Genomic DNA, 208256 nt, shown 5'->3' with positions numbered 1-208256 from the left:
AAGGCGGCCTTTTTCTCTGATCCTAACAGAAAGAGAGGCACAGCAGAACTGCAGAAGACTTGCCAATGGCTTCCATCATCACCGTGATATTAAATACCTTATGGCATTTTTAGCCCTGCACTGTCTGGTGTTGCAAAAGCCAATCTGTGGTGACTAAGACATGGTGTTCTGCTTGGCTGCTTATCAAAGTGGCTGTACTTACAAGCAAATTTAATCTGGGTGTACTTGTAGCAGTTGTACTGTACCTTAATCCTCCTCTTCCTCTGGGATTAATGTTTAAAATTCCTGACAGAACCAAAGATTGCTGCTGTAGGAACTACTGTGAACATTTAAACATAGTAACTTCAGTTAAAGTTTCTGTCAAATCCTACATGATTATCAATTACCTGAATTTTGTGTTGGCATCAGAAGAGCTTCTGAGGCATTCTGCTCTGCTCACTTTCCTACAACACACCTTACAGTTCTTATGGCTTTTTGCTTGCCTTCTGTTTCTTGATCTTGGACTTTGGGTATGTTCTTGTTTATAGGTGCTGCATGCAGTGAAGGTGTGGGTGAAGTTTTGATTCTACTGACTAGGCAGAGTGAATGAGTTATGATGCAAAGGGAATAACCTCACAGAGATGTAAAATAATGATCATCACAGCCTATTGTCAAAATTCAGATACCTAGTCTTCAATGTACATGAAATGTAAAAATAGCATAATAATAGTAAAAATTTTTTAAATACCAATAAATACCTGCTTCCAATAAAAAATTCGTGTGGAAGATAAAAATCAAAGCAGTAAGTGTGGGAAGTGCAGTTCTGTATTAGTATTTTAAAAGTCTGATCAAAGCCTAAATTACAAGTAATGAAGGATGGAAATAAGTGTTAAACAGAGCAATTTCAACTTTGTCCTTCTGTGGCAGCATTTTTAGGTGTGGGAAAGTAGAGTTTGTTTAACCAGCTTGCTAACTAACAGCCTGAGCCATTGCTAGAGAACTAGAATGCTTTGAATTTGTGTTGTAAAGTCTGTAGGGACACTTATAATTCAGGGTCTTACTGTGCTAATAGCTTACTGATTTCATGTTTCTTTCTGAAACATGCCTATCTGCTTTACTACAGAAAAATAACCTTTTATGCATGTAACTTGCAAGATCTGTTTTAAGTCTATTATTTGGGGGAAAAAAATTATATCTGGATGTAGAAAATTCAACTGTATAAAGGATGAAAAATTTATTTCATTCAGAATATCAGAATGTCCTTATTGTTGGAAGTAGGTGTGTACAACTTGATAAGAGGCTTTCTCTTTTTTGATAGTCCAGTTTCTGTTGCAGCGATGATTTATGATGAAAAGAATATGAATCTTCCTAGCTGCAAACTCTTGCACTGGTATCCTTGCTGTTGTTCTCTACAGAAAGAAATCAAAGATGAATATGCTGCTAGACTGACTTAGCATGAGGCCAGCTGCTCCCATGGTGCATATCAATTGTAAGCTTGGGCAAATAAAGAAATCTCTTAGTAAAGAAGACAAACTGGAACACAGAGAACACAAACAATGAGTAGGAGAAAAATTGTTTGTTGAGTCAAACGGAAATTTTTCTGGCAAAAATTAAACACGCAGGAAGAAAAAAATGGGCTTCATTTGAGTCAGTCCAGAATTTTAAGTGAAATATCATTAACGCAGTTTTTGAAGAGAGGAAGCTTGTATATTCTTGTTAGTTCCTTAAAATGAGTTTTTTCAGACCACAAGCCAGTAGTTTTAGACAAATTTGTTAAAGCACTGAAATTAGGTTTTACAGTGTTAAGAAAATAAACATGTTTATTTTTTTTTCCTGCAACCTTACTGAATTCAGCATCTCTGTACCAATAGTTTTCGGTCCTGCTAAATAATTGTTTTTGGTAAACATTGACTGGAGAAACACCGCAATTCTAACAAGGGACATCTGCTAAGGAGAAATACAAGTTTAACACATTAATGTATTTAGGTTTAAATTAACATGATTATTTGTCTTCTGAAGCACTTCTGAAGTGCCAAGGCAAACTGAAATGCTCTTCTACATTCTTACTGCCTTTTAGTTTGTTTATGACCACAGAAGTCACACAGCCTGCCTACCCTTAACAGTGTACACAATGTGTTCTTGTGTAGACTGTCATCAAGAGACATACATCTTCTTTTGTGACTTGTTCTCTGAAATAAAGCCTTCGTTTCTCTTGCATCTTTTTTTTTTTTTGCCTGCTTATATGTTTTTTATGGCATAGCACATCTACTTTCGGCTTCTAAACTGAGCTGTTTCACAGGTTAACCTTTCTTGGCTTTAGCACCCACGTGGAGAAGTGAAGATATTGGGCTGATGGCCTCTGTTCCCGTTAGTGCCTGGCAGATTTGGTAAGTGCCCCCTCTGTCTTTTACCTACTTCTGACCACGTGTTCACTGGCGATTCAATAATTAACTCCTTGTTTGCCCATGAAGCCTGTTCACCCTGCACTAAACCAAGTGCAGGGCCACTGTGCATTGATTGGTGCGTTTGAATGAGAGAGAGATCTCTCATAGGGCATTATTAGCAAGCAATTCCACAATTGCACGACTTTTTCTTCTCTGTACTAGCTCTCTGTCTGTCACCAGTTGTGAAAGCTGATGGCAGGCATCAGGATATGACTGCCTGCCTGCTGGCACTTTGGGTATTTTTTTTGATGAAGTAGAAACAAGTTTGTTGTGGATCCTAATTTGTTTGCAGCAAGTTACATATCACCACTTTACATCTCTTTTTAAAGATCTGTTCGTGACTGCTCAGAATCAGCCTAGGCTATTTCACCCAGCCTAGGTGGAAAACTGGCACTGCTAGTTAATTTTACTGGTCAGCTTTTAGAGCAGGACTGCAAGTATACCCTTAGTATGTTTTCACATGTAGCATAACAAGAAATCAGGACCATAATTACTGGGTGTCAGAATAGACAATAATCTTGCCCAGTTGGAAGACACAGACCTGCTCTTAGTGTTAAAAGATATTTCCTAGGCTTCTCTTTCCATACCCGATTTTCATTTGGCATTTCAGAATCAGTACATCCCAAAGGTACTGCTTTATTTTGGGAATAGCCTTGTTCATTCTGCTGCAGAGATTGTCTTGCCAGCCTGCACTGGACCCACATTCTGCCATGCATGGCTTTTGACCACATGATTTTTTTATGTTGTTGACTTGTAATTTACACTTGAACATGTCAGTAAGCAGTGATGATAAAATACGAAGTTTGCAGCATGTGCAGTGTTGTGAAGTAGAAAAAAAGATTGCAGCTAAATGTATGAATAACCAATAAACTTGCATTGTCTTGGAAGATTCCAGCCTTAAAGAATACGTTCTGTAGTCACTTCTCATGGACTAATAGTAATAGCTTGCAGGCAGCCAACACTAATTTTAAAAAAATTATATGTATGTATTAGCCTTTTACAACATCAGACAAGATATAATAACAAATATTAGAAATTAATGATCAGGTGGAAGGGAACAATATCTGTGGATTATTAATAATGATTTTCAGAACACTGAAACTTCATAAAGCCTAGAGGATGTGATGTGATGGAATAGCTTAAATAAAAGAAAAAAGAAAAAAAACCTAAGGCTGATGCAGATGATTTCAGGCAAGTCAATTTTACATTGATACTTAAAATGTGAGGAGAAAATAAGCAAGCAGCCAGTATTGGATTTCTTGTTCTTAAAGGATTAAAAAAGGGTAACAAATGGCAGTCAATGTAGCTTAATGGAAAGTATCTCTAGTTCAATTTGATACTGATCTTTAAAACTATCAATATGATCAGCCACACTTATGAAAGAAATTCTTGCCTTTAGAGTAATGCTGCATAATTAGTTGACTAAGAAATTTCAAAAATACAGCTCCCCAATTCCTCAAAATGGATAAAAGGGAAGTAACCAATTGATGTCAGCTTTGATGATTCCCAGCTAACACACAAAGCAGAGGGTGTTAATGACGTAATCTGGGTATTAATTTTTAGCCTGCAATATTTTAGCTTTTTATTAAAAGGAAAAATTCTTAGAAGCCTACTTATAATGGATATTTTTAATGCAAACACTTAGTTCATAAAACAGAATCACAGGAAGATTTGTTTAAAGAAATACACCATGATGTTGGTAGTCATGTGCTGTCTAAGTGAACGAATTGTTCTCAGGTTTATGCACCGAATGATCCTGATGTTTGGTGGTGCGCATTTAGCTGTTGGTCTTCATCAATTCTATTTTTTTTTTGACCCATCTCCCCTAGTTCTTTCAAGTCCTTATGGTACCTTACAGTTTGGATAGAATTAACCAAGCTGCCAGTTAGGCCATTCTGCTGTTAAAAAATATATCAAACCTGGAGTTGATCAGGTTTTCTTTTGAAGTAGTACAAAATGAAATGTCCTTTTTGTCTAGTTCTGGACTGGAGTTGTTTTGATTTGGGGGTGTAGGTAATTTTTTCATTAAAATATTTGGAAAACATTATTGAAAATATTGGTTTCATTTTTTCTTGTGTTGGCCACAACAAAATTAGATAGGATTTCTTCTTTTTCTAGTAATTGAGTGTGTGGGAAACATGATCAACAATTTACTTGTTGTTTTGACCAGCTTCTTAGTACTGGCAAAAGCAGGGAAACATTTTTGGTACTGCAGTTGACATTGGTAATTATCTTATCAAAAGGTATTTTCCTAATAATTTCTTGTTAGATAAATGCCAACAGACCCTAGTCAAGACTAGGTTAGAAGTCTCCTGTCTAACCTGGTAGCTGCCACTGAGAAGCCCGCTGGTTACCTATTACCTGAGGTATTTGGGAGTGTAGTGGGAATCAAGCTGAAGCTGGCAACGTTTGGAAGGGCGGCTGCCTTACTGTTCTGAGCATGCAGTGCATGGTGATCTGAACGAGATTGTAGCTCTGCATCCAATTCTACTCCCTTGCTTAATCCTTCAGTATTTTGCTTTTAACCTGGGAATGATTTCTAAGGAGGTGTAACATCAACCTGGGAAATTTCCATCAGTGCCGGCCATGTGCTGGATTTCTGTTTTCTGGGAAGATAGAAAATATGCCCCTCTTCTTCCTAACCACATAAGTCAAACATCCTGTAATTGAAGTAATCTAAATAATCTTCTGCCTCTGATATCCTGCTGCCTCAGTACACAATGACCCAACCACCTAGTAGTGCTGAAGCTGCTTCTCCTTGGTGCACGTCTCTTGCTGGAGGTGGTGTGGAGGAGGGGAAGGAAGATAGTTTAAACAGTTTTTTTATCTCTATTGGATCCCTGTCAGTAAGGGGAGGCAGAGGTGAAGAGCAATGACCTGAGCATAGCAAATGTTGTTACCCTGTTGCATCATAATTATTTCATTTCTGAGAGGAAGTTAGAAGCAACAACAGCAATAAAAGCAGTGGTTTCTGCCTTGTCTTCCAGAGCAGCTTTAACAGGCATCTCTACCATGACTCTGCACTGCTTGCAGATTTTTCTCTTGCTTCTGCTTGGTTCATGGTGGCCAGACTCAGAGCAGCATGTGGCAGGAGCTGTGAAGGTCAGAGAGCACTATATAGCTGCACAGATCACCAGCTGGACCTACAAACCACAACCTGAGGAAAAGTCCAGGTAACAAAGTACAGGATAAAAGGATGAAATTAGTCCTCCCTTGGGACTGACAAGTGGTTTTTGTCTCTCATCTCTTGTGGAATTGCAGAGACCAGGAGGACTTTGGAGCACAATCTGTTGATTTCAGAGGAACTTGATTGCCTTAAACAGCATGATCTGAACTATAACCAGTGACATATTAAAAGCTCCTTTTTATTTGCTGCATTAATGGATAGAATTATTTTTATGCTTTCAGAGCACTTCTGTTAAATAAGCTCCAGGACTTGCTTTTGTCATTTTTGCATAGCTTAATGTTGGTTGCTTGGGGTTTTTTAATGTATTTATTTTAGGTACATGGATGTTGAGCAATGTTGAGCCATGGTTTGGTAAGATCTCAAAAAATTTAGGACTTTAGAATTTGCTGAAGGAATAATTATGTTCCAGTTTTGATGCTATCACTTTCACTTAAATCAGAGCCAGATGAACTTTGGAACTAGTACCATTTCTGAGTTGTTCAGAGCTTTTGTGAAGTGTACACTCTGATGAGTAAAGGTGGTAAGATCAAGCATTTCTCTGCTTTATTAAGTGAAAATACTGATTTTATTTTTTTCAGATAGCATTGCACAGTGGCCAGCCTACCTGCATCCACCAATCAAGAATATAAAATACATTATTTTTATTACTACTACTGTCCTTAGCATTATAAACACTGCAAGAGCAATGCTACAGATATCAGAACATGGATGTAATTTCGAGTTGTGCATAAATTAGGGAGGAGAACTACTAAAAATGAAACATTAACATTAATTTAAAATTACTTGTCCTCCTACATTAAAAGGATTTTTTTATACTGCTGCTTTTTATCAGTATATATAGGTGGATGACTTTTTTTTTTTTTTTTTTCTGAACATGTATTGCATTTCAGGATAATATGGAAAAGATACTTCGAGTTCAGATTATGACTTTCTAACTTTTTTTTTCCAAGATCTAATTATAGCAAAGTTCCTTGGTTTTAAAACCCCCTTGACAATTTAATAGAACTGGTATAAGCATAATGTCAAACTGGCAAGACAGAGGAAAATAGGATTTAAAGGTAGGGACATGAAGCCAGCTGCCATTTAAGTATTGACCTGGACATGTGAATTTACTAGTTAAAGCTTCATTCTCTTCTACACTGGGTGCATCAATGTAAACATCAACTGCTGTTTGGGTAAATTCACATTGTGGATGGAGTGTTTTCATGCAGTAGAGACTCACAAGACTGTCTAAAACCTCAGCTGAAGTTCTCTGAGATAACCCAGCAGTGTTTTATGTTCAATGTCTATTGGGTTACTTTGCCTAAGTATTTAGAGCCAGTCACATCCCAGATGGGACTAATGAATTTTATAGAGCTTATAGAAATTTAACTAAAACCCAAAACAAACAAGCAAACAAAACCCAACAAAACCACAAACTTAACCTCAAAAAACCAGAAAAACAAAAGACTTCACAACACAAATACACTTACTGAGGAAGAGTTAATGGCTTGATGGCTTGGATCCCAAAGGTATTGGGGTATGTAACTTGTGCTGATTTCAGTAGAAGCTGCATGTCTATATGCAGTGTAAGAATCTGTTACTTTGGTGCTTTTATTTATAAATAACTTGAGAGGTTGAAAGGAAAATGGATTCTTCCCAAGCTGTTTCCTTAATTGTGACTAGAAAAGGACACCTTATTTCTCTGAGTGTTAGTTTTATCTTTGCAGAGGTTTGTTACTATATACAAGTGCTATTTATTTATAAGGCACTTCAGCATAAAGTGAATATGTATTATCTGTGCCTCTTGCGGTGTTGCTGCTGCAATTCCTGGAAGTTCTGTAACTCAACCTGCTTGCATAGTGTGATGTTTCTGAAGTGTTAGTGTGCTAGGTATTTTATTCCTCCTCATTGTACAATTGGCACTGCTAAATTTCCTCTTCTACCCTACAGACTTACGTGCATATTCTCATGAACCTTGCCACATTAGGGCAGCTCTTGTCAATGAACATTATGGATCCCATCCTTTTCCCCTTAAAGAGTTACACAAAATTTTATCAATGACTTTAAGGAGGGGGGAATTAATTGAAACACCAATTGCTTCTGCCTGACTATGCTGTGGTGAGAGAGGGGTGCAGAGGAATTTACAAGAGATCTCTTCCAAAAGAGATCTCCCCCTTATGGGCTCTGGATGTCACTGAAGTGGGTTCTCTCTTCTCAGCCTCCCCATGCTTGAGCAGGCCATCAGCTCTTCACTGTGAAATGTGCCTGAAAGGGCATTACAAAGAGAGCAAGTGGAATTACTGTTGGATTCAGTCATCATACATACTATAGTAAATCAGCCAATACATGTGAAGGGCTGTTACCCTTTCAGCCCTCTTCTCATCATTGTTTCCATTGCAGAAGTGTCATTTGCTGGTTTCCTTGTGCTTGCCTAAATATTTTCTAAGAAAACATTGTGTGGTCTCCTGGGTGTCAAATTGTTTATGAAACAAGACTCAGGGCACTTTGCAGTGGAAAGTGCCCTTAGTCTTGTTTCTCATTTTCTAACTTTCTGTGACATCCTTGGTTGTTGTCAGAGAACAGCTTTGTTCTTGCCTTCAGAGTCATTCCTGTGACAGGAGCTTGCTGTTAATGCTGTTTTAAAACCCTTCTGGTGAGTCTTAAAGTTCAACCATAGGGCTGAATAAACAGAAATTCAGGTTTCTTTTCCTCTATTTTGTCAGATGCTTTCCAGGTTAAATATGGTTGAGACATCTTCCTCTGTGTCTTGGACAAAACAAAGGCATCTTTATACCTTTATAGAATCAAAAGGACCCATAAAAACCACCTGTAAAATCATTGGTGAACTATTCTAGGTATGGATATCGGATGCCCTATATGACATTATCTGGTTTGGGAACATCATAAATTCAATAGACTAAGAGGGAGAAGTGAAGACACTACAAAGAGTTGGACTGTGTTCTTTCCTTCAGCAAAATGTGCAAGTGATTAAATATATTTCCAAGATTCATTTTTTGAGATTTCCATCAAACAGCAATGGCATCTCTGAGAATCTTCGTCCTTTCAATATTTTTTATAACTCTTTTGATTTCAGATTGGAACATTCAGATCCTGTATTTAAGAAAATTTCTTACAGAGAATATGAAGTGGATTTTAAAAAAGAAAAACCAGCAAATACATTTGCAGGTAAACAAGAATGAAATGTCCTGAGTATTTTGGTTTGTTCCTTATTTTAAAGCCAGTGGCCACCTAAGCACACTTGTAATTTTGCATCCATTATTTGCACATAAACCAAATAGGCACAGGGGATGAGGTCTCTACAGTGCAGGAACGAGGCTTCCAAAGGCCATGGAGGGGTTGGGCTTTCAGAGGATGTGGCTGTCTGCAAATCAGTTGCACCATACAAAGTTGTTCCCTTTGTTTTCAGCATCTGATGACATTTACCACATGCATTTAGATTTGGCACAGCCGCAGCAATGACACTATGAATTCCTTGTGAAGGAGCCTGAAGCCTGAAACTAAATATATACAAAACAGTTTACTAAAAAAGAGACTTACAAGCCAAAACTTATCTTAGCAGCTTTTTCAATTGCTTGTTTTTGCAACATGGGGAGTAAGGATACCAGCTCTTGAAATCTTTTGCAGGACATGCCTCAAGAAATTTGCAGTGTGGAAATGATTATTTACTTGGATAACATTTGGGAATTGAAAGAGCTCTTTGTTCTGTGACTTCTGGCATTCAGAGTGCTACTTAAAATAATGTGTTTGAATACCATTCTCTAAACTCTTAAATTATAGAATGTTTATCTTCTAAAATTATTCAGTGAAATTGTATGTGAAAGATGTCTAGAAATTTTCAATGAACCTCAGGATGAAACTTTTGATAGAGTTTCTGTTTTTGTAAATAACTTTTTCCCCCTTTTTTTTCCCGCGATTTTCAAGTGCTAGTTGCCAGATGCAAAATTTGTAACATTTTGGAATATGCACTATATCCTTTATGTTCCCATATGCCTTTTTATGGGTAAGTCTTCGTTGCAGTGTTATTACATTCTCTATTAATTTTGAGACTTGTATTTTGAGAGCTAATATTTTTTGAAGGGGGAGAAAATTCTTTGTTTCACTGAACATACTGTTTTATTAATATTTTCCTTTCTTTATCTTAAATAACTACAGGACTTCTGGGACCAACCCTGCGTGCTGAAGTGGGAGATACTTTAGTGGTTCACCTTAAAAATATGGCTGACAAGCCAGTCAGTATTCATCCTCAAGGCCTAGTTTACAGCAAAACTGAAGAAGGTAAGTACTGTAGAAACTCCATGTTTTGCTCATTTGCTTGTAGACTACTGCATGAAATGTTGACAGGGATCTAGATCAATATGTGAAGCTATGTGTAACACAAATATCTGTTTATCCTGGATTACACCTTCATTGTTAGCTCCCTTCTTGTTCATCACTGTAACACTAGCAATGTGAGTGTCATGAGCACAGTTTCCTAACAGTGCTGATCATGCTGTTCTGATACTCAGGATTTAATGCTCAGCTTTGTGGTGCTTTGTTCCACACCCTCATGAGACCATCAAAAACAGATTATAAGCTATGACCAAATGGACATTAAAATATCTGTACCAGCACTAAGTGAGTTTGGTTGCTCATGCTTCCTGGATTGCCCTGCCCTGGGTGCTGAGCCAGAGCTTTGACCTGCAGTGTACAAATTCATGCAAGGTTTTGGTTGCAAAAGGAGTTTTGCAGCTCCATCTCATGGAATTGAACAGAACATCTCATTGGAAGGGATGGGCAGTTCAGTTTGACTGTCATATTAATTAATGTTCCTTTTGCACTTCAGATTTCAATTCTCTATCTCTGCTTTGTCATATTGCAGATCTGTTGGATATGGCAGGCACAGACAAGAGCCATTACTGCCTCCATGTGTGGATGTGCAGTATACAAAAGGCCTAAGGCAGCAAGGCAGTGCCAGCCCATGCGGTGGCTTTGAGAGACAGTTAGAAAGGTGACAGAGTGGGCAGCATTCCTCTGCAGAGCATCAGTGAGCAGAGGCTGAAGCTTCATCCCATCCTAACCCTACTCAGACTGATGAAGAGCCCAAACTTTTGGCAGTGATAATACTTCTAGGAAATCTTTCATCTGTAAGAAATAGGATGGTCGTGGATTAGCTACTCTCCCCATGCTACTCTCAGCAATGTGTGAGTGGAACCATGAGTTACTTCTTTGAAGCTGAAGTATCATATAAGCAAGATCAAACCAAGCTTTTGGAGCTGATTATAGGAAGATATTCCAAGCACTTTAATTGCTCTTTTTCTTCATGCCACCCTACTGACTCTTTTCTTGGCAGGCTCCCTGTATGATGACAGAACATCACCTGCAGAAAAGCGAGATGATGCTGTACTTCCAGGCCAGCTCTACACATACGTGTGGGATATACCAGAAGAAGTTGGTCCGAGAGAAGCTGACCTTCCTTGTCTTACTTATGCTTACTATTCTCATGAGAACATGGCAATGGATTTTAACTCTGGTCTGGTTGGAGCATTGCTGGTCTGTAAGAAAGGTAATGAAATGCCGTAAGACTACTATAAGGTAGTATATTTTCATTTCGAACAAAGATGATCATGTATGGTAATGAGAGAAGATCTATTTTATTTTTTTTCACATCTTTACATGCAGTGTAAAATGAATGTTTTTTAGCATCATTCTTTTAGATGTTAGAATTTTTAAATGCCAGCTTTCATGCAGTTTCATCCTATAATTATAGAATGGGCAGAAAGCATCATTGTATAGATACATTTGCCTGCACTGGTTGCATCTGCAGTTGCTTAACTGCTAAATATATGACCTCAAATGTCCTGTCTAAGAATTGTCTAAGAATAAATATTTTCTAAACCTTCATTCAAAATGGTTTGGCCATTTCAGAGAATAAGGCAGGAAATAATTGTTTTACCCATTGTCTTTTAAAGGCTGTCTGATCAAGAACCTGGAACACTTTCTCTTCTGTAACCTGGCTTTAAAATTGCAGAGCAGTGTGTCTTTTGCTAGTCATTTGAAGATATGGCCAAATTTGAGCAGATTTTAAGTCTTAAAATTGTTTTTGAATGTGATCAGAGATTTTAGATTTTAGCTGTCTGAACCGTTGAAGTCCATCTCCACTAATAAGTGGTGTCTTGTAGCACTTGTAAATGGCTGCAAGATACATCTCTGTGGTTTGAGTGATGACTGAAACAACATGCCACCATGTAAAGTACTTAAACTACTTACTGGTCCCTAAAATCCAAGGTTTTTCCAAATTATATATCCTTCTTGTGGTGGACATGCTGTGAGTTATTTAGCCTGATTTAGTTTGAGTCAAAAGTTTGTGTAGACTAAACTGCATGGACTTGGACCTTAAAGCTTCCCTGAAAGTAAACAGAACACTGGTTCAGTGTGGGTTGCACAAGGACAGTCTCCTCACCCATAGATACCCATTTTAATGCAGAACACATCTACTCTTATCACCTCAAAGGAGTTGCTTTGTTATTAATTATGTTCCTTCTGATTTTTTTTTATGATTGGTGCTTTTAGTATTATCTAGGACTTGTTATTTTCCTGATTTTTCTTGAGTTTTTCTTTCTTTGGGTTTCTGTGTATATGCATATTTTATGGCATACTGGTTGAGCTAATCTGGGCAAATACTTTGAAACTACTTCCTTCTCAGGCTTCTCAAATTCATGCATTTTGGGCTTGAGTAGGACATGAATTTGAGATGAACTGTTGTGACCACTGCCTTCAAGAAAATTTGGGTGTATGTTTCTGGCTAGAACAAAGACAAACAGCTCACTATGCATATTTTGAAGATTTCTGAACAGATTTTTGTCTGGGTGCTGTGGTAAATGTGCGGGGTACCTGTGTATTTGGTCTGCCTGGCATGGAGTTTAGTTTCTTCACAGCAGCTCATATGGTGCTGTGTTTTGGATTTGTGGCTTAATGGCATCCATAATGCACTCACCCATGTTTGAGCTGTTGCTGAACAGTGCTTGCACAGTGTCAAAGCTTTCTCTTTTTCCTGCTCAGACCTCTCCAAATGGTGGGTTTGGGATGGACAAGGGGTTGGGAGAAGACCCATCTGGACAGATGAAAGAGATTGGCCAAAGGATTATTTTCTACCATTAACATCATTCTGCAATAAAAAATGGAGGCAGAGGAGGAAACAACAGTGTGGGGAGAATGGGGGTGTTGACTTCCAAGATGACAGTTTTTGAGATACTTACTGGGCATCAGTCAGCTTGTGGGAGATGAGTGGGGTTTTTTTTTCCTGTGTTGGTTGTGGTTTTCCCTCTTTCCTTCACCTTTGAACCGTCTTTATTGACCCATGAGTTTTCTCATTTTTGTTCCTCCTGTTCTCTCTCCTGTCCCATTGGGGATGGGAAGGCATTGAAGTGGGTGTTTGTCTGCTGTTTGGGGTCAGCTCCCCATGGTCTGACACATTTAAGAGGTAGTTAAGGTTATAAAAATTGGACCTTTGAGTTAAAGCACTGCCTGAATGTTCTTTGTGTGGCAAGTAGATAAATTTCTCTGTTGATCTGAGGCTTCTTTTGTGAAGGAAACCAGAGCTTTGTAGCTTCCCATAAATTAAAAAAATATATTGAAGATAATTTCTTCCACTGCCTCTTCCTAGGTAGAATAATCAGTACGTTTGCAAATTTTTCATTCTTGCAATCCAGAGGGACCAGATTATGTTTTGAAAGTAGCAAGTGGAAGTTTTTGATGTGAGCAATCTACAGAAAGAATCAGTAAAAATCACACCAGTTCTGTGTGGCATGTCCAGAATGAATTCTACTTCTTGACAAAAATTACATCTGTATCACAAAATCGCCCAGGACAGTTTCTTGTAACTGATCCAGCACAGCAGTGTCTGTTGAAGTCTTTTGTGTGTAAATGTTGTTTGCCGAGTGGTTGGTTTTAAGCTTTTTAAAGGTGCTGATGACCTCAGTGCTTGAAAAGGTGCTGTTCACACTGCTGGTGACTCTGCCATCACTCTTCTCCTTGTCACACACTCTGAAAAGAGAGAGTAGCACCTGATTGTGAACCAAAGGTGTTTGACACTCTCCTTCTTTAAGGCGATCTCTGCAACACATTGCCAGAAATTGTCTGAGACAATTCATTGCATGATGTTTTTCTTCTCTGGAGTACTTCAGACTTTTGATTTTGTGCTTACCCAATACAAAAGTACTTCCAGAAATAAAATCACATTATGAGCATTCTTCAGGCTTTGTTTTGATCAGGCTCAGCCAGTACATGCTAACAGGTGAAACAAGCTCATTAAATATGTATTAATGCAACTGCATGTGAAATCTGCTTTATTTCTGCCCTAAACTAAGACCTATTGTTTCTCCTTCACAGGAAGTCTAAATGAGGATGGGTCACAGAAACATTTTGACAGGGAATATGTACTGATGTTTGGTGTGTTTGATGAGAACAAGAGTTGGCAAAAATCAGCATCAGTCAAGTATACAATTAATGGCTATACTGATGGAACGTTACCAGGTACTGTTCCAATTTATATGAAATTAAACTAACATTTATGAACACTGAATATTACCTTTAGTTGCTTTTTTTGCACAAGAATGGGAATGTGGAGAAAAGCAATACAGCCTTTCTTAGAATGTGACTGTGAGCATCTAAATTCTGGAAGAAAAACTGTGCTGCTGAAAGGAAGTAACACCAGATTACTAATAGGAACAATGAGATTACCTCTGAGAAGACTTCTGCTAGAAGAAAAGGATTACTAACTTTAAAAAAAGAATTAATAAGCTCCTCATTTTTTTAGCAAGCTGATAGTGAGAGAATGATTTAAGTGAATTGTTGGTTCTACATACTGGGTGCAAAACTTCCTGAAAGTGGAAAGTCAGTTATCATTAAAAGACACAATTAAGTGAGCAGACTAGGAAGATGGTAGTGGGGCTTTTCTCTTGTTTTCCTAAGAAAAAACTTAAATATCTCTCTCCCATCCATTGAGCAAATATAAAAGATTGTCTTAAATGGGAATTTTTTTAAGAAAATATTGAAGAATATAGTTACTGTCACTAAGTACCACATCAATCTTTAGCTTAGATCCTTGCTTTGTTCTTTGCATTCCCTGCCCTGTTTTCCCCTCACTCCCCAAGAAAGGACAGGTCAGCTTTCCAAAATAAGGCACTGGGATTTTTTCCATTTTTTGCCAGCTTGTTCTAAGCCAGTTTATCACTTGCAGGTAAGATTTAAACATTTGTCTTCCACTGACACATGATTTTGGTATCTGTTCCATTTACATGCTTCTGAAACTTCCTCTTGTTGCAAACATTGATCACAGCAATTTTTTTTAATGCTTTCAATGAAGACTCCCTTCAAACCTAGGGCGCATAGGGAACTTGCATGATTTGCCTGTATTCTGAACCCTAATCTTATGTCTCTTTTAGATTTAGAGGCTTGTGCATATGACAACATTAGTTGGCACTTGATAGGAATGAGTTCCAAGCCAGAAATCTTCTCCATTCACATCAATGGCCAGTCCATGGAGGAAAAACGTCGCCGAGTTTCTGCTGTTAATTTGGTGGGAGGAGCCTCAACCACCGTAAACATGACAGTGACTGAGGAAGGAAGGTGGCTCATATCTTCTCTTGTCCAAAAGCACCTGCAAGGCAAGGAAACATCTAGTTATTAGGCACCTGTAAAGCTGTTCTTCTCCATGTCCCAAATGGCTTCTGCTGTTTTACAACAGTACTGTTTCATGTGGTTTTGTCATTTCACTAAGAAAATAACCAAGAACCAGGCGTTCTATTGGAAGTGCATGTTGAACTGAAAGATACTCTTATCTGCAGCTTTACTGCAGTGTCCACAGCACAGAGCAACAGTGATTCAATACACCAGCATCTAAGTCTCTGTGAACTGTTCAGATAAGCACCACTATAAAATTAGTAAGAAACCACCAATTTCCTGAGAAACTGAGTACTTTCAGCTAAGGGTACTTCAATGTGATGAAAATATTTTCTCTTTGCCATTTGAAAGTGGTATCTTTCAGCAATAATCAGAATTCTGTTTTAAAGAATGAGAAGAACATCTCTCTTATAAGAGCAGGAGATATCTTTCAGGGGTAGAAAACAGCTGAAGTGGTAAGAGTTCCTCAGATGGGCAATCACTATGGTCCTGTTTCCTCTCAATTAGCTGGAATGCACGGTTACCTCGCTGTAAGGGATTGTGGGGACAAAGAGGTGAAGAAGAGTCGTCTCTCCTATAGAGAACGTCTTATGGTCCAAACCTGGGACTATTTCATTGCTGCAGAAGAAGTTACCTGGGATTATGCCCCAAGAATTCCAGACACCCTTGATAGGTAAAATACTGGTTTGTCAGTATAATAGAGAATGTTAGCATGAAATAACAGGATAATTGTGGTTGGAAAGAGCCTCTTGGTATCCAATAGCAAAGCTGGATCCAGTTGCACTGGACCTTATGCAGTTGCATTTTTATTGTTTCCAAGTGCAGGGACCCCTCAGCTTCTCTTGGCATCTTTGCAGCTTCACAGTGAAAGCGTTTTTCCTGATTTCTAAATGTTCTTCCTCATATTGCACTTTGTGGCCATTGTGTCTCATCTCTTCACCGTGCGGCTTTGAGAAGCACGTGGTCCTGCTTTCTCTATAATGCCAATTTGATAGTTGAGGTTAAACATAAGATGCTCCCTTAATTATGTCTTTGCCTGACTGAAGAAACTGGAATTTTGCTTCTATGCCAGGTGCTCTGGCTCCGTGATCACCATGGTGGCCCTTCACTGGACTCTCACCAGTGTCAGTGACTTTCTTTGCTGAGAAGCCCAACAGTGGGCACCTTCTTTTTCCTCTCACAGTGAGCTCAAAATAACAAGGTGACTGAGGAATTGTCCAAAGCAGCATACAAGATTATTTTCTAAAATACTTTTCAGCATCAATTCTGGTGAAATAAACAATCCTTGGAAGGAGGGAATATTTCTGGAGATTATAAGTTTTTAAAAGTTCAGTACAATAAAGTGTTTAGGGAACAGGAGAAAGAGCTCTCTATAAATGATGTCTGCATAGTACCAATGTAGATGGAGTACAAGTCATAATAAAGAAGCGTATTGGGCTATTTTGCTCAACTTAAGACAAATAGAAGGAATTCTGTAACATACATGATGTCATAGTGTACAGTGCTATCAGTGATCTGTGGGGTTAAATTTGCAATCTGTCAGTTCCCCAGTGTTATTTGTGCCTTTATGAGCCTTTACAAGCTGATATTCATAAGAATCTTTAAGGATTTAAGCAGAATAAACAAATTCCTTATTCTGTAAGGGTTATCATTTCATATGCCTCCTTAGAAATATAGTGTTTGCACAACTCATTCTCCTTTGGCATGATTTGCTTCCCTTATGTGTTGTTGAACTGCACAGAACAAATTTGATGTATCTTTCCTGCCACTCACACTGCCTTACTTAACCATCTCAGTGCTCTGATTTTTCCTCCTTTGTTCAAAACTGCAGTTTATCCCTTTTCAGTAACCTTTTTTGAAATGTGAGTGACAACAAAAAAACGTTTGAGACTTCAGTATAACACTACTTACTGTATAGTGCCTGACTGGGATTAAGATTCTGATCCTATTTCTCCTGGAGTCTTTGCTACCGTGAGCAAATTGGGGTTTTTTTTCTCCATGCCCAACTAGGCCTTTGAAAAAGAAGTACAGTGATTTCTGTCTTACCTCAGAAGTGTACCTGCTGCTTCAGTTTGTTTCATACTTGTATGTATACTATTAAATTAAATGTACACTCTGATATTAATTGGTCATATATAATGCCAAAGCACAAGTAATGATCTAAGATTCTTCTTACCTAATTTAGGTTAGAATTTGGGGTGAGAAGCATTAGGTTAGTTTAGGGTTTGGGTTTTTTTTTTTCAAGCAGTGAGATTTCTACCAGTTGCTTGAATACTAATTTTGTATTTTAACAGATGCTACTATTCAAGTTGTGTTGATCATTTTTCTTTTCCTTTATTTTTAAGACACTATAAATCGCAACACTTGGACAATTTCTCCAATCTGATAGGTAAAAGGTATAAAAAGGCTATTTTTACACAATATACTGATGCCAGCTTCACTAAACGTCTGGAAAATCCTCGTCCCAAGCAAACTGGAATCTTGGGCCCTATTATCAGAGCTCAAATAAATGATAAAGTCAGAGTAAGTAACACAAATGCAGAGATTATTTATACTATAATATGTTTTATATTGAGGCAGAGGTACAAAGGAATTAGTTTCATTTTTGTTGTCTTTCAAATAATATAACTAATGTTCTCAATATTGGCCCTGTTAAAAGGTATGATCACAAGTAGCACTGTTTAGCTTGCATTTTTCAGTGTTCCTTCTATAGTTTCCATGATTGTGCTTTATTTTACAACATAAACATGCTTCAGTCACACTCTGTAAAATATGTGTTGACACTGGTCCAAAAGGGAAAAGAAGCCCTAGACCTGGGTGGACTTCCTAAGGGATTTGTATGTGAGGCTGAACTTCATGAGCCTCTTGTTTCTTATGCTGATTTTTTTTTCCAGCTGTTTTAGACAAAGGTAATCAGGTTCTATAATCAAATGTTGTTTCATGAGGTTATACCATGAAACTACAAAATATTTACATTACAAGCTTGTGCTGCCACTTGTCTTTCTGTTGTCATTTAATGATGCATCACAAAGTTCCATAACTTTATCTTCTATCATTTCCACCATGAGTCTGTGGCTCTGAATTTGAGCTTAGCATGTGCCTTTTTTTCTTTTCTCTTTTTCTCTCCCATTTTTGGGGGTTTTTTGGGGTTTTGGGTTTTTTTGTTTGTTTGTTTGTTTGTTGGTTTTTTTTAATACTAATTTTGTCAAGAATAGGCAGGAAATCTTGCCTTTTCCATAAATATCCCCTCTGGGTCTTAGAATCTGGGACAAGCTTTGGTTTTAAATTTTTTTTCTCCAATATTGAAGGTTTTTAAGAACTTCAGTCAGTAGCTTCATATTTCCAGAGACAGTGTGTGCCTAGTAGCTAGAAGAACAAGTGTTCTTTTTAGACCTTCCATAGCCCAGCTCTAAGCAGCTGAACTTCACTCAGTGGGGTCTACAAAGTCCAACAAAATGGTAACAGCTTTTATTCTTTGCATTTATATATCAAACAATACTTGAAACACTCTTTTGCCTTTCTGGCACTTTCTGGGCTAAAGCCAGGAAAATTCTACTGTAGTGGTGACTTCACTATGTATTCAGACAAGGATTTGTTGAATCCTAATTTTTCTTTTCATTTACCTATTAATATAGATTGTATTCAAAAATAAGGCCAGTCGACCCTACAGCATTTATTTCCATGGAGTGACACTTGCAAAGAATGCAGAAGGAGCTGATTATCCTCTGGATCCCACAAGTAAAAAATTTGTGAAATATATTTTTGCATATCACTAACTGTTATGGATGGTTTTGTTGCTTTGAAGGAGGTGCTGTGGCTGGGAATGTGCATGACTGGGAGACCTCAATTCTGTTCTCTGCCTCTGCTTACCTGTTGTGTTGCCTTATAGAGAAACCAAGGTATTATCTGCAAAGCAGAGACAAATGCCCTCTATTTGTTGTATTAGTTTTCTGTTCTTGTTTGTAATTTTAGAGAGACAAAAGTTCTTGCTGAATTTCAGTTATCTCAAGGTAGCTTTTAATGGCCAAACTACACCAATGTCATTAGAAGGTGCAGCTTGATACTAAGATCTGGCTCTGAGTTTATATCATTACTGTTCTTGTTTTTCCTTAGGCAATGGCACCCAGAGTAGAGGAGTTGAACCAGGGAATACGTACATTTATGAGTGGAAAATTGCTAAAACAGATCAACCCACTGCACAGGATGCACAATGTATTACAAGGCTGTATCACAGTGCTGTAAATATTGAGAGAGATATAGCCTCTGGACTGATTGGCCCACTTCTGATTTGTAAAAGTGAAGCACTGACACAAAAGGGTGTGCAGGTAACTTGTTTGAACAGATTTTGCTCAAATAATGCTATTTATTCTACACTGAATTTAGTTTTACTTCCCTTAGAGAACTGTTCTGTGGAGAGCAGTTAAACCAATAGGCTCCTGTCCTCCTCTAACTGTCCACAGCAGTAAAGGAATTATGTTCTGTGTTTCTTAGCAAGTGCTAAGAAAGGTCAACAAAAGGTCAGCCTGACTTTAAAGTCTATTTCTAGACTTGATAATAAATTTTCCTGCTATTATTATATTTTCATACTCTGAAGATATTAATCTCTTACTTGGCTCCTTTCTGTAACAGAGACAGCTCCACAGCATCTGACAATCTCAGGCACAATGAATCTAGAGCAACCAAAACAGCACGGGAGAGTTCTGGGAGATGGCTTCCCTTTACCAGTTATTGAAATCTTGCTTGGCAAAGATTTAAGGATCACTTGAGAGAAAAAAATGTCAGAAGCTTTGTCAGGTCAAACCAGAGGTCTGGTTCTGTTACAGAGAGCCCAGTCATAAACCATCTGTGAATCACCAGTGCTAGAGGCTTGCTCAGCATTCTACTGCAGGTTGGTTGCAGTTGTAGGATTGAAGTCTGGAGCCTCTACTTCCTTCCACATAACCTTTGGCTGACACTTACCAGGACTCTGATGAAACTTATATTGCTTACATACTAAGAAAGAGATTGTAGAATTGAGTTCTTAATACGTGTGCCTGCTGATAAAATGTAACTGCTATGTTGATTGTCTTTCAGAAAAAGGCAGATGAGGAGCAGCAGGCAATGTTTGCTGTGTTCGATGAAAATAAGAGCTGGTACCTAGAGGATAACATCAAGGAGTACTGCAGCAACCCAGCCACTGTTAAAAGGGATGATCCCAAGTTCTATAACTCGAACATAATGCACAGTGAGTGGAATACTGAGATGAATAATAGGAATGGTTGTATGAACCTGAGCACTCAGTGATTGCTTGTTTTCAGAAGTACATGTGACTGGGGAATCCTCCAGTGAGTCAGTGAACTTCTAACTATGCTAGGTGGCACTGGACAGAAATAAGAAATGTCATAGAATTAGAAAGGCTGGAAAAGACCTCCAAGATCAAGTCCAGCCTCTCACCTAATACCAGCATGCCCACTAAAGCATATTGCAGAGTGCCATGTTCACTTCTTTTTTAAACACTCCCAGAGATGATGACTCTGCCACTTCATTTGGGAGCCTGTTACAATGGTTATCCACTCAGTGAAGAAATTTTTCCTAATATTCAACCTGAACCTCCCCTGGTGGAGCTTGAGACCATTTCCCCTTATTTTATTGTTAGCTGCCGGGGCAAAAGGCCTACCCACACCTCGCCACTAGTAGCTAGGCTAGCTCTGGACCCTGAAGCAAAGACAAGGGTTAACTAAATTTTGATGCAGCACCTTGCTGCCTTAGAGATAATATTTCCAGAGATGGAAATTATCATAGTTTCAGCCCTGTGCCAGTCTCTTTCCAGTGCAAACATGAATCCAGTGCACTGACATCAAGGAATAGGAAGTTTTAAAACAGAAATACTGAAACCACTTTTACTTTGCTTTCCTTTTAGCAATAAATGGCTATGTGTCTGACAGCAGTGAAATCCTTGGATTTTGCCGAGATACTGTGGTTCAGTGGCACTTTTTCAGTGTTGGCACCCATGATGAGGTTGTCTCTGTTCGCCTTGCTGGACACTTTTTTCTGTATCAAGGGAAATATGAGGATACGTTGAGCCTTTTCCCCATGAGCGGAGAATCGGTCACAGTGGAAATGGACAATGGTGGTAAGCTGTGGAACTGTAGTGTTTGACAGCTCTTCTAAGACATTATTTAATCTCCAGTCTATAAGGACTTATCTAAATAGGAGAGAAAACTCTTTTGATAAACAGTGCTAGAAAACATTGAATCATTCCCCGGTGCATGGAGTCTTTCTGGCTACACCAACTTAGCATAACTAGATGCTGTACTGAGGCTCTTTTTGTTGGTCATCTTGTGATTTGGTTTTTTTTCACTTCACAATTAGTACTGGGGTTAGTAATAAGGCAAGATTCTTCTCGGAAACCGGTGTGAACTCCATTGTATGATTTCCAGGTTTGCCACATTCTTGTCTATTCTGAGCAGACTAAAATGGACTGAAACTGTCAAATTCTGGTGGTCATTACTGGGCAAAATGGCTACACCTGACCTTAGGCTTGAAGTCATTCATTAGCAGTAAAGTCTGCCTGCCTGAACCAAGTCACTAGTCTGTGGGATGCATCTCAATATCTAGCTAGAATTAGCACCATGTCTTGGAAGAGGGGGCATCAGAACCCATGTAATCCACATTTAAGGCATTACTTCTAAAAGGACAGATTCTGTGTCATTGAAGTCTGTGCACTTTGAGTGATCATTCTAAAATCTCTCAAGGTTTAAGTATCCTTATCCCATTTTAAATATCTTACTTTTTAAAAATATATATATTTTATATATTGCACAGCATCAAGACCTTATAACTTAAAAATGTTTAAGTGGCTTGTATTGCTCAAGACTAGAGAATCATTAGAACTCTATTAGATTTTATGGAAACCTCCCCAGTAATAAAGTTGTATTTTTGCTTGATTTTGGTATGCAATCTATTCTTTCCATCTAGAGCATATTTTCTTTGATAAATTTGCTGTTGTTAGAAATCAGGAAAGCTGTGCAGGTCACTTCCAGCTGATCAATACAGGAAGAATTGTATGTGACCTTTTTTTAAAAAAAACCTGTTTCTCAGGGTGTTAATTCTGTCTATTTTGTCATTTCTACTAGTTCCAAAATCAGGGTGTAACAAGCAAAGAACTTAATTTGATGTTGTTTAGGGAAACAGATTTTATTTTCTTCTCAGAATATTCTAGTTTCCAATAGAGAACTTACCTTGTGGTGAGGTTTTGGAGGAATTATCTTTAAATTAATCAGAAATGCCTCAGATTGGCAGCTTAATAGCTTTTGTCAGATTGGAAATTCAAATTGCTTTATTCTTATTTTACTTATTAAAAATCATCCATGATTCATCCAAAAGCTTTTAAAACACTGTGTATGTCAGATGTTTGCCAGCATTGCCTCGCAATGCATTTGCTCTGCTCAGAATTTTCTATCTATGTAGCAGTGCATGTACCAGTAAGGACAGGATAAAATTGAAACTTTATCTTGAGAGGTCTCACTCTTAGATCCAGATCTAAACATAGGATCCTTTAATTTGTTTCTTTCTTTTTCATATCTATCTCTTCCATGGGTTATTTTTTGATCGGGTTCTAATTACAGCTTAATCTATGGAAAAGAGTTCCATCTCCTAGATGTATTTATATGTGCCCTAATTTGTCTATATTTAATAATTATTTTTCATTGCAGCTCATAAATATCCCAGATAAAGATTAGCAGTCTGCTATAGCAGGTGCTGTAGAAGCAAAACAAACTATTTGCCTTGGCCACTTACATGACAGACAATGTCCAGTCTCATAACACTTTTATTTCAATTGCAGGTACTTGGCTTTTGGCATCCTGGGGCACCCCAGAAATGAGTTATGGCATGAGGCTGAGATTCAGGGATGCAAAGTGTGACTATGAGGAAGATGAAACATTGGATTTTGTGGCTTTAAGTCCCACCAAGACTGAAAGAAAGGCTGTTCCCACCACAGCTGAGCAAGTTGTGCAAGAAAAGGAGGAAAACAAGGAGGAATTGGATTATCAGGATTATCTGGCTTCTGTTTACTCCATCCGAGGCTCAAGAAAGGCAGCAGGTGATGAAGAAAAACAGAATCTTACAGCACTGGCCTGGGAGCAGTACGAAGACATTGATGCCATGAGTTCTGAGGTAGCAGCTGGCTCAGGTCGGACAGCTATAAATAGTAGTGGAACAACAAACAACTCTAAGTTCTTTGAAACTCATATCACTCCTCTTCCCCCAGTCAAGGCTGAAACATTCCAGTCAAATCACACATCAATCACAGCAGAAGAGGATTTATTTTTAGCTACCACAAGTGATGGAGAAGCTGACTTGGTATTTGAGAATAGAAATCAAAGCAACTATGAAATAGCTCACAGTAACGTGTCTGCAGGTGAACACTTGCTGAGCAATGGGGGAGGCCCAGTGAATGTTGCAGAAGAGCTTCCAGCTGGTGGAAATGACAGTAAACCTTTTCCAGAAAAATATCAAGAGCAAAGCACGGGAAGAGGAAATTATACTACTAACAAGAAAAGGAAAAGGCGAAACTCACTGGCCATTAAGTTTTACTCTGTCCAAAAGATGAATGCCCTTCTAAATCATGTCCGAAATAAAAATGTCTCATTTTCTGACAAGACTGATGCACCTCATTTTGTGCATCATACAGAGAACACATCCAATGAAGCCATGGTGGGAACTGGCAAACTGCAAAATGAATATGATGATCTGAAAGAGGAGGGAAAGAAGATGGAAAATGCCATGTACACAGTTAACTTGACACTGGATTTGGACCTCATAGTAGGAGGAGGGTCTAATGCATCCAGCCTTTCTGATCCCAGGATATCCAAAGATAAACCAGCCAATGTTTTTTCTTTAGAATATACATTAGACAATACAAGCCCTAATTCCAGCCCTGCTGTAGTGAAGAACTTACTAGAAGCATCATTGCCTGGGGCTGGGAAATATTCATCTAAAATGACTAGTAAGGAATGGAATTTGGTGTCTGCAAAGATGAATCCAGGATTAGAGGCAAGCTTAGATAAATCTGCTGGTGGTAAGTTAAATCATCATGGCAGAAATGGTACAGCATCCATAAATAAGGAAGATATGAAGAAGGATCAAGGGCTCTCACATCTAATGGAGGAAAACCAGAAAGTGAGCCACATTCACCCGACTCAGAAAGGAAAGGAGGGAAACAACAATACCTTGACTTCATCTGGAACCTTCATCAAGATCCGAAGGAGAAAGAAGGAAGATGCAAAAATTACCTACTTGCTGAGCCCAAGGAGTAGAAACCCCAAAAAGCCCAGCAATTCCGTGGTAGGGTTTGGCCGTGCGCTTCCGGGTGGGACCAACCACACAGCAGCGCCGTGCTGCACAGATGCCACCAAGGCAGCCAGTGAGGTCAGCCAGAGTGTGGGTGTGAGCAGAGCCAGGCTCGGAGAGTCACTGGGTGAAACCCTCACCCCGCGGCAGTTCAGGCCCTCCATCACCATCGGGCTGCCCCGAGCAGACGGAGACTACGAGTATGTGATGGGAGAATCCTACAGCGACGAGAGCTCGGGGGGCGAATACGAGTACCATTATGTAAGCTTTGATGACCCCTACATGACAGACCCCAAGGTGAACATCAGCAGGCAGCGCAACCCTGATGACATTGCTGAGCACTACCTGCGCAGCAGAGGCAATAAGAGGAGATATTACATCGCAGCTGAAGAGGTCTGCTGGAACTATGCAGGATATAAGAAAAGGTTTGCCTAAATCCTTTGCTTTCACTTGGCACACCATCCTGAAATCTCCTTGCAGAATGTTGATTCACATGCTGATAAACTTAAAAGCATCTGTAATGTGCCATCTGATTTCTGACATTTCAATGGCACAAACTATAAGAATTTTCCACAAGAGACTCACACCCCTTAGAAATGTCAGAGTGAGATTATATAATCAAGCACAACACAGCTAAGAACTCTTTTTTTTTTTTTTTAACCCCCTTTTGTAGACTCACTAGTAACAGTCTGTAATACATCAGTTATAAAACTGACTGTGAGAGGTCAAGAGGGAATCTAGCAGCTTGTTTTGTTGTACTTGAATGTTTTACTTTGTGCTTCAGTTCTTGGTACATGTACGCAGGACAGAGACCTCCTTGTGCATAATATTTCCAGGAATTTAATGGACTAACTGATGGAATTTAGAATGGGATGTGCTTATCGGCAAATTAAATCAGTTTCTAGCACTAGCAGGAAATGGTTCTGGTGTCTCAGTTCTCTCTTGGAAAATGGGATAACAGCTCTTTCCAGCTTCACAAAGGCTGAAGTATTAAAAAGTGCATGAAAGCTGTAAGGTGTTTAACCACACTGGTGACTGCTTTATATTAAGTGTAAAAACAAAGCTGCATAAAGTATTGTTGTTGCTCCTGCTGTTTAGAGAAATCAGAAGGTGACTGGATCACAAATCCTAATGCTGAGGGATTTTCTTAAATTTTGACAGGCAAGACTGGCTACTGTGCCACAGCAAAGAATATGTGAGAATATGAGAGAAACACTATACTAAAAATTCACTCTCTTAACTGATACAGGTTAGGATCAGTGCTTACCCAAAAAGGCATAGAATTCTTTGTCACTTTTCATCAAAAAGCTGAACCAAAACTTGCCCAACTTTGGATTTTTATCAAAAGCAGCCAAAACAGGAGCAAGAATATTTTCATTATGCAAAGTGAATCTCCAAACATAGATTCTTTCTCAAACTGAATTTCCATTTCATTTGATGGGAATAAAAATAAAACTTTTTCAGTATTCTCCAGGTTTACTCCTGCCTCATCTCAGTACATATAAATGGCACTTGCAAAAATAGCAGAAACAAGACAGTTTCTTTGGGCACTTGAAAAATCAATGCTTAGACCTCTATATAGGTCTCTCCAGAAGTGTTTGTCCTCAACTGGTGTGAGCTGAATAGTTGCAGTGAATTTAAGAGAGCCCATGGCATATCCTCTCAGTGTGTTGAAAAGCTAAACCCCAACATTTCTCCTATGTAACTTATGTTAAATTCCTAGGTTTTGCAGAATTGATAATAAAGCAAGATTTGTAGGTAATTATAATAGCATTTCAGCACTTCTGTTTAAGATCTGAACAACAGTTTGAAGCTGTAAAAGCTTATTTTACCATACCAGTTCTGTGATGCAAAATACAGGTATTATCAGATTAAAATACCTGAGAGACAGTGCTGTGTAGGTGATAGCCTCACTACACTCAGCCAAGCTCCAATTCAGATTATTAAGAATAAGAAAAAAAGGAAAACAGAGCTCAGATGGGTTTTGAGAGACTTGTTGGAGTTTTTCAGGGATAGTTTACCAAATGGTTGAGGGATCTCTTATCCAACTGTAGAACTTGAATTGCTTAAACATTGCAAGCCATGATTTTCAGAATCATCTGAAGCTCATTTTGTAGATTCACAGAAGGTTGGAAAACACCTTTAAGACCACTGAGTCCAACCTTTAATCCATTGCCAGATTGCCATTAAGAGCACTGCCAGGTCCCTAAACCACTAAACTATGTCCCTAAGAACCACATCCACATATCTTCTAAACACTTCCAGGGACCAAGACTCAACCACTTCCCTGGGCAACCCTTCTGGTAAAAAAATTTTTGCTAATATCCAATCTAAACCTTCCCAGACACAGTTTGAAGCCATTTGAGTGTTTATTCTTTATATTCACAGAATTCTAAAATGTTTCTGCTGTATGAGTTCCCAGGTTTCATCAAAGCTAGTATTTCTGATTCCCTCAGAATCCAAGGGATTTTAATTGGGGTTTTCCTTTCAGTGCAATGAGGAATGACAAAAGCTGTAAAGATGGCAGCAGACATAAGGTGATTTTCCAGAGCTACACAGACAGTACCTTTTCGACTCTTCAGGATGAAGATGAGTATACAGAACATCTTGGCATCTTGGGACCAGTAATTCGGGCTGAAGTGGACGATGTTATCCTAGTAGGTCAATGTTTTGATTGTGTGTGCAGGATAAGATTCTTACAGTGGTCTTGGAATATGACAGAATGGATCTAAAAATACCACACATTTTTAAAAGATGATGGAGGGGAAACAGTTTTCAAAGCTAGAAATTGCACTGTGAACTTGTAAGCTCTGTGATGTGTTTCTTTGAAACACATCTTTTTTCACTCCTGTCCACAGCAAATTAAATTCTGTTTTTCTTTGTTTCCCAGCATTAAATACTGGCTCATTTGTCTACTGTAAAATAAGATTTAGGTTTAGTGTTAATGAAAAATTAGTTGTCTAAACTTAAAAATTAGTACATATGTGTTCAAGATTAATATATACTTTTTGGGAAAATATATCATTTCCTCTAAAAAGTTTTGCTGTGTAAATGTGCAGGATTTTGTTAGAACTGTCAACAAGGATGAAGAGGAACCATATCCCTGGATACACTGTGGTATATTTGCATTAGGAAGCACACTGCTTCCTAATTTCCCTTCTCTCATCCTTCTTCATCCAGTCTTCCAACACAGAGGGATGGACTTAAATAGGGAGGATAGATCTCAGTGCTTTCTGCTTATTTCAGTAGGAGTGGTGTGCAACAGGAATTCACCAAGCCATGTTTAAATCATGAGTAAGAGAAGAAAAAGCTGTTATAGCTTGGGAGTGATATTCTCTAATGGGAGGTAACTATGTAGTCCCCCTGTCCTGGTGTTTCTCTGGGAGAAGTGGGAAGCACTGATTTCAGCAAGAATGGTACATACAGAGGTCTAGAGTTACTGGATTGCAACAACTGCAACAAAGCATAAAAGGTAGAATCTCCCCATTTCCCTGCTGGCAGTAACTAAGCAGCTCCAGGTATGAGGGGCTTCAGTCCATGTCCTGGGAGCCTCGATTGGTGAAAGACAGGGGAGTTAGACTCGTGATTTTTCAGAAAACTACCTGTATCAAAAGTGGAGACTCTGCATGGAGATGCATGGAGATCAAAAGCTCTATCTGCTGGCTTTTCCACGTACAACATAGCCTGTAATCTTTATGCAAAAGATGGTTTGACCTGGTTTGAGGTCATGGGAATGTAATGTGGGGGGACTTCGGTTTAGGCCTCGGTTTGCTGAACAGAATTTATTTTTGATTTTTTAGGTTCATTTTAAGAATCTGGCATCCAGACCATATTCCCTCCATGCCCATGGAGTCCTCTATGAAAAGTCCTCTGAGGGAAGCGTTTATGATGATGAATCCACTGCTTGGTTTAAGGAAGATGAAGTTCAGCCAAATAACAGCTACATATATGTATGGTACGCAAACCAGCGATCGGGCCCCGTGCAGTCAGGAGCAGCTTGTCGGTCCTGGGTCTACTACTCTGATTTAAACCTGGTAAGGGAATGGAAATAGAAGGGGTGGTGTTGCTGGGGTTGATCACAGAATCATAGAAACACTTGTGTTGGGAGGCATCGCCAGAGATCATCCAGTCCACCACTGCAGCTCAAGCAGAGTCGGCTCGAGTAGTTTGTCCAGAGCCAATGTTCAGCTGGGTATTGAATACTTTTTGGAATGATGCATGGCTGTAGAAGTGCAAGCTGCAGAACATGTTTTTTGATAGCTGTCCTTTCTTTTGGGCTTGGATGTTCCCACCTGACATTTAATGCCTTGCACTCAGTTAAAGCAGGACATAAAGTATGGAAGAACTTGAAGTGGGCAGCTCTGGTAAGACTGAGCAGGGAAGAATAAAGATAGAAGGGAGCAGTAATTCTGGGACCTACTTTAGATTTTTAGGGGCTGATGCATTCCTGCAGAATGCTCTGGGGTTTTTTTTACATCTTTTGGGAAATCCACTTTTACCTCTAATATGAGTTTATTACCTTCTAGGAGAAAGACATTCAGTCTGGTTTGATTGGGCCAATACTGATCTGTGAAAAAGGAGCCTTCAGCAAATCAAATAGTAGCAGGACATATACACGAGACTTTTTCTTGCTTTTTATGGTCTTTGATGAAGAGAAAAGCTGGTACTTTGACAAACATTCTGGAAAGCCTTGTAATGAGAAGACACAAGAAATGCAGCAATGCCACAAATTCTATGGTACCTATTTCATTTTGCTGTATATGCAGTTTACTGTGGTAGAGGGAAAGATGTCAGAGGAAGTATCTCAGCTCATGGTCCTTTTTAAAATGCATAAATCCCCCACATCAGTTATGTGAATTTTTTTTGTTATCCATTGTACCCATAGTAGTCATGGTTTTACATGTAAAAATTATCAGTGATGGGAAATTTGCTATTAAAATGAAGAAAGAATATATTAGACTGAAACTTTCAAAAGAAAACTTCTCTCTTGTATTTGCATATATATTCCCCCCTATTAAAAGTAAAAAAGAAACAAAGAAGTCTTCTTTGCAATAAGAAGGTAGTACTCTGACAACTTCTTGCAAGAAGTTTTAAAATATTTTAATAATTTGACCTATCAGGTAGTTCTGTTGAGGAATTTGAATCAGCTGTATAACAGCCCTTCATACACCCCTCTGTGGATATAGAGGTATTTCAGTTGTGCCTTTGGAAGTGGGAGCTTCAGAAAGAGTTTTGGATAGCTGTCCTTTCTTTTGGGCCTGATATTCCCATCTTACATTTAAATATTTTTGTTCTCCTGGCTGCCATGTGTTGCTACCAAGCTGTGCTCAAATATTCTGGTGAAGTCCCTGGATTTTCTGAATTGATTTACACCATAAAGTGTGTTGCACTTTAAATTGGAAAAAACTATGTTTTCCCCAAGTGCATTGCTTCATTAAATATGTTGCTAATTTCAGTAATTACTTTCTAGCACTTTGAGACTGGTTTTGTGAGCAGTTTTCCCGACTAACAATCTTTTTTTTTTCAGCCATTAATGGGATTACCTACAATTTGCAAGGCTTGAGGATGTATGAAGGTGAAACAGTCCGATGGCACTTGCTGAATATGGGTGGCCCAAAAGACATTCATGTTGTTCATTTTCATGGACAGACTTTCATAGAACAAGGAGAGCCAGAGCATCAGCTTGGTACATACACTCTCCTCCCAGGTAAACATCAGAGCAAAGTTCAAAGGGGTGACCTCTGAAGTCTGTCATTATCATATCGGTTTAAAGGTCTCCATATGGTGAGAGTTTGGGGGTTTAATGTCTGGGTAAGTGATACAGAGCAGAAAGAAGAAATGTGAGCCCTAGGAGAATTCTTACTCTCTCTCCAGGGAGAAATAGGCTGTAAGTTTTCATTAGACTGCAGGATGAAGTCCTTTGCCCCATCAGTGTCAGCAGTACCAGTGTGCAATAACAGCACTTATGAAGCCTGTGTTGCCAGCTACAAGAATTCAAGGGAAAAAAAAAAAGACAACAAGGAGATCAAAATAATGGGACTGGCTTGGAATACTAGGAGTTTTAGTGAACGTTAGGGGTAGTTTATTTAATATTTTATTTCCTTATTTTTAAAGTAGTCCTTTTAATTGGGAAATCTACATATTTTTGTTTAAATGAGAATCAGAATTAGCTGGAATTACCTGAAGAATTGTCTGCAGCAACTAGGAGTATAAGAAAAGCAATGAGAACATGTCCTGTGCTTTCTAAAAAGGGTATCAAGCAACTGAAACCATACCTACTTCCTGCTCAATCCTTGGCACTCCTAGGGCATGAAGAAAGTGAGGGGGGGGGCCCATACTTCTAATATTCCTGCTTCTACTATTGGCTTCTTTACATCCTTCTCATTATTGGAACAACACACTGGCACAGCAGGAGTAAGAATCATAACCAGCATCACAGACTTAACATCCATGCATTATGTAATAAACACTGTTCACTACACTGTTCAGCACTGTAGTTAATGTGCAGATATGTTATGTTCAGGCAACCAAAGTTTTGTACTTTGCACCATCAGCAAAGGTTGGGTTTTGATCTGGCTACTTGATTCCAATCTCAGTCTCCAGCCAGAACTAGCTTGCTAAGAAGAAAAATCACTGAGATGGTGGAAGTTACTGCCCTCATTGCAATGTGTATTTAAATTTTCTGGATTAGGTCATAGGAAGGTCTTTGGTTTAAAATTCAGCCTCACTGACGTCAGCCTTGTAATGCAAATGTTTCTGATACATTTCATTTCCTTTTTTCAAGGCTCATTTAGAACAATTGAAATGAAACCACAGAGACCTGGCTGGTGGCTTTTAGACACTGAAGTGGGGGAATACCAGCAAGCAGGCATGCAGACATCCTATTTGGTTATAGAGAAAGGTATGAACTACAGTGGTTTTTGGCTGGGAAAGTCAAGCTATGAAGTCTTCTCTACCCTTTCAGGATCACTAAAAATAAATTTGGGAGATTGTTCTACAAAAATTGTAGGAAATTATCCACATTCAAGGACAAGGTGGAGTGGTTACTGTAAATTTGTTATAGAATAAAAATTTTTAGCTTCCAGCAACGCTAGCTTTTAATTATTTAGCACACTACCTTAATTCCTCTAGCATGCTAGCCTTGAATTTGAGGTTTCCCTATAGTGACGAGTAGATTAATCTGTTGAGAGAAATTGCAGAGATTAATTTAGACTTCTCTGGGAAAAGAGTGATGTTATGGAATTACTAGGTAATAATAACAATTATTATAATTAATAGTGAACTAGAATTACACTATTGTCCTGAGTGATGCTGTCTCACATTTCACCAGAATATATATTGGAATAGTCCTCATTTTCTTTAACAACAAACTTACTGTGCTCCCCTCAGAGTGCAGGATTCCAATGGGCCTGGCAAGTGGGGTTATACTCGATTCACAGATTGATGCTTCACATCACATAGGTAAGTTTATCCCTGAAATGGTCCCTGATCACCCTCAGCAAAGTGTTGCAGTTCTGTCTTCTTTTGGCTTCTTTGATGGTCTTTCAAGATCAGTTCAGCAGCAATCAGCTCTCAGGCTAAAAGTCTCTCCAGTGCTGCAAGCAGTGCTGCAAGAGACAGGGAGTCCTGTTAGGTAACCATCATTATTGTATTTGAAGTATCACAGGTCTGCTATCAGTGTCACAAGATTGAAAGTCAGGGAGTGCTATGTCTGTGGCCTGCTGGGTGATCAGGAACAAACCCAGCATTCTTTTTGTTCCTTGGATTCCCTGCTTGAAAATAACACCAAGCATTCAAAAAGCTTTTGAGATTTGAGTGTGGTATGAGATACGAAAGGACAAAATATATCTGTTATGAACGACTTGGGAACCCTGGCATCTAGAGCAATTACAGAGTCCTTAATTTGTGAAGTTTATCTGTGGTACAAAAGTGGAATCATTACTTAGAGACTTTTCTTAGCATTTTACACAGTGTCAAATCAAGGCGTACAGCATCCTTTCCCTTAAAATAAAAAATAAGTTACTTATTTTGTAAAACCCAATTTTTTGTGGATTTTCTTTCTTTGTTTCCTCATGGAGTGTTATGAAGGCTTGAAAGCTGTTTTGTAATATATATTCTATACCAGTTTTTAACTTGAAAACCTTGTTATGCAGAGGGGAGCTCTCTCCCATGAATGTAGAGCACATTTTGTATCTGATCCTGCTGGGGGCCAAAACTTGTTTAGCAAACTCTAGACCCTGGTTCCAAATTAACAGACAGTATATTACATAAAAGGTTACTATTTTAGTCATTTTGCCAATTTTAAAGCTTTGCAGGGTACAGATGCTGACCGTGTCCAAATTAGCCTAGATTATGGTTTTAGATCTCTTGTTTGTATTTTTTTCTCTTTTTTTCTCTTATCCTTTGGGTAGGGGTGGGAAATGGCGCACTCAAAGTTATTAACAGCCTCAGTTTGTTTTTTCAATGCCTCTTAAAATTCTTGCTTTATTCGTATTTTCCATCTAGACTATTGGGAACCTAAGTTAGCCCGATTAAATAATTATGGAACATACAATGCTTGGAGTACTACAATGGAGGAAGAACTGCCTTGGATCCAGGTAAAGTACAACATCACTGAGTCATGATTTTCCTGTAGTTTATTTAAGAAGGTCAAGCTGCTCCGGTCACTGAGAAGGCTGTTGGAGAAGACTGAAAGATATGGCAAGATTGTTGATGCCATTAAATGTTCTTCTTCCCTGGGGTAACTCATTCTCTGCTGCTGTTGAGGCTCATTGACTGGACAGTTACCCTCACGATTTAGATTGTAACCATTTTGTAGGTAAATGGAGTAATTCTTTCTGCTACTTTATTTTTCCTTTGTCTGTGTAATAGTACATATTTTGTTTGTGTTTAAGTGATTGTTTAACATGTAATATCCTCAAGCCTTCGTTCAGATAGTTTTTTGCTTAGTTTGTATGCTGCTGTCCCACTTGACAGAGCTCAGTTGTCTTCACTTAGGGAAACTAAGCTTATAATTATGACTTCAAGCTCTATATCATTCAGTCACCTCACATCTGTGTTTTTTCTGCCATCCCAGTGACTTTTGCCCTACACAGCCAGTTTGCACCCAAATTTGGGGAGAACAGCTGCTTTCTTATAAATCTCATTAAAATTCGTTGGAAGACAAGAGAGACTCAAGTTCAGCAGGTGGCTGTTGTGTTTGACTTGCAAACATTTGACATACTGGCAAGTTAGTGAAAGTGGAGTACGGGGAGAAGGTTGGGAGATCTGATGTAAAACTGGAAATATCATTGGGAAGAGAAAGAATTTAACAGCGGGCTGTGGTGGTGGGAAGCTGAGATTACTGCAGTGAAGCATGCAGAGGTGTGGAGAGCACATCCCAGAGAATGAGTTTCACTGCTGACAGGCACACCTTCCAGATTTGTTTTTATGTGCTAAGTGCTTAGATATGGTATCAGCAGGAATGGTGGCTTTTCAGCACTTCAGAATGTCATATGCCTTTCTGCAGCCTAGGTATCTAAAATTAGAAGTAGCTTCTAAAAGTGTGAGCCTTTAATTTCTCTGTGCTCCTTGACCTATCTGTAAAATGGGGCGGGGGGCGGAATTGTATCTACCACAGACACACAGATATTTTTGAGGTGCCTTTGTGGTGCAATGCTGAACCCTGTAAAATGGCCTCTGAAATTAAATGCACACACAAAAACAGAAATTAAATAAGAAAGCATTCATTTGATAGATCTCTGATAGATATTCTGGTATCTATTATTCCTTTAGAGAAGGTTAGTGGTGTGCATATTAAAATGCCAAAGAATTATATGGCTTTTGCTGTATATTATTGACTTTATAAACACTCTTTGCTGTTCCTAGGTGGACTTTCGAAGACAAGTTTTGCTCACTGGGATACAGACACAGGGAGCCAAGCAGTTTTTTAAGTCCTTGTACATCCAGAAGTATTTTCTTGTTTACAGCAAAGACAAACGGACATGGAACACCTTCAAAGGAGACAGCTCGCCAACAGGAAAGGTCTGTCTGTGCCATGGGGCTTGCAACAACCTAGGCAGTGTCACTGAGGGATACAGTGAGTCTTATTTAATGTTAAGAAAGAGTGGAAAAATTATGGCCTTTGGAGCCTTGATAGGTACACCTGGAATCTCCATAGGGCTTTTACCAAACTAATGAAGTTCTGACTAGAAGACAAGTAGTAAGGTGAAACACTACCTGGGCTGGCCTTGTGACCTTGACTGTGTGGAATCTGGTTTTCTCACGGACATCTCTCCCTACTATTATTTCCTAAGCCCATGGCAGCTTTTTTGAAGAAAGCAGGAAGCTGAACTAAAAATCAGGCCTTTACCTCATTTGGGATTAGATTCTGCTTCTCTTCCCTTCCTTTGATCTGTCCCAGCAGCTGAATGTTGAACTGATTTGCCTGTAGAAGGCCTGTGTGGTTGTGTGCTGAAAGAGGTTCATCTTACACCCACCTGCTCCAGCCCTACCTATTACAGCTCCCTTCAATTTACACTGAGGTTTCTGTGATAAAACTCCCAGATTGAAAACCTGTTGTCTTTACCTCTTTGATCATACATTTTTATAGACTTACATAAAAAAAAAGGTTGCTGATTTAAACTGAGGCCCTCAGACACTTCCAAATATGCTGAGACCATGAGATATTTCAAGTGGCCCTGCAACATAGGGTGTGCTATCACTGTGGATGGGGCTAAGGGCATAAAAAAGATTACAGTTGTAACAGAGCAGGCTTACAGCCTCCAAATTTGTGTTTGCTTTAAATTAAGTATGTGTGATTTTTTTTTTTCTTTTGAACAGATTTTTGATGGTAATTCCAATGCCTATGACATAAAAGAGAACATCATTGATCCCCCTGTTATTGCTAGGTACATCAGACTCTACCCCACTGAGGTCTACAACAGGCCTACTCTTCGCATGGAACTTCTGGGCTGTGAAGTAGATGGTAAGAATTGGTCAACTGCTTCCATTCTGGCAAATGTTTTACCTAATACTTAAAATGAAGCTTAAACTGTGGGTCTTCTCCATTCCAACATTGTTGCTTTTGCTGTGGCCAGTTGAGTGTACTGGAGATGACACAGTGCTCCTCTCAACAGGCTGCTCTTTGCCACTTGGAATGGAAAGTGGAGAGATCAAGAATACCCAGATAACAGCCTCATCTGCAAAGACATCCTGGTTTAGCACATGGGATGCTTCACTTGCTCGTCTCAATCAGAATGGAAAGATGAATGCCTGGCGAGCCAAGGTAACAAGAGAACAACAGTGAAGGCAAGGGCAGCTGGTTAATAAACTGGTGCTGCCTGTGTGGTTATGGTGCTTCCTGCATGCTCTGTCCAGTGCTGAGTGTGACTGGTCACTTCACAACCATCCTTTGGGAAGAGCACCACTCAACTCTTCAGCAGAAATTTGTTGAGCCTCTGGCAACAGCAGTGAAATATTTTGAGAGATGGATGCTCTCCTCTGGGCCACAGTCTGCAGTCTGTGGGAATAACCTGTTTAATTTCAGGAGATTAGTGCAATTTGAATATTTGTTTCAAAGGGGTTTAGGAAACCCATTCTGGGTTGGCTTATAGGCAGTGCAGCCTAGTGGATCTGGGGGTGAGTGACCTTCAGCAAGTCGTGTGAGCTTCTGTGTCTTTGAAATGGAGCTGCATTTCTTCACAAAGCACCTTGAGATTTGATCAAAGCTGCTCTTTTGTATAAGCATTTGGTATTAGTATTAAGTATTAGGTTTTAACACTGGAGGTAAATCTCTGTTATATTTCATTATGTATTGGAAATTAAAGCGTAAATCTTCAGACTCCAAACATACTACCTGTAGTAATGAAGTTAATTATATAGGTCACGAAGAATGCTCGTGACTTCCCTCAGCTTTATTCTTCTTTGATACAGTTTTGATGCATTTTGATACAGTTTTAACTACCTGTAAACATGATTTTCACTTAAGCAAATACAGACATTTACATATTTGCTAATTCACAAACTTTCATCTCAATTGTAGTTTAACGACAACCAACAGTGGCTGCAAATTGACCTCCTCACAGTTAAGAAGATCACTGCTATTGCTACACAGGGGGTCACATCCATGTCAGCTGAAAACTTTGTGAAAACCTATGTTCTTCTGTACAGCAATGAAGGCTTCGAGTGGAAACCCTACACAGAGGGTTCAAGCTCAATGCCAAAGGTATCACTGTCAGCCCAGGCAATTGAATTGTTTTGTTGTTTTGAAGTGAATTGAATTGTTTGGTTTTAGGTGCTGGACACAGTCAAGGCTCAAAGGCAGAATGCCAAGCCAAATTGATATTCTCACTGGGCTGTAAAGTGCTAGGGAGCTGGGGTTACTACAGATAATGTCACAGTATCCATCTGATTTTAGTGATCATGATTAATTGTAATAAAAGGAATGAACACTGTATCTACAGAGAATGCAGCCAATATTGTGATAAAATAAGCTGACACTGTTTGTAAAGGAGAACATTTAGTTTGAATGCACAAGGACATTTAATTTGAGTGAGTAATGGATTCCCCAGGGCCTCTTTTATTTTTTTTTATTTCTGCCCTGATTTTTTAAGTGAAATTAATGTTAGTAAGCAGTATCGCTATAGCAGAGCTGGGGAACTTCAGGTACCCACAGAGCAGACACAGTACTTTGTATTTTTTTCCTCTATTACTTTACACCAACCTAATCCACAAAGGCAATTAGCAGGGGTGAAATAAGGGGAGTTTGTGGGTTTAGTCAATTAGAAATTAGAATGGCAAATTTTCTGGTGGAGATGGAAACAGAGGGTGTTTAATCCATTCAGACTCAGCTATTGCTGGCCTGAACTACTTTTAACCCAGCACATTAGGAAGAGACTTGTTGTGGTCTTGTTTAAAACCAGAAATGAGCCAATCCATCTACCCTGGGTGTGACTAATACAACGGCTGGGAACTGTTGTAAAGAGAAAATGCAGGGGTTTTTTCAAATGCCACCTTTTTACTAATTGTGTTTGTGTATTTGCAGGTTTTCCTGGGTAATGCAAACAGCAATGAGCACGTCAAGAATTTTTTTAACCCCCCCATCCTGTCCAGGTTCATCCGCATTGTTCCAAAAACATGGTACCGTGGGATTGCCCTTCGGGTAGAACTCTATGGCTGTGATTTTGGTGGAGGTCTGGCTGCAAAAACGACTGATGAGTCTGGGAGCTCTTAACCTGCCAGCAGTCACCATGCAGAACAACCTGTTTGTCTAGAAACCCTTAAAACTGTCACACTTAGTAGTTTGGATATGTGCTTTGTCAAAGGAACATAATGTTTTACCAGCAGGATTGAGAGATTTCTCTGGCATGTGTTTCATTCCTACAAATACACACTTTAGAAAACAGCTTATTTTCTCTGAGAAAATCTCTTTTCAGCTTCTTTTCTCTGGAAGAAATAGTAGTCCCTTCTGATTAGTATTATCACTTCTTCATTATAACCAGTACTCTGTCTTTTTACTTAATTTTAAGTCCTAAACCCCTAGGAATGGAGACTCTGGCCTTGATCCCGAGCCCTGGCTATCTCCATTTTGAAATGCTTTTGCAGCACAGACGAGGAATAGAAAGCTATAGTAGGTGGATGTTCTCCATACATAAGGCTTAGAGGGAAAACCAGTGCTGATCTGGAGATGTGGAGCTGCATTCCAGCAGTACCTTGGTGAGAAATTATTGTAGGGGTGGCCTCTCCTCCACATGTCTTTTGCCTGCACTGTGGCAAAGACAGGACATGTCTCAGCATTAAGGTATGTCCAGCCCCTTCTCAGAGAATGTGTGCTAGCATTGTTGGTTTGGTTCTTGCATACCCAGCACACCTGAATGGTGTGGATTTCACAGAATTCATCTTCAGTGCCCTGGAAAGAGAAAAAGGAGTCAGCAGTGCCTTTCCATCCCAGAAACAAGAAGAGAAGTGATTTAACCTGACAGGTGATGGAACAGCAATGGGAGAACCAAAACGAGAATTCAGAACTCCTGATGCTTAGTCCCATATACACTTTTAGACTGTTGGGACAGGGAGCTCCCTTGATGAGGAAAGGTTTGAGAACTGCAGCTGTTCAGTGGCAGTACATCCTGGGGGTGGCAGAGGAGGATTAGATGAAACTGGGTAACAGAAACAGCTTCATCTTCTCTTACCATTTATCAGCATTTTCATAAATGGAAATACTCGTGTGCATAGATTTTACATGGATATTTCCCAGGATAACACATCTGAAAATAGATACACAGTCCATAAACTCATTATTCCAGCAGAATTTTAACAAAGCTTTCAGTAGTGTTCTGGACTTCTATCCTGTAAATTGTTTATTTGCAGCACTTCACTAATCACACTAGGTACCATTCAGCAGGCTGGATTTTTAAAGTAATTTGTCTTTGAACCTTGAATGGTGTTAGCCAGTTTTATTTCAGTAGCTTTTCATTTCTTTCTCATACAAAGCATGCATTTTAAAGAGAAGGTATAGAACAGGAATGAAAAATGTGTAAAAAACTAAACAAGTATTTTCTTCTGGTTTTTTCTTTTTTTACTATGTCACAAACTGTTGTAATTTTCCACTGGAAAATAAAGCTGATATTGTTGCATGAAAGGATCAAAATTTTGTTTTGTATATTTGCCTCTACAGTAGTAGTTCTAGTAACAGTGAAAGTATGCAACAGGAAAGTAAAATTTTCAGTGCCAATTAGAATTAATTTCAAATGGTGAAACAGTGTGAGTAATTCCTCCATCTTTAAAGGTTGGTTTCTTAGTATTTTGTAATTGTGCTTAGTTTATTTTTGTTTGACACCACCATGAAATTCTAACACAAGCCATATTCACTAAAAAAAAAAAAAAGAAAGAAAGACATGTAAACTTTGGAATGAGGTTTTACCTTGGAAGACAGTTGATAAATGCTTGCTAACTTCAGCAGGACCAAGTTTTTATGTGATAACTATGAAATTGTTTTTTTAGAAGACAGTGATCTTTAATGTTCTAAATAAGTAATTAGTTCTTTATATATACATATAAACACACAAACGTCTAATTCTGTGTAAAGTTACATAACTGTAAAACTGATTGCAGGAGCATGACTCAGTCCATCTGCATCAATTTTACAAGTTGAAGATTCTGCTTCTGCTTACTAATGAACAGTACTTTTGTTAGCTGGGGTCAGATGTCCTGCTTGCATTTCCTCTCCAGCCCCTTGTCCTTCCCCAGCCTGAGCAGAGAGGTAAAAAGCAAAGGCCTTGATATCGTGCAGACTCTGTTCAGTGCCCCTAAAACACCCCTGTGTTGTGACTGCCCTAGTGACAAATCTAAGCCACAACACCCTTTGGGCAGCTGTGATGGAAATTAACCCCATTCCAGTGGTGTTCCAGCCTGCCCAGTAGAGCAGGGATGTCTGGGCCCTGTGCCACCTCAGACGTGAGACCATTGCTGATAACAAAATGTTCCCTTGCACAGCTGCGTAAGATAAGAGCTACAACAAATAGCAAAAGTCCAAACCAGTCACTAAAGTGCCAGACTCTTACATACAGTAAGGCAAAAAGTATAAACCGCTGCCAATAACAGCTAGAAATTCCACTTAGCACACTCTGATCAGGGGTGTTATCTCAAAATCCTCTTGTCTCACATGGGACACCAAAAAGGACTGCAGTAGGTTGGCCTCAGCTGGCAGCTAAGTCCTTATTCAGTCACTTGATGGCTTTCCCCTGGCAGGCTGGCAGACAGGATTGGAAGAGCAAAAGAGAGGAAACTTGCAGGTTGATATTAAGGCAGTTTGATAAGCAAATCAAAACTGCAGATGCAAGTGAGGCACAATAAGGAATTCATTTGCCACTTCTCATCAACAGGCATGCGTTCAGCTGCTTCTAGGCAAGCAGGGCCTCGACACACCTGGCAGTTGCTTGGGAAGACAAAGTCTGAACATTCCCCCTACATCCTTCTCCTTTCCCCACGCCTTTCCTGCTGAGCACAATGTCACACAGTCTGGCATATTACACCCCCTGGTCAGCTGTGTCCTCTCCCAGCCTCTTGTACAGCCCCAGCCTCGCCGGTGGGGAAAAGAAAAGGCCTTGGTGCTGAGCAAACACTGCCAGTACCAGCTAAAACAACGTGTGTTATCAGTGCTCGTTTGGTCAAAAAAACAAAGCACAGCACTATACAGGCTGCTGTGAAGAAAATTAACTCTATGCTAGCTGAACCACACACACAAAGTATTTTAATTTTATTAAGCAGCCATCTTAGATTGAATTTGCCAAGGCTTTTGAAAATCTATAGTTAAACCAGTCAGTTCTGCAGAGCCTTTTACACACTGTGGAATGAAATTCTGTGTATGTTGAGATTATTTGCAAAATACACAAGGAGAGCAAAAATTCCTGCAGTTTTCTCAGAGACTAAAGATGCACGTGACAGCATGAAGGTTAACAAACTCTAGGACTGAGGGAGAAATGCGGTGCCAAAGTTCAGAGTAATACAGGAAATAATTTCTTCACAAATCTGGATGGATGCCTTCACACTGGCCTTTGATCCAAAGGTCCAAAGTCAACTGCTTTTAGCCTCAAACAGTGTCACAAGGTAGTTGCTGCCCTCTAAGGCTCATTTCAGCTTCCAAGAGGCTGCAGGGTGTCCAAAGCTGACCATCTGCAAGTGACAATACCACATGGGTGGCTGTGCTTGAAGCCTTGTGCTTTCCTCACAACCACCTTTACTAGGTGCAACCAAGTGTTTCCAGTTTCTATCCAGAGGTGGTGGCTGTGCTCCTTCACACAGACACTGAAACTGGTTGTGTCTGCACTTGGATTGGAAAGGACTTGGAAGTATGTGTGAACACAGTTGAGCACCTCTGAAATAGATACTGACAGCAGCACCACAGTAGTTTCTTCAGAGCCTGATGCAGTACCCACACAGGTTTGTACAGAGTGCCCTGTACAGTCTAAAGATGCAGGCAGTCTCTTGTGGATGGGTACGGACACCTCTGCCTTTTAGAGGAGATGTAACCTCCATTTTTGCCTGTTTTTCTGCTGGTTGTTCTGAATGCAACACATGCACTGCAGGGATCCCTGCACTGAAGCCAGGCCAGCTCACCTTCACCAAGGTGCCCAGGAGTCTGCAGAGTGGACAGTTCCTTCCACACAGCTGGCATAGCAAAGCAGGGTGGAGACAAACCTGCACGGATTAAAGCCAATGCAGATCCTGTTTCTGCATCCACTCAGAAATCTGAACTGTGCATCAGCACAGATACAAAGGTGAATCTGGGCTTTGGGGCTCTTCTTACAATAGAGATGTCCATGAGGGTGCATGGCAAGAGCATGTCTGAGTGAAGGGCCAGGAGAACCCTGCAGAAAAAGCATCAAATGGGAATGCGTTCAGGACTCCAGACAAATAACCAATCTTTTGAGCATCCTCCAGCACTCCTTGAAATGGCCATGAATACTAGTGGGTTGATCAGAATTTTAGGATGGTGCTAAGGGACAAAAGGAGGACTTGCAACTTCACAAGCACTCACACTCATGAGGTGTCTTTCATGACAGGAGAAGATTTTTTTGGCACATACCTGAGAGAGAAAGGCTCTGCCCATGCCCACATATATGCTAGGGAAGACTGTTTATCAATATTACCATGAAGCACCAGAGAAATGAGATGCAGCACTGTCCTATGTGGACCTACTGCTATTTTGTATGAGTCAGTTATTCCTCTTAATCAGTGCAAAATATTCCTCTTCTTGCTGTGTTTATTCATGCTAGCTCTGCATCATAACCAGTTTATCCACCTACACTTCCCTATCATTACTGTGCCCCATTCTCCATTTGTTTGTTACACCCAGTGCTTGAATCACGCTTTAATTACAATCTCCTCCAGGTAGGGACTCCATCTTCTTGAATGTTTGAACAGCACTCTCCAAAACAGACCATAGGATCATTCTCAGCGTTCCTGGGCACATCTGTAACACCGTTCCTAATGGGAGCAATACTGTGTTAAGCCCACTGTGACCTACATACACCAAGCATCACGTAATTCAGACCAACCTATTTGCTTCTTCGTTTAATAAAAGTACGGGGTATATTTTTTTAAAATGCTTGTTTTACTTTGTAACATCACTATTGTACTCTTTTTGCACTTCCCATGAAATTTTTTCCACTGTTTGTAGCCGACTTGAGTGGCTTTTCCATTTTTTCCTTGTGTAGCTGCCTGCAAATATTTTAAACAATTACATCCATAATGTCCAAAATGGAAATGTATAGTGCTGTACAACATGATCCATCTTAGTCCAGGAGTTATTCTGATATCCTGTGGCAAGTAATTCCTCAAATTCAGCCATGAGTGCCTCATCTCTAACAGCTCTCTGTTCAGTCTGCGTTGGACACAATGCAGAGCTTGCTGAGGTGTGCAGGGCAGAAGGGAAGTTCTCTGCCAGAAGCTTTTGATATAACCTGTCTCCTAATGACACCTGTATTTTGGAGAGATGGTTGTTTGTCCTTATGCTTCTGCAGGTCTTGAAAGCTTGGATTTTAGACTGGCTTCTGTATCAGCTGTGTTCCAGTGAACTACAACGCTGCCCCCTGCCCCCCCATGCACAGGGGTTTTAAATTGACCCTTTATGGCTGCATAATATTGATGAGTAGCCTGTTGAAAACCCCCAGATTATCAAAGAATAACTGGGTGTTGGAAGTGAGGAAGACACGGGCCTTCAAAGTGATATTTAGTCTACTGTTATAACAGATTGCTATAATCTACAGGCTTTGGTCTAAACTAATCAGCCTGCATTTCAGAAATAATTAAGAGTTTTGTTTTGTTCTTGCTAATTCTGTTTCATTCCAACATAGATACCAGTTAATGGAGTCCACTTCCCCAGATCAGTTACAATGGCGAAAATAATAAAAAAAGAAAGTGGTTGCTATTTGTCACATTTCTGTGCCTTTGTTCCTTCCATACTTAAGAAAAGACAAATCTGTTTTATTCTCTCTGTCTGGATAGTTTCTGAAATATTTGTACCATCTTAGTGCTTTCACATACTGAGAAAACATTCTGAACAACAGCTTCACAAGAGTGCAGTTTTTGAAGTTTTTAATTTACAGAAGATTTTCTCTAAACAACTTGGCATGACTTCAGGAGAACTTTTCATGCACATATATTTTATAAATTCATCCACAATACACTGCAGTCCAGAAGCTGAGAGAAGAAGGAAATAAGTAAGATTAAGGAAAGTGTGAAAAACTCTACTTTTCACAGCTTATGTCTTCCACCTTAGAAAAAAATATTGGAAGTGTTCAGGTTTTTACTATCAAACGCTTTTAACCTTTCCTTACTTTTTCTAGTAGAGTGGGGAGATGGAAAAAGAAAATGTGGAGGAAGGCTAAGAAAAGAAAAGTGGAAATAAAAAATCAGGAAATAAAATTTTATCTTGTTCCCAAAGGCTGAAAATATTCCATGAAAATAAACCAAGGCAAGTTCTTTTGAGAACAAAACCAAAACCGTGAGAAAACATGGAGCACTTAAGTCAAAAATTTGTTCCAGTTTTTGTGGGAGAAATCTAGTTTGCCTGACTGACTGTGTATTTTTTTTAAGGAAAACGGCTAAACTGATGTAACTGGTTCTAATCCACTGGAAACAGCAGCTGAGCTCCAGTGGCACAGCTCTAAGGACTGCTGGTTTGGAAAAGCTCTGTGAGCAGTGTGGAAGCTGTGGGAACTGTTGCCTCTGGGCAGGGCACACCAAGAACTCCAAGGTTTTGTTCTCTCCTCCTGCCCCTGCCCGGCACCAAGCAGCAGTCAGAGCGCGCACACCACCCTGCTATCAGCCCATATTCCTTTATTGCCTGCTCCTGGCCACAGGCCAGCGGGACAGAGGCACTGCTGGCAGGGAGGGAACCCTCTTTATCAGTTGTTGTTTCGGCTCATTTCACTCTAACTGTGCTCTTTGAAAAGATCAGCCATTCCTTGCCTGTGGCTGAAATGGATGCCAATATTAGCAGGAACTGATTCTTTCTATATAGGGCTTTGCTTCAAGCTAAAAGGTAGTGAAATAGCAATATATTTTTTTTCCTAATAAATCTTACAGGATTTCTACAGAAGAGAACATGGAGAAAAATAGAAAGGAAATTTTGCTAAACCCAGAAGATAAAAGCAACAAACCCATCCAGACCAAAATATTTAACTGTCTTACAGACAGCTGAGTAATCTTACAGCTCAAATCCTCTTTGTAGCTATGTTTACTAAGGCATGATTATGGTGATTACAGTAATAAAATATTAATAAATATATAATAGTAATAGATGGTAGTAAAATTCTGCACTACAAGGAATCTGTTCTGGGGCTGAGAACTTGCTCTTTCCCACCCAACTCTGTATATCCAGATGCCTAGGAGGCAGAATATGCAATTGCACAGGTGGGAGGCTTGACCCCTGGTGTGAATTCTCTCTGGCATCAGCCAGTTTGAAGAACAAACTGTAGGTATAAAACAGGAAGCCCTAGGAGCGGTAGCAATGTCGGGGAGATCAAGGGAGTGGAGCAAAGGGAAAGGCAAATCAGATAGAAAGGAAGAGATTGAACAGAAAAACAGCAAATAGTTCAGAGGATTTGCAAAGCTATAGGAACAGTATTACGGTGCAAAACTTTAGATAATTACTTCGAATGCAATAGTTTTATTTCTTCTAGTTGAACAACAAGGCGCTGCTTTATTAAACCACAGAAGCGATTCAAGCTCTTATCTCGCGAAAGGGAAGAAGGCGGCAGCACTCAGCGGCCGGACGCTCCCGGGCCTGGAAAGCCGGAGGAAAGGCGGAGCAGGGCCGGCCCAGGCGGCAGGGAGGTCTCTCGGCGGGAGCAGCTCCCACAGCCGGCTCGCACCGGCCCCGGAGGAGCGCGGGCAGCCGCAGCTCGGCGGGCGAGCGGCCCGCGGGACCCGGCCCTGCCCCGCCCCTTCCGCGCGCGGCTTCTGGCCCCGCCCGCGGGGCAGACTGCCCAATCCGAGCGCGGTGTGTGGCCCCGCCCCCCATACGCTGGCCAATCAGCGCGGGGCGCAGCGCCGCCGGCCGGAGCCGGAGCCTCGTCTCGGGAGGTGACCGGGAGGTGACCGGGACGCGCCCGCCGCCGGCGCCTCCGGCCCCGGGAGCGCCTCTGGCCCCCGGAGCGCCCCCGGCCCGGCATGGAGGACTCGCACGGGGGGCGGCCGGCGCGGCGCTCCGCCCGGGCTACCAGCGGCAACGCCTGCTCCTGGGCACTGCCCACAGTGCTGCTCTGCGCCTACGGCTTCTTCTGCAGCGTGCGGCCGTCGGAGCCCTTCCTCACCCGGTACCTGCTGGGGACGCACAAGAACCTCTCCGAGACCGAGGTACGGTGTCCCCGGGGGGCTTCCCCCCCACCGCGGGCTGTATGTCTGTCTGTGTGCTGTGTGTCCGTGCTTTGTTCGCAGTACGGGAGTGCTGGCGGTTACCGCCGTCTTTTCCCTCCCGCAGGTGTTCAACGAGATTTACCCGGTGTGGACTTACTCCTACCTGGCGCTGCTCTTCCCCGTGTTCCTGGCCACGGACTATCTGCGGTACAAGCCTGTGGTCCTGCTGCAGGGCCTGAGCCTCATCGTCACCTGGTTCATGCTGCTGTACGCCCAGCGGCTGTGGGCCTTCCAGCTCCTTGAGTTCTTCTACGGGATGGGGACTGCCACCGACATCGCCTATTACTCCTACATCTACAGTGTCGTCGATATCAACCTGTACCAGCAGGTCACCAGCTACTGCCGAAGTGCCACCCTGGTGGGCTACACAGTGGGCTCGGTGTCTGGGCAGGTCCTTGTGTCCGTGGCGGGATGGTCCCTCTTCAGCTTGAACGTTGTCTCCTTAACTAGCATATCCATTGCCTTTGCCACGGCGTGGTTCCTGCCCATGCCGCAGAAAAGCCTTTTCTTTCACCACTTCTCAAGTCAGCGGCTTAGTTTTGAAATGAAGGTCATGGACTGTAAAAATGGAGCTGCTGTCCAAGATCATCCCGACGTGCAGAGGGCACCTGGCTGGGAGGATGAGACAAAAGTTCCCTTAAATGGGGAGGGTCATCCAGCAGAGAAGCAGGTGAGTTGTGCCCTGAGTTTACAGGAGTAGAAGATGCCATACTGACGTGGTTGTCACACATGCATATATATGTATGTAGCAGTAGAGATGTAATATCTCTTATACATATGTCATAACAGCAAAAAAGTATTCCTTTACATATCCCTCTTCCTTACTTAGGGCACAGGGAGAATTATTACTGGCATCCTTTTGCTGTTTGAGCATAGTAGGCTGCTCCTTAGTTTTTCTGAAACTGCTCTTCATGTCTCACCATGGCTGCAGTTTGAATGCTCTGGGCATCAGATTGCCATCCAATGGTACAAAGCAAGGGACATCCCTGGGACACTAAACATTGAACATATGTCCAAACTCTGTATGTGCTTCTGGATGCACCCAGTGACTTGCAGAAAAGGGGCAGTTCTTCATGTACTCAGATTTTGGCATTGTTACTCCAGCTGTTGTGTGAGTTGTGCTGCAATATGCTGTGTAATAATTGGGGTTTACCATATGATCCTGGAAGGAAACTGTAGTAATTCTTGGAGGCACTTGGAAGCAGACATTGATTAGTAATACAAGGGCAGAATGTGAGAAATTGCAGGAAGCACATCTGCATGATATCTGCTTAATACAGCCTCTGAGAATGCCAAGGCAGTGCCCTGACTTGTGGCTTTTGTGGGCTGCGTAACTTGGCAAAGTCATTTGTACAAAACAAGTGCAGGGACTCTTGCTTGGTGGAGAGATGTGCTGGTTCCCACCATGGATGAGCAGCCTCCAGTTTTGGAGCCCAGTGTGAGTGTGTGGTTTGCCTGCTGGGCAGGTCCCTGCTGACCTCATTGCTCCAGGAAATGCAAATATGTGAAGATTCCTGGCAGGGGGATTCGAGGCCCTGGGGAGAGTCAGCCTTGCTCCTCAGACAGAAGGAGGCTGTACTGGTTCTGAGGACAAGCCAGAAGGTAAGCACAGCTGCTGGATTAGTCAGCAGTGGGTATTTCTTAGCAAGTAAGCCACGGTTAGCTGGTTTGGGGGAGGCAGCATCCAGAGCTGCTTTCTGCTTCTCCAGCTACAGCTGGGAATTAAAGGTATTAACATTCCAGGGACTTAATCCTACCCCATCCAGCACGATCATGTGTGACCAAGGATATTTTTACCCGAGTTATGCTTGCATGTTGAAGGGTATTTGTTAAGACAAATTCTGTGCCATAAACATATAACTTATCCATCCCTTTTGTTTACCTTACTCCTCTCCTGAGAGAGTATGTGTAGTACCAAAGTAGTGGGGAAAAGTTTAGAAAAGGAGAGAGTACACCTGCCTAACTCCCCTGAGGTCCCTTACACCAGGTGCTGAAGGCTGAGAAGCATTGGAATGTGCTGATTGTCCTTCTTGCTGAGGTAACAGCAACCATATTTCACAAACATGGATGGCTGAAGGAATGATTGTACTGGAGAGGCACTGCCAGAGCAGGGCAGGTGTGCCTTTCTGCCTTACCAGACACTCACTCGGGGCTGAGCAGCCAAATCAGTTTTTGGGCTGTGTGTGACCGTTCCCTTCTCTTGTTTTCCTGTGTCTCATCTTGTGCTTTGTGTGAAATCCTTGGTGTGGGAGTTACGTGTAAGGTCACATTGCCACAAGCTCACTTCTTCCCAAGTTACTCTGCTGTGTTTTGGAGGAATGGTATCCACATGCAGAGCAAGAGTTACACCACTGGCAAGGCACCGGTGGGACTGTGTGGTGTTTAATAAAGATGCTTAGAAATCGGTGACACTTGAAGGGGTGGAAGAAAGGAAGTTCAGGACAGGTCTCAGGCTGTGGTCTTTTGGAGTTTTAGTAGAAAGCTTTTGAAATGAGTTTTATTGCTCATGGAAAATAGTATTTCCCAGGAACACACTGCATGATTCCCCCAGGGAAAGGGCATAATGCCAAGAGCTCAAAGTTGCTGCTGCTCTCTGGAAACCACTCTGAAACTGGGCATGACAGCACAATGTGCAATAGCTCAGTCCTGTGACAATGCTGTGTGTTTCCCTGCAGGGAATCCAAGTTCACAGGGGCCTGAGGTGCTGTGTGGGCCTCGGGGCTCTGCCCAGTCTCACATTAAGTAACTGCTCCTCCTACTCAGACCAGAAGGGTCTTGCCCTACAGAGTCTACACTGTCTGTTCATGTGTGTCTGTGTGCAATGAATGTAACCAGGAACTTTTGTCTACAATGACATGCTCTTTTCCTCTGCTACTGTTGACATAAAGTGATAAAGAACTGTAATTTTATGTAAAAAGCAGCTGTAATAGTCTGTATGTAAAAAGATAGTAAGAACTGTAATATCTGTATGTAAAAAGCAATTTTGATTACTGTCATCCCCTGTTGCTAGAATTGATCTATTTTCAATTATTTTTAAGGGTCTGCCCCCTTGCATGCTCTTTCTAGAAAGATTCAGAGTGGAAAGCTTTATTTTTTTATCTCCTGCCGTTTGTCAGGGCACTTGTATGTGCAGGACCTGCCATTTGCAACAGCAGTGTCTGGTGGAAGTAGCTTCTCTTTCCCTTAGATCCCCAGGTGACATCTCTCACCTTCTTGAAGCCCTGGTGAGCTTTAACAGGGACAGAGTGTGTGGTAATGAGCTTGCTTCTATGAGTATTGATAAACTCACAATGCCTGTTGGGGACAGATGTAGTTCCCTGTGCTGCAAAATGTGGTTGAATTTGAATCAGGAGTAAAAAGTGTCAGTGATACTTTTTGCCTTTATGATGTAAATGGCTGGCTTCCAATCCTGTCTTGTCAAAGTGGATATTGTGTCCTGTTCTCTGGTGTTTCTTCTGTGGTACCCTTCAGTTGCTCACATAACACGTGGCAGTCCCTGCTGTCTGCCAGGGAGAGCCAGAGGTGGGGAGGTGCTTGGGACTGAACCCTTCCCCTGCATGTAAGGGTATGGCCCTGTTTGGCACAGAGATTGTGGGATGAGAAAGCTGTTTATGCATTACTGTGTGGGGGTTTGTATCCTAGAGTGGCATTGTCACTCACCAGTGATCAGACCACCTGAAAGGGGTAATTTTGTGGAGTAGTGTGAAGTGTTCATAAACAAACACTTAACATTTCTCTCCCCTTCCTTCTCCAATCTATGCAGAAGCAGAAAGTAGACATCGCAAAGGTGCTCAAAGACCTGTGGCAGGACTTCGTGCAGTGCTACTCCTCCAGGACCATGCTCTGCTGGTCTGTGTGGTGGGCACTGTCCACCTGTGGCTACTTTCAGGTCATCAACTACGCTCAGGGCCTGTGGGAGATGGTGCTGCCTTCTCACAACGCGGACATCTACAATGGTGCTGTGGAGGCAGCCTCGACACTCCTAGGTAAGCTTCCTGCTTAGCTCCGGCTCTGCTGTGAGAAATGTCTTGTTTTCCTCAAGGTCACTAGAGCGTGATTTGGAAGTGCCATGCATTCCCCCAAGCATGCAAGGAGAGGTAAACCCTGGCATTTGGGGTGAGCCTTCCCTGACATGCACGGGTAAGGTGCTCTGTGAGTTAGTCATGGAAGCAGCCCTGATTCTTGTAATCCAGTACGTAGGTGTTTAGAGGAACCTCCCAAGGCAATCATCATTCTGAAATACTTGGCACAAGGCTCCAGGCATGTGGCTGACTGTCTGCTCTTGACTGTCACCATGATAATGAGGTTATCTTTGTTTTAGCCACCCAGAGTCAGACATGGGGTCCTGTGCGTTTGGTTTTTCTCCAGGAGCCTGTGAAGGTTTACTGTATGCACCCAGCATGCAGTGAGCCATGGTTAGTCATTTCAGCACTGTTAGGAGCAGAAGCTATTAAGATGAAAGAAGTTGGTTGACTTGAAAGGGACAGGTAGGTCAGTGAACACAAGCATTTGTTTATGAAGTTGTTTAATACTGTTTCATTACCAGAACTAAGACAATACTATTTAAAAAAAACTAACATACCCTTGCAGAGGTTTTCTAGATGTTGCTGCAGCACATCCCTTTTCTTTGATGGAGTCATTGTTCCATCATCTGCTGTGGGCATCACCTGCCTGGGGGCAAAAGAAACCAAGGTACACAAATTATTAGTGCTTCCTTGGGTGTGCTCAGCCCCTTCTTGAAGTTCAGTAGGAAGCTGTGGCTGGTTTATAGTTCTAAAAGCTGGTCCACAACCCATTGTTAGTTGGGTTTGAAACTGTTGGCAACTTGATGACTTTGTCTGTTCAGTCCTTGGTGTACTAAATCTGCCCTTAAATACCTTGCTGTCATACACTGCTTCTCCACTATAGCATGAGCCTATGGCTTTTTCTTCTTGTTTGGATTGGCTTCCTCTACCATCCTACCTTTGTCCCAGTAGAAGAATAATTGGTATCAAGGAAAAGAAGACCCATAATGTGGCCTAATAGCAGCACAATTTAAAAATAAAAAAAGGGAGGGAAGGGTATTCTTCAAACCTTATAATGAACATCTTTGATAACAAGGTCCCTTTTAAAAAAGCCTGTGAACAATGGACCTAAACTCATAAGACTAAAGTTTTTAGTTTCCCATTTTGGTTTTTTTTTCCCTCAAGTATCATTTTTATAAATAGTTGAATCATTTTGGGTGATGTTTTCAGGTAAGTTAGCCTGAACTGCTCAAATGATAGAATCCTTCCAGTTGATAGAGATTAATTGCTTGAAAAAAAGCAAAGTTTAATGAATTTATGGTTACAACTAAAAAGTGTGTGACAGGACTGGAAGTCCTAACACCCATTAAGAATGAGCATACAGTGACCTGACTTCCTAGGCACTAGTGCAAATGCTCTAATTTCTGATTTCCAGTTTGAATTTATTAATGAGCTGTTTCTTTATCTCTGATGTCATGCCAGGGTTGTATTTTCGCACAAAATCTTTGCTCTGGGCCAGACAAACCAGGTTTTTCTAGCTGTTCTTTGGTAAAGTTAAGCTCTTTGTTCTCTTCCTTAATTCTACAAGAACACAATGTGCCCATCTTTGCACCAAACCTGGCTTGAGTTTCATTCCCTTTGAAGGTGGATAATCTGAATTGCACTCAACTTAATTCAGTCAGGCATCAGACTTACAGAAGAACATGCTGTTCACTCTTCCCCCTGTATTAGAAATCTCTCCTGCTGTGTCCTAGATCTGATTTGCCATTTTCATTGCTCTTAGTCATTCTGTGCTTAGTTAGGAGCAACGTTTGGCAAGCTTTTCATAAGGTGCTGTTGCAGTCCGTGCCCTGCAGAGGGGTTTAAGTTGACATGGTGACTCACGTAGCTGTCGGCTCCCTGTCCTGGGAAAGAAAATTAGGATTCCTTCTAGGGAGATCAGCTGACTGTTAGATTGCATCCCTGCACCTTCTTTGGAGTGTGGCAATCCTTTATCAGGTTGGGTTGTGAAACCACTGATCAGCTGAATGTGTCTCATTGAAGAACACAGGCTGAATGTCTTAATTTGGCGTCAGGCTGATACAACCTTGGCGCATAAGGAAAATACAATTTTGTGAATTGCCATGAGATCCTCATGTCTATTCTCAAATATCAGAATTGCTGAGACAGTAGGAAGAATGCTCTAGGACTGAGCTTCTTTTTGCATTTCAGAGTTTTGCTACTGGAGGACCCAGACTTCCAAAGAACAAGATGTTAGTCTGACTTTAGTGGGAAAATAAATCCTTTCCCTTGGCATAATGCCGTTCTTCACCAGTCTGCAAGATTGATGTATGGTCTGACAGGATTGTAGTCTTGTGCAAACTGGTGGTGCATAAGGAATCTTGGTGTGCTTGAAGGTTTTCTAAGACAGCATGCCAGCTAAGGGCTACAAAGAGCTTAGATAGTGCACTGTAGCACTTTTGTGCAGGGGTCTACTGCTGAACACAATCCTGTTTTTCAGAAATGTCCTGTAAACCTCCCTTTCTCAGTATGCTGTTTGTCTGGTTTGCTGTGTACTGCCATTATGCTGTTGGTTGCTGTTTGGCTTATTTGCAGAACAAGGCCTACTTGGAATGGGAATTTTCTATTAATGTAATATGTATTTAGACTTCTCAGTAGTTGCAGCTATGATAGTGCATGAAACACACTTTGTCTGCTCATTGAATTGCACGAAATACCACATACTTTCCCATCCTCTGATTTGTCTTTTATCCCCATCCCCTCTTCACAAAATCCAGCCAGAGTTACCAACCTGGGTTGTAAAGGATTGTTCTTGCACAATCAATAGTGCATGATTATAACCTGTGACTAGGCTGCATTCCAGAAGATGTGGATTTGGACTCCTCAGTCCAAATCTTACAGCCCAGTGTGGAGATGACAGTAAATGTAGGTTTTTCTGCTTCCTGGGAGAGAGCTCTAACAGCTGTGCATTAAAGTGAGTAGTGCCTTTCTCCCTCCTACCCTCTGTTAAAGCACCAGTAAATAATTTGGTGAGCGCTTTTGAGAATCAGGGTTTGGATTTCTCAACAGAAATTACCCAATTATTGACAGCAGTGCCACAGTCAAGCACAGAGGAGTGAGTGGCAGTGATCTGAGGCCTGGGGCTGTCATGCTTCTGGAGCCAGAGAGGAGGCTTTAGAGGCAGTCAGCATTGACCTATGTATTTTTTTCCTGTTTCTGTAAGAGTAAATGGGAGTTTACAGCAGTGTTCTAGGTGAGGGAGGGGTCAGGAAGGAGAGCTCATGAGGTGTTCCTACTTGTGCCCTCCACTTCATTCATGTTAGGGGCTATAGGGCTCCTAGCACACCAGCTCCAGACTGCTCCAACTGTAATTACTAAGATTTATGCTTTCTTTCCCCTCACAGGAGCAGTTGCAGTCGTTGTTGTGGGTCACATAAAAACATCCTGGGCAGTGTGGGGTGAAGTGGCACTTGCCCTGTTCTCTCTTCTTATTGCTGCTGCTGTGTATGTCATGGACACTGTTCATAACATCTGGGTGTGCTATGCATCCTATGTCATCTTCAGAATTATCTACATGATGCTAATCACAATAGCAACGTGAGTATCTCTGTAACCTGAACTGCTCTCAAGGTTACAGCTGGTATGAAAGTGGTGCCTTTCCTGTGGAACAAGAGTCTGTTGCAAGGGTTTGTGTTGTGATTCAGGTTGGAAACTGAAGCGTGGAGATATATTTGGCTGGCAGTGTGCCCAAGCTTAAAAATCTTGTGACACTGAAGTGAATACTTCTAAATATTAGATTGTGCTGATTGCTAGGGGGATGTTTTTCATAAACGTGGCTGGGGTGAAGTGTTAACAAATGAGCAAAGGACAATGCTTTGCCTGGATTGAAGCATCAGCTTCCCCTAACCTGTAGGAAAACTACTTCGATATTATTTGTCACTTTGGGGAGGAAAGCTTAGCTGGTTTTGAACCACAAAATCGCTTCAAGACAGCTCAAGCACAAGGAGAGGGGTGATGCTGAAACTGGCAACTGCAAAGGGAGTTCTGGTTAGAAGGATGCAAAAGGTTATGGACCACACAGCAACAGACTGAAGCTTTGAGATTCAGCCAGCTGCTCTCTACAGTCAGAGTCTGTTGCGTCTTCTCCACGTGACCAGACCCTTTACATCAGACAGCTGGGCTGCTTCAGTGACACTGAAACCCACACAGCTCCCTTAGTGGTGTGTTGGGTTGTTTGTTTGCTTTTAAAAAAAGGGGTTGTATGTCTCTATGGGTCTCTGCTAGCTATTTAGTCCATTGTGATCCTATTTAGAAAAGGACACTATCTGTGCAAGGTAATTTAGCTGTGGAAAATATGAAACCAATCAATGTAACTCCTCAAGTTGCAAAGTTGTACTGTCCAGAAACGTTCCTGCCATTTATGCATTCCTCTACTTTTTCCCTTATGTTTCTGGTCATCTCTTTCTTTCCAGGTTCCAGATTGCTACAAATCTCAGTGTGGAGCGGTATGCCCTGGTGTTTGGGGTCAATACATTCATTGCCTTAGGCCTTCAGACTCTGCTCACTGTGATTGTTGTGGATGCCAGTGGGCTTGGCTTGGACATCTTCACCCAGGTATGATAGATGTTCTTAACTGTATTGATGGGAGGTAGGGAAGGGAGGAAGGTAAACCAAGCTGTAAAGCTTGTCAGCTACCTGTTTCTGGGTCAAGGATTTGACAGAGAAATAACCACTGAATCCTGATATTTTAGAATGGAAGGGAACTCATTTATTTTATTAACATTCCTATGAATCTGGAAACTGCTTGGTTTAACCACTTATTTTTATTTTCTTTTCTCTGCAGTTCATGATTTATGCCTCTTACTTTGCGGTCATCTCACTGGTGTTCTTGGTCAGTGGCATCTGCAGTATTGTAGAATCTTGCAGAAGACAAGAGCAGGTGCAAAGCAGATCTCCTGAAAGCCAGTAGTGTGCTAAGCGAAGACTCTTGGTGACTACATATGAAGATATAGGTCTGTTTTTAATCTCTGCCTTTTCTTCCCAAGGCAATCACCTTAATGGTATATGATCCATATTTATACTATATTAGTAGCACATTTTAGAAGGTAAATATATTAGCTCTTACGTAAGTAAGAACAAATATCTTCTTTCTAAAATGCCTTTTGTTCTTCTGTTGCATGTATGGAATGTGCAGCAAAGAACAGTAAGTTTTCTCAAAGAATGAGAACCTTGGGAGGTTTTAGTCTAGCACTGTCCATCTGCAGACAGTTTTGTGATTGTCTGGTCAACTGCTGCTCTCTGTCATGAGGTGCTGCTACAGGGCAGAAATGAGGGCATGCTAACAGACCTCTCTGTGGAGAGCCCCAGACCTGGGATAGGAGGTGGCCTGAGGACTGTGCTCAGTGTGGCTCTCACTAAAGCTGCCCTGTGATGCTGGATGCTCTGTTTTAAGGACTGGTACACTTACATTTCTGCATGCGCACATGCTTCCTAGAGGAGCTTGTACTGTTTTTCTGTTCCTGTCTATCATCCCTGCTGCCAGAGGTTTACCTTAGCTGATCATGGTTCTTCCCCAAAAACATGTGTCCTGGGGCAATTTGTGGCACTGGTGGATGGGCTGTTAGTGGCACTACTTGTTCCACAAAGGCCTGCGCCCAGGAAGGACTGTAACTAGAGGGAAGCTTAGAGGGAGTTGAAATGGGCAAATTGCTAATCCCCGGGACCCTTGGATAACTTTGCCTTTGTCCCTTAGGGCTGCAGGTTCCTGTGATTACAGGAGTCATTGCCTCACAACCCACAGGCTGGACTGTTTCAGGGATGGTGTACGTTAGCATACACTGAGCAGGAAGGTAACTCATAGGATTTTAAGTTATTCTTTGTGCCCTTAGAGAATTGTGGCTGTGGTGATTAAACTGACACCTTCAATTATGGTAGTTAGCAGAATGACTGCCTGAGGCTTTGGAAAATGACGATTTATGGTCTGTCATTTTTCCACTGTTATTTTAAAATGCCTTTATGCTTCTGGTGGGTCTCTGTCCACTAGTTCTACCTCTTCTTTCCACATGAGCAGAACAATGAATGTTTAGAGTGGGCAATTCTTTTTCTTGTCCAGTTTAAGCAATTTGGGACTTGCCTCATATTGGTTTTTTAAAATAATTTATTTTTTCCAAATTGCTTCAACACTGAAGAGGAGTTGCAGAGAGTTGTCCTGGGCTTGGGCACCTGGGTACTCAGGCAGCGTGACCAGAACAGCAACAAATGCCTATGGAGTGTGCTTGTTTCTGTGCAGGTAGTGGTGAGTTTAAGTGTACAGGAGAGCTGGCAAGGGAGAAGGTGCAATGCAGCCTTTCCCTCCATGCCTTCTCTCTGTGTGTTCGTTAGAGCTCCTTTCTTCTTTCAGCTGAAGAAGCAGCTTTGGTTCATCACCTGCTTTTAGTGCCAAGGAGATTTTACAGTATTGGGGTTGGGAAGGTGTTTTCCCCCTGGCTGGGACACTTCCCATCACTTTCTGTGAGCCTCAGCCTTTACTACACAAGGTGCATGATTAATGTGTTTGGCATGTGTTGCCTGGGATCCAGGGAGCCCTTCCAGGCCCGCTGCTCAGGGGAGCCCACTCCCCAAAAACTTTTCTTTCTGCACACTGCCTCTTGAAACAGCCCCCTAAAGAGGGGCTTAGCTGCACTGGCATTTACACATGTGAACTTAACTGCCTTATCCTGAAATGGAAACTTGAAGCCACCCATGTAAATATTTCTTTCTCTGAGTATTTTGTTTTAAAAAAAATAAAATCTGAAGCCATGAAATGCTAGCTAATGAGCTGTCCTGGGATGGGATAGTCTGTCCTTTGAGTTCCTTGATCTGATGGCAGTTGGAACAAAGCAAGGGGAATGGGTACACAGCACTCCTATCAAGTGACCAAAAGGAACAGCTCAATTTTAATCATACTTTTCCTACAGAGGTCAAATCTTTGATGGGGAACAGCGCAGTTGTTTTAAAAGCAAGTCACAAATGAACTAATGACTTACAGCAATATCAGTGATTTTTGTACCAAAGTAATGAAACTGTGGTAACTACAATAGAAAGGGTTATGCTGTGTATGTCCACAGGCCCACAAGGTGTGGAAGCCACACCTGGTTGTCATTCAGGTTCTGAGCTCTGCTGTTGCTTTGGTGATGAGGTGACTGTAGAGCCTGGTTGGAGCTGTATGCAGAGTTAACAGTGATGCCTAGGAAAACCTGTAACCATGTGGATGTTGTTGGTTTCTAATTAAACAGCTATTTTTGTTAAATAAAAATACTCTGAGCTATCCTGTGTGGAAGATGTTTTTTTTCCTATTTTGATTCCCTGCTGATCATCGCACTGCTGCTGCAGGTTATTCTGAGCATCTTTGTAATAAAGAGAAAAACAATCTGAAACAAAACACAAAAAGAAGCAACGCTTCAAGAAGCTGATAATTGATGGCTGGCTTGTGTAGGTTTGCATAACTGTGCAAGTGTCTTGTTTTGGGGATTCTTAATGCTGAGCAGTCCATAAGCACAACTCTAATTCCAGTGCAGACTGGTGTGCAGACGAAGATCATCACTCATCAATGCAGGGTAGCCCTGGTCAGGATGCTCCAGTCTAACTGGGGGTGACAGTACAGGAAAGCAGGTGTAGGGTTTTCATGCAGGAGTGTTGGACTCATATAAGCCCAGAGATCCACGGATACTGCACAGGAGGACCTTTCTACTTACATGGACGTAATTGCAAAGTTGAGGCCTTAAAGGAGAAATGCTGTAAGCTCCCCATCCTGCCACACCCTGCCTTGGATGTGGCTTGTACCTCATAGTACAGGGTGGAGGGGTACAGTGGTTTGTGTAGGTAAGTAGCCCAACAAGCCCTGTGCACAACACCAAAACCAAAAAAGGGGTGTTCTGGGGAGGAGAGGGGGAGGGGAGGCTTTCTTAGACATGCTTCCTTCGAAGCTTTATTGCTGAAGGATAAGACTGTTGGCATGTCAGGTCTGTTCTGAATTTCATTCATCTGCCTTCCTGGGTGAATACAGGAGTCAGCTGTGGGGGGATGAGTTTCTTGACAGAGTTGGGGATTAAAATATCTGCTTGCGTATGTCAAGAATATAAGTAGTAGGTCATCCACATATAGCATTATGCTTAAGGTGGGTTCAAGTGTTTCTCATTGGTGCTGGTGAAAGGCTGCTCCCTCCTGCAAGTGAAGCAAGTCCACGTGAACTGTGGCAATCCTTGCTCCTCCCATCACATCCTGCCACATCGTGGAAGCTGAGAGAGCTGAAAGGGGCACATAGCTGCTGTGAAGGAGCAGAATTTCTGTGCTGGAGACAGAGCATGCAGTGCCGTTCGGTGAAGATGAGATAAACACTACACACGGCTGTCTGCCCGGGGTGTTGGGGCTGTTTCTTTGTTCCAGTTGATGTTTGGGGCTGCTGGAGGTGAGTGTTTCAACTGAATCTCTGTCCTGCACTGGGCTTGCTGTGATGCTGGTGGGATGAGGTGTAGTTCCTGGGATCACTGCTACAGTGAGGGACTGGGTGCTGGGCTTGTTCCGCCCTAAAAGGCAGGAATAGTAAGAGCTGCCAGAGGCTGCTGTTTCAGGAGCAGCACCCAATGCTGTCCCCCTGGGCTATCAGTGGCTGTGAGAGGCACTGGCAAGGCAGGCTTGCACTCAACCCCTGAAGTGGCTGTGTGCATGTGTGACACAGTCTGCTGCTCTGGCAGTGCTCTCAGGGAAAGGGAAGGGCTCTGTGTGGAAGCGGTTGTGTTTTCTTCTCTATTGGTGTGATCGTAGCCAAGCACTGGGAAGGAAAGAGGGACTTTGACTATGGAAGGGGCAGGAGACTGGATGCTTTGAACCCTGCTCCCAGTGGATTTTGACAGTGTCAATTGACAGTGTTTCCTAGACTACATAAAAAAGGTGTTAAAGTGCTTGCTTAATGCTCCTCTGGAGATGTTATGCAGCTTTTCTCTGTGAAACACACTCACTGTCCATGAATCTGCTGCCTGAACATAGTGTCTGGTGCATTAGTGACAAGGAAAACAGCAGCCAGTATGCCAGGATCTGTCCTTGGAGCCCTGCACTGCTTTACTGCTGTTTTCGTTGCATTTTTCATAACCATGCTCTGCAGCTTCCTCACACATGGGAACATCTGAAAACCAACATTTAATGACGTGGGTTAATGACTGCATAGATCAATTTTGATTGACCTTAAATCATTAAGTTAATATTAACAAATATCACAACTTGGCATCCCAACAATAGGGTCTAATCCTTGTCTTAATCATGCTGATTTGTAATTAGTCGCATAAAGCATCTCTTGTGAATTAAAAGGATAGAACTGGCTTTTAAGATGAAGGATAACTCTTACAATAAAAGCAGAGCAGAAAGCCTTGGTATTGTACCCAGTTCTCTGTATTTTAGACTGCTATGAACTTGTCAAAATGAAATGTGGAAAGTCAGAAATTCAGCTTATTGCCTTCAAGGGTGGGATAACTGCATGCCCTGGGTGAGGTCACTGGTTGAAGTTTTGCCAGGTACAACAGGAACCATTGCCAAGCAGCTAACAGCATTATCTCTGCTAAGTGTAAGGGAGCCCTTCCAGCCCACTAGAACCAGTGTCAAAACCTGGTTTTCTTTTTCACGGTATGGTGTAAAATGAGCAGAAGCCCTGGTGTCATGGAGTCCTGCCTCCTCCTATTGCATGTGGCCTACGATGACAGACATCTTCAGAGAACTTGTGAACCCCACCTTGAAGGGGTTCAGCTTTTCTGTCCCATATGACTTTGAGTGAAAGGGGGACCGTACTTGAGTTACTCTGAGAGTTATCAAAGCTCTAGCTTCATGGCTGTTTTTCTGCCTGTATTTTCTTTCACTAGCATTAACCCTTTAGTACACGGGAGGTGCTGCCCTCTGAGGTGTGTGGCCATGACAGTGTAATCGGCACCACCTCAGTGCTGCCAGTGAGGTGAGCTCCTTCCCTCTCTCTCTCCGTCTTTCCCCCCAGAGGGGTCTATGCTACTGCAGCCCCAGCTGGTAGGAAGGCTGAGGAGGGTCATTCCCCAAAATTCAGTGCTGGGAAGCCTCTTGTGATGCTGAATGAACTTTATCACCGTGAACAGCTGCTGACAGCTGCTCGCCTCTGCAGTGAGCTCTGTGTGTGCTCTGTGGGGAGTCTGGTGGTCACACAGCTCTTTGGGGTCCTGCTGGCCTCAGGTGCAGAGCATCCACTACCTGTGGGGTGTTTTGTTCTCTCTAGAGGAGACTGCAACCTGCCACCTCCCTCCAGCTCCACTGAGGAGCCTCATCCTTCTCCCCCTGCCAGCCGCCCTCTAGCTCCATAGGTAAATCAGGGTGGGGTTCTTTGGCCTTTTTTTTTTCTTTTCCCCAGATGGGAATTAATTCAGGGCATTTCCTGTTTTGCTTTTTTGTTTGTTTGGTTTTGGGTTTTTGTTTGTTTGTTTGTTTGTTTTGGGGTTTTTTGTTTTGTTTTTTTGTTTTTCATTTCCAAGTTCAAGGAGCAATGTGTGGTTAACACAGAGAGGTGTGTCTCTGGAGATTCAGTGCTGTCTTCATTAGTGGTGAGACGCTGGAACAGGTTGTCCAGAGAAGTTGTGGATCTCCCAGCTCTGGAGGTGTTCAAGGCCAGGTTGCATGGGGCTCTGAGCAGCCTGATCCTGTGGAAGGTGTCCTTGCCCATGGCACTTGCCCATGGTTGGAGCTTCAAGATTCCATTCCAATCCAAGCAATTCTATGATTCTGTGATTAACAAAAGCCCAAATCCTGACACTGCTGCCTCTTGGGCTGATCCGATTGCTCATTGCCAGCCGGAGCATGATGAATAATACAACACACAAACCGAGGCCGCTTCCTCACGAATGCATAATTTAACAGCATCAAAGAAGGGCTTTCGGCTGAGCCGCTTGCCGCACTCCTGCCCCTCCCCTGGTGCGGTGTGTACTCCCGCTCCCCTCAGCGTTCTGCTTCCCCACGATTGCCAGGCCTTAGGTGGAATTGCGCCACAAGGAAACGGGAGCACGGGGGCTGGGGGGGGGTGGGGGGAGGCCTGCCTCCATGGCAACAGAGCGGGGCGGCCCAGCCTACTCGCGGGCGTCAGGGCCCAGCAGGAGGCGGCGTTTGTCCCTCGGGAGGCGGCGTTTGTCCCTCGGGAGGCGGCGTTTGTCCCTCGGGAGGCGGTGTTTGTCCCTCGGGAGCCGCCGTGGCGCTGTGCGGTTCCGCCGCTGCCACGGCAACCGCAACGCCCGGCGGTGGCAGCAGCTCCTCGTCCCCGGCCGGGAGCAGCGGCGCCGGCGTGTCCCAGGGGAGCAGGGAATGCTGGTGAGGACGTTCCCCACTGCCTCGCGTGGAGTTCGGGTTCGTGGATCTGTGTATGCGTGTATGTTTTAGTGCAGGACAAAGAGACAGAAATCCATCGCTCTGTCGCGCCTTTTGTTGTGACTGTGCCTGACTGTAATCGCGTAGAGATGTTACGAAGTCGTGCAGATCAAATGGTCACAGCGCACACCCTCCACAGACACACCCCAAGTAGAGCAGAAGCACGTGTAAACGAAGATTTGAGATTTTTCTGAATACTTTCGATCCCTCTTAATGCTGAATCCCTTTATTTCATAATATCCAAAATAGAATAGGAGCTGATTCAGGATTTTCTGGTGTCCCTAAGGCACCAGAAGGACATAGCATAAGAAGGATATGGAACTATTGGAACAAGTCCAGAGGAGGCCACGAGGTTGGTAAGAGGACGGGAGCACCTCCCCTGTGGAGACAGACTGGAAAGGTTGGGGCTGCTCAGCCTGGAGAAAAGGAGATTGTGTGGGAAGCTCATTACAACCTTCCAGTACCTGAAGGAACCCATAGGGAAGCTGGAGAGGGACTCCTTGTCACGAACTGCAGTGGCAGGACAAGGGGAAACAAGTACAGACTGAAAGAGGGGAAGTTTAGGTTAGATAAAAGGAAGAAATTCTTTACTGTGAGGGTGTTGAGACCCTGGAACAGATTGACAGGGAGACGGTGGATGCCCCATCATGGAAAGTGTTGAAGGCCAGGCTGGATGGGGCTTTGAGCAACCTGGTCTAGTGGGAGGCGTTCCTGCCCATGGCAGGGGGAGCTGGGACTAGATGATGTTAAGGTCCATTCCAACCCCTTAACATTCTATGATTCTATGAAACAAGTCATTGAATTGAAAGTTCTCTCTTCAGCCATGGCTACTTTATCTTACAACAGAAGTAGTTGATTTTTATGCTGCTCCCCATTATTACACTTCACCTAAATAAATTAAGCAGCATGTTCAATGTGTTTGTATTGAGTGCCACAGACTGATGTGAACATATTTTTTAAAAGGCACAATTCAACTGAGCGGCTTTTGTATCTGCTTATCATACTAATGAAATCACAGAGAAATAGTTCTTTAGTGCTGAATATGCACTAGAGCAAAGTAATCTCCATTAAGATCCATTGTCATCACCCAAACCAATGGTATTGGTTAAGGAAGGGGCATTTCCCAGCAAAAATCATTACGTGTTATATGAGGTGCTGCAGGAAAACATGATGGAAATAGATACAGTGTGGAAAGCCAAGGCAACAGTCTGAATGAGCTCTTGAAATTTAAATTCTGAGAAATCTAGTGTGAATGAGTGATTCCAGTGGCAAGTGGTAGCTAAAAAGAAGTGAAAAAACTGACAGATTTTCTTGAACAACATATGGATCAGAGAAAACAAAGAGCTTTTAAAAGTTTCCGTACAAACCATTTTGCAGCAAATGCCCAGCTTTATTACAACTGTAAACCAAATCTTGACTAATCTTTGAGGCTTAAAAGAACATCACTCTTTACCAGCATAAAATACTGAGTTCTAAAGAGCAGAGCTGGTGTTCCTGAGAATAAATAACTGAGAACTCAGAGATGCTCATCAGAACTCAAAACAAAAGCTTGGAAGAATTTAAGCAACATCTGCTGGATGAAGGGGTTTTTACAAAATGCGTAGATGGATTTGACAGTTCAGGTGCAACCCTTGTTGATTCTCTGATTCTGTGATTCTTGTCTGGAAGGGCAGGATGGTCACACAGCAAGAGTTTGCTGTTCTAGGGCAAACCAGAGTCAGAGCTCTCCCTTACACCCCATATTGTCTTGCCACATCATCACAGAATGTTAAGGGGTTGGAATGGACCTCATCAAATTGTGACCTTCGTGCTATGGGCAGGGACACCTTCTTCTAGACCAGGTTGCTCAAAGCACCATCCAACCTGGTCTTGAAGACTTTCAGGAATGGGGCAGTCACAGTTTCCCTGGGAAACCTGTTCCAGTGACTTACCACTGAAGCAGCAAAGAATTTCATCCTAATATCTAATCTAAAATTCCCCTCTTTCAATTTGTACCCATTACTCCTTGTTCTGTCACAACAGTCATGATCTTTGGTATATTGAAAATGACACAGATTAATTCTCCTAGAGACACTTAGAAGTGGCACCTTCCAGCCTACAGCAGATGGTACAAAAAGAACAGGAATGTTGAATAATTGATGTTTTCTTCTTCTGTGCTGCTTTTGTAAAAAGTAATAAATTATTGAAGGAATGATGAAGGGCTAAAGCTATAAACAGAGCAGAATCAGCTCTCTAGGCTTGTGAGTGTGTCTGCATCTTTAAACTTTTGCATCTTAGATGCCTTGTACTGAGAGAGCTGAGCTGAGGGGCAGCAGGCAGTCAGCCTGAAGCACCAAGCACTGGCAATTAAGCAGTCCTTCAGGAGCTGGTGGCAGCTGTGTGCTATGCAGTACAAAGATTTTTTATAAGATTCAGTCCTTTAAAAGATTCAGTCCTGCTCATCTTCAGTCTTGTCATGAGCATGATTATATCTAGCCTGATTAACATGTTAATGAGTGTTTAAAGTTATACTGGATTTAAACAAGTTAAGGTATAAACAAGGTAAGATACAAGCAAGAAGTTGTAGCACTTCCAGCTAACATAAAATGGTGGTCTCTTTGTCCAAGCCCAAGGCTAACTGTTAAAGAGATCATGAGTTCTTGTTTAAGCTCTGTCAGAGACATTAAATTCCCTTGAATTGCTTTAACTCAAACTTTCTTCCAGTAGCCAGAGCTGGAAAGGCCAAAACCAGTCATGTTTATGAGCCATTGGTAATCCTTAGTCCTGAGGTGGCACTGTCTAACATGCTTGTATTAATACTGCTCACAAGTTGGATGGGGGTGTCACTACAGTTTGAAAATGTTTTATCCCTTCTCCTTTTTGTAGTATTACTCTAACACATCATCAAAATGAGTGAAAAGGAAGCTCAAGGAGATGTGGGTGATTCAACAGAAAATGCAGAATATGAGGATGATTTTGAAAAAGACCTAACTGATGAAGAAGAAAAACAAAACCCTGGTGAAAAAGAGGTATTTGTTACGTTAAATACTAGTGGTGTTATTTAGGAGACAAAATTTAGTAATATTTGGAATCATAGGCACAAATTCAGTATAGCTTGAAATGTGTAGGTGCATTCACTGAATTTTGACAAGGAAAGTTATTTGGATTTATAGTGAAAAACATTTCAGCAAACTGGTTAGTTTGGTTCTAATATCTGTCAAGCAAAAAATTCAGTGTTCATTGAAAATGTTACTTTTTTTTCAAAAGTACTTCTGTGTTCCGTTAACTGTTTGTATAACACCCATTGCAGTTTTATGCTGTCACTAATCACTTTACTGATTAGTTAAACTTTGTGTGAATGTGAACATGAAGAAAATGAAGAGACTTGTTAGTGCCAAAAAAGCTGTTAGTTATGACGTGCACTATTTGACAACCTGGTTTAGAATGCAGATAGTTTGTACTCCTCTCTCACTGTTTCTTTCCTCTTTCTTTGATAACTCTTCTGTTGAGACAAAAGACTAGTTTATTTTATTTTTTTTAGAATCCTGAAGAAAAGGAAGAGGATGTTGAAGCAAAAATTCGTAAAACATCAGACAGCTTTCAGGAAGACAATGAAGAAATGAAAGAAAATCTAGATCAGCCTTCAGAGGAAGATGTAAATGTGAAAGTATTATACTCTAATGAAAAGTATTTGCAGTCTGGGGCAGATAGTGAACAGGATGACCATGAATCTGATGCTGAGAGAGAAAGCTCTATCCAGGAATCCAAGCTGGAAAATGAGCAGGAACTGGATGAGGGAGAGGATGAAGAAATAAAGCGTTACGTCTTGGAAAAGATTGAAGAAGCCAACAAAGAGCTGGAAAATCAGGCTCCTGTGCATGGAAAAAGAGAACGGAAGTTAAAATTTGTGGATGAGGTGGATCTTCATCCAAATGGTGCTGAAGTTGGTAACACTGACCTTGTAAGAGGAGACGTTTCAGATGGGCTGTCTCAGCTGAATATTTCTGACAAGGGACAGAAACACACATCACTTTCAGAACGTGCTGGCTCAGGTGAGGAGAAGACAAATGGTAAAGTTCTAATCGAAATAGATGGAAAGTTTGAACTCTTAAGTTTATGTGATATTGAAAGCTAGGGCATTTTGGCCCCAATAAGTGTTTATTTTACAGATATTGAAACTCAACAGACTTCAGAACCCACTGATGCTCAAGGGAAAGAAATGCCTCCATCTGACTCTAACCAGCAGCCAGATTCTGCTTTGAATGGTGCAAAAAATCTGGGAAAACAGAAGACTGAGTCTGCAAACGTACCTGCGAAAAGCTCCACTTACACTCTTACTCCCAGACAAAAAGAATTAAGGAAGCAGATAGAACTGAAGAAAGAAACACTGAAGAGACGGGTAAATATATAGAGAAAAGTAAATCACAGTGACCATCCTGTTCCTCTGCTTCACAAAGACCATGTGCTCAGGGTATTTACACCTTGATAAAACACCTTGATAAAAGAGGCAGCAATAATAGTTGTAGTAGTAATAACAACAACAATAATAAAAACAATAATTCTCTGGGGTTTGTATAGAATCTTTCAAAGCTCCTTTCCCAGAGTGGCATAGGACCATGCCTTGCTCAGAGGAGAAATGAAGCGTTTATTTAATGCATCCTTCATAAATGGGCCTTCTTCTGTTACAGTTTTCTGACTGCTTTTGCTTCTTGGCTCTCTCTCTACCTGTAGGTTCTCTTACAGTCCCACAGTTTATGGAATGTAGCACATGGTGTCACATCTGCACATATTATACTGCAGTGCAGTAATTTTATATGAACCACAGTAAGGCTGGGGCACATCTGGGTACTGAAGAAGTATGGATTGGGCAATTATCACACGGGAGAGTGCTCAGTCATAATATATCATTTACATAGCAGAGTGACTGTAAGAACCCTTTTAATTCTTTCTCAGCTCATTACACAGAAAAAAAAATACAATAGAGAGTCAGCCTCTGATAGTTGTAATGAGAACTTCAGAAATCTTTACCAGAGAGTTAAAAAATGTTTTTTTTTTTTTCTTCTTTTTGCATTATAATGATACAATTACAAAAAGGTAACTTGTTATGTGAGTTACTCTATAAAAGGAGCCTGAAGCATCTGCCATTTTTCTCTGCCATGATGTACTAATTAAGCTGGCTAAGTAGCTTCCAAGGTTACTTTCTATCTGTGGAAAGAGCTCTAGCCTGCTTTATTTGAAAAGGTTGCTGAGGCTCAGCTTAGTAACAAGGGGAATGAAATCTGATGAGGAATTGAAGTGTTTTTTTTTGTGCACACAAGACTAGATCTCTTGAAAATATGCTCTGTATATTAAATGTAAAATGTAGGGTGGTGAGGGGAAGGAAGGTTATTTTCCTAACAGTGTGTGCTAAATTTTTTCCTTTCTTGGCTGACTTATGGAAAAGTAAGCATGTGTTACCTTATTTCTTCATTCTGGAATTGAATTCTTCCATTCTGTGATGGATTTCACAGACATTAAACATTTCTTGACTTTACTAGAATCTATCTGCTTCATTTTGGTGGCGTTTCTTTCATTCCAGTAAATTAGAAGTGGTAAGTTTAGAGGATATAAGGAAGTTGTATGTAGGTGGGAGGAAGATCATCTATTTGCAAGATTAGATTTCTCGAAGTATTGAAATGAGTTGGGATTATAGCTTTTGTGTCAAGGAGAGTAAATCCTGGTAAAAAATGTCTTAATTAGCTTTCTGGAGCATTAATTGAAACTTTTTCTCTTCCTTGTAGATACTTATCCTTAGCTAAAATGTAATTAATAAGTAAAAGAAACTTTTCTCAATTTTGTAAATATAAATTTGTGCACTTGAAAAAAGCCTGAAGCTATTAATACTCCTTAAGTCAATACATTGCAACTTCATGTCCAAAAAAGGTCCTTATAAATAAGGTAGTGCCTGCAATCCATGTGTTGCCAAATATCCTTTAGGGTTCAGTGGTCCATCAAGCCAGACAGCTGGATTTATTTTTAAAATGTATCCATTTAAAGTGATTCTAAGCTAACTAGAGATATTGGGCAGACTTAATTTTAAGAGTTTTTGCCTGATGCTATTTGAATGTCTGTTAGTCAAGAGGTGTCATGGAAATGGAGGTAATCACAAAAAGGGCTAGACTGAAAGTGTCTGAATATATCACAAGCAGAAGTGCTCCAAGCAACTTCTTCCTAAATGTTGTATCAGCTGTGATGCAGTTTTTGAGTATTCTTGTTTCATCTGTATTTTAGTGTGTGTCTCACGCAATTCAAATGGCTTATTTATTGCCTGCAACACTTTTTGCAAATTAGGATCATTCTCTTAAAAACCAAGTTTATTCAGTTTTCCTTCCACCTAAGGAAGAAGAAAAGAACAAGGAACTAGAAGAAATGAGGAAAAGGCAGAACGAAATAGTTTTTAAAGCATGGTTACAAAAGAAGAAAGAACAGCTTCAACAAGAAAAGCGAATTCGTCGTGCAAAGCGGCTGGAAGAGCTGAGGCTCAAAGTAAGGTCCCTAATCTGGAACTGGGATTTGTGGTGCTCTTGTTAAATAGGAAAGCCAAATTCTAAACCTGCCTTCTTAGCTAAATGTGTGAAAATTTACAGCAATGGGAAATGTTCTCGTTACATTGTTTTCGGCGAAGAGGTGGACCTGCAGGTTTATGATTGATCTGCTTAGCAGAGTGGCTTGCAGTGTAGAAGCAGCACACATGAATTTAACTATAAAATCACAGGGGATACAGTGATGCTCCCATATACCAGGAGAGGGCCTTGTTGAGCCCTGAGTGAGCAAGCAGTGAGAAGACTACTTGGAGTGTGTTTCTTGCCATCAGAACTTGTTAGTAAGCAGTTAATGCACATGACCCAATCAAAACCTGGAGATTCAGATGCTGTTCTAAAGAAAAATCTAAATTCAGTACTTTTTTTTAACATGGTGCTTTGAATGCTTGCTCATGTATATATTCTATGCCAGATTAGCATATGCTCTAGTGTGTTTATGAAGTGTATTTCATGGAGGGAAGATGCCAGCAGAATACAAAAAAACCCCTATTATAATGAGATTTATTTATTATTTACTGATAACCCTTGTGTATACATGTCTTTTTTATTAATTAGGAGGTGCACAGGGATCCAGAAGAAGCCTACAGTTTATGGCTTAAAAAAAAACACCAACAATATGTGAGAGAAAGACGGATAGAAGTCTTGAGACGCCAAACTGAAGAAGTGGCCTTTTATCCAAGCCCAGAGGATTGTGACAGAGCTTTTAGAGAGTGAGTGGGGTCATTCCTAAGAGACCACATTTGAAACTTCTGTAGTCTGTCATCTCAAACTGTAGCTGTTTTATGGTATATTTTTGCTACAGAAGTCCTCATTGTTTTGGAGGGTTTTTTTTCATATGAATATGCCCTTTTAAACTTACACCCTAAAAAAATACATCAGTTCCTTGATGTTGTTTGTTCACTGCTCTGAAATTATTTGTCAGAACCTGAGCGGATAAGAGTGAATTACTTTTGCTAAAAAAGGGATCTTCTCCTCTAACCCTTGTTGCCTGTTCTGGAGCGACCTTGGGTTGATTCAGTCCATGAAATGAGCATAAAACTAATCCAGTTTAACAAAAGGGGGGAGGTAAAGGTGTGCACAGAAGGAGGGGAATTGGGGTGGGAAAGTAGTGCTTCCTGTGTTTGGGTATGGCAGGCTTTTAGACTGTCTCAGCCATGACACCCAACTTCACCCTACGAGACATGGTGGGCCACAGTTAAGTGGGGGACAAATCTCCTTTGAATGGATAATGTAAAGCTTGAAATTACAACTGCCAGTACTTCTGGTCCTCTTTCTCTCTCCACAGATGGCTGAGAAGGAAGAGAGAAGAGAAACAAGCAGCAGAACTAGCTGCTAAAGAGAGAGCAAGGCAGCTTAGATTAGAAGCCAGAAGAGCAAAACAAATGCGGAACATCCACTATATTTAATTCAGAGCCCAAATTCTTTTGTTTCTCAGATCATTACAGTTGAAAATTTGATGTAGCCAGAGTTCTTGGTGACAGTCTTCTTAATTTTTATGGCTTGAGTTTTTGTCCTTTACAGCTACTGACTTTTTGTGGTGTTTTTAAAGCTTTCAAGCAAGTTTAACAATTACCTTCAGTGACAATGATTTTATTACCTATTTATTTGTAATTTAGTCAAAAAGCCTGCTTTAATGCATAACTCAGGGATCTTCTTGGTTTAACCAAATCAAAATGAGCGCAAGATGTATAAATGAGGGTGGCAGATACACATTTATACTCATCATGGATTCCTGGATGCAGGCTACTGTGTAAAATGTTAAATTTTTGGTGGATTAATATTGCTGTTTGATACTGCTAGTGATTGACTGTGCAAGGTGTTATATTGTTGGAAAATTATGTTTCTTGTACCATGTCCTATTGATCCATTGACCAGCTCTAGACCAGATGTCTGTGTTCTTTTAGGTTTCTGGAAAGTGGTGATTGAAGACTAATGTGTAGGTGATCATGCAACAGGTTTTGAAACTTACTTCTGTGAGTCATATTCAGTAGCTCTCTATTCCATGGAATTAAAAGCTTGTGCAAATTATGACCTTTTTCCAGTAGTAAGGAAGCTAGGATCCTTATATAAATGTCAATGTTTATTATAATAAATCTACCAAAGTACATGGCCTTACCCAGCTAAATTGTGAACTCTTGATAGAGATCATGCCAAAATCTCATGAAATCATAAAGTTAGTGAATGAAGAAGAGCATTCTGTCCAGCTGTATGCCCTAATGGATGTCATGATCCTGGCATTGCTTTTAATTTTTTTTTAAATTCACAGTGTTTTCTGGGAGCACTGCAGTAGACAGAAGTGTAGTAGATGCAAAGCTGATTTGTTGGTAGTATTTTTCTTGGTTATTTCTGGGGCTAGTTACAGGCATATTGAGAGCATTGGTGTTGGACTGGAGGCTGCTCTGTTGCAGCTTTTGCCAGCATAGAGAGCAAGCATGGACACAAAAATGAAAATTTCACGTGCTCATGGGACACGTAAGTAACAGGTGCCTTCCTCCTCCCAGTACCTTTCCCTGACACCAAAGGCACAAAGAGCTTTTTGGGTCTAGCAAGCAAATTCAGGAGGAATGTTTGCAAAGGTTCACACACACCATCTCCCTCATTGTACAAAACTACAAAAGAGATGCTTCTCAGTGCCTCACACCAGCAGAGTGAAGAGTTTTACAATTCAATGTCATTTAGTTCCGTTTATGCTACAGAGAAATCAGGGTCAGAAATGTGATTTCATTAAATCCAGAATTACAGCTTGAAAGCAAGCAAAGGAAGTTTATTGTAGCTTTCTTCATGTAAACCAAATCAGAAGCAGCAACAGCAAGAACTTACAGCTTACATATTCTGATCCTGGGTATGAGACTCAAAAGAAAACTGGGTAAAAGCAACCATTTCAGAAACCTTCTCCCTAAACTAGACAGCTTCATATGGTAAATTTGGGGGTCAAACTAAGAAACTTAAATAGGCTTCTGTGGATTTAGCAGATGTCTCCTAAAAGTTCTCTTCAAACCTATGTAAAGAACTTCAAATCTACATCAAGATTATAAAGTCACACAAGTAAAAAAATACTTTTTTTTTAACAGTACCTATGCAAACTTAGTGCTTGTCTTCACCTTCCCATAATACTCAGGAAGACCTTGGGCAAGGACAGAGTCCTAATGCCAGGCCAGGATTCAATGCTGTATACTAAAGAAGTATGTCAGTCTGCCCTTGCTGAGGATCAGCTATGCAGCAACTTCACTCTAGAAGCTGAAACAATGGAAAAGCCATTATTTCAGCTCTATGGCAACACAAGAAAAACCTCACCCCACAGAGTTTTCTAAAACCCACTTGAAAGCAGTTACTACTTATATATTATAGCTAGAGTTCATTCAAGCTTTATCTCCTTGACAGGAGGGCTGACATTGCATATACTCTTGCTTACAGAACTTACAGCTATGAAGAATCATTGCACATACTCCTTTTTATAACTAAATTTAAAAGGCAGAACATAGACTTGAGGGCTGGCTGTTCATTACCTTGGCTAAAATTAAAAACCATTTACCATTACTTTAAATTTAGACATAACTGATCAGCACTTCATTTGCTTTGGTACGGTTACACTTCTGTCTCCCTCTAAAGGGAAATTCATTAGGATTTGCTAATAAGACTATAAATGTCAAATAGTCAAGAGCATCTCTATGCTCTATAAATTAGACCAGCATAATGTTTTTCGTCTTGCCTTTGTATAAGAAAATAAGCAGCTTTCCCCACTGAGAAGTGGTAGAAGCATCCCAGAGACTATGGAAATCCTATCAATCCCTAACTTCAAGAGGTAGAGAAGCAGAAACTGAATAATTTCCAATGCCAAACCTACCCGTTACGGAAAAAGGACAAAGGGAAGCCTGCTGAACATCAACTAGTGTAATTCTTCAGAAAGAATGCAGGTGCACCTTCCTTGGCTGGGCTTTTAAAGGGCTATCAGCTCTCCTTGACAGTGATTGCAACAATTGAAGGTGACATCTTCATATCTTGTATATGGGTGAAACCTTCCAATACTTTTCTTTGTAGAAAGGAAAGAAGATGGAGAAGTCTCAGAAAAAGAAACTTCTGTTGATGTTTCTGGATGTGCAGCTGGATCCAGTACACGTAGCATCTAAGGATGGAGAAATTGACACTGAAAATACTTTTATACAATTTAATGTGCTTTTTCTTTCTCTTAAGAGCTAGGATTTCTGCTCAAAAGCCATTTGTCATCTTTTTTCCAACGTGAAAATGAAATATCTGTTCACCCAGAACTTTAATATAAAGATTAACATGCATCAAGAGCTCTTACCATTTCAGCCATTTTCTCAGCAGGGGTATTGCAAAACTCCACAGCTGCTGAAGTCTTTTTTGGACTGTTAGTGCCAACATTTCCTAGAAGATGTGAGCTTACAGCTTTGGCTAGCTTACAGTTCACAGCTGCTAGCTCTGTTGTAGTGTAAGGCTGGGCACTAGGATAGTATGTCTGTTGTCTCCCCCACTGAAGAGACACCATGAGCTCCTCCAGCAGCCTGTGCAGAAAGAAAAGAAGCACTGCTAGTGGGGTTTGTATATTCTATATTGTATAACCAGCACCCAGCATACTTCAGAGGAATCATCTCTTCCCAAGGCTTACTGCATAAGCTAAACCTTAAACCAAAGAAATGGACCAAAAAAAGTGTTTAAGAACAAGGAGACAAATGGGCTATTCTCCAAGGCAAGGCCTCACCAACACAGGTGATTAATCCCGGGAACACTTATTTGACATCTGGCAGAATAAGCACTATAAAGTTCATGTAGGTAGAAGAATCACTTCTTTGATATTTTGCAAGGAAACAGAGAAGACTTGAAGTCAAGTCAGTAAGTGATTAAAGAAAGAAAGCCTGAGGATGTGAGGTATGTCAGTTCCATAGTTTATTACCCTTAAGACCTCAGACCTCTAGAGAATGAAGCAAGTACTCTATTACTTTTGCTCTTTCAGCTCTAAGACTGGAGAGTGACCATACTATACATCAGCATTAATTGATTTTTGTGGAATATCAGAGGAAGAAGGGAAAGTTATTTGATTCTCCTCTAGCCTAAAATAAACTGACAAAAATGAAGTTTGCACAGAGATAATCTGGATTGGAAAAATCATACTTGTGTGTATCAATCATCTCTTGACGGAACTGATCACGTTCATTCAGCAAGTCCTGGATTGCACTTTGTGCATCCCTGGTTTGGCGCTGAAGAATTGCTCTGGTATTGGTCAGTTCATCAGCCATCACCCTGCAAAGGAAATCTCCAGTCAGTAGTGCAAGTGAACAGCTTGAAAGTCAATTTTTCTACTACAGACCATAATTTGTCTGCTCAAACTGTCTGCTGTTCTCTGTCCCCTCTCCCATGCAGAGCCTATATCAACCTAATAAGGAATAATTTCTGTTCAACTACAGCCAACACCAGTGCAAGATTATGTTTTGACTGAGTTTAAACAATCTTAGGTCACTTAATATAAATCTAATAACAGACATTTCAAAACACCTTGAGAAAGTGTACATTGACAAGGTTCCTGTGAAAGAAAAAGCTAAATACATTTTTCTTTTATTAACAATTCTCACAAGTATGTTGTAATCACGTCTGTTCACTCTTCTCTAAAAATGGAAGCTATGGCTATAGACTGCATTCATTTACCTCTTTGCCCTACCCAGGGGCTATCACCAGATGCCAGATATGAGTGTTTAAGAGCTACAAAGGAGACAGCTGTTGTCACATTTGCTATACCATGAGGCTTGGCACTACCCCTCCAACAGGCATTTCAAATGCCTGTGATATTCCAAATGCAAAAACCAGAATAACATTTTAAATAACCACCAGTTAGAAATAGGAGATAAAAATGAATCAGAATGTTACAATATTGAAGAGTGTTACTTCAACCACACTGCTGAGACTCACAGCTCTGATGTCAGAGCTCCTCATAATGTTAAAAACCCTCCAAGTTTACCTAGTAACTCTTGCTAAGACTTACAATTACCGTTACACCCCATATGTTACACAAGTTACCATTCACCCCATATGCTGAAACTTCTCCAGCAAATTAAAGGGAGAAGACTGTATTCTATTGCCATTTTCTTCAAGCAGTAAGGTCTTTTATGATATGCATTAAGCATCATAATTCATTCAATTATATCCAAGTATAGTAGAAAATTAAAAGTCCTAGAACACTATTTACAGATCTGGTAAGACAACTAAGCAAGTTTAAAGTCACTGTCAAATAGGATTTTGACTTTCAGACCTGCTTTTATGGTTAAAGAAGTAACAGTAATGTCCTGAGCAGTAACACAGCCAGTGTTTAATAAAGAGGTCGCCCTACTCTTTCTTCTATAGCAGATCGCCAACTCACTATAAGCAGAGCTCCTAAACACATCAACAACTTCTCAAATTGATGACTGTACCATTCTTGAGGGGTGGGGGTAAAAACCAACCAACTACCTAACTAAGAGAAGTCAGATGCCTTAGAAGACATTTTTATACCCTAAACTGCATGCATTTTTATTAAAATTAAGAGCTTCTCTTACTTTCTTGACAAGAGCTGTAGTTGAGATTTTAGGAGGGCTAGGACTCACTGTATTAGCTCTGAAAAGCAGGACTAATTCAGATTTACAAGGAGCGTACTTTCTTTACACCTTTCCTGTATTCTCAGATTTCACAGTAGGTATCACTATGGCTCTTGTGGCTGTCCTCTGCATATGAAACCACACTGCAATGAGTGTATGTGATGAAAGACTGAAGGAGAATGCTGTTAGGACAGCTCCATGAGAGCGAATACCTGCTTGCTAGGAACTTGCTTCTCCACACATCACATTGTATAGACATGCGCTCCAACTGCTCCGACAACTGAGCCATATTCCGGCCCAGGACTTCGTTTTCTAGGATGAGCTGGTTCTTCTCACGAGCCATCCGTTCAAAGTGATACTGCAGATCATCCCCAACAGAAGCAACAAGTAATTTCTTCAACTCCCGATTGACCTAGAATTAGACCAGACTCTTTTGTAACTATCTATAGAGAATAAACACTCTTGAGAATGCAGTGCAACTTATTGCAAATTGCTAACAGTAAACTGTCTTTCTCTTTCCAGAATGGGATGTGTCCAGGCAAGCATAAACATTTGAGCCTAATGTACATCCAACACCTTGTGGTTTAAATTCTCAGAGTCAAAGAGGAAGAATGAAAGCCTACTGCAGGAAACAAAGTTTCAGTAGTATTCAGGTCCTGAATCAGTAAGATAACAAAGGGTAAGACAAGACATCCACATGTGTATGAAGTAGGAAGTTATAGTCAACCTTTCTAAGGTTGGCATAACACTTTCCATTTAGAGATTAAGGAGCAAAGTCTTTCCTCATGAAAGATTCATTTCTCTGCAGCTATCTAGTGTGTTTCTCCTAGCTAAGTCTTTGACTCTTTCATCTGTTGTCAGAGAAGCAGCACTGGAATACTTTGATGTACTTCTATTCTATATCTTAGCTGATAAGTTCAAAAGGGAACGTATTTATTTCAAGGCTAAAGTGTCATAGCAGTTCTCTTTCCTCACATTCACAAACTGCTTCTACAAACCAAAACAGTTCAGCTGTGGGAGAGAAAATACCTTTAACTTCTTACCTCGGTCTGTATACGCAGCTGATTAGAGAGACCTTCTTTATCTTGTAACAACCGCTTTTCTGAATTCTTTAGCTTTTCAAGTGCGTTTTTCAGCTCTATCTGTTCTTTCTTGGAATCTGTGGCTCCATCTGACTCATGGAATGTGTCTCCTTTATGTCCCACAGATTTAGCTACCTTAGCATTTTTAGTTGGAACAACATGGGTGATGGCTGCTTTGGGGACTAATATTCTAATAGCTTCAATCTCCACTGATTTATCTGCATGTACTTTCCCCAGCTGCAGAACTCCAGGACTCAGGGAAGAAGCTGTCTTTTTATGGGGGCTGTGGTGGATGTGATGGCTTGCAGTGTTGGCTCCAGTGATAACTTCCACTGCTCCAGCTGTTTGCTCTGTTTCCATGCCATCTCCAGGTCCTCGAATGGGTGCTGAGGCATCATCAACTGAAATTTAGAAATTGTGGAGGAAAAGTTTACCACATTTCACTTGGTTATAGCATCACTGTAAGTCTTCCCTTAATTTATGCACTTCAGAGTTGGAGATTTTAATTGTACACTGCATGTGTCAAATAGTCCATTGCAATAGTGATTATCAAGCACAAGTCAGAAAATCATAAAATGGTTTGGACTGGAAGGGACCTTCACGATTATCTTGTTACAACACCCCTGCTGTAAGCAGGGTCACCTTCCACTAGACCAGGTTGCTCAGGGCCCTGTCCAACCTGTTCTTGAACACTTCCAGGGATGGGGCATCCCCAACTTCCCTGGGAGCCTGTTCCAGTGTTTCACCACCCTCACAGTAAGCCCTTACTCAAATGTGCACTGCTCATTAACAACAGCAGTACAAGACACAAACATTGATCTGAATTGCATTTATTTCAATTTGCTGCTGCCATACAAGATTAAATGCAGACACAAAAAAGAACTTTCCTGGAAAAAAAAACTTGACAACATTACTTATGGACTGAAAACAAAATCAGGTTTTGGGAGCTGGCAGAATCAGAGCAGTTTCATTTAAAAAGCAAGAAGAAAATGAAAAACAGTTATTACCCAGACAGCTACTAACACCTTAAGAAGTTTAGCAGACTTTTAAGTACTAACAGATTTTAGCTGCCCTAGTGAAGGTTTTAGAAAAGCCAACAACCCAGTCCTGCTCCACTTCTGAACTACAGACTCCAGCATTCCCAGTAATGCTACATTCTGCTCTATAGTCCCCAATATACATGACATTTACTGAAATAATTTTATTTAAGTCCACTAAGTTTTCAGCTGAATGAATTATTGTAGTACTGTTTCCTCACAATGGGTGAGAGATACAAAGTTTCTGAGGGCATGGCTACACATTCTGCTTTTTTTTCTCATACCGCAGACAGTAATGTGAGCTTGTGTCTTCTATCCAAATATTAATGGATTTCAAAAATGCTGTAATAACACCATTAATTGCCTTACTTTCAAGTTTGCTGAATCAGTACCAACAGGTTCTAAATACCAGAGGAGGCTGTCAGACAAGTGTACAGACAGATCACAGTACCAGTGACAATCTTATTTTTCAATATCAAGCTGGATTAGAAAAACTACATTCAATTGCTCTTCCATCCAGGCAGCTCTGGTTTTCACTGCAATAATGAAGTCACAGAACTACTTCCTCATAGCTACATAAAAGGAGTAAGTTTAAATGAAAGGAGCCTGGTATACAGTGTAACTCTGATGTTTAGAATTCCAGTTAAAGTACTTTTTTAATCCATCTGCTTAGATGTCATATGAACAACCTACCTTTTTCTAGAGATGTCATTTTCTCTTTAGCAGTCAGCTCTTCCTAACCAGGTAAGTCTGAGGAAGAAAAAAGGAGAGGGGGAAAAAAAAGTCTTTAGCAAGGTAACTGCAGCAGTTAATCTTGGATTATCCTGTTTTCTAGTAAAACCTCAAAACTCCAGTTCAGTAGCACAGTGAAAAAAAAACCACATCAAAACAAACGGGGAAAACACAAAATTATAAAAACTACACCAAAACACACAGAGTTAAAAGGAGAAGATTGTGAGTCTTCTGGCACTTGTGTCTTTTTTTCACCAAGAGCTGCACTTTAACTCCTTTGCATTGCTCCTCATCTTGTTTAGTTTCCATTCCTCTTTTTTTTTCTAGTCTCCCTCCCTCCTTTTTTCAGTGAACCCCCATCTTACACTTTCAAAGTCTGTAATACTCCCACAGTACAACTGCATGACCATGCCAAGATAACCTAAAATAATCCCAGAACCACAAGAAAAAGAAATCCCACACTGTGCTTCAAGCATATGAAGAGGTGAGGAGGAAAATTGGCAGCTGCACAATTCCTTCAGTCCTACTTGCTGAAACAACCTTTTTGATAGGGCCAATTCTCAGTCAAAGGAGTCAGTGCCCTGAGGGGGTGCACATGGTTAGTTTAACTAACAACAAAAGCTGACCTCCAGTTTGGCCCAAACCACCATCCTGGCCATTTTCTCCCTTACCCACCAAAGGTATTGGCCATTGCCACATTCATCCACAGAGCCATCCACTCTCAATTATACAAGTCACTCATCCCTCTTTTCTAGGGTCTAAGTTCCTTTGAGATCAGTACACTCCTATCTTATTTGGCTGGCTTTTTTTCCCTGAAAAAAGGGATTCTCCCCATTATTCAAGGGAGATCCCCAGGACTCTTGCTTCCTTTCCCTGTAACAATAACTGAAATGGTTTAACTACAGCTTTTTAACTTCCATCGCAGCAACTCTCTGCCGTAAAAACAAAATGGCAGCAGTGAGCACACTGCTACTTTCGGGTTTCTAGACTAAAGATTTGTTTTGTGTCAGGCAGGTTTATCTTTTGTGATTAACAGAAGGACCTTTTCGTCCTTGAGCTTTCTCAAACTACAGATACAGGGATGTCTCACCATCTGTTGCTTCTACAACTGGAGTTGTGTGTTTCCTTACTTAATAGCATTAGCTGTTAATCACCACTGCTGTTCGTTCCTTCTGACTCAGGATCTCTCTTTACTTGATGAGAACGAGGAGGATAAAAGCATAGCTGCTCAGGAAGAGGCCAGAATACTCAACGAAAGACTGATTAGGAGCATTTGGGCTTATCTGCTCCATCAGACAAGCCCTGCCGGTGATCTTCCTCCTTCGGAGTTCACGCTACAATCCGGCCAGTTACGTGCGGGAGCACTGCAAGCCTCCCAACATGTCCCCTCCTCCTCCCTCTCCCTCACTGCTTGCATCATTACCTCTCAGGACGCCGAGCCCCGCAGGATCCAGGGACTCGCACAGCCACTGCCCGCCCAGCTCCCCGGGCCCCCTGCCCCGGCCCCGACAGACCGGCCCGCAGCAGCGATGTCGCGACAGCCCCCACTGTTGTCACCTCGGCGGCTTCCGCGTCCGGCGGCGGGCGGGGCGCCCCGCGTGTCGTGTCCGCTCCCGCCCAATCGCGGGCCCGGGCGTGGCGCTTCGGTTGCCGGGGCAGGGGCGGGCCGGGCATCGCCGTCGCGGCCGTCATCATCCTCATTACCGTCATCGCCATGGTGAGCGGGGACACGGGGCCGGGGACAGCGGCGGTTCCGCGGGCAGAGCCCCTCCGGGCCGCGGGAGGGACGCGCCCGGCTCCGCCCGGCCCTCGGCTGAGGGGCCCGCGGGGCGCAGCCGGGGGTGTTTGAAGGGGCCGTTCGGGCTCGTTGGTGCCCGGCTGTTGGGAAGCTGCTGCTGCTGCCCGCCCCGGAGCCGCCCTGAGTTGGGAATAGACTGTGCCAGGAGCTCGGGAGACCGGGCGGGAAGGCAGTGGTGCATTTGGAAGAGACAATACGTTTCAGGTGCCACAGTCTTTATTCTTGACTGGATCTGCTGTGTAGTAATGCAGAGCAGACGACAGGATGCCATTGCAGGGGCAGTAATAAGAAAAATCCAGTTTGCATTTTAATCTCCAGGAGGGTGGTTGGACACTGGAACAGGCTCCCCAGGGAATTGGTCAGAGTTCGAGAAGTATTTGGACAATGCTCTCACACATAGGGAGTGACTCTGGAAGCTGCCATGCGCAGGGCCTGAGTTCCACTCGACGGTCCTTGTGGTTCCCTCTCATCATAGCATACTCTGTGGTTATAATGAAACTCAACTGGGTCCCCGTTGCCCAAGATGGTGTGCAACCCCAGTGTTATAGAGCTGATTAAAAAATCAACAGTTTTGAGCTGCATTTTGTACTCAAACTCATATGCAGGACACATGCAGTAGCCAGGGACATGTGCCTGTGGGTGGGTCCATCCTTACACACCTGTCCTCAGCACCTCAGATTTTCCCCAGCCCCTCCAGCTGCTTATTTTGCACCTTGCTTTTGGAGCATTAACTAAAGATCGCTATTTGCCACTTACATAGAAATGCCACTGTTTGTTTTCAGATAAAGGGGTTACAAGTGTTCTGTTTAATCCAGGTAAAACTGTAATTTTCAACTCCCCGTATTGAGTCGGCAGAAATCCTGCTTTGTGAGTTGTACCTTAGGTAAAGCATTTGCTTTGTTTACATTGATTGTCACTGAGTTTGACGTGTTTCTAACCTCCTTTTATTTCTGAGGTGACACCAACTTAACTTCATTAAGCAGTTCGAAACCTTATAGCAACCTCTAACAAAATGTTTCATGGCATATTTGTTTAATTTCTTGTGAAAGCCTTCAGTGATAGGAACTACATGATAAATTGTCATAATTTCATTGCATGATGATTTTTATAGGTTGCTGAGTTTTTTCCTGTTCTATTCTGTGCTGGAAATGATTATTTGTTCTGTTCTTTGTGGTTAAAGATATTCCATTTTGTCTTTTATTTGTAGAAGTACTTGAAGATTTTAACTTTGCCCTTTCCTCATTTCACATTTTTCTTCCGTAAACAAATTCTGTTCTCTTAATAGTTTTCTTCTGGTAACTGTGGTTTTAAAATGTAGTCATTTTCCACTCTGCCTGTAGTTATCTCTGAATGTGGTGTTTAACCTGCAGGTTTCTTCCCAGCTACATTGTGTTCCACTGCTGCTGAACAGAGCAAAATATTTGTTTCTTGTGTCTCACATCTTCATATTGTCAAAGTTAACATATTTGTTTTTTTCCTGAACTGTTTTGCACTCTCACTACAACCTAAAATATATCAGATTTCCTGTGATTTGGCCAATTTCTCCCCTCATATTTGAATTTTTATTGTAATACTTTGCATTTGTTTCTATAGAATTTTCATATTATCATGCTGATTTCTACTTCTAAGATGCTTGCAATCTTTCCCACACCTTAGTTGTCAGCCCAGATTCTGGAAGTGTGCTTTCTCAGTGTCATTTTCAGAGTAGTAAGAAAAATCTGCAATAAAGCAGGTGCATGGCAGATCATTGTGGAGCACCATCTGACTCCCAGTTGGCCAGGGAAGTATTCCTCATTACATCTTCTTATGATAGATGTAACTGCTCTTTAGTTTAGGCCACAATGCCTTATTCAGCTTATCAGATTCTCAGGTGTCAGATTAAAAGCCTTATCAGTTGCCTTTTTGTCACAACTGTGGCTTCTCCCTTGCTCACTGTGTCAGGAAAAGATTTGTTCTTGACAAATTTTTATGTTATTGTTGTCTTAGATGTTCAATAACCAGCTATGTAATAACTGTTTCCATTATTTCCCCAAACACTGCCTCTCTTGCTCTTCTCCTGTGCCCTTGAAGTGTAGGACCTTTCTTCTCTGGCTTTGAAGTGTTACAGAGTCCTGTTGGTTTCTGTCATACTTCAAAACCCACTAATTTTTCCACTCATATACCCTGCATTGTAGCAGTTCCCTAAAATGCATTAAGAATAATTTGGCAGCTGGGAGGTGATAGGAGAACAGATGTTTGGGAATGAGTGCTGCTCATGTGGACACAGGATCCTGGGAAAGGGCTGAGTTATGTGACTGTTGGATGCCATGACTTTATGCACCTGACCAATCTTAAAGCTGTTCAGAACATCTTTTCCGAGGAGCAAAGTCAGAATATAAAAGATGTCTTCTGGTGGATTCTAATACTGACCTATAAGCTGGACTTTAGCCTCAGCATTTTAATTAGATTCTGAAAGTAATGGATTTTGGGTTAGGAAGCTTGACCAACCTTTAGTACTATGTTGCTTCCACTTAATCATGTTACTTCAGTAAGTTTTAATGTATATGCCTACTCAGATAAAACCTTTTACAAGTCATCTCATGGCCACAGAAAGAAAAAGGTAGTAACTTTTAGTGGAATCAGTTTGGACTGTATTTGTGTCACCCCCTGTACTCCACTCATGTGCAAGCAGTGCCCTGGAAGTGGTTGTGTGCATTGTGAAACTGGGCAGGCATACTGCTGTTGTGGCAGAAGCTGAGGTAAAGGGACAAATGTTCTGAAATACCCTGCAGTTATTAGTCAAACAGCACTTTGGCTTTACACCTGCTAATCAGTGGAGACCAGCTTTCCTTGTCATCAAATGGCAGCGTTTCAGTATTCTGCATTCTGGTGTCTGGTTTCTAATTGTGTGAGACCCGGCTGCTGTGGACAGGGAGCAGTAAATTCCCAAAGGGAAACCTGCTTTTCTCCACCCAAGATGTGCTCTCCCTCTTGGCTGCTGCAGTGCTCTGCTGTTCTGTGATGGTACCTTTCATACAATCACATACAGAGATGTATTTGTCCATGATCTTAACAACCTTAGTTTCTCTTGATTTGTGAATTTGGTGCACTCTGACATTTGAAAGTGTTTCAGATATCGAAGTGCAGCGTTTTCCAGAGAACAATGGGCTCTGTTCACTGCAGATGCAGAGCCTGATTGCAGTGGAAATTCTGTGCCTAGGCGCAATTTAGAGGATTTCCTTTTCTTCCGCCCTTTGAAACAGTTATTGTCATTTCAAAGTAGAATGCAGCTGCATTCTGACAGCTGCATTCTACATTGCAAAGGCTCTTTGAACAACAGGACAGACAAATTATTTCCTTCTTGTGCATAAAGACGTCAAGGCACGTAAAAGCCAGGTGACTTGACTAATTTCTGGTTTTGACCTTGTGGATGTAGAAGGACAGAATTAGTGGAATTTAGCCCACTTCAACAGAAAAATTGACACCTTGTGTGTTATATGTTTGCTGTAATTATTATTATCATCAGTTCATTAGTAAAACCACAGCTTGGAGAACATCAACATGGAAATCATCATCCTTTAGACAAGACAGGGAAGAAAAATGAGAATTTTTTTAAAGTGCTTTGAATTCATCACTGGAAAATACTTCTTTTTTTAGAAATGGGTCTTAGGAAATGAATCAGGAATTTCTAGAACTTGACAATAGTGAGGCCTGGGTTTTCTTGCTGTGTTCGGATTTTCAGCTGAAGACTTTATAGAGGCAGAACAGCTCATGGGGCTGTGTTGGTTTACAGGAGTTTCTCTTGGGACCCAGTGATCTCAACCATACTGGACGATCTGATAAAATGGAATAATTTGATGAAGATCTGTCATTCAGAACTGCTCCTATAAACAGACTAAACTCTTCCCTGCTAATAGACTTTCCTGAACAAATGCAAGTTTATAAAATGACATTTTGTAATTTTCAAATTGCTTGCTTCCTGTTGCAAAACAGCTGCCATTAAAAAAAAAAAGGCATTTTAAACTCTTCCAGGAAACGTGCGATATCTCTGCAAAAGACACTTTCCTAATGCTTAAGAAATTTTGCTTCTTTGGTCTTCAAACAAAACTCAGTTTCACTCGAGTGACAGCTGGTGATTACATTGAATTTTCCTCAGCTGCACAGTGGCCTGATCCTGTTCGTTGAAAATTTGCAAGGCAGAACCAACCACAAAGACAATTCTCTGTACTTAATGTCCAACTCTCATTTGCAGTATTTCATCACAGGGGAAAAAAAATTGTATGCAGTGTAAGGAGAAAATAAGCAGAATGCTATCAGGTAGCCTCTAACTTCTTATTTCATGGTGAGTCTTCCTGTGAGCATCAGGAGAGTGTCATAGTTTTGTCTTGAATGGTGATTGCAAACAGTGGAAATTTGCTTCTTCAGCTGGTAGGCTGTGTGCATTGCATAAGATGTAGCTGATAAAATAACCAGTTCTTTGGCACTCTGTCAAGCAAGTTTGAAAACTGTCAAAACTGTTTGAAAACCCCCACAACTTTCCTTTGTTCCAAGAGCTCACTTTGGGTTTGATGTTGACATCTTTATGACATTATGTGCTTTATAAAATACCACCCTACAAATACAAAGTTGAGAGGTTTAGAATCCATGGGATAAATTACCTCCTACTGTAGGCAAGTCTTGGTTTTGGCTTGCAGAAATTACCACCTCTCCAAATGTAATTTTAGATTAATTGATGGCTCTTCTGATGGGGTGGCTCAAACAGGTGACATTGTGATAGTCAAAGTTACCTAACATTGTCTTATGATAACTTTGATACTGATCTCCCTTTGTCACCCAGAGTTGTCTGTCCAGATCCTTTGGGTTGTGGGTACAGATCTTAATAACTGACATGTCAGTCCTAATGGTATGTTGGGTTTTTTAAAAATATATATATTGCTAGAAACTCAAGAAGTTCAGGAATTACTCAGTGAACCAGTACCAGGAATAAAGAAAAGTACAAACTTGCAGTTAGCAGTAAAAAATAGTAGAATTTTGTGACAGAGGCAGTAGTTATTTATAGAGATGTTCCAGGCAGATGTGGGTAAAATTTACAGTTAACCATCAGAGCTCAGCACTTTTTGAAAGTACATCTAAATTGTTCTTAATACAGGAACCCAGTTAGTCTGTGTTAGATCAGGAGCAGCTTGGAAGGATGAGCATTACCTTTGGGCAGAGAGACACCAAGCTATAATTACAACCATAGAGTCATCATTTAGGATGGAAGGGACCTCAGACCTGCTCATAACAGGTCTAACCAGACCAGGCTGTTCCAGGCTGTGTCCTGGCAAGTCCTGAACATCTCCCAAGATGGAGATTGCACACATCTGGGCATCCAGTGCCAGTGCTTGACCACTCACTTGGTAATTCTTTGTTTTTCTAGTGTATGACTGGAATATTCTATCTTTCCCTGTGTGTCCTTTGCTTTTCTCTTGCTCTCACTGTGCACCTTCAGGAAACGGCTGGATCCATCTTTTTGGTGTATTTCACTTAGGCAGTTGCAGACAGCAGTTAAGGTCACGCTCAGCCTTCTCTAATCTGAGTGGGCTCAGTTCTCCCAGCCTCCTCGCGTGTCCTATTCTCCAGACCCTGAATGCCTTGGTGGCCAGAGGCTAAGCACTAATAACTGAGCCTTTTAAGTTTGATAGTGTCTGTTTCCTTTGAGCCAAAGGAGTAGTGACCCTCCAAAAAGTGGTTTTGGCTGTTCAGTTGCCCATTTTAGTGTCAGTTTCTAGAATCCTATGGTGATCTAGTATATCTGGGTGGGATACTCTGTTAGTCATGAAGTGGCTGGTGAAAAACAATGGTTGTAGGTAATAACTACAACCAGTTATTACCTATTGCTCTAAGTCTGAAGAGGGCTTTTCCATAAGCACTGACTTTTAACTATAATAAAAGTACTATTTCCTGACAGTGAGCACTGTGCTTTCCCTAATGCATCCAAACTATTTTGTGTTCCCTTGTGTCCTTATCCAGATGAAAACCAGAGGCTCTAGTGCCTGAGCAACAGGTCACTCAGTGGTGTTGTGTGGGTGGAACCCCATATTCTCTCCCAGTCATGAATATGGAAAGAAAAAACAGCATAAGGGGAGTAAATTATGTATGGCAGGGCTTTGGAGCATGCTGTCACAGTTTAATACTAAGAATGACAGCTTAGCAAGTATTTTCATCTATAATGAGCGTATCTCAGATCAGATGAGCACATCTGAGGTAGAAGTTTGGCTTTTTTTTCTCACATTCTGTGCCTTAGAGTTATGAGATAAATTCTGTGAGGTGCCTTTATGAGTTGTCCTGGAGTGGGCAGCTCTGATACTCATTTAAGAACTGTGGTATTGAGAATTTTGGGAGGGTGTGGGATTGGCATTAGGAGGGTGGGCCTTGAGGAAGGCCAGGCATTGAGGAAGGCCACCTGCCCATGTGTCTCCATTTTCCTGTGTGAAAGGACTTCATCACCCTGGCTGTTGGGATCTGTGCTTTATCATGTAGTCATTTCTACCTCCTCTTATGAGGTTACTAGTTTTTAAGCTCTAGGTGTGCTAGGAAGAGATAGCAATGGCTTCTAACTGATCATTTCAGAAGTGAATTCTTGAGGTTTAAATAAGGTGCTCAACCTGTCCTTGGGCACCAGAGGGTGCTCACGTCTTTGGAAAGAAGTGCTCTCCCGAGATGAGTTTCTGAGAGCCTGTTGCATGATCTTTGTTTGCATGGGATCGTCCAATGATTGTAACTACCTTAATTATCTTTTTTTAAAAATCGCACTTTTCCTGAGAATACTCCAACACACTTGGAAGGAGAGCTACATATAAGAGAGGGCTACATATGGGAAGTGGAGAGAGGTGGGTAGGCATGCTTGAGCCTGTGTACCTGTTCTTGCCCATTTAAGTGTTATTCCTCACTAAATTTAATACTCCGGCTATTTTTAGCCTTTCCTTGTTTTCTTTCTCCCACTATAGGGACTGTATTATGCTGTATGTTTTCTAGTTACATAGGAGCAATGCTGTCCTCGCCCTGTCCCGTGGTCTCTTTTACAGTACGCTCTTTGAACTGAGATCTTTTAAGTCAGAAGACTCCCAAATCACTGGGATGGAGCAGAAGAACTGTGGTCTGGATCCAATCCTTGCAGCTGCTGACATTCTGGACTAGCAGTGTTTCCTGGAGGCAGCTGCAGAGGCAGTGGGCTGGGCAGCATTTTCCCTTTCTGACTTCTTCCACAGGGGCCTGGTTCCTGTGCTCCAGTGAAGGGTCTGTGGAAGGAGGAAATCAGGATGAACTGACTCACCTGCCTCTGCTCTGCTTTGTCAAAATGAATGGGGATTTATGATGCCTAAATAGTACAAATATTTTAGCTATTAAATCTTGTTATGTTTCCATGAAAGGAGTGATGGTGATGATTATTCCCATTTTACAAAAGTGGGGAAAATAGCCTCCTTTTTCAAAAGGTCTTGAACATCAAATGCACTAATGCAGGGGGCAGCTGAGTAGGTGGAACTATGTATGGGATTGGAATCTCAGTCACTGTCTTCATCCAGCAGAGATGTTTGCATCTCAGGGGAATAACATAGTTCAGTTGTGCAAATCTGATAACAAAAGTCCTATGCTTTGGGAGAGAAAGAATCTGTAAATTGTGGAACAAATATTCATCAAGTGAACCTGTAAAAAAAGTCTGTTAGGATTGGCAGAATTTGGGAATATGATTACAGTCACCCACAGAAGATTTTGATTTCTTACTTTACTAGTGGGAAATTGCTGAACAGCTTTTATCATGAGAACTTCTGTTTGCATGTAATTTGTCATTAGTCTGACTTCAGAATAAATTATGACCGTGACATCTGTGGGCTGAAATCTGGATTTAGTCCAACTACCTTAGAATTTTATGCCATCTGAGAAAAAGTAAAGCCAGCATTGGTTAAGCAGTAGTGCAGACAACACACTAGCTGTTACTGCCCACAGTAGTGAATGAGAAACGTGTCAGCACAGTTATCAGCTTCATAGGACCATAAATTGCTACTAGACCGTGGCAAGCTCTGACTGTTCCAGGTGGATGCAGTGTGTGTGGTCTTCAGAGCATTCCCACAGACTCCTGGGTGCTAATTGCTCGTGATATTGGCTGGCTGAAGGACCTGCTCTCCCTTAGCTGTGATTCCAAGGCAACCAACTAGTTCTTGTTAGAAAAGCTTTTCAGAAGATTATTATGAGCTGAGATAATCTGAAGATGCTGTAGGCATTATAATGCTTTGAAGTGCTGTTAACAGCTTTAGTTTAGGATTTGTAGGTGTTTCTTTTCAAAGCTCTAGTTCCCAGCTGCTTGTAGCTTTCTCCAGTTTTAACCGTTCTGTGTAAAGATTTCCAGATTGATTCTACAAGAGGTTGAAAATTTAATGGAGTACCTGAATAAGAATGTGTGGGGAGTAAATCTGAAAGGTGCTCCAGAATCCTAATAAAACACGCACACCAAAAAAAAAAAAAAAAAAAACAAAAAAAAAAAAAAAAAAAACAAACAAACAAAAAAAAAAACCCAAAGAAAAACCCACAAAATAAACAAACAAACAAACAAACAACAACAAAAAAAAACCAAAAAACCCCAGTGTTCCTTTGGAAAGCTTTAGTTCTCAAAATACTGGAAATTGAAAGCTAAAGGTTTGGCAGAGGAATGGTTTTCTGTAAAAGGAAACTACCTTTGAGTATTGACATCAGCTTTAATGTTAGGCCAGATTTTGAGCCTTTCAGAAATGTTTTTCCATATTGAATGGATCTTGTAACGGGGTGTGCGCAGGTAGCTCAGTGTTTCACTTCCTGGCATCAAGTGGCGGCATTAATCTCGCCGTGGGAAGGTGGACACAGAGCATTCAGCGGCTGACCGCGGCAGAATCAGTTCTGCCATTACTGGCTGATTAAGTGCAAAGCGCCTAAACTTTGTGCTCAGATGTGATTATGTGGGATGACCTGCGTTGCAAATCGTGCTCTGAGTCAGGGAACAGCTCTGCTTTTGCTGAAGTCACTGTCAGGCTCTGCTGGAGTTAGTGGAGGCAGGCGTGTTGAGCGCTACTGATTGCTCTGAGAGGAATTACCTGTCATCATGTAATTACGAGTGCAATAATATGTGATCCTATCATCTGCAGCTTTATAAATGTGCAATAAATGGCCACATGTTCTGCTAAAGACAAGGTGTAGCTGGTCTTCTAAAGCTAAACCTGTCTGGACAGAGCAGTGAGGAGCAGTATGGCATCCTTGATGTGTTTTAGAGAAACTCTTTTCAATAATTAAAAAAATAACATGAATCCTGTAAATAAGTGTTCAAGTATGACATGCAATTGTAGAGTGAAATTTTCACTAGGTAGGCTTTGCTTTCTACAAGGAGAGGATAAAAAGAGATACCCTTATAAAATTCATCAGTGCGCCTTTGAGTACAAGGCTTAGGTTGAGAATTGTCTGTAGTCAAGACATTGTCATGGAAATTGCAGTTGCCAGATGTTTTTCCTTTTGAAAAGTGATCTTTTGATTTCACTTTTTTACTAAAGAAGAGCCTGTTGAGAAAGTAGTGGGAGGTGCAACAGCAGTGAGGGGGCTGCAAAATTTGAGTTCTAAAAATTATTCCGACTTGTGTGTCAGAAACATGAATAGAAGAGGAGGAGGAAAATTAGTTTTAAGAGACAGAGCTAATTGAGTGCTCTATCTACACAGTGTTGTGGATTTAAGTTTTGCCTGGAAAATATCCTGTATTACATAAACTGTGAAGGCAGAAGATGGCTTTAATAACGTAGCTTAATAAGTATGCACTGATGAGAATTCATTTTTGTATTTAAGGTGCACTAAAATGCTGCAGAGCACTTTCTGCCCCGCAGAATGTTAGACTTCACTGTGAGCTCGACTGTAGTTAGACAACAGAGAATCCAGGCGGGTATGGGCCTTTGTTAAACACCTGAGCTGAAGAGAGGCTCTGGTCACAACCATCAGGGATGAGAAACATGAATATAGAGAACCAGGCCTCATTATTTCTCATGCTCGCAGAAGTACTTGACTTTTTAAAGAGATTTTTTAGAAATTTCAATTGTTTTAAGTGTTATTGAATTTTATTTTTCAGCTTTATGTCTGCAAAGGGTTGTCACCCTTCCATCAAAGGGTAGCATGCCTAACACACTGGTTAAGACTGTCTTTTAACCTAATTAAAGTTAGAATTTTTTTTGGTGTGGTGGTCTGAATCTTCTACCACTCGGTGCCATGTGGGAAGTTTGGCATTGTGCAGGGCCTGCACCTAAAAGCATTCAGCTGAAAATAAAGCAGGACTTGCCAGATGTTGAAATGGGAGAGCAGGAAGGCCATCAAGTCAACTATTTAAAGCAATCAGAGTATTTCTGGGGCTCTGGGCAAAGCAGGTGCTGCTGTGATGGTGCTTCTGTCTCTGGCCTGCGGGGGGAGTATAACACTGTCAGTGGCTGCCTCTGGCTGAAGTTCTTGGCTCTTGCTCCTCAGAGCAGGAGTTTGTCAGTCTGCTTTCCATTTGCCCTGAAGCCCTCTTCAGCCTAGGAGGTAGCATTAAATCTGAAGTGGGGATTGCTCTGGGAGAGCAGTGGTTGGAGATTTATGGGCTTAGAGGAACAGTTTCAAATTATTCATAACAGGACTTAGATACCTGGTAGAGGTTGATCATACGTTTATAGCAATATCTTCTGGACTTTGGAAGTTGATTTTATGTTTATAACAACAGTTTCTGGGCCTAATTCTGAAAATAATGTTCTTGGTGAAAGCAGTTGGTCTGGTCCCACAGTTCACCCCTGTGAAGGCCAACATCTGTCTAAGGAATGCACCCAGCACAAATGGTGATAGTTGGTGGGTTTTTTGTAGAAGCTATAAAGAGGAAAGATCAAGATACCTCTTCACTGGCCATTTCAGCTTTTCTTTTGGTTGCCAAGCTCTAATACTTTTGTGATTTTTTAAAAGTCTTCTTTCTTCCTAAAAACATAAGGTATGTACATGTTCATGCGTAAGCAGACTACCGGATGTTGGAGTCAATGAGCTTCAAGATATCTTCACATGAAATGTTTTATAATAACTAGTATTCTTATGCTTTGAAACCGTCTTATTTTTTTATAAAAATACTCTTGCTCTTCCAAAGTATTTTTGAGAGTTCACCAACCTGGTTTGAAGGAGGAACAGGTTGTGAAAAAATGTTTCCTTAAAATTGTTCATTTTAAGAATTTTAGGCAGCTTTAGAGCAGCCTTTCCAGAAAGCTTTTTTGGTGTATTAGGAGAAATACGCATTTGGTATTTCTCACAGATTCAGACCACCAGACCAAAAAAAATCTAATTAGGTTAAAAGATAGTCTTAACCAGTGTGTGAGGAGTGTTACCCTGTTTCTGTTTGGTGTGAGAATAGTTCCTGTCTGCTGGTCCATCCTGTTCCCAGTGATTTTCATAGAAACAGACAGCTTGGTCTGTGCTTTACTGGAGGTTTTCCCTGTGACAGCAGAGTTTTACAAAATATAGACCACAATATCAATATAGAACAATATCAGGATGGATTGGATTCAGCTTTTACCGAGGTTTGTGCAGTCTTTTTATTGCTTCATTAGGAGATGATTCAAATACTTTGATTCTTTTTCTCTTTGATCTGATTTCAGAGTCACTGAGAAAAACCGAAGGAGCAGCAAACAACAAAGGTGCACACTTAAAATGTAGCAATACTCTGCATGACTCCTGAAGCTGTAATGTGTGAGCAATGGGCCCTGAGCCTGTGTCAGATAATGTCATGCATGCTGAAGTTCCTGACAGCCTGTGTAACCTCATAGAAACCAGATTGCTAATGGCATGTAAAGGTGCACTTTCTAGATACCTCAGGGCTTTCTAATTTTGAGAAATACTTTGGTACTGTTTCATGTGAGGTTCTCTTGAGCTGAAAAAAATCAGCTCCTGATTCCCTGTGTTCTCGATTGTAAGATAAACTCTAGTATGAAATTTCTAGTCAAAATCAGAGGAGGAGGAGAGAAGTAGTCACTCCAGAATAGTACAGTTGTGTGGCTGTCAAGTGAAGCATTTTGAAAACCAAATCCAGGTCTGTGTTCTTCATAGGACAAACCAGAGGGGTAAAGTTTCTCCACCTTTCCATGGGAATTCCTTAGTCCTTGAGCTGCTCTTTTACCACTGTTGCTTCTCGTGAAAACCTTTGGAAGATCTCCTTTTGTTTTCCTGTGGACAGAAGCCTTTTGGAAGTCTAGAAGGTTTACAGGACAAGATATTGTGTCCTGTAAAGCTTGTTAGGAATTCTGCTTCTTGGTTTCGAGTGTCCTTGGCAGTTTGGTTCCAAACACACAGTTTCCCTCTGCAGAGTTTTCTGGGAGCACAGTTCTTTCATGGATGCTTGGATTTAGGTTCTAGAACTTAGTCCCATGCTGGCTAAGAATAACTGCTTTCCCCATCACTTTCAGAAGTAAGTACAAAATTTAGGATTTTTATTTCAGCTGTACTTCAGTAAATGTTTCTCATGTCCATAGAGCCATCCTATTGTATATTTACACATGCCAATATAAACAAAAAGCAAAAGGTAGCAAAACCCACATGTATTTAAATGTATTTAAATGTTGTCTATGGCAACTTACATAAGGAAGAGGAAAAAAACCTTTCCATCATCACAGTAGGTGAACTCTTGACATTGCTGATCTTAGTTCTAGAGTTTACTGTGGAAAGGAGATGTAAATCCTGAGCTCAAGATAGCTGTTCTGGAAGTATCAGTATGTAAATGTAAAGTGCATAATCACTGCTGGGCTTTTTAGTGGTAGCAGTTATTCCACTAATGTGAGCATTTGTGAAAATACATTTCTCCCCCATTAGTTATTACTTGTTTAATTACATAGTCATGAGAGCAGAGGCTATGTGTGATTTTAATGAGGGAATGGTACAGAAATGAATGGAAATTAATTCTTTGAAGCAAGAATTTTCTGAGTTATAATGTACTTATAGATTCACTTGATTTGTTATTTCTTGAGCTGTTCAAAGGAATTCAGTGTGATTTCAGTGGTGGCTAAGATGCCTGTCCCATTTCCTGGGGCAATGAACTGCTCCCTGGTCAAGAGCTGTGAAATATTCCCCTTTCAGGACTCATTCTCGGTCTGAAGCAGTGTGGTGCATTGAACATGTTACCCCCTGACAGGTCACCACTCTTCTCTAATCACTCTTCTTTGGAGAGTTATTTTCTCTGAGTTTCCTTTGTTAGGAGGATGGACAGAAGCTAACAATGAAACTTAGCTTGCCTCCCACAGTACTTCCTAATCCTTGAGACTCCTTCCCAGTTTGCAGTCAGGACACACTAGTGGAGGGGTATGTAGGAAGGTTGTTTGCCATACCAGTTCTGTTGATTGAGTGGTGTACTGATTGAAAATAAGTGTTCAGAAATTAGAATTTCAGGTTTATGAAGGCTTAAACATTTTTTGCAATTGTCACAGTATGTGATGGAAAGTGCACAGTTTTTTGTGTTTGGTTTTTGCCTTCAAAATCCTACTTCATTAAATAAGTAAATAAAAGTTTCCGTTCTCATTTAAAAACCTACTATGTACTCACTTTTACAAACTTACATTTTGAAATTGTTTGGCATTTTTGATGACTTGGAGTGGCACTTTGACAGCAATGCCTGGCAAGGGCTTCCCAAAATAAGTGCACAATATCATGACTGTATTCCATATTGTCTTTTATCTGTTTTAAGACTACTTGCACAAATTTGCAATAGTAAGATCAGATTCCTACCTGATTTTAGGTACCTGTATTTTAGGTACTTATTTGGCAGGGTCTTCAATTTGCTTTCAGTGTTGAATTTCTTCAGAGGCAGACGCTGTAAAGTGTCTGCCTCTAAAACAATTGACACGTTCACAAATATAATGTTTCCAGTAGGAATATCTCCCATAAGCTTTGAACTTTTTTCTGATACTGTTTTATTGTAATAATTCTATGTCCATACAGCAGAGAAAATTCTAGTTATGGCTTAGGAGAAGCTTTAGAGGCTTTGTTTTGGTCATTTTAGAAAAATACTAGGTCTCCGTATTTTCTGGATGCATAACAGTTATGGATTCAAGATATCCTGCTTACTGATAGCATTTTCTGGATGTTTGGGGATTAGCTCTGCAGTTTTTCTTGAGTCTAAATAGCATTTATTACCTTGCTTTTGCTTACAATGCCAAAAGAAGATAATACAGAATGGTGATTTCTGCTATTCAGTGGCCAGCAGGGCTTGCTGAATAAGAAATATGAATAGCTCAGACATTGAATAAAATCTTATAAAATAGATTTCAGATTCTTAATGAAAATCAGATTCTTAAATCCAGGGTTGTGTTAAAAGAAAAAAACAAAAAAAAAAAAGAGGCCATTTGTCACCACACAAGGCACACAATGCAGTTTCTCACCATAAACATGAAGGTGCTCATGATTGATACTGGTGACTAAGTTAAAAAATCTAATGGTGCTTTCTTTGATTGTTCACATAAATACATTACTTCCCTGAGACAAGTAATTTACAAATGTTGGAAGTTTTACTTAAATGAAAATCAGTAGCTTCTGTGGCAACTGCTATCCGGAAAATATAGTTGAAAGCAATGCTATAGCATGAAAAAGTAGCATGTAGTAATGCAATTATATGTCTTCATGTTATGAAGAGGCACTGATTAAAATGGTGCATCTATTTTATTTCATCCATTCAGTAGTCATTTTCTGGAGGTAGTACTTGAGAAATGCCCCATCTCTGGAAGTGTTCAGCGTTGGATGGGGCTTTGAACAATCTGGTGTAGTTAAAGGTGCCCCTGCTGCGGCAGGGGGGTTGCAACTGGGTGATTTTTAAGCTTCCCTCCAAGTCAGACCATGTGGAAGAGGTTTTACAGCGACTTCTGTGAACCAGAGAGAAGTTTAATAAGAGGATACATGTCTACTCCTGAAAGGATTTTCTGCCAAGGTCATTGACATAGAAACCAAGAAAGAAAAAAGGATAAATTAAGAGAAACCTGCAACTGCCAAACTGCCGATTCCAATAAGCACTTAGTTTGTCTTTCGTGACAATGAGTAAAGTGTAAACTTATGAGTTTTGTAAGAATGTATACAAAGTATGCATTATACTATAATAAAAACAGGTTTGAAGCCTTCTGAAAATGGAGTGTGTTGCTTTGTATTGTCTCCATCTCAACTACGACAAGACTATTCCATGGTTCTATGGAAGTGGACTGTTTCTCTTTAGACAAGCTCTTTGGCTGAGAACTGCTTCTCTATAAAATCCATTCTTGACAAGGTGATGGTCAGCCAAATCAATTGATCAAATATCTTGTTGTCCAGTAGTATGAGTGTGAGATTGAAGTTGAAATCAGTCTGCCAACCCGAATTACTCCTTATTGCCTATATAGAAAAATCAGGAGCGAGTTCTGCCGTAAGACAGAGTTTGTTCTGATTTGCATTTCTCCAGAATGATGGCAGTGGCAGTAATGACGCAAACACATCCAGCTCAAGCAAGGGCCGCAAACCAGGCTAAGTCACTAGGGAGTTTTCATGCTGGATGCTGCATGTAAAAGATGAGCTTAACCCTTGTCAAAGGCTGCAGTGTGTGCTGTACAGATAATACAGAAGTTGGAGTACCTGATGCTAATATGGTTTCCAGTGCTGCACAGCCTTCTACAGAGAGAAGTGGAAACTTTGCATCCTTCACAGGGCACTGTGCTGCCCTCATGGCATAAGTGTTTCTGCAGTACTGTCATACTTTGTTTGCAGTGTAGGGAGTACCATAAGAGCTGACAGGAAGGTGGTGCATTTGCCATGATGCTAAGAGGTACTAGTATTCATCACATTGTAACATTCTGAATTTGTTCTTCATTATCTCATTCTTTCCTGCTACTGCTTGTCTTAGGACTTTGGCCTGCGAAAGCATTTAGTCCTAAGTCAGTGGTAAGCTGAAGATGCTGGAAAATTATCATTCTTTTCCTGCTGGTGTTTAAGAATAGTCATGGAAGCTTACAGGAACTCTCTTTTTGCTTATTAAGTGGTCTTTGTAAAAACTGAAATGCAACCCTTCTCTAAAATCTGAAGTATTGAAGAGGCCCACATGGCTTTAAAGTTAAACTCCCAGGGTTCCCCAATATTCAAAGTGTATAAGAAGAGTACAGATATGTGTAAAGTGTGGAAGTCTGTGATGAGACCATGCTTGCCCTTACAAGTAGCAGTCAGATTTAGAGGAGATGTGGGAGTTAAAAATTTAGAGCTCCATCTAACTATTCTAGATATCAAATAACTGATACTGCATCAATAACTAACAAACATGTGCCACTGAGAGGAATGAGAATTGCACATCCATGTGCTGTGCCTTGCCTTTGTTCTTGCTTTGCTGGGGGCTGTTGTCCTCTGAGGATGAGGCATGGAGAGAAGCTACTCATGTAGTTACACTTCTGGAATTACTGCAATCCATTTTCCTCATCTGCACTCCTTAGGGGCAGAAAATGAGTTGTAAATGAGGTTGGGCTATTTATGCTTTATGTAAATTTCAGGAAGTTAAGTAGTGAATCAAACTAATGCTGTCCTTAACTTGAATATTTTTATCTCATCATTAAGAGAAATTTAGGTATGACTGTTAAGGAAGAGGAAAGTGTTTCCTTGTAGGATGTATAGAAGATGTGTTAAGAGTCTGTAATATAATTGTAGGTGAACACATCTTTTTTAAGGAAAGAAAGTAAATCAAATACTTTGACTAAGTTGGGAAGTCTGACAACAACTTCAGCCGTAGTCCATGCTCCATGACTGGTGAAATCTGGGTACGTTATGAGATTGTCTGGAAAACTGCCATGATCCAAGTTTCATCCTATTTAAAAGATGATAGCTAACAAATGAAAATATGTCACCAGCTGCGGTAGACAGGAGATAATATGCAGAGTGTGCAAGTCCATTTAGAAATTTTTTTTTTTTTTTTTTTTTACATTTCTGCTAAGAAATGAATGAAGTTTTTTATTTGTGTATTTTTACATATAGACTATGTATGCTTTCTGTAATAGGTAGTTTTGCCCCTTTTTTTTTTTTCCAGAGTCAAGATGAGAGATATGCTTTCATTGCTGAATGGTATGACCCAAATGCTTCACTCTTTCGGCGTTATGAACTTCTATATTATCCAAAAGACTCATCAATTGAAATGGTAAGGATGTAAGAAAAAAAATCTATTGTCATAAATGTAATATCCAATTAAATAGTTCATAAAATGGCAAGTCACTGCCTATACCTAATAATTTTCCAGGTAAGAAAATTGAATTTAAAATATATCTTGCTCAGTTTCTAAAATGAAAAGAAAAGCAAGTAAAGCGTGTGGAATAGCTTTCACATTTATGATTTTTTTTTTCTTTCTTAAAGCTCTCTTTGGTGTGGAGAGATTATTTTCACAAATCTGTTTTCATTCAATCTCTACTTGGGTTTCAGAATTGAAACTCAGCAGCTCTAGCCTACTGCTTGAGAAGAGTAAGCTGACACTAATTCCAAACAGGAGACTAAGCTTCAGCAGGAATTCCAGAAGTGTCTGAATAGTAAAGTGTAAGCAAGGTAGAGGAAATGGTAAATTTGGTTTAATGAGAGGTAGGACATTTCAGACAGTGAGATCCAAATTTTTTCATCAGTGGTGCTTGCACAGACCTTTCTGACTTGTTCATACAACCAATCCCATTGCTTATTGAGAGCAGTGAAAACCAGCATTTTGCAGTAGCAGGCATGTATATAAAAATAAAATATGTACTGTAAAGATAATCCTCGTGCCAGCCAATGCTTTGCGCTTTCTTTTAGGAATGATTTAAGTGGCATGGATTAGTCCGTTCCAATTCTTAGTGAAGAGTCTAAGAATAGCCTGGATTTGGATATTCACACTTAGTAATTTCATTATCAAATTTTAACTTTCCTGCTATAAAAGTCAACTGCGGAATAAGAAATCTAGAGGAATTGACTTTTTACCCAAACTGCTCCTCACTGAAGCAATAATACCCAGTTGTGTGAGAAGATGCACTTTGCACTGATAATGAGTTAGTTCGTTGTATGATGTCTGTATGTGCAGTTTTCAAAATGTAAGATTTCTAATTTTTATTTCCCAGAGACAGTTTAGCTGATCAGTTAGGAACTGTAATAATCTTCCTACAAAACCATGTGTAGGCTGGCAAAATTATTGTTCATTTTACCTACACGTCTCGAAACCAAGAGCTTCCAAGATGTTCTTGGGCTTCTTAATGCAGTACCTGTGTTTTGGCAGACTTTTGCATTTTGTTGGTGTGCTCTTAGGTTAAAGTAGTGTGGTGTGTACGCAGCCATAGACTGCGTGTCAACAGCACAGGAATTAGAAGAACAAAAATGTATGTGAACACCCTTAGAGAAAGAATATCTCAAAATCACTTTTGGGGATGAGTTTGTGGACAAATATTACTTTTAGAATTATGTTCTGGATTGTTTATTTTTTATTTCTGCAGAACTTGTTGATTTTTTTTTTTCATTTTTACTGCCTTATTCTTCTGCATCTTCTAGTTCTTTCCTGTGGAGATGACAACCTGCTCTTACCTCTAACATACCTGAGAGAAAGGAGGTGATGGTAATTAACCAGCTTTCCCCCACATATGAGGAGGATGTTTCATCACCTTCCTCTCCATCCCTGACAACAGCTCTCCCTTGTCACACACCTCTTCTGCAGGTGGAGCAGCGCTCTTGAAGGCTTGTGTCGTATGAAGTCCTGAGCTTAACTTTTCTTTCTGTCCTTCCTGTCTTGTTTGTGAAGTAGAATGCCATTGTGAATAATGAGAGAAGTTTCTAGCTTGCTTTGCAGCTGTAAGAAGACAGCATAGATTTTTGTCAAAGGACAGCAAGCAGTTCTCTCAGTCAAACTGCATCTCTTGACAGAGAGGCCCCATTCTCCAAGTCTTCCATAGATAACAACTCTCGTGGGGAATTCTTAAAGCCTTAATAATGTTTCTTCCTAAAAAAGATTTCTTGAAAAGAGAGAAGAAATCTTTCAAAAGGACAGATTCTTATCAGAGAACTGTTTTGTTTTGGGTAATTTACTTCTACATGTACATGGGCAGGAGTGGAATAATTTAGTTTATAGAAAGATCTTTTAAACATTATTCAAAAGTCCACTCTAAAGAGGAATCCTTTAACACAGGTAGATCCCCTTTTCTTTTTGAGAAGAGAAAAGCACCTCGGGGTGCCTTTCTAGCAACCATTAGTGAAATAACCAAGGAAATACTCAGATTTTTGGTGAAGATATTAACAAATTTGCTTATGGTTGAGACAGGCTAATAGGCTTCTTGGCAAAGTCCTGGTGAAACAAGTAGCCAAATTCAAGTTGGTTTCTTTGATTTTTTTTTTTTACCATGTTCTCATTTCATTCCCTACTGCACTTGAATAGTAAACACATAGTAGGGGCATGTATGACGGGCTAAGGACATATCAGGAGGAAAGGATTCTTCCTTACAATCATGCCTCAGCAGAAGCCAGTATCAAAATAATTTGCAATTCTTTAATCTGCAAAATTTTGGCTATCCTGAAAAGAATTACAATTCTTCTAGCCTTCTAACAGGACTGTATTCACAATTTTCAGAACATGAAGTTTTACTTTTAAATTTTTTTCCCCTCCCAAATTTGTGGGAATGATGTTCCTTCTTTTAATGCTATTCTAGTGGATGCTCCATTGCAGTGGAGGACAGCAGCTGCAGGTTGAGACACAAGGGGAAGTTTGGCCTGAGGAGGACAAAGCTCTTCCTTTGACAGGCTTCCGCTTCCCCAGGAATTGGAAGGCATCTGTAATATCTACTTGCAGTGAAGAAACTGTTCAGCAGGTTGACTTCTGTGCTTTGCCAGCCCACCCAGAAAAGTACACAATAATGTCTGGCTTCTTGCTTGGAGTGATAATACATAAAGCTGAATTATCCTGACAGGCTTTTGAGCTTGCAGCTCTAGGCAGTAAGAACATCTCAGCCAAGTGTTGCAATCATCTCTCCATCCCTAATACCGAGTCTTACGCAGTCAAATCGAGCATAATATCACTGGAATGATGCCCTGAAGAGGAGGTCTGCCAGTGTGTGTATCCTGCTCATTCTGGTGCGAGCCACTGGGCTGTGAAACAGTATGGATGTGCTGGGGGAACTCTCAGTGAGGCTGGACAGAGGCATTCGCCAGGCACCTGAACCTTTTATCACAGCCTGAATTAGAACAAGCAAATTACAAACCAAAAAAATTTCAAAGAGAGCTCTTAGCCTGAGACTATTTAAATGCAATAAATTTGTAATTGTTGTTTAGTCTTCTAAGCTTTCTTGGTACACTTTTAAGTTCAAAGGACTTGGAATTAAATTGATTAAGTGATCAGATTCAATCCCATAGTACTAAGGAAATTTCTGACAGTAGAGTAAAGATTAAGTTGTTTGCCCACAACTAAATCTCTTGCTTAGGAAGATTTTAATCTTGTTTTTGCTGCAGCATGATGTGAAGAACCGTCGCACGTTCCTGAGGCGCACCAAGTACGAGAGCTTGCACCTTGAGGATCTCTATGTGGGCAGCAAAGTCACGGTGTTCTCCCGGCACCTCACCATAGTGGACTATGGCAATCTGTACACATCTCGCAAGCTTGGGAGCCGCAAAGAGAGGTGAGAAGGGAGATCTTGGAATCTTGTGCTTGGGGTTTTGAAGTAGATGTTTGCTAGAAATGAGGTTTCTCTACTCATGTGGGCAGAAGAGGAGAACTGCATGTTTGTGTGCAGTTTGAAGGGATCTGATTTTCTGATGGCTGCATAGAAGCAAAGTGGTACCTTGCAAGGCCAGCTTCTCTATGGTGTCAGCTGCTGGCTTCTCTAGGTATCTTGGGAGAGAAGAGAGGGAGGAGGAAAATGAGTCCTGTTCAGCTTTGTTACTCAGCCAGGGCAGGCACCAGTAGGATTCTTGTGATTTGTGGATTCTCCTGGGGCAGAATTGATGTGGTAACTGATGTGTGCTGGGCTTGAAAGGCCTGGACCTCATGAAAGTTGCAGCTGTCTCTCTGGGAGCTGTGCAGAAGCCTAGTGCCTCACCAATCTGATCTACTCTCTCTTAGAAGTGATAAATGAGGGTACTAGAGGACTGCTCCCATTCTCTGTTGTTTTTCCTCACTGTGGAGATTTTTTCTGAGAATTTTTTTCAGCTTCTCTTAAGCTCTGTATGCATGAGGACAGAAAGTACAGTGTGAGAATATCAGTAAAAATTACAAGTTTGTTTGTTAAGATGAAGTTTGTTTTTGTTTGTTAAGATGAAGTTTGTTTATCATGGATGAAGATAAGATTTATAATATATTTTTGATTTAAAGACTTGCTTTGGAAAAGATTTTAAGATGCCATTTGAGAGCTCATATGAGGACTAAGAATATGAGAACGCTAAGGTTAATTTTAAGCAATTTAGATCTGGTTTAATGGCAGTGCGGGTAATCTCTGAATTCGCAAATTAGTAATCTTTTATAATTTCCTCCAGCCTCTTTGAAAAGAACACAGAATATTTTCTTAGGTATGGTATTCAGTGAGCCTTAATCACTTGCTCTCTTGCTCCCTCCTAGTAAATGGACTTGTTTTAAACTCTTTTTGGAGAGTTGTACATAACCAGACAGAGGAAGAACTGCATGTTTTAACACACATCTTTGTCTTAACTGCACAAAAAAAAATCGCTGTGAAAATACATGCCATAATATTTTTTCAGGAGCTCTGGTACTTCTCTAAGCTGGGGTTGGGCATGGTGAAAGAGCAGCAAAGGAGGTAGAGAACACAAGGGTATGGATTCTGTACATGTGGCTACTCTTTCTGTTCCTCAGTGCAGCTTTGGGTAGATTGTAAAGATTTGGTAAGTCTTTATATCAGTGTAAAGTTGTGTATTTTCCTGCTCTGCCTAAACTAACATAATGCCTGGGGCTCTTGCAGTGCTCCTGCAGTTGCACCAGGAAAAGGCAACTAATGATAAAATGATGTTTTCTTTAGTAGGAGATGTTGCAGTCTACATGGCAACATTTTAATTGTGTTGGTCTTAGGAGGAGGCAAATTTTTGTACTGCTCTACAAAAGGAGGAAAAGGCATTTATGACATGTCAGCTGTTTGGAAAACATTTTAAGAATGTTGGCTGAAAGATAACATAGATATTCAAGTGGTGTTACATATTCAGAATAGCCCAAAGGAACATAGTGAAAGGTACCTTACTCAGGCAAAGGATCCTCAAAATTCAGTTTCTTCACAGAAGCTTTCACTGAGTAAACAGGGTCATATTAAAAGAGTTTCCTTGGGCAAAAGAGTTGCCTGTGAGTTATTTGTCTTTTTAGCCTGTTCCTAGCAGGTTTTACAGCAGTTATTAGATGTAACAAGATGCCGTGCATGATAATTCCCAGAATAATCTGCAATTGGAATTATATTAATAATTTGAATGTTGCTGTATGAAGCAGATTTTTTTTTTTTTTTTTTTTGCTGTTGTGCTGTACAAGACTACTGGCAGATCAGTTTGACTTTGGAAATGCATTCTTTGGTCACTCAATGTGTCCTAAGACAGGCTCAGCAGAGACTTTTGAGGGAGACTGTGGAGTGAATATCTAAAAACTCTTGAATGTTTTGAGTTAGGGACCTTTACTTTTGTCAGCAAAACAAGTGAATGGGACCCTAGGTATATGAGATACAAAACAGATGTGCAGAAGAAGGCTAGATTACACAGGCACTTTCTAGAATTAAGCTAGAATTATTAAGACGGTTTTATTTCATTTTCTGTCTCTACTTTTCTTAAGTCTTGGGTCAGTTTTTCAATATTGTTGTATTTAAGTGTTCTGCATTTCTGTTCCCCTCCCAGTGTATCATAAGAAACAGTGACTAAAATGGTTAGGTCAGCATGTGCTTACTTACAGTGTGCCACATAAGGAATCACTGGCATGGGACAGGGCTTTCTCTTTCTGTAGCCTTGTGATCCTGGGTGGTTGTAACCTGAGGTAAACATTTGTCTGACCAGTGTGTCCTGCCTGAGTAGGCATTACTTGGAGTCAGTATCACTGGTATTGAAAATGATGTTAGAAAACTTGTGTGTCATCCAGAAATACTTGTGTTCTGTTTTGAATGGGATATGTTATTCTTATGCTTTTAGTTGTTGACACAATCAGCATTTCTTCCCCTTCAAGACATAAGCTACTGTACGTGCAGCAGTGCTATTATTAGAAGTAAGTAGGTCTCAAAAGCATAGTCATAGCATGCTTTGTGCATTGTTCCTTTGATCAGTTCTCATTTGCTGTTGTTTCAGTACTCGTTGTGGTACTGTCACACAGTCCCTCTGAAAATGTAAGCAATGTGAGCTTGATTTTCCTTCTTTCTCCTTGGCTCCTCAACGCTAAGCAGTTTTCAAATCCACAGACTGCACACTGCAGACTGCATCATGCAAACCCCATGAAATGTATTCCTAATTAAAACTAAAAATAGGGCACATGAACCAAAATCCAATCTCAAAACCAGTCCTTAGCATCTGCTTTTTGTATCCTGCTTGCTTCTGAAAAGCTCACACTGAAATGCTAAAATTTAAATATCAGTGTCAGACAAAAGATATTACAAGGGCTGCTCATTGCAGTTTGCATTACCTCTTCTAGGTAAATTGCTTCATAATGCAATATTTTGTTGCAAATTTATAGGAATTACACTATTACTGAAAACCCTTGAAATTAGAATTTATTTCTGGCATTACCAGTCTGTCTCAGACAACCTGTGTAATAGCATAAATTCAAAAAAGTGTTCCTTGAGGAAATGCACATGGTGCTGGGGATCCCATTCCAGAGGTTTGATCCTTATTGTTTGTGGGAAATGAGAGTGTAGAGAACCTCTTGTGCCAGCATGCAGGTCGTGCATTGTGTGGTTCTCATTGATCAAACATGCAGCTGCTTCTCCTCATGGGCCTCGATTCACGTGGTACACCATGTGATACGATATATAATATCACAAAATGAGGTGGAGCTGTGAAATCCTTGGGAAAGAGGGAAACAGGCTCTAAGGCTGCATGGAGTATGCTGGCAAACTGTGTCCAGTGTTGGTGAGAGGTCAGCTTTTCCTTAGAGGTCCACCTTTCCTTCTCTGAAATGGGGTTAAACCAACTGTAGCCTGCGCAGCCTGGACTGAAGTGCAGTGTTAGTTGACTGCTTCCATGCAGTTTCTGGCTGCAGCCTTAGTCCATCAGTCCTTTTGTATCATACTTCCCCATGGGTCTGAGCCTGAGATGCTCTGTGTATGGGAGCTTTGTGGTGCTTGAGGAAATCTGTTTGTTTCTGAGCTCTGAAGGTCATCTACACCTCTCCCTTAGTTGCAGATAAAATGTCGCATATGTTCAAATTTTCCTGGTTACATTTCCTGGTCCTAACACCTCCCTTGCTCTACATTTGCTGTGAAATAGTCTGTCTCTTGCCAAAGCGTCTGTCGATCTGGGGTCACTTAAGGTTCAGAGCAAATGTACTGGAAGTTCATCCATCTCCTATAATCTCAGCATATTTGCCCTGGCTGGAATATATTGCTGCTAACCTAAGGGCTACTTTCCATGCTATGCTGGTATATAAAATAAGAAATTTGCAATTGTTTGTGTTTCATTCAAGGAAGTACTGCAATAAAAAATTCCATCTTAGAGAGCCTTCTTTATTGGAAACAGTATACAAGATGGAAACTGCTCCCTAGGATTGTCAGAGATGTGGCGTTTCTGAGATGCAGGGTTGAATAAATCTGTTGGTTTGTAAGCTGAGCACATTTGAAGCTGACTCACCACAAGATGAATGCAAACAGAAAATGCAATTTTACAGACCTTCTTTTTGTGCTTGTTATTTTTGATTAATAATACATTTAGTGCTGATGGTGTTCTTGGTGCTGTGCAAAGCTCACTAAAATAGTTCTGGCCCTGAGGATGTACAGTGTAAAAAGATAATTACCTAGAAGACAGGATGCACTTGGAAACAAAGATGTGGGGGAGAGTGTAGAGATTTTTGGATTGATGTCCCTTAGAATACAGAATATAGCTGTCAGTCAGTATAAGAGATTAAATACCTCCTCTTCCATCCTTTTATTATGTCTATTAACAGTGTCATCTATTTGGCATGAACATTCTATACTATGAATTTTTTGTACTGTACCAAGCACAAAAGGATCTTCTTCTTCTCACAGAGGTCTTCAAGTATTTTAAAAGTATTAATAAACAATCAAACTCAAACTTTGAGTTTTATGGAAGAGGCACATGTTTGACTAACATTTTTTAACAGGAATTTTAACAACTTCAATTTTATGTGTATGATTAACATTAGGGAAAAGGGAGTTGAGCAAGCAGAGGGAAGAGATTAACAATTCAATTGTGTTCTGACCCAGATTGAGGAGCTGTTGAGATACCAGTTATCTAAGGAAGAAGTGGTCAAATCGTGTGCTCTGAGAGCAAAGGGAGAAGTTGGTAAATAATAACTGCTGGTGGAACATTGTGAACTAACTTGGGTTAGAAAGCCAAGGAAATTAAAATGTGCAAACCTTGTTCTTATCAGAATAATGTGTTGCACAGGCATTCAAGAACAGCATGGAAATTGATGAGACACTGGGACAGTGAATATGTGGCAGTGACAAAATTTCTCTTTGATGTGCTGTTTTTTTGTCTGGATATGACCCAAACATGCACACCAAATGCTCTAAGGGAAGTTGTGTTGGCTGTATCTCTCTAATATATTTTTTTTCCTCCCCAGAACACTGGCTTTGATTAAACCTGATGGAATGCGTAAGATGGGACAATTATTTGATATCATTATTAATGCCGGATTGACAATAACTAAGGCCAAAATGATGCTGCTTTCAAGGTATGGAATTCTTAAGGTTAGCTCTATTGTACCTAAATATTTTTGCAATTAATAATATTCTCTAAAGCTATTCTGTGTTGTCCCATCTGTCAGATCCATTCCAGTGAGTAAAAGAGGTAACTCATGAAACTCATCAGTTTCACAGTTCTGCAGATTTCTGAAAGTATTTAGAGATTTAAACTAAGTGTCAAAAAGTGCTGTGCAAATGTGTATGGGTGATGAAATACATCGTGTCTGTATGAACCCAAGGTGGCTGCTATAGCTTTAGCAATCCAGCAGTGTTTTCTGCTGACATGTCTGTGTGTCCTCACCTCCAGGCTTCCTCATACAGGCGGTATTGTTCATTGTAATAATGTTGTCTTTAAAGTATTTGGTTTGCTTGCTCTCAGTAAATCTGTTGTCTTAATTTTTGCTCTCAGATTTTTTGCTGGAAGTCCTAGACAAAGCAAGTGATCTTCTGATGGTGCAGGGGTGGACAGGTTTTACTCATGCATCTTCCTAATACCTCAACCTTCAGTGTTCTCCACTTCTTAATGAGCCCCAAGATTTTAAAGGAAGGCATGCTTCAGAGGAAAAAGGAACATAATTAATTTACCTCAGAAGACTTTCCCAAAGTTACTGCATTATTTTTCCATTGCTGTTTTGCCAAACCTATTCGTATGCAACATGTTTTTTGAAAGAAAAGCTATCTATCTTACATAATACCATTTTCATGTATTCTTATTGTTTATGTGAGAGGTCAGCAACAATTTTTCCTTCACTTCAGAACCTTTTTGGCTTTCTGAGATACTGATAAAATCACTAAAAGACTTCCTCCTCTGCATACACCTGCTGCAATATCTGATTGTAGTGATTCCAGATCCTCCACCCAACAACTCCAATTCACAAGTTCAAACATGTTTCTAATGTTCCTTTGCAATTCATAATGTTCTTTCAAACTAGCTTTTTTTTTGCTTCCTCTCTCCTGCCACATGAGAGATTTGATCCTGAAGTGTTGTTTTGGGTGATGCTTTGTTTGAGTGTCTCTCTGAGAAGTTAAACTGTTGAGCCAAGTCACGTGCTTTAGAGTTGACTCACACTGAAGGGAAGAAATGGAGACTTGAACTTTTACTGCCTACTGCAAAATAAAAATTTCTGGTTGTCTTGTATAATTGAAATTAATTATTAATAAGCACAAGAATGGGCTGTGATACTGAATGTGTTTAAATAGTGTCTTGAGTATTTTGTGGTTTCTCTGCATACCATCTACTCAATTTCTTGGGAGTGTGCCATTTTAAAATGATAGAACTATGGCTTTGCCAAAGTCTTCTACCCTTATATTTCTGCAGGCTTGCTTGTTCAAATCATCATCATCATCATCATCATCATCATCTACTGCTTTCTTTAAAGGGATTATTAACAACAGTTGTCTGTCAATCACTGTTAAGCAGATTCATGCCTTCTGTAGAAGTGGTAGTGAAGATATGGAAGTGTGGGCAGGCACTTGCTTCTTCAGACTCTTCCTTTAATCCTGTGTCAGTTCAGTCTGTTATACATAGGTGAACACTGTTTTCCATTATTTGAAAACAGAGAACTAATAATGAAATTTAAAAGGAACTACGTTATACAACACAACTACACTTTGATATTTATTTCAGTGGGAATTGTTAACTGAATAGTAGAGCTCAGTTTGTTTCAGAAACAGACCTCTCAAATACTTCTTTGCAATCAGAAATGTTGATACTTAATCTCTTCACATGCCCTTTTCATATTTCCTCTCCAAAATTCTTTGGTGAATTAATTTCAGAAGAATGTTTTCTTGTGAAATAATGAATTGTAGGCAAACGTTTTGCCCAGTGTAGGATTGAAGCATGAGATAGCAAGAGTTCTGGTGTCTAGCATAATTTTTACATCAAGCTTCTGCCTTTGTTTAAAAAGGAAGGAAAGTAAATATACTGTATGGTTGATAAAAATATTTTGGATTTTGAATGGCTCATACTTATACTGAACTAAAAGCAACAAACCAGGAATTACTCAGGTCATTTTGATAAAAAAGCTGGAGAAAAATGTGACTGTTCAAACATGGATAAATGTTAAGAAAATTAAATTCTTCTTATGTTCTTCTTGATGTTATTTCTTTCCTCTGGCAATATTTGGTTTAAGTCTGGACTGCAAATGGGAGAGAGGCATCAAAAGTTCAATTTCAGATGACAGAACTATGCCTTTCTTCATACTTGGAATCTGTTATTTGAAAAATATGCAGGCAATTTCTGTCAGTAAAGAGAGGTGCTGAAAATGAGCAAACTCATGAAGACCAGAAAAATTTAGAAGACTGTGCTGCAGGTAAAAACAACTTTCCAATTTGGAATCTCACCCTACAGCACTGCTTTATTATGAACTCTGTACCCAGAGTAGAGGTCAGCAATTTTTCTTTCTTTCACTTGTCAGTCCTCTTGAGGAGCTTGTCCTTCTCTACAAATTCCAGCTTCAAAAAGTGGCACACACCAGAATTTGAAGCAAGCCAATACTGAGCCTGTGTTCTCAACAGGATTTCTGAAGCTGCAGAATAGCAGGTTTAGAGCTGAAAAACTCCATGGATTTTTCTAGCTGTTGCCATGCAGAAAAGGCAGTTCAGTAAGCAAGAGTAAAACGTGAGAAGCAGCTGGAGAAAAAGACAGGGAAGAGAGTAGAAGAGAATAGGTTGGCTGGTGGCAGGGGCTGGTGAGGTCAAAAGCCACAAAACTGTGTGTCCATTGGTGGATGGATGGTAGCTCTGCACTGTAGTGGTCCCCAAAACCTTGTAGTTGGGTTGCTGAGCCCAGTGCAGGTAGGACCGTGGCTGTGGGAATGCAGAGCTTGGGAAGGGCCGCCACCCTGTCTGAAAAGGACATCTTTTTACTTCCAGCTCCTGAGGAAAGGCTGAGTAACAGCTGTGCTGCAGACACACTGGGTATGCCTGGTAGCCTTTATTTGCCTGGCTGTGTGAGGAGATCCTTGTTGGTGACGGAGGGAGATGGGGAGACTGACTCAGTGATCAGAATCCGATTTTATTGTGGGATACAAACACTTATATACTATTTCAGGGAGACTAGTAATGTGTACTAAAATGATTAGGTTGAAATCACACACAACTTATGCATATAATAACATGTCTTGCTTGCAGAGTTTATGGGATTTTCTTTTTCTGGTAAACCCGCTTGATTTATTCTTCTTACAATCTAGGTCTAATTTTCAAAGTTCTGTTTGCTTTTGCCAAGGCATCCTATTCTCAAATCTCTTATGTTAACCAGGCCAAAGTCCGTCATCTGTTTTGTGTCTCCCAACATTCCAATAACCCCTCACTGCAGAAATCCCATTGCTTTGGAAGAAAGGAGTGTGTAGTCACTGCTGTGTTTCCTGAGGAGACTGCAAGGCCAAATTGAGTTTTGAAGCGTGAAAGTGTGGAGGAAATCCAGTTTTAATATGGAGGCTATTGTGCTGCCTATTCAACTTGTAAGATTTGAGGACACTGAATGGAAATCAGGTTATGCAGTATTTTGTTATGCACCAGTTTAATTAAAGACTAGCCCTGATAAAGAAGTGTTCCAGTGGAGCAGATAAATTGTTTATGCTTTAAAACTAGACTTCATTTAGCAGTATGCCCCCTCAAACTGATGAATGATGAAAGCAACATAACAGTAAATGGCTTGCAAGAAGGTGACTCTGCTGCATTTATTTCTCAGCCTGAGAATGTGGGGACCATCAATGACCATGAAATGGGCTTTAGTAATTCCTTCTTAGAGCAGGAGCATGAGGAGTAGTCAGCTGTACTGGTAGCTACACAAAATATGAAATTTAAATGTAGTTTCTGTTATTGGACATGAACACCCAACAAGGTGACCAGCTTAGGAAGACATTGCCTGTAGAAACATGTTTATGGATGGTATTTGAATGAATGATAATTGTGGTTTTCAGGGGGGTTTTATGTATGTATGTATGTATGTGTATATATATCTATAGCTGTATCTCTGTCTTTTTACTTTTTCAGAAAAGAAGCAGCTGATTTCTATGCTGATTATCGAGCAAAACCCTTTTATCAGTAGGTATATCAATTTCAGCTTGACATGTATTAAGCTTATTTATTGAACGCACAAAATTAATTTACCATTTTTGATGCCATGGGACCTTGGGAGAATCAGAGCTTGTCTTAGTTGAGTGGACCCTTTGCAAAGCATGCACCTTTTCTTCTTCCTCCAGGGAGAGATCCTTATTTCAGCTATTTATGGTTTTAACTCACACTTTTTACAACCCAGTGGTATCAGGGGAATGTCTTTTGTCCCTCAGAAGTGAAAATGCTCCTAGCAGGGCAAAACTTCAAAGCCAAGAGAAGGGCTATCTTCAGGATCAGGGTGAAGCTTGCAGATGAGAATTAGGGGGAACACTTAGTTGTAAGAATTGATTTGGTAACAAGTATCTGAAATAATAAGTAACTGAAAGGATAGTTCATAGGGTAGTTTTTACTGAACTGCTACCCTTGGACAAATGTCAAACTTGCATGATGTTAGACTGCTCCACCTGATGTGAGAAACCTTAGTCTTTCCATAACTGACCAGATGGATGCTTATGACCCAGAGATTGAATAATTTCTGCTTTTCCTGAAAGTGCCAGCAACTGTCTTTTCCTTCCTCTCCACTTTGCATTCTGCCTCTTCTAGGGAGAAGGTGCCCTGTGTTTTTCAGCCATATTGGTGCATGTGTTTGCACTGATGTGGTTGAAAGACTTGGTTTCAGTACTGACACAAAGTGCTTGAGAACTAGCATTGCCAGATGCTCTCCAGCAACAGCAGCTGATTTGTTGTGGGTCCAAACTCAAGCCCTTCAGAGAGACATGGCCCCAGGCTATGTCTGACCCTGTTGGAGGTCAGAGAATGCATTATTTGGAATTGCCTTTTCTTTGCTGAGTAAGCCTGCTTGAATATGTTGATAAATAATCAAGAATTTTGCCTGAAGTCTTATTTCACAGATGTCTATCTATACTAATGGTAATTGTCTGAGGAACTGTAGCCTTTGTCCTCTGTGATGTGCCTGTCTCCCATCCTACAGTCCTATTGGCTACATCTTCTGTATAGGATTTTTCTCTAAATTAGAAATAAAAAAGCTCTAGAGCATTCCAAATCAAATAGAAACAAGAAACTTCAAGGCAGTGAAGTGTGAAATACACAACTCATTTATATTTGATGTTGTATCTTGTCTTTAAATTCAGCTTTCATTTGCAAGTTCACTATTAAATGTAAGTCTAGTGAATAGTAAGGAAAAATAGCAGTTCTATTGTTTGGAAAATAATGGCTTTCATATTAAAGAAATTTTTTAAAAAATTCAAGGATTAATCTGCACAGTAAATAGTGTTGTAGAAATTGCTTTTTTCTTGGATGTATGTATGTGTACTGTTTAAATGTCCTAAACAAGCAGACTCTGACCAACAGAACCTGATATCCAATCATTTTTTAGTGTGTTGTTTCTTTATGTAATTTTTAGTAGTTTTAACATTGTTTCTTTTTCGAAAAACTACTAGGATTTCTCTTCTCTTCTTGACCAGGGGTCATTAGGAAGAAGGTAGTTGGAGAAGCATGCACATCTACAGTCATAATTGTGTAAAGCTCTTCTTTTAAACAAAATAGTACAAAACTCAGGGCCAATGTTCTCCTTCGTTGGTTCTGTTCAGACTAAACAGTGAAAAGACAGGCTTATTGGTATGCATGTTTTGTGAAGATACTCAATTATAGTTATTGGTGTTTTGTTTAGTTTTTAAATGGAATGTTTGGGTTACCAATTTTGGATGGTTGTTTTCTATTGTGAGATGGTCAAGACAGGAGGCAGGCTGCTCCTGACAGCAGCTTCTCCTTATTTGGACTCATCCCATTAAAATCACTTAAGTTATGCCAAGATGTAATAGCTCACTTTTTGAGTAAGTCCCTTATCCCATGCTAATTTTCAACTCCTTCCCTTCTCTCCCACTTTGGACGCTGGCTGGGCAAAATCCATGGCAGACATCTGTGGGGCAGTGGAGAATTCAGCTTGAAGGCAGTGCTGATGTTCTGTCAGTGGGGTACACATCCAGATGATGTATGAGAGCCTTGAAATGTTGCTGTGCAGAAGAGGAAAGCTTAGGAATCATTCCTGTTAGTCAAGTGGTTACCAGGGTCTCTCCTTCACTGTTACCAGGACATCAGTACTGATCCTTTAAAAATTCTTTTGAAATCTAAGACTCTACAGAGTAGCTTGAGTGAGTTTGGGTTAGCTACATGTTGTTTTTTTTCTACAACTATAATAAGGGAATGTCTGCACATAACCTAATCTGACCTGTTCCCCAAAGTAGAGTCAACTTCAAAGTTAGATCGTTGCTCCAGATCTTGTCAGTTTGAGTTCTGAGCATCTCCACTGGGTCATGTTTTTGTTGGTTTTAATTTGTAGCGTGAATCACCATGTACTGTTTCCCTTTTGCAGTGAGCTTCTCCAGATAATAATGAGTGGCCCCATCCTTGCTATGGAGCTCTTAGGAGATGATGCTGTGAGTAAGTGGAGAGCAATAGTGGGGCCAGCAAACCCTACAATGACTGAGAGTGATACACTGGACAGCATCACGGAGAGCTTTGGACATTGTGGCCTCAGAGATGCAGCTTATGGCCCGGATTCAGTTGCTTCAGCTGCTAAAGTAAGTTTTTGACTTTCTTGACTGAGGTTTATTTTTACTTTTATCTGCTAACAACTAGATTAAGATTTTGTCATTTTGTTTCTACACTTGAGTTCAGAACTAGTTTACATATTCTTGGTGTGCTTCTTTTTAGCATGGAAAAATAAACTGTCTGAAAAGAGAAATCTTGTTTATCACAAAGGTGAATCTTGGGTGCTTTGATCAGGAGAGCATGCCTGGTCATTTTTATTGTCTCCTGTACATCACAAACAGTGATGTATTGCATAGTCTGTGTAATCTACCTATAGTCTACCAATGTTGGTCATAAAAAGAAAGGGATTAAATGATTAAATCTTTTTGTGCGCTTTTGTGTTTCACACATCTGTTCTCCTTCACAGTTCTCACTAGTGCTCTGCTTGCAGCCTACTTTGCTGTTATTGTTCAGAATGAAAAATTAAAAACCAGACCACTTTGTAGTGCTTTGTGCTTTGAGAGTGGACATGGCTTTGAGGAGTTTGGTTCCATTTTGCTTTGTTGGCCATGTTTCTTTTCTCAGTGCTAAGAAAAAGCCCTGGGACTGGGTAATAGATATTACTATTTCTGTAGAATTAAGGTGACTTTTGTGTGCGTTGTTGTGGGATAGATATGCTAATAAATGATAGCAAGAATAATGTTTATCTCATGGTTGATTGTTGTGTCGCTTGGTGTCTCAGCTGTAAACCACTTTAGCTGGGAAAAGATACCAATTGTTGCTTCTTTGATCCTAGTCTTCCCTGTTTAACTTAGAACAGCTGCAGTAGCACAACTGGAGAGAGACCTCTGGTTAAATAGTTAGATGTCTTCATATATAAGGGTGAAAGTTTCTCTTTTTTCCTGTGTACTACCATGACAACTGCGCCAGCTTCTGAACTGAGAGTGTAGGAAGGAGTATCTATTAGCATAAATTCTTGGTTAGAAGCATAAGTATGTGCTTAGGTTTTAGTTTGTTATTCTTGCTGCATTTCATTATTTTTGAAATTATGTCTGAAGGCCCCAGTCATCTGCAGCATTTTTATGACACTGAGATTATTTTGCTGAACATCTGCAGGTGTGTGCATCTTTGTGGTGTTAATGATACGTCTCTTTAATAAATCAAACAACATTCTGAATTTAGTGCCCCTGTGCCTTTATTAATTTAGTAGGCCTAGTATTATATGGCTGTATAGCAGTTGCTATGGAAACTAGTTGGCTGTGCCTGCAGAAGATTTGCTGAAAAGAAGGAAATATAAGATAAAGGGACCTAAATCAACTTTCCTGACAGAAAACTGAAGTCTCAACCACATTTAATGAATGTACTGTAAGATGAACCCTTAGGGTGGAAAGCTGCATTGTTCTTTTGATGGCAAAATGACAAGTGAAAGTATGTCTCTGATACATTCTAAGCTGCTGTCTCTCTGTAGGCCAAATTTTGTAATTTCTTTAGATCAGGAATAAAGGGTAAGGAAAATGATTTTTTTTTTTTTTAAGGCTCAACAAGATTATAGTTTGGGCTTTCATTATGCAAGTCCTTTAGCATTATTGAGTTAATTTCCTTTTATGAATTTTAGTGGATAAAACTAAGTGTTAACTATTAGATGTATTTTACTGCCTTTTTCTGGCTGCTTATTTTAGAGTAAATAGCAATTAATAGAGTGGGACAAGTTCCTTGAATCATGCAGCATTTTATCAGTAGAAGAATGTAAGGAATGAACCCTGTTGTCTCAGGTGCACCCACTTAAAACGTGGATTATTTGCCAGCAGAAATACAAAGACACTTCTTCCATCTGTTGAAAGATACATTGTCCAGGATCTACTGCCCAAGATCCAAAGCACGGCAAGTTTGAATTGTGTAATTCTTCAAGAAGGGATTACAGAAATGGTTGAAGTGCCATGAGCTAAATGTGAGTCTATTCCATTTAAGTTGAGCTAGTAAATTAAGGGAGACAGTTCCAGGAAATGGCCTTTAGCATTGCTACTGTTATACAGGAAAAAATCAAATACATTTGGTAGTAGTATTTCTTGGATGAAACATTTTCTCTTAAATAGAAATGTATCATTTCTCTTACTGAATTTGACCGATAGGTATGAAATGGAACCTGTGTTTTGCACATTTGTTGATTGGCAGATTGTGTAACATATGTGAATAAATGGTATGGAAAAAGTATGAAGCTGGCAGTGAATAGTGAAAAAATACTGCTGAGGAAAGAAACCTGACTGCCAAGTTCACCCCAGTATGGTCTGAGACACAAGGTATCTGATGCCTAAATAGTGATGGTGGGAAGAAAGAAATTGAAGACAAAAAGGTTTCTTTGATTTATCTGAGAAAGAAAAGCCATTGGGTTCATCAGCTTCAATTCAGTAAGACTGAACTAATTAATAGAATTAATATAATTTAAAAAAATTATAGGGCCAATAAGGCATGAGAAGTGACTCAGCAATTTTAGACAAAGTTTAGTTGTTTAAGATGAAAGGAAGAAAATGTAAACAATTTGGAAGGAGGTCAGTTTTGTATATGGAAAGAAAACATACTGAGAAATGGATAATAGTTGTATTTTTGCTTATGTAGTGGAAAAGATGATTTGAAAAAAAGGAAAAATAAAGTATGTGTGTAAGGGAGTGGATTTGGAAAGATACTGAGGAAAGAGAGAGAGTATCAGTAAAGCTGGGAACACCTCTACCAAATTATTGTTGCATCAGCATTTTGAGTGCTCCGAGTATGAACAGATTGCATTGCAGAACTGAAAGGAAGACATTGCAAGAAGTACTCCAGCCCTGTTTTTGTGATTGTAGCAGTGATGCCAGAGAGGAAAAGATACATTTGAGATAATGCTTCAGGGGAAAAGTATTCGTAGGAAAAAAATATGCACTAAAGGTTTATCTTCTGTGATTATGGATACTTCAGATGTTGTTACTCGTGATAAAAGCTGATGTGTGCAGCTAGATCAATCTAAAATGTGTTTAATTACAATTGTTTTCAGGAGCTGGAGCTGTTCTTTCCCTCCAGTGGAGGTCGTGGACCAGTCAGCAGTGCCAAATTCACAAACTGTACTTGTTGCATTATTAAGCCTCATGCTGTTAATGAAGGTAAGCAATGCAGATAGCAGAGGAGAAAGCAGTATGTGTCTGTTGTATCCATGACCATTCCTCTGCCCTCTTTTTGGGAGAATGAGACTGTGTGAGCAAAGGGTATATTTCACATGCAAAAGCTTGCAGATGCATTGTCTTTCATTTAGTATTTCTGCAGTTAATTTCCATGAAGAGTGAGTGGGTCATGTGCTTTCCATGCAGATACCTGTTCACTTCAGAATAAGAAGGTAAAGGTGAAAAAGATTAAAACCTATGTGAGGTGTGACATATCTTATTGTGACAGCTTCCCATGTCCTTGCTCCCGTCTGCCCAGCACGGTCACCTGCTGGAGGTTAGCATCCTCCCAAGAGAGTGAAAGCAGGACACCTGACCATGATCCAGGGCCCTCTGCTCAGGCAGTAGCACATCAGATCCAAATGACTCACAAAGGGAGATTTGTGCTGATACGAATCTCTTTCTACTGAATGCACTTGGGACGGAAAGTAGGAAAGGCTTGTTTGTGAAAGTGAGCCAAAGACCTAAAGCATTTGGTGGATTCTGTGATGCTTTCTGTGCTGGAGAATGCCCTGGAAGTTTGCCATATGAGTATTGGGAATGTTTTATGCTCTGCTGTTACCATGCAAAAATAACCTCGCTTGTGTGTCCTGTACTTAGATCCAGGAGCATGTGTAGGAGCAGTGAGTGCAGTAAAATATTTTGACTCACGCACTGAAACAGTATTTTGAATGCAGAATAAATATCGCCATGTGAGAGCATAGAGTTTTTTCTTAGTAAGATGCAGAGCACACTGCAACATTCTAATCACTTCTTTGTGGATAGCTTAAATGGAAAGAGCAGAAGTGGCTGGAGCAGTTTCCAGGCCTTTCTCACCTCAGGTGGGAAGTCTAGAGAGCTTGCTGAAATTAAAAAAGGCTTTCACAAGAAGGAGTTTTGTAGCTGGTACTGGTAATGTGCCTGTTATCTCTTCCAAGCCTTGCATGGTATTTGCTGCTGATAAGTCTGCCGTGCAGCAAAGACACAGCGATGTTCCTTTTACAGAAATATGGACAGCAGCTGGGACTATGATTTTACCCAGCTATGTGTTTGCAGAGGACAAACTTTTCTGTGGCAGGATTGTTAGAGTCCTTCATTTGACTGTAAAAATAGCAAAGTGGATGGCATGGACTGTTTTTTTTTTTTAGACTTAAGATAAAATTTTGATTACATATAAAGTTCAGACTCAGGTTTTCTCTTCCTATTTTTAATCTTACTCATCTCTGTAGATTTCAGTGTGATGTCTGTTCCTTTTTTCTTCTGGAACTTCTCTGAATTTTTCTGAGTTGCCAGAAGACAAATTGTGACCCTATTTGCACATCCCTCTGGGTGTGTGAGTGCCTGTAGGAGGCTGAGGGTGGTGAGGAGAGGAGGTATGAATGTATGTAAACAAAAAATGTGTGTGCACATCCAGCTTTGTAGTGTGAGTGCTGATCTTAATGTACCCTATATAGTCCCTTTTCTCACACCACAGAAGGCTGGAAAGTCAGACGACAGCTGCCAAAAAGCAACTGAAATTTGAAAGACAAAAAGCATTGTGTGAGCATTCTCCCTCCATACAGCTGTAATTACTACCCTCAAAAACAAAGAGATGAGAATTGACTTCTCTAAGTCAGTAGACTGTTCTGACACTGTTGTGGTTTAACCACAGCTGGCCGCCAAGCCTCACACACCCACCCGCTCACTTCTCTGGGATCAGGAGAGAATTGGAGGAGTATAAGTGAGGAAACTCATGGGTTAAGATAAGGACAGTTTAATAGGTAAAGCAAAAGCTGCACACACAGTCGGGTAAGTGGAAACACAGCAGCTGGAGAGGAAATCCTGTGTGGCCTTCAGGGGGAAAAGGTGGTTTGGCAAAGCCAGAGGCATGGAAAGAAAATCACGTGGGTCAAAGCATCGGAGCATCTTCTGTGTTGGAGTTTTGATTTGTGCTTTACAAATTTTCAGTATTGATATCTAAAAATAAACCTTTTTGCAATTTCCTATGCACTGCTGAGGCTTTGAACTTGGCTATCTAATTACCATGAATATAAGCTACTCATTACATATTTACAATTACATGAAGTTTCACTTATGTACTTCAGTTTATATGGAGATCTAGTCTTTATTTCTGTAGAGACATTTGGCTGAATTAATGATTTGAATTTTGCTTTCTGGCCTTTTTCCCCAGTGTTTGTTTTTCCTCCAGAGTGTGTTGCATAACTGATTCTTAGAAGGAAAAATCTTCTGGTTTTCTGTCCTAGAAGATGATTTGCTTTAATGGCAGCTGTAAACTAGGGTGCTTTTCAGGATGTAATCTCTAGTTCATGCTGGTTAATTCTTGGGCACAATACTCTCTTATGAAATGACTTTGATAGTTACAGGTGGTTTCTATCCAGTGATGAAGTAGAGGAAAGTTAGTGTTGGTTTTATCTCTGGCCTTGCTGCCTCTCTCCTGATGGACATACAGAAATGTCTGGTCCTAGGCAGCCACAGCAGCACAGCCCAGCCAACCACAGCAGGACCTGTGCAGTGCCCAGGCACCTGAGAATTCCTGTAAGCAGGAGTGTCAGCATGTCTGCCAGGCTGCAGAGGAACCCTGGCCTGGTCAACGGTCTTGGGGGAGTAAGGTGAAGTTTTAACCTCAGCTGTCAAGAGTGCTCATAATGCTGGCATCACTGGCCCTCTAGGAGTGTGTGCCCTGCACATCTCTTAAAGAAGTAGGGCCATAGCTATTGTGTCAGTTTGGTGTCAGCGTAACATCTATGGAGGATCAGAAAGGGGTAGGCCATGGAAGGCAGTGTAGCCCAGAGGATTCTGGAGTAGACAGCCTTAGGGAGCTCCCTGGTGGCTGCTCCCAGTGGAGATGGAGAACTTCCCTGGCTGGCAGCAGTGAGATGGTTGTATTTTAGCTCTGAAGAGGCTTTGCAGAGCAGTCCAATTCTTCTTCACTGAGAGCTAGAAGAATGCAGAAGCAAACCGATGCTACTCCAGGCAAATTTGTTCTGACCAGGGCTGCATCAGTTAGACATGAGGGGTTTATCCCCTCTAGAATCTGTTAACTTCTCAGTGTCTTTCAGTTTCCTCCTCTTCTCCTGAGACCAGTTTTTAGTCAAGTAGGTTGGTAACTAGTAAGCACAGCTCTATGATTGTATGGTTAAGTCATTTAACAATTTGAAGTTTTTAGTGTTGTTCTGTGTCTTGTAATCCTCCTGCTTCTTGTGCTTCTGATACTTGAGACACAAGATCATAGTTGCAATCACATAAACATTCTTTTTTTGTAATTCCCCTCCTGTTAGTAGATTTGGAGGTATTGGCACTAGTGCTCAGAAGCCAAACTTGTAAATTCACCATGATGGGTAAACATCAGTGTAGTGCCCTTAGGACAGTTATGATTCCACTGTTTTGTGAGCAGAAATAGCACCCTATAGATCACTGGGTGGGATTAACTTTTAGTATTTTTATGTGTAACAGTTTAGTCATGTTTGCTGTAGGAAGTAGACTTTGGTATTTCGTGACAGGTTTAAAGTTTCTTTGATGTGGCCTTTAGTTCTTCCTTGGAAAATTAGCAGGCGAAAAATTTTAAAATAGAGATGATCAGGCTATAAAGACTGAGGTCAGAAGTGTGTAATATGCAAACTGAAAAGGCTGCCTAGAGGAAAGGAAGCCTCTATGGTTTTCAGAGGTCCTAGTCATGAGACTGACTACCCAGACAGGTTTGCTCTCCTTGTATGTGTTAAGCTTGAGATTTTTTTCTAATGTATCAGCTAAATTAAATCCTTTTTCCTCTTAATTAAAAAAGGTACAGTGCTGTCTTCCACAGTATTCTTCAACGAAAGAAAATTCAAATCTCGTAGAAAATAGAAGGAGCGGGAATACCTTCTTGCCAAGTGAAAAAGATACTGTGTGGGAATGTGGTTTTAGATCTGTTCTAAGTGGATGATAAAACTTAGACCCCTTCTATATTAACTTAGTAGCTAGTGGACAGCTTTAGAAAGTTCTGGAACTTCATATTCATTAACAAAATGTTGCATGACAGGAAATCATAAGAACCATATTTCCGTCTTTATGCGAAGGCAGAAAAGTTCCAAGTGAGAGAATAGTTTGTAGCTCCAAAGACAAATCTAAATGTGACAAAAAGAATACCAAGGATGGTAGTTCAGTCTCAGACAAGTACAGAAACAAGGTTTACTTATGTAGAATCTCAGGTGAATTTACTGTACAAGAGAGAGTGAGGAGTGTAGAGCGTGGAAATCTGCCATTGTAGTGGATTATCTGACTGCAGACAACTGAAGGACTGTCCTGACACACAATAGACTTGTTGCTTTTTGAAAGAGAGAAAGCATCACTATGAAAATGTTCAGTTCACCTCTGTATAATGCCAAGTGTACTTACATGTGTGTAGTTAGGAAACTGAATAAGCTGGAAAAGAAAAAGAGGATGGTATAGTAGAGATACAAATCTATTATCACTCTTAGCACTACTTATCTATTTCATAGGTTTTTCTCAAGGCAATTTGTATTCATTAGATATAAAAACTCTGGAAATTGTTGGCTTTTTTTTACCTTTTTAGGCATAAGTCTGAGGAATTAAGTATTTTTATTTTCAGGAGACCTAGAATTAGAATAGAGTTTTCAGAAAACTGGCTTGAGAAAAAATGAGGAGTGCAATTTTCTCGTAAGTTTTCTGAAAGTACATCTTCTGTCTGTGATAAGTGTGCAGATAATAGAAAGGTGAAGTGCAGATGCTGTGGACTTTACCCCATTACAGGTAGAACCTTTCTTTGGATTTTGTCTACAAGACTGAGTGCCAAGTGGAAGGAATTATTTGTAGATAGAATCTGGAAGCAAAAAAAAAAAAATTGTGGAACGAACAAAAGTCTTTGCAGATACTTCAGAGTGGATGGTTTGAGATGTGACCTCAGGGTATTCCCACATGCAACATGGCAATCTTAGTGCTGCAGTAATGTGAGGACTAACTAGTAAAACACTGCTTTCAGCTGCAGGCATTCTTTTGCAGACGGACTTGCCCAGGGAGGAGAGGTATTTTATGTCAAATGAAATGCAGTTTGTTTCTTGTGTTTTCCTCGAATATATATACTATGTAGGATGTTGAAACATTTGGTGGTGTCTAGTGGTGCTGGGTTTTTTTTGGTTGATTGGGTTTTTTTCTCTTTAGAGAAGCTAGAAAAAAGTAGTTAAAGTGAAAACAACCTACTTTGCCACTTCATCACCGTTTTTTAGAATAAAAAAGATTTAGCTTTCATGAAATCAGTCATCCATACGCTTCCATCTGTGTTGTTAATTCTTTGCTGTAGTTGTAGTGATGGATATTCCCTGCCAGGGATGTTTGGTTTTGAACCAAGCCCATAGTGTTTCTTGTTTTACTTCTGCCTAAAGTTTTAGCACCTTGGCATTGGTTTCCCAGCTTAGACTGATTTTTGATTTCAATGACTACTGGGAAAGTGACATCTATTTTTTTGATGTATGAAAAATATATTTTACATTTAAATAGATTTTGGTAGGGGAGGAGGTGAACTGAATTTGGAAATCCTTTCTGACAGTTTGAGATGGGATGGAAGAGGAGGAGATACACTTCTGAGTACCAAACAGATCAAATGGCACAGCCAATCCTTGCTGGAGCTCATAAGTATCCTCCAAGTGGAAAAAATTGTATTTGCTACTGTGTTCAGTAGACTTATAGTGGTGATGTTCATGTTACTGGAAATCATCTCTGTGCAGGGACGATGGTATTATTGTAAAAAAAAAGAGACATTAGAAATGAGTGTTTACTACTGCATTTTGGGATTTTCACTTGTAAAGGGTTAGAGAAAAGTCAATTAGAAGAGTGGACCAGGATAGTGAAACTTCTTTTCATACCAAGGAAACTGATTTATCAGGAGTGTATAATTTCATTGAAATCACTCAGTGGTTGATGGACGTTTACCAACATGTCTTTTGTGAAGGAAAATATTGTATATTGATCTCTGAATTCTCCAAGTATGCTTTTTCTAAAGGAAGGTAAAACAGTGTAAGATAGCCAAATTCACTTGGTTATCAGTGCCTTTGTTAAAGTTCTTTGCTGTCAGGAAACCAGAATTTTCCTTTAGTGGAGTAAATAGTTTGTTTAGATCTTTACAACCTAGGCATCCGCATAGCTTTAAATGTCTCCCTGAATGTAGGACTGGACATGAGCATGTCAAATTAAAAGAGCTTTACAAATGAAGTCTTATCAGGCATCCTGGGGCCAGTTCTTGTCAATATTGTCATTGATGGCTTGGATGGGTGAGGTTAGAGCATGCTTGCAATGTTCACACATGATGTCAAGTGCCTACTGAAATTTTGAAGGATGTGAACAGAACATTTCTGTGAACAGAACATCAGAACATTCATGATGAATTACAGAAATTATGTGATGCAAAGATGATGAAACTGAGTATAAACTGCATAACATTACTGTGGAGAAGGGATAATAAATGCAAAGATATAAAATAAAGAAGAACTGGCAGAGTATCAGTGAAAAGTTTGACAAATTGTTGGTATAGAGATGAAACAGGCACAACCTGTGTTCACTATGTACCCACTAGTTCTGCTTAATGAAAATCCAACTAATTTATCATATCCAATTTCTGGGCTCTTTGTTTCAAAAAGAACAGAAAAAGAGAGCAAAAGAATAAGAGATTTAGCCAATGAAAGCTGTATGGGTTTAATTTGTTTAACCTGAGATAGGTAGGACAGGGATATACAGCTTTCTCTAAGTACATTTACAAAATATGTGCATATTTACTAATTTAGGAGAAAGAAGATTCAATGTAATCATTAAGGAATACTTTGCAGTGTGTCACTGGCCTGATGTTTGGTGATGTAATGGAACCTGAAGTTACCAGAAATTTTGGAGAACATTTTAGAAAAATGAAAAAAATGTGACCATGCCTAATCTAACTCACTGTACCTTGAAGCAAAAGGTAAATATATCGAAGTCTCTTCTTTTACTACCCTTTTCAAATCAGAGTGTAAGGAGAAAGGCAAGATACTGGATCTGAAGACAGCCAAGACACAGAATATAGGAGTATGTGATAGTCTTTTGCCAAGTGGAAAATAATTACAGAGCTTACAGTGTATTTACTATTGTTCTAGGAGAATGAGTTGTTGAACTTTCCAGATTGTAGGGGATTGCATGAAGATTTTTACCTCCAGAATTAATTTGACAGTGAAATAGTAGATTAAAGTTATTGTTTGTAATTATAGGCTAATGCACATTCCAAGGAGTAAATTTAACCACTTCCTCTCTGTAGCTGTAACCATTAATGAGAAGTCTCATGCACAGTGTTCAGCAGGGATAACCAGAGAAAAGGAAAGAAATGTTACTAAGATTGTGAATGGTTTGAATTACAATACTGAATGCTTTCCTATAATCCAGTGGTATTATCATATGGATAATTTTATTTATCCATATGATAATACTTATCCATATTATAATATTTATTTAAATTTATTTATTTATTTTATTATCCATATAATAAGATATCATATTTAGTTTTTGATATCATGTTTAGTTTGTTATTAAGAAATAAGCAAAAATAAATGAAATTCATTATAGCCATAGAAACATTCTACTAGCCAGAATGATTGACCGTAATCTTCTTAAGTTGAAAGAAAAATAAAATCTGATTGGATGTGCTAAAGAAGTACAAAGTAATGAACATCGTGAAAGAAAGAGAAAAGCAAATTGGGTATTTATTTTGAAACTTTCTCTTAACACAGAACAAAGAAAGAAAATGAAGCTTTTCTGGGTTTTGAGTTTTTTTGCAGATATACAGCTGTCAGTTAGAGTTCAGCATAACTGTGGCACAAATATTGACTTTTGTTCATTATACTGCTTTCTTCTCCAAATTCTCTTCTCCAATGGCTCCCACTGCCCAGCCAAATTGCTGGATACTTTGTATAGTCTGGTTCTGATCTTTGCCTTGAATTTCTCTATGGGCCTTTGTATCTGAATGCTGAGTGTGACTCTTCCCATCTGTTCCCATGTAAGAATTTCCAGAATACCTTTTTTTCCCTATGGCTTTTCATCATTCTGCATCTTATAATGCCCTGTCTGCCATTCACTTGTGTGGTCTTGCCTTGTTCATAGAAGTTCAGAAAGTTGCAGCTGAAATTAAGCCTTTGAACCTTCCCCCCCTTTGAATCTGTCAGTTCCCATTCTCAGCTGTGTCACATAGTTGGTCATTTTGGTTTCAAGGCCCCCTGAGATTTAATATCCGTATGCATAATTTTTCTTGTGCTAGCAGTATCCTGACTTGTACTTTCCAGTAAGGCCGTGGTAATATCTTTGTTTTCACTCCTTAACTTTTAGTATTTTCAGATGAATATTTTCTGTAAAGGTTTTCGCCAGTGCTGCAGTGTTGACAAAGTTCTCCATTAATTTCTGTAAAACTGCCCTTCAAACTTCTCAAGGTTCTCCTTTAATATTCTCCTCTAGGTTTGTCCTAGACAGAAATGAGGGATAATGGAAAATCCTGGACTCTATCACTATGATCAATATTCTTTCAGCGTTTCTCACATGCTCCTCTCTCTCCCATCTGGCTTTTCTTTTCCTCCTCATCACTAGCCTGGGGGGCTTTTGAGGTCCCCCTCTCCTTTGCTGGCCCAGAGTGTGTCACTCAGGAGACCCTCTGTCATTCCCTGGTGTGCCAGAGTACAGGTGCAAAAATGACTGCATATCCTTTTTCACACAGTACACAGTGGGGCTGGAAGACCAATAATTATAGATTATCACCATGACCAAACTTTTGGGGAGTCTAAATTTACTATTTATGCTGCATAGTAAACATGCCTAGAGTTGTGTTATTCCTAAGTAGAAAAAGAAGAAAAGAGAGAGAAACCTTGTTCTTCAGGGTATAGGTTGACCAACTGATAGGAAGAAGTGCACTTTTTGAGAAGGACGTTTGTTATTTACTTACTGCCCAGTGTTTTCCAATGTTGTCTGAAACAAAGATTAGCAAGAACTTCAACTGAAATATATTGCAGGGGAGCCCAACTCTAAATCCCACTTTTCCATCTTCTAGAGTTCAAAAAGGACTTTGCTTGGAGTCAAGCCTGATTGTGATTTTCTGGAGTTTTGAAATAGGACCTTACCACTTGGCAGTAAAGAATCAGATTATTTCATTATACTATGAAGCAAAATTGCATTTCAAAATGTCAGAAAAAAGCATTAAATTAAATTTCTACTTATAGTTAGTGATATGTTAAGCACCCAGTACGGGTTACTTTTAGAAGTATATTACTGGATGAGGTGGATCATCAATCTGATCAGTCATGGCAGTTTTTGTATTCCTGTCAAAAACCCCCTGATGTTCAAGAGGAATTATTTTTAATTATTGGAAGGATTTAAAAAAACGACATATGGAGGCTGAGATGAGGAATCTAGTTCTTGCCTTGATTTGAAAGCAGTTTGCTATCTTGCCTAATGAGCTTTTGTCAGAGGAATGGTTAAATTAGGAAACAGGTCAAGAAGAAAGGGAAGAGAATGTAGCATTCCTATTCCTAGAGCTGGGAATGAGAATGAGAATTCTCTTCTAGGGAAGAGAATGTAACATTCCTATTCCTAGTGGTTCATAGTTCACTGGGACTGAAAGCTCCCCAGTAGCACAGCTGCTGGGGCTCATTGATTAAATGACTTGCATTAAATTGTTTTATTTTATCCCAGTGCATAATTCTGCAAACAGTGGTAATATTTTTCAGTCTGATGTCTTCCCTGCTACTTTCTGTTTCTTAATGAAGAACAATTTTCAAATACTGTATGTTGTAAAGCAACCAAGTCGTATGATATTAATGTAACTGATGAAGTCTTGGTACTTTGTAATTTTACCTGATTAAAATATATTGGAAAATTATTTCTGTCTATATTGGAAAACTATTATGTCCTGTACTAGGTTTGTAGTAATATAATGCTGCCCAGAAGACAAGAAATGTGTGCCCGAGCTTCCTTTCTTTCACTCTTTTTTCTTGGATTAGTGTTAAATTCCCTCAGTTGTATTTAGTAATGCTTGGGATTCTTTTGTGCTTTGTGACTGAAAACTTATCATAACTGGTGCCTAATATGTGGCTTTGATTTGTGTTCTTACATCACATTTTAAACATCCACTGACCCTTTTTGAAGGGTCCTTAGAAAGTTGTTTTTTCACTACAGATTTGGATTTTAAAGTTGAAAAGAACTGTTGAAAGCTGCTGAAATGGCACTCTAATTAGCTCATATTTTCCTGAGCCTTATCTGCCCCCAAAGAAGAGGATATGTCCCAGTTCAATCATGCAACTAGCTGAAAGCCTCAGACAGATCCCAGGCTGAGCCTTGAGCTTGCATTCTTCTATTGCTTGGGGATTGCCTTTGTGCTTTTTGTTTCTATTTTGGTTCAGGTAGAATTTGAAAGGAAAGTGTCCCTAGGAGAAATGATGTGTGGATTTCCTAAATTGGGACAAGGCAGAGCAAGTCACTGGATCTGTGGATCTGCGCTGCCACTGGCAACTAGCTTACGCTCTGCTGCCTCAATTCCCACATCCTGGAAGTGGAGCTAGCATCCTGCTTTGCAAACATAAATGAAATCTCATGGCCTTTCTTCCTCAAGGCACTTTTAATTTTGTGGGTGAGGTGTCTATCTGTCTGAATGGTGACACTAAGTCCTTTGGTTAAGCCTTTTGGATGTTGAAGACATGAGCAATCTGTCTGGAGCAACAAAGTGCTCTGCTGCTCTGATGAGTGAGAGTGAACTCAGAAATACATTGGAGAGGAAAATCTTGATAGATTTATCACAATTATTAAAGAAACCTTGTATTAAAGACCTTTATGCAAAATACTTTCCTACTTTCATTCTGTTGTTAAATACCTTCCTACTTTCATTTCTATCTCCTCTCTACACAAGATATAGGTCTTAGTGACTTCAGTAGACAAACAGTCGAGAAAGCTGAATAGAGTCCGCCTTTTCTTCTCTTATACATGGATTTTATTTGTAGGTTGTAAAACTGCTGAAGACAAAAGTTCTGTAAAAAGCAGATCTCCATAATACCCCCTAAGTTGATGTATTTTAATTAGATGCTTGCTGGCTTAGAGTGCCTATGCAAGTTGCCTATTCTTGACTGACTAAGTGTAAAATGGATATCTGTCAGGCAAAGCAGCTGTCTCTAATGTTTCTAATAGCTTTTTCCCTGCAAGTGAGAGTGACCATTTATCTGCCAGTGCCTTGTCTTCATCTTTGCTGATTTCTGGTGAAGCAGTTGACCAGAGTGTTGTCTTTGAAGTTTGAGAATGAGGAAATGTTTATGCTGTGTCACATATTTAATTAGTTAATTAGTTAAATTCATTTATTTATTCAATTTATTTATTCATTTCCTGAATGATTCCCAGCCAGTCACTTGATCTCTTTACAAACTGCCCATTTATCTCTGAAAACAAGACTGAAGGCTCACTGCCTCAGCGGAATCTGTGTGCAAGCATCTAAGCTGCTCAGCCTTTCCAGCAGAGTGGACAAAAAGAAATCAGAGTTCTGGATTTTTTCTCTGATGTGGTCTTATATTTCCTGGGCGAACCTGTCCAAGACCCTTCATTTTGTTGTTGCAATTTTTTTTTTTTTAAATCTTAAAAAATGGGTATTTTTTTAACTCTGGGTTCACAGAAGTGAACTTTCACCAAAACATGGTGGAACAGTATAGTGGGACAGGAACTGTATTTGCCTCTGCTTGTTTCTATGTTCTATAAATACAAAGAGCTGCATGGACTGAGTATGCACTGAAATCTCAGATATTCCCTTCAGTAGTTGGAAGATTTTTGGAAGAAATATGCAGTGTTTTGTAGAGGGAAAGCTTTTCTACACAAACTTAGTATGAAAATATGGTAGCAAATACTTCAGAGACATGCTTGGGTTTTTTTTTGTTTTCATTTTTAAATACAATTTTGAAAGCCTTTCAACCCTCAGTGTCATTTACTCAGAGCTTCCACTGACCTTTTAATGTGGTAGGAAGCTCCCCAATCCTATGCCACAGGTAGGCTGTATCTCAAGCATGCTATAGCTTCCATACTAGCTTTGTTTTATTCTCATCTCCTAAATTTGTGCAGTGCTAAATATCCTGAAATTTAAAGACTACTTAATAAAAGGATCTGATGACCAGGAGTCACATCTGCTGTAATAATTCGTTACAGCGTATTCTTCTGTGATTAACTCTTTTCTAGATAAATGTACAGATAATGTGTTCTATAAAAAAACAATGATTCTGTGAAATTCACTCATACAGAGTACTGTGCTTGGCTGACATAATCCATAATCTCCAAAATTGCCTGATCTTATAAGCACGGGCAAATCTAAAATATACATTCAGTGGAAAATCAGTGGTTCTTGTTTTCTGAAGTTCCATGTTTTGTTTTACAATATCAGTCAGTCTTTGAGGATGTGTTCTGGAGAGAAAAAGCAAGCAGTATCATCAGCAATAGCATATTTGTGAGCTGTAAACTTTGAAGGAATAGGTTACTTTGCACTAATGTGATTTTCCCATAGAAGACATTAACTCCTGTGCTAGTTCATTGGCAACATTTGTTATCATCCTGCATTGTTTCTGGCTTAAAGTAAGACCTGCAAAAATAAAATGACAGCTGGTGCTCTGAATTGATGACTGATTAGCATCAGTATTGCCAGTGGGTCTTCATTAAAAATATAAATCTTGGTCTTGCAGCAACTGGGTGTTTTGCAGTTGATCTGAGAAAAGCAAAGGCCTCGCTAATTACCTTTTTTGGTAGAAATTATTTTCAGCAGCTTCATGGAGTTTAATTATTTGAAACCATCAATGTGTAAGCTCATATAGAACATAGAATGTATGAAATCCGCCCTGTTCTCTGCTTCCTCTCAAGCATTACACAAACACTGTTTTTTCAGTTTGAGAATAAGCAGTATATTGGCATAATACCTTTCAGTTGTAAAATCTGCTTTTTGACATTGAATGCTGTATTTTCCATGTTTCTTCAGGGCTTTCTGGAAAGATTATAAAAGCCATCCTCAAGGAAGGATTTGAGATCTCAGCTTTGCAGATGGTAGGTTTCCTTTTGTTTGTTTTTATGATAAACGGAAGTTGGAGTAGTGCTGTATGCATGTCATAGTGGTGCACAGGTGTCTTCCTGCAGTGTAAAATCCTTGTGCAGGCTGTAGCAGTGTTTTGGAATTAGCATTGTCCTGGTGATATTTGTGTTTTAGTATCTGACTGATCAGATAATCTGTTTCTGTTTGCTTGGTGACCTTGAACCAAGACACTTCACTTCCCTGTATCTGAGTTTCCCCATAGTTAGCAGGGGAGGTAATTATATCTGTCTCTTCCAGAGCAATTTGAGATATCTTTACAAAATGTACTAGCTAAGATTAATTAAACTATTTTTAATATCCTTCCTTATTTTTTTAAAAAATATGTATTAGTATGAATTACAGGGAATGCTTTTAAAGGTACTTTAGGGGTTTTGACACCCTGAATACCTCAGCAGTTAAAGGGATTTGGCACAGAGATTGTTCCCAAGAGTCCTGCACTTCAGTTGTGGTGAAAGTCTCAAGACCTGACATTCTCCTATCACTCAAATCCCTATCACAAATGAAGAATAGTGCCTTTCTCAGTGGGATCAGCCAACGCTACATTGTCTACTTGTATCTGATGTAGAAAAGGTACTGTGTGCTATGTTGCCTGTGCTATCACTAAGTTGCTGACATGCTTCATATTACAGTAGTAAAGCCATTCCTTTTACCTAGTAAAAGTTAGAGGATTCTGAATGTTTGCTGGTTAAGAATGGCTGTCTATGTATTCCTGTTGTTGTTTAATATAGACTGGCTAACATTTTGGTTTTTTAGGTCAACATGGAGCGTCCAAATGTGGAAGAATTTTATGAGATTTACAAAGGCGTTGTCCCTGAATACCTGGTAAGCCTAAGTTTAACAAGAATCTGTTCAAAAATAAAATATGCTCAAGTGAGGAAATTACTACATTTCTTATTGCTTGGGATTGTGATGTGGTTTCTTTTGTTGAGCAGTTCTAGTCTGTTCTCAAATAAATAAATTCATTGTGAGAATCGTGTTATGTGTGTCATAATCTAAGACAGCCTTTAATGAAAATTGTTCAGCTGAGGAATTTGTAAAATACAACAGAGTCATGTCCCCAGCTTCCCCCAGAAAAGTTATTTTATTGATATTGAACTATGAGACTCCTTCACACCTGCATCTTTATTTGATTGGATATTGTAAGAGTGGCTTGGACCAAAATACATATTTATAATTTTATTTACAATGAGGCTGCTGTGTTGGAGGCTGTCCTAATGGCATTTTGAACTATTCTTTGGTTTATTTGTCATATATAAGTCATTTGACTTATATATAAGTCAATATGACTTTCATAAATATTCAGAAAATTTAAGAAGTTTGAGATATGCTGTAATCCCAGTGGACATCTGAGACTCTCTGCAGTGTTATGATTTCTTGTACTGTCATGTAAAACTTCCTGACTGCAGATAGAACAATGGGAATACAGGAAGATGAGCTTGTATTTCTGGATCACCTTCTCTCAGAGGATTTTGGTTCATTTTACTCAGAGTAATTTTTACTTTACTGTTCTGTTGCAAATTATCCTTAATTTTTAAATGGTTACATTATTGTAAGTTTTCTACATATTTACTAATATTACTCTGAAAATGAAATTTTAATTATTTTTTTCCTCCTTTATGATTGTTCAGTCTATCTTATTTCAACAATGTTTGTATATTTGTCAAATGGGTTAGGAGTGCTGTTAATTCACTCTCAGATTGGGGAATACTCATAAAGTGTCCTCTGAACATAATTTTTGACAAGTACCGAAGGGAGATTGGGCAGGCATACTTGTGGGTATGTGGCAGAATTTAAAAACTGAAGTATCTGACCAGTATTTCAGGGTCTGAGGAGTCCTGTAGTGCTGCAAATGTCTCTGCTTTGAACAAAATGGGAAATTCTCTGCCATTTTCTGCAGCTCTTGGGCTGCACAATCTCTAACCCTCTAACAAGTTGCAAATTTTAGTTATATAATTAAATTGAAGAGTTACTCAGAGGGGAAGGTGACATTTAAACAAGGTAAGTCAATAAATAAAATGCGTTGTAGGTGATGTCAAGAAAAGTGAGATTCTGGGGCTCCATCCTGCAGGTTATATGTGCTGGATTGACTCAGTTGAAAAGAAAATCAAATTCATATTTTCATGCATTCAATATCTGAAAAGTAGGAAAACATAGAAAAGCTAATCATGATGGTAAAAGGTTCTGGAGAAGGCACACATGGGAACAGCAATGGATATTGCAGTGCAGTCCAAATAGGAAAGTGTGTTACAAAATAGGATATTGGAGAAAGAATATGACCACTTCTATATGTGACTCAGAACCATCTGTTTTGATCTAAATTTTATTTATCATTCCAAAATAACTCAGCAGAAAAGATACTAGCATCCAGAAATCCTTTTAAAAAACCGTAGTTCCATTTCTTCTGGTTATTTCTTGTCAGTCAGATAAAGGTTTGACATTGTATTTAAAGTATTCTGTGAAAAGAGAAAGCTGTACAATTGCCCAAAATTTTAGCTTTTTGAGCATCTCCTACATGGGATTTTACATACTGTTGCTTAGTTTTTGTGCTGTTTTGCTTTTATTTCCTACTCTAGCCAGAATAGAAAATGGGGAAAAAGAGGTGAGATTATTTCAGCTCAGAATCCACTTTGTTAATCGAAAATCTTTGAACTTGATCCACCTCCAGGAATGGTTCTGGCTGACCACAAACCATGCTATTTGATGAATAGTTTATTCAAATTTGATGTAGCTGTAATAGGTGCCTCACCAGACATATGTTGTCTGCTAGTTAGACTCAGCTCTGGACTTGATGAGGCTGTGTAAGTAGATCAGGCTTGTCTGACACAGAAGCACCTGCCTCTGTGCTGTACCTGGTGGCATCTGGTCTTCAGGTCTCAGCTCTGTGCAGTAACGAAGGAGTCAGGAGTCACTTCGGTCATGTTGTTCACTGTTGCTGGTGGGATCTTTGTGCTGAGACAGAAACAATAAAAGAGGGAGGAACTGTTTACTGTTTCTTAGCAGAATGAAATATGTGCCTCTTTGACCTGTTTTGAACAGAGGATCTGTTGGTGATAAAACAGTTTTTGGAATTAAAATATTTATTTACGTTGTAGAGCATGAAGCTAGTCTGCACTCCTTCCATGTCCTTAAGGAATACTTCTACCTAAATTTCCTAGGATCTGGTTGATGATAGAGGCACTGGATAAAATTCAGAGTGGGGAGCTTAGGCACATGTTCTCAGTATGGAATCCAGTATGAGCATAGTAGCTTTTGCAACAGTGCTGCTTTACTCATAGTCATTGTGTATTTCTTTTCTGTCAGAATTCATAGAAGGAAGAGAAGGACTTAGTTGTTGTTTTCCTTCTGCTCTTTCATCCACTCTGTATGCTTTGCCATGGTTCGTCTTTGATCTGCCTGTGGCTGGTGGGCATGATTGCAGAACCTTGTTAGTCCTTACCTATCCTCCCTTACTTTCTGTGCATGTTTTGCCCTTTCGTCTTTCCTCGTTGGTTTTGATTCCTTTAATTGTCTTGATTTGTTTAAAACTTGTCTGTCCAGATTTCTAGACAACTATGCAATTATAAGGCCGTGATTTAAAAAAGGAAGTCAGACTAGAACATCAAAATAGATTCTTTCTGCTTGTGAAACCCATACCTCTAATTAACAAACTCCAAAATGGCACTAATGCCCAGGGTTATTTTAAGCTTATGAAAGCTAAGACCCATCTTCATCACCCACACAGAACTCACAATGTCTCTTTACTCTCCTGGAGACTCCAGGGAAACAGATGATTTCACTGTTACTGAGATCCTGGTATTAGTACATCACAAGAATGTTGCCAGACCCTTTCCCTGACAGGTTGTGCCACAGGGACAGATACTGTTGGCTTGTGTGTTTCAGCTTCTCCAGTAATCTGTGAGGAAATGACAAAGAGAACCAAAAGCTCAGGAGACATTTTAATGACTTAAAGCCATCAAATGAGTATATGTTTAAGAACAGATAGGCTGTGTACTGTGCTTCTGGTAGGGAACACTGCAAAGTACATTGCTGCCTGTGGAACTGGCTGAACGTAGCGTGATTTTCCAGGTTTAAAACCCAGCAAAGTACATTCCAGTGATTCAGTCCAGTTTGACAAGTTACGAGACACTGCCTTGGAATCTAGGTCCAGATCAATAAGGATGTACCTACAAAAGAATTTAAAGTATTGTGGATGCAGTTTTATGCTATTCAGAATCCTGTTGAAGCTGAATATCCAATTTTTCTCAATTTTCACCTTCTAAACCAAGTAGCAAAATGGAAAACATTTCTTTTGTGGTGAGTACTAATGGTATCTGTTGAGTGTCCTCACTTTCCTAAATGCGTGTTTCTTAATTGTTCGTGTCCTGTAAGTTTGGGCCTTGTTTTGGGGAGAAATGCATCCCTTGCTGAAACCCAAAGAGTTCAACTTTTTTTCTGTCTTCTTTCTCTTCCAGGAGATGGTTTCAGAGTTGTGTTCAGGCCCTTGCATAGCAATGGAGATTAGACAATTAGATCCTTCAAAAGTGTTCAGAGACTTCTGTGGTCCTTCTGACCCTGTAAGTACTTTCTTGAGGGATAAATAAAGCATAAAAAATTGATGTGCAAAGTGAATTAAAATGTCTAAGTGTGGTATAGCTGCCATATGCCTGCTGCATTCATTAGAAATATGTCAGTATTACCTTATTATAAGAGGTCAAACACTGACCTTGGTGGACTAATTTGCAAATCCTTTAGCAACCCTTCTGATCTTACCTAAACCAGATTATAAAATACTGTGATGACATTTATGTGAAAGGAAAGCTATCTAGGCAAAAATCTCTGTTCAAGAATTCACAAATATAAGAATGCAAAGCTTCAGAGCCCTGCAATGAACAGTTATTTCTTGTGGATGCTAGTGTGATCACATGTTAATTCACTTCAGTCAGTGGCATTCTCCTAGGATGAAACTGAAAGAAAAATAGGTTCCTTTGATTTTTAGAAGGAAGCAAACAAAAAAGTGTGTCAAAGTTCTCATACCTGTTTGCTTCTAGCTTTTGTTTTTCATTTTTTGAGGTGTATAATTACATATGTGTAATACTGTGTGCAGTTTGAAGACAGGTGTAAGTACTGTCTCAAAAAGTTTGCAGATTTCTGTTAAACAGTGAAGGCTGCTCTACACGCAAGAAGAATGAGGTGAAAGGCACAATGGAGGCAGTGAAGTCAGGGCTTGTATGTTTTTTCTTGTTATTATTTAATGTTTTAGTGGCAGACTTGAGGCAAGTCATCAATCTTCTTGGAAAATAATCACACGAATGTTTGAAGGGGAGAACAAGTTATTCGGGATGTTTTTCTTCAGATACAGAGTTTTCATTATAGAAAGCACAGGTTAAAGGCATTATCCAAACTTTTATTGCCTTTTCTGTTTGGTAACATTCAAGTATTTCCCTACCGGGTTAGCATCTTGTAAACAGAGCAAAAGCCATTTATCTGACTAAGTTTTAACTGTAGGATGGTATATCAGTAGTAATGTACACAAACAGTGGTTTCAGTTTTGTTTGAAATTCCATGTTTAAGGTTACTGGTCTTTAAAACATTCAAAGATACAGTCATTTTATTTGGGCCTATTACATCCTTTTCATGTGTCTGCTTGTTTAATACCTGATAAATTAAAATCAACGTATGCTTGCAAACATCACAGTGGCTTTTATTTATGAAAGACAATTGTTTCTATATAAGGGGAATTTCATTGGTTTTCCTTACTCACATGAAAAACTGTAATAAATATACAATATGTGTAAGCAACTATTGATGAGCTGTGGGACTGAGGGATGTATAAACTGATGGGTTTTCTGGGTAACAGAAGAAAACCACAGAGGGGGGAACTAATTTCCTGTCTCCCAGATCTCTTGCTCCTCAGTGACCTAGTGCTGCTGTTTGTGTTTCCCTGGTAATGGTTTAATGTCTGACTTGTGAAGTGAAAATGAGTACCTGCCTGCTTCTAGTGGAAGCACAGGCTGTAAGTTTTGGACGCTGACTTCAGAGCAGTTCCACTAATGGTATGTTTGGAAGACAGGCAACTGTGTTTTATTTCTGTGCACTGTTTTCTGTCTAAATTGCAAATTAATTGATTCACCAAGCACATAAAGCCTATGTACAGTAACTGCAGATGCTGTCAAGACTAATCATTGCCTGAAGTTAATCTGTCTCTTCAGACAGTGTTTGTAGCTTGTCCACGAGGATAAAGGGGCTAAGGTATCTTGGCTTTTGTCATTCCCAACTGGAATTGCCAGAGAAGCTCACACCTGCGCTTTGTGGTTACAGTATTTGTCTAAAATAGGAGTAGCAGAAACCATAACAGCAGTTTCATTACCGAAAGAGGTTATATGCAGACCATGAAGATAATTAGGACTTGATTGATGTTCTAGTGGTTAAGGAACATCTAAGTGTCATGAAAATAGTGCATTATCATTAAGAGATCTGGATCTCTTTATAGCTTGTCTTTTTACATATGATATATTCTGATGTGTGTGCAGTCTGTTCAAAAACACAGGAGAAGACCAAGTTCACTACAAAAATGGACTCATTTGGGTCACTTTTGCTCCTGTTACAGAGTACCTTATCTGCCACTGAAATCACTGTCATTGCTTTCAAGGCAAAGTGCTGTTTGAAGTGACTGAAGGTCGTTGGAATTTGACTTATATAATGAATCTTTGCCAATCACCTGTTCTGTTAATTATATCTTAAATACATAACAAATGTAATAATTACTTTGTGGCACATCAGATATCTGAATCGGGTGTGAATGTTTGTTAACATGTCTGTTCTTGGTTTTTACAGGATGTATATGTTTTAAGAAAGAATTAGAATTCTTCTATTTTGAGGATTAGACTTTATTAAGATAACAATTTATAACAAGTGTATAATGCTAAAAATGAACTGGAACTCTGGACTGCTTTCTATAAGCGGGTACTAGTTTGTTAGCACTGCAGGTCAGTAAAGCTCTCTGCCAAAAATATCCTTAATTATAAACCACCTTATAAATAATTTATTAAAACCTCCTGTGTGGTAGTAGGGAAGACAACTAAACAAAAAAACTGGTTTGAGGCTCTTGGTAGTCATGTGTGAAGACCCTATCATACCTGGAAAGCAGGTGATGAAATAAAGGTACTTCTCTGGAAAGAGCTGTGCTGAACATGCTCACTCCCAAAATTACTGTGGTCTAATTGAAGGGTTCAGTGTGGCAGATTTCCGGCTTGTGGAACACTTGTCCCCAGTAGATAGTACCTGCAGTAGGATATATGCCTTTCTGCAGATCCTGCTTGCTCCTTGCATCCTTCTGGTATGCTGGCACTTTTCTGCTGAGTGTCTGCCTGGCTCACTGTACTCTTGGTGTGCTGTCAGCCTCTTTAATCACAGCTCATTCTTTTGTGCCATTGGTGGTCACACCTCAGGCCTTTCTGTAGTCCAGTTGTGATGCTTGTTCTTGTCTTCCAGTTGCATTCTCTAGTCAGGTCTCAGGCTCCTTCTATGCGCCTCTTCCTCTCTGTCCTGGTTTGCCTCTGTGGCTAATATGTGGGCCTTGGAAGTGGAAGGTTCTCTCCATATCTGCTATAATAAACAGCTGTTTACTCTTTACTTATTTTTGCAGTACCCCTGTAAAAGGCCAGCAGTTATACTGATGCCCATCTTGAAAATGTTTATTTGCAATGTTAATAAGAACTGTTTAAAAAGGTGTCTGAATGTCACACAAGACTGCAGCTTTTCAGGAGGGGAGGCATCATCAGTCTGCTATGCACACAAAACTTTACGTTTTGAAATGCTGACATCCAGATATTTAAATTACAAATAAGAATGGGGCTTATGAAATGACTTCAGGTCCCACTGATTTTCATGGTGTGTCTGGATCACTTAAGCCCTTTTTTAAAATACACTATCAAATCTTACTATGCAGGTTCTTAAATTACATATTTTTTTGCTGGATGTTATTTCACTGTGTTTCTATTGGTGAAGTTGAAAAGAAAGGAAAAAAAATTGAAAGGAAAAAAATTTTTAAATTTCATCTATGACAAAGAGGTAGCTGTTCTAGAAAACTAGGAAGAGAACTTTAAAAGTTAATTAGATCTGATTCTTACAGAACACGTGTCTTTTCAACTTTCAGTACACACTATTACTTGCAGGTAAAAGTTACTAACTGGACCAAAGTCTGACAGAAATGAAGTTGTGTTTCTCCTTCATTGTAAAGAAATGAAAATGCTTGGAGGGGTAGGGGTAAATGCAGCATGGTGTGCATTATGAAAAAAAGCTGTTTTAAGGTCAGTAAGGAAGAAAAAGAAAGCAACCTATTCTGCATTGATTTGGCTTGCTTTAACATGGACCGGGTTGTAAAGTCTGTAATGGAAAACCTTGGAACAAGGGGAAGGTGGCCAGGGAATCCTGTCACCACTTGAGTTTGCTGGCATTGATATTTCATTTCACTAATGTTTATATATTTTGGGCCTCTGGAGCAGTTAGAGGCTTTTTGTTATTACTTAGGTCTGAAGCTACAGCTTTAGTTTTCACATCTTTGTGCAGCTTCTATATTGAAATAACTGCTTGGTACCATTTTGTCATGGAGTTGTCAGGATGATTACTTAGTATTCATAAAACACTTGAAAAATGCTGTAGAAATTAAGGTGGGGGTTTTTTGTTTTGGTTTTTTTTTTTGAATTTTGTTCATATGCAAATTAAAAAGTTGGTTATAATACATTATTCCAAGAGTCTACATCAGCTACATGTTCCTGGCTGACTGCATAAATTTTAGTATTCCTAAGAGCTTTTAACTTGGAATTGGCAGTACTCTAAACATGACTCAAGTCCCTTCTGTTGTGAGATACTATTAAAGTGGTGGGGTGTGCTGCAATATTTCTGCATCCTGTGGACTGAAAGGGGATTTTCATACGCTTGCTTTAAATCCTAACCTGCATTCTTTTTACATTGGGGATTTGTACCTCTAAGAGTAACAGTGTATCAAGTCATTTGTACTTTTGCATGAAAGAGCTGAAAGGGAGATTAGATGGTTAAAACAAAGCAGTGAACTGAAAGAGCTGGAGTCTGCTTTAGCTCCATTCCTGACCTCACTGTGTGACCTTGGACAAAAAGTTCAATATCTTTCTGCCTCAGTTAATCACATCAGTTAAACAGGGATAGCTATGAGCCAAAGAGCACTGTTGCTGTAAGATTTTTGTTTTTATAGACCTCCTGTGAATCTCTAGCAGTGAAAAACAGGTATATGTGAGGCCTACAATGTTCATGTTCATTCCTAGAGCTACATTATCAGCACAACATTTTCATAGTGCATCATATAAAGAATAGTTTAGTGGAAGATGTAAAGGAATATAAAGGCTATTTTTGAGCTTCCAAGTACTTGTTTTCTGTTAATACCTCTATAGCTATTCCAGTGTGGATTCTCCCTATAGCCTAGTGAGCCCTGATGAGAGTGTTGACAATGAAATACATAATGTCTTTCAAGAGAAATAAGATTGTTTTAATCTAACTCTTTATTGAAGAAAATTTTAATGTAATTGATAATCTGCTCAGATAGTCTGAGTCAAGTAATAAAAATAAAAACTTTCATTCAGATGCAGACTGTTACTAGCTTGAGTAGTAAACAGACCAATCAATACCAGTTACAATACCCTGCTGTTTAAGCCAGCAATAGTAAAGACATGATTGAATTGCTTAGATGTTATTTAGGGTCAATCATCTGACTCTGTCCTTTCAGTTTTTAATTTCTACATTAATTTCTCCAGGTCTAATGAGAACGTGTTCTAGACAGAGCTAAGGCTCTTAGTTGGGAGACAGGGTAGTTTTTATCTGCGGAGGTGCATTCTTCCCTCTAGTGCAGCCCCCTTTTTCTGAGCTGGCACTGCTGATTCCTAAACCCCAAGGTGTCTGTAAGTTCGGGACTTCTCCTGCCTTTTTCCATGTCACCTGTTCGTGCACAGGCAGGGGATCTAGAAGAAAGGAAGTGCTGAGATAGCTGTGCTCTAATGACTCATAGCTGTAATGTGACTGCAACTAGGTGTTGTCACCACTGTTTTAGACTGTCCGTATATTGGTGTATGATTTGAAATTTACCTCCAGCAGTATTACAGTTTCTTGCCAGAAACAAGCCTATGTCTGTGGATGCCAAACACTGCACCTGTGGCAGTGAATTGCTTTCCCTGGTTTAAAATGCATGGAGTCTGCACTGGCTGCACCAGGAACAAAACTCATAATTATTTGTTCTTCCTCTCAAAGCTCTGTGTAGCCCTGGGAGCAGCTGAGAGTCAAGAATCCAATAAGTAATTTTTACAGGCATGAATTCAATGATCATAGTAAGTTCTCCTGATGTCTTTTTTGCTTCTGAATATGTACTGCAGATGTCTGGCAGGCCTTGATACCCACCCTACCCCTGCTGCCCTATTTGCTTTGATCACATGTATATGTCCTTTGTAGTGGCATGGATGATCTGCTCACAGTTTTGAAGTGACCAGCTTAGAGCTGTGTTTCTTGCCAACTGTCTCCTCCAAGCCGCTCTTTGCAGGTGATGGGCAGGCGTTTGATAGCAAGAGGGATTTCAGCCCCAGGGCAGTATGTCTGTGTGCAAAGATTAGAACAAAAATCAGAGCAGTAGTAGTGGAGGAGCCCTTTACTTGCAAGTGGTTTGCTTTAGATGTGGCTTGTTGTTGCCACAAGGTTGCTGTCATATGATGGCAGTTCAGTGTCATGTGGAGCTGGAGCTTGTAGGCTCACTTTGATTCTTGATGGCTAGATTGAAATTTGCTGTTATTAGTGGTGACTGACAGTCTCCATCAGGAGACTAAATATTGACAGAGCCCTCAAGACCTAACTCTACTTTAAATCCAGTATGATTGAGGCATGTTGGCAAAGTTACAGTTGGAAAAAAAACGCTTTTATCTGCCACTCCTTGTCTGTGGCTCCAGCGCTACTGAACTTGAATGTGTTATCAATGCAACTGTTGCTGCCTAAACACATCCTGGATATGAGCTCACTGGACTTGAGTTCAGTGGTCCCAAATTCGAGTAATCTGCTAAAATAGTTAATAAAAGATAGTGCACTGTCTATTACCAGGGCCACTGCCACCACAGAGGCATGATACTGGAGAGTCTGCTGCTTTTGTCCTCTGGAGAGAAGGTGTTTGTGCCCTCTGGGAGAGGGCTGAGAGTATATTTGCATCTCATTTCCAGTTGCTGCAATGCCTTTTTTTATAATTAGTTGACTACCAAAACCCCTCTAGCCTATGTAGTAGGGGGTTTTTTTTGGAGTTTCTTCTACTACCTGACATTATGATATTTTAGTATCCTCTGATGACAAGACATGTTTTAAACTGATTTCTGGACATTTGCAGGAAGTTACAATATTTTGTCAAAGATTCTGTATGTCCTTCTAGAAAGGAGCATCAGCTTCAGTGTTCCAATCTGCATTTCTGTCTTTCCCTTATGTCAATCTATCTCTGGCTTGGAAATGTTTCTTTCGGGGTACCTCTCACCTCGTTCCAGGCTGGAATAACTTGCCCTCTTTTAGCAATAGGAGTGAAACTTAACATGAGCCCAGAGACTGAAGGAAAGCAGATCTGTGCCACAGAGCATTTACAGCATTGGTTACTGATCTTCCTTGACTTGCTGAACTACCATGGAGATCTCCTAATTACTCTCCAGAATGGCTAATGTGCCAGGATGTCCTGGAGCTGGATGTTTGGGCCTTTCCCAAAAAGTGTCACAGGACCAGCCATTTTGGTAAGGGTTTAAGCTGCACCTAGAATATTTACTTTTTAAGAAAACTCATTTTTTTTTTGGTCAAGACCTTGGTACTGATCAGCTCTGCAGACACAGAAGGACATGTAATCTGATCTGAAATTACAAAGACTAATCGCATCTGTACGTAGGTGGGAATGAAGACTGAAAGACTGGCTTAGAAATCATAAAGGCTCCCTTTGCACTCAGACTGAGCACAAATCAAAGAAGTAGGTGTGTGTTATTAAAGAATTGGTTATTTTAAGCAGCTGTGATGAACACAAGATTCTTATAAATGCTGTAAGTTACATAAATTTGTCTATTCTGCCTTGAGGAGGTGGAGTTTTTCTGATTGCGCAGAGTTTTGGTAATAACTATCCATCTGTAGGTCTTGTTCTGCAAAATGAATGCTTCCACACCCTGTTTGCATTGTATCTTCCTGGTAATGTTCTCTCCAAACTTTGAATAAATGCCATGCTTCAGCATAGTGTTACTGATTAAGTATCTCATACTGATGGCTCAAATTTTATTTTAAAAGTGACCACACAAAGTTTTAGAAATGCTTGCCTAGTTTCTTTCAGCATTTGCTTGGTTTGTGTCTAAATAATACAAAATCAATATATCATATCTTTGTTGTATCTCTGCTTAGGTATCTTAGATGGATTAAAGGGAAAAGTTTTGGTTCCCACTACTGTAGAGAAAGAGGTAGGCTTCTAACATAGCCGCTGATTATGTGATACCAGCCTAGTATAGACAAATATACAATGTAATCCTGCACTGGTAGGTTGATCAAAGGTAGTCTGCAGGGTTCTCTCCAGGACTTGTTTCTCACAGCTGCTCTGGATTACAATGTGATTTACCTGGCCTGTGGGAGGGTTTTAATACTGTTTAAAAATAAGAGTGTATTCCCCCTTATGAAAAGTCTTTGTCAGTAATACAAATAGCTGATCATCAGAACTTTTAGATTGTAGTGTCCTCCTGCAGTCAGAGGATGTCTGTCTCCCTTTCTTCTCATTTTTTTAGTATTTTTTTCTCCCTTCATTTTCCTTTACACTGTTCTATTTAAGGTTCTGCTGTAGTTGCAGAGGTTCCTAAGAATAGATTAATTAATATATTCAGTCCATAAAGGCAAGGTGAGAGCCTTTTTGAGAATATGATGGTTCTGGGTTAAATTTGTGGTTGTTTTCTTTGCTTCCATTGTGTTCTGTTTGGTTACAGCAGACGGCAAATCACTCTTTTACCTTGGACAGCAATGTTTTTGATATATAAAATACCAGAAAATGAATATTCAGGAAAATAAACCAGCTTATATCTTCATTTTTTCCTTGCAAAAAGGGAGCAATGTTTCCAAAAGATTTGGCAAGTTCTGAGGTCATTCTGTCTGGGAAAGAAAATTATACTATTACCACATTAAACAACTATTTTCCCCTTTGGTTTCATAGCACTCTGGTCATGGTGACCTTGTGTGTTTGTAGAATCTTTGATTTGAATAGATTAAGAGCATTTGCTTACATGCATGCCTCAGGTTTTTGTTGACTGTAGATAGCCTTGTCCTTTACTAGAATTCATCCCAGCCTCTAGTTGGAACATATTGGTTATGTTGTGCTGTTGCAAATACTTCACATTATGAGGTAATATGAGTGATATTTCATTTTTTAAAAATTAAGAAAATAATAAAGGTAGAATGTGGTAGAACAGCAAGTGCTTTTTCTAGAGCTCTGTAGATGGCAGTTAGCAAGAGTGAACACAGAAAGCTGCTTGATGAAATTGTGCAAGAGAGAAAGTTATAGCCATGTTGAAAAAGGGCAGTAGAACAGTTAACTTTTCCACACAACTGACGCCTTAAGTTTTAGCTTTCATGTTTTCCAGATTCTGTACTGCATTAGTATATAACTCTGAACTTCATATAAAGTGTTAGCAAGTTCTCCTCAGTTTAGTTAGACAAAATAATCTTTTTCCAGCCCGAGAACCAAGGACACTGTTACAGCTTCAGGCTCAAAATTATAAACAACTGCGAATTGTGGAGAGCAAACTGGGAGGATGGGGCTTCATAACCTGAAGCTGTTATGGGACAATTAACCTCAATATGTAATGGGCCAAAATTTACAAAAGTGTGGAAATGTGTGACCCGTCATCCATTTTGGGTGTAACCTTAGCCAGGCTCTTGTAATGCCCAAGGTGTATTCTTTGAAGGCCTTTTTAATAAATATCTACTTTATTCCTTTAGCACTGTCTAGCCTCTGTTCTAGGTAGCCTCTCAAGGCATCACAACCATGATGATTTTGTGATTGTGAGTATCCTGAAGTCGGCTGTTACTGTCCCAGAAAGTTTCATGTTTTTCAGTCAGCAGATTATGAATGGTGAATTCCTAGAAGTACATTACTTATTTTTCTCTTTTCCTTATCCCAGAGGACTTCTTGTTCAGGCTCTGCTTGGTCAACACTATCAGTAGTAGAAGTAGTAGCAGCCAAACAAGAAGGGAGCTGCAGATCACAGTGTATCTTAGATACTCTTGATGATAAATTGTCAAATGAGAGAAATCGGAGTTATGGAGAAGATTATTGTGGAAGGTGTTGAAAAACACCTGTAAGACAATGCAGTCATTGGTCACAGCCAGCATTACTTTGTTGAGGGGAAAGTCCTGCTTATCAAATCCGATTTCCTTTTATGACAAGGTGACCCACCCTGTTGATCAAGGGAAGCCAGCTGGTGTAATCTTTCTGGATTTTGGTAAAGTTTTCGACACTGTCTCTCACAGGATCCTTCTGGACAAGGTGTCCAGCATACAGCTGGATAAACACGTCATGGGATGGATGAGCAGCTGGCTCACAGGTTGGTCACAAAGGGTTACAGTTGTGACATCAGACTAGTGACCTGTCACTTGTGAGGTTCTGCAGGGCTTCATCCTTGGCCCTCTGCTCTTCAACAGAGCATAAATTACTTGTATGCAGGGCTGGAAGGGATACTGAACAAGTCTGCAGATTATATTGAACTGGGAGGAGCTGTTGACTCCCTCCAAGGCAGAGACCCCACAAAAAGACCTTGATAAATGAGAAGGCTGGGCAATAACCAACCATATGAAGTTCAGCAAGGGAAAGTGCTGGATTTTGTACCTGGAATGGGGCAACCTGGCATGTACAGAAAGACTGAGAATGAGAAAGCAATGGGGAAAGCAGCGCCATGGAAAGGGACCTGGGGGTCCTGGTCCATGGAAAGGTAAACCTGGGCCAGCAGTGCCCTGCAGCCAGGAGGGCCAGCCCTGTCCTGGGGGCATCAGGTCCGGCATCACAGCCAGGCAGGGGAGGGGATTGTCCCACTCTGCTCTGAGCTGGGGCGGCCTCACCTGGAATATTGTGTGTAGCTCTGGTCACAACATAAGGAGGGTATGAAGCTGTTAGAGTGTCCAAAGTAGGGTAATGAGGATGGAGAAGGGGGAAGCTGTATGAGGGGCAGCTGAGGTCATTTGAGCTGCTCAGCCTGGAGAAAAGCAGACTGAAGACAGAGCTCACTGCAGTTACAGCTTCCTTGTGAGGATGAGAGGAGGGGCAGGCACTGATCTCTTCTCTGTGCTGACCAGTGACAGGACTTGAGGGAATGGCCTGAAGCTGTGTCTGGGGACATTTAGGGTGGATATTAGAAAAAGATTCTTCATACAAGGGGTGGCTGGGCCCTGGAACAGGCTCCTCGGGGAAGTGGTCACAGCACCAGGCTTGACAGAGTTCAAGAAGCATTTGGGCAATGGTCTTAGACACATGGTGTGACTCCTGGAGTGTCCTGTGCCAGGTCAGGAGTTGGATTGGCAATCCTTGTGGCTCCTTTCCAAGGCAGCTTTTTCTGTGATTCTGTATCTGCAGTTATTTTCTGTTTGAACTACCTTAATGAAGGCTTCAAAGTGGATGAAAACAAATACCGTGACCTAAGCCTTCCCTTCTGTAACAAAAAGCAGTAGTCTGGTTTCACATTTACAATGATGATGGGTATTGTTCTTGTTATTATTGTTATTATTCTTCCTCCTCTCATCAACTGCTGACGGCCAGCCTTAGCATTGTTGTGAGAAAAACTGCAACAGTAGTTTCCAGTATATATCACTGGTCTCATTGCCTGGGGATACTGTTAACTAAGCAAAAGCATTTTAGAAGCTGGATATAAAATGCTTAATTCAATTTCTGAGAACTTGCTGAATAATTTGCTGGTCTGTTTGATTCAGGCTGACATTCTCTGTTCTGCTGCAGGGCCACCTGAGCTGAATTTTTATCAGCTTCTTTCACTTACAGTATGATAGACTGTGTCTGATGTGCAAATGGGACTTCCCTTCAATACTTCTAATAAGAAGTTTTTCTTTTCTCTGCTTCCATTGATTTCCCACATCAAGGAACTAGAATGTGGCCAGGGTGGAAGATGGGTAAGCAGCAGTTCTTCATATTCCCACGGCAGCTCTCAGGTTCCCATAGGTGACCTGGTATAGTCTGAGTTCTGCAGACTGTGGCTTATCATCAGAGTGCTACGCAGGAATTACAAAGCATTACATCAAGGAGAGAGAATAGTTGAGGAACGGATCTGAGATTTTAAAGATATGAGCTGAAAGTTAGACATTGAACTTGCATTCTTGTGAATTGCGTATTTCTTTTGCGCCCCTGGAAAATTACTGTCTCACTGTCTTGGTTTCCCCACTCCAGAAAATGGGGTCCATGCTGCTATTTTCTGTTCTTTGTGTCTCTTCCTATAAGTTTTCCTATGAGATTTCCAGGCCAAGAACCATCTGTTATTATGTATAGGCACATTGGCTAATACAGCTAGTCCTGAACAGAGCAGGAGCTTTTAAAAAGTAGTTGTAACACAAACAATGAGTAATTCCTTCCATCAGAACAGGGCTGCTCACAACTGTGTAGGAAGATGGCAGCACTGCTGCCTCCAAGGTTGCACTGGAGAGGCTTTAGGGCACAAAATGGAAGGGGAAGGTCTCTCGCATTTGATGCTAAGAATCAAATGAAAATGATCTCTGGGGTTTGCAGCAGACATGTGAATTTTGTCTTTCAAGCCATCTCCATCTTCTGTTGAAGTGAATGGTCCAAAATTGGTTCAGCTTGGGAAGTCTCAGTAGAATTTCAGAGCATTTTTTTCTGCTTTGCAAAGTGTAAAGCTCCAATACCTAGACCGCTCTGCAAATGTAGAATTTAATCTCAAAAAAAATCAGAGGAAAAGGTGATTTGTAATTATTCTTGTTCTTACTGGGGAAAAATCAGCCAAAATACCTGCAGATGAAAAATAATGTCTTGCAATCTCGTAGTGACTTTTACTGGAGGCCCTTCACATATTTTGCTAATCTGAATTAATAAAATCTCGAAATATCTTTTGCAGCCTAGTGTGTTTTTGTCCTTGTTTTACAGGTGAATTAATAAATAGATTATATTCTGGGTGCCTTGGAAGGCATTGGAAAAGCATCAGTAGGACCATGTCACCTTTCAAACTTAAAGCATCTAGTAATGAAATTTACAGTTATACTGCATGTTCTGATGTCTTGTGGGGTTAATTGCTTTTCGGTTGTTAAATTTTTTGTTTTTCCAGCTTGTCAAGTAACATAAATATCCCTTATGGCACCCAGATAATGGGACAAGATAATGGGACAAGGTGGATATTTTATCTTTGTTCCTGTTTTGTGACCAGCTTGTATTTGGTATCTCAATTATCTTCAAGATTTCATCATCCACTCTAATTTACACCTCAGGTGTGTGGCTACCCAAGTTCAGCACATTGGCAATGGCAGACAGGTACACAAACTTTCTGAGCAGGACACTTATCATTAGAATCACTTAAACACCAACCAGAAGCACCAAGATCAGTGAAAATAGTGTCTTAGGCTGGCAAATGTGCCATGTGTGCTGCCCACAGCAGAGAACCTGCAGAGAGCTGGTGCAGAACCTTTGGGATGCCAGGGAGGAGGAGTGGTGGGAAGGTGCGGGAGGGAAACAGAGAGAAGCAAAGTGCCTGAGGGGATGGAGGGTGAGGAGGAGACAGAGTAGCAACTTGGACAGACTTGTGAGCTTCCAGAACACTGCCAACACTGGAGTGTGGAATATAATTTTAGGTCTGTTAACAAAACTTTTGAAAGACACAGGGCTTCAGACTGGTAGTTTGGAGGTTGACTGACTTTAAAATAAACAGAAAAGTAGATGAATTTTTTTTTAAATTTTTTTTTAGTCAGACAAGAGTAAGTTTACGTAATAGAATAAACTATGGTTTGAGACGTTGCTGCTACTGTTGCAAAACTGTTTGATTTTGGAAGGAGTTTCACCTCACGTGCACTTTTTATAGGCCTTGCAATTGAAAATTTGACTACTGTTGCCTGGATCAGATCAATTCATTTGCTGAACAAACCTTTACAGCCATCCTTTTTCCTGTAGAGAACTGCAGACACACAGACTTGGCTCAGTTAAAAGTATGAGAACCTTGTCAGAATGGACAGTAAGTAATCTATTCTGGCATCAGCCAGGATAAGACAGGCTGGAAGTCCAGGTGAAGTGTGCAGTGCTAAGGGGAGAGATGGTTAGGCTAAATACTATAAAGACTTTGCAGCTTTTCCAGGTTCTTGAGTTTGGCTTGTGATAAAAATTCAAAGGTGAGGGGAGTTTAGTGTGTGTGTTTAAAGGAGGTTACTTTGGCTTGATTATTTTTTTTGGTGATATGTGGAAAGTACAAAAGCACTTTCAGGTTACACTGACTCCCTTGAAGTCTGTGTAAGGCCTTTGATACTGACTCTATTTGTACGTGACATTGCTGCAGCTCATGTGGAACACAAAGAGAAAACATGTCACTCAACAAGTGACTTCTGTTCTGGATTGGTTTGTGAAATGTAAACTGAAGAAGCCTCTTGCATGCTCTTTAAGACTGACCTGGGTTTGTATTTAGAAGCTTTCTGAAGCACCTTTCTACGGGCAGACCCCAGGTTTCAAGGCAAAATTCTTCCCCAGTTAAAGTTTTTACAGTGGCAACAGCACCACCATCTTATGTAATTTTTCTCTGTAATAGAGACAGAAGGGTTAGTTTAGGGTGATGAACTGGACCTTGAGTTGCTGCAGGAGTAGAAAATTGTGTTCTGCAGCAGCTGATGTTGATTTCCAAGTGACCTATTACATGAAACGGAGCAACATAAACCAAGGCAGAGCTAACAAATCAGGAAGCACACATGTCACAAGTGGTTTGCTAGAGTTTGGAGGGAGTATGAGCTGCAAAGAAAACATGTGAAGCAAGCCAAGGCAAGCTAGCCCTTTTGGTATCATGCACAAGGTCACCTATGACCACAGGTTTCACTTTGACACTTAAGCATTTGTCTTTGGATGAGAACTTGTGTGAAGAATCTCTTGGACTGATCTGAAGGTGTTCTCACAGTAACAGTAGTGTTAAAGAGTTTGTAGCTTCAATCAGCATTGCAAGAGGTGCTTGTCCCCTATCCTGTCTTGTATGACAAAGGTTGTCCTACTGTTTTACTTCTTGCTGATGGCTTGTAGGAACAAGTATTTTGTCCAGCTCCCTACTGCAACCATCAGTGTTTGATATGACTGGTGCTAAAATGCCCTGAAAATAAAAGTCACCTGAAGAACTATGATGATGTGAAGAGAGAGAAGCACTTATCCTTCCTTAGCTTCCATAATTGCTGCGCTGCAAATATTGTTTCAGATCATTTTTATGCACTACATAGGAAGCTCAGGTGCCTTGCTTGGATGAGGCAGTAGGCTTTCCAATGCCTGAAGGTCAGCCAGACAAATTCTAAGGTGAATGGCAGAATTTACATAATTTTATTTGTTCACAGTTAATGTATGTTCTGTTCTCTTGACAAGGGCATAGCTCATCCTTATGAGGAGAAAGGTGCTTGAGGTTTGCCTGAGGCTGGCTCTTCGTCCTGGATTAGGTGGCACCCTCAAAGGGAGAGAGGGACCATCTCATTGCTGACAGCAGCAGAGCGTGGAAAACTGCAGAAGGAAGAAGCTTCATGAGTGCAGGGTGGGGAAGGCAGAGGTGGGGAGACCAAGTCAACACAAAGCCTTTAGAAAGGGATGAGTGAGGAATGCCAAGAAGAGTAAGGAGCAGGGGCACAGCCAGGGCTCAGCTAGAATAGGAAAACAGTTTATGAGAGTGTGGAGGGATCTGTGCAGTCTGTTACAGCCCAAGAGGTCCTCTGAATGCTGCTGATCTGAAAGCAAAACTAAAAGAAGGAACCTGCTTGCTAACCAGAGAGGGTGTGGCTAGAGAAGATTTGATCAAACTCCTTTTTTTATTCTGCTTCATTCAAGAGGGCCAGTACATTTTCAAAATTCCTTCATTCTAGTTCATGTTAATAAGAACAAAATCTTAGGCTGTAATGGTTCCTTTGTGTAGTTTTGATTCATTCAGTGGCCTTTCTAGATAACCAATTAAATATTCAGGACAGTGCTTAAAAAATTGGCCAGATTTTCTTGAAATTTGCAGTTTTGACTAAATTTTCTTGAAACCTGCAGTTTTGGCTGGTGTACCTGTTACTATTCTACTTAACTTCCATCCAGCCCATGAAAAAAGTGCAGCCTTTTGTAGGAAAAGCAGTTAATGAGCTTTGCTTATGAATATGTTTATGATGTTTTCAGTTTGATTGTGACATATTACTGGCATTGGTAACATTTTTGTTTCCTTTCACTTGTGTAGAAATAGAAACATTTTAGAAATGTGCTAAGTACTTCATGCAGGCATTGTTGCATTGTACACAGTTACATGATAAAGAGAAACATGAAATATATGCATCTGTATCTCACACAGGATAAGGATCTTCAAAGGGCTATCTGTAGATCAAAGCCCAGCTGTAAGGGGTGATCAAATAACTTGCTGAATAAGACCAGAGGCTGAAGCCTTTTGGTACAGCAGCCCTGGTTTGTTTTGCCGTAGACAAAACAGTGTCAGTGTCTTCTTGTGTGAGATCCCAGTTTTGTGTCATCCCCGTTTGCACGTGCACACGAAGCTCCAGCACACACTCATCAGTCTCCTCTCATGCATATGGCAGAGCTGTAGCAGCTCTTAACCCCTCCATCATCCCACTCTCCACTCCTTTCAAAAAAAAATCTGAAAATCATTGCAGAGAACACGTACTCCTAGAAACTAGACTCAGGCAAAAGCTTAGGAAGAAGATTTAAAAGGGGATGGTGGGGCATGGGGAAACCAACCCAAAGCCCATTGTTTGTATCTCCCTTTTAAGACAGATGAAGCTCTATAAATAAAATTATTGGTAAGCTTCCTGGCATGGACCAGAAGAGTGTGTATTAATACTTGCTATGAGCAATAAGTTCCATAATGAACTCTGTTCTTCCCTGAAACATTCCCAAGATTTCCAGCTATACATACACAAGGACACAATATATGAGCTGTACAGCTCTTTGTATCTCCATCATTTACAGAGACCTTGTTTCTTCATGATTCCTCAATGGTGCAATAAGAAAGCAGTGGACTAGTAAAACTTTGGAATTGACAATTATTGTACTTTTTTGGCTGTGTAAATGTAAGCAGAGACAGTTTCTGCTGTTTGTTAACTAATGGCAAGAAAAGTTTATTTAGATTCTTATTAATCAGGTCTTAACAGTGTAAAGTGCTGAAGGACCTACCTTTGAGCAGTTCTGACCCAGTGCAATTCCAGACAGAACAGAATGCATCCCTCTTTGTACAAGAGTTTCAGGAGGGCACTAGAATGCGTAACAACCTGCGTTGAAAAATGGAAGGAAGAACAGGAGATTGCACAGTGCAACAGCAGAAGCTTTTGCCCACGTTAGTAAGAAAGAATGAGTCCACAGGAAGAAACACGATGTCTTTTGTCTTAAAGTTGTGAAGTAGAAATGACAGCTTACGACAAATGGTAAGTTAAGAGACCATAGCCGCTCTTAAAAACAGAGAGAAGAGAAGAAAAAAAGTGAGTTTGATGAAGAAGATGAGTGAAGGAAAATCTTGTGGAATTTTCATAAGAAACAGCATTTCTGGACTTGTTGGAGGACAGAACAGTTTTAGCAAAAGAGTTTTTGATGGATAGGGAGTAAACAGAATATAATACAAAGCATTAGCTTTTTGGACTTGAGCTGTCCCTAAATTGTTTACAAAGGTTTCATAACCATGATCATTTTTTCTAGTATTCCCAAACTTTCATTAAAATGATTGGAAGCTCCAGTGCTATTGCTGGCTTCTTGACAGCTAGTTGTTACTGCAATCAACAGTTGCTTAAAGGAAGGCTTGATTAAAGTGTCACATTGTTGTAGTGAACTGGCATGTGACTTTTGTTTCTCCAGCAGATTTCCTTATCTCAAGCCTTTAATGAGGACCATTTAGAAGAGCGGGGGGGGGGGGGGGGCGGGGGGGGGGTTTCTCCTTGGGGCTTTTTTTTTTTTTTAAAGCGGAACTTCTGAACTTTCCTCTTAAGCAAAATTCATTTGATGTTGAGTGTGTCTTATTCAAATGTCCTTGACATTCATATCAAAAGATCTTTCATAACCTGTGCCGTACAGACAGTAACAATGAGGAACTGAAACTTCTCCTCATATCATGTTTTGGGTTATACACACTCCAAGCATTAAAGCAGTTTAATTGTCTTCCAGGCGGGTAACAGACCATAATAATCGTTAATTGTTATGATAGGAAAATATATAGGACTTGCTGAGCTAAAGTCCAATTGTCTTAGTTTGGTAATGAGACATAAACAATGGGGGAAGCTGGAAAGTGGACAGAGGGTGTTTTTTGTCAGATAATGCTCTTGTGAGGTCTTTTAGAACTAGCTTAAAACATTCACTGCCATCCCAGAAGAGGGACTGATTTTCATTTGTACCTGTGCAAGGTTTTCCAGGCCAGCTAAGAGCTACTGATTAAGTCAAGTCGAACCCATTTGACACTGAAAGTTAGAACGTGCTTTTACAATCCCGTTTGACGACTCCGTTGTGGGAACAGTAACCTCCAGCTGTGACACTGAAACCAACACCTGGGAGTGGCACAGTGAAACTGCACTGGCCACTTCCAAAATGATTACACTCTAATGTACCCGGTGCCTATTTAGAAAGGGGCTGATGAAGGCTTTGTTGGCAAGGAAAGAGTTCTTTTCTTTATTCAGTAACTGTAGTGTGAGCTTGTCATCCACCTGTCCCCTCACAGGCACTTGTGGGAGAACATCCAAAGGGTTTTAAGGAGGGAAAACTGGGTTAATTTCACTGTGCATGAGATAGATCTTGGAGAAGAGCCTCCAGGGTGTTGGAAAGAGAGGCCAAGGGTGTGGGTAGCATAGGAAAGGGGTTAAAAGACAACAGTGCAAGGTGATAGTGCAGAGAAGTACAGCAGGACTTCACTGTGGCTTGGAAGAAAGAGTATGGTGGAGGGGAGAGCCAGTGAAGGCAGTCCTCCGGGGTATGAGGGAAATACTACAGTAAAAATGTGGGGGAGGAATGTTATCTCAGGACCTGAGTATCTGCTGTAGTAGGAAGGCCTCTGAGAGGCCTAAGAGGTATTTGGCATTGTAAATGAAGAAGAGGACTGAAATGTTAATTTCAAAGAACAAAGAAAGATGTAGATTCTGGACTGCTCCTTAGAAGGGATAAGATGTTGGCACTAGTCACAGTGTCAAAGGAGAAGACTGAGAGGAGTTTCAGCAGCTGGACTTCACAAATGTCATATTCTGAATCAAGTAGCTCCATGCTAAGGGGAGCAATCTGCAAGACAGCACATTTGTGTCTGCTCACAGACAGCACATCCAGTGCTTGAGAGCTGCAAAGGTCTTAACATAAGCTAACTGTGTTAATGCAAGTACCAGTAAGGTGTTTCTGCAATAAGGGTCCTGTATGTGACCCAACATGGCTTGTTTGGCCCAGTTTCAAGGAGGTATTCCTAGCCACAGTTGTGTTTTTTTCAGCAGCTGTCTATGTGTGTAGTACAGGTTGGAATTTCTCTTTTTATAGAATCATAGAATGGTTTGGGTTGGAAGGGATCTTCAGGATCAAGTAGTTCCAAACCCTCTTGCCATAGCCAGAGATACCTTCCGCTACACCAGGTTACTCAGAGTCCCATTTCACCTGTCCTTGAACAGCTCCAAGGATGGGGCATTCACAGTTTCTCTGTACAACTCGTCCCAGTGTCTCGCCACTCTCGACGTGAAGAATTTCTTTGTAGTATTTTTCTAAACCTGCTCTCTTTCAGTTTAAAGCCATTCACCCTTGCCCTATCATTGCCTATCCTAGCAAGGTCAGTCTCCAGCTCTGCTATAGCCTCCTTTAGGTACCCGAAGGCTGCTCTAAGGTTCTCTTGGAAACTTCCCAGGTTGAACAACCTCAGCTCTCTCAACCTGTCATCACAGGAGAGGTGCTTCATTCATGGCCCTCCTCTGGACTCACTCCAACAGGTCCACGATCTTCTTACGCTGGGGGCCCCAGAGCTGGATGCAGAATGCCACGCAGGGTCTCACCAGAGTGGAGCGGGGTGGAGAATCCCCTCCCTCACCCTGCTGGCCATGCTGCTTTTGATGCAGCCTAGGATACAATTGGCATGTTGCTGGGTCATGTCAACCTTCTTGTCCACCAACACCCCCAGGTCCTTCTCCTGAGGGCTGCTTTCAATCTAGATTTTCTTTTACGGTGTACTACACATATTTTAATATACTACTCATATTTTAATAGCATAATAATATTTTACTTTATAAGGTTATCTTGCATCCATGATACAAATGAACAGTGTGGTTCACAAAGGTCTTCTGGTTTGTTTGTTTGTGTTCAATAGGTATTAGCCCGTCACCTCCGACCTGGAACTCTGCGTGCTGTCTTTGGGAAGGACAAGATTCAGAATGCTGTTCACTGCACAGACCTGCCTGAAGATGGACTTTTAGAGGTAAGGCTTGCTAGGCAAACGTTCTCACAGGAAGTTGTAAAGTGAAATGCTTCTCTTGACACTCTTTTAAGCCAGTAAGTGTTTTCTATGTGGAGTAGCTGTGTTGTAGACCAGACTAGACACAAAAAGAGAAAGTTTATTAAGGGTGTTTGACTCAGTTAATTCTGATACTGTAAAAAAATTCATCCATGCAGTTTTCTTGAATGAATATAGTACAATTCAATGGAATGAAACTCAAGAGTCTTCTCTTTGTCTGAATGTGTCCTTGGGTCTGAACATCAGTACCTGACAGTGCTTCTGCAGCGACACTTTCTTAGCCCTTTCTTGGGTGACCACGCTGACTCCTGAACTAAATTGTGTCTACAGTGAACTTGTGTGGAGCTTGGAATATTACAGGCAGTAGGGATTCAAATCCTCCAGATAGGGCCTAGGTTTATTTGTAGACAGTCATACTTATGTACATCAGTTAATATTTCCTGTGTTCTATATTAACTTACTAATTATTATCTGATTTTGGCTTTGTATGCCAAAATTTAAAGTCCAATAAAATGAGAAAATTATAAATTGTAGGAATTTGTAAAGACAGAAGTACTCACTATGAAAACCAGAATAAGCTCATTCACTTAATTCTGTGCCTTAAACTAAGGTCCATGGCAAGGGGTTGAAGTGGTGTGTAATCTTGGATGGATTTCTGTGCTGTGTCAATGGAGATGCTTTTCCAGTGCATGCACAGCTTATTTTTTGCTGCCTGTATGTATTTGTGAATGCTTTGCTGTCAGGTATAGCAGAACCATTGAGCAGCAAGTGCTGTCCTACTTAGATAATTTTGCATTGCCAAAATGGTGGTTTCATGGGGGAGTGAGGAAGAGCTAACTTCATCTTCCTCCATGAAATAACCTGTGGGTTAAAGTGCTTTTGCTAGGAAATCCCATCTAGTTTAAGGTACAGACTAGTGAAATTCAACACTGAGGATGGCAACCAGTATAAACAACATTGCAGCTTTTTTACCATTTTCAAGATATCATTAAAAGTTAACAATTTTTAGTCTTTCCCTTAGGGTTTATACATGCAAACAGGTATTTTTTCACCACATGCCTGGAGTTCCTCATCCATGGCTTTCCAGTGGCAGCAGAACAAAGGGCACCGCCTGTAAGGGAAAAATTAAACAAGCCAACACTCAAAGAACATTTTAGTACTCCATCAGAATTTTCCACTGTCTGTTACCTTTACATTGGTGCAAAGCAGGTTTTGCTGGTTGTTTAAATTGTGTTCAGAGCTACTATAAGTGAGGCAAGAGTTACTTCTCCAAAACAAAAATTGAGCCTGGCATTCTTTCTGAAGGGTCTCCATTACATGTGTTTGTCTTTCAAATCCTGCAGCTCAGTCATAACCAAAGTTGTTGATCTGGTATTACTCTGACTACACACCTTGCAGTTCGTGGTGTAGTCTGATAATTTTAACAGTACCTTGTTGATTGGTTTTTTTTGGGAAAGAGATCTGAGGTAGTTTTTTGCCATAGGCATAATTGTGTGCAGAATATTGCAGTTCATCAGTCTGTAGTTTCTTCTATAACAGCCCAGGTTAAGCCTGCATTTGTAAAGGACGTCACTCTATGTTGTTTAGTGAGTAAATAAAGCAGTGAATGTTTTGAATTGAGAACAGTGAGTTTGTACAAAGGAAACCTTGGCTGTACCTGTTGGTTGGCGTGTGGAGTATTTATACTGTTAATGCTGAAGCAGCTTATTAGATGTCCCTCCCACAGTCCTGACTCCTGCTGTGGCTGCGTGTCCTGTGTGCACACAGGATGCCTGCAGTGCCCAGGGCATCCTGGAGGAAACATGGAGGGACTGCTGCTCTTGACACTGTGTATGGAAAGCTGAATAGGTTGGTTTGTGTCTTAATTGGTTTTGCGCCTTTTGAACTTCCAGAACCAAATGGAGATGGAAAGGGGAGATCCGTGGTTGACTAAGTATTCTGTGATGGGCCTTTAGATGCATAGTGTTTATGGAAGCACAACAGAAGCATGTTCCCTTGTGGAAGGGAGCACACTGGTGCCCTCCTGGGAACTTTGGTACTTTTAGTGCAAGACACTGCTTATCTTAAGATTTCTCCACCTTTCTCTTCAGTTTTCATCACCCAGCTTCAGATCTAGCTGAAATTTGAAGAATTTGCAATAGCAACTGCTGTCTCATTGTCCGCAAACGGAGACTTCTTAGAGGAGATGGGCTAGGTAATTGAGAATTAGATAAAATGCTTTCTGAAGTTAATAGCCAAAATCTAGGGGGCTTTGGTGTTTTGCACTTAATTGACTGTCACTGGGAAGGGCAAGGTTGTAACCTTTCTCCCAAAAATCATGACTAAGGAGTACTTGGTGAAAGGAGACGGAACACTGTCTTGGGAACAACAAGAACTAATTAACTAAATAAGGGTCAGCTTGTGCACCTAGTTTAGAACGCTATACTTAAATAATGTAGTACAGCAATTTTTCAGTGTTTTTCTTTTAGACCTCCTTTCCATGGATCTGAAAAAAGGAAAGTTTACTTTTAATCTTAAAACCCCCTCAAACAAACAAACCAACCTCAAAAGCAAATATGAGCACTTGCTCCCACCAGTATGACCCTTAACTCCTGTCTTTGTTCTACAAACGACTTCACATTTTAGGCAGTGACTAAAGAATATCAGAATTAATGAATAACTCACTTTTGCTCAAGAAAGGAGGGGAGATGCAGTTGAACCTTAAATGCAGCTGGTCACAGTAGTAAAATCAGTGTATTTTCATTTGCAGAACTTTAAGTGCTCTTTTTTATTCCTAGCTTAGTGATACAGGAATGTGAATATTGCCCTCATCTCTTGGATGAGTTGTTTGACTTAGTAGGTCAGGCACTTACTTATTCACTTCATAGACTTGTGTGTCCTCTTATCAGTACAAAATGTATTTTTACAAGTGACAATGAGAAGACACAAATAGCTCAGAACAGTTTGTTTTCTCAGCCTTGTCATCAGTTTCTCATTTTAATGAGAAGAGGAAAGAAAGGAGGAAGAGTGGAGAAGGGAGACTGATAGCAATGGAGTATTTGTGAGATGATGAAGACTGAAGGTTCAACCAGCAGCTGATTGTTGTGTTGGACATTCATTCAGAGCAGGCAGTTGCATTTGTTTCCCACATCCAAAGCAAGTACAGCTCTACCTCTTGTCAGGTTTTTTTTCTGTTTTGTATAAAGCAGGTGCTATTTGGAGAAAGCAATTGCAGTACTCACCTGCTTTCATGTTCCTTGTGAGTCAGGTAGGGCCAGGACTGGAACATGCAAATTTTATATGCCAAGGAACTGCTCTGTTTCACAGACTAGGGATGTGTCATCTGCATGTGATGAAAGATGATTCTGTTTCTCAACTCACCGTCTTTGACCTGAGGAACGTTTCTGATAAATATATTGATGAAATAGAAGCTTGCAAACTGTTGGATCTGATGAATCATCATTCTCTAGACAAAAGAAGTTTCCTTAAAGTTGATCATTCCTGGAATAGTTCTTAATCAAAGTAGTGATACACGTATTGCGGCTACCAGACTTCACAGTTTGTGTCCCTCTTTAAAGAAGTGAAGGCAAATTAAAAATCAATCATAAAGTCCTTATTCACATCACTGAAACTACAGTGAGTAAAATTTCCCACAGGAGGTGGTGCTGTACACACACCTCAGTTCCCTGGGTCTCAAGTGGCTCAGTACCTTTCAGATTAAGCAGGAAACCACGTAATTAGAAAACTGGTAGCCCAGAACTGCAGTTACAACAAAACCAGAATTTCTGGGGTTTGGGACACTCCGTCTGTAACTTGTTGCTCATACTGTGCAGTTCTTTTTGGTTTTGGTTTTTTGTGTGTGTGAGCATTTCCATAAGGGCGTTTGCAATGCAGAAAATCACTCTGGGGATATAGAATGCACGCATCTGGGGTGATCTAAAATGTCTCCGTTGCAGTGCAGCCTGCTGAGCCACCCAGGCTGGCTTTGTGTTCCTGTGCCATGGTGTTGGGGCAATCAGTCAGTCTCACGGAGTTTCTTTGCATAATTACCAATTCCTTAATAGTCATACATGTGTTTTTGTGTGTGTACTTAGACACAGGAGAAGATGCTGCCCTCAGAGAGACATGCATGAGAAGGGATTTGCTGTGGGATGGATAAAATTGAGTTCTGGGTGAAACAGCCTTTTCCCTGTTGCCGAGGGCGACGCTGTTATTAGGTGACTAATCCTTGGACAATATAGTGACAATTGCTGCGGGTGTGTGCTTACCCGTGCCTTTGTGTGCCTGCTAGGCTACGAGTGGAACTGCAGAGGGGGGTGATCTCTCGAGCCCCTTTTCGTGGGAGTGGGGGATGTGCCAGCTGCCTTCCCAACCTAGTGTCCCCCGGGCGCTCTCAGCTGGCGCTGCGTGTGCCGCCGCATGGCCCCGGGTGCGCCAGGCTCCTGCTTGGGCATCGCACCGTGTCAGTTTTCAGCGTCACGGGCAGCTCTCCAGGCGGGCAGGAGCGAGGAGCTGCTCGAGTGTCGTTTGCTGGCCTTTTCCCTTGCCTCAGAGCTATTTGTGGCACTCACAGACATGAAAATAACCTATCAAAGGGGGATGACTTTGCTGTTATCAAAGAGTGGGTTTCATCTGTCTCCCGAGAGAGCTGTCATGACGGTTGTTTTTTTCCCTATCGTTTCTTTGAATTTCAGCTGTACGGTGGCGTTCAAGTGTAGGGCTGGAGACTGGCTGACTGTACAACAAACTGCTGGAGGCTCTTTGTTCCTTTGCTCAGCCTTGCACCAGTGAGACTGGCTTACTGCTCCTGGGGCATTAAAGCAAACAAGTAATATCACCTAGGGACAGATCGGCTACAGTGATCTGCTGGACAGAGACTCCCACAGCTCTGGCTCTGGAAGTTCAGCCGCCTGGATGCGGCCTTGGGAAGATGTGAGCTGATGTTGTACAGTGAGCGGTGACTGCATGGTCCAGTTCAGCAGAAGTGTTTTGTCCAGACTGGTGCTGTGGACAATGAAAACTGTGATAGTTTTGCTCGGACTTGGAGACTTGGTATAAGCAGAATGCTCTGCTGAGTGTTAAGAGCTGTACTGCTCCTAAGCTTTTGGTGCAGTGTGTATTCCACCTGCTAAAGGCCAGCTGTCCTTGGTCTGGCATTCCAGATCATGCCAGAAGCATGTCTTATTTTTCCTTTCCCTTTCCATTTTTTCAGGGAGGCTGAGGGCAGGGTGGTATTTTAGGAAGCTGTTCAGGGTGGATAGGGGAGCAGTTGCTTTGGAGGGGGGAACACAACGTGTGTTTCCATAACCACTTCCTGTTACTGCAGCACTCTGCTGGCTGCCACCTTGCCCTTTCCTGTGTGCTGCCTCCTTGGCTGCCCACTGCCAATGTCTGGACATGGGAGTGTGATGCAAGGTGCTCACTATCGTCCACCCTGGAAATGCTTCTGTACCACTAATGAGCTGATCCGTGGGCTGAGGTTAAAGTGCAACAGTTTAGGATGGAAGCCATCAGAAGGACGTAGCTCTGTTAAACTAGTCCTTTTTGTTGCATCGAGGTATAGTCCAAGCAATTTAATAAAGCATGTCAATGAGTAACTCTCAGAAGCGTCGGTGGAATTTGTGTGTATCACACTTGGAACAAAGGTCTCCTCCATTGCTTGTTACAGATTAACTTGTCTGGTATTATGCAAGCTACCTCTGCCAGGCGAGAACTAACTCTCCTCATTCACAGAGCAGCCCAGCTTGTAAAACATTACACAGCAGAAGTGCATAGCATGGCAATGAACCTTTCACTGAGGGCATTTCAGCCCTCTGCATTTCCCCCAGGAGTCTTTAAAATATTTTAATAAAGAAGCCATTGTTTCACTCAGTCATACAGCAATTTTGCAATGAAGTCTTTTATTAGAGGCCCACACTGAGCTGCATAATCCAGGGTAAAATGCTTTTCACTGTTTCCAATGAAAAGTAATAAAAATTGAGTGGTTTGAGTGAGGTTGGCTTTAGCACTTTTTTCTCCCAAGTTTTCATCCAAGCAGTAGCTATTTTTGTCTGTCAGTTGGAAATTTCAGTCTCTCCTGGTACAAGATGATTTCTAGAGAGGTCTGTCAGATAATGGTTGTTATGATTCAAGTGCTTTTCCATTTAAACTTTCTGAGACCTTTTATCTAACAGCTGTGGGAACAGGTTGGAAAGAATCTGGAGTGTAAGAAAACTTAATCTTACTTGGTGGTGGTTTTGCATACCAGAACATGTTAGCCAGCACTGGAATGCTGTCTCATGATGTTTCCTGGTGCTCTATATATACTTGTACAAAGAAGTAAGTAACCCTTTTGCCTAGGCCTATCTGAAGGAAATGAAGAATTAAAAATAACATTAATAGATGGATGGATATTGGAGATGTTGGTGATTTCTCTTTTAAAGATTATTGTATTATTAGGTCACGTGCAGCCTCATTTTGAGCATAGGTTGTATAACTATTATACTTGTGGGCTAGACAGGCAACCTAAACCAAGAACTTGTTTAAACAGAGTTGTGAAATAGTTCACCTCTTGTGCTTCCACTTCTGGGTAAAATCTGAGGTCCAGTTACCCCTTGTTCTGCCAGGTCTGTGAGTGCCAGAGAGAAGAAGTTAATGAGTGTGAACCAAGCAGCTGCCAAAGCTCTTTAAGTTTCACCTGATCCTGAAGGTAATCTATGTGATAAACAGGGCTTGGCTTTTTGCACATGTTTGTGTTGCGCTGAGCAAAGTAATTTTGTGGAGGGGAGGTCAAGGTGGAGGGAAGGTGTGACACTTCTTGATAACTCATCTGAGGCCCAGTTTGTGTCTTTGAGACTGCTGCCTTCTTTCTTTCCCTCAGCATGTTCTCATTTTTTAACCAAAAAAGCCAGGTCCTTTTTCCGTTTCTCCTTTTGCTTGAGCTGAAGCAGAGCAACAGTTGGGCTGCAGCTCAGCTGCACCATGGGCAAACTACAGCAAAGAAGACAAAAAAGCTCAGGGGAACAGCTTATACAGCAAAAGCAGTAAGGGCATGCTGTAGTCGTACAGCCACGTAGAAGCTCAGAATATCCTTAATTTCTGGAGCAAGGGGCCCTGCGCCTTATTTGGGGGCTAAGAGAAACACTATTGTTCTATAACAAATATGCTCTGAGATGCCCATAAATTTTTATGCTGTTTCCTGTTATTGACCTCAGCCATTGCACCTCCCACCTCTCTCTCAGAGGTCAGATAGACAAATTATTATCTCTGCTGGTGCTTCCTGTGTAGGGTTTACCCCTTGCCATCTCACTGCAGCTTCCTTCACTGACTACCATCCACCAACAGTAATTAAGAGGAGAATTTAAGTCAGCTATTTTCATACATGTGTTGAAATACACGGGAAACATGGGAGGAAAAACTCAAAGCCAAACATGTTAATATGGATAGAAAACTGTGAAAAAGGTTTCCTATCTGTCATAGATGCAAATGCCATGGCATATATTGACACTAGAGTTTGTCAAGCTCTAGAAACTACTTCTTCTTTCATAATTAATAATAGCTAATGATTCAAAGCATAGTCTCATGCCACTACTGGTTTAGTGGTGTCTGGGCTTAGACACTGTGTTGATCCTGTGCTAGCAGCTGTGCAAACACAAAACAGGATGGTAGTGGTCACCTGAAAGGATGTTAGCTGTAGTCTAGGGCTCCTTGAAGTTACCCATCATCTTCTGGTTTCAGTAAGAGCTGCATTCCTCCTCTTTGTTTTTAACCCCTAATGCACTGGCACATAGGCAGGAATGATGCATCCACAACTATTCCTGATATACACTGACATATGTCAGCAAGTCTCTGAGCAAGAGGCATAATACCAGACAAGTTAATTCTCTCTGGAGTATTCAGAATTGCTAAGTGGGCAAGTTTCCTTCTACATTGGTGCCAGTTACTGCTGTTCTGACAGGGAGACACAGTGTGCCAAGACTATCCAGCCACAAACTGGAACTGTGGGCCTCCTCAGGTAGCTGCCTTAGTCCAGCCATTGAATAGTAACTAGATCTCTGAGGTGTCCTGCCATGGCACTACATGGTTCAGCACTCAGTGGCAGTGTTGAAATCACTGAAAGCTGATGAGACTCGAAACAAACTCTTGGCCTTTTAATACTGATCCATTCCACAGGGAAATGGAGCTTTCTAGGTTCTGTGACATGTCTCAGAAGGTACTTTGAGCACTGTGCTTGGGGAATTTATGCCATTGCTAGCACAGGTGGGATGGTACGTTTCCTGTCAGCACACTGAGGCACAATCTGAGTAGGGGGTAGGGGCTTGTGGTGGTGCATGCAAGGCCCCTGCTGGTGGTGCCTTCCATTGGTAATTTCTTTCAGGACATTTTGTTGCTGTCCCATCTTCATAATTTTAGCACTCTTGCCATGTGTACCCTCTTGGGTCTCCTGCACAAGCAATATTCTGCTGAACATCATGGTTGCTCAGGAAGGACTTTAAATGTTGGGTGCCTTCTACTTTTTTTGCTTCTTTGCTGCTTGCATCCTCACTTGAATCTATGATGTGGTTGGAAGACATGTTCTTGTCTCTGTGTGATCCCTTCCTCCTGTCTTGGCCATAACCTGGTAGCTCATGAGGACCATAACTGTCAGTGCTTTGTGAGCAGGCTAGAAAGACTGCTCAGCATTGGCAATGCCTCTGGCTTGCACAAACACATGCAGGCCTGGCTTTACTTAGACACTGCAGATATCTACGAGCAGCAGGGCCCCTACCAGTGTTTTTATCCAGAGCCTGGGATGTGTTTGCACTGACACCTGTGGTGCACTTAGGGTGGCTTGTCTCACCTTAGCTTGCTGCTTCAAGGGCATCCTACAAGACCTCCACACAACTCCTGACTGTGAGGCAGGGAGCAAGGTAAGTGTGAAGTGCAGAGGCAGTGATCTTGATCACTCAACGAGCTGCTTGGGATCCTCAGGAAAGCAGTACTTGCTGTCGTGTTGGAGTTTGTCACGTCTGATGGGAGATGGGATCTTACACTTTATTTCATTCCAGTGGCTTTACCAAGCCATTGATGTGTTCTGATGGTGACCAAAGATGTTACTAGATAAGAAGTAGAACTCCAGGTGGGAGAGTTCTGAACTAATATGTTCAGTTCCAGCTACAGAGCAGTTGGTTTATGATGGGGACTGAGGAGATCCAGTGAACTTGTACCTTCTTGTTAAGTCTCCAGGTATCTATGCTTCAGAAGTCAGTGAGCTGAGTCAGCAGAGAAGTTACACATGATTTAAAAACAACATCTTTTTGTTCTAAAGTAGTTTTGGAGTTCACCTATTTTTTTTAGAGTAAATAGCATAAAACAGACTTTCTTGTTATTTGTGGTATAATGAACTACTGTCTTGTCCTCTCATTTCCATCCTGTTTGAAATTCACATCTTTCTAATCTTTTATTTTATTGTTACAATTTCCAAATAGCTTCCCTTGCCCTTCTCTTCCACTGTATTTTCAGAGTTGAACATAACCATACACAATTTTTGAGGTGACAATGTTGACAGCACACAACATAGTGTAGTGTTTGTGTAATAAACACTGTAGTGTTTATGTAATAAAACCTTCCATTGCAAGGTTGTTTTTTTTGGTGCATAGGGGTTTTTATCCCAGCTCTACTTAAGAAATCATTGTGGATAGTTGAAGTACGTGTGTACAATTTGTTCTGTCTTGGGCTGCCTGATTGGCTTTATTTCTTACATTGTGTGATATTTGGAAGAGAGGCAGGACTGATAAACCTGCCCTTTTTTTTTTAACAAACTAAATCCTCTTCAGATTTGTGGGGGAAAATACACAGAACACATACAGTATAGTAAATAAGTAGACTATCTTCTTTGACAACCAGTCTTCTTTCTGGAGTGCTTGTGGCTGAAAGGATGGTATGAGTCCATGGGGGTTTCCATGTGTTAATCTAATGATTTAGTCATGTGAATCAGCTGAGTGAACTGTAGCTGAAGTGTGGTATAGATGTCAGGTGTTAGCAAGTGTACTTCCTGACAGCATTGGTGAGCTCATGCAGATGTACAAACCAATGTTAATGGGCAAAAAAAAGCTTTTTGTTTCCTACTTGTGACCTGAAACTGAGCTAACACATAAAAATTTATCAGACCTTAATGTTTAGGGAAAGTGTACTGATGCTGAAACTTTGGGTCAGCAAAGACTCTGGATCATGTGCCTGGTTGCCTACACTGACCAAGGAGATACAGTGTTGTGGTGGTTGTGGGGAGAGGGCTGTGTGGAAGGCACCAAGATTCCTGACAGGCTCTAAATGGATACAGGGATGGAAAAGGCTTCCATCTCCCAGCTGCCAGTTTTGGTTCTGCAGAGATGAGGAAGGACTGAAAATTACTTTCACCTTTCTGGTGATGGATGAGAAGTGAAGCTGTGAACTCAGCCCTTTTCTTGATAGTGTGTCACCTTGTCAGCCTCCTGGCTTCTGCCATGAAAGGAGACTAACAGGGTCTCTTACCAAAAACTGCCAGCCTAGAGGAACAAGGGCAGTGAGAGTTGAGGTACTGTTTCAGTGCTGGGATTTCTTTGAGGTTGCAGTTCTGCCTGTGTGGAGTGCTGCTACAGCCCAAGGTGTGCCTGGGTCTGGCCTGTAGACAAAAGCTCTAACTCCAAAGCTGCTCAGCAGGCACCTCTCATCAGCACTGCTCTTTGCATTGTTTTCTGGACAGAAAGAGAGTTAAATTGTAAGTGCCTGTAATTCTTACACTTGGAATCTTCAGCACACTTTGTGCCTGTGCAGGGCCCTGTGTTAATACCAAGATCTTTTGCTCTCCCTTGGAAAACTGGCTGTCTCACTTTATTTGCTTCCCCCTTTATAATTTTGCCTGGCCTTTCCGTGCTCTTAGGGCACACATTGTTCAGATGATACTTGCTTGTGCTCAGCCAGGGCATTTGAGTGGATTTTGTTATTGCATGCTGTATTAGCTCCTGAAACTTTGTGGTAATGCATGGAAGTGCTCAGAGAGAGCCGCCAACTTCATTAACGTGAGTTCTGCTGGGAGTGAGTGTGACTGAAGCAGAACTTCATGGAACTGAAGCAGCTCTCAGCTCCTCCTCATGAAGCAGTTTATGGGGTCAGAGCCAGAAGGTCATGGTTATTCACCCGTTGTTACTTCCTGAGCATTATTGCTATTTGTCCCTGAACAGGAGCTAGAGAGGGCATAGCTGCATGCTGCAAAGCAGATAGCTGGTTCCTGGGGTCTGCAAGGGGAGTATTGATGTTAAATTAGATCCTGTCTCACCCCTGGGAAACAGTGAGCACACCTGAATGTTAGCATCATTGGAAAGGCATATGGGTGGCATATCTGTGAAATGTGTTGGTGGGTTTCAGATAAGCTCCTGGTGTGGATTTATGCTCTGTCACCCTTGGATCCTGTAGAGATCAGAGGTGTGCTTGGCTCAGAGAGGCTGACCTTGCCCTTGGTCAAATGTGAGATTTGTTCAGATGTTTTGTACTGGCACAGCTCTCCTTTCTGTGGTTTGGACTATGCTCAGACCTTGGGAAAGAGAAGAACTATATTTCCTAAAATACAGGGTATTTTGGAGGATCTAACCCCCATCTGGATGCTTGATGCAAGTTATCACCAGGTCCCCTTGGATCCCCTTGGAAAAGGACCTGGTGCTTTTAGAATGGGGGTTCTTCAAGGTGTCTTCAGCTGGGGCCTCATAAGATGGGGGCATCCCAAATCTCTTGGTAGTGCTGAAATCTTGGTTCTTCTCAAGTCTTAATTCTTCTCTTAATACCATACCGGTGGTCATGGGATGGGTGACTAAGTTCTGGTGGTTCTTATCCAGCTCTTACCCAGTTCTTATCCACTGCTGTGCTCCCAAGGGTGAGGTTCTTAGAAGGATCCTTTCTGCATACCCCAGATCTGCCAGCTCTTAACTGGCTTTACTGGGAGCTGGGTGGCAGCCGACCCATATAAAGATAATTATACTCAAAGAGAACATACAGGCACCTGGTTTTGCACAGTATATGAAATGTAGTGTTGCTTGTTCTGATGTCTGAGCCTTATCAATGCAGTCTGTGTGGGTCTTGGACAATCCACTAAAAGCTAATTGAGGAGGAAGAGGTTTTGCACAGGTTTTAAGTAAACTGAGGATGTGCAGTCCAGCCTGAGAAAACTGGTTGCACAAAATCAAGGGGCCTTTGGAGACTAAAATAGCACAAATCCTTTTGTTGCTAAGTGTCAAGTGAGCAGGCATGTGGCAAGGCCAGCATTCACCTGTGTCACCTGTGCTGCAGGGGTGGATCAGTACTTAAATCCCAGGGGTGACCATGCAGCTCCAGCTGAGGCAGCCCAGGTCAGGGGGAGTTGACTCAGCTCTGTTAAACCTGCTCCATGGCAGGGAAACAGGCCTGTGGTGGCAGCAGTTGTACCAGCACCCCGGGCTGAGCATGGACACGGAGTTATTACCTAGAAAGAAGCAGATTCCACTGCACTTGGCCATTTTCTTTGCTCTTGGCACAGCTCCCCACCCGTGCCGAGGGTTGTGCCTGGCCTGTGCTGGACCTGCCCTTGGCCAACCTGGGAACAGAAGTCCAGAAGTGCCAGTGCTTAGAGCTGTAAAATTGATAGCTGGTGTGTGCTAGTGCAAGTGTTTGTGCAGACACAGCCTTAAAGGCTTGTGTTGGTAAATATATGTACGTGTCTCTCTCTCTGCTTTTTATTTTACTAGTGCTTTTGTGTGTCTCTCTTATTAAATGCAGGTGTCCCATATAACAAGAAGGGAGATAAATTCACTTTAATGGCTACAATTATACTTAACTATGCTGAGTCAATCTGGCAGAAAGAACAGCATGTTCAGACTGGCAATTTAAAATGTCCTGTTAGGCAGTAAGGAAAGTGATGCCTTCCTGAAGAGAGTGGATAGAGCACAGATTAAAATAAGGAATAATGAATCTTGAAGGCATGGTTTAATTTGGATTAAACCATGGATTTGGTGAGATGTCACACCTTGAGGCCCTTGCACTGCCTGCAGTCCTTCTGCCCCCAGGGCTGTTGACCAGTCCCAGCCCAGATGAGGCTGTGTCAGTGCCATTTGTGAAAGGTTGTTTTCATGTCAAGACTGTTGTGTATCCAAAGCACTGGTGCCACTGGGTGAGTGGGGTGCTCAGCTATGAGTCTACACCTGCTTGGAGTGGGGTGAGGTTTCCTAGGACTTTGGTAGTTTGGGAATTTCTTTTGACCATACTGCAATCTTCTAGTGCTGTATCACTAGTAGGTCTGACAAATTACAGTAGGATTTCTAATGGGGGAAGGGGATGTGTCTGACCAGGTGCACTTACTGCCTTTTTGGGGCGTGGGGGGTGTGGTCCTTTGGTAGCAGAGTTGTCCTGAAGCCTGGAAGCAGGTGGGACTTTCCAGTGGGCAGCTGCAGGGCATGTAGCTAGGATAGGTACTGCCCTTCCTGCCTGGTTAATTAGTGATCTGAGCAGCCATTCTGTTTGCACTGATGTGGGACAAGAAAGTGATTGGGGTGGGGATTTGGGTAAAACGTTAGGGTGAATTGCCTAATTTCATATGCAATTCCTAAGAGTATGTTGCATGAGCCCTTTGAGACATTTGCTCACTGAAGCAAACACAAGCACCTTTAAGTTTTCCACAGTGGTTGTCCCAACCCTGGAGTAAGCCAGACTCTTTATTAACATGCTTTAGACTTTGCACTCATGTAGAGAATTAAAAGGCAGTAAAGTACCTAACCGTGAGTTGGGTCTTATACAAATAAAATTGGGAAATATTTTTTGTTTGTTGGCTGGTTTGGAGCTTTTTGTTGTCGTTTTGATTTTTTCTTTTAATTGTCATAAACTCTTCACCCAGGAACTGAATTGTAGGGGCAGTTGATCCTACCAAACCTTGAGCCATGCAACAACATGCCCACCCAAAATGGTAGCAGTAGGAACCTATCAATTGCTGGGAGCCAAAATGCCTCAGCTTTCCTGCAGTTTTTTGCAGGTGGAGTTTCCACTATGGAGTATTTTAGGGCTCTCAGCACAGCTTTTTAAATCGTTGCTCTAAACATACAGCAGCAAAAGAAAGAGATGAAGGTGCAATTTCTGCTGGCACCTGCTCCTTGGGAACAACATGGAACAGCTAAATGGGTTCACTAACCACCACAGCATACTGTAACCACACTTTTCCCTCTAGCAAATGGCAAAGAGTTCAGCATCTTGCTGCTCCAGGATTGTGTGTTCCACTTAGGAAGTCTTTATCAGGCCACTTGCTCTAGGATAGTCCTGTTGTGTCACTTTACATGGAGCCATTCTCCCTGGTAATCTGCGTCATGCAGCACATAGTGAGCCTGACTCCTGCACAGAGCCAGCTGCCACATTTTGTCATCTCTGAGCAGCCCCAGCAGGCAGAGCCTGCCCTCAGCCCTGGCCACTGGCTCAGCAGTAACACAGAGCAAGTGGCTGCCCTGAAACTCTTGTGGCTTCAGGATGCAGCTTCCCTTCTGGCTGCTGGAAGCTTTAACCTGCACTGAGGATGGACAGTTTTATCTGGAACACAGCGGCTGTGCCTCCAGAGGTGGAGAGTGTGCAGTAAGTGGGAAGAGACTTGTGGGGATCCTGACCAGCACAGGCAGGTGTTCACAGCAGCGTCTCATGCGGGGTAGGGGGAGGGAAAACAAGTAATGAACAGACCCCAGCACTGATGTGTAACAGTTCAATGTTTCAAATGTTTCAATCATTTCACCTCCCGTGTGCTGAGACTGTCTGGGAATGATAATGATCCATTTTCTGTTTGAAATAGGTGCAGTACTTCTTCAAGATTCTGGACAACTAACAGGCTCCATCCTTACCCACTGCAACAGACACGCACACAGAACCGTGTGTTCATTCATTTATTTGTCCAATGTTTCAACCTGACTGAAATACAAGATCAACAAGAGCACTGTACTCCTGGCTATTATTACATGTTAGAACATAGAGTTTTGCACTTTAGACAACATTTAACACCATTCTATGGGGTACTGAATTGCTTTTATAAAGTTTAAAATAAAGATTTATTTTCAAACATGTGACTTTGGTTTATTTCATACATTACACTTTCTTGCAGAAAAAATAAAATTGTACAACTGCATAAATATAAAATTCTTCCACCATGAAAATGGCTAAAACATTCAATAAAGACATTAGCACCACAGTGTGCGATGCCTTCAGCAGGAAAAAAAAAAAAAAAGAGAAAAGAAAATATACAAAGCAGAGTTATGCCTATCACTGAGGAGAGTGATAGCCTGACCCAGTCTCTCACACAACATACTGGAGGATAAGGGAAGAGGTGGAGAGAGAGACAGCATTCACTACAAAGCACAGTACACAATCACCTATTCTCTTTGACTTCACTTAAGTTAGTTTCCCTGCCACCCCTCCAAATAAAATACCCTAACACCACAAAAAAGCCAGAAGCCTTATGGAGTGCTGTTAAATATCATCTCACAGGTGGGTCTTTCTTTGAAAAGGAACAAAATAATGAGGTTTCATGCCAGTTCTAGTCCCATTGAGTATTTACACCTTGGACAGCAAAAGTCTTTGCTCACAAGAAGTAGAAAACAGATACAATACATGGCTTGAAAAATGACCAGAGTATGCACCTACAGTACTGTACACTAAATAAAATACACAAGGCAGCAATACTTAGGGGCCAGAAACACTGCTTACTACAAGTCAGTTATGGAATCATAATTTACAGTAAAAATGGGCATGTCCCAAGGCTCAATTTTGTTTTCTTTTGTCATTTACAGTAGAATAAATATTTGTCGCTATTGCTACACTTTGTTTACATTCTAACCTAGTAAATGCAGAAAGCTAGTGTAAAGCATATAGATTACGTGTAGGTCCCATACGTATGACAGTTTGTTCAAGACTAGTAGGTTTTCTTTTTTGTTCTTTTTTTTTTTTTTTTAACCTTTTTAAATGGCTAGGAGAAGGAGGAGGGGGGAAGAAGAGAGTTGTGCTTACGATCAGCTGCTTTTTATGTCGAATTTAATATCAAAGCGTCCCTGGAAGCGGTCCTTGTCGCTGTAGACGATGTTCTGCCCGTAGGCCCTGCACTCCACGCGCACCTCCACGTCGTAGGTCAGGTTGGTGAACTGCACGGCCACCAGCGGCTGCAGGTAGCGCGGCTGCAGCAGCTTCCCGTAGTAGGGGTAGTACTGCAGCCCGAAGCCGGGATAGCCGCCCATCCCGAAGTACTCCACCGTGCCGATCTTGTCTGCATCTTCCTCTCGCTGCAGGGGGAAGAGGAGGCACAGGCAATGACAGACAACCACCCAAACTTCGGCAGCCCTCAGCTGTGTCAGCAGCTGATTGTCAGTGAGACTGTGACCTCCCATTTGGTCAGTGCTGGTTCCCACTGTGACAAGAGCCACCAGTGGTCTACAGGACATGTCAGCGCACATCAACCAGGAAAAGGGCTTTGCCTAATTTAAAGCCTCAGCCACTTACACAGTTAGAAACCACCAGGGCATCCTATGGTACAATTGCACAGGCCTTGGCTACAGAAACTTTGCTGTTTCTCAGCTGCTTTGCACATGCCTAGTATGAAATATCTTCCATGGAGGCCTTATTTTTTTGCTCCAGCACAGCACTTGGAAGCCAAATGGCTACTTTTGAAGATACCTTTAACTATCTTGCCTTGCTTTTACCCCAGTCTGTGGAGGTAGCACTAACTCATCCATCAGCAGGGCAGGGCTTTGAGAAACTACTGTTATCCAAAGTAAGAACCACTCCATTAGTCTATGGAATGGCTGGCAAGGAGATAACTACACTTGGACAAAGGCTTAGCCATCCCCTGCAGCTTCCCAACTCTGCTCTTTCACATTTCCAACTCACCTTGGCAACACAGTGGACAGGGATGAGATTTGGGTTGTATTTTGCCATAATCTCAGGAGGGAGGCTTTCATTGGCTGGAGCCTAGAAGAAATCCAGAACAAGGGGATATTACACGCTGGACACTCCTCTGCAGACTGGAGCACCTTTGCAGCAACAAAGATCAACAGTACTGAACACACACAGTTAACTGGAATCTCTAATAAGCACAGTTCTGAGGCAACAGCTCTCAGTGGTTCTTGGGACAGACAAGTAGTGTAGCATAACTGGAAGCAGGGGAACTTGACCCAAGCAGAACTGCTAGCTGTTCTTACAGCTTCACCTGCTGTGGATACAAGCAGGTCAGGCTGGGTTTAGTTCCATGGTGCCCCTGGGGAAAGTGTTTCATAGCAGTGTCTATAGCTAGCAGGGCTTGTTTTTGCAAGCTCAGGCAGTGGCAGGATTGCACTGGTGCAGGATTTGCCACCTGCCTGCCAGGTGCGTGTAATCAGGACTGGAAATGCACAGGAAAGAACAAAGTGTGGCAGTCTCACCCTGACACTGCTGAACTTCACCACCAACAAGGAAGGACAAAAGCTCTGGGTATATCAGAGAAAGGTGCGAGTGCCAACTCTCATAGTCCAACCACTGACCCAGCTGGTCTTTGGTTTTTTAAAGTGCAGCGGTATTGTTTGACAACACTGCAGTTTCAGATCTGCTTTACAAACATTTTTCCCAATGCGAGAACTATGGGGTCTCTGCTGGAGTGTGGAACCACAAATAAATTCTGCCTTGGATGTGTTGTTTCTAAATGAAATCTGCAAAGTCATTCCGTGACCAGACCCTGCTGTCTAATGCAGTCTTGGAGGTCTCCAGAGCTCCACTGCAAAAAAAGAGAGGAACACACCAAACCCTTCTCTTTCCCAGACATCAAACACGCACATCTCATGTCACCCTACAGCCACCACAGTACATTCTGCTAAAATGTTTCTACCACAAATCAGATAAACCAAAAGTTTGTCCATTTTTGTAGCACAGGACAAGCTCTCTTTGAAGGAAAACATTCTTCAGGACTCGTTAGACAGCACCAATTCCCATCCTCAAGTGCCGTGACAGATGGGAGTGAAGGTGGCCTAGAACGCCATTTGCACTGTTCTCCATCCAAAAGACAGAGTGGCAGGTTTTGCACACCACCTTATTCAACAGCACATGTTTTGCCACTGAATTCTTAAAAGAAATTTTTAGCATTTTAATGCACTGGGGAAAAAAAAACCAGAAGGAAAAGCCATGAATACCCAGATTAACACCCTTCAGCATTACTGCAGACTTCCCTTTGGGTGAAGGGCAGAGCAACCAGTTAGGAGAGATATCCTAAAGCCTCTGGAAAACTACAATAAATTAACTAAAGACCTCCTCACCTTTCTTGCAGCTGTGCCTAACTTTCAAATGTAGTTTACTCTTTCGAGCCTGTGGTTCACTCTGGTATTTAATATTAGCATTTCATAAATTAATTAAGCAGTTATGGCAAGGCAGACAAGACTGCACTGCCTGAGGAAAAGAATTGAGTGGGTAAGGGCATGATGAAATATACTAATGTTACTAGACAGTGTTGGTCTGGGATGGTGCTTTGGAAGCATACAGGAATTTAAATTGGAATTTATCATTTGAAGAAAATGCCCCTTTATGGCAACTCCAATAGCAGACTCAGAAGTTACCAGATAAATAACCAGGAGGTTGCACTGTGAGGTTCAGTGCTACTTGTTATCAACTTGCAGTGCACACCTTTCACTGCTTTCCAAGTAAAAGCATTTTTGAAGCAAATTAGTCAAATTGTATCACAGTTTATCCTCTGCAGCAAGAGTATCTCTTTCCAGAGACCAAAAAACAGGCACAGCAAATATGCAACCAACACTTCCTCCTGATCAGTAGCATCTGCTAAGAAGGGAAGAAAGATACTTGCCTGAGGTTTGAAGCCAATGATTCTGTTGAGCTTGACAAGGATGCATGGTTTGCCATCCTTGTAGCCATAGGTGGGATCATTTAGTCCAGAACAGTTGTCCAGCCATTCACGTTTGAATTTGCAGACTTTCTTCTGGCCCTGGGCATCATTATATGGTCCTCTCTCTTTGTATTCAGTGGGTGTGTCTGTCACAGCAGGGGAAGGAAAACAACCACATGCATTGGCATCTTGTGTGTGTCCCTTACACTTCCCTGGGCAGGTGGGATTTCCCTCACCAGGGCAGTTGAGGTGCCCCACAGACTGACACCCAGCCACCCCCCAACACAGGGCTAGTCCCAGACCAGCAAGTTTTATGGAGCTTTGTTTTATAACAGATTTCTTCCAGAATCATCTGGCTCAGAGACCATTTTTTTCTGGGCAGCTTTTACAAGTGGGTTTCCCTCAGATTTGATACAGGTGTATTATGAGGTGAGAGTCTCATTCACATGATTACAAATAACCTATTAAGGGTAAACACCTCCCAGATGTCTGACTGCATGGCACAAAGAGGACCAACACTAGCTTTAGCAAAGTCAGCAGTAAAACCCCTGTGGCTCTCAGAGAGAACAAAGTCAGTGCCATCTTCAGAGTCAGATGAAGAGTGAGTTCTCCAAGCGAAACGTGGGGGTTTCCAACCCTCCAGTAAGCTGCTAAGTATGGCCCAGTGGGGTCTGCCCAAATTAAATTAATGAGCAGTCAGTTAACACACATGCTGCTGGAACAGCTCAAAACCAAGACCACCACTGCTCAACCTCAGCTTCTGGTAGACCTGACAGAGCCATCATTCAGTCCTCAGCTGTAGGAAACAATCAAGACTTACCTCCACAGTCCTGAAACACGATGTTCTCAGTTTGTTGTTCATCACTATAGTCCCTTAAGAAATTATCCAGGTTCCTCACATAGGGTTCATAACTTCTGGGATCAGAGGCAGTAAAGGAAATTTCTGTCTTTTGAACCTGGGGAACTTGAGTCAGTCCTAAGAACAGCAAAATCAGGGAGAAAACATTAAGTACACCTCAAAGCTGTACAGCCTCCAGGTGATACCAAGAACTTAACTCCTAATAATAATCTCTGTTTTTCAGACTTAAAAACTTTGACAAAGCAGCTTAAGCACACTGAAGGAGAGGTTCTCATCTTTCCAGCAACAGTCTTAAATCACAGTGTTTGTGTCAGGTAAAAAGACAAAAATCACAAAATGGAGAAGTGAGGCTACAAAGTCTAGCCTTCCTTCAAAAAAAAAAAAAGCACCAACCACAGGTCCACTGTTCACTTCTGCCCCCTCCTCAAGGACAGAAGGGAAGTGGTGTGTGAGACCAACCACACAGAACATAAGTATCCCTAACAGGCTGCCTTCAGTGTCTGCAAACTCTGTGTTTAGGATACAGCACAGCTCTACACTCATGAGCTCCTGCAACAAAGACAAGAGGTTTCCCAAGTCTGGTCACGCTCTGCCAGCTGGAATCCATGTGGCTTTTGTGTGTCTCCCCTGTGGATGCAGGGCAGGAGACATTTTCTCCCTTAGTAAATTCAGCTGCCTGAGCACTGCCTCCTCTCTTTTCACTGCCTAATTGGGTATTTCCGACTGTAAGACAGCTCAGAAGATGATTTTATCAGCAGCTCATCACCAAGAAGGTGAGTAGGAAATGCCACCTTCAAAATAGAAGAATTGTTTAAAAGACTCTCCAGATTCTGGGCTGTGCAAACCAGCTCAGATTTAAACTATAATAATGATGCATGGAGAAGAGACTACAAACAAGAAATGCCTACAGATAATGAAAAGCACAGTCTTCCTTTGCTCTTCATTGTGGAACTTGGAAATAGTTGCTCCTATGCAATGTTTAGGTCACATTTTAATTGAAAGTATTACTGCATGGCTAACACTTTAATTCAAGTAAGAGGAACCAAGTTCATACTGCTTTTGTGGCAGCAACTGTAATTATTAAGAGCCTGACTTCAGTTCAGTTTGTCCTCTTCATTTTAGCAAGATAAAGAAAATGAGCAAAGGAGCAGCGTTTGCTTTGACACCTTTCAGAACAGGCCTGTTGCCAAGAAGCTCCTCTGGTGCAAAACTCAGGCAGCTTAGGCAGCTGGCCCCAACCCACAAGAGCTTGTGACTCCAGCAATTTTTCCAAAGCCACTTGAGTGCCTCTGCTCAGTCCCTCCACAGACCAACTGACCACTCCCCCCACCCCCCTGCCACTACCCACTAACTTGGAATTTGTAACCTAGGACAAAGATTACCTTTGTTCCCCTAAACACAGCTCCTGGTCACCAAAGAGAAGTCCAGCAAGGAGCTCCGGTGTTTCAAGTTTAATTCCTGAAGCAGCTTTTAACTGCTCAAAATTCCCTCTGCTACAAACAGACCAGGATGAGTTTACAAGTTTAGCAGCAATTCTCTATTCCTCTAGCAGAATGACATCCTACCCTCCAAAGTCAGTGGCTTTCAACCCTTTTTTGAGCAATTACTCATCTTCTTGCTTCACAAACAGTTTATATATAGAAAAAATATGCCAGTTGCCATTTTAGTAAGGGACTTCAAACTCATCCTGCCAAGCCCTTCTCACGTTACCACTCAGCTGGGAAGAACAGACTCAGTCACCTGAAGTGGCTGTCTGGAATTGCAGCAGAGGCAGGCCAGGCCTTAGGTCCTCTCCTGGGTCTATCTTTTCCAGAGTTCAAGTTACAGGTGTATACATCCATATTCACATACATATTCAAGTGTGTAAATACAAAAAAAGAAAGAAAAAAATCAAGGAAACGTGGCCAGGCTTGTTAAGTTCCAGTCAGGCAAGTGACATCAGTTTTGCTCAGGATCTCCCCCTCTGTTTCTTGTCTTGGCCAAGGTAACACATAGGGCACCCACACAGGCCTGGCAAAGGTGATGTGAAGGTCAGCAATAATCCCTGTGGCTTATAAAAGTCACCCAGTAGAAGATCCCTGCTCTCTCTTTAAGAGACCCTGGCCACTGATAGATGAAGTCCAAAGCCAACCCTCTGCCCATCAGACAAGTGACTTGGCTGGAGAACAGACTGCCATCCCAAAGCATCTCCACACAACTGCCATGAAGCCCAGGCAGTACATCCAGCAGCTGTTCCAGCAGCCAGCACAAAGGAACCACTGTTCCTGCCAGGTAGCCCGTAGCCCAAGTTTTCTGCCTGACTGGCAGCATTTCCAGGTGGATGGATGAACCAGACTAGACCAGACTTTGGCACACGAGTGGTTGCTTTGTTTAGGATAGGAGCAAAATGGAGATCAATCTTCCCACTTACAAAGTAAGAAAGACAATCTTTATGAATATTAAAGACTTGTAATGAAAAATACCTTTATCCTAATTAAAAAACTGTGTTACTGGCTTCTACCATAACCTCCATTCTCACATGCCTGCAACTGACTGGATGCAAAGCCCTAAGCCCTGTATCATTTCCTTCTGTACATCCCATAGCCAAACCAAAAGCTGCAGTGCCATTAGCAGAGCAGCACTATCACTGAAACCTTAAGCAATCTTGTGTGGAAAACCAAGCATGTTTGTACAATGGCAGAAGGTAACCTCTGCAGAACACTAACTTTTCTGGAACATTCTCTCACCCCCACCTGGCAACTTAAGCAAGCAGGACGAGAAAAAGCGCTTAAAACTTGAGCCCTTGCAGTACTCCCTGGCACGTATTGCTACACCCAAGGAAGCGTGTGGCTGGCATAAATGAAGCTTTTAGGGGCTGCATGCACAGGAGGAAGCCATTCATGAGCAAGTCCTATGGGGGAAAAGAAACAAACCCACAGATGCTTTCAGAGCCAGAAGTCTAACAACCCTCTCCCTATCCTCTGACTATAATCTGTATGACACAGCTCTGCATCTCAAGCTATTACAACAGAGATGCACCATGGTGTCACATGTTATGCTGTTCTTTCCACACGAAAGAATGAAGTATCTCAATGCTAAAATAATGACAAATTAGAAAATTGCCACAACTGGCACTTCAGAGTGCCTTGTTAGGAAATGAGACTCTCATCTTCACTTGGCTGACACTGTCCACGTAAATGATGAGCAACGCCTTGAGTTGGTAATGGACACCACCTTTTGTTGGCTGTGACTATACAAGGACATCAAACACCAAAAGAAATCCACGCAAAGTCATTTGGGTTCTTTTCTTCAGCTGCAGTTCCAAAATGCCACTGCAGATTAAAATTCTATTTATTCAAGTTCATTTAAAAGCAGTTTTCCACATAGATTTTATCATTCTAAGCTGCAATAGCAAGACTTCAGGAGAAGTATCCTGAGGGTAAAGAGGAAGAAACTATAAGTGGGAAGTCAGGCTTATTATTAGGAACAGTTGTATAAGGCCGTAGTAACCACTCTTGCTCCATCACACTGTGCTCATTTCCAAGTACCATGTAATCTTTGTGCCAAATGGGTATAAAAACTCCAGAGGTGACACAGACAACAAATTGAGTGATCACTACACCCTCCCCCAGCTCACTATGTGAGGATAGATTTTAAAAGGCACCACATCAAACAATGTCCTTCCAAGCTTGCAGTCAACCTCACCCCCAAAGTGCAAAAAACAGGTGTGAGTTTTCTGCAAATGTAGCAAAACCTGCTTGGCTACAACATCCTGGAGACTGAGATTTTCCCAAGCACAGGTGCTGCTGAGATGAGAGAAGCAAAGAGCTGCAACCTCCCCGGAGGCAGCACACTCTCCTTTGAAGTCTCCCTGCCACCTTGCTGCTGCTGTCCAAGCTAAATCAGCTAAGTGGGGAACACACCAAAGCAGCCTTTCTATGATGCACTCACTGCCCAGCAGAGCAAAGCAGGAACACCTGAAATCCCCTGGCTGGAGCAGGGACTCTTCCTTCCAGCCACCACTTCCAAAGCTCTGCCTCAGGCTGCCGTGAGCTCTGTCCCCTCAGCCCACCTGTGAGGGAATGCTGTTCCACGGGATGCACACCACAAGATGGCAGGATACACAGCCCAATTTTATTGGAGTGGGGAGGGGGAGAATGAAGCATTATTTTTTAGGGATGCTTCCCAAGAGGCAATATCCTCATCCTTCACTAGTTGCAGGGCAAGTTGTCTGTGTTCAAAGCAGAGTCGGAGCCTGCAGCACAAGTGAAACCGGGAGCTGGGGCTGTCGCAATGGCAAGGCTGATGGGCAGGTGAACTGCACTGTCCCTTCCCCCACCACAAGACAAAAGAAAGAAAAAAATAGTGTAATGGAAAGGTACAATACTCAGCTTGCCCTGAAGCCCTGTATAACATTCCTGTTGTGTTCAATGCAGAAACCAATTACCATATTAATGACACTTGGCTACAAAAATAGCACTTTATGGCTTTCAATGTTATACCCATGTCAATAACTCAATACAACACCCTGTAGGTTCTGCTGCTGTTATGAAATCTGTTGTATTTCAGAACAAGAATGATATTATAGCAGCCTCTACAGCATTTTCTCTTGCAAATCCTGAAGGCAAGTTAGTTTTCCCTTTCTCAAAGCATTCTGAGCTGACAACAACAGTGACTTGCCCAAGAAGGACAGAACACTGTAACAAGAATAAAATCAGCTTTTCTGGCTCCCTAGAAAATCCAGGGCTTTATCAAGCTGCCAGTACATTTACTTGGCTCACAAGTTTTCCCACAAGAACCAGGAATTAGATTTGCACAACATCCTACTTTATATAGCTCATCATTTGGAGGTGTCTCAGACCACAGAAAGTTCAAGTTTGGTGCTCACCACACATGTTCCTTGACAGAACAGCAGCTGTGCTTGCAGCACTGGAGAGAATCCTGCACAGCCAGAGAACACAGGGATTGCTGACCCCCCAAACAGCAGTACAGCCACTCGCTCCCTGTCAGTGTCTCTGAAAGCCTGCATTAAAGGGCAATTTTGGACTTGCAGTTTCGCGGCTGCTGTGCTACAGGACAAGAAATGTACTGGATACCAAGTGCCACCCTCCGCCATGCCCTACACCAGCTTGTCCACATCTGTAGGAAGTGCTGTCAAGTGATGCTCTGCAAAGGATCCTGCTCTATTTACTAATTATTTCTCTAAAGTTTTATGCATATGTCATTGCAGCTTGGTTCAAACCCCTTGTTTACTGGCTCCCCACTGTCCCAACATTCAAGGAGGTGGATTTTGTTCCCCTTGATTTCAATACCCATTACAAAAGATTCCTGACAAACTAGTCATTGTTCCTCCATTTTGATTTCTGCAGTACACACTATAAGAGTGTCTTGAAATTAAATTCCTTTTCTTTGTCAAAAAAAAAAAAAAAGAAGCCCCAGAATAACTGGTGCACTATGCAATTAAAATATTTATAAAAATCCTCTGCAGGCTGAAGTCTTTCACAAAAATTTTACCAGAGTTGCTTTGAAATTGGAATCATAAACTGCTGTTTCATAGAAAGCAATCAGTTTACCTAGAACAGGTAATTATGTGACATCTGGCTGAACAGCAGGGCTATCTGGGTGAGACCTCAGATCCATGGGTGCCTTTGCTAATTATTTCATGAAGGGGAAAAACACATTACTGAGTAACAATTACCCCAGCATTAGCCATGCTGGCTTTTCAGATGCAGCCAATGGCTCTGGGCAGTATCACTGACAGTCTTTCCTGCAAATGTCAGGGCCCACTGCAGAGATTAAAAGAGCTGCTTTCAGTGCTTAAGTCGGCATTTGCCCCGGCCATGGTGGTGGCACATGAAGAAGTATAACACACTAACACAGGAGTTCCAGCCTCTATTCTGTATTTAAAGCATGTTAGTAGAAACTCAGTGATCTGGAAAAGATAACTTAGCTGAGCTGTAGCACCATTTGGTGACAGTGACATTCCCTGTGTTTAGGGCAGGGATTCACAGCACAGCACTACAGGCAGTGGGCTGCAAGACAGCTCAGCATCAGGGCCAACTTGTGTAGCTACAAGCCATCAGTGTCACAATTGTCACTTAAATACCACTGTTATTAAAAGCTTCTGAACTGTTTCACAGAGCAACTGGAGCCGGATCGTTAGGATGCCCAGTGCCAGGCAGCCTCAAGGTCACTGGCAATGTGGGAAGGCAGCAGTGGCGCAGCTCCCCCTGCGCTCCAGCCGCCGGCTGCGGCGGGACTCGGATAGCGCAGCCCGGGCAGGCGGAGCGCGCACCTGCAGCAAGGGCCACGTGCTCCTGCTGCCCCAGCCAAGGCCAGCTGGCCACAGGCACTGCTCAGGCATCATTTTGAGCAGAGATTTCTATGTCTGTGAGGACAGGTCACACATCAGCAGCTACCAGACCCACCCAACCCTCCCTTCACCTCCCACGCCAATCGGCTGCAATTCCCACTAGTGAGTGCCACAGCATTTCTAGAGCACAGGGTACTGTGGTGTTGGATAAAACAATTCCATGAGCACTCCCAGAACTGGTACTGGTACGCCACTTCCACTGACAGAAGTTTTATCTTTATCCCTTCACTTACCCATGTGAACAGAGTGGTTCTGAAGAAAGAAAAACCGAACTCAGCTTCCTCATACAGCCTGTTTCCAAAAGTGAAGCCTTTTAGCCTAACCCCATCACTTCAGCTTAGGGGAAGGGAAAACCAAAGCAGGTTTAAGTTCCTCTCAGAGAGGAGATGGTTTTCCCGTGATGCAACCTTTAATTTTAGCAGGATTTTCTTCAAGCCCCAGTAGTGTTAACACAGAAGGCTGAGAACATACCCACCCCCTATAAATATGTGTTGCAGCAACAACACGCTTATTTCATCCTCCTTCTTGAGGTGAGTAACCAACCCCGCCTTCCCAGAACAGCTCGCATGAAGTCAAACACGGGCCTCCTATTTAGTTACCTGGAGGTGCCACTCGATCCTGGTATTTGGGCTCAAATTCACTGACAGTGAGCAACATCACTTGGATGGTCCCGATGAATATACCTGCCAGGCAACCGTAGAAGATGACATAGAAGAGGAGGATCTTAACTGCAAGAGAAAGCAAATAAAGAGGAATCAAATCAAGCCCTCATGGCAGTTATGTTTCAGGACAGTACTTCCAACCTTTGCCACTTGCAAGGAGGTGCCCAGCACACAAAATTCAGATGTTGCAAAGACATCTATTTAACATTGAGATTATGCCTTGATGCAGACAGGAAATGTAAGGCACTCCAGTTGTTTGGTGTGGGGAAACATGAGCCCCTGAATGAATCTGTGAATCGGGGTTTGGGCTTATAAAACATAAAGACTAAACCATGTTCCCCCACACCTTCAAGGATCCCTTGGCTGACCCAGCACCACCACCATAGGCCCCTGCACTTGCCAGGGTCAGTGATCCAAGTGCCCCACAGCAAGCATGGGTGTGCTTGAAGGATACTCATTCCACATAGCTCTGGGCTCAAAGCTATTTCCAGGAGCAGTACCAGTAAGTGTTTCATTCACGTTTACAAGTCATTGTAAAGCCTGATCTGTCTAATAGTTCAGGCCATCACGTCCAAAAAAAAGACAATGGGTAAAGAGTTCAGGCCAAATTAACTTCAGTACTCCATCTCAAATGTAGGAAATTACGCTTAAGGTGTCAAAATTCTGCACATTTACCAGGCTTGTGTACCTACAAAGACACTCTTGCACTGCTCATACTAATTAGTGAATTATATAACAATGAGAGACTAAATGCAGTTTCAGTCTAAAAGGAGCATCATTTAGAACCATCTTGAGGAGGGACTGGGAAGAACGGAGCTGCAGCCCAGCTCTGGGTATCGGTTACCAGTTTACAAGGATTATCTGAACAAATTAACTGCAGGGTAACATGCTGTACTACACACCACCAGGCCACCTACAAGGGTAGGCCAGCCCATGCCAAGCAACTGTATTGCTCATCAGGCTGCAGGGACAGGCAGAAGCCAAAGACAACTTGAGAGTGAGCCTACTTGACACCTCAGACTGTCCTCATCTAATCGCAAACAAAACAGATGTAGTTTATCTGAAGGACTTCAAGTGATGAGATACCAGAGAAGGGGAGTAAGTAGTGGGTGGAAATATTCCTCCTTACTCCCCAGCTCCATCAAAAAAAACCCAAACCTACATCATTAGAGAAGGCTCACAATGAAAGCTGGCATCTGGTTGTTCTAAGTCTATGAAAGACAGGCAAACAGGAGGGCCACCCAGAGAAACAGATGCTGAGGGACACTATCAGAAAGGCATTCCATCCTCTTGTCTTCCTCGAGTGCACCGGAGGTAGCCAGGGCTGGAGGGCAGAGCTGGGTGCAGTAACGTGGGGCTCCAGGAGTTAAAGCACTCTTTGGTATCCAGGCAGCGTAAAGCAAATGGCCGTGACGTCAGGGACGTGTGGAAATTTTTTCCAGAGCACGGTCATAGGAGGTGCTGTTGTAACAAACCAAACACTAATGCTGTTGTCTGCAGCCTAATGCCTTTGAGTTTTGTAACATCAAAAGGCAAACGCTGGGAGGTAGCTTATTTAATCAGGTTGCCAGCCAGGATGCTCTAAACGCCAAAGACACCTTAAAGGTCAAAACCACTCCAAGGTCTCAGAAAATACACAGTGGGTCTAGAAATCGAGCACCACGGGGTTGAAGGAAAAAGCTTCTTGCAACAGGTATGCTTAGAACAGAAGAATCTAATCGTCAGCCTGCAGATCAAGTCAGCAAATGGAAATCAGTCCTAGGCAGACAGGTACGGACACTCTGGGAAAGGACCTGGTTCGGCCTCCGCGTTTAAAGCGCTGCGCAGTTGCCTGGTGCCTCAGAAGCAGAAAATACCTCTCCATGCGCACCCACAACCCCATTCTGCTCACGTAAAGATACGGCAGAAGCCTGCTCTAGTCCACCTGCCAGAGCTGCCGGCTCTGGACGTGGCACCTCCGAGCCGATCCATTACAATAGGAGCTGAATTCAACATCACAAGGGTGGCAACACCGGCTGTGGTTGGCAGCAACTGGAAGGCTGCTATTAGCGTAAAGAAATTAAAAGCCTCTTTAAGCTAAATGCAATGAACACAGGACAAGCATTTATGAGGAATGCACATAGAGCCATTTCCTTCTTGCGGAGATATTAAAAGTCAATTGCTCTTTCTCAGCGGAGTAAAACTCGCTTAGTTTCATTTATCCAGAGAAAACAGAAAAAAGAAAAAGCCTCTGTAAGGTCTAAGGCAAGTGAGAGCTGGGAGGTCAGGGTCCCCCGACGGCGATGCTCCCGGGCCGGGCCAGCCATGGGGAAAGAAAGGAGACCCAAGGACGAGGTGCCCTCGACAAGGTCGGCCCGACCCCGCCTCACCCCCGGACCCACCTGGAGCCGCACTCGGGGGCGCAGCGCTCGCCGCCCCCGGGGGTCCCGGCGGACACCGAGGGGAGAGGGCAGGGGGACCCCGTCCCTGCCTCCCCCACCCCGGGGGACGCCCCGCTGCCAGCCCCCCCCGCCCCGGCCGCAGCCCCGCCGCAGCCGGCGGAGGCGGAGCGCCGGGGCCGTGCTGCAGCGCCCGCCGCAACGCCGCCCCCCGGCCCCGCACTCACACCAGCTGCCCCCGGTGCGGCCCAGCAGCTCCTTCTTCTCCGAGTTCCAGATGAATTTCTTCCAGTTGCCATCACCGTCCTTGGCCTTCCCGCGGGCCATAGCGAGCAGCGGTGTGGGCGAGCGGCGCGCAGAGACCTACAGCCCTCAGCAGGCGGAGCGGCCCCGGAAGGTGCGGATGGGTGCGCCCGCCCCGGCGGCGCCGGCCCAAAGGGGCAGAGCGGGGGAGGCGGCCGGGGGGACGCGGGAGCGGCAGGGGGAGCGCGGCGGAGGGCACGGGGCGCGGAGCAGCCGCGCTGCCCGCGCAGCGCCCCTTCATATACGCCGCGGGCTCCGCCCTGCCCGCGCCGCCGCCAATGCGGGTCCGCCGAGCGCTCCGCGGGCGGGGCCCGGGGAGGGCGGGGCGCGCTGGGGGCGCGCCGGCGGCGGGAGCGGCGCGGAGGGGGCGGGGGGCTGCGGCACCGGCGCCGGGGGGAAGGGTGGGCACGGGCCGCCCGCCGCTCACCGGAGCTCCGACCTGCTGGGCCGGGCAGGTGCGTGCGTGCTACCGCGGGGGCGCGCGTCCCTTGCCTGGCTGTAGCTGCGGGCGCGTGTGCGCGCACCCGCACACCTGTGCGCGCGCCGGTCCGCGCACGTGCCCGCCCGTTCCCGGTATTCCCGCCCCGCCCGCTCCCTGCGGTCCCTGCTCCCGCAGCAGAGCCGCTCGGCCGGGCGCTGCGGGGCACCGTCCCTCTCCTGTTCCCGGCGCCTCGCGTGGCCGCCCGCCCCGCTCCGCCGGGCCCGCCACACTCCGGCGGGCTCACGTGTAACGCGGCTGCGGAATAACGAGCGCCGACAGCGCTCCCGGCCCGGCGCCGCGCTCCGCCGCCCGCGCCCTGGCAGCACCAGGCGGGAGGGGCGGGCAGGGGCTTCCCGGTGGCAGCGGGCCTTGCCCGTCCCCTGTGGCGGAAGGGACACGACTTGCACATGCGACAGCCGCCGCCCTTGCGGGGTGACCTTCAGGGCGCTGCACAAACGCCGCAGCCGCCGGCAGCGCACCCCTGGCCCGGCCGGGTGGGGTTGGGGGTTCTCTGCGGAGACACCTCTGTCATCACAGGTAACCAATGTGCCTCGGTCCCCTGGTACCATTACAGGACAGTTAAATTAAATCTGTATCCAAGCGTACTTGGGTTTACTTCTGAACTTCCTGTCGGGTTGTAATATTGTATTCCACATATTTTCTTGCCCTTGATACATTCTCTGAACTTTAGCTCCATCTTTTTTTTCTTTTTTTTTTTTTTTTTCCTTAAGGTCTCGAGTTGCAATGACTGCACCTAAGATGAGCCTTTCCATGGTACTACCTAGCAGGGGTACATTCTGGCAGTTCCCCCAAGAATGACCTAGCCTGGAATCAAGGACCACCCAAACTCAATATGCTCTTTTCAGGTCTCAAGAAGAAGTGGTCTGGCCACCATTATCACATACCCTTCCTAAGCCATTAAAGCTAACATTTAGGGAACAACCCATAATGAGGCACCCTTCTCCATGGCTACAACCCTGAACCAGCCGCTAAAGCAACAAGACCTGCTTTTTTAGGCCCTCAGTCTTACTTTGCTGGGGCCACTCTAGGTCCAGACAGGCCAGATACTCTCAAAGTTACAACTACACTCATGGCAGTGGCTGAGGATGGCCTCCTTAGCTTTAGACATGCCACCAGACTTCTCAAAGCCATGAAGGCTTATGGGTTAGAGATACATGGAGGTTGTGTGCCTAGAAGGACTAGAAGTGTGTGTTTAATTGGGAGTGTCTGGTTTGATGAATGCACCTTGATACATTATACATGATCAAAGGGAGCCAGGTGTGCCACACAGATTTTCATGCTGGGTTAGGAGAATCAGCTCTCAGTGGTGTTTATGTGATGGGAAAGAGCTGGAGAGCCACGGGGAAGAGGATAATTGGAATCTCTCTTTTCTCCTTGGTGTCTGGGTCAGAGCTGGTCTTTTAAAGAGTCCTGGTGATGGTGGTTGATAACAAAAGCAAACACAGACAGCAGTACCTGATACCCAAGCGAACATCATCTATGCTGCAGGGAGGGCAGTATCAGTTACAACTTAAGGCAGCTGTGATTACAATCAAGCCAATAAATACACAAGCACTGCTGAAGGAAAAACCATCCATTTTTGACTTCCCAGACCACTGTGCCGTTGCTGCTCTTGCCAGATAGCCTGTTTCTCTCAGCTGCTGGGCTGAGAGCTTGCTGCTTCAAGTCTGCAGTGGCAACTGAGGAGCTGAACTAACTTTCCTTCTAACACCCTGGGTGCAGTTTTATAGCTCAGGTGTGCTACCCTACAAAGGACAGCAGTTAGGGAATTATGTATGGGTGCATGGTGGTGTCACCCAGGCATGAAATCTGCTCACCAGACAGCCTGCCCTGCAATGTTATGTCTCATGTTTTCTACGGGCTAGGACCCACTTCATCTGCTCTGTGGGACAAACAGCACATGAGTTAGCTCAGGGCACATCCAGCAGCAGCAGTCTGTGTAGCCCTCTCCTTCCTGCCTTCTGCCTGAGCCATAGGGTCATCCAAAACAAAACAGGCATAGGACATTCAGGGAGGTTCAAGGTGATACTGAAATCAGATTTTAATGGAGGTGCACTCTACCACAGCATTATTTCCTATGACCACAGAAAGTGAGTTTGGAGAAAGCAACTAGAGAAGATCTAAAGAACTGTATCACAATTACATAGTAAATGGCCACCCAGCAACAGGATCTTCCTCTGAGCACGGCACACCATCACTACGAGCTCCAGTGCTGCTGGTGGAAGCTGAGCTGCAGGAGCTCCTGGCTTCATCAGTGATTGTTTAAGGATCACTGGGAAACACTCTCCTCTTCCTGCAAGCGTTTGTATTTCTGTATAAATACACAGACAAGTCCTGTTGGGTTGGTGGTGGCTAGAGATATCAAATCCCTGTGACTGCACAGGCTGGGGCATGCAGGATGTGGAATGGGCAAAATGCCCTTCATGAGGGTCTCAAACCATTCCTGCCAACCTTTTGCAAAACCGAAGACTCTGTCCTGTGCATGCTCAAGAGATGCACTTTACCTTGATGTCTGTGAATTATCCTCTCAGAATTAGCAGCACTAATAGGCAATGAGGTGCCAAATTTTATTCAAATTTACTGTTTGTTTGGCTGCTCAGATATCAATCGGGCAGTCTCTAAGGCCATGACTGTATGATCTGATTTTTTAAGGCGATAAGGGCCTGAGGCAATGTTGGAAACTGCCAAGAACAAAATGTGCAAAGCAATGCAGGTCCAGGAGATTAGCTGCAGAACGAAGGATGGGGTCAGGGAAAGCTGTGCACTGACACCTAGGAAGGAACAACTTACAGGAGGAAAGCTGCTAGGCGTTTATCTCACTGCCTCAAGCATAGCCATCAAAGAGATTTCCTGCTTCCTTTCTATCTCCTGCTTTGTGGGACTGGAAGAAGGCACCTAGAGCAAGGAAAGGTGCTCACTATGGGGCAGGAGGGTGGACAACTATTTCTAATGTAGCAGTGAAAGAAATGGCCAGTGCAGAGCAAAGCAAAGCAAGGATTTGCCTGGCTTGATTTCTGCCCCTTAGTGCCATTTTTGGGGGGAAAGGAGACTGTGCTGCTAAAGGTTACACAGAAATTTTGGGCAATGTGTGATCTAGAAAATCCCTGAAGATGGCTGTGGGTGATGCTGTGATGAGCAGCAGCAGAGAGGCATGCCAGGACAAGGAGCAACTCAGGCTGTGGGATCAAGTGCAAGTTATAAGGTGACAGAAGTGTGTAAAATGGCCTCAGGTCAGTACTATTCTATGGGCTGCCACTGCAAACAAATGGGGTTGGGCATGCCCAGGAGCTGGAAAAGGGCAGCTGCTCAATTGCTTGGCACCAAGCCTGCATCACACACAACAGGTGAGAGAGGACGAGGAACTGAATGGCAGCCCTCAGACTGCTACCAAGATGCCAGGTGGCAAACAGTCTGTAGTCCTCTGGTGGCCTTGAGGGGGAGAGTAGTGACCCTCAAGAACTGCCCTCAGAGTCCCAGCAAAGTACATGCCAGTGTTTGGTCCCCATGCCAGCTTTTTGGTCCTGCAGGACACTGCCTTGGGATTGTCCTCCAATTTTCTGCCTGGGATGTTCAGGAGAAAAAAAAAAAACATTCAGAGGCTGCTATACATAACACTGGCTCAAAGAGGGTATGTTGTCTCCCAGGACAACACTGTCTTTCAAGTTGTCCTCCTTCCTCTCCTTGTCCCTCTTACAGGTCTGGGGGCACTAGCGATTAGATTTACAGACACATGCAATTGGTTCTCTGAGCACAATGACTGCACAATTTAAACAGATTAAATGTGTATAGTTGTGCACGGTGAGGTAACTAAAAGGTCAAGGATTCATGAACTGGTAGGCCCTGAGAAAGTAAAAATGTGTAGAAATAACCTCCCCCCAAATTCAGACACAGGGACACTATTCTTTTCCTTAATGTCAATTTTAGTTATGGTAGAGTGCCTCCACAGCTCACTCTTGGCAAAATGAGGTGTAAGACAACAGCCAATAAAACAGTTAGTGACACTAAGGAGCATGTATGGATGGAAAACCAAAAAGTATCTGAGGCATTTGCCCAAAACTTCTTTTGCTGAAGAGGAAAACAAAGAGCAGACATCAGCTGATGATGCTAAAGAGGATGGCATCCATCAGCTGGATTAAATGGTAACCAGGGAACAGCAAAGACAATTTGGAGACAAAGAATGAGTTGGTTGGAAAGACTGTATAAACGAAAAACAAAAACCAGAAACAGATCAGGGAAGGGCCTCAGACTGTCAGAATCCGGTCTGGCACATCTCAGCTTCTGTGGAGGTCAGATGCAGCAGTTCCCCATCCATGTCACCATCAGCAGCAGGCGCCCAGTGCATGGCCTGACCCCATGGGGTGCAGCATGTGGGACTCACACTCCAGGAGGGGGTGGGACCTGCTGGTGTCCCTGCCTGCCAGCAGATGCATTAGGTGATTGTTGGGAGTGGTGTGGGCACCCCTAGAGCTGGAGTGGCCACAACTCCAGTGGGAAAAGCACATAACTGAGGGAGCTGTGCTCCCAGAAGTGACTCCCATGCCAGTGAGAGAGGGGTTGATGCCCACGTGTCTGGGGATTATTTACAAAGGTGTGTTTAGGAACCAGAAGGAATTTATAAGTGTTTTCTAAGTGCTAACCTAGTGATTGAACTGCTGTATTGCTGACATAGACCCTGAATGTATAGTTCATGGATTGTCCATTAATTACATCTCCTTAATAAATCAATAAACCCTTTCAGTCCTGATTTGGTTTAACTTAGGTGAGCTGAGCCACTTTTCCCTGCCACAATGACCAGCTGATGCAGTCTTTTGACCAGTCCTGGTGGGAGAAAGTCTAAATGCTCAGTGATAGGAAAAAAAATATTCACTTTATGTTGAACTGGTGACTATGTGCAGAGCAAAGGAAGGGTTTTGGGGTGGGCTGGATGGCAGGTGAAGACAGAAAAGGGGGATGCAATAAAGACTACATGATGTTTGCCTGGTATTTGACAACTGGAATAAATACTTCTAGTGGACAGTAGGGGTTCTGGTGATTGCTACAGTGAAACCTGCCAGCTACCAACACTGTTCTGATGGAGACAAAGGCAACAGAAAGTTGGGAAGGCAGCAGAAGTCACATCATATTGCCAGAATTTTGCTTTTGGGCTTAGATGGAAAAAAATACTCTGATCTCACAGAAAATAATATGAAAATACTGTTTTGCACAAAACCTACCCTGTTTTCCTAGGCATATCTGGAAGTGATCACCACACAGGGAAGCAGCATTACCCAGGAACTAGCTATGAAGTTAGTTTTGTGAGCACATGTTTTGTGATAATGGGCACCTGGAACCTTACTGGAGCAGTAGCCAGCTTCCTGGTATGCAGACACCAAGCTCAGGCAGCTACATGAGCTCCTGATGCAGCCAGCAGCTACAAGTTTGAGGCATTGATACAGCTTCAACCCTGCTGGTCCAAAAAAATTGTCCTCATTTGGCTCCTACTGGGTATAGAAGCACTGTGCACCCTCTCTACAGCTGCCAGTGCTTTTCTGTTCAGGCAGTAAGATCACAGGACTTCATTCTCCACTTGGCCCTGATCATGAGCCCCATACAGAGTTTCTGATGAAGGTTGTATTTGGGCACCCGTATGCTTGTCTGTTCCAGTTAGAGCTCTGCTGTCTCCAGCGCCAGCTAGCCTGGGACATCTAGCAGGAAACCAAGTCAAAGAATGAGAACTAAATAAACTCCAAAACTATTTTGAGGCCTTCTCTAAAAGAAAAAAAAAAAAAAAAAAAAAAAAAACAACAAAATTTCTAAAAAGAAAAAATCAGAGTGGAAAAACATTTCTATTTTTAGCCATCAGGAGCAAGACATCTAAGCAGCACCACACAGGAGCTAGCAATGGGAATGGTAAGTTCAGGTTCAACTTGTTCCTAAACATCAGTAGGATGGTACATGATTTACAATGCCTGTCAGAAGCCTTTCTCCTTCTCCTCATCAGAGGTCTTTTCCCTGAAACTATTCACAGATGTATGTGGTAATTTTAAAGATTGCTCCAGCATTGTCCATACCAGAACTTCTTACCAGCTGAAGGTGGATGTCTCTGCAAACCAGAGAGCCTGCTGCCCACTGTGGCCTTCTTGGAGGACTTTGGTTTGGCTTGGGTTGTCTGGTTCCACGGTGACATCCTGCAGTGACCAACACTGAACCCCCACTTGAAGTGACACATGACATGTAAAACACATTTTCCCTGGAGAATCCCTCTACAGTCCTGAACATCCAGTTATTATGACCAAAGACATCATGCAGCTGTGATGGAAGCTGTCTGCTTTCATTTCACTTGTATGAATTTGGTGGCATGGTAACCACTTTGGAGTCTGAAATTCCTTTTTCTCTTTAAGCCAGTCCCATGGACTGCAGCACACTACACAGCCTGAGAGGCATTATCATGCAGGCCAAAGGGGGCAGACACATCCAACGGGTGCTTAAAAAGCATTTTTCTCATTATAATTCTCATATAATTTTTATTATAATTAGTAGGAGTTAAGAACCTGACCTGTGTGAATGATTTAAAAAGCTGGATGAGCCTCAGTGTGTTTTTAGATGCTTGTATACCTTGGAAAATCTGTTTTGCCTTTGTGCTCAGATAGCCAGGATATGTTTGACATGAACATTTGTACCAGATCTGTGTCAAAGTGAATCCATCTTGCAACATCATGATGGGACCTGGGCACTTATGTTGCTGGTGGCCACAGACTGATCAGGCATTTCTCAGAAACTCTCAATCCTCCAAGTCAGCTAGTTTTGAGTTATACTTTTTCTTTCACAGGAAACATCCCCAAAATACCAACATGCAAATCTGTTCTTCTGCATGTTAAAAGAATTCACCAGGCAACCAGGACCAGGAACTGAATAGAAATTTCTTTTTCTCCCCACCCATATTTCCTTTTGGAAAAGCAGTCACTATTGGTAATCAAAGATTAGCTACTATTGCCTGATGTTCAAAGCAAATGAACAAATGAACACTCCTTACCAAAATGGTCTCAGCTAACCAGTTTTGTTACAAGCTAGTTTTGGTGACTTGTAAGCGCATAAGACCAGCAACACCTGGAACATGCCAAAGGTCCATTTAATCCAGTGTGTCTTCTCCAGCTGGGGTCAGTACCAAATGTTTAGAAAAAGAGCCTAAGAAGAGGGCAAGTACACAGTGACCAGTGTGATCTCCCAGGTCCTAGGAGTCTTTCGCCTAGGGATTTCCCAAGGCAGGGAGTACACTGGCAGCTAAGTAAACTGGGCGTAGTCCCCAGCCTAATCTGAGGCTCACTTTGGAGAAGTAGTTTGTATCTGGCAAGTTGCACCTAACCCTCCAGCCTAATGGTGTGACTGCAGCCCCTGCAAGTTCACCTGGGTTGTTGTAGTGTGTTTTTATACTTTGTAATACTTTGAAGTAGCTTTGTTTTGTATCCCCGTACTTTTCCCAAATGGTTTATCCCAGATTGTACTCCCCTCCCTTTACCTGTGTAATCCCTCTCCCTGGATGAGATCATCCCCAAACCCCCACCCTGGCTTTCTGTCAATCACTCAGCATCCCATCCCCTCCATCTAGAAGCTTCAGTCCAGGTTGTCGAGTGATTAGCCAGGTGTCAGCCCCCCAAGCCTTGCCCCATACGCTGTCCTAAATGTCTATTCCTCAGTACCCATCCCTTAGGGTCACTTATTGGTTAGTAAAATGTTCTCTGCTTTCAGTTTCCACCTCCCTTTAAATGTAACCTTGGCACATCTCCTGGGGCTCTCAGCAGGAGGTCCCTGAGGTGTAGGAGCTCCCCAGAGCCCCTGAATAAAACCTTGGATTAACCCCTGCTAAGAGTGAGCCCTTTATCTTCTACCGATGTCTCTGGTGTCTCTCAAAGGTGACCAGCCTGGGTGCCCTCAGTCCCCTCGGGGCACGGAGAGCGTCTCCCCGCTGTTGGCCGTGTCGGGGACGCGGGACTGGCCGAGGATCCTGAGAGGCTCCCAGAGGGACAGAGACACTGGGTGAGCTTTAGAGGCCAGTGGGGTTCAGGGCTGAGGGAGGTGTCACCACAGCCATACACTGCACAGAAAGAGCCAGCACTGGCCTGTCACTGGTGCATTTCACCATGGCCCAGCAAGAGGGTTCAGAGCTGTCCCTGGTCTGGCTGAGTAAGTCACCGTTAGCCTCAGAGTGCCCCCAGATCAGCCTTCCCATGGGTGTGCAGTTATAGGTGAACCATAAACCTCAGTGGACACACCTGATGAGGGAGGTACCGTACCTGTCTTACTGTCACGCTGCTATTTGAGCATCCACGTGTCAACGCCACCAGAAAACAAACAACCTGCAGCACAAGAGTGCACAAAGAGAATCTTTTTCCCTCTTCAGATGCAGCCTCCTAGCACATGGGAATTGCTTCTCATTTTTCCGGCAAAATGACTGGCTGAGATGGCCTTTGTGTCACCTGTGGTGACTCACCAGCTCACTGGTCTGCCCTTGCTGCACGAGGCTTGCCACATGGAAGGACACATTCTGCTAGGACCATACTTAATTTATAACTGCTAATTAATTGCATAATGGATTAGATAGCAAGGTCCCTGGTCTATATGTGTTCAAAATGCCATCTGGAAATAGGCTGGTGTGGTTAGTACGATGGCTGCTCTCTTAAACCTGATACCTTTGTAAGAGAATCTGTCCCAGCATTATTGATGAGTCAGAACTGTACAATGAAGATGTGTATTTTATTCTCCAGGAGAAGGTTTTTGAGATGGCAAACATTTGGTCATTGGGAAGGCTGATTTGTGTGCTTCATTCCCATGGCAAGCACTGGGATGAATATCCTGTTGTAAATGTAAAGCAAACAGTTTACTCAAAGAGCTTTAAATGTCATCAGTCTCTTAGAAAATGCATGTCAGTAGTGCTCATGTGACTCTGAAAGCAGTGTGGCTGTTTAGTATAACTTTTGCCTCCACTTAGGCCCACTGGGTGTCTATGAGTGAGAGCAGCTGTCTGTATACTGACAGCCCTGTTCAGGTCAGGGAGGCTCTGACCCGCCTCTGAACTGACAGTCTGAAGTACTGGACAGATACTGCTGTTTCAGTTCTTCCATGTTTATCTCGGGGATCAGATTTCCAGGAATCTGCTGCAGTTAAGTTCCCCTAATGAAATGGCACAGGAAAGTCACCCACATCAGGCACTGAACAGCCCTGCAAATTCTCTTCTCCCCATTGGACTTCCAAGCACACTAAAGACTAAGTGCATGGACCAGAACCATGAGTCCATGGTTCTGGCCCTGTTTCTGGTAGGTGCATGTGGGACATGGGGAGCTGGTGGCAGAAGAAAGAGCAGAGCCAGTGTTTTGCCTCCTCAGATATGGCTCCGTGCAGGTGACAGTACTGTCCTTGCCAGCTGGCAGGCGTCTAGAGAGGCTGCAGCTGGGAGCCTTGCACAGAACCATGAGCAGCTGCCCAGAGCCTGTGTCTGCTGCACTTAGGAGAGAGGGCTGTGCATGTCTGGCCCCGTGCCTCTAGCAGAGCAAAGTGCTTTGTAGGTATTGGGGAACTGGGTCTGGCAGCAGCACCCTCCTAAGGCAGGGAAGTCCCCAGTTCATCAGTGAGAGAAACTGTGGGTTTACCTACATGGAGATGCTACTGAACTTTTCAAGTGATGAAACTTAAAAAACTTATTTAAACCACGTTAAAGCCACATGTTGGCACTTTAGCTTAAGAAGAACATTTGATTTAACCCACCCTCATTAAAGGTGTCCACTTTAATGCAATTGACTCACCTGTTCAAAATACATGCCTCTATTTCACTTAGATGACTTTTCCCCTTCATTTCCTTTTGTAAAGCTATTCAAGAGAGAGAAGGGCCTTGTATGGGATTATCTAAAAAAAGGTGTCAGGAGCAGAAATGGGGGAGAATAGACATACACAAGTACTCAGGGAAGAAGCTTTTCTCTCCACTGTCATTCTTCCCTTTCAGGAGTTGTTTTCTACAGATCTAGCACTCTTTTTCTATGCTTTCCACATCAGGCTTTGCAACAGACCTTAACAGGAGAGGCAAGATGGGAAGAGCAAGATAGTGGTTGCCTTGTCTGGCTCCAAGCAACACTGTGCAGAAAATTCATGAAAATGCCACAGTCCTTTGAGACTGCAGTCTAGCGATCATTTATTATGCCCTTCCAGCACAACACAGACAGTATAATTTCATTCCATTACTTCTTGAGTCTGCCTGAGAGTTTATCTTTGGCTGAAACATAAAGTCAGGTATTTGCTGCAGTCAAATTTTCCAGGCATTTTGCTGGATATATGCTTTCAATTGAAATCAGTTTTGCTTTTAGAAAACTACTCTTTTATAATCTTTTACCCTCTGACAGAAATGCCTTTCTGAGCAAAATCATAGTCAATGTCTTCTTGGGGGTGCAGCTTTGGTCTATAAGTGGTTTAAAAAACCTAAAGGGAGAGCACCAATATTTTTTCAGGGGGGCTGAAATTTTTATACCAGCAAACTTCTCCTAACCTTGAATACCTTCTCTTGTTCCTAAGTTCTTGAGGACATAAGGTGAGTCTTTTTTTTATCTTAATGTGTCAGCAAAACCTGCAAGCTTTGCAGGGTGGTGCCAGCCTCAGGCATGCTGCAGGAGCCAAAAGGAGGACTTGGTGGGCAGCTTCAAGATTTCTTCATATATAAGCCACAAACCTACCCTTTTCTGTTTCATCATCAAATGGCAGCATTTGAGGCTGGTCAGTGCAAAAAGATGCAGACACACAGTGGAATAAAGCATAAAAATGAGCAAGACAGAAAAATGGAGAATAGCCTCTCTAGGGTAGGTAATTAACCCTTAAATATTTCAGTCTTAATTCAAGACTTAATTAATTCAAATATAAGACCACCCTCACTGTGCTGCACTGTCTCAGCATTCTGGGATCATCAGAAATGCTCAGAACATGTGAGCAGTTCTCCAGGGTTGGATCTTAACATGATACTAAGGACAAGAGTCAAATACTTCTTACCTTTCCCTCAGGCAGAAAGCAAGAGATGGGAAAAGTGACTTAGCCTTGTTCACAATAGACATATGTTTACCAGCGCTGGAGACAGCACTCACAAGTCAAATTATAGTGACATTGTGTTTGGACCATGACTCATGGACCCATCTGGCCAAAGCCAGGGGTCCACAGCAGAGCTGGGCACAGTTGTCAGGTAAAAGTCTACAGACATGGTCTTCTCTTGCAACATTCATGGACACCCACCCATCCTGCCTTTCTACTGCCAGGACTCCTTGGGTCTAGACCTTTCCTCAGGCTGCCAGTCCTCCATCTGGAAAACTACAATGCTCTGAAAAACCCAGTAGAAACAAAGTTTGAGTTATTAACCCATCAGGGACCTATGCCCAGGCCCATTTTACAGTACCCTTACATGAGGACAAATAAAACAGAGTATTCAACTAAGCCTAGGATAAATGCACCTGTTTGCCTAATTTTATCATTTGCTCAGGAAAAAATTGGAATTATTCTTTCTGAGCAAATGAGACTTAGCTTTTCTCATCAGCTGTTCATAATCTGTTGTGCACAGATTAGGAGGAAAGGATTTGCAGGAATTTTGGCTGAAAGTAAAATGACTAAAGGTCAAATCCCAGAGCAAAAGAAGCCTTCACTGGTCCAGATAAATTTCCAGCCTCCTTCTATCACCCTTGACTTCATGAGGAGTTTAAAAATTGCAAAAAATGACAGAACCAGACAAATTCTTACCCAGGTAGTGGAATGTGCTGTTCAGGTCAGATGCTGTGACTCACACAGGCTGGTCTACTGTAAATAACCAAGTTAAAAATGAGGGGCTTATCTGTACTGAAGTGTCACTTTTAGCTTGGTTACATCAATTCAGATCACTGTGGTGAACTTTATGTGACACTAGAGCTGTGAAATCTCCCACGGCCTAAGGCAGACACGGGACATATGACATACCCCGGGCTATCCTGCATACAGTCAGACCTAAAGGACCATCCATTCTTCTCCAAGATGCTGCACCTTCTACTGCACTGTGCCTGTATGCTGGAATTGAAATAAGATGAGGTGAATGCACCCTTGAGCATGTGGATGCAGTATCCTGAATCAAAGGCTGGTCATAAGCCTCTCATGTGTCATCCTCAAGCCTAAACTTTGCACTAAATGCGTGCCTGTCGTAGGATCTGCACCAAGGACACCAGACTACTGCATGGACAGAGCAGGCGCCAGCAGCACACAGCTGGAGCCACAGCCAGGCTGGACTGCATGCCCTTATCATCTCTGCACCGCATGATCTACGTGAGGTGGGGCTCGCCTCTGCAGCAGTGAAAGCCACAGAGAAGAGCACCTCAAAAGGAAACTAGTTGTTGAGACAAGTTTTGTTTTGTGGTTGGTTTTTTTTTTCTGACATAACTGTGTCAGCACTATGGCATTCACGAGCTCTTTTTTTCACACTCCTATCCAGCTTAGCTTCATGAGCAAAATGGTGAAATGTAGGCCAATGCTCTCCAGAGCCAGCAAATCCTTTTTATTTCTGTGAGACCAACCAAATATACACATCTGATCACAGGCAGTGAATGTTACAGCCCATGGCCAGCAGAAGCAGAACATGCTCCATGGAGTGCTGCTTTCGGGGAAGTGGGACACGTTCACTTGTGCTCAAGTGAATGCCCTGGAGCGTGGGGAGGGCTTTGGGGACTCGAAGTGAGGGTCACCCTCACTCACCTCCTGCATGGCCCGCCTTCCTCACTCTGCAGCTCTGGGACACTGGCCCAGAGGCTGCTGGTGATGACTGAGGCATTGAGGGGCACGAAGGAGCAGGAGAAGGAGCCCTCCTGCACAGAGGCACATACAGCACACAGGTCCCCAGACTGCTACTTGTCACACCATGTATGACAGAGAAAAGGAGACTTAAGGGAGATGATGCCACTTGTAGAGTATATCCTGTGGCAGATGAGCTGTAATTCTTTGTCTGTACAATGTTAGAAAGCGGGGGTGGTGTTTTTAAAGATATTTTCTTTACTGGAGCTAAGAATAGCAGGTTTCACAATGAAGCTGCTGTTCAATTAAATGTGAATCAGTGTGTTTGCAGATCTGACTGAGACAAGGAAGTAATAAAACAAAGACACTAAAACTTCTTACCATTTCTTAATGATGTTTCTAATCTATGCCTTTGACCCTTCAGTAATTCTGCTTGGTTCTTGAAGCTGTAACATTTAGAAAGTAGCTGAAAATTTTATGCCACTTGTTAGCTTATCATATTTGCTTTACTACAGCCCAAGACAAAGGCCAATATTCCATAAGATAAAAGTCCAACTCCATATTTAGATTCCTACATGAATGACTTGAATTTCAAATGAGAAGAACTCACAATCTCTCTCACTTCTTTTAATAGAAACTCAAGGGTTCCTGAGAAATCAAGTCTCTTATCAGACTTTCAGATATAGTCTTGGGGAGGTGGCTTTTTAAGCAAATTATAGGACAGGTCTTCATGAACTTCGTGCCATTTATATGGGCATTGAGTGGGAAGGCTCCTTAGACCTCATGCAGATATTTTTACTTTTTCTTTCACATGACTTGAGGGACAGCTTTGCACCCCATCAGGCTGGTTTAGCCCCAAAGGCTGGATTACTGAAGACTTCTGTTGGCCTGCAGATGGGTCTGGTGGCAAAGAGGGGTGACCTGTCTTGCTGCAGCACTCTTGAAGCAAAGCCCTGTTTTCTGCCAGTGAGTAACAGGCTGGTAGGTAAAAAGCATAACCTTGACACACACCATCTCCACAGAGAGATGGTAAAACTCACTGGTGAAAACTGTACTCCCTGGTAAAACTCCCTGGTGCTGGAAAAGGGTTTGTACAAAGCTGTGGCTGAAGGACAGCTACACCTGCTTTCTACAACTTCATCATGAGGGGAAGAGGAGGGACAGACATTGATCTCTTCTCTGTGGTGACATGTGATAGGACCCTAGGGAATGGCCTGAAAATGTGTGAGGGGAAGTTCAGGTTGGTTATTACTAAAAGGTTTTTCCCCCAGGGCATGGTTGGGCACTGGAAAATGCTCCCTAGGAAAATGGTCACCAAGTCTGCTAGAGCTCGGGAAGGACTTGGACAATGCTCTCAGGCACATGGTGACACTTGGAGTGTCAGGGTCAGGCACTTGGACTTGATCCTGATGAGTTCCTTCCAACTCAGCATATTCTGTGATTCTGTGATGTATCAGTGCTTCACATTGGCAAAGCTTTCACTTCCAAGAAAAGACAAGAGTTTAATCATTGGCAGACCTGTTCAGGTTATTGTAATGGAATTTAAAATTGATAGTTATATTGGTATGGGCTCGGTTAAGTGAAAAATAACCTCCCCTCCACACATATGCCACATATATCCACAACATAACCACAACAGTTTCACAGCATGCAGCTATAGACAAGATACCAGTCTGAGAACTGAGAATTGTCCTGGTGACTTGCACACAGTTTGGTCACATGGCAGGATTATACAGAAGAAACAACATAAAATGAAGTTATGAGGTGGCAGATTCAAGGCTAACAAAAGGAAAAGCTTCATCAAATGGGTAATTAAATTCTGGAGCTTGCTGCCAGCAGTGCTATGGATGCCTAAGATAGATTTCAAAAAATGATTTCACAAAGTTGCTAACAGATCTATTAAGTGCTATTAAACAGCAAGATTTTAGGAAGCTTTCAAGAACACACAGCCTGGCAAGCACACCAGAAAATTACCACTATATGCTTGCCTTTCTCATAGTTTCCTCTAAACATTTGCTATCAACCACTGATGAAGAGAGGATACTAGACTAGGCAGACATATAGAGGGATCTAATGTGCCCATTTTTAATTTAAAGTTTCCTCTGTTTGTGCTAATTATCTTAATGATGAGGAATGTAAACCACAGGGGTTCACCAGATGCTTTCCCCAGGAACTGGGCCATCCCCACAGTCCGGGCAACCTCTTTGACAAGCTCTAAATTGATCAGGAGACAGTCATGCCATGCTCCCCTGGGTGAATTTATCTGACTGCTGCCTCCAGGAAGGTGTAACTTCCCAGGCATTTACTTCACCTGATACAGACAAACCCCAAGTGGTTCACCCAGCTCAAACGCAAAGGATTGCAGCAGGCAAAGATAGTCACTCCATATCTCCTTTGTGCTTTGCCAGCACGCAATCTTCTGTGCTTCTCAGCTCAGGAGACAAGTGCAGCACAGGGAGGAGGAGGTAAAATAGGCAAAAAATAATAGCTGTGCAGACTTTTATAGGTCAGGATATCATCACATCTTCCTGCCACTGAGGTTTACAGTGCACACCTCTCTTTGATGGCTTTCTTCACTGGTGAGAGCAGATCTGTCTGCACAGAAAATTGAACACACCTGGCACTCCTGCTGCAACAGTGGTCATTGCTGCTGCTAAACATAAGGTCAAACTCTGTTTCAGCAAGGAATTTGTCCTCTGAGTTGTAACAGGGATTGGACTTGCATACACAGGTGAGACAAAAACATGCAGTAACATGGTTAGCAGAGAGCTGGGCTGTAATGTGACCCCTTGGCATAGAGCTCTACGTACGTAAATGCTACTCCAGGCATGACAGATGGAGGGAAAGCAGTTTCTGCTGCGTTACACTACTGTTTCCAAATGTAACAGATCCCAGACTGCAGTGATTTCTCAGTTTTTCCTGAACCACTGCATCTCTTCCTATGAGTTACTTCGCTCCACGGACTGGAAGCTCCTGAGGTAGCTCCCCAAGAAACATCATTGGGAAAACTGGGTTTAATTTCCTGTTTTGCCCTAAAATTTCCCAACATTGCTTAGGAAACTGAAGAGGCTATGGGTGACATCTCTGTACCTCCACTTGTCTCCTGCAAATCAGGGCTTGCAGCAAGTTTTAGCCTCTTAGGAATGTGAGGAGAAGGCAAAGTTTCAAGGGGTCTGGTACTCAGATTTGGTGGTACCAGATATGACCACAGCATGTGAGACAGGCAAGCCCTGTGGATGGTGCACAGAACTGGAATGAGCTTTTCCCCTGACATCCTATGCAGGTGGCTGCAAATGAAGTTCACCCTGCCTGTGGGAGACTTTCTGCATGAGTTGAGGTAAATCCAGACCTTTTCTCTTCCAGTGTGCTCGAGCTTTACCTTGGAATGGCAGCAGAACAGATGGCTGATCTGTGTAGCATTGGGTCAATTACTCAGGACCTCAGCTGGGAGGGGAGTCTCTCTGCACCAGCATCAGAAGCACTTTGTGCTGTCACAACTGCAGAGCCCAAAGTCAAAATATCCCAGCTCCAGGTCAATGCTAAGAAGAACCACAGTTTCTTAAGACTTCTCCAAATAACGACAAAAGTGCACGTTCCAGAACAGCTTGTTCTACCTCAAGCCAGGTGGCTATTTCATCTAGCAGTGGGCTTTAGGGGAGCTACTTTAATCACCAACTGCAGCAGGGCTGAACTGTTTCCTGCTGTTGATTAAGGAAATAAAAGTCACCCAGCACAGGTTTTCCTGAAATCCTTGCGTGAAGCTCTTCCCCTGAGCATGCTCTCCACTGATTGAATTGCTTTGCCAAGCCTTGTTAAGGCTTCTCCATTGTTCTTCACATGCTGTCAATCAATCACAGTTGCCTGTACACACTGGCAGGCTTTGTAAAGACAAATATGCAATTAAGATCCTTAATTAACACCACGTAACATTCAGATGAATTCACTAGGGAAGGGACACGTGAAAGAAATCAAGGAAGAAACTGAGCAGAATTAGGGGAGGGAGGTGGACCCCTTCCAACAATTTTATTTACAAAAAGATATAATTAATCTAGAATAATATGCAAGCCTCTTTAAAAATAAAATTAACATCAAAAGAATCGGAAGTTAACAATCAGCTGTCTCCTCTTTGAGAGTTAAATGCACTAGCTCCAGAGGCAGAAAAGAAAGGGAAAAAGAGGCTTTTCATTTCTGTGTATCTTAAAACAAGTGGAACCTAACCAAACTGGTATGACACGGCAAATATTCCACGTAATTTGCATAACAGGTGCAGGTCTTCTCACTAAAGGGAAATGTCCCTCTATTTGCTAATTAAAAACACGTTGTTGACAGATCTCATTCTGCCCTTCCACCTTCTCTCCAGCCCAGCCCAAGCTTCCTCTGCCAGCTTTATTGCCTGGTGTAAAAGGCAGCACTGAAGGCAGGGTGAGCAACAGGTAAGCTGGATTTGAGATTGAGAGAAGATGATACCACTTTGTTCATCAAGACCTCACAGAGGTGGGAAGGAACTTGGTGAAATGTGTTAAACTGTTATTCCTAAAGGTAAACTTTAGTTTCCCCAGTGATTTTGAGTGTGTCTGAGAGAGTTAGATACATAGGTGACCTTCTAAGCCAGCTGGACACCCAGTTCCTCTAGGGTATGCCTACAATGAAAGTTTTCCAGCATATGCATATATTGCTAGAGCCATGACAAAAATACTTCAGTAATGGAGAGGCCATTCAGACCACAGAGAAGTTATTTTCTCAGGTATTTAAACAGACTATGCTGCAATTTTTTTTTTTCCAAGTATAGTTTAAATTATGCTAGGGCCAGAACTGTGATGAGTTGGATGTGTATTCTCCGGTATACTCCCAACTAGTATACCTCAACAAGACAGCAAAAAATTTTAATACAGAAAAATCCATATACATGTTATCAATACCACCATTACCCCTTAGAAAAACAAACCTGGGGATAAGTATTCACTCCACTGTGAGAAGTCACACAGCTTTGTTGAGGAGCCAACAGCAGCAACTCTGATTTTCCCACCTTTCATTTCACTCTTTCCTTCAGTAATCTGTCCTCATCCCTCAGGACATTGAGGATGTCAATGGTTTCTTTATGGTTTTGAAGTTTCTACCCCATCTGGGCATTACCAGAAAATAAGTTTATACCCACGAACTAAACCCATCAAGAAATCACAGCCCACTCTGCAAACTCTGAAGGACAGTGAAGAAACTGAATGGCCTTCAGAGCACAAACAACATAAAGAGCAGCAGTGACTTGTCAGACTTCCTCCTCACTGCTGTAGCTGTCTATTAAACAGACTTGTAAAATATTACACTGTTATAGATGGATTTGCTCAAATTTTTTTTTTCCCTTTTTTCTTAGCTGAAGGGTGGAAAGAAAAGCATACATTTCTATAGTCCTGGAATTAAGATTGGTTTTGCCTAAATATAGAGCAAACCAAAGGATCTATTTTTTCAGCAGACAGACTGTTTTTTGAAAGGGAGTGACCAAGATAGCATATATTGCTATGATAAGACTGAGAAGACCAAAACAGGTGAAAGGCTATAATTTCTTGCCCACTTGAACCCTCTCAAGTCTGGCTGAGATTTAACCATTCCTTTGACAACAGTCCAGCCCATTCGTGTGAACAATGCCAAAGTACCAAAAGCAGCCAGAGAAAATTCCTAAGTGCCTGTGTTGAGAGACCTTCTCTAACTGAAGACAGGATCTGTTAGTCATGGTTTCCTTTAGTGGAGGGCAGTGGGAGTGGGCTGGTCAATACATATGTCAGAACACAGAAATGAAATTAAAAATGTAAAGATGTGGAGATCTTAATTATTTTGGAAACAGGAGAGCGTAGTTACTAATATCAAGCAGTTTTTGAATATGAGGATGAGTGCTCCAATTGCTGGAAGATTTTTAAATAGAAAATGAATAAAGAACAAGCAGGATAATGATGTATTATTGCATACTTTATATGCAGATGTATAAGGCCTGTGCTATTCTTTAAAGAAGGACGAATAGCATATAAAGAAAATAAGCATCATCAAAGCGAGATCTGGATTTATAACTTATGCAGCAATAAAATTACCTCCCCTCCCATAGTTTTATTTGGGGGAAATTATTTAGAATTTCTTGAGTTTTTAATTGTGGCTTCTCAGGCATGTATAATGGGTCATATTTCAGCTGAAGCATAGTGTTTCTAGCTTTCTATTTAAGTAATACTTGGCTTTGGCAAAGAGAACAAACATGGCCTGGGAACAGTCTGCAATCTCCTCTATCAAATTCACAAACATAATTCTAGGTTTTTATCTGCTGCTGCAGTCAGCAGCTGGGAAAATTACATTATTATAGATGTGGTTATTAAAGTAATCCTAAAATACAACATACTGACTTTGCTACAGCAAGCACCACCCCTCTGACACCTGCTCCCCAGCCTGCAAAAATCATCTTTGTCTGCATCACATCAAGGCTGGCTCTATGACTGGCACAACATTTTTTGTCATCAGTGGCACACTAGGATACTTCATCCCAGGTTTTGTCCATATACTCAGGAATGTTTGACATGACTATAAATAATTCAGTGCTGACACATAGATTTTCAGAAAGATTTAGTCTCACTTATAATGCAAGATGAAGGAAAGTGCCTGGTAGGAAGGAGGCAGCATGAGAACCAGCTCAAATTATTTTCTTTACCTGAGTGACTAAGCAGTGAAGATGGCACTTCTGAGACTACATCTTTGTCGGAAAATGCACCCAGCTGAAAAGCTGGAATAGGCAGAGCTGGTGGAAAATCCCCACCACAAAATCCCCAGCACAGCTCACAGCCCCTGATGGGAGAGTCAGCAATGAATAGTTAACACATTCTTAACCTGAACAGATTTCCTTTCCACAAGTCCTGGTTTGTGGAGGGCAGGATGATCTGAGACAAAACACTTACAAGATGCATTTCTCACTGGAATGCATTGCAGAAAACAGGGGTTAAAAAACCATACAATCTGTGGTAAGAGGATGGGAAGTTTGCATGCTCCCAGGATGAGCCATGCAAAAATTCTCAAAGAAGCACAAGGGTAAGTTTCTTAATTCTGTCCATACCATCAGGGCCTCAAGACAAAAGAAATTCAAACAAAAATAGGAAATAATCCTGCCTGGCTTCATGCTTTCTAGCCTGATAACAGTGAGGACTGAGTCTCAGCTCAAGGTTTAGGTATTTGATATTTTGCTTGTTCCAAGGAGGCTTCCTTGCCTTAATGACCTCCAGAGCAGCAATCTCCAGCTAAGACTTTGACTAGTAGAAGACAGGGGCTAGCTATCCTTCCCTGATGCCCTTTTCATTATTTCATGCCCATCCTTCGAGCAGGAGGAGCAGAAAGAGCCGTTAAGGCTAGGATAACATATTTCTGGCCTCCTGTGTGACATTGAAGCAGAATCCCTGTCAGCCACACAGACATGCCTCAGTGGCAAAGTGTGTTGCTGCATTTACAGCAACATCAACTTGCCTTCTGGAGTTCAAGGAGAAAATGCTGCAGAACAGGACTCCCACTGTGGCTTTTTCCACTACCATCAAGGGCAACTTGGGACAGCAAAAGAGAGGGACTTTGAGAGTTATTTTTCTGCAAGGACACTGCTTGCCTGCAGGCCAGCCCGTGACACTGCCGATGCCCCGGGCGGCGCCGTGCCCTGACCCTGAGCACGCGTGGCTGGCGCTGATGTGAGGCACCTCCGGCCTTCGCTCGGCCTGCCGGAGGCACCCGAGGCTTCGCCGCGCTCCTCGCTCCCCCGCCTGACTCGCAGCTGGGCCTAGCACCGGTGTGTGCTCCTTCCTGCTCGCTCCGACGCCACACTGCCTTCCCACGGCCACCTGCGAGCACGGGGGCCCTTCCTCAGTGGAAGCTGCTCCCTCGCCCTCGGCCCAGCCCAGCCCATTCGCGCGAAAGTTCCGAGGAGCCGGGGTGCCGGTCCCTGCTGCTGCCGTGCCCCGTGGAGGGGCCCAGGAGCCGGGGTGCCGGTCCCTGCTGCTGCCGTGCCCCGCGGAGGGGCCCAGGAGCCGGGGTGCCGGTCCCTGCTGCTGCCGTGCCCCGCGGAGGGGCCCAGGAGCCGGGGTGCCGGTCCCTGCTGCTGCCGTGCCCCGCGGAGGGGCCCAGGAGCGGAGCAGCCCTTGGGCCGGGGCAGCGCTGTCTGGCACCGCCTCTGGTCTGGTATGCTGCCCAAACCAGTTACACCAGCACCGCTGTCCTCCCAGCCCCCACGCCCAGATGGCCGGGACACTGGGAGGCCTCCAGGCAGACAGGGGCGGGGATGGGCCCTGTGGAGCTGCTATAGCTCCTTCCTGGGTGCTGGCCAAGAAGGAAAGCCATGATTTGGGACCAGCCATTGCAGACACTTGTTTGCAGGGTTCAGCTGCGGCATCAGCAGGGCTGTGCTGTAAGTCCTGGTGCAGAGCATAACTAAACAAGGGCCATCTAAGGAAAAATGTGAACCACTCCATAGGGCTGTGGTGATTCCTATGTTTCACATTTTCCAAGATAAATACTGTTTTGTTTCCCTGCTCTTAGCAGCCTTTTGACGTCTTTCAGTCTTGGAGACCTTTATAATAAAATTTGCCATGTCTCTCACCTATTTCCCTTAGGGTGAGAACTCTTTTCTAAAAGTCCTGTTCCTTCCTTTCCTTCACATACCCATCCGGTAGCCTGGGATCACACATTGATCTAATTTTTCCTGTCTATTTATTTTGATACCTCCCTGCATCATCTTCTGTTCTCATTTCCCTCTCCTAATTCTCTAGATATTCCCAGATCCAGGGAAGCTAAAGCAGAGATTTTTGATGTGGACTCTGTGGGTCTGCAACAAATGTGCTTCTTGCTGAGAAAAGAGGTCAGGAGAGAGAGAGCGGAGACAAGAAGCCTGACTTACTAGGCTGATGACCAAGCCTTTTTTTCCAAGGCAAGGACTGACACAGTAGGTGGAAAGCAAATGATTTTCAGAGAGAAACAACTAGTATTTAATCAAAGGTCACAAGGAGCATATATGACCAGGTCAGGGCAGGTGCACCACTCCAAGCCCTCTCATCCACCCCAGCACTCCCGTTCCACTGTGAGCCATAGACAACTCCTCAGGCTGGAAGGCTTATGGTTCATTAAAGAGAGGACTTTTCCCATCAGTTGGTGCTTTCCCTCTTCATTCTGGTGAAAGAAAATATATTATCCTTCACTTGTGCTCACTTATGCTTAGAGTTTGTTCATGAGAGATGGGTCAAAGCTCCTGGGCAGGTGTAAAGCAAATGTCAAATATGAAGGGAAAGACTTCAAAACAGTAATTTCACACCACCAGGTCATAGCCCTTCTCTTGAAGCAAAGGCCTGTACCATTTTCTTGGTCTTAATCTGCTGGTGATTTTTCTACAAAAGCATAAAAGCAACACAAGCATTGCTGAAAGAACTGACTTTATGCCAGGTACACATTCACACTCATAACTAGTGTCCTAAAGTCACAACCATGGCTATCCCCTTCCCCCTCCATTTTGGTTGCATTTGAAAAGAGCAAACGGTCCTCTAGATATGAATAACACAAAATGCCAATGTCCTTCACTCATCCTTGCAACACATATGGCAACAGTGCTTTGACGACACATCTGTCTCGGCCTGCAGCTCACCTGGTATCGGCTGTTGTGCAAGTGCTTCCTGAGAACCCCACAGTATTTTTCCTGTGAAGCCAGCAGGGGCTGGAATTGGATCAGATTCTGAATGAAGATCACTGCTTTGGTGGGCAGGGTGTGAGCAGCTGCCTGAGCCAGCACCACTCTGATGCTTGCCCTTTCTTTCCCACACACCACTGATCTGTACTGCTGTAGCTCCACAAGGAGTAGGTAGGGAGGTTTCAGTTTCAGGGAACTTATGCTTGACACCATTGGGGTTACAATGGGATGGGAGCTAAAGCCCTGCTCACTACCTGGAAGTTTCATCCAGCCATTCCCACGTGCATTGCTGGCGTGCCTGGGACAGCCCTGCCTGCTCACAAGACAGACCGTGCAAACATTGCAGACAAAATGTGCTCCAAGCCCTAACTTGTTGCAACACTTCTGGGGTTATAACCTGAATACGTAGATGTGCATTGTGAAAACTGGGCAGCAGAAGGGATGAGAAATCAAACCAGCTGTGAGTGCCCAGGTGGCTCATGTGTGCTTTAATTGACTCTTCACTGTACTGTGCTACTCCTGGTGACCTTGACTTCAGCAAAAAGGCTGCCAGCTTAGATGAAGCACAGACTAGCAGTGCTTAGCTGTCAAATTCCAGTTGGTGACTGTTGGCAAGATGAGAAAAGTGACTTTCAATCCTCTGTGGTTCATATCTCACTTGCAATAGGCCCAAATTAGCTGTTTGGTTCTGGGGCTGAGATCTGAATGGGGACCTGAAGCTGCTCTAACCCAAGAGAAGGATTCAGGAGGCTCTGGTATAACTGCTTGTCTTCCAACAAACCTGTCATGTAACCATGCCCAGGTCACTGGTTTTAGGCCCCTTACCTTGCTTTCCTGAAAGCAGTGTAAGCATCATTAGCAGACTACTGGGGGCTGGTACTCTGAGGTCTGTAAGAAGTTTGGCCACTATATAGGCTCAGCAAAGTCCACAAGAAAATGGCTGGCTATCACCAACGCTTGCCCTTTTCCTGCAGCACTTCACATGCATGGATGCAAGGTCTCCGTTCACCTAGAAAACTCAGGACAGGGATATTTGCTCCAGCTCTGCCTGTTTCCCATGCCCTGTGGATAAGACAGAGCTTCAGGCTCCAGGTTTGGGAACAAGTTACTCTCCTCAGTGTTAAATTCAGTTTAAAAGCAGCAGCAGCATAATTTTTTTTTTCTCACCTCCTCCCTCCCCCCAAGAGCATGAAGTGCCTTTCAGGTAACAGGCCATACTCAAGGATTCCTCAAGATGTTAGCACAGGAAATCTTGGCTTAGAGAAAGTTGCTGTTGTTAGGACAACATATATCACAAATGCTGCCATTGCTGCATACTCCCTGCCTGGTCCCAACCACTCTCCTTATGCTTCACGGCCTCTCTCCCACTTGACAGGCTGAAAATGAGGTCAAATGTTTTGGAAATGGTTTGTACAACTCTTTTCTGTGTATTATAAAAAGACCCAAATGAAAGGATTTCAGAAGTAGCACTATATAAGCAACGGTGCCTAAGCTGAAGTGTTGTATTAAAGGTGTTGTTGATCAAACTGCTGCAGCTGACTGACTTTGCATGGTCAAACCAGGCCAGTGGAGTCAGTGAGCCATTCATGCCTGCAAGGACTGAGGTGCCCTTTTCTCACACACCTGAGCAGCAGATCTGGTTAATGAGAATACATGGCTTACATTTGCTAGGTGCACCCATTCCATAGCAGCTTTTTAGCAGAAAATAGCAAGGCTGCATGTCTGGACCTGTACTGCTGCCTGGCCAAGGAGGAGGTTGAGTATACCCTATCAGATCTGCAACCAGAGGGCACCGCAGAATGGAAGGAAGGGAAACTAAGTCAAAACATCTGGGATGTGGCAAAAATGGGCTGTTAACAGCCTGCAAAGAAAAATTAAATGTGATTAGAACCAGTACACAAAGCATCCAGATCTCTCAGTTACACCTCTCACTGAAGACATGGCTGGTAGCAAATTTTTCCAGCAGTGATGGGCCTTTCCTGCTTCAGATATAAGATTGCCACCTCCTGAACAGTTGTCCCTACTTTGGGCAATACCCTAGACCCTGAGCCTCCATTCTCCCCTCATTATCAGCAAGACTCCACTGCATTTAGTTTGTGCTATCTGATCAGATTGCAACCAGAGGTCATGTAACTGTACAGACCATTAAACACCAGTTCACTCCAGCAGAAGTAAATGGCTTCATTCTGCTGAAGTACCATTACTCACACAGTTCACCTTAAGTACTGGGATATCATCTCAGCAAGGCAGTGAAGGCAATAAAAATGCAATCTGCCCAAAACATGGTTATTGCTGGGGAGATCTGGATTTAGGAAGTATTTCCAGATCTTTCCAGATCTGTGCTGCTTAATATGCAATGAAATGTGTTGTAAACAGCTAGATCTAAGTGTTTGGGACTGGGATATTTGCACATATGTTTTTGGTTTGTTGTACCTTGCCCCTACCTGCCAAATGCAGAGAGTAGGCTTTTAAAAGACTTTTCATCCAAATGCATGTGGAAAAATATCACTGCTGGAAACCTCTCACTGTAGCACAGTTCTGTTTGTGCTGGAAAACCCAGCTATCACCACCCAATAAACCAGAGGAGCGATCTTGGAGGGATTCTTCTCAGCAAATGTCCAAAAATAGCAGATATTGCAAGAGGGTAGAAGGTCATGTAACACCCATGCTACAACACTCCTCTGAGTCCTGTTCCTTACCTACCACAAGCCAGCCACGCCTTTTCTTGCTGCTTGCTAGGCAGTTTCTAATTCACATAGTCTTTCTTTAGCTGCTGTTTTGCTGAGTATCTCACACATTTTTGAGGCCTAGTTTTCCAAAGAGCTGGGGTAGCCACACTGGGCTGAAATCTGTGCATTTCTGAGTTTTCTTTCTCATTTCAGTCACAGCCTCTGCCTCTGACTCAGACTGGTGTTTCTGATAGGATCTCAGAGAGGGAGGAAACAAGAATAAATAGCATCACGCCCTCCTCACGTGGGTTTTGGTGCAGAGCTGAAACAAGATGAGGAAGAGCCTGGAATGGAGAGGGAGGGGGCTCAGCTGAAACTAACCCACATTTTGAGGATTCCTCCACTCTGATGGGGCTCTGAAGCAGGGGTATTACCAGCCTCTCCTTCTCTCATGCCAGGACCCAAAGTGGCTATTACAGGCTCCTAACTAGTGGAAGCATGAGCTGTCTGTCCCAACCTCCCAGAGCTGGCGACAAAGCTGCCCTAGAAGGCAATTAATGCTGCTGGGCAAGATGAGGGCAGGTTAGCATGGCAAAGGTCATGCACCCAGGGCAGCCAGCCCTGGCCCAGGGTGACGCTGTCTTTCCTCTTCTCCAGGGAGCTGCACTAAGGAGAAGTCAAGCACAGGCCACTTTAAACGAATAGCTCTTT

The 208256-nt window shown here is 41.9% G+C and overlaps 6 protein-coding genes across 7 annotated transcripts; 4 read left to right on the top strand and 2 right to left on the bottom strand.

Moving 5' to 3' along the window:
* Positions 1-5366: 5366 nt before the first annotated feature.
* On the top strand, positions 5367-39223 carry F5 (coagulation factor V). The gene is made up of 25 exons (XM_058825223.1): positions 5367-5596; positions 8687-8778; positions 9766-9888; positions 10943-11155; positions 13981-14124; positions 15036-15257; positions 15781-15946; positions 17619-17796; positions 18909-19011; positions 19387-19598; positions 20347-20497; positions 21173-21385; positions 23099-25031; positions 27098-27263; positions 28407-28640; positions 29133-29343; positions 30134-30313; positions 31391-31507; positions 31996-32067; positions 33112-33203; positions 34474-34629; positions 35428-35572; positions 35724-35872; positions 36629-36811; positions 37631-39223. The coding sequence occupies exons 1-25, from the start codon at positions 5436-5438 to the stop codon at positions 37817-37819; spliced, it is 5805 nt and encodes a 1934-aa protein (XP_058681206.1). The 5' UTR covers positions 5367-5435; the 3' UTR covers positions 37820-39223.
* Positions 39224-45740: 6517 nt separating this feature from the next.
* SLC19A2 (solute carrier family 19 member 2) lies at positions 45741-57315 on the top strand. Of its 2 annotated transcripts, XM_058825026.1 has the most exons (7): positions 45741-45945; positions 46070-46675; positions 49769-49991; positions 53414-53606; positions 54482-54623; positions 54853-55021; positions 55762-57315. In XM_058825026.1, exons 1-6 carry the CDS (start codon positions 45760-45762, stop codon positions 54976-54978), a joined length of 1476 nt encoding a protein of 491 aa, XP_058681009.1. In that variant the 5' UTR covers positions 45741-45759; the 3' UTR covers positions 54979-55021; positions 55762-57315. The 2 variants fall into 2 exon arrangements, with proteins under 2 accessions (XP_058681009.1, XP_058681008.1); XM_058825025.1 differs by having other exon boundaries at positions 54853-57315.
* A 978-nt stretch (positions 57316-58293) lies between these two features.
* Positions 58294-69998, top strand: CCDC181 (coiled-coil domain containing 181). The gene is given in 6 exon segments (XM_058800217.1): positions 58294-58455; positions 64278-64420; positions 64933-65790; positions 67770-67916; positions 68528-68682; positions 69258-69998. Coding segments are annotated over 5 exon segments (1401 nt in total). The 5' UTR covers positions 58294-58455; positions 64278-64300; the 3' UTR covers positions 69379-69998.
* A 717-nt stretch (positions 69999-70715) lies between these two features.
* Positions 70716-78983, bottom strand: BLZF1 (basic leucine zipper nuclear factor 1). Its single transcript, XM_058825379.1, has 7 exons — positions 78831-78983; positions 77369-77425; positions 75600-76039; positions 74769-74968; positions 73103-73231; positions 72276-72495; positions 70716-72095 (listed from the first exon to the last, which is right to left on the bottom strand). The coding sequence occupies exons 2-7, from the start codon at positions 77385-77387 to the stop codon at positions 71910-71912; spliced, it is 1194 nt and encodes a 397-aa protein (XP_058681362.1). The 5' UTR covers positions 77388-77425; positions 78831-78983; the 3' UTR covers positions 70716-71909.
* Positions 78984-79080: 97 nt separating this feature from the next.
* Positions 79081-167799, top strand: NME7 (NME/NM23 family member 7). Its single transcript, XM_058822702.1, has 12 exons — positions 79081-79124; positions 96253-96360; positions 99666-99832; positions 104923-105033; positions 109040-109090; positions 111495-111702; positions 114678-114783; positions 127808-127872; positions 128672-128740; positions 132370-132471; positions 152425-152532; positions 167333-167799. The coding sequence occupies exons 1-12, from the start codon at positions 79122-79124 to the stop codon at positions 167363-167365; spliced, it is 1131 nt and encodes a 376-aa protein (XP_058678685.1). The 5' UTR covers positions 79081-79121; the 3' UTR covers positions 167366-167799.
* Positions 167410-182138, bottom strand: ATP1B1 (ATPase Na+/K+ transporting subunit beta 1). The gene is made up of 6 exons (XM_058822714.1): positions 181867-182138; positions 179199-179327; positions 172209-172364; positions 171350-171534; positions 169414-169494; positions 167410-168809 (listed from the first exon to the last, which is right to left on the bottom strand). Exons 1-6 carry the CDS (start codon positions 181964-181966, stop codon positions 168543-168545), a joined length of 918 nt encoding a protein of 305 aa, XP_058678697.1. The 5' UTR covers positions 181967-182138; the 3' UTR covers positions 167410-168542.
* Between the last annotated feature and the right edge of the window lie 26118 nt (positions 182139-208256).

Source organism: Ammospiza caudacuta, chromosome 2 (genome assembly GCF_027887145.1).
Source record: "Ammospiza caudacuta isolate bAmmCau1 chromosome 2, bAmmCau1.pri, whole genome shotgun sequence".
NCBI lineage: Eukaryota > Metazoa > Chordata > Aves > Passeriformes > Passerellidae > Ammospiza > Ammospiza caudacuta.
This window is presented reverse-complemented; position numbering and strand designations above follow the sequence as displayed.

What these genes read in the sequence shown, in the direction of transcription:
- F5 (XM_058825223.1), top strand. Translation starts at nt 5,436, where the DNA reads ATGACTCTGCACTGCTTGCAGATTTTTCTCTTGCTTCTGCTTGGTTCA. An exon ending in TCTGGGCTGTGAAGTAGATG is followed by an intron (nt 35,573 to 35,723) that starts GTAAGAATTGGT and finishes TCCTCTCAACAG; the next exon opens with GCTGCTCTTTGCCACTTGGA. An exon ending in TGAATGCCTGGCGAGCCAAG is followed by an intron (nt 35,873 to 36,628) that starts GTAACAAGAGAA and finishes TCTCAATTGTAG; the next exon opens with TTTAACGACAACCAACAGTG.
- SLC19A2 (XM_058825026.1), top strand. Translation starts at nt 45,760, where the DNA reads ATGGAGGACTCGCACGGGGGGCGGCCGGCGCGGCGCTCCGCCCGGGCT. An exon ending in ATGCTAATCACAATAGCAAC is followed by an intron (nt 53,607 to 54,481) that starts GTGAGTATCTCT and finishes CTTTCTTTCCAG; the next exon opens with GTTCCAGATTGCTACAAATC. An exon ending in GCTTGGACATCTTCACCCAG is followed by an intron (nt 54,624 to 54,852) that starts GTATGATAGATG and finishes TTTTCTCTGCAG; the next exon opens with TTCATGATTTATGCCTCTTA.
- BLZF1 (XM_058825379.1), bottom strand. An exon ending in AGCAAGTTCCTAGCAAGCAG is followed by an intron (nt 73,232 to 74,768) that starts GTATTCGCTCTC and finishes TTTCCTTTGCAG; the next exon opens with GGTGATGGCTGATGAACTGA. An exon ending in CTGAGAAAATGGCTGAAATG is followed by an intron (nt 72,096 to 72,275) that starts GTAAGAGCTCTT and finishes CTCCATCCTTAG; the next exon opens with ATGCTACGTGTACTGGATCC.
- NME7 (XM_058822702.1), top strand. An exon ending in CGAGCAAAACCCTTTTATCA is followed by an intron (nt 109,091 to 111,494) that starts GTAGGTATATCA and finishes TCCCTTTTGCAG; the next exon opens with TGAGCTTCTCCAGATAATAA. An exon ending in TCTGTGGTCCTTCTGACCCT is followed by an intron (nt 132,472 to 152,424) that starts GTAAGTACTTTC and finishes TGTGTTCAATAG; the next exon opens with GTATTAGCCCGTCACCTCCG.
- ATP1B1 (XM_058822714.1), bottom strand. Translation starts at nt 181,966, where the DNA reads ATGGCCCGCGGGAAGGCCAAGGACGGTGATGGCAACTGGAAGAAATTC. An exon ending in CGTGTTTCAGGACTGTGGAG is followed by an intron (nt 171,535 to 172,208) that starts GTAAGTCTTGAT and finishes CTGCTGTGACAG; the next exon opens with ACACACCCACTGAATACAAA. An exon ending in TCATTGGCTTCAAACCTCAG is followed by an intron (nt 169,495 to 171,349) that starts GCAAGTATCTTT and finishes GATTTCTTCTAG; the next exon opens with GCTCCAGCCAATGAAAGCCT.